Source organism: Tetrao urogallus, assembly GCF_951394365.1.
Source record: "Tetrao urogallus genome assembly, chromosome: 3".
NCBI classification, from domain to species: Eukaryota; Metazoa; Chordata; class Aves; order Galliformes; family Phasianidae; genus Tetrao; species Tetrao urogallus.
In genome coordinates this window covers 8,866,266-9,154,623 of record NC_136815.1, presented here as the reverse complement: position 1 = coordinate 9,154,623, position 288,358 = coordinate 8,866,266, and the positions used below count along the sequence as shown (strand labels likewise).

At 40.5% G+C, this 288,358-nt stretch overlaps 2 protein-coding genes across 4 annotated transcripts; both read right to left on the bottom strand.

Moving 5' to 3' along the window:
- Positions 1-47,464: 47,464 nt before the first annotated feature.
- CYRIB (CYFIP related Rac1 interactor B) lies at positions 47,465-121,336 on the bottom strand (the record flags this gene model as incomplete). Its single annotated transcript, XM_079533163.1, is given in 14 exon segments — positions 47,465-47,528; positions 49,924-49,994; positions 50,774-50,900; positions 52,456-52,535; positions 53,653-53,769; positions 53,864-53,941; positions 54,559-54,695; positions 55,290-55,395; positions 57,050-57,171; positions 76,384-76,420; positions 89,592-89,642; positions 89,646-89,671; positions 121,062-121,176; positions 121,178-121,336. Coding segments are annotated over 14 exon segments (1,290 nt in total).
- A 29,108-nt stretch (positions 121,337-150,444) lies between these two features.
- Positions 150,445-267,403, bottom strand: ASAP1 (ArfGAP with SH3 domain, ankyrin repeat and PH domain 1; the record flags this gene model as incomplete). 3 transcript variants are annotated; one of them, XM_079533674.1, is made up of 29 exons in its annotated part: positions 150,445-150,519; positions 152,611-152,733; positions 156,673-157,172; positions 158,103-158,161; positions 160,642-160,708; positions 163,143-163,304; positions 172,246-172,474; positions 173,698-173,805; positions 175,387-175,454; positions 177,690-177,805; positions 178,927-179,012; positions 180,235-180,421; positions 181,218-181,309; positions 182,622-182,755; positions 184,283-184,446; positions 189,409-189,457; positions 190,511-190,598; positions 192,118-192,187; positions 192,590-192,690; positions 195,911-196,012; positions 196,787-196,862; positions 198,820-198,905; positions 199,622-199,751; positions 202,128-202,177; positions 202,554-202,628; positions 205,278-205,423; positions 213,913-213,985; positions 256,442-256,571; positions 267,345-267,403. In XM_079533674.1, 29 exons carry the CDS (start codon positions 267,401-267,403, stop codon positions 150,445-150,447), a joined length of 3,405 nt encoding a protein of 1,134 aa, XP_079389800.1. The 3 variants fall into 3 exon arrangements, with proteins under 3 accessions (XP_079389800.1, XP_079389801.1, XP_079389802.1); XM_079533675.1 differs by having other exon boundaries at positions 195,926-196,012; XM_079533676.1 differs by lacking the exon at positions 163,143-163,304 and having other exon boundaries at positions 195,926-196,012.
- Positions 267,404-288,358: the final 20,955 nt, after the last annotated feature.

The following is a 288,358-nucleotide window of genomic DNA, read 5'->3' as shown; positions in this document are numbered from 1 at the left end:
GTCTGTCCCACAACACTCATGCCGATGGTCTTGTAGATAAGCCAGCAACAAAGAGCTCCAGGCAGATGCTATCTTTGTTTTAGGGTGCCATTCACAGGCGTGCTGGTTTTTATTCAGTTTTACTGGGATTTTGTCAAAAAGCAAGGGTTAAGTGATGTAGAAATAGTTGACTGTTTATCATCATTCTGCTCAGATATTTGATCTGTAACCAAAGCACAAATGTGGACCCTTCAGCAGATTAACTGTCAATGGCTTCATGCTGGTCCTTTCCACCAGGACTGAAGCAATCTGCACTCCTGCTACCCAAGTGCTTTCCTTTGGAGCCCTTCAGAGTAGTGGTCCCCATCTCCAGATATGCAGAGATGCTAACTGAGGATTCTACAGCATTAGCCATGAGAACTTGAAAAGAATAGCATGATGCTGAGAAGGACAACTCTGTGTGATATTGCATGCAGCAAACTATCCTGAAGTTCTGCTAACACTGGAACTTAAGAAAACAAGAAAGTAGAAAGAACATTGTTTGTTTGTTTGTTGTTTTAACTCCAGGTTTTTCTAGGGGCATCTCATGCCCCAGGTTCAGCCAGTGATCTTTGCCACCTTCAATCCTGAAAACACACTGAGCAGTAGCAAGCATACAATCCCTATGTAAAAAATGCAAGACATTTGATATTTTTGAACTTGATGCTCTTTAAGGTCTTTTCCAACCTGGGTGATTCTATGATTCTATGATTTCATATCTTCTTCTTTTTTTTTTTTTTTTTTTTTTTTTTTTTTTTTTTTTCCCTGACCATCTGCATGTAAAAAAGTCCTCAAAACAGTGAGATTCACTACTGTAAAATGGCAGAGAGTTTGGAAGCAGAGAGAGAGAGCAACCTAAGAGAAAGTGGGAAGCAGACAATAAAAGACATTTATAGTCAAGGGAAGCAAGCTGCAGTGCTAGGGGTTTCCTAGGGGTTGAAGATTTTCCAATAAGCAATGTAACAGAACAGATTTATGATTTCACCATAAAGTTGCATGATACTATTTAATGAATTAAACATTCGCATACGGGTTCAGAGAAAATATTACTGACTGGGAGAGCATGAAAGCATTGGGACATTCTTCACATTTATTACTCATGAAAAGCTAAAGAAAGAAAGTAATCACAATAGCAATGAAACATACTTTTCCACCCACGTAGCATCTGATCAAATATTCACAGATTAAATTTATATAGAGATTGATGGTAGGTTTTTCAAGCTGCAGTTGTAAGTTAGATTCTGCTAAAATCCAAATACACACATATATCTCAGGTATTCATAGGAGTCCCATCACCACACTAATTGAGCACTTCACCTCTTTTAATGCATTTATCCTCATAACATCCTTGGAAGGGAAGACGGGCTACTGTTCCCAAAGATCAGGTGGGAGCTAAGGCACAAAGAGGCTATGGACAGTAAAGTGCTTTTGTTGCCTTCAAGTTTGAACGTTGAAATTCCTAAAAATCAGGCATTTAGCCGCATGAGACTGCTTGAGAGAGCCAGAGACAGACAGCTTCTTAAGCAGCCAATAGCAAAGACTCCCTTAGACAGAGCAGAGAGAATCATCTAAAATAAGATGAAACCCTCTGGGATGTTTACATTTCCCTAGAATTCAGTTCTCCTGTCAAAGCTGCATGATAATAGCATCTGGCAGTGTGAGACGCAGAGCCTGGGCTCCTCTGTTAATTGGGCGAGGCATGTGCTTAAAAACACAAGTGTGGTTTCAAGCCCTATTCACACAGCAGAAGAACCAAACAGGTGAGAAGCAGGAGTTCTGTGCTAGTAACATCAGCATTTTTGATACAAGTCAGATTTGCTCATTCATTGGCCTAGAGTTGCCTGGTCAACATGCTGTGAAAGAGTATTAAGGAGGACCATGACGTTGGAGTTCAACTTGATGATCCTTATGGGTCCCTGCCTACTCAGAATATTTTATGATTCTATGATTCTGTGGCCATGCAAACGTACCCACTGTAAAATAAGGAAAATGGGGTTAACAAGCTCTTTGAGGTCTCAACATATCAGCTAGGACTCTTCACCAAAAGAGATCCAGCAGATTGCAAGTAAAATATGGCTAATGAATATATAGGTGCAGAAACAAACTGATTTTCCATTATTTTTTTTTTCAGACCACCTCAGCATGGTCACTGAGATCGCTAAGCTCCTTATTGACCTTAAATTCTGCCTAGGTAGCCTCTACGTATCTCTGCCTTAAAACACTCACTACAGGTGAATGAGGAATGCTGTGATGAATTCTCAGGCTCCCAGGAGAATAAACAGCCCCATCAGACAGAATGGAAAAAGCACAGAGGTTACGATCACGCCCCATCGCCTCCAGTTCCACACCATCACACCGGTGCCTTCCTCACACCAGCACTCAGCCATGCAGGGAACGGCTCGCTCGAGTGACCTAACTCAGCTCACTCACATACCTAAGTGTTTTCCACTCTGACTCTCGGTCCAAGCAGGTCCCTGATGAAATATATTTATAGAAGTGGCAAGATTGATATTTCTGCTGAACAGGAGCGAATAGCTCTCCTTGTACAGCTTCCAAAGTCTTGTTCTTTGTTTAGTCCAATGTCACTGACTTGAAAGCATCTCATTTGAGCATGAGACAATCTCGCATAATGTGAAATAGTCTTTAGAAGTATAATTCACCAAAGTAATAAGGCTGAAAAGAGAATCTGAGAATCAAGAAGTGTTGCTCAGTTGGGTTCATACAAAGATGAGATTCAATTCAGATTCATTGCACTGGGACATGGCCTTGCACCTACAAATTTTGTTCCAAACAACAGAAACCCATAATCTCACAGAGATAAACAGCCCAGAGTATCCAAAAGTAGTAACTGGCTCAAAGCACCGTGGAAACAGGCCAGAATTACATTTGCTTCAGATGTTGTGGGAAATCATTCAAGCCGTAGTTTGTGTTCTGGTTGGTTTGGAAATCTGGGTAAATTTGACACCATTACTGTGTTGAAAACATTCAGAAGATTTTTTCCTACTCTTCTCCCATCCCCACCTCTAGAAGAAGAGCTCAGAACTGCTCAAGCCTCCAACTTTGATAAGGGATATATGTGTTACCTAAATTCATTTTGACAGCCAAAGATTAAAGTGTCTTTCTGCACCAAACTCCATCCAGTTCCCAGTTACCAAATGGAAGTTATACAGAAAGATCTTGAAAACACACAGGCAGCAGGCTAGAGTATTGTATCCTCACCTCCCAGAACAAGGGCATCCTATTCAATCACTAACCAGTCTGCTATAGGGGGATAAGCACTGATACATTAGGAGAAAGTACAATTTTGATACTGTGAGGTGCTACAAACTCAGTTGTGATTGAATTCATCTATAGTTGATCGTATGTTCATAGTTGGCCAATCTTCATCCCTGCCGAGTTCAACTTCTGCAGGACAGTGCTTCAGAGACAGATTTTTTCCAGCACAATCAGCCCTACAAAAGCTTGGACCAAGGGTTTCATGGTAATTGGCAGGTTAAGCAGTTTGGGGACTGCCAGCTCTGCCTGTTTTCTAGAAACTGCTGCACTGCAGTAGATACGGTCTGTACAGATACAGATACTGTATTGTGATGCAGTTCCCAACTGCAACAAGGATGATTTCTACAGAGCAAGATGCAAATGGATGTGTTCCAAAAGTTATCTCACATGCAATTCAGCTTCCCTGTAAAGGAAAGAAGCAGCCTCTGGGAGAGGAGAGGAATGAAATATTTGGAAAGACAATTATATCTGCCATCTAGGTTTAATCTTCCCATTCTTGAAAGTCAATATCTTCAGGAAAGAATCCATTTGGAGCTTTCAATGATCCTACTGAAAAACAATCCATGTGTTATTTTTTTTTTCAGCAGTATAACTCAGTGCATTATTTGTGTCATCTTATTTGTTATTCTAATTTTATTTTTCTTGAGTAAAGAAGAAAAACCTCCAGCTTTTTTTTTTTTTTTTCCAGTTCATTGTTTCTAGACTGAAGTTGAATATACAGAAATTAGTTCAGCTGGTTTTTGTCATTATTAGAAATAAAATAATGACTTAATGACTTAGTATCACATGGCATTCAGATTACAAAAGCAGTACTGCACAAAAACCAATGCAGTACATATTAAATTGGTTAAAACTTAGCTAGATTTCTAATAGTGACTGTCTGATGTGGTTACTTGAAATAGTTAGGGATTAGACTCAGTGACCCGAGAGGTCTCTTCCAGAGTTGTACTCCTAAAAAGTAATTGTTAATAGGGAATCATCATCAAAGGGGCATATTTTCTGCGGGTCCAACAGAGATCTCCTTTTGTCCAGTGTTATTCAACATCTTAAGCCAGGATGGTACATTTTTCAGAGGACACAAACATTTGAAGAACAGTAAACAATAATGGGAATGTGTCATATATGTTCATAGCTTTGTAAACTGCATTATTTTGAACATCACTCTGCAGTCAAATGCAGTAACACAAAGTCATTTTTTAGACCATATTCAGAAGTAGACACTCCCAAAAGCCTGATTTGCTGTCCTGTAAAACAGAATATGTGATTCTTGGTTATACAAAGAGCATATTGTACCAAAGCAAAATGTTATTATTACCTCTGCATATGCTGCTGGTGAGACTATTAGTGGAATAATATGCATAATCCAAGAAGGCAGTTGAAACACTGGAAAGGGATCAGAAAAAGACTGCAGGAATGACTTGATGTCTGGAAAAACTGCCTTAAAATGAAAGACTTAAGAAACTTGACCTCTTTAACTTGTCTAAGAAGAAAAGAGTCAATGGCATCACAGTCTGTATTAGGAGAATGGAAAATATTTCTGATAATAAAGAATTGCTCAGTTTAACAGACAAAAGGCATGCAATGTCTGAAAATTACTTTCAAACTAGGTAACATATACATTTTTAATGACAAGTTCAGATAATCACTGATAGAACTTATCAAGGCAAGTGGTAGATTTGTAAATCTCAGGAAACTTGAAAGGCCAGGTGCCTTCCATAGTAACACGGCCTGGCTGAAGCATGTATTCATCCTGATAAGGGAATGGCCTTGCTGAGAAAAAAGCAGTAAGAGAGATCCAAGTCCCTTTACTGATTTTAAAACCTGAGAACAAAGTGATCTGACCATTTTTATGGACCATCACATACAGCACATACATCTTGGTCGGAATGTAGAATCTCATAGGAGTCTCCCCATCCACAGGGCATGCTTATTTTGGCTTCAGTGAGCTACATATTGGGCCTTTCTTCTTTCTAAATTTTTCCACTACTTGAGCTCTGTTTTCATATCTTCATTCAATCCAGTGATTCCTCTTGTCTTCCCATAAAGTTGTCATTTCCTTCAGCTGCTCAGACTGATGAAAGAGCCATCCTGAAATAAAAGCTAAATGAGGTGAAAATATATCCCATAAAACCCCCCATTAAGGAGTTTACAGAGAAATTTCCTAGTTTTCTGGCTCAGATAGCCATATTTTATTCCTTTTAGGTAACAGAAAACCCTTAATCCCCTAAGAATGCAGACAGAATCAAAGAGCATGAGGAGGCATTAAGCTGCAAGAAGAGAAGGAAAGGACAAAAAGGAAGAGAGAAAGAGAAAGAAAAAAGGAAGGGAGGAAGAAAGGAATGGAGGAAAGGAGGAAGGGAGGGAGAAAGAAAGTTATGGTTGTCTCTAGCAGAGTTTGAATGAATGGACTATCAATGCGGCTATTATTGGGAGCACAGGCAACAAGAGGAACAGATAAGAATGAAAAGTATGATAAATTGGGAATCTACACAAATTCCATGGTCAGATAGCACAGGGCTAACATAGCGGAACAGACCATTGAGCCCTTAAAGAGCCAAATGCTATTAGAAAAAAAATGTTCTTTAAAGAAAAAGAAGAGAGAGAAGAAATTCATGATATGCTTGTGTTCAGTCACGATTAATTAAGAAATCAAGAGAAATAGTGTATTTGATCATTTTTTATTGCCTAGATAAGAAACTGATCTGTCTTAGAGCAATATATATTCTATCCCCAACCAACTCTTAAGCTACTGCTTCCCCTTGCTTGCTTGTCCTGCGTACCATAAATGTGTGTTTATCCTTCAGTACTATAAATTGATTACTGACCAAACAAGACCAGCAATGATCTGATATAACACCTCAGATTATGAAAAACTAGTGCTTTGTGAATGTGCCTAGTAGCAATAACACATCCTTTCCTAAGGTTGTTCTAAGTAGTTAATGACTTCGTAGGCTATTTAATTTCTACTTCTGATTAGGGTATCTTATGTGTTTCATTTTTTGTTGGTCTACATTTACACATGTGAGGTAAATATAATTCTCTTCTCTACACTTTCCTGATCTTCTCAAGTTATTAAGAAACAGAGGGATTAAAACAGTATCTTTATTAAAAAACAGAGGGATTCAAACATTATCTGTACTTCAATGAATCAGTGCTTCACTATACGACAGATGCAGCTTTTCCTGGACATTTTTACACATTTCTGGGACAAATGTTGCCTGAAATTCTGACACATTTGTTCAAGTTAAGTCCAGCACTGTATGGAAGACAATTGTCATCAGGATTTGGGCTTGTACCATGTAAATTACTTTTCCCAAAAAAGGAGTCCTCTTTCTTTTTTGGAATTTTTCTTTGCGACTGTCAAATTGCTTCTAAGAGACAAACACATGAAATTCATTGAGCACACAACGAAACCCACATCCAATTAGATATTGATTGTCTGGAAGGATAACAGTAATAAAACGCGACCAAGGGGAAAACAGTTCATGGGCTATAATATACTGACCCTCCATTGTGGGCAGAGGAGAATTTTACATAATCAAAACAACAACAAGGAATGGCATTGTCTCCTCCACTCCCTGTGATCACAGCAGTGTTCCTGGAAACAGCCTAGCCTTTTGTGAGAATGACTACTTGAAAATCAAGCCTCCAAATTTTCATACTGCTTTCAGTCATGCGGACTACAGCTTTACCTGAACTGAGTCTAGGTAGCTGTCTGACATGAGCAAAACACTTTCTCACTCCATCTTCCAAGCTCATCACAACTATTCAGAGTGCAGCAAACCAAACTGCCATCTGTTGACTTTTGTTCCATATGAAATCACACCTTTTGCCCACACAATACGGACTGACTTGAGTAGATTACCATGCTAGGATCTACAGATAACTCTGACTTCTAGCATAGCTTTAAGTGGTCTGTTTTCAGTTGTTTATCCCATCTAAACTTTTTCTATGCACTCCATGTAGGCAAAAATGATTTATTTTAAATCAATTCATCCCACCCAACAGAGCTGTCTCAAGGAGATGCCTGACATGCTTCTTTGATGACAATGGGCACTGACTGTGCAGATGACTGACTACATTAGGTGGACTGAATTATATCCTTACTTTCTGACTTCAGTTTTCAGTGGGTGTGACAGTAAGCTTTCTGAAATCCACTTTATTGGCTTTGAACCAAAGCAAACATGAGCTAAGAGCATGAAGGAGGATGCTTATCCTCTGTGAGACCACCAAGATCTCTACCATTCACTGTCTACACTGGTCTACAGTTACTAGAGCCCTAAATGAGACACCTCATTTGAATGACTGATATGAGATGAGTTTAATCTCTCTTTCCTGACACTCTCTGCAGTTATTTCCTTGCAGCACCCAGATCTGTCAGCTGTACAAATTCTGTAATATAAATTCTAATTAAAGTCCCAATCCTTTGCCTGTTTTTGCAGAGATACATTCTCCAGAAAGAAACAGCAATAACACATGTGATCATCAGGACTGTCACTAAAACTCACGTACCTTAAAGTGTATTTTCTTCTTCATTTTCTTCCTCTAATTAATCTAGTCCTTTCGTCCCTCTGACACCTTCTATGTGTACAGATGATGATGTTCCCCTGTCAAACTCCTTCCTCCCACTCCTTTGCCATGCCTATAGGAAATGTATGTTAAAGATTTCAGCACTGTTGTACTGTGGTCTGAATCACACAGCGCTCATAAGGAATGTCCTATGCAAAATACTCCCATTTCTTATAATTCAATCCCAATTTCAGTATTTATTTGCATGGAATCTTTTCTGTGGAAAATTATAAATAATTTTATTTTCCTTTCTCCTATCTTAACACTGCCATTGATAAAAGCTATCAGTAATTCCCTTTTTTCTTCTCATAATGAGTCAGATCTGTACCAAGAGGAAGGCAAGCAGGAGAGGAGCTGAATTTTAAACAATCTGATACTGATAGAACAAGGGGGGATGGCTTTAAACTGAAAAAGGAGAGGTTTGGATTAGATGTTAGGAAGAAATTCTTTACTCAGCGGTACTGACAAAGGCTGTCCAGAGAAGCTGTGGATGCCCCATCCCTGGAGACATTCAAGGATATGTTGGATAAGGCCCTGGGCAACCTGAGTGGGTGGCAATTCTGCCCATGGCAGAGGATTGTAACTGCATGATCTCTAAGATCCCTTCCAACCAGCCATTCCATGATTCTACGATTTATTCTGAAAACAGCAGAGAATTCACCATCACACAGGTCTTGCTTTAGCATCTCAGGAACAGGATCACTCCATTCCAGGGATGTTTTGTGGTGCTGTTTTGTCTCATTTTGGAATGAGAACATGCTCCAATTAAAAGTAACGCGTTCTATCTGAATGCATGTCTGCTTACAAGTCAGTGTAACAAGTCCTGGTCTTTGCCAGTTACTGCTCCAACACAGCTCCAACACCAAGGACTCAGGTGAAAGCTGTCACCTACTGGAGAAGAATTTGGCATGTCCATTCCTTTTAACAGAGATTTTTCAGGATGGGGATACACATTTCACCAACATTCTGATCTCATCCATAATTTTCATGAAAGCTAATAGACCTAAGTCATAAAGCTGAAACACTTTGAGGATATTAGCCTAACGGAGGTGTGTGAAGCTCTTCTCCTGCTTCAGATTCACCATTGGAAAGTACAATGTCTCCCATTTAGTCTCCCAGTGGGAAACTACAGATTCTGCATCATCCTAGTCTACAAACCTGGGACACTGCCAATAATTTCTGCATTCTGCAGTTTATGCAGATGTTCAATGTGTGCTCTTCTTTGCAAATCTGTGCTGAGGATGCACAATGCAGTTTGCATCAAAAAACTTATGCGGACTTCCATCTTCCATTGTAACAACCTATGGCTTTGGTGTGTATGGAAATGCAGACACAGAGCAACCACCTTGACACTGGAATCAGCTGTGTTACTCCAATGCTAACATCACTTTCTAATAACTTTCTACTGTACTATTTCAAGGAGTGCTCTAAATACCAAATAATTACAGAATAAGAATGCTGTGGGGAATATAATTAATCCATACTAGAGTAGCCTCATTCCACAGTTACAGACACAAGACACACAAATGGCTTTCTTGTATGTGCAAGTTACCAGCAACGCTGTCTTTTGCAAGGACAAGACAACTTCAATGTGCTCCACAGGCCAGGCACTTCCTATTTAAAATCAGTGGTAGGCATTGCTCACACTATTTGCAGCACATATGTCTGTTTTTAAATTTCCTTTCACCTACTGAGATATGTAACTGCTTCTTCAGGTTGTTCACTATTTCTATGAGGTAGTGTGACATCTCTGGTTTATAAACACTTTCTAAGATGCTGTGACGTGTAGCTGCTTAATGAGATCAAATAATCTATTTTAATTTATTCACAAAAACCTGGATTTGAGGCTCCAAACAACTGGTTTTCACATGTGATCACAGAAATACAATTACTCACAAATGCACATCAAGGAAATCAGGGATGGCTCAGGCTGAATTCTAGTTTAGCAAATTGAGCTTTCTTCAGGTGCTCTTACCTCTCTACATCCAGAATCACATGCTAGCAGACAAACGAGCATTCCCTGACAGTATTAGCTAACAAATGACATTTTTGAACTGCTACGGGTGAGACCAACACATTCCTTGCCTTCTGAGAATTTGGACATTAACAACAGGGGACAAATGTCCTAAAACTTTGCAGCTAGACCCAGGGAAGTCTCATTTGTTGGTCTTTCCTTCTACAGATATTTATTTTCTGAAACATATGGAAATCTACCTATTAAGATCAGCTGTCACTGAATCAAATTTTATGAAATGCTTGCATTTCTTCCTTGTGTTATTATTTCTTCCAGAGCACAAGGGAAACTTAATCCAAATCCCAGTGCGTGATGAATCTGGGGAACCAACACTTCTTTCTTTAAATGTCTTTTATCCTTTTTGTAACTTTGCATCATGTTTCAAATCTTTCTTAGAGAGTGATCCTTCACTGCTATCACGCCCTTCTCGCTGCCACACATATGCCGTGGACAGTCAAAGTAACGTTGTTCTAAGACACAGAAATTGTCCTTCTCCCACCAAATCCCATCTCCTTCCCACTAGCACTGGATGCAAACCACCATGCAAATAATTAACATGCTTCTCTCCCTTTGGGATGACTGATAAAATGGAATCAGACACATGAATTTTCGGTCTCCACTGATCTTTGAGTGCCCTGTGTTATGACAGGGTGTGAGGTGACATGTCAGATAATGTATCATGTCACACTCCATGACTATTTGATGCCATTTAATGTAATGCATCCTGGCATGCCATGATGGGATGACACAAAATGAGAAAGAAGCTGAACTGGAAATACCAATTACCCACTCTTAACCCTGAGGCAATAGGGGAAAAATATGCCTGTGTCTGGGTGACCCTTGCTCTGCTTATTGCCTGAGCTTCATAATTCAGGGGGTTTGTTTCAGGTATTCCATAGTCTGAGGTCACTGCTATCCATTCAGATGGCCAAAGTGTCTGTAACCTCCACCTTCATCGCAAATCCAGGAGAAGCAGCGGAGAAATCAACTGGAAAAAAATGTAAATCGCTGTTCCCAGAGTGTCAAGTTGAGCTGATATTTTGTGTCTAATGAGCTGAAAAGCCACAGGGTACAAAGAATAAAGAAAAGGCAGGAGAGAGCAGACACAGCACCAGCAGTGAAGTTGAGCCTGAGAGCAAGCTTACAACCAAAGGCTGTACAGGCAGCCAGGGTCAGGGCTTGTGTCGTGTCCAGCAGAGTGAAACAAGTTGGAAATAGGGACAAAGTGCACTATTCTGCTGTAGGTCAGTCCTGTGAGAAAGTTTATCTCACAATATCCGTAATATCTCACTGTCACCTTTCCCTCCATCTGAAGTCATTGCTCCTCATCTGATCCACAGCCAGCCTGCCCAGGGAATTGCTCCTAGACTGATCTGCACAGATGACCCACATCAAAGCACAGCCTCATGTTCAGATCCTTGGGCACAGTGTGAGGGCACAATTTCCCGTGTGGGTACCCTGGCAGACATGGGACCAGTAACATCCCACATCCCAATATGTGTTACCCGTGTGATCAGAAGTGCTCAAAATATTCCTGGCTACTGGCAGGCATAGAGTGATGCAGACTCTTTGTTTCATGACAGCTGAGCTTATTCCTACTGACAAGACAGAAGTCAGCAAGGTTGCAGAAGTTTTCACTCTGAGAATCACCTTCCACCTTCACACCTTCGTGCCTCTCTGCTACACATTCCTAAGAGCTACAGTTTCCACTCACGTGTCAAAAACCCAGATTTCAAATTCATCACAGCAGGAATGAGCTCAGAACAAGAATACTGCTTCTGCTTGATACAAAAATAGTTTACTTCTTCCCTTCGTAATCCTGTGTGAGGTTGTGCTTTCCAAACACTCCTCTGTCACTGTTAGTTACCAGGCTTTTTCCATCCCAATACTTTTTACTCCCCTATAACTAATTCCTGGGAAACAATATCTACAAAGTCCCCCTGTCATACCACTTCATGTGTCTATGTATGGTTAAATGTACCCAGTTACCATTCGCCTATCGTTTTCCCAAAAGCCATTATGATGGGTTTGCTATGGATACTTGATTCTTCAGATTTTTTCAATGGGAAGAAAAGAAAGTCAAACATTTGCATGTCATAAAACACATACTTTGTTGAACACATACTTTGTTGAACACATACTTTGTGTTTCAACACATACTTTGTTGAAAACTCCTAAAAAAAAGATCTGTGTAGGAGAAGTTATACATTACTTTATTCTTGGAAAACAAACAAACAAACAAACAAACACCATCATGATTCAAACCAAAATTATGCCTCTCTGAATAATGACATAATGATTCAAGATCTGTCTTTAGAATGTCCATCTGAGGCTGCCTGGATCCGTTCCCACGCAGCCTTTAGCGCATTGGAAATAAACTGCTTAATGGCATATTTTCATCAGTTACCTCCATGGTTCGAGAAACACTACCCTTACTATTGAGAACTATTTTACTGTGAGAAAGATGGAGAAATGCCTCCAGAGTGCTTTCCATTAGAAGTGACAATGAGCATATCTTGTTATATCATTTAACAGCTGGCAGCTACAAATATGATATGGCAGATCATAACTGCACTGGACTTACAGATGGACAAAAAAATCCACATTGTTCACAGATAAGCAAAACTGGGAGACTCTTTATGGTAAAACTGAGAAAAACACACATTTATCCAAAGATTACTGCATTTTAGAGGGATATGTACTGTAATAATTATCTTCACTTTATTTCAACTTTTTATTTTTTAAATGTAAGTTCCCCTTTTTGCATAAGAGAAAAATGCCAACCAATCTCACGGGGCAACAAAACTGAACAAATTTCAAAATCACCATGGCGTTCCCAGAAGAAAAGTGCTAAAATGATGCAATCAAATTCCAACCAGATGGAATGCTGGGTGAAAAATAAAAAATTAAAATAAAATCAGACATCTGAAGCTGTAACATCTAATCAGTGGGGCAACTGGGGGATTTAAGATAACATCTCTGTTAGGTCCTGAACAAATGGTTGTGAGCAGGAATTCAGATATAAAGCACCCTCAGAGACATAGGCTAAGCCGTGTGAGTGGCACAACTCAAAGCTACAAGATAAATATATATATATTTTAAATATAATGTACCTAAAAGTCTTACACAAAGTCCATTTAGGACAGCAATGAAGGTTAACAGAGAAAGGAGCTGCCTGAGGTGACAAATCTGTGCTAGCCCAGCCCGAGCACCTATCAGTACAGCGTGCTTTCTGATGCAGTGTACATATGAGTTAAAAATGGTTATTTCATAGAATCGTAGAAACATTTCAGTTGGAAGGGACCTGTAAAGGTCATCCAGTCATTGACATGCACACATAAACATTTCTTTATAAATAAATAATTGAAGCAAGCCTCATCTACCTCGTCCTCTCTTCCAAAGCATATTTAAATATATTCACATTTTTCCTTTTGACTCCAGACTTTCCTGTGTTCTGATTCTCCTGTAGTTTAAGCAGAACAACCCTTGTGCTTGATGTATAAATTTTACTCTTCACAGGCTACACAAAATATTGTTAAACCATAAAGGACAGCCACTACAAGAATAAGAATAATCAAAAAGCTTCCACAGGAGCCTATCAACTGCCTTAATTTCTTATTTTATTGCAGTAAAACTGTCCATGATTGAGTCATTCCATCCTCAGCAAATTGGTAACTGCAAATAAACAAAATGCTTTAACAGCTTGGATGGTGATCAAAATCTCAGTCCTCCATCGATTGTATTTGTGTTGTTAGAAGTGTTGGTGCAATATTGATGCATGAAAATTCATTCAAAGCAGAAAAACAGAGAAAAGACATTTGCTGGTCTGTTAATGAGCCTTTTTCTGGCAACTGCTACTTTTGAACATTTTTTCCTCTTGAAAAATCTTTCCTTTTTGTCTATCACTCAGATCTTTATCTGTTGGCATAGACAAGGCTCACTAACACCCAGCTCCAAAAACTACAATAACTGCAGTAACACTGCTCACACACATTACACTGAACTTTGTCCATGAGGTAATTTTGTGCACTTCAGTGGGAAGGAGGTACGAGATGTGGTCTCAATGTCTGTGTAAGAATGGTTCTTCCTAGAGCATGAAGCCTATATTCACATTAGCACAGCCACTGGGGATTCAGCAAAAATAAAAAATGGAATATAAATGCCAGAATAGAAGAGCTATAGTTCTGTCAAGAGCTTTTTCCAATCTCGGCGTCACTAATCCAGTACCTGCTTCTTAGTTTTCAGTTGGTACATTTTAGAGAAGGGCTTGGATTTCTTTTAAACCAATTAATTTTCCTCTTTGTTTAAATCAGGAGTAGAGCAAAAAAATTGTGCCACCTAGACATTATAGCTGAAAGGGTCTAAGTTACTTGGTTTGAAAAATCTAATCCCAAAGTTTATATTTCTTTCTATCCTGGCTCATTAAATAAATAAGGATTAACAGAACCATGTTGTCTGTCAGGCAGTTCTTCACCAATAGCTTGAACATGTCAATCTGCATCAATCAAATGTGGGAAAGGAGTCACAAGCCTCAGAGGTGCTGCATTCCTACAGATTGTCTGGATATAGGAAGCTAAGTGGGGAGTAAGACTTATTAACAACAGCAAGGTCAATAGGCAGTAATTTATTTTAGATGCCAAAAATCCACTTCAACAGTAACTCATACCCTTCAATTGACAAACACATAAGAAACTAGGTTTCCTTAGTTATACTGTTCATGTTTTCCTCCACCTGTCACGCAGTAGACAATACTGAGAAAGATTGAAAGGCAAATTGTCTTTTACGTTAACCCAAAGCTGAGCATCTCCCTTCTCAGTGAAATTTTATAAACAGAGGAAAAGTAAGTTCAAGATTGTGTCTTACAATGATAAGCGGCTTTTAACTCAAGGCATCGTGTGATATTGCAGCTACCATCCACACCCGACTGCAGCACATAGTGAATCCCCTGGAAGAACATGTTATTCAGTATTCAGTCAAATATCAGGTACTGACCCACAAACGATGGCATCACCAGTAATTGTTTTATATAGGCATAATTTCTAAATGAAGCCATGTGCACTATGGTCTCGATAATTCCTGTACGGAGTCCTATCACAGATGAACCACAGACCACAGCTATAAATATTTTTATATAACAAGTTTTAATTGAAATATTTTCCACTGCAAGAACAAACAGCCCTATCTAAATTAAGAAATACTGGACACAAAACATTGTTACTCAGTGAGAGAACTCTCTATGTAACATCATCTGGATAATTATCAGCAGCACCTCTGTTGCTCAGGATTTTAGCAGAAAGATATGTACAGGGGTATTTGTACCACTCCTTGATTATGTTCTGCAACAATATTACCTTGTTAAAACAATACACTACTGGAAATGCAGGACATTCTCACAAAAGCGGTGTATCAACTTGCACCAACGGCAGAGTCACCTGCAGCTTCACAAAGCCCAAAGCACTTTGCATGTAATCCTACATGTAGGTCTCTGATGCAATATTTTCTGCCCAAACCTGATGATCTGCAAAGCATTAGGCCAGCAGAAGCCCATCTGCATCTTTTCAGATGTCAGTCAGGTCTCGCCAAGGCGACAGGCCACAAACTCATATCAGAAGATAACAACAAGATTGATATGTGACAATGCAGACACCTTGAGACATTCAGAGCAGCCTTATTCTTTCTGCAAGGTTTATGAAATACCTACCAGGAAGGATTCTGAATTTTGACTAGGTTCATTCACTAATAAACAATATGTCACAAGAGTGCTTAACAGTTCCTAATCATCAAAACATTTTTTTTTCTTTCTTGTTACCAGACATCTACATGCAACATTGCAAGATGCAGAATATTATTTGACTCTGGAAACTTTAGATCAGTGTTGAGCATTTTCCCAAAATAATATGCACTGGTTGCACGGTGCATTTGATTGATGAAGTCTTTGCTGGATGATACGCTATGAGCTGTGCTATGAGCTGTGGCACAGGACTTTAATGCACAGAGTCTGGTTGGGTTTATTACTTACACCATAGGTTGGCAACCTCAAAGTTGGCTCAGATCTACACATGCAGTTCTGATGAAATGGGAAGCCATCATATTTTCTATGGGCACAGTTTAGTATGATGCTGCTTTATAAACAATCTGTGTTATATTAAAAGAGAGAACATAGCCTGCCAATGCGACTCCTTGGTGTTACACCACTTCACAGTAGCTGGTATTCTTACCGGATACTAATAAAACCCAGGACTTTGTGCACACAGCTGAGAAACAGTGTCTTTATTAGTTATCAGTACTCAGCTGAATTTTGGAGACTGCCCAAATGATTGCTTATGCACAGAGATGTGGAAAAGTAGTGTAATTTGAATGCTTTTATGAAGTTTAAGATAAGAGACTTGACCCTGTAGACCAATAGCACGTGCTCTAAAGGCTCCTGGCCTTCAGTGTACTCAACTGCCACATCTCTACTCTGTGTTTGAGCTCTAAGACTACATAGGTTTGATTTAACCTGCTGGATCTCTATCTGAGATCCCAGTGCAACACAGAGGTCCACCTTTCCACACCTTCCAGCTCACCTATGTAAAATCACAGATATCAGCTTTGATTTTACAGAGATGGTAAAGGAATCTGTAAACACAAAGATATGTCAAGATAAACCAGGACATCCCAAAGAAATCACGTTGTGCAACTGTTAAGAGCTAATGATGATCTACAGTCAAGGGTCTGCAAAAAACGTAACAGCAATTAGAGCCACTGCTCTTTCTGTTCCCCTGAGCATTAGAAAACACATCAGATACGCAGCAAGAGTTATGTAATAGGAAGCAATAATTTCCGGCAATTTCCACATCAGCATATTATATAATGAACACATTGATGTGGAACTGACCAACGACCAAGCCACAGAAGGATGTAACTTCAGCAAGTGGATTTATAACTCTTCAAAAAAAAAAAAAAAAAAAAAAGAGAGGAAGAAAGAAAAAAGGTGTTAGCTCCAACGTCATGCTTTTTCAAATAGAAACATTCCAGGCACTCTGCAAACATTGTGCAACACAGTTCTATGAAGCTCCAAGAAAGGAACTGAATGGGTACAACTGTCCTCATTTCATATTTGTGTAAAGGAAGAGGAGGATTGGAAGTTGTGAGATACTGGAATGAGACTGCAGGAATTTCTACTCTTGCTCCAGTTCAACCAGAAACACCCAACCTGACATTAAGAAGGCTGCTTTACTACAAAATTCAAAGACATTTTAAAAACTTTGATTATCCAGTAAGATCTTCAAATACTCCATAGCTGGAGTTTGTTGGTTTTAAGGAAATTTAGTGCAGAATCTTTTTAGGAATCTTTTTAAAAAATATACCTTTGGCATCTCCTGACTCTGGCACTGGTGCTTTGCCCCAAGAGTATATGGGCATTTCATATTGTACATATGCCAACCTGAGGTCTCACCAAGTTTGTACTTAGATCTTTCTTTGCAAACTTGAGTAGCTAATATTGTCTGCTTATTCAGTCGTCTGTTTAGGTGTTAATCTTTCTGAAGCAAGGACAGTCAATAATCTACATATTTATTCCATGCATAAAATTTATAAAGAAATAACAATTCTATAAATAATTAGAGGAGGTAACATTAAAAAGGCGAGTCTTGTTGTCAGTCTTTAAAGTGTCAACGAATACAGACCGTGAAAGTGGGGCTTCACGATCCTTCTGATTTTTTGGGTTAACTTAAACATGCTTATTTTCTGACTCACACAACTTTCCCCAAGGTCTGATTCAAAGAGAGGGGAACAGCAGAGGAATAGTTAATATTTGTATATGTCCTCCTATCTCTCTAGGATAGTAAGAATTCCTAGGACAGATCATAGGAAGCACAATCACTGAAACCTCAATCTCACATAAAGAACAGTTCACTGCACTTGATTAACATATGCAAGAGTCCTGGCTCTTCTTCTATGAAGAAATGGAAGCTTTGCCACTAGTGCCAGCAGCAACCAGCCAAAGGAAAATGTCCTTGGCTTTGTGCTTTTTTAGCAATGATTTCTACAGCCAAGACACGATGAACCAGAAAAATCAGTGTATAAGTATTTATTTTGAAATGACAGCATCGGGTTTGACAAGTGACAGACTGAATGCAACAAGTCTTTGATTCTGGCAGACCATCCTTTTTCCAGAGTCCTGAAGGTTACACAAACTAAGAGACAATCATTTTTATATTCAGTCTACAAGTCAGAATTCCTGGGAAATTTTTTTGTTTTACCTTAAAGTCTTTGGAACATTAAACTTTACAGACATATTCACATCTGCTTCCACACTTCTAAGACATTTACAGGTGATCCAACCCCTTTTCAGCCTCATTAGATTTACCAAATAATTGCAAGCAAACAATCAGACCCTTTTGAAGGAGAAAAGTATCCAGACTATGCAAGTAAGATGCATTCTTAATTGGTACATCCATGCACCACTGAATATTGCTTGGGCTCATTGCCACTGTGTGATTTAATGCAGCAGTCTGTACTTCCCCCTGTCTGATAGTAACGTGACAAGGGATTTTAAAATGGATGTGTCTGGGAAGCATAATAAAGTAAAAATACTGGGGGGAAAGCAAGGAAGGAATGTATATTTATAGTAGGTTTTGTATAAGCAGAGCCAAATCACACTTCTATTGAAGTATGAAACTGGGAAGAGGGTATTCTGTGATTCTATGAAAAGTACATGGTGAAGGAATAAGAGAACCTGTGGATACTTAACCCCACTGAAAATGAAACCTAAGAGTTTCAAACAGGGAACTTAAAATACAGGAATCCAAAAACAGAGATTGTTTGAATATAAATTTTGTCCCTTGCGACCTTACACAGCTGAGAGGATGTGCACAAAGAAGTGAAATTCAGGGCTCTGTAAACATTCCCAGTTCAAACTGGCAATGTTTCTACACACGTTTCTCTCATGCCATAGAATCATAGAATCAGGTTGGAAAAGACCTTAAAGATCAAGTCCAATCACAACCTAACCATATTACCCTAACAACTCTCTGCTAAATCGTGTCCCTGAGCACAGGAGGTGATAGCAGCAAAGATATCCATAAAGCATCCATCGCATCACTGGAGGGAAAAAGATAGAGCCTGGAGGAAAGGAGACATCTGAGCAGGTGGGAGGCACACAGAAGCAGTGCTCCAGGAGGTATGAAGGAGGGGACAGAAACATGAGCAACTCAGGCTCATTGTATTTAAGCTCTGGAATGCCCTTGCAGTTGAAGACTCAAAATATCTTAAAATTTCCTTCAGCTCTCGTGAGGACAAAGAAAGTTAACAGGAAAACTCTGGGAAACCCACACCCAGTACTTTGAGTTAACAAAGTTAGCCTAAGTTAACAATATTTAGCCTAGAGCAATAAGAAGAAAGAAAGGACTTTCTCTGTTTAACGGGGATAAGAAGATGAAGAATGTGAGAAATATTTAATTCAGCATTAGATCTGGTGTCCTATCTTGGGCAGCAGCCAGAAGCAGGAGATGGAGGAGCTGAGAGGACCAGGCTGGTCCATGGATGTGAAGTAACTTGCTTCCTGCAGGCCACATTGTTCTCTGCTTTCTAACTATGCAAATGCATCACAAATCAAAACCTGTTCCGAGTGCCAGAGCATACACTTGAATAAATTCCATCTTTTTCTCTTATATTACTTCTAAATCTTAGGGGTTTTGGTGGAGACAATCACAACCTACATTTCTTCTTCTTGAAAGTGAAAGGTCTAAATATGACTGCAGTCAAAAGGAGATTTCAGCCCTCGGTGGGATCTGGAGAGCAAACAGCAGAATAAGGCTTTATTTCAGGGGAGACCCAGCAGACACACCGTGACAGTGATCAATGGGTCCCAAAGCAGAAAAAGAAGAAGATCAGGAATACTGATCTCATTTGGCATGCAGACAGCATCTTCGTTTTGCTGCATGTCCTGCTCAGTGGCAGAGCGATGAGTAAAGGTCGCCCTGGTGACCCCAGTCTGGATAATGCCCCCATATGGTGCATTGACACACAGACCTGTACAATGAGCTGTCAGGAGGAAAGACTGGACACTTCTTCACATTCAAATTGCACTGTCAGAAACTTCAGACAGAAATGTATTTTCAGTCTTAAATCACACTGCTCAGCACATACTAAAAAAAAAACTTGGTGTTTGGAAGGCTTTTTGAGGACTTCTCTTAGTAAAAGAGCATTTTCCCTCACAGAAAAAAAACATTAGAGCTGATACAGTAAGATTAATTGGATGAGATTATGCAGAAGTATAGCATCATTTATATAGATTATTCTTAATAATTACTGATTTACTCCAAGAATGAGATTCTTAATAGGGGTCCTGAAATCATCCAGGAGAAGTCAATAACAATACAAATATCAATTTTTCAGTCACATAGGACAGTCAAGGAAACACAGAAGATGCTAAAGTAATTCTTCTTGCTCACTGGGAAAGGCTCCAATTATGAAGATATGTGCATGGTGGCAAGGGCTTATGGATTTCACCGTGAGGCAGTGCTGGCAGGGAGAGGAGCAATGGAGGATTCAGGGTGCTTGGAAAACCTAGCCCGTTTTTCCAGAAAGCTCTCTGGATGTCCCAGAAGAACCATGGGTTCTGTGGAACCCATCTTGCATTCCTGCCTGGCAAGCAGTGGCAGTACCTCTGTCTCCTGTAGGCTGAAGAAGAACTCTGTGCCCAATAGCACCAGCCAGGACATTTCTGTTGGAAGAGGAGAATTCAGGGCATTGCACCATGGAAGGTTTGAGGACAAGAAGCAGTTTCCAGCCTATCTAAAATGTCGTCTGAATTGTAGCCAGCCATCCAGCTGCTGGTACACAAGGGAGAGAAAGGTCCCCTCTGTGTCTTTCTAAACCACTGGCAAAATCTTCCTGGGAACAGGTCCTGAAAGAGCAGGCTGGAGCCACTTGCACTACATGTTCACTCTTCATGATGATTAACTCCTCCGTCACAGAGAGGGACACAAGCATCCATCTCAGCTCGGCCAACTGGAATCAGTGGCCAGCACACCCCATGCCATTTATCACCAGTACGTACATGGGAGAGACTGACAGCAGGTGCCATTTGTGTCAACATCGCTGCGTGAGCCAACTGATGAATTAAAGTCACTTGTCCCCTGGGCTGCCAGGAGGGCGAGGAAGAGAAGGAAGGATAGTTTGTTAGTTCTCCTTTAGCGCTTGCTGTCTCCTTCAAAGGCCCTTTGGGTAGAAGCACTCAAGCCCCACAGTGTCTTGGGGTCATGGAGGCAGGCAGGGTAAGCCCCGTGGGGAACAGATATGGATGTCTGTGGATGTCCATATCCAAGAAGGGACATGTGGGCTCCATAAATTTATCCCACATCCCATAGCCATAAACACATGGTTGTAGTGTCAAAAAGGAAAAATAATCCCAGAAAACACTGTGATGATTAAACAATTGCCTCACATCCTATTAACCAGGAATCTTTATTATTCAAAGACCAGAGCTGATGGATGCAATAACATTTCTTTTTGTTCTCACAAACACAGATGCATCCGTCCGATTTCATAAGCTTCACACTACACTCAGTTCAACCAGTCCCAGAACATTTGGATAGATACTGATGCAAACAAGACCATCACCAGACTCTCACGCATCTCTCCAGCCTGTTCTGGATGGGTTCTAAGTGACAGTCCACTTATCCCCAGGCTTGGTAAATGACTGCAGGAATCACTTCTAAGTGATGTGTCACCTAGGGTTGCATAAAAGAATGAAGTCATATCGGTATGAGGCAGGTCTGACTCACGTAGGATAAGACACACATTGTACCAGAGCATCCATTTGGGACTGTCGTTCATCCCTGATGTAAGGACTCACACTTGTGCAGCATAATGTCCATGTGGGACAGAGTTCATCAGCACCATCAAAAATAGGGTTCCCATAGTTCCTAAGGGCAAACATCATGGAGTTCAATATGGAGCACTGTGTTCCACTCATGGAATCCCTGAATCTGACAAAGGAGACATGGCTCAAACAGCAACAGAGGCTGAAGCACTGGTGAAGAAGACTAAGGGAGACCCCACAACTTGAGTCTAAAGCCAAAAGCCACTTTCAGAGGCACAGGACCACAGCATGGATGAAGTTAGGAAGGTACCTTGGCATCCATCTGGCCCAACCCCTGCTCAAGCAGGGGGCCCAGGACCATGTGCAGGCGTTCTCCAGATCTCCAAGAAGGAGACTCCACAGCCTCTCTGGTCAACCTGTGTCAGTACTCTGCCATCCATGCACTAGAGAAGTGCTTCCTGATGCTTCCAGACAGAAGCTCTTGTGTTTGTGCCCATTGTCTTTTGCCCTGGCACTGGGCACCAGTGAAAAAATCTTGGATCCATCTTAGAGTCATAGAATTATTAAGGCTGAAAAGATCGATAAGATCATCCAGTCAACCATCAACCAATGCCTATGACTCTAGACAATTTCACTCAGTGTAACATCTACACTTTTCTTGAACACTTCCAAGGACTGTGACACTACCACCTCCCTGGGCAGTCTGTTCCAATGTCACACCACTCCTTTGAGAAGAAATCTCCCCTAATATCCAACCTGAAGCTCCTCTGGTGCAGCTTAAGGCCATTCCTTCTTGTCCTACCACTGTTACCTGTGAGAAGTCTTCATTGCATCCTCCTTCCAGGACAATAATTATGTACTGTATATGCTTAATATCTGCATATCCTATTGGGCACTATCACTGAAGGGGCCCTGGGCAGCCTGGTCTAGTAATGAATGTGGAGGTTGGTGGCCCTGCATGTGGCAGGGGGCTTGGAGATTCATGATCCTTGAGGTCCCTTCCAACCCCCTGGCCATCCTGTGATTCTGTGTGAAGATGGGGGAAAAACAAGCATCACAAATACAACAGCACGATAGACATTTTGCTGTGTGTTCTCTGCAGTCCCTGAGCAGCAGACAGGACCTTGTGCACCTGGGAAAAGGCAAAGCCCTCCATGATGCTCTATGCAGTGCCTCACTGTACATGTGCCAACACACTGTGTGCAGGGTTGGGTGCTATAAAATCAGGAAGACACGCGACTATTCGAGATTGCCCAAAGGAGGGTAGAAAAGGTGGTAAAGAGTCTAGAGGCAAAATATATGAAGTCCCTTGGTTTGTTCAACTCTGGCCTCAAGCTGCCAAAGTTCAAGAAATATTTAGACAACACTCTCAGAAATGTGGCTTGAATTTTGTATGCTTCTGTGTGGAGACAGGAGCTGGATCCTTCTGGGTGCCTTCCAGGTGAGGATGTTCTACTGTCCTAGGATTCTATGAACAGCAGCGCAATTCCAGGTCGCACCTGGCTTACCCGGGCAGAGACATCCACAAAATCAGTGCACTCTGTCTTTAGGACGGGCTCTCCTCGGTATCTCCCCATGGCCTCAGCGCAGCCCACCCCAACTCCGCGCCCTCCCATCCCGCAGCCTCTGCTGCCACCTACAGCCCCTCCGTTCGGGGCCGCCGTGCCCCCGCCGCCTGAATAATTCATGGCAGTGATTTAGCTCGGCCAATTCGCCCTTTTTTGTCTGCAGGTTTAATCATTCGGAGATAAATCGCCCGCATCCCCAGCTTCCCGGACGAGGAATCGTTAGGGGCCAGACCTGCAATTCATTATATTTCGGCAGAGCGAAGGTTTAACTGCTGCGGGGTGGGGTGAAGAAGGAAGGAGCTCTCACGAAGGCCGTGAATTACTGCTGCTAAATACCGCTAATCCCGTGCCTTCACAGGAGGAGACATTTCAGTTTTGTGAGGAAAGAGGAGAAACATTCATTGTTTTTTGTTTTTTTTTTTTTTTTTTTTTTTTCCTGGATTCCTGGACTTCCTGGTGTTTTTATCGTTGATAGAATATTTCATAGGGACTGTAGTCATCACCTCATTAAATATAGTTTGGGTTAAACTCTTAGCACGAATTTCAATCAGTGAGATACAAGATACTGCTCCTGCATCGCCCCTTAGCTGCTGCCCTGTCACTGTCAGCAACACAACCTGATTCTCTCTTTAAATGCCATACTTCACTCCGTTACCTGAAAGATCACAACAAAAAGAAGAAAGTGGAAAAAGGCACTTAAAGGGTCTAAAAAAGGAGAGAAGAACCCCAATCTCAAGGCCACGGTCCTCACCATCCTTAGAGCCCTACTGTGCCAACAGAAATGTCAACAGCTTCTGTCTGTTGCTGCCCCAGCAAGGCGATGTGCCATCATGCAGTATTGAATGTAGGCAAAGACCAGTAACTGAAAGGGAAGTGAAGCTAGGGGGAGAAAAAAAGAAATTGCTAAGGAATGACACTCAGCAAAGTGTACAGATCTTGGAATTGGGGCTCTCCCCCAATGAAGAGTAGATGGACAAAGGCAAATGCTTTCCCTTCACAAAACAATACCAGAAGTAACATAAAAAGTGAGGTAACTTTGCTAGAGGATCCCTCACACTTGTCTGGCCCTTACCTGATCACTGCACACTATCCCAACATGAGCACATCTCTGTGAGACTACAGTAACCATCCACTGCTGTCACAGATGTCAGCACTGAGATATCCCTTTGACAGTGGCCTTTGCTTAAAAACTGCATAAGGCAATTCCCTCCATACCTGTGTCTGTATCTCCAGAAAATGCTTTCTGTACTCTCCTTTTAGAGTAGGGCTTGTTGCACAGAACTATCTCCCTTGTACTTCTAACCAAGACTGCAAAAGGCACAGGCAGCCATCGGATCCTGGGAGATATCCATCGTTGGCAGCCAAGCCCCCCTGAGAGCAGCTTGAATCTGATCCCAGCACTTGTGCTGATTTGGCCTGAGCTGGGATCTGGATCCAGACACTTGCTTATGTCTTTCTTTTCTCCGGCGAGAAATCAGAGAGGGGAATTTCTTGCCAGGCGCCCCAAGTCTCTCTTAATGGCAGCTGAAAGGCATTAACTGCTAGCTGATCCGATGAACTCTGTCTTGTCCATTTTGGTGTCTTAGGTGCCAGCAGGAGATTCTCACCTTTGCAGAGGAGCAGTTTCTGGTTTCTCAGCGGTTCTGGGGAGGGAAATGGGTGTCATCTGTGGATTCCAAAGTGTACAAAACAGACACTGCCTACATTCAATAGTAAGAGCAAAAAATGGGTAGTTTTAAACACAGTAGGAAAAAATTGGGAATAATGTGTAATAGCAACACCAGCAGCACCTGTCCAAATAGGTGTGCTTAATCCATTCAACTGAAAAAAAAAAAAAAAAAAAAAAAAAAAACACTAAAAATCAAACAGAGTAATCGCTGAGTGTATGTTTTATGCACGATATTTCTGGGACAGTCAAGTTTTCCCAAGTTGATTCACAATAATGAATTCTTTGGTTCCAGACACTCATCTGCCGTAGGAGGAAAGACTGAGTAACCCAGATCTGTTCAGCCTGGGGAAAAGAAGACTGAGGAGGAATAAATGCTTAAAAATGTTTATAAATATCTAAAAGGAGGTAGGAGGCAAATGGATGAGGCCAGGCTCTTCTTGGTAGTGTGTAGTATTAGGACAAGGAGCAATGGCCTAAAACTTGAGCATGGAAAGTCCCATACAAACATGCGGGAGAACTTCTTTATGGTAAGGGTAATGGAGCACTGGAACAGATTGCCCAGAGAGGTTGTGGAGTCTTCTTCTGTGGAGGTATTCAAGACCCATCTGGACACCTACCTGAGTGACCTGTTGTAGGGAACCTGCTTTAGTGGGGGGGTTGGATTCAATCTTCTGAGGTCCCTTCCAACGCCTGCAATTCTGTGATTCAAGTTCTCATTCAAGCTGCAGGTGATCACAAAGATCATCAGCCAAGTATCAGATTACATGAGTTATCTTCAGCTTCTACTCATTAATGTGAAATAAAGACTTCAGGGTCAGTGAAGAAGACAACAAAAGAACACATTGACCCATCTGGCCATATGCATGTTGGCATTTGTCACTTGACTATGTATAGAAGATGTAAAGAAGAAAAGAAAGCTTTAGGGAAACCAGAGTTATGTTTAGTTTTATATAATGAAAATGCTGTGCCTAAAATACTAGACTTCTCAGATCTTCAATTAGCACAATCATAACTTTTGCTGCAAGAAATAATTTCTCTCTATTGGAGGAAAAAAAAAAAAAGCATGTTTTGAACTAATGGAAGAAATTCTCTCTTATGCTTCTTCTTTGCCAGTTTAACTCTAAAGAGGCAGAATTAAGACTTCAAACCTTGGATTATCAACAATGCTTGGTATTTATGGAGCCTTTCACTACATCTAATTCAGTAATAAAGCTGTGTGTAAAATGCCATGATAAATCCTTTGCTGATGTAAATTTTCATCACTTCATTAATCCCATTTTAAAAGAGGATTGCCTGATTTTCACTGAGGAGAATGACTGGCCATTTGCTTAGCTGGTAGAAAGCTGGTAGGTCAATTGTAGGAAATTTGTCATGCCAAATAGTAAAACTGGAGTAGTGAGAAAGGCAGATAAAGGCATTTTGCACCTGTAGTGACACTAGTCTGGTTTGTAATTTAATTAATTTATAATAGCAGGTACTCTGTGCTCTGGAAACCAGGCAAAAGTAAAAAGTAAAAAAGAAAAAAAATTTATCTTAAGCATCACATCTAAGACTTAAAGAATAAAAGGTCAGCATTTGCAAGTGGGAGAAAAAAATCTATAATCAAGGAGGAAAAATGTTTACCCTAATTTTCCTCATATTTTCAAACTCACATTTGGGCAAATCAAATCACACGACGGTTTGGCTCTGTAGAAACTTTCTCTGCCAAATACAAGAGCAAAGGTTCCCTCACTGGAAAAGACATTTGAAACTGAGCCACATCCACCTCAGCATTGTGGAGTTTTGCACAGGAGTCCCACAGCTGGAGGGCCAAAGATATCTCAGCCAAGTATTTTCACTTTGGCACAGTCTCTGAGATTGTCTCACATCTTGTTGAGGATGTCAGGTCAGAGCTTCAGTATGTGTACCTGCCTAACATCTAACCTAAACCTCCTCTCTTTTGGTTTAATGTCACTCCCTCTTGTTCTACCACTATTAAACCACGTAAAGTCAGAACCTTTCCTGCTTGTAAGCTCTATTCAAGTAACTGGAAGGCCGCAACGAGGTCTCATTGAAGCCTTTTCTTTTCCAAGCCAAACAAGCCAAACTCCCCCAGCTTTCCTTCATAGGAGAGGTGCTTCAGCCCTCTGATCATCTTCGTGGCCCCTCTGTACCCACTCCAAGAGCTCTGTGTCTTTCTTGGGCTGGGGGCAGATGGGGCCTTACAGTCAACAAGGAGCATTATGCTGCTGCTCTCACAACACAGTTCTACCCTGTATGTATGTATTATGTACCCTCAGGAACATAAACTATAATAGAACCAGATATGAGTGTCACTGCTGTGTGGGAAAGAAGCTGCTGAAGGATTAAATATTCACCTTAGCAAACAGGCAGATCAATTACAAAGCCCAAGGCTGTATGTTCCATTGCAATATAGAGCTCTTTCCTTGTGGAGAGGGAGGCAAAGTCAGTGTCATACAGGCACAAAATCTATGATCTCTGCTTTGACCAGCTTGTCAAATATTCATCTCCAAGGCTATGATTATTATTATTGGCTATTTCTGCTATTTGCTTCCCACATCTGCTACAGATGTCAATGGCATTTAGCTCTTGCTGGGACGTTCTTGCTTGCAGCTCCAGAAGATTCTAACGCAGCCTCCCTGGTGACGTGAGGAGCTCCCTACACATCTTCCTTCAGACGCTGAACCCACAGACCGACCCAACCCCCCATCGATCTTTGAACCGAGTCCATCCCTTCGGGGTTTGCACAAACACGTGTGCACGAGAGGGCGGAGGAGCCCGGGGGAGCGAATGTCTCCCTTCACACACGCTCAGCTCAGAAGGGGCTGACAGAGGCCTGCGTCACTGCAGGAAACAAGCAGTGGACCACAACAAACAGTGCGGTCTGCCATCCCCTTGGAGGTCTTGTGACTTCCATCTTCCCCACGAGGCGAGAGTCCCCTCTTTGTGCGTCTGCCCTGTGCTGCCGTGGGGGTCCAAGGCCTGATTCAAAGGCCTGACAAGTGCGCAACACAAGCACGAAATATAAGCAAGAGCTGGCAGCGATCCAGGGATTCGTCTGGCGGCTGTGTCAGCTGTGCCAGTTGGAGTTAGTTACAGAGGAAGAGCTGCAGAGCCACCGCAGTGCTGACGGGGCTGGAAGCATCATCCATGGCGTAAACAGGAACTGCAGTGCCTCAGCAGGGCCCTCTTGGTGGGGAGAAGATACGGTGCAGTTTGCTTGGGCACGCTCTTCGTCCTGGAAGAGAGCATTCAGGGACTGATAATGCAGATGGTGCTGGGGTAAAATAGGAGGCATTTAAAAAAAAAAAATCCATAATTTTTGTCATCTTACTGTGAAGCAGTGAGCCTCTTTCCACCTGGTTCGTCTCTGACTTAGGCCAGCTCTCAGGTCTAGAGCAGCCACAGGTGTGGGCTGATGGACAGACTAGATGGTCTTAGTGGCCTTTCCAAACTTTAATGATTCTATGATTCTTTGCCTGCTCTTTCAGGCAAGGGCATCAGGTTTGGGATAACAAGCCAAAAAAAGTCCTGCAAACTCAAGGTTCAATCGTGAAACTATTTTTGAACCTCAGACCTGCATTAATGCCATCCCTGAGAGCTGCCAGCACCTAGGTATGCAGACAGTTTCTGGGGGTGAACCATCATCAGGTTTCACTGAGGTGGGACAATTCCTTGCCCTATACGCAGAGATTCTGTGAAGTCAGTCTGATTCTTTATGGAAAGGGCAGCTAGAGTCATAGAATCAGACTCATTTGAGTTGGAAAGGACCCTCAAAGGCCAGCTGATCCAACTTCCCTATACTGAACAGGGACACCTACAGCTAGAGCAGGTGCTCTGAGTCCTGTCCTGCCTGACCTTGAGTGTCTCCAAGGATGGGTCATCCCCCAGTTGGTGTAAGCAGGAACACATATTCTCTGTAAACTCCCCTAAGGCACATTCATGTGCCTTGCTGGAAATGTTCCCAGAGTAGACAAAAAGTGCTGAAGTTTCTTTATGCCTACCTCACTGCAGCATCATCAACCTGCAAGCAGCCAACCAGCCCAAATGTGATGGGCGAGATGCAGCTCTCAGACAGCTTTTAGAGGCTTTCTTCAGGCCTAAAAACACGTGCCCTGCAGATTCTAACAGTACTCATATGCATCACCAGCAATCATGGGCCAGTGTGAAAAGGAACACTTTGACCTTCTAGATGCTTTAAACTCTGGGCAGCAGCAGAGAAAACATATTAGTCAATAATATGATCTTCTTGGGAGATCTAAGATGAAAAAGAGTAAAATGCACCATTTAAGTCTGACAGTTGTTACCAAACCTACACATCTCTCCTTACCTCCCTGCCACTGATTTATGAATCAGATGCCTTGTCCTCAGACAAGCACACATATGTTTCACATTGACACAGGTTTTCTTTCCCACTTGTCTCTGCTGTGGATAGTGACCATTTGAACTCATTAATTTACCATACAAAGTGAGTGTGTTCTCCTAGCTGGTGCCCTATGGAGCTCAGGTTAAGGGCAGGAGAGTGGAAAATACTCTTGGTTTGAGGAAGAACAGGAGGAGGGAAGAAAACATGCAGAAAGGCAATACTTTAACCCAGAACAACTTGCCTCTCTTCAGCCACAGCATATGGTGTACACATGACTTGAATGCAGCAAAATATCTCGTTGCTTCACACGAACCAAGTCAAGCGTGTCTGTAGCTCTGACAGTAGCTCTCTTGGTCACCGTGAGCTTGGAGATGCAATTATCTGCAGCTCTTCCTTACCAGAGATATCTGGATGACTCCCAGAATCTCACATACTGTTTTGTTGTATCACAGGCTACAAACTCCGAAAGCAGAGGTGGCTCAAATCAGCCAGATGAGAGCAGATTTCCCTTGGCTTCACCCTTTACTTCTCCTCTCCCTGTCACCCACACACCCTCAGGAAGTCCCACTGATGGGACGCTGGCAGACTATGAAGAACAAATGAGGCTGCTTCACTCTCCCCTCTAACAGCGCACATTTCGGTATGAAAAAGGGGAGAAATTGTGATGGTAGTGGAGCGTAATGCAGCGTCAGAGGTGAAACACAAGCTCCTGGCTGCCAGGACCCCGCTGCTTTCTGCTTCACTTCTCCATGTCCACAGCCCATCTGAGATCTGTCAGCATGGTGTCTGGGTCCACATAAAGGGCTTTTAATCATACAAGAGGCTAAAGGTCACTCAAAGATCATGCATGATATCCTCCCTTCTTCCTGGAGAAGTTGGTGAAAAAGCAGCATATTTGCACTAACTTCAGACTTATTCTCAGAAATCACTGATATTAGAGGTTGGGAATGAGTGTACTTGTGGCCAGCAAAGTAATGGAGGGGAGGAAGCAGCAAGAAATAATTAGTGGGTGGATGCCCCTTTAAGGAAATACATGTATGGTTAAAAGTAATTTCATGGTCAATAAATCATTTTTTCCAGGAACTTCAGAGGAGAAGACATGTTCACAAAGAACCAGGGAAACAGCAAAAAAAATGTATGCATGCACGTCTTTGTTAAAGCCCCTAATGTGAGCAAACGCCCAGTGAACTTTGGGGTTCCATGTCAAACTTCACAAAAAAGTGTCTGCCACCTCCAAGTGGGTTAGAAATGAATGACATGAAGATGTTCCATGCTCTTGATTCCCACTGCCTGAAAACCAGGCCGTAATTATTAGCCATATGCTGTGGACGGAAAAAGATCCTGCCAACTATTACTAGAATGTAGTAACGTTATTTCCAAATGATTTTGAGATACTTCCAGAGAGAGGCAGACCTGACGCATTTCTTGTATTTTGTCTTTGGCAGGAAGGAGTGGGGAAAAGGGGCTGGACTAAAAGGGCGAAATAGCAAAAGTACAAGACAAACTTGCCATGACGAGCTGGACATAGCAGGTCACACTCTACAAAGCATGCAGGGAAATCACTTGTGTCTCTTCCTCACTGGTTCACAATGCTGAAAACCTCAGATGATGTAAATTATCCTTTCTCCTCTGACTCCAGTGGCATTGTGCCAGTTCACAGCAGCTAGGGATGTGACACAACCATTTCTGCACTCTGTGAACATTGACAAATTTATGCAAAAATTCAATAAAAAGCATTTGAAAATTAACTGATTGTGCATAAAAAAACTCCACATAAGAATTTGAGGTCTAACATCCTGCTGGAGTGATGCCGCTGGTGGCACGGGTATTTAAATGAGCCCATAAAATAGGCTTTTAAAATCTTTTTTTTTTTTTCCTGACCTTGTGTTTAAGGCATTAACAGGGGTGGGTGATAAACAGGCAAATAAATTGTTATAGTCAACAAGCAAGGGACCATCAACGCCACACTACTGCCGAGCTGGGTATTATCTCAGGCAATCAAAACTTTAAAGGGAATAAGGCAGCTGCAGCAAAACCACAGGCTGTGAAAGCCGCCCTGTCCTCACACCCATATGGCTGCAGCATGCAGAGAGAGGAAATGCCTGTAGTCGCTGCCACCAGCCCACACGGGCCCAGCTCTCCTGGCACAGCTCTGTGTTAGGAGGAGTGGTATGTGTCCTGCACAGCCCCCGCAGATGGAAGATAGCCTCTTGGAGAGAAGGGTGGCTGCAATCTTCTGGGATAGGGTTGGCTGGAGGAGCTGCCATCCCCATCCTTCCCACTGCCCATGGCCACTCCTTCTGCTAATGCTGAGGTGCTCTTAGCAGAATCATAGAGTCATTGAAGTTGGAAAACACTATCATCTAGACCAACCATCAAACCATCACCATCATGACCAGTAAACCACATCCCTAGACACCACATGTACCTGATTCTTGAACACCTACGGGGACAGTGACTCCACCACCCCAGGCAGCCTGTGCCAATACCTCACCAATCTTTCTGAGAAGAAACTTCCGCTAATATCCAACCTGAACCTCCCCTGACACAACTTGAGGCCATTACCTCTTGTCCCATCGCTGCTACCTGGGAGAAGTTGCTGACCCCACCTCACCAAAACCTCTTGTAGAGAGCAAGAAGGTCTCCCCTGAGCCTCCTCTGCACCAGACTGAACAATGCCTCAGCTTCTCCCTTGCAGCGCTGGTCCCAGAGATGCCCTTCTGAATGAGAAGGTGAGCCCAGCACACCTCCCTGATTGCTGTGGTTAAATCACACTTGAGAATTCAGTGGTGAGGAGCTCATTTAAAGATCCCAGAAAGATGCTGGTCTTCACCATGCTGCAGCACTGCCTTCAGTGCCTGTATTTCTGCAGCCAGACAAATGGGGACTGAGTGGCGCATTCCTGAAGTGGGTCAAAAAATCTGGCTTTATTTTCCTTATAAAGCAGAAATTATAGGGATATAAAAGTGTTTCAGTGAACAGTCAAAATTGGATAGACTTCTGGTACCCTCCTCTAATACTCTATTGATGCAACTCTTTTCACCACCTGCAAGTGAGCACTTTCTCCATATTTCCACAACCTGTGAACTGGAAGCAAAGCTAACCACAGTGCCACAGGAGTTCACACGTTAGCAACAAAGTGGCAAGAACAGAGGGCTCAGTGCAATAACCAAGATAACAGTAGAGGCTCGAGGGAAATAAAAACCGGTAGTCCTTCCTTCCCTCTGTCAGTGTAAAAGGTATTTCTGTTGTAAAGCTTTCCTTTGTACTTCTGCAGTATCCTCATACACCTGTGAAACAGTTCCAGGAAAAAAAATGATTCACAAAATTCAACATCAATTGTATTATCATGTGTTGGGAACACCAGTGGCCCACCCCTAACATCTGGAAGGGGTAAGCCCTGACTTTGTATACTCACTTGAATCAAAAGCATCCATCCACCCATCTACATATGCACAGAACAGTTACTTAGGAAGAAGGGAACCCCTAGCACTTGGTCTTTCTAAACATCCCTAGTGTTGTTTGTTTGTTTCTCCAGGGGCACAGGTTTCCTAGCACGTTACCTCCTTTAGGATAAAGGGAATTGTTGGAGAGCTGCCATGTGAACGAGCATCCATTTGTGGATGAAGAATGCAAAGGGCCAGCACCTCCAGCTGGCCAGGCGGTGGCTCAAAGCACTGCAGGAGGGACGTGATCCAGCCCCAGCCTGCAGCCAAAGATCTGCTGGGCACTCTGTCCCACTTTGCAATTCTGCAGCCATACTACCTCCTCACTGCAGCAATTTCTCATCTCTGGCTTTCTTGTTCTGCATTAATGTCAGTGCCAAAACTCCTTCTCCAAAATCTCTTAGACACAGCCACAATACTTGCCAGATGTCTGGGGGAGCCACTGACTTCATGTGGTGAATACACAGCAGAAATTCTGCCTTTTTAACATAATGTTTAATTTTAAAATGTTGTATTTCCTCACATCAGCTGCATGATTTCTCAGCTGGACAAAACCTATGCAGCTGAGACAAAACTGCTGGGCACATGAGATTTGTGTGCAGAACCCAAATGCAGTGACAGCAAAATGCAGTGTCTGAAGGGCTGGGGAGGCTGCTCCACCCCTGGGTTTTCTGTTTGCATCACCATCTCCACTCCAAGGCCTGTATCCTCAGCCAGCAGATGCTTGTTTAACTCATGTCAAAATTTTGGCAGGCAGTCTGACATTTTCAGAAGATAACTGCAGTTAATAGCACAGATCTACTTAATCACTTCAGTCGGGACAGAATGACCCAGTGTCATCTTCTGATCTGATTTATGAAATGATGGCATCGAATGGTAGAAAGGAACTGGCTGCTACAGTGTCAATGACACGATGTTTCTGCAGTGCTCAAACACATGGGGAGAGGCAGGAGGAGAGCTAATGAGGCTGCAGAGACAGACGGTCACATCTTCCTCAAGAGCCCCAGCCTGCCACATTAACATCACAAGAAATAACACTTAGAAAACTTTTGTTCCCCACAGGGAAAAATTTTACTTTGGAAACTTGCATCACTATTCTAAGGGAAAACCTGAAGGCAAAAATCAATAAGGGTAGAGACGATGTACTAATTGTTTCCAGCCCTTCTTTCCTTTTAATTCTCCTTAGCTACTGTCCGTAGGACATCAACCCCATTGCGCTCAGCTCACCATCATCCCACTGACGGTTAATAAACATGGTTGGATCCTCACTATGGGGCATGCATGGTCAGACCTGCTCCTTCACAGAAGTGACCCTGTGAGCTCTTCCATAGACGTAGAGATCCTCATAGATAGTGAGTTGGAAGGGACCCTTAAATGTCATTTAGTCCAACTCCCTCACAATGAACAGGGACACCTACAGCTAGAGAAGGTGATCAGAGCCCCATCTGGCCTGACCTTGAGTGTCTCCAACAACAGGGCATCCATCACCTCCCCCTGTACTCAGCACTGTTGAGGCCGCACCTCGAGTGCTGTGTCCAGTTTTGGGCCCCTCACTGCAAGGAAGACACTGAGGCCCTGGAGCGGGTTCAAAGAAGTGCACAAAGCTGGTGAGGGGTCTGGAACACAGGGCTTATGAGGAGCAGCTGAAGGAGCTGGGATTGTTCAGTCTGGAGAAGAGGAGGCTCAGGGCAGACCTCACTGCTCTCTGTATCGACCTGAAGGGAGGTTGTAGTGAGCTGGGGATCGGCCTCTTCTCTTGTGTAAGTGGTGACAGGACTAGAGGGAATGGCTTCAAGCTGCACCAGGGGAGATTTAGGCTGGATGTTAGGAAATACTACTCTTCTGAAAGAGTGGTCAGGCACTGGGATGGGCTGCCCAGGGTGGTGGTGGAGTCACCGACCCTGGAGGTGTTTAAGGAATGTTTGGATTTTGTGTTGAGGGACATGGCTTAGTGAGAACTATTGATGATATCTGGATGGTTGGACTGGATGATCTTGAAGGTCTTTTCCAACCCTGGTGATTCTGTGATTCTGTGATCACATCTCTGGATAACCAGTTCCATTGCCCCATCACCCTTACTGTAAAAAGCTTCACTTTATTTCCAATAATGTAGCATGCTTCAAGCAGCACATCCATCCTTGGCTGCTCAATACCATGAGAAGCACAGGACAAGCTCTGCAATAGCCTTTTGTTGGCAACAGTCAAGCAGCAAGACGCAAGAACTAGGAATACATCCCATCTTCCCAGAACACCATTGTGCAGAGATTTCCTCATAATTGGCCTTTATGGTTTTTTTTATTAAACCGTGATTAATTTTTACTGCCTTTTTTTTTTTTTTTTTTCTCTGAAAGAATCAGCGTTTTGCTAAGCACACTGAAGTGTTTGGAGACCACAATCACCAGAAGATTATCTAAGTGCAGTTCTGAATAATGAGAGTCATGCTGTTGCAACCACTGGCTATTACAGAAATATAAGACAGAGGGAAAAATATTTTTCATTCCAGTTCAAATGCTGCCCTAAAATGTGGAATGGCCTTTTTGTGTTCTCGTTTGCTGAATCTTCAAGTTTTATACCATAGAAAACCATGCGACGAAGTCCCTGAACAAGATGCCAGACATTTCCAGGCAGGCTGTACAGACCACAGTGTCATTAATTTAATCTTCCACCACTCGACTCTTCTCCTGACTGAAAAATCAATGCTAATAAGGAGCTTTGGGAAAAGAGAGTGTTGATGTCTGATCTCACATGGACTAATTTTAACCTGCTATCAAATGACTAAGTGGCTCTAAAGAACCTATAAACCCAACAAAGAGATTTTTTAAATATCTCTTTCCCAAACGGTGCTGTCTGCTGATGAAGACATCTAAATGCATGAGGAAAGGTTTATGTGCTCCTGCAGCCTCTCCGTCAGGAACGCGGGAACGAAGACCAGAGCTCAGAGCCTTGTCCCTCAGCCGTGCCAGCCGTGCGCCCGCGTGCATCCGACACACAGCAATTTCAGACAGCCACAGACACTAATAGCATCTGAATCAGCTGTAGCTGGAAGAAAAGAGCGTGCTGCTATTTGCTCATTCGGATAAATTGCCTGCCAGAGCAATAACGGGAGCCTGAAGAACAAGTGTGGTTTTAAGCCATAGTTAAGGTGGGTTAAATAAACTCAGTGTGAACAGTCTCATCCCTGAGCATCTCCCTCAGCACTGATGTGTGGTGTCTGCCTTTCCCCACAGGGTTTCCGGGAGGCATCCCAGGGGTCACAAGGCATCCAGCAAACAATTTCCCAAATCCGGGAGATGCAAGACAAAGCTCTGCTGGGTCACACACCCTTTTCTCACCTTATAGCAAACTGCCCAGCAAAAGTAGCCACCCGGCTCATTACCCTGCCTTAAATCATGCCACACCACCTGTTCCACCTGCAGACACAAAGTCACATCCAGGAGGCAACAGTGAGCTGGATGAAGATATTATCTTTTCTGAAAAACGCTCTTCATTTTCCAGCCAGTCAGTTCTTCCACTTCATTTGTCTCCTCTGCTCCACCCTGCATGCCAACGTGTAACCACTGATCATGTTGATCTGATCGCCAGAAGAGCAGCTCTATTTCTTACCGCTTTCCACAGCCGCTAAAACGATGAGGGCTCAATCTTTAAATCGAAAGTCGTGAGGTACTGCTTGAATGCAAATAAACGCACAGACACTGTGAACAGATTTGTAGAAAGACACGGCCAGTTTTGTTTTCTGAATATGCACTTACTCATATTACAAACACAGGAAAGTGTTGTCATATTTTTTGAGCAAATGCAAGGCCACTCTTACGGTGAATGGATTATTCACTGAATATTTAATAAACTTCAAAGTTGGATTAATTTTCTTCTCTTTCCTCTTCAGCAGCTTTGACCACAAAGAGAAGGGAAAGGATAGATACAGGTATTCATTCAGCCAGAGAAGAGCACAGATCCTGTTTCCCTCCTGGCAAAAGAGGCCGTCCACACCCGGTTTCACAATTCCCTCCTGATAGGGTAATGCATTTATAATATCGCTTGAAAATAATACGAAAATAAAAAGAAGAAAGGAGAGGAGAAGAGAAAAGGGAAGGGAAAGTGGAAGGGAAGGAAAAGAAACATTGTGGAATACTGTATTTTATCCCAACTAAACATCAGTGCCTGAACCTCTGCAGAGAGTGAGAGGAAGACAATACATCAAGCCAGCTTTTAACACTGAGATCCCTCACTGATAGCAAGCAAATAGTTCATTAGCAAGTTCTCACCCATTCCAAACATGGAGCCTACGATGAGGTTATCGTCCCGACAGAACCTGACTTCATTTTCCCTATGTCTCTCTCTCATCCCAGTAATAACAGTTCTGGCAGCGACCAGCCCATACTGCACAGGGTTAGGCCCAAAGACGGAAGGCTCCTCAAAGGCTGCAGTTGTCTTTTTTCTGCTGCTACAGTAATTACATAGTATGGAGAAGAACTACATACAGGAAAATTTGGTTATTCTCTGATTATTTCCCAAAACAGTTACCATTCTTTTTTTTCAGTCATCATACAAATCCTTGCTCTCACCCACCCTTAGCATCTTCATGCAGCAAGAAAAATGGGATGAAGCTGAAATATGACAACACTTCGGCAAGACTCCAACCATGACTGGGCATTTCAATGAGTTATGAACACAACCAGAGTTACAATACTAAATATCTAAATTATTTTTGAAATGAAGTCTCCAGAAACATATAAACTCTTATGATGTGAGGCATTAGCTAACCTCTAATTGCAAAGGGAATGGGAGGAATTGAAACTTTTCTGAGATAAGAGGTGACCTGACTGCTTGCTGTGTGGTTTCTTGGTACATCTCCTAACAGCCCTGTTCTGGTCGTTGTCAAAGGCCTGGGCTAGAAGGCTCACTGCTCTAAGATGTTCCTCGGTTCCTAGAAAAGCAATTGTAACTTACATTCTACTTTCTATAAACATTGATTTTCTCAATGAGAATACAGAAATATATGATTAGATATAGGAGATGTTTTGCTGCAGGCAAATGATTACCATAGCAACTATTTTTTCCCTTTGGAGCTGCAATGAATAATTTGTCCATGACAAACATCTGCTTTTTATTTATCTAATATATACATGTTATATATTTATATAAACAAAACTAGATAGTGTAAAATATTAGTGCATATAAGATAGCTCTTAGTATATGAGACAACTGAAGTGTAAAAACAGCACCCCAGCACAGAACTGAGCTCAAATACCTTTATTTATCTTCCTTGTACAATTTATCTGTAGTCCCTAATATGTAGTGATTTACAGCATGATCTATTCAATCCACCAAACCTCTTATAATAAAATCTGCTTTACTTCTTACTTCTCTGTGTAGTTTTGGAGCCATTTATTGTTTCATTCCAAACTTTTTGGAAACTTACTTTCAGTACCGACTTTGTAATAGTCATGGCAGCTAATACAAACGTCTCAGAATGAATCTGGTCAGGTCTTGGGATGAAGCCCACCAGTGTCTATGATGCCAGGTATACCAAGGCCAGGACAAGACAGATAAAGCAGAAGTCAGCAGAAGGCAGGGAATGAAAGAGAACTCACAAGTTCAGCAGCAGCCAACCAAGAAGCAAAGATCAACTCAATGGATTACCTGTGATCACAGAATCTTTAGGGTCAGAAGGGACCTTTAAAGACCGTGTAGTCCAAATCCCCACCAATGAAAAGGGACACCACAGCTACATCAGGTTGCCCAGAGCCTGATCCAGCATCACCTTGAAAGTCTCCAGGGACAGGGTATCAACCACATCACTGGGCAACCTGTTCCAGTTGCTCAAGCCTTCTATAAAAGGGGTCCAAAAGATGCTTCTCACACCTGGGAATATTGATGGTGATCCTCAAATCAGCGTTTCACCACTAGTCCAGATGTGCTTTCTCTCACTGTAGCAAGCCAAAGGAATTTAATGGTCAACCACAAACTTCAATTCCTCAACATCTAATGATCTTCTGGTGATCATAGTATGATCTTTTAGGAATGGTGAGACATTGGAACAGGCTGCCAGGGAGGTGATGGAGTCACCATTCCTGCAGACGTTCAAGAAAAGAGTGGATGTTACACTGAGAGATATGGTCTGGAGCAGTCACAGGCACAGGCTGACGGTTGGAGTAGGTGATCTTAGTAGTCTTCCCAACTTTAATGATTCTATTAATCATAGTGAGCACACTGGCCCCGGAGAATGGGTAGGGTGAGGAACCAGCACTTAAAGCAGGAGCCAGAATAGACACGCTTGGCCAGCGAGCACTAGCCCTGTGTCACAAACTAAGGTTTTCACACTGATGAGAGGCTGCACTGAGCTGTGCAAGGCCAGGCTGGATGTGGCTCTGGGCAGCCTGGTCTGGTGGTTGGCAACCTGCCCATGGTAGGGGGGTTGAAACTCGATTATCATTGTGGCCCTTTTCAACCCAGGCCATTCTATGATAGTATGAGCAGTGCTCAAGTGGGAGTAAGTCAGCAGTGGATGGGCTTGCCATTGCTGTTCACAGTGAGAAGCTGCCTACGAAAAACTCAAAATGTTCACCTGGAACACTTCCTCTGCAAGACAGTCAGCAGCATGAGACACCTCCTATGGGATGGGAAGCAGCATCTATCACCTATCAGTACTCAGCGCAAGAAAAAGAAGAGGACCACTAAAGAAATATCGCCCCTTTCACCTAGCCTGAATCCAAACTCACTATGTGTAACAAGAGATTCACAGCATCCCTAGAAACTCCTACAGTGCAAGTTTGTTTTCCCCATTTACAGCTCACCCCACACTCCGCAGCATGTGCTATCCTTGTACAAAAATGAGCTTACAAAGAATGCCCCAAATTGATCCACGAGATATGCACATGGACATCACTTGGATTTCAGCTCCTGCAGTCACCCTCCTGCAGCGGAAGCAGTGCAGACTGCCCAAATTCTGATCCTCTTACGCAGCCCCAGAGCTGCTCTGTGCAGCCCAGCACACAGTTTGCTCCGACACCCAGCCCTCTGCACACAAGAGAAGCCAAGTGTCACTGAGAGGGAGATAGCACTAACCGGGCTAGCTGGGCCCAGTAGATTCTCTGTAGTGGATGTAGTCTTAAGCTGGGTCTGTTGTTACTGACATATAAAATGTAAAGGAAAAAAATATTAGTTTGGGGAAAAAATGAGGCCAAAGTCCCAGCACAGAGGTGGGGAGATGCAGCACACTGCTTGCATAAGTCACTGGGGTGCACAACATCAACCCTCCCACATCTGCAACAGAGGTTTTATTGTAAGTTTAGTGCTTATGGCAGGCTGTTTAAAAAATAATGATCATATATATGTTTATACATGTGTGTGCACGTAAGTACATAGGCATTGCTGTTCACTGCGTGAGACCCTCAAAAATTCAAATTATTTCCATGCATTTTCCTGGAGCATTATTCCTCAATGAGACAATCAGCAGTACTCACGGACTGTATCTGTATCTGTATCTGTGTATACACACAGTGTTGCAAGAGGCAGCATCCCCAACACCTCATTGATGAGGCAGCCATCTCTGCTAGGGGTGCAGGCAAACAGACATAAAAGATGTAGGTGCCCTGTGAGGCTGAAGGTCCTACAGCAAAGCGCCTGATCAAACCTCCCCTGAAAGAGCTTCCCATGCCACAAAGACCAAGACAGCAACTCCCATAAGCAAACCCATTGTGTATAAACTAATTAAAATATTTAATCAGTCTCTGATTAACAGCATGTTTCAGAATTAGAGACCTACAGAGGCTGAATTTGGGTCGGGGCTGCTGGTTGTGTACACGCATTCCTTGTTTCGGAGCAGACACGCAATGACACCATAGCACCAATCGTCCCCCACCTGTGAAGGCAGAGGGTGAAGCAAGTTGCGTTAATGTGTCGAAGGGGGGGGGGAAATAAAGAGAGCAATGGATCAGCACAGCACGCCTTTGAAGGGAAAAGTAATATTGCAGTAATTTATAGAAGGGAGAGTTGGTGGGTGAGACAGCTGATCTCAGTGACATTCGGCCAGAAAACAAGGCTCGGTTGGGAAGAGCATCACTGCCACCTTCAGGACGGACGGGCTCTCTTTGCTGAGATGCAGCAGCTTTCCCCGGGCATCTTTTTATTTGTGCAATACCATAGAAAGCATTTCCTGCAGCTCCTGCCAATGTTCCATTTGTTGTTATTATGGGCACTCTGCAGGCTTGGTCCAATGCCTCTCTGCTTCTGAGTTTTGACACAGAGGAACAGAATCAGTTTCCAGTGTAAGCTTCAGGTTACGATGGAAGGGGCTGATCCAGCCCGTGTCAGCACAATATTGCTCCCTAACAGGCAGCCCTCATCTTTTATTCAGTCTTGCTGCAAGATGCTTACAGTAGTGTAAGAGATGTGTCACAAAACTTTTGACACCGGCCACCATTCTTTCCCTTGGTTTTAAGCCATATCTGTTTAGCCTGAGCACAGCCAGCCAGCTGGTGAGCACAGAACGCCCTCCTGGCCTGGGTCTCTAAGAGGCATCTGCCCAAAGTAGCTGTGGGTGCCCCATCCCTGGAGATGCTCAGGACCAGGTGGGATGGGGTCCTGAGCAGCCTGAGCTGGTGGGGGGCAGCCCTGCACTTGGGAGGGGGTCGGGGTGGGCTTTGATGTTCCTTCCATCCCAAACCTTTCTGTGATCCTACGACTTCAATCTCATTACCAGCTATTCTGGAGAAGCCTATTGCTAGATTCAGAATGCATCACCTTAAAAACAACGAGAATGCTAAAGATGATAAAGGCAATTACTTACAAGCTATGAAATAGCACAGTTAAGACTTACACATTACATAAGTTCAAGACTTTCTGCTAATGCACTCCTACCCTGTTAATTACTCCAGTGCTGATCAGGGATCACACAGGTGATTACACAGAATCAGCTTTATGTCACAACATCTCTTCCCACCCAATAACTGGATGCACATCTCATGCCTTTTCATGTGATGGGTACATTTCCAGCCACACAAGATGAGCTGGATGAGCACATGGACTCTTTCCCCAAGCCTAGGCACCATGCTGTCCCTTCAGCCAACATCTGAGCATCACTTCAATACATCCAATGGAAAGATGGGCCACTGAGCAGCACAGATGCATGCTTCCACCCGACCAGCTGTGACTTGGCACTGGACTGGACAGCTCTGACTGTAAAGCATGCCTTCCCCTCTCTGGCTCATTTCATAAAGCACATGGTTACCAGCTAAAAATAACCAAATAGAAGACAAGCTTTAAAGGCCTGATCAGGGATATCCACCCGCAGCAGGAGCTTCTGCAGCTGTGGACATTGGTGCCTTGATGATTCGCTTTGGATGGTAACGGAGGGGAGAGCCTGTAGAGACATCTCTGGAGACCGCTGGCTCAAAAATTTGCCATCACTAACAAGGAATCACAAGACAGAAGCCAAGAATGGGCACAGCTCTCTGATATCCCACTCCAACACTACCAACCACAGCACTTTGTGACTCCCTATGACATTTGTCAAATACCCATGGCCCCTGCAGCCTTGTGTTGCCTTGTGAATAAGGTTCAGGCATTAAGCACAGCATGCCCAGGGCAGGAACACACTGTATTTCTAGTGGACTGGTATAGGGTGAAGACAACTGCAACTTCTGAGTTCTTCCAGCTCCTCTTGCATACACGGAAGTCCCAGAAGATACCCCTAGGTCTGTTCCTCAACAACCACTCCTACTCACAGGAGCACTGCAAGATAACAGCACCAAAGCTTTTCCATATACATTAGACAAATGTTTGTTGTTTGTGGTTTTTTTTAACTGTTAACTAAAGGAAAATGAAGTTCATGTGTCACACAGAAATAGCAGTAAGGCAGTAATGGAAAGGCTGCAGGTGAAAGTGGCCTCATGAGCTCTAGGACCACCCGCACCGGGGACCTCATGGCCACAGTGCTGCAGAGCAAAAGACAGCACTGCTGCTTCTTGCCATCCAGGAGTTCCCCTTCAGTACAAGAGATAATTACATCAAAGTTAGAAGACATTAAAGGAAATAAATTGTGATGAAGAAAAAAGTGTTTTGCTTCCAGGTAGGGCTGCAGCAAATATTTTTTCTTTTTTAACCTTACAGCATTTCCAACAAAGCATACTAAAGCAAGGTGACAAGCAGCACTGCCTGAGTCAGCACTGCAAAACTGCTTTTTTAACAAGACACCTCTGTGCTGAACACCAGGAAACAAAACAATTTATTTTTTATTTTATTCTTTTTTTTTTTTGAGTGGTAGACAACAAGAAAGGAATAGAGAGTGAAGAGCTGTCTCTCAAGAATGGACATGAGGAAGTCTAAGCAATGTAATGTACCTTCTACAGGTATATCATATCAACCAGAAAAGGAAAGTCTAAGAAAGCATACCCTCTCCCCCCCTAAACAGGCAGGATGATTATATGGAGAAGGCTGATGTTCTCATAAACTTTTTTGCCTCAGTCTTCATTGGTGGCTGCTCTTCACTCACCCCTGAAGCAAATGGGTCGGAAAGTGGGAACTGAGGGACCAATGTCCCTCTTACTGTACGCAAACATCAGGTTTGTGATCACCTGAGGAACTTGAGCATCCGTAATTCTATCCCAGAGTCCTGAGGGAACAGGCTGAAGTAGTTGCCAAGCCACTCTTGATGATATCAGAGAAGTCATGGCAGTCAGGTGAATCCCTCAGTGACTGAAAAAAAGCAAGTCACATCCATTATTAAGAAGGGTAGAAAGTACAACCCAGGGAACTACCAATCTCACCTCAACTTGCTGATCTCACTACTGTGCCAGGGAAAGTCATCTAAGAGATCCTCCTGGAAGCTATGCTAAGGTATATGGAAGGAAGGAAGGTGACATAGGATTCCAGGCATGGTTTTGCCACGGGCAAGTCGTGCCCGACCAACCTTATGGCATTCTACAATGGCACAAATACATCAGTAGACAAGCAAAGACCAACTGATATCATTTATCTGGACTTCAGTGAGGCTTTAGACACGGTCCTCCACAATAAGCTTCTCTCCAAATTGGAAAGATAAGGATTTGATAGGTGGACTGTAACATGAACAAGGAACTGGTTGCAAGATCCTATCCAGTGAGTAGTGGTCAGTAGCTCAATGTCCAGATGGAGATCGGTCACAAGTGGCCAGTGGTCTGTACTGGGACTGGACCAATGCTCTTTAATATCTTCATCAGTGAAATGGACAGTGGAATCGAGTGCACCCTCAGCCAGTTTTTGAATGACACCAACATCTAACAAGTCCCTGTGCCTTGCTACCAGGCTACCACACACTTGAGTACTGCCACTGAAATAACTGCAGCCCTCTGAAAACTTTAGTCTGTTGCCTGCCCTATGTTCAGGAAACTGCACCATACGAAGCAGGTGATCATCTGACTTTCCAAGTTTCCTTATACTGCAGCTGCCACCAAAGGAGACCAGAACATTTCATTATTCAGACTCAAATAACACAAAGGAACACGATTTTACCTGGCTAGATTTGTTCACTGAGTACAGCGTTTCTTATGTTTTAGTTTCCATGGATGTGATAAGCCTGACTGGGCTCCTTTGTTTTACAAGAACAACAAAACCAACCTCCAGAACACTATTAGCAGTGAAGCAGGACGAAAAAAAGACATTTCCCAGATCCACAGCACCAAGCAGGATGCCATCACCCAGTTTCAAATACCCCATGTGACAGCAATTCACTACGAAGTCACCTGTAAGCATACCACATTATGTTTGCATTATATGCCAGCATATATGCTGCCATTGCTTTATTTTTTGCTTTGCTAAACCCACATGGAGAGCCACTGCTGTTGATCAGCAAACAGACATTAGACTGGGCAGCACATCAGGAAAATGGGAAAAGGTATGGAAGAAGTTTGGGGACAGTAAAAAAGGCCAAGATAAAGGCCACAAGCAAACAGTCCTGCAACAATAATGCAGGGTAACTCTACTTCGATATTAGAAGCTGTTTCAGATCAGAGTTGTTTCCACACACACTTTTGAAATTTGTACTAATTGCAAAATCAGAGAAGGCACTCAGGCTGTAAATTTACATGTGAGAGAACATAGCAATAGTTCTTCAAGGTTCTCAAAGAAAGAACATAAGGAAAGGGTCCACCCAGAGCAGCTCCCAGGCAGCTGCACCAGCCTGTATCAGAGGAAAACAGCTAAGTAGAGCAAAGCATTTATCGAAGGCAACCTGATGCCAGCCATCCTAGTGCTCTCAGTCTCCAGGCTACGAAAAATTAAAACACGGGAGAAGATGAAAGAGTGCTTTTGCAAGGAACATGCAACTATACTCAAGTATCAAACACCCAGCAGTGCTAGCCCAGAAACGTGAGCAGCTGATACCTCACGCAGCAAAGGCCTAATTTTCTTCTCTTGGAAGGCTCACATGGGGAGAAGCTCGCTGAGTTGCAGGCCAGCCAAACAGAAGGCATGCCAGCTGTAATCTCCTTTCTCAGCTGTGTACACAGAGAAACTGCAGAATGCAAACACTGGAGGAAAAAAAAGGAAAGCTCCAATTATTCTCAGACCACAAGAACAACCATGTCTAAAAGCAGAGATATTGGCAGGACAGCAGAAAAGAAGAGCTGTCCAAAACAGTCAATGTAAGAAATTGTATTGTTTTCATCCATAGTCACCGAGGCAGACAAAGAAAAGGAAATCTATGTTGCTAGTCCTTCAATAACCAGTCTGGATTTTCTGTCAAATACCCAACTTATACTTAAAACTTAACCTTTGGAAAATACATTTTCTCTAAAAAGCTTTAAGAACAGGACACAACAACTGCTGTTCCTGCAATTATTAATTTTTTTTCCATAATGAGGTTGAGAAGAAACATCTTTTTCCCCCCATCAGCAATGAACTCAGCAGGCCAGTTACCCTTTCAGATACACACAATGGATAGTTGCATGCAGAGTTCAACATTCATGCAATTCTGGGAAATATATAATTCAAAAGAAATCAAACCAAGTTCTGTCCTATCTCAGACAGTTCCAACTATGATACTGCCAGAAGGATTAGAGAGTAGTACCAGGTCTAAGCAAGAGAATTTTATTCCTGTATGTAACACAGCACATGGTTTGCTTTCTCTTTAGGCGGGACTTCTAGAAAGAATCCTTTACATTAAAAAAAAAAAAGAAAAAAAAAAAAAAAGGAAAATCTTTCCTGATGGTGCAGATGTGTAACCACAAGGCATTCAGCATGGTCATACTGGTATGTTAAAGTTGGAGCAAGCAGGCCAGGAAATTTAAATCATTTGTCCAGCAAATAAAGCTGAGGGTGTTCTTGTTTGCCTGCAGGTTTTAAGACTCCTTTCCAGAATGCTGACAACTTGTTTTTAGCATAATCACAAAACAGACAAGGTGCATTAAGGCCCACTGATGCAAAACCATGCTATCTTTCAGAAGAATTCTCTCCAGCAGTTTTCATTTCTCATTTCCCCATTCCAGCTTGATTTTCTTCACCAAGCCTTAACACTTATTTTGGAAAAACACTGGACTAGCACCAAGGCAACATCATTTAGTATGTTCAGACAACTCAGAATTCACACACTGTTCCAATATCTACAGATTTGTAAAAGTTTACACTAGCATACACCGAAAGAGAAACTAATCTCCCCACCACAGTTATGGAAATAGCCAGACTGGTAGCCTGATCTGGAACATTATTCTGATGGCTATGCAAGCCAGTATGGGCAGTCAAAATGCAGTTTCTTCAGCAATGACCACCGGGACCTACGTGGATTGGACAGTATTCTTCCCCTCTCAAAACCTGGTGACAAGGAATCAACAGGAAAGAAAGTAAGAGCCCTGAAATGTGCTAGGTTTAAGATCAGTGCACTAGACTCTAGTGGTTACTGGTAATGAAACAGCAAAGTTTTCACTATATAAAATCTATAAATTTATTTTTTGTAAAAATCCAAAGAGCACGAAGACATCTCACTCAAAATACTGGCAAATCAAACCACACTTAGAAAAATGAAAGCTGATTTTATTATCTTATCCACAGCCAATCATTTGACATGAACATGCATACGTAATTTTGCTACGCACACACCACAGTTTAACGTTAGTTATTAAAGGTTAAACATACAACATACATCCTTACAAAAATGAGTCAAAATGCAAACGTAACTTTTAAACAAAACTGTTTTTACTCATTTAAAAAAACCTTTGTGTTGGGTACCATTTTGTACAAACACAGTTAATTTAAACAAATCTGCTTTTAGTTTCCTCATGGTTCAACATGAAAATAAGCTGCAATAGAAAATGAAGTCATCAAGGGATTTTTAAATAGCAGAAGTAGGCAGTCTTGCCATGCAGAAGAAGCAATATTAAATATTAGTTTTTCAAAAAAAGAAAAAACCACAAGTTTAAAAATATTTAGTTCAAGTCACAAATCTTTCCCCAGTACAGAGAAATCCAAATACAACGCATAATTAGCTGCCACTTAGGATGGCTATTCTGAAATGTAGAAACTTTCCAGAATTGTAATTTTTGATTTGGCACAGAAAAGAAGTCTGAGCTTACTTAAGAACAAGAAAGTGATTTAAAAAAAAAAAAAAAAAAAAAAAAAGGAAAACAGGAAGAGAGAAAAAAAATACAAAGCAAGAATGAATGAGATAGTAGTTGCAATCACTAAAAAAAAAAAATCTGTGCATCTCAGTCATTGCAGAATACTGTCTGTCTACAGCAGGTGCGAGTTCCAGGTAATTGTTATTGCAACATGGATTTAATTTGCTTGGAGGTAGTCTCATCATTCAAATGCTTTGTTGTGTACCTAAGCAGAAATAAAAATCAAGTTTAGAAAAACACAAACTATTTTGTTGCGGTACAGACAGGCTGAGGCATAACTGAACAAACTGAGTTTATGCTATAGAAACCCCTACAGTCACTGATCTACACCTATTCCTGTTACCAAGAATAGATTTTCTCTTCTGGAAGTGCTTCTGTTATCAGATCTATACTCCAGCAGCCTTACACCAAGAAGAAATAAAAAAGCCTCAGGTGGATGGTGGCTCATTCTCATATGCCACTTCACAGCAAAGTCATGTGCAGTTGTGAAAGCCAGCTGTGAGCACTGAGATTGAGTTCATGGGCAACACCTCCAACTAAAACAATGCCTCTGAAATCTTTCTTCCCAACTTCCAATAACTAAACTGCTTAAAGATCCCTCAGAGGCAATGGCTTAATTCCCTGTTTACTTAGCTGTGCTAATGACATCTTTAAAAGGTACAGATACAAGTGTTTTCTCCTTTCTTTTCCCTCAAAATTCTCTAGGGTATTTTTTTTTTTTATCACCACAAAAAACTTTGTCAGATCTTATTTGATCTTACTGTGTACACTCCATATTGCAATCCGTGCACAGTTCCTTTCCCTGATCTTATTAGAAAATCTTATTCTGTAATTCAAATATTTAATGGATTAAAATTAGCACTTTGACTGTGATCCGTAACTGCACTAATATTTTACATGTTCACTAGCAGAATATACAATGGCTTAGTTTTGAAAATCAGTATCAATATAGATTTCAGGACATTTTGGGAATATATAATTCCCACAAGAGCTCCAAGCTTTTCTAAAATCTAGAGAAGTTATTACACTTGGTATTTTGCCCATGTGAAAAAGCTGAACACAATTTAAATACTTATAAGAATTTAATTCCAAACAGCTGAGATCTTTCCAAAATCCATACTACCTTCCATCTGCTTTTAAGGGCCATGATTTACCTCTCAGAAAAGAAAACTTCCAACCCAAATCCTCCAAAAATCAAAGAGTCAGATTGACTTAATTTCTCATGACATCATCTTGAACCCCCTTCCACCACGCAGGCACACAGCAGCTCAGCATCACTAGTCAACAATTCCAAATGTGATTTTAAAAAAGGATTTCAATATCTTATTGCAATGAATCGTCACATACATGAAAAACCTGGATTGTTGAAATATCTATGTATGCATGAAATGGGTTAGCGTGGCAAAATGTCAGCATGACAGCACAGCTCAAGTTCACAGAACTGAACACAATGGAGTGAGGACCTGAACAACGTTTTGTGTACTTTGCTGGGCAGAAAATAAATATTGTGTTTTCTCTTTAGAAATTTGTCTTCTTCTACTGATTACCATCACAAAGACTGATTAATATCACAAGAGGTTTCAGAAATGAGTAACCAAACCATGTAGGCATGGAAACACTCAAAACTTTCCAACAGATTTTTTTGTTATCTTTGGCTAATAATCTGGAAAAAAACTTGCCCAATTAAACCACCTATAATACTATATTATTTCCCTTTTTACTACAGCTGGACATGAAGAAAAAGAAAATTAAAGCAGTTTCACTACTGATAAGGAAAAGCCAAATGAGCAACATTAACTAAAGCTTCCACATTTCAAATGCACAAATAGCCATACAGAATTATAGTTAACTTCTACTAATAAATAAGGTACAAAAAGCACATAAGCACAAAAGAGAGGCCTCCGCTTATCTATTATGTTTCATTTTATCTTGCAAATCCTCTGATGCTTGACATTAACATGAAGAACATGAAGAGATGTAACTGTATGACCAATAAGCAGTTTTTAGGCTTCTATAGTGAGTTACTTGCTCTTTTTCATCTCTCTAATTTATGCATTAACACTTGTCTTGTATATTCTACAGCAAACGCACTGATACTCGCGCTGCAAGTACCTCTTCATAAATACTTTGCAACAGCTTCTCGTATGTAAGTAGAAACTGCTCCTCTATCTACCCTGTATGTCTGAAGCTACCTGTGAAACATGAAAATTGCGTTAAATTACTCTCAGACTCTGCTAATAATACATAAAACCATTACCATTATCAAACCACACAGCCAAGGATATGGCAATACTATCTTATTAGTCAACAGTTTTGCCTTCAGGTACAACTGCTGCCCTGTCACACACACCTTTTCACCCACTCTTACCCTGTGTGCAGCTGACGCATGTAAAAAGCTATCTTTATCTCAAATTTACAACATAGCCTTGAAAACACAGCAGCTTCTTCATGTGTCCATGTGTCCAAACACAATGGGAAAGAAGCCTGCAATAAACACATTCGCCTTTTACCTCCAGCACTAAACACTTCACTGCTGAAAGGAAGACCCTGGATAATTTCTGGAAATTTACAAAGATTTCAAATAAAGAAAAAAAGATTACCTGAGAGCATTTAGAAGGCCTTCTACACTGTTAGGAGGCTGGTCTTTAAGAACTTTGATGCATCCTTTCATCTAGGAGTCAAAAAAAGATGATTTTTTTCACACGAATACTTTGTAAGCTTACAGAAGTGTTATATATTATTTGCCACTGTGAGAAAATTACTTAAAAACTGCAAGAGTGCACTTCCTTGATACTGGAAAGGAATTAAGCTTTCAGTATTATGTTTTCTTATAACTGAATAACTCAGATCATTCAAAATCTGTTTATCTTTAGACAACACAAAATTGATGTGAAACTCCAATGTATCAATATTAAGAATAAGTAATTGTAAGCACAATCTTTGCCTACAATTGATTTACGGAGAACAATTCAATTCAGCTAGTGAAATAATGACAATGCGACAACTGGATAATACTCCGTAACAAATAACCACTAAGCAGCATATGTTAACAGCATGCATTTCACAGACTGCTGCCAAACAAACCAAGTTAGAGCTGAAGACTAGCGAAGAATGAAGCATTTCACAGGGGTGAGGAACAAGTCAGACGCCACCGTTGTTTTCAGTAGTTTTGATTTGTACCTTTCAACACAAATGACTGTTCACAAGTATTTCAAGTCACCACCCAAACTCTATCACATTTTTAATGGCTTGACAGTAACCACTATGTATCTAAACCACTATGTTTTAGATTTCTCACTGCTTACGCACTTGTTTTGTTCCCAGTTAACACTACCTTTTCTCTATCAAACCAAAAGGCACATCTGCTACTATTAAAATCCACACAGAAGAAAAAAAAACCTACAAAACAGTTCAAATACTCAAAAGATTACTCGGTAACAAAAAACTTACATCAATTTTAGAAGTTTTGGCAAAAGCGCCCACCGGATGCACGTGGTCATAGAGTATGATGACACCCACCATTACTCTCAGACAGAATGATACTGTTTCCTCATTTGTAAACCTGCTTCTATATTCACTGTAATTGAAAAACAGGGAAAATTATTCAAACAAAATAAAGGTAATCCCTAATAATGCCCAAGATAAGTTTAAAGAGAAAAACTATGCACTCTGCTTTGCTCTGGTGCATCCTCATCTTGAGTACTGACTGCAGTTTTGGGTACAACATAAGAAGGACTAAAACTATTAGTGTCCAAAAAAAGGCTGCAAAGATGGGGAAGGTTTTACAGGGCAAAACACATGAGTAGCTGAAGTCTTATGGTATGTTCAGCCCAGAGGAGACTGAAGGGAGGTTTTGGTGCCCTACAGCTCTCCCACAAGGGGAATGGAGCAACAGGACCCAAGGAAATGGCCTGGATCTGCACTAGGGGTGGGTCTGGCTGGGTGTCAGGAAGAGGTTCTTCACCAGAGGGTGGTCAGGCACGGAAGAGGCTGCCCATGGCAGTGGTCTCATCCCCAAGCATCCAGAGTTGAAGGAGAGTTTGGACAACACCCTCAGACATAAGGTCTGAAATTTTGGGTGGTCCTTGCGGAACCAGAGGCTGGGCTCAATGATCCTTTTGAGTTCCTTCTAGAGCAGGATAAAATCCTGCCATAAATCCTCAGAGAAAGAACAGTTCTGAGAGTTTTCCTTTTTCCTTTCAGCAATCTGATCACAAAAGCAAATCCACTGCTTAGAAAGCAATAGCTGGAAGTTACAGATTCTCAAATCTAAAATAGCACCCTGTTGCTATGTTTCAAGCTTCTCCCTCCCTCAGAAAAACTTAAACAAAACACACCAACTTTCCTTTCAGCATGCCTTATCCTTTCTCCCTCTATACTCTCTAAAATGCAAGCAACTCAAACTTCTGATGTGGGGACAGGACGGAAATGAAAGCCCAATGGTACACTACTTTCTTGAGTGAGATGACCATTACAAAACAGAGTAATGGTATAAACAGAGGGAGATATTAATGTATTTCAAAACATATATACTGAGGTATTTGATCTGATCTTTTAATTTGACAGTGTGCCTCTTGTCTGAAGAGTTTTACTACTGGGAAATGATTTCCATCACAGAAAAAATACAAAGCTCATTTTGACTTTGTTTATACTCCCAAAGCCTCCCAAATTTGGACTAGACTATAGACTGTCCTTATGCCTGAATTCATCTTATCCCCAGGCAAGGACACTGTAACTTTGTTACAGCCTTCAGCCAAGTCAACTTGCAAGGAGACACCATTAAGCACAGTTGCTGATAACCTCTCTTCTAGGAGGCCCTAGGCAATCATGCTCAAATGGTGTATTTTCCTGAATTATATATGAGAAAACCATTTATAAGTACCACCAAGAGGTTGTCTAGCTTTCATAGCTGTTCTATTTTAAAATATTAATCTGTTCAGAAAAGTAGACCATATGATTTGTGTGGCCAGCAAAATAAAACAAGTTAGTTTCATGTCAAGATTAACAACTAAATTGGTAAAAAGATAACACCAAAATTCGTTATTCAAATAGTTTTCCTCATTATGAATCACAAGTCACATCTAAAAACATGGATATGATTAATACACAATATTAGTACTATTAATACTCACGGGGTTTCCAGCATGACCCTACACACACTGGCCATGGTGCTTAAACAATCTGTAGTATTCTCTATTGGTAAATTTTTATTCTGCAAAAGAAGATAAACAGTTTTCAATTTTTGTAAAAGATTATCATATAAAACATAAATCAAGTCAATGATCTGTTGGCATGGCAATATGGAAGATTTAAAAACTTCAGTACAACTATGGCAATATTAAGTTCTTTTGCACAGTTCTGTTTTGCACTTTTGCTTTTGTTGTTCTGGGTTTTAAACATTACATTGAAAGCTGGCAACCTAAAGAATAAAGTCTACAAAATTGAAGCCTACCATATCTTTGCTTGCAGAAATGCACCAGTGAGACTATTGATGCTTAGGAAGTTCTAAACGAAAAAAATCTAATCTGTTCTCTAAGGACAGTCTTCTGTAGCCAAATACGTGCAGCAGATGCATGTCTTTCTCTTCGTTGAAGACTTATTGTTTCAGAAGAATATCTCAATCTCAAACATTTAACACGACAGGTAACTTTTCAAGGCATTTCAAGTGTAAAGAAGAATGAATAAAGAATTTATTGAAATAGAAATAAGACTTTGTATTAGTATTCTAACACACGTACTGTTTTTTAAATTAAAAATGGTGTATTCTATTTGAGACAAAACGTAATTATCAAGTGTCCATAAGAACACAATCACTACAATTAAAGTATCATTGATATTTAGATACAGTGAAACAGGAATGCTTTACAACACTGGAATACTTTTCAGGATCCATTCTCTCATTAACCTTAGTTGACTTTAAACAGCAAAAGACAAGTGCCTTCAGAAGGAGAAAAGGAAGACGCACTGCAATTCCCTCTCTATTTTTAGCACAAAATCAAACTGTTTCCCCTGAAATTTTATGAAGTTTCTGATTCAAGTACTAAAAAAAAGCAGGGCAGCATGGTATTCTAGGTATTACTAGAGGAAATCTTTCACTATCAGTGTCGTATTACTTCCTGCTTATTTTTTGCAATGCATCCACAAGGTGGCTAGCTGACACTGTTCACCTCTACAGCTTCTAAGAAGGGCACATCCTGTTTCTTGAGGTTCCAAAAAAAACAAGTTGGATTTCTGGATACAAGAATAAGCCCGACAGTTCTGTTTTCAAAACAATGTCTGGCCCTGGAAAGCTTACGTACGCTATCCAACCCATAAATGTATACTCTTACCTCTGACACAAATTTTGTTGTAGCATCACTTAAGGTTTTCAACATCGGCGTTGCTTCAGCATAAAATAAAGACATTCTGTTTGCCAACTCGTTATTTACTTCATTTTCTCCTTCTGCCTAGAAAGCAGGAAAGAAGAATTCAGTTTTTCTTTATATGGAAAACTAGGTAGTAGCACAAGGTGACATTTCGTACCATCTAAAGGTTACCTACTGGGACATTATTAATCCTCATACGGCTCAGAGTTCTTCTGTAGTAGCTGAAGTCATTCTGTATAGCAGGATTTGTCATCTATGTAGATATGGAAGGAAAAGAGTTAAGACAAACTTCTCAAGAAAAATATAAAGACAAGATTTCATAAAATTTAGTACCAAGAAAAAGAAAATACTTAAATTCCTGAAATAAAAGACTTGTGACACTGTAAATACAGATACATAGAAGAAATCTATCTTATTAAATATCAGATTTTTCAGAACAAGATCTAACAAGAAAAAGTGGAGGTTTTGTAATAGGAATTTGAAATTAATAGGTTGAAAAAGATGTTTTTGTATATTTGATTCCAAGGATCAGATCAATACATTGGTATTACGTATTACGAGCTAAGTTCTTTTCACATCAGTAAGAAAGTACGTGCCCAGCTATTAACAGTAACACCAGTACCATCCCAAAAGATGTACCAAATTCAGCTGAAGAAACACGACTAAGATGAACTCAAATGTAACAAGTGTCTAAAGATAATATTTCTTCTGTATTCCAGTTTAATCTAACTGTAGTTCATGTGAACAAGCCATCCATAGCAGACATTTGAATATTTCCTAAATGCTCTGTTCTAGAACAGAATGCGATCCAAACTTCACAGAGTTGTTTTCCTTTTCTAACCTACTTATAAAATTACACCAAGTTCTTACCTTGAGCTCATCAAATCGGAGGGTAAAGTGAAGAATTTCTGCGAACTGCTTAGCAAGAGCCTGCTCTCGCTCCAGGTGTTGTGTTGGTGAATATGGAGTGCTTGTCAGGGCTCCCAACAGACCTCTCAATCCTGCCTCTTAAAAGAGGAGAATGTTTCACATTATACAACTGCACCTGCTTCTTGTGCCCGATGCTCTACACACTAGACTTAAAATATCAATCTTCCAAAACACACGGCAATTAATGATAGACTTCGGGAATGGTTTCTATGTGTCAATTTTATCATATTTACTTACAAACCACTATGGCAACTATGCCCAATCAGCACTAATGACAGTGAGGAAATGTTTTTCAAAAAGCTTTATTCCAGCTTTGTCAGCAACGTGCAAGTTATCTTCAAGAAGGTAAAACAAAATTCAAGATTGATACCTATCACCAGAAGTCATGTTTTATTTGTCCGTTTTTAAGATAAACTCACACTCAATATCTTAGTGCCCTCCCAGGTTAACTACAGGGACAGGAGATGTCAAGCATACTCCTATCCTCTCTTCTCTCAGGCATCCACTGAAGTAAGTTTACTTTCACATGAAAAAGGTGGTATACAAAAAAAAGTGCATGGAAGGAACCTTGCAATAAGAGCTTGTAACAAATGGTTGACCTGGATGTGATCTGTATTTCAAGTGTACAAACCTAATGAAGACAAAAAGTATGTTCATACCATTCAACTTACCTAGTCTTTGAGAAAATTCATAGAATTTCTTTAGTTTGCCTACTAGTGGAACAACTGCGCCCCATGCCTTCTCTTGCAGTTTCTCATCATTGGGATGCTGTATTGCCTTATATTAGGAAAAAAAAGAGGAAAAGAGTATGTTTAGATAAAGAATATCTGAGACTTCACTGAAAAGAAATCTACGCAGGGTGACTGTTAAGAGAAGTAATCTAGCTTTCTAAATACTGAGGACTTTCTAGAAAGAGATAACCAAAGACTAACCAAAGACTGTTCCAAAAAGCGCTAAACATTTGTGTTGAAAGTAAGTATCCAGGATAGAAAAGCAAAACAAAAAACACCTTAAGAAAGTATAAATAAATTGTTAAAAATAAAATTACTCAGATTATGAAACTTTACATAAGCAGATGTAGTTAATTGAAATCAACAACTTCACTTGCAAGCAAAGCAGTTCAGTGATCAAATTCTCTAATATTATCTATCACAAATTTCAGAAACGGTGAAGAAAACAAACCACAATACATTCCCTATGAAATTCAGGCTAAATATTACAGTAGGGACATTGTGATACAATCAGAAACATAAAGATATGTCATACGTCAGAACATTAAGGCATATATGTGTAGACCTCATCTTTACAGTAAGTTTTCAAGACAGATAACACTTTGAATTCAATCTCTTCAAGTTTTTAAGACAGAAACAGGACTTTTCTGCAACTGAAATTTATCAAGAAAACAGAAATAAAAAAGTTTGTAACTCCCTAGCTCCCTTCTTCAGTCAAGTCCTTGACTCCAAAATCCACTTCAGTCAGCTCTGGGCTACAGGTTTTAGCACACTTCTTTCTGGCCCTTAGAAAGCTTCCTTCTGCTTTGTCTACCTCCTCTCAGCTGCAAGTCTCTTTCTGCACAGGAACTTCAGGCCTTGGTGCTGTGACACACATTACTGCCAGATCCTAGAGCCTCTGCTTGAACATGCTCCTTCTTTAAAGAAAGAAATAAGCTATCTCCCCTCCCAGGGCTGTGTGTGACACAATTACCATTATGAAACCTAACTTACCACTTCAGAGAGACTGAATAAAAACACATGGTACTCATGAGCTGAATAGCTATGAGTTTCTCCAAATGGAGCGAGCAGAGAATCGTGTCTAGTAAGGTTTCTCAAAGAACGCTACACTGGGAATTCTCCTCACTTTAGGAGCAAAGCAGTCCCAACTCTTCCATCTGAACCAGAAGAGGAGGGAACTGAAAGACTATTTATTCTACTTTTCCTTTAAGTTAAGTAAGAATGGAGTGACATGCTGTTCAGAAACCGTTTCCATCCAAACACCTCCTTCCGTAAATAAAAGCCACTTTGAAGGTATTGAGAAGCCTTTCGCATTAGGATTCTCACACATCAGACTTTTCCAATCAGCACACAAAAAGATGTTGACATTATTTAACATTGCATTGAAGTCATGCTACGAGCTTGTCAAATGACTACTAACTTGGGAAAAGCTAACGTGGAAATATAAAGAAAACCAACTGCAACAATTCCATAAAACCTCTGAGAAGTGTGCTATTACACGTGTGCGTTAATACTGCTGAAACAAGTGACATCCATTTTGCTGTTAAAAGGAACATTCCAAAGGAGAATTTCAAGACAGCAATTTTAATAGGCAACATGCTCTGCCAAGACAGCTCCTGCAAGCAAAGTTAAATTCCAGTGGTACTGTTAGGATCAATGAACAATCACAGGCTGTGCACAATCGTAACGCTCTGGCTCACCTCTCGTATTTCATGGCCAGCTCCTCTATATGACTGCAAGTCTTCCAGTATTCCTTCTGCATCCTTTAACACTACATTCACCTGATTATAAATTTCCTTTTCAGATTCTGTAGGTTGGGCATCTAAACAGTAGAACATATTAAATATATATATATATATTTAACAACATAATGGAATTCAAGAGGCACACCATCACTTAGGGGACAAATTCTTCATACAACTCACTAATTATGGCTATGTATTAGGAACACCAGAAGAGAGCAAATTGCATTTGTTTTAGTAATATTTTACCTTCTTTTAGCACCCCAAGAGATCGCCCTGGAGTCTACTCTGACTGATTTACTATTAGATTCAAAAAAGAAACACTGGCAGGATGCCTTTATGAGTGCTGTGTAATGATAACTGATATTCACCATAGGGTGCACTGCAAACTCAGTGTACAGTAAGGGACTTAGCACACTCACTGCACATACACTAACAATGGAAATGAACACCTGAAGGTTATCTAGGATTACTGCATAAGCTTATTTTTCCTCTCTTCTGCCTCCCCTGTTTGTTATTGGTAGGGAAAAGAGCTGCTGTATCTTTTACTTCTATATAATTAATTCACAACACATTCTTTATTGCACTAATTGCAAAACCACAGTTGAGAAAAAGATCTAGTGTAAACTCTTTCTCTTCCTTTTTTTTTTTTTCCATTTAATTTTAAGGATACATTGTCTTACCAGCAGTATATTTGATTTTATTTCAGAAAGCTCTATACAGGTATGCATCTAAAGAAATGTCATTCAGTAGGAAGCACGTTTTGAGAAAACCAAGAAACTTTAACGTTTAAACATAACCACTTTAGTATAAATATCTCAGACTTGTTTTACCTTACTTTATCTTTTAAAATTCTGATGAAAGCTCTAAAGATAGGTCCTCTTAGACTAATACAAAAAAGGTTAATTACCAAAGCTGTTAGTGCAGCTATTTACAAAAAAAAAAGTACATTCATCCATTTAAGTGGGCAAAATACGATATTAAATAAATATCAGGATATTGTAACTCAAGGGTTTTCAGTAACAAAAGTCAAGGGATTTATTGTTACTACCCTTCTACAGGGACAAACAAAAGCTGTCTTATGGGCAATACAGCCTCATGATTTTATGCAGTTTAAAAAGCCCAGAAAAAATCTTTAATGAAAGTGATTTCTCTATGATCGATATATACAACACTCACTAATGGTGATGGAAGTCAGAGACATTAAGTTAAAAAAAAGAAAAAATCCCAATATGAGTGTTACACAATAGAAAATCATTATAAAGCAGAGTTTGCATTAGAAGAAATTAAGTTTCACATGCATTGCCTGTCTGGATTTTGTTTTAATTTTTGCATCATATTTCATAATTTTATGGTTCATTAGATAGACAGAGTAGGCATTATTAGCAAACATGCCCACACAGATTTTGCAACAGTTTAACTGTGCTATTTTGAGAACCACCAAGAATTATCATGGGTAAAATTAAGCAGGTCACTCCTTTAAAAAAAAAAAAAAAAGCATCTACAAGAGCACCACATTGATTAGGCATCGAGTAAAAGTGGCCAGTGCTTTTCGGATCATCACAAAGGTCACATTTATAATTTTGAAAGCTGCTGAAGACTGCTGTAAGAAATGAAGACAAAAAAAAATGAAGGAATATAGCAGACAGGTAAGCACAAGTTGACTGGCAGCAGTTCATGCACAAACATGAAACGCTATAGTGAAATACAGACTACAATGTGAAGCTCTGTAGCATTCCAGATTGTGTTGTTAAATAATGCAATCAAGACTTGCCACTTGGATTGTCTCACGCTGAGAACCCCTCTTGCCTTTTTAATTTTTCATGACATTTTTTCTTTACCCTCCCTACTAAGAACAGTCATTTTTCAGCACTGGGGGATGAGGGGCTGCACAGCAGAAGGGCTCACAAGAGCTCTTCCTTTTTTCAAAACCAGCAGACAAGCAGAACAGATGTGATACTGTGACCTTCCAAGTTATAATAAATGACAACCACCCTCTGAATACAAATTATGAAGTCTTTGCTGAGTAGCTGGCTATGTATGGCAACCCCTTTATCTCCACAACTCTGCTTCACTTTGGATGTAAGGCAATTACTGTACCTTGTTTCCCTAGAATGTTTCAGGAAACCTAAACCAATGACTTTATTTGTTGGGGGGGTAAATATTTTATTGTTTATAAGTAACAAACTCCTAGATCCACATTTTAAAATCCAGTAGACACTGGATTATTTCTTCTGGCATGTATCTTATTTTGGTACACTTTCAACAGACAAAACTATATCTTGTTTTGTCCCAACTAAGCTCCTCTCCCATCTGTAATTCTTCATTGCCAAGACATGCAATGAAGAGCTACATTTTTAGTTAGAGAACAGTGCAAATATAAAAAGTAAAGCCCATAGGACTGTGAAGTGAATGTAAAATAACTTAAGATGGATTAAGATGGGTTTAAAAAAATACAGTGTGGAAAAGCTTCAAGCTGTGGTGCAGCCTGGCTCAGAACAATTGGCTTATTGGCTTTGTAAGACACTGTACTGTGAAAATTTATAGATAAAAAGGGACAGGCTGCCCTCTCCAGCGCCCCTGGAAACTCCAATAGATGGAGGGAGCATTTGCACACACTTGTATGTACGTGAGGACTCAAGCTGTGGGGACTTTATTTTAGAGTCACTGACTGTAAAACTTGTTTTCCTCACTATGGAGGACACGGACCAGGAATGATAGACGTGCTTCTGGAACTTGTCTTGATAACTGAGAATGAACAGCCAGCAATGCTGGGCATCCAAATGGCAACATGAAGGTGGTAACTTCAGGGATTCCCCCTTTCCTCTTACAGAGAATGTAAATTCATGTCACAACTGCATGACAATGCTTTACTTTTACCTGGCAAAAACTCCCATTACAAGAGCAAATAGAGCAAGCACAGCACAGCTTGCTGAGCGGTTTTGAGGTTTGACATCGTTGCCAAGGGAGCTAACCCCTGGTTATTCAGGGCAGCTTTCCCATCTTTAATCCAATAATAAGTGCAGACTGATGTCCTCTGAGCAAATGAGAAGTAAATTTCACATTTAATTAGAACATTGCACTGAATGCAACATACATTTAGAGTTCATAATGCTCACACAGTAACATGTTAAAGACAAGAGACTGGACTTAAGCAACGTACAAACGCTGCCATGTGAACTAAACGCTGTAAGAGTATGACAATGTGTTGCATGCTAAAAACACACATTTTGTGACTACTTAAAAGCATCCTGGTTGGCCTACAGAATAAAGGAGGGACAGAAAATAAGAGTTGACAATTAATGTTTGCTGTGCGGTATAAAACTGGTATTTTTCTCAGGGAAGAACACATTAATCCCAGAAACCAGATGGGATTCACCAACAGGGTAGAAATTCCAGCCTGCTAGAAATGAACAACCTGGTCTGGAGGGGGGTGACCCTGCAGAGGGTTTGGAACTGGATGATCTTAAAGGACCCTTCCAACCCAAACCATTCTGTGATTCTATGAAATGATTTATGTGTCTCTACCATAAAGACCCAGGAACAAACTGTCTTTGTGGCTTCTCTGAAACCTAGCCAAGATTTTTGGAGGTAATGCAGAATACTTTTCATACTGTTAGCTTGAGATCACCACCTGCAAGCAAAAGTACTCTGCAGCTTAGCTACTATTCACACCAGTAAGTTTGAGAAGCATTGCACTGTGACAGCAGTGACATCAGTATAAGCTTCCCATGTTGTACCTGGCTGTTGAAGTGGCACTGCAAAGATTTGAGTAGAATATTTAAAATAATTATTTGTTTCAAACAGCTGAATTGAATGACCAAAGAAAGCAGGAGCTTAACCTGCATTAATGCAGGGAAAAGCCCACAGCCCATTACATCATTTTTTTGTCTGCGTTCTGATAGCCAGTCACTGACATCACTGCAAACTAGCACCAAGCTAAATATCTGAAAGTCCTGGAAACCAATTTTAAATCTTTCTACATTCAGCACCCATATTCCTATAAAGCTTTCCAGAGATTAGATTCTGTTGCTATGGTATAGTGCTAAGGAACATTTAACTGGTCTGCTCATTCCAAGGACATACCTGGATTCAAAAACAAAACATCTAGGCCTGTGTATTATTGGGCCAGGCAGGTAATACAGCATTGGGAATTTTTTTTTTAATACAGAGCTTACTTGCTCTTCCCCATAAAAACATAATCTTAAGTATCCCAAGATTAAGTGCCAAGTCTTGAAGAAAGATCTTGACTGTGTCAAAGTCAAGATTCTGTCAAGGCAAGCTATCTGAAATAGAGTAGAAAGAAGTATGGGTACATAGTACAGCAGCAGAAACACACATAGGACAGAGTTAAAAATGAATAAAGAACAGTCTAACAACTCAGCCACAGTGTAAGTCACTTAATTTGACTGCATGTATAAACATTTCATGTCAGCAACCTCCTTACTCTCATGCCAAATCATGTTCATGCTCAAAACATGCATTTAAAAAAATGTGATGGATAAAAACTTTTAAAAAATTAGCAGCAATTGTTATCACAAATGATTCCAGAATTATGCCTCATGTATTCAGCTACCTTGAACTAGTGGATAATCCTATTAAACAGTTTGTATTTGCAGACTGAACTGGATTTCCAGTGCTCCAATATTCTCCTGCACCATTTCTCCCTGCTTCACTACCTCACATCTATTTGGAGATACGTGAAACTTGAAATGTTCTTAAACAAGTCTTGTTTTCCAGTTCTTGAACACAGCCCTTGATTATCTCCCTTTCATGGCTAACTTGTATGGCTACTGTCATTCAGTAAACCAAATGTTAGGAAAAGACAGATGATGAAATCAACACTACAGGATGAGGGTTTAGAAACATTCCAACTTCAAATGATATTAAAGCATAACCATATCTCTCCAAGCATTCTCTTTTATTTTGCAAATAATAAAACCAATTGGCACTATTTCACTGAAAAATAATTTAGGAGAAAAAAAAGTTAATGAATCTTGTATTATCCATATCACAATATTTCATGCTAGGGCTTTGATTTTATTTTATTTTTTGTTATAGTATTCCAATGTATTGTGTTACAAGTTAAAACACACTTTGAACATTATTTTTCTTATTTTATGCTAGTTGATGCACAGCTGGGGTAAAGCACGTCCCAAAATAAAGTGATTAAACATGCATAGCAGCAGCCAACACCACTTACCTGCCATTCTTAGGCTACATTGTATCATGCAACAAAAACTAAAAGCAGAAATACCAACAGCATGTGAACCTTCCTGAACTCTTGGCATTGATCAAAGGTTTACCTCTCTTATCTTCAAAAGCAATTTCACCTCTATAACACTTGCTGAGCCTCCAATTGAGGAGGGATGAGGTTTACTGTCAAATTTCAATGCCAAATCAAGTAAGGTTCACAAACACACCTCTACCATTGCGATGTTGGAGAGCTATGAAGAGCTGCTGTGAGCCAACCAGTATGCGCTGCATTCAGCATCTAGAGGCATACTAGAAGTGCACAAAGAAGGAATTAGATTTCATATTTTGTCCTTCTTTAAGACACACATCTTGTAATTTCAGTATGTCTTCAAAGAATTCAAGTTCTTTTAAAAATTATTTTCAAAGTTTTGGTTAAAAAACAAACAGAATTTTAGTTTTAAAAAGGAAACTATATCAGATTCCAGCCACAAAATGCAGTTTGAAAGTATTCCTGGAAACAAAGATTTTACTTTTTAGAAACTTGGGTTATTTTGAAGGAGATTATTACTTTTGTCAGAAGTTCACTGAACTTTTCATAGCTCAGGCATGCAAAGCTGTTAGAAAGATGGCAAAGTGAAAACATACATTTAGTACATGACAAATGCAGTCTACTGCAGGCAAAGAGTAATAGATATATAAAATCATCTTCTCACTTTCAAAATCAAGGAAAAAATTTGGCCCCTGCTCAAGGTCTGTGCATGTCAAAACTTTAAGAAGGTTCCCCATGTTAAGGTACCTGCCAAGACAAGAATGAGAGAAAAGAAAATTTTCCTTTATAAGAAGGAACAGCCCAAATATAGTTGATTGAAGTGGTGGGGAAGAAGACCAAGGAGTTCCATCAGGCATGGACCCGTCCTTCAGGCTCCCTCTTTGCCAGGGGGAGGAGAGCCCACTTCGGGGCCGTCCAGCTGGTGATCCCAGAGATGCAATGCAGCTTTCCTGTCAGAAGTGACGTACATCAACATCTTCACAGCCTCCCCTTTGAGAAAGGGGCACAACTCCAATTGGAGGTTTTGTGACTAATTCTGTCCTGGTACACCTTAGCACCAGTGTCCTGAGCAGGAGTACCATACTGAGGGCTTATACCACATTGGCCAGCACTGACATGGTAGTAACACTACAGGATTTTACCTGATGGGACAACAGAGGAAAAGTGTTTTAATTTTGTCAGCTCCCATAATTTTGAGAGATGATCATTATAGAAAGCTGAATCAAGATGCATCATTTCATTGTGCAGAAAATGCCAACACAGGTAATCCCCAGTTCTCTTGCACAAGGTGCCTAGAAGATTTGAGAAGATCACACAGCTCTACATCGGACTTTTAGATGTAAAAATATACATTAACTGCACCATGAATGAATAAACCAGAAACAGGAATAATTTAATACTTGCTGGTATATAAGATAGGATTACAGACAACAACTGCTCAGTACAGATTACCATGGCATACTGACAGAATTTTTCATCGTATGATTACTTGATTTGCAGGCAGATGGATGGACATCACTGACCACAGAGACCCAAAATGACTAAGCACAAGAAAAGAAAATTTACACAGTAGCATGATGGTGGCTTGGCTCCTACTGAGAAAAAAAAAAAACAACAAACAACAAAAACCACAACAAAAACACAAAAACAAAGGCAAAAAAACAAACCACATGCAACCCTTTTTCAATTTGCAGATTTGCAACTGAGTCCCCTAGCCTTCATTGCAGCAGGTATAAGCAACCCTCTTCATACCATTTCAAATGCACCAGCTGTGAAGGGCTGAGAGACTTACTTTCAAAATCCAAGAAAAAATGTGCTGCATTGTGGTCTATGTCCCTGGTTAGCACCTTAATGAGATTACCCATGCCAGCAAACCTAAAAATAAAAATGGCAAAATAATTTAGTTCCAATAACCATTTCCTATTTTCAGTACACGCCTGGGTTAGCTGGAGCAGGGCTTCCATCCAGGTTTGCACACTGCAGATCCATCACCTTCTAGTGGGAAGTAGTGGATGTGCACTATACAGTGCATTTCTTCTCTTCTTCTCATTGATTATCAAAAATATGAAGAGTAATAGTTTTGGCAAAAATGAAGTTCTCAATTGCCATCTCCTTTTTAGCTTAAGAATTATGCTACCTATGATTGTTTTGCTGCAACCTACAGCCAATAAAGCCATTGGTACTTAGGAGAACAGTGACCTCAAAAAGACTAGAGCTGTTTTAAGCCTGATTTTGACTCTTTCCCCATCACTCAAAACAAAACTTGGGAAGTGTCTCAGTAGTAGTTATCAGTGGCCAACAAACAGTTCTTCCCATCAAATGAGGTAAAGTTACAAGTCCAATACAAGTTGAATACTTTCAAAAAAGAAAAAAAAAAAAAAAGAGAATCAAGTTGCAACAGTTGTTCTTATTTATGTTTGCTGTCACACTGCAGCTAAAAAGAAATGAGAAGTAGAAGGAAAATTACACTGTCCAAAATTAAACTAGGTCAGATAAGACATTTTTAAACATGAATAAGTTTCCAAAGTAAATAAATACGTTCAGTAGGACAATGAAAATAACACTTCATGAAGAGGCAGCCTTTTCAATGACTCTTCAGTGTCTCACAGAAGCTAAAAATACTTAAAATCAGAACCCTGAAATATCAGGAATTCAGCGAGGTACTGCTGCAAGGCAAACTCAAGGTATTACTGATTCAAAATCTTTTAAGAATAAGCCATCGATCAAACATTTGGACTCCAGCATAAGATCTAAAAATCAAGCTTCAAATTAGTCTAATTATGTCAGTTGACCAGTGTCTTCTCTTTGTCTTCTGCTTTGAAAGCGATGGTTACTTGGAGGGAAGCAATATGTAAGAATTGTGAGTTTATGAGGAATTAAAAAAAAAAAGGCGATGTGATACCTGAACAAAATATTTGGCAGACCAAGGCTTTACAACTTGTGCTGCCAGATTTCTTGAGCTCCTTAAGAAAATGCAACTGGTGTAGAAGAAATACCAAACCATCAGAAAGTGATTGATCTTTTAGGATCCAAAAGCTAGAGAATCAACAGTGAATTAACCCCAGTAAATTCCTGAAAATTACTCAGGGCTAAATTAGTAACATTAGTAACATAATCTAACAACTTCTGCAGAATGACCAAGCAACAGGTACAAATCTAGATTTGTAGAAAAGCAGCTTTGATTACAGCGGTTTCTGCTTATAAAAGTTCATCACTGCATATGCTCCTTTTAGTGCATTCAACTTCTCCCTTGAAATGTCAGAAAAGCAAAGTCCTGTTTTCAAATTACTTCACTTCATCCAGAAGTCTGATCAGATCTCTCAGCCTTTATTTAAGGAAGTTTCAGGTTAGGATGTTCAGTTGAGACTCATCTTAAATTACCAAAACAAGTGCTTTTCTACAGCTTTCTATTCCAGAGCTCTGTGCCAACAGTGCATAAACAAGCAGTGCCAGAAAGCAGAGAATCATTTTTTTTTCTCTATCTCACAAGCATATTCTGAAATAAAGGACTGAAAGAATCACTTGGCCCACACCTCAACAAGGACATTCATAAACTAGAAAATGCTAAAATAAAGACATTCTTTAACACTTTCAACAAGGGCACTACAGCAGCAGAAGTACAAGTTGCCTAATGCCAGCTGAGCCTGTAGATTCAGACTCAAGAGACAAATCTCAAACAGTGCCTTAAGCATCACAATTCCAATGTTAACAGAAAAGTAGCAAATAAAAGTAAAGGGTATTAAGAGCCTATGGAGAACTTCAGCTACACCTAAAATTACAAAGTATTGGCACATTTCAGCTTATAAGCTGCAACATCTGCACATTCACAAAAATATTTTCAATACCTCATAGGAGTTCCTCTGTGTAGTTCTGCCTTTATTTTGATATTGACCAGTCTCACAACAGTTTAAAGGGTCATACACAGGGTTTAAACACTGGGTAACATTACTTCTGAATGTCAGATGGAGAAGGTTAGTGAGGTTACAGAAAAGCACATAGCTAGTGCAGAACAGTCCGTTTAATTGATTTCCTACCAGTTCCTAAAATGGAAGTAAGGGGTCAGGATCTCAGCTTTGCCAGACAAGTACTTTCATTCTGACCTTCATCTCCCAGAAAAGTTTGCTTATGTTGAGATATCATTTCTTCTCTAGGAACAAGGTTAACCAATACACCAAACCCTACTGTGAAACAACAGATATAAAACAGAAAGCAAAAGACGTAACTGATCTACCTGATGGCAACAGTTCAGTGAAACATTTCTCTCAGAACAGGAGAGCAATTGAAAGTGAGAGTAAATTAAACTGTGACAGCAACAAGACGACATGCTGGAAGAATACAAAGGGATGTAAAGCTGTACATAAATGTCTTAGTAATAAAGTTCTTAACAGACCTCTCTTGTGCATTAAGCATACTCAAGCAGTCTGAAGTCTATATAGAGGCAAAAGCCAATAGCAGGCACTACTACTGACTGCACTTTCTATCCTGCAGTTTGGCTTTGCTGCAATGCCTAACAGCTGACTTAGAACTGGAGGTGATTTTTGTGGGCATTAACACTTTCTGATCCACAATCATTCCAGCATCACTGGAACAAAATCCACGATTACATTATCAAGAAGGAAATTTGCTCATTGAAACCATAACATCAAAAAGTCCAGTCCAAAGTACAGCTTACATCACTATTCTGAAGCTGTTCTTCTTCAGACCTTCAAGCTGAGTCAAGTTTTGTTACTCTCATTCAGAACACAGTTTGGTTATAAACCAGCAATTTTTTTTCCCCTCAGGGGTCTTTATTAACTTTCTGAAGCACACTGGTCAAATGTTTCCTAACTCATTAAGAAAATCAGCAGTGTAAGATTCAGCAGATCAGACAACTGAAGTTTCCATTACCATAAAATCGAAAAGAAAACTACATTCCTCTTTTGGGTCCAGAAGCTGAGCATCCCTGTGAAGCTGCCCAGGACCCGCCTGGCACGCTGTGCGCGCCAGCACAACGCATGAGCCACGTGGAGCAGGTTGTGGGAAATCAGAGCACTAGCCAAGAACATGGGTTAAACTTGACCTACTTGCACAGAGTAAGACATACGGAATGCCACATTTGATTACAATGATTTGGCCCATTACAGCCTTGTGGGGTTGTATGATTTTGAGCGTAGTGTCATGATCAGACAGGCGGAAAGCAAAGGCATATTTTCAAAACAAGTCTTGCACGCATGCCCTTCATGCTGAAAACATCTCTGACACGTTTCAATATTTTTTTTCCCTAATCTAAGCCCAGGGGAAATTTAATAGAAATCCACAATGCAACTTAATTCAGGCAAGCACTGAAGACATTTCCCCCTCTCACCTGAAAGAAAAAGTGTACATTAACAAAGATCTTGTCTGCAACTGGTGAACAACTGGAAAACTAACTGACTGTTAGATGTAAAATACTAGAAAGATGATCACGTGACATTTTGGATTTTGCTTTGTTTTCTGTTAGACAGACAGCATGCTTCCAAACTAATAATAAGTTAAACATTAGAAAAAAACACATTTGTATCACCAAGGAATGTCTGCTACAAGAAAATACCTGCTCTGCTTTTGAAAAAGCACACACTATTCCCATTATTTCTTCTAATGAAATTTACAAGTAAACACTCAGAGCACCAAAACTGTACGCTGTTAAACCTTGTATCTATGCTCTGGAGTTCAGAAGAAGTTAAGCACAACATCATATGCGAAGAACACAAAGTGCAACCATTTTCTTACACAGATACAGGATTTTCAACTGGATGTATGTGGTACAGAAATCTCATCTAGGAAGATTTTTGGTAAAATTTTAAGTGAAAGGCACAGCGTGAAAAATATAACATCACAATGTGACACTAAGTGCTATAAATGAGGCTATAAACTTAATGCTACCTCAAACTAAAACCTAACTGGATGTCTCTCTGTAGTGTTCCTCCAGAATAATAATCCCATTAGCCCAGCAATTGCTTCAAGGTTTACTGAACATTCCCTGCCTACAGTATCTGGGCAGTAACAGGAAAAAGCCAGCAAATAAGTGGTTGCCCACAATAGTGGAATTAAAGGAAGCCCTCAGCAACAACACATGAGATTGCAAAGCGGATGGCCCATTGGATCAAGTGTTATTTTCTACTCCAATGAAGCAGTTAAGCCTTGCAGTCAGCGAGAATACATCTGCCCTCAACCTTAAAAGCCAGCAAAGGCTGCAGAGCTGGAAACAGACTTGTGTACTACTCCAAAAGTATTGCTCTTTTCAGAAAGTCTGCATATTTTCCTTGGTTCCAAATCTAGTGCAGATTTCTTTCTTTTCTGACTAGTGCCAGGGAAGTACAGATACCTTCTGACACAATCTAATCCCCACTACAGTTAGTGATCAGAGTGCTTAAAGTAATTAGAAAACCAGGCTTTAAACAAAGCCCCAAAATGACATTGTCCAGACAGTAAATAATTAATGAAGTAACACTCATTATCACTCAGTCTGGGAAAAAAAAAAAAAAAAAAAAACACAAAAAAACCAAAAAACAAGAAAGGGAAAACTATCACGTTTAGATTCAGAAGTCTGGTACTATTCATTTGAAATAAGCTAGATTTTGAAGATGGTTTCATATTCAAGATTCCTCATAGCTATATTAATGTTATTAATATCCGATATATCAGTTTGATCCTGACATCTGATTCTCGCTGTTGAATCAAACATACGGAAAGTGCCACTCCAGTCACCAATTCTACATAGAACAAGCTATTTCATTCACCACTAGACAATCTAACTAGAGAGCATTCATTAGCTTTATACAAACTGTTGCCTAAGATAAAAGAGAGCTGCAAAGATCCATGTACTGCTTTTCACTCCTGACCTCTAGTGGAGATCCCTAAACATATCACTCACCAATGAAATAAGCCAATTTTTTTTCCCTCTAAGAAACTGAAAAGGAAAAAACATACACCACTGAATTTCTGGGGTTTGAATAACCATAAAACAATTTGTACTAACAAACAGAATTGTATTTATTTATTTATTTCGTATGGAAAGTAAGTATTCAGGCCATTCAATAAAAGCACAACTAAAAAGGTGTCCAGGGCTGCCTCTGACTTCAGGTTTTTAGGCTAAGCTGACTTTGGTACAATTAACTACTTCAGCTAAAAATGAGGCTACTTTTTGAAGATCACACATCATCAATAAAACCTTTTTTCTGAACAAAAATGAGTTAAAAATCTGTCGTATCAGGAAAACAGAGCCCTGCCAGGGAAAACAGTCTAGTAAAAAAGGCTCACATTCCTTGAAACCAGAATTGTAAAATATGGTCAGGTCAGTGTTTATTCAGTCCATTTTTCCACTTGGAGGAAATTAAGGGAAAGGCACTGAAGACTCTGCAGTTACTTTAGAAAAATCACCCTTAAAGTCTTTTTAATTCAGGAAAATTCTAGCAGCACCGCTGACACTGAATAACTTCGTTATTTTATCATAGCTCACATCAGGTAAACATGTCATAAAATTTCACAGTCAGACCTAATTTGCTTCAAAATATTATTCTTATTTTAAAAGCAAACTGGACTGAAAAGGGGAGTGACCTGGCTCTGGAAAATCTGCCCTGGTTTACTCTTTGGTAACTGAGCAATTCTTCCAAGAGAAAGGCTAGAGGTAAAAATAAATAAATAAATCATCATTATCATTAGATGTGTTTTCCTTTTTCCTCATAGAATCATAGAATGGCCTGGGTTGAAAAGGACCACAATGGTCATCTCGTTTCAACCCCCTGCTATGTGCAGGTCACCAACCAGCAGACCAGGCTGCCCAGAGCCACATCCAGCCTGGCCTTGAATGCCTCCAGGGATGGGGCATCCACAGCCTCCTTGGGCAACCTGTTCCAGTGCCTCACCACCCTCTGTGTGAAAAACTTCCTCCTAATATCTAATATATTTTCAATGTAAATCAGTCTGCTTTCAAACTTAATTCTGAGAAACGCCGCATTTAATTTATTTTATAATTGTTAGAAAGAAAAAAGGCTTTCTTTACAGCTATTTACACTTGCGCGCAATTTACACTCTGCTTTGCAATCTTAGAAGTCTTTTGCAGAGCTGCAACTCCTCCAACAGAGGTCGCTGCCATACAATATGATCTGCCAGATGAAGGGAAGCTCCTAACAAATGTGCCCATACCATCTCTGCTTTCATGTCAAGCAGCCAGCAATTCCCTTCCAGCCCAAATACTGCACTTAACCAGCTGGGACTGCTACAGCCCAATTGGCTGATGTCCAAGTTTGTTTGTTTGTTTAAATCTCAGCTTTCTTATCAAAAAGAATGTGAAAGGTACATAAAGAAGAAAAAACAAAAATCCACATTCAAGGAGAGACCAGTAAAATTTACAAACTTATTTTACAAGGAAGTTTATTGTACATAAGATGGTATTAAAACTGTGCTATACTGCCATATTACTAAGTTTAATATTCCAAGGCTACCATCCTTTAGCTAATGTAGTTCAAGAGCTACCAAACTCCCTCCTTCATCCTCTCTCCCTCCTTACCCCCCCCCCAGAAAAGCAAAGACCCCACACAACTAAAACACATTCCATGCACTAAGTCCTTTTCCTGCCAGATTTTCATCTGAGTGTAAAGAAAAAAAAAAAAGCACTACAGAAACACCAAATCTGTAAACCTTACTTTTTTTTTCCTGGACACTTAAGATATTTTCCATCTCTTAACTTCAAAGTCCAAAAGAATTGATTCACCACATTTTAGTGTTGCACTTGTGAAAACACACTCCGCTGTGATCCTGTTCTTAATTGGGAAATGTGTTTTCTTTCAAAGTAACTAAATTCCCATCTATGTTAATCAGACTGCCATAGACTGCAGTAACCAAGCTGGATGATTTCCCTTGAGGCTCTATCAAAGAGCCTGGCTACTACTGCCATCTAATGTGCTACTGCAAGGAGTGCACTCAGCTGCACTGCTCTTGAAGTTCCAATTAAACATTCTGCTTGAGCTTGACTCTGAACTACTGCACAGAACCCCTTTAGTGCCTTGGCTCACATCTCCTACACTAACAATGTTATGATATTACCTAGGCATCAAGCTGATGGATATAAATATTCTTTTACATATTCTATCTGAAAAAGATTTCTTGGGCATGTCAGTATTGAAATGCAAATCTTGTGTGTATGGAGCCAATGCTGACTGTCAATTTGATAACTCATTTCAGTGACACACTTGCTCTGGGCTCCCGAGAAGGAAGAATCCCTCTGGCCTTCCAAATCACATAACTGGAAAGACATTTCAGGAGAGCTTTCTGATCAGCCTATAGAGCTTTCTTTTTCCAGGACACCAGTCAGACAAAATATGTTTGACCAATATGGAAGGCTATTGAAACACATCAGGACTTTTTCCCTTATTAGAAAGCAAGTGTGAAGATACAGATCATATTTGGTCTAGATTCCTCTAGCTGTACTTTTTCACTGCACTCTCCAATCACCTCTTGGCGTTGTCTGCAGACGTATGTCTGCTATTTTCTGGTGATATTGTACAACTGGCAATCCAGTAAGATCAGTAAAGATATGCAGAATTCTACGTACTGATCTGATTCCTGCACCAGTTCATCAGTGAATTCTTCAAGCTCGTACCACCTTGCACCACAAAAACATTTGCTCTGATCTACCTGTCTGACTGAAAGGGAACTGAAGTCTCAAAATCAGTAGGTACTTCAGAGGAGGCCCTCCTTGGTTTAGCTATGAGAATGCAGAAATAATTTAACCTTTCAGGGAAGGACAACAGATTACAACAAGATCTGTTCTGGTGATATGACTACAAGGAAAGCTATCAAAGTACAATTCATTGAACCAGTCAGTAAACCAACACAAATAAACCATCTGGATTGCCATTTTGTTTGAATTACTCAAAAGACGGCTTTTAAAGCAAATGAAGAGAAACTGGAATGAGAAAGAAGATCTTTGAATAAACAGTTTGAATGAACAAAGAAAAGGAATAAGTGATCAGTTCCCACAACGGAGAGGAGTCAGCGGAGGTCTGCAGGAATGCCATCCAATGTATTGGCAGATAACCTAAGAAGGATCAGAGCAGCAGGAAAATAACCAGCAGGCAAAATAGAAAAGAATCTCACAAGGCTAGTGCCACTTGACAATAAAACCTAACTGTGGAATTGTGAAGTGATGTATCAAGAGAAAAACAATCTTCGTTTCATGCTTAAGATTATCAGCTCCAAGCTGGCTATTACAGTTCTGGAATGAGACCTTGGAGTCATGTTCAGTTTAGATAAGGTTTGCATATAATTGGGCTCATGAGCAGCTAAAAGAAACACCAACTACATGTTCAGAAATAAGGAAAATCATTAATCAGCAACACATACAAGGAAATTCTGGTCCCTAAAGCTCCTTAAGGATACGGAAGAACAGGAAAAAAGTTAATGAAGGAGTACATTGATGATTGAAACTATGATATGACTTCAACACAAGAAACAGCTTGGCTGTCTTTCACTTCTCATCTGAAAAAGAAATATTCAGAATTGAGAAAAATACAGAACTACACAATCACTGGAGATATGGGGAACACAAAGATGTAAAATGCAGGCTTTTAACGTGTGCCAGTTTCACTGAACAGAACTAAAAGAAATTAGGCTAAAGAATAAATAACAAGCTGATGACTCTTCCTATGCAGGTCGATTTGCATGGAAAGGGTACTACAAGCCTGCAGCAATTTTAGGGGAAAACAGGGACATATCTTGAACTGACAAACATTAGAAAACTGAATATAGTTAATAATTACGTCTGACTTGAAAATAATACATTAGAACCATCACAAATACATTTTCTTCTCATTTCTGCTTTCCTAGACATCTGGTTACATTAAGGGTTCAAGTTTTACTAGATTTTCAGCTTCAACTTTTAACCTTATTCAGAAAGAGCCACCTGCTCTCATTCTTTGAGGCTTTCCACAATTTCCAGAACTTTACCACTGTTATCGTATTGGTGTTTTCCCACTGAAAGTCTTGCTTGGGTAGGGCTTCTGCCAGTCCCTTCAAATCTCTTACTCTGCTGATTCCCAGCTGGTTTAAGATGCTGTCAAACATGGCAGCTGTTTTGTCTCAGCACAGCTGGAATAGGTTAAAACAACAGACAGAGAGCTGTTTAGGGCTGCTGATGTGGCCAACAACATCTCCGTCTGTAAGGTATTTCCCTTCAACACCAGAAATATTGATGGTTCAAAGGAAAAAGAAATTTCTTGTCATATGATGTAGCTGTTCTCTGGACAGCCTTCCTCCTGAAGGCAGTACCATTTTCAGCATTGCCCTTGAGCTTTGCTAGCTTTGTGAGATGCTCACCTTCCTGAGCAGCTGAAGCACAATCCCAGCAGAGTAATAAGTGAGTGTGAAAAAAATGAGCAAAAGCAAGAGCACACACCCAGAGGGAAGTAAAAGGGTGATTCCTGAAGAAGGCATACTTGGCAAGATAGTACCCATTGCAAACACACACATACTCTAAAGGTTTGCACTAGTTGAAACTATAACTTTGCTAACATACTTACCCATGACTTTGTCTGTAAATGCTACTGAATGAACCTGCTACTACTGCTAGCACTAAATGTTTTTCCAGAACTGGGAAAGTATTACAGTATGCCTGCCCCAATCCTAGACTCATTCTGTAACTCCAAAGAGGCAAGACAGTAGGCTTGAGGGACTGTTTTTCTGATGTAGCATCACGATGAGCTCTCCTAAGAGCTACAACAAAAAAATTGATAAAAATCTCAACAAAATCAGTGATTTCGGAAACCAATTATTTCAATAAATACATCAGGTATAAAAATCAAGGGCAATTATTTTAGTGACATCTATAATAGCTTATATTCTTCATTTCTAAATGGGTTATTAAAAGTTTTAGACATGGAACTCCATGATGTTTTCCACCACTGTCAACAAAACTGACATGTCAACAAAAATGACAAATCAATTTAATCATCTCCTCAGAATTCAGTGAGCTTTTTACCGATTCATCAGAAGTGTAAGGTAAATAAATACTACTTCACATTTGGGAGCATTACCTTTCCAATGTGACAGATGAAAGATAGCTATGCTTGCACAGCACAATAAACATGAAATATAATACAAACTCCATGAAGTAGCTTAGGTAAGCAGAAACAATAAAACTATGTAAGGGAAAAAACTTCACATGAGCATTTGCCACCACTTCAGACTTACAAACCTTCTCAGGGTCTTGGTTTCTGGTTCAAGGCACATGGTTCAGGAAAGATTTGAAGTTAAATAGTAACATTAATACAGATACAAAATCAGTATTGGTAAAAAAAAAAAAAAAAGAAAAAAAAAAAGTCACATTATTTCTGCATTCAAATTTCCAAGAACTTTAAACACGATCTTCTAAGATAAGTTTTAAATAACAGAATGGCTTGTGTTGGAATGGATCTTGAAGATCATCCAGTTCCAACTTCTCTGCCATAAGCAGGGACACCTTCCACCAGATCAGGCTGTCTGGGTCCCCCAACCAAGGTGGCCTTGATTGCCTCCAGAGATGGGGGATCCACAGCTTCCCTGGGCAGCCTGCATCTTTAACCACAGAGAGATATATACGGCCACGACAACCCCAGGGAACACTTCAGGCTGGGGCAGAGTGGCTGGAACACAGTGCAGAGGAAACAGACCTGAGGGTACTACTGGTCAATGCTAGGCCAAACATGAGCCAGCAGTTCAGCAGTGTGCCCAGGTGACCAAGAAGATTGATGACATCCTGGCTTGTAACAGAAAAAGTGCACCCAGCAGGAGCAGGGAGGTGACTGTCCCTCAGAACTCAGCCCAGGTGAAACCACACCTCAAGTACTATGTTCATTTTTGGGCTTCTCACTATAAGAAGGAGACCCTGGCACCGAGGCCCCAGAATGTATTCACAGAATCACAGAATCACAGAATCACAGAATCACCCGGGTTGGAAGGGACCTCAAGGATCATGTAGTTCCAACCCCCCTGCCTAGCAGGGCCACCAAACATACACATTTAGATCAGGTTGCCCAGGACCCCGTCCAACCTGGCCTTGAACACGTCCAAGGACGGGGCATCCACAACCTCCCTGGGCAGCCCGTTCCAGGGCCTAACCACTCTCCTCGTAAAGAACTTCCCCCTAACATCCAACCTAAATCTTCCCTCCTTCAACTTGGATCCATTTCCCCTAGTCCTGCTATTGTCAGCCCTTATGAAGAGTTTACTCCCCTCCTGGGTGTAGGTTCCCTTCAGGTATTGATAGGCTGCAATGAGGTCGCCCCGCAGCCTTCTCTTCTCCAGGCTGAACAAGCCCAACTCCCTCAGCCTGTCCTCATAGGGGAGGTGCTCTAGCCCCCTGATCATCTTAGTCGCCCTCCTCTGGACCCTTCAGAGGGTTTTCATTCAGAGGTTCAGAGGTTCAGAGGTTCATTCAGAGGGTTTTTATTCAGAGATGGGCAATAAGGCTGTGAGGGCTGTGGAGCACAAGACATATGAGGACTGGCTGAGGGAGCCGGGATTGTTCAGTCTGGAGAAGGCTCAGGGGTGACCTTGTAGCTCTCCACAACTACCTGAAGGGAGGCTGTGGTGAGGTGGGAGTCATCCTCCCACATAACCAGCAATAGGACTAGAGGGAATGGCCACAACCTGTGGCAGGGGAGATTCAGGTTGGATGTCAGAAAATACTTCTCTGAGAGAGTGCTCAGGTGCTGGAATGGGCTGCCCAGAGAGGTGGTGGAACGTTAAAGAAATGTTTAGATGTTGTACTGAGGAACACGGTTCAGTGGGAAATACTGGTGATAGATGGACAGTTGGACTGGATGATCTTATATGTCTTTTCCAACCTTGGTGAGTCTATGATTCTACACTGGCCTACAGATCAAAGTCGTCAAAATAAACATAACAATTCTGCAGAAGTAGCTTTTACAACTTGGAGAAAATAAGTACTTGAAGAGAAAACTGCTGGTATTCAGCATGGTTCATTTTCCTGCCCATATTACACAGTTTTAATTCAGGAGAGTTTTCAAGCAGGTTAAGTTTCAGTTCTTACCTACAGCCAGTGCTGCACTCTGCTCTTGGCCTCCACTCTGTTACAAAAGAAGAACAGATTATAAAAATACATTCTTTTGCACCTAAAGTCTTCAGTGTAATGCTATGCAGCCCTACAAAAGTAAACACACATCTGTTTCAGACATTGCACCCTTCTTCAGAATCTACTTCTTAACTATGGTTCTGGACTCATATGCCACTGACTTTAGAACAATTCTGCATTCTTGTTTTTTAATGCAACTTTCAATCTCAAGGCATATAAATAGGGAACATAATCACTAAGTCAAGAACTTGCTTCTAGGAAAACAGGCTGCTGGTGATAGGTAATTTGAAAGAACACATACTGTAACAAATTTAATTACTAGAAGGTCAAAGCTACAATAGAAAAAACACATTTAGATTCCCCTGAATTCCACTTACCCTAACTGGATAACCTTACCAATATTTTTTTCCCCTCCCCATGACAGTAGACTGCTAAATTCCTATTTTGAGACAAAGCAACTAAAAACAAAACTGGAAAACATTAATTATGTACAGGTCAGGGCCGAACACAGTGTATGTTGTTAACAGATATCAAAACAAAAGACCCAACAACAATACACCTTCAAAAAGCTCCGTTCCTGAAAGAAGAGGAAAATGATATAAAAATCAAATAGATGAATGCTAACATTTAACAACACAGAAGTTTCTACCTGAAACCAGACTTTTGTGTAGTCAGTAACACCAATTAAGATGATTCTGGCCGAAAGTTAATTAAGTTCACTGAGCTATTAACAATCAGTCCAAGTCCAAACTCATTAGAATGACTACACTATATAAATAAATATGAAAATAACAGTAAAAAAACACAACAGCAGCAAAGGCAGGGATTTTTAAAAAAAGCTTTTCCAAAAGCATTAGTTGATTGTTATACGCACACCTGGAAGCTTCCAACTGATAGAATTATAAGAAAAATCACAAACTGATCAGCTCTTTACATCTTTTCAGACAGAATATTGCATTTATCATCATGAGCACTTCATACTGTTAAGAAAGGCATGCTGATGCTCAGATAGTTTGTCCTGAGTGAAAAAATGAGTGAAAGCTGATTATAAACACACGCAGTCTTTCCAGGACTCTTATGCTAAGGAAGGCAGAGGACAGACGTTTAGAGCCATCAGGCAGAAGGGAAACAACTAGGAAAGCTCTAACTCTGTTAGATCAGTACCAAATAATAGACAAAAAGATGCTAGTACAGGAATCTACTAATTGGATTCCCATATTTTTCACAAAATTATGGACTCATTTAAGTTGAAACAGACCTTCAAGATCACCAAGTTCCACAAACAATCTGACCCATGGAGTCCCACTGCTAACTCATGTCCCTTAGTGTCACATTCACATGCCTCTTAAATACCTCCAGGTATGGGGACTCCATCACTTCCCTGGGAAGCCCATTCCAATGCTTGAGCACTTTCTCCATGAAGGAGGGAGTTAAACTGGATTCTGGGAAGAATTTGTGGCCATTTCCTCACGTCCAGATACCCTCTTCACTGCAGCCTTCTTTCAGGTAGCTGTAGAGAACAACGAGCTCTCACCTCAGACTCCTTTTCTCCAAACTAAGCAGCTTCTGCTGCTTCTCCTAATTCTTGTTCTCCAGTCTTTTCACCACACTGTATACGATCGAGCAGCTTCACATTCTCCTTTTAGTGAGAGGCCCAAAACTGAACACAAATTCAAGATATGGTCTCACAAGTGTCACATACAAGGGCACAATCCCCTCCCTAGTCCTGCTGGCCAAGGTATTTCTGCCAGGATTCCATTGGCTTTCTTGTCCACCTGGGCACAGCGCTGGCTCACATTCAGCTGGCTGTGCACCAGCATCCTCAGATCCAAATTTAGTACCAATCAGTATGCCTCCATGCAAAACAGACTGAGCACATCTGATGCTATGAACTTTGCTTACACTGGCATGCTGACAGTAATGAAATCGTATAGTGCAAAAATCAAATATCACATAATACTCTAAGTTTTAATGTTTGTACAAAGCTATATAATAAAGCATGGTCTAAATTAGTAAGGACTAGATTTGTACATCTCTAGTTGACAGTGAGGAATCATCACTGAACATCCATTAAAGTGACAGGATGTCAGATTAGAGGTGTGATGGATTTCTTACATGATTAAATTTGTTCTTCCAGAAGCACCTCAGATCAGACACAAGAGTATCTGAATAAAGAACCAACTGTCAGCTTCAGAGGGCATCAACTCTGTTGTCCCACTTAATGCAGATGACCTGTAATATATGAGCTCCCATCTGACTGTGATTCTCAAGGTTTGGAATAATACTAACAGGCATAAAACAAGGCATCTACTACATAATAAGTAGTGAAAAAATAATATTTTTTCCTAGATTTGCAACTCTGATTCAGCCAAGTACTGAATGTTATGTCGCAGAGAACGCAGAAACACAGAACTGTAGGGATTGGAATGGACCTTTAGATATCACTGAGTCCAACCTCCCCTGCAAAGCAGCCCCCCTACAAAAGGGACAGATAGATGTCCAGACAAGTCTTGAATATCTCCAGAGAAAGAAGAATCTATAAACTCCCTGGGCAGTACTCTTTCAGTACTCCACCACTCTCACTGTGAAGAAGTTCCTTTGCATATTGGTGCAGAACTTCATATGCTCCAGTTTATGGCCATTTTCCCTTGTTCTGTCCCCACAGACTGCTGAATAGAGGTTGGCCATGTCTCTTGGACTCCTACACTCAAGATATTATGAGCATTAATAAGATCACCTCCAGGTCTTCTTTTCTCAAGGCTGAACAGATCCAGCTCACTCAGCCTTTCCTCAATGGAGAGATGCTCCAGGCCTTTCATCATCTTTATGGCCCCCAACTGGACGCTCTCCAGGGGATCCCCCATCTTTTTTGTATCAGGGAGCCCAAAACTGGCCACAGTACTTCAGGTAAGGCCTGACCACTGCAGAGCAGAGGGGAAGGATCACCTCCCTTGACCTGCTGGTCATGTTCCTTTCAATGCACCCCAAGATCCCACTGGCATTCTTGGCCACCAAGGCACACTGCTGGCTCATGGCCAACATGTCATCCACCAGGACTCCCAGGTCCTTCTACACAGAGCTCCTCTCCAGGAAGTCATGCCCCCACCTGTACCGATACTTGTGGTTATTCCTTCCCAGGTGCAAGACTTAACACCTGCTTTTGTTAAACCCCATCTGGTTTATTGCTGCCCAGCTCTCCAGTCCGTCCAGGTCTTGCTGAATGGCAGCACAGCCTTCAGGCGTGTCAGCCATTCCTCCCAGCTTTGTATCATCTGCGTACTTGCTGAGGGTGGACATAACCCCCTCATCAAGGTTGTTGATGAAGTTAAAGACAGGCAGCTGCTAAGAAAAACTGCTTATTATTCCACAGGTTAACAGCTCACGGATTATTTACTTTTTTAAATAAAGAGACAAACAGCATAAAAAGTGATCCATCTCATTTCTGGAGCCTTTATTATGCAGAAGCATAACACCTCTTGGTCTGCAACCTAACTTCAACACAGCAGAAAGAGGCCAAAGCACATGTGCTAACTTCTGATGCCAGCTAGAAACTGAAATAGTTATCAGGACAGTTGGGAAATAGATGGGGAAAAGCACTGACAGATTGAGACAGGTAGTGAATCACCCAGTCAGTAAAGGCCTGGAGCTGACTGAAGTCAAACATTACTCAAATGTAAGATGAACTAAGTAAACTTCGCATCTTGTGGACAGTGCATTTTGAAAAGACTAGTAACAGGCCAGTGGCTGAATAAACTCTAGGTTTGGGGTATCCATCTCAGATTGGAACTGATACTGCTCAGCATGGAAAGATTTCAGAAGAGGTTCACCAGTAACTTCCAGTAAGGAATCAACATCATCTGCTCAGCTCCCATGGAACTTACCGAGCAGTCCCCGCACATAAGCACAGCTTTGGCAGCAAGCATAGCAGATTTTTATGTATAAGAAAGGTGATTTTGCAGCTCTCCAACACTTGCGTATTACTGCCTATTAAGAACTCCAAACATCAAGCACAAAGAAACCAGTTTTCTAGTAAGAACCTGAATTACCTTCTTTGTACTAGATTGGTACACCACAGCTCATAAGGAAGCTTAAACAAAAGAATTACCTCATGAAGCCATAAAGCTTACAGAACTATCAAAGAAAGCTCACACAGAATCCCTGTACTTCATATGAAGCATAAGGCACCCAGGCTTTAGCATTCTTCAGAGAATAACTCACTTTGCTACCTTCACAGAGAAAAATGTTTAAATTACTCACTTGAAGTTCAAGATCACACTGGGATCTCCCCTGCTAAATATTGCCAACTGGGGCCTTGCGCAAGCCAGAGATGGACCATGGTAGGCATATTCTGAGTCACATCACAGTGATGAGAAGACTTAGACCTAGACAATGAGACCTAGCTTAAAAACAGCACTGCTCAGGCATTTTGCACATACTCCTGCTCTACTGCTTCAGATACAAGCTTGAAATTAACTCAAAAAACTGGTTACTCTTAGAACTGGAAGTACACACTGAAAATATGAGAACAAGCCCACTTCAATACAGAACTGCAAGTCAAATACATCCCATGTGTTGTGGGTATTAAAAAAAAGAACAGTAAGAAATTTTTAGCAATAAAACTTGATTTTTTACCTCAGTAAAAACAACAGATGGCTAAGCTACAGAAAATAAATCATAGCTAAGATCACGTTTCACAAAGTTTCAGGGCATCAGCAGTTGAACCAAGATTCAATGCTAGGTGGACACAGACTCCCATACTAACATCTGTGATGCTAAAAAGATCCTGCAAAAACTGCATGGCAAACTGCAGTGGTAGTGTATCACTGCTACAAATTCATCCTGGTTCTTCTGACAAAGCAAACCTAGTAGTAGCCTGCTATGAAAGTACCTTTCTGACCACAGGCTGGAGAAAGGTCAGGATCCTTTTTCCTCTGCTGCCTTCTTATTATCCTTCTAAAGCTAAATTGTATCTTTATAGTTCATGTTACACTAAGCCCTTCACAAATGTATGTCATTTCTCAATACTGTTTGATACTATTACATATTACTTGCTACACTCAAAGCTGTACTAAGCATATTTCAAGGCCAGGCTGGATGGGGCTTTAAGCAACCTGGTCTAGTGGGAGGTGCCCTTGCCTATAGCAGGGAGTTGGAACTAGATGATCTTGAAGGGCCCTTCCAACCCAAACCATTCTATGATATAATTTTATGACAAAGATGGTAGTCTGATATGAAAGCTTTCTTGGACTGTGTTACACACCTGGCAAAAGCATGTGAAACTTTTTGTCCTCTGTTGGCTGAGAAAAATGCATTTACATCAACATACCTGATGGGCTGTGCAGCTGTATTAGCATTCAGCACTTCATCCAAATATGCTGTTAAGCTCAGGCTCATATGTCCATCTAGAAGCTTAGTTAACTACTCAGCATCTCAACTTCCTTAAGACTAAGCCCAAAGACTTGGCTTCAAGTAATGTGGCAGAGAGCTATCAGGTTTGCTTTGAATAAAATATTTCAAGGAAGTAGAAGTGCTGCACTACAGACTCAAAAGGGGGGGAGGGGAAAGGATGTCAATGTTTACTTAGGAAAGAAACCTAAGTTGAAGTCAGAGCACAAAGAATCTTTTACCCAAATGAAAAAGTTAATTTCCAAACAACCCTTAAGACTTCTCTAAGCAAGTGAGGATATTCACTATCAGACAATGAGAAAACCAAGCCAGGGCTTTTAGGAAAAGAAATTGGCCTTTCAGAGAAAAAAAAATTGAGTTGGGTGTGGGGGAGCATGGCGTAGGTCACAGGAGCTGTTATATTCCAGGCTGAGCATCTACATGTTTTACTGCAAAAAGGGAGGTTAAAAAAAAGGCATGCAGTAAGTTTTGAAGCAAGTCCTATGCTCTATATAGTCAATTATACAAACAACTGAAGTGCTCATTCTGGTGGCATATCATGTCCTGCATTTCTTTCAAACTATCCTAAGTTTAAATTCTGAAGAGTTTTAGTACCACATACTACACCCAAGCAGAATTTTGAAGAGATATCTAGCATGTGTGTTTCCCCCCCTCCAAAAAGTATTCAAGGTATTCAGTACCTTTAAAACATTAGGTGATGCTGCTATCTACTGCACATCTAACTTCCCTATAGCTACTTAACATTGCTATTTTTCTGCAATTAATGCTTCCTTTGAAGTTACACCGTTAACATCCATTTGTGAAGTGTTTCTGAATACCGGCCAAGTGATTCAACAACTCTCTATGTGAGCCATACAAAAGATGCAGGTTTTTTTTTTTTTTTTTTTTTTTTTTAAAAAAAAAAAAATATGACAGTTATAGAGTTCTGACTCACCAATGTCAGAACAACAGAACAAAACCCTAGTCTGTCCCAGGAAGTTTGCAGTGATACTCATACACTTGTATATTGAAAACATTAAGACAAATAAAAAAGTCAAGAAAGCCTTTCCTTTCAAAATTATTTATTAGCAGCACATTATCAGATCCAAGCAACCTAAGAATCTGTAGCTCCATTCAGTAACATTTCAGAACAGCCCTTAAAAAAAGAAAAAGTCAGCTAGACTTTTCTTACTCCAAGTATAGAACTACACTACAACTACACATCAGCAGTAGGGAACCTCTTTTTACTGACTGTTTTCCTTTTGATGAATTTAAATCTATAATCCCCAGTACAATTAGAAATTGAGAGCTGAAATGACCCAACAGGTAGAACTGTAGGATGAATCCAGACCAAAGCAGATTAGGCTGGAACTAAAGTACCAGAGGCAGCATGCACAAGCTAGAGGCAATACCATGCAGGAGCCCAACCACGTGGCACAGCCCTGGAAGAGCAGTCTGTGGTGCTAGCAGTGTCCACAGCAGCTCCACCAGAGCAGCTGCTGCACTATGCTTCAGCCTGGAGAATAGAAGGCTGCAGAGTGACCTCATTGCAGCCTTTCAGTATTTTAAAGGGAGCCTTCAAACAGGAGGGGAATCAACTCTTTGAAAGGGTAGATAACTGCAGGAGAAGGGGAAATAGTTTTAAGTTGAAGGAGGAAAGATTTAGGTTGGATATCAGGGGGAAGTTCTTTACAGAGAGAGTGGTGAGGTGCTGGAACAGGCTGCGGATGCCCCATCCCTGGAGGTGTTCAAGGCCAGGTTGGATGGGGCCCTGGGCAGCCTGGTCTAGTATTAAATGGGGAGACTGGGGGCCCTGCCTGTGGTGGGGGGGGAGGGGGGGGTTGGAGACTCATGATCCTTGATGTCCTTTCCAACCCGGGCCATTCTGGGTGATTCCACACTGAGAGTCCCGAGAGCACCTCTGGTCCGCTCAGCTCTGCCTGCAGTTCCAACTTGTCTTCTGTACTGAAAGAGCAACTGAAAGTAGCAACTGTTTCAGCTAAAATTAAAATAAAGGAAGCTTATCAGATCTGCTGAACAGTAATATTCTACTAGCAGAAGATCAGGACCCAACAAAAAGAAAAGCAGGCAATCATATGCCAGTAAACACTGATAAATGAGAATACTCGAAGCAATCATATCAATCACACTTGTCCAGAAAGGAAGAATCTAGTCAGATCATTTTAACCTGTGACCTCAACTGCTTATTGAGCAGCACTGAAGATGAAAGCATGCACAGAAGTTGCATAATGCAGGGTAGCAAACATAAGACAGAATATGGGAATACTGTAGCCTGGGTTTAGCTTCCAGGGACCGTTACGTGTATTAAACAGCTTTATCAAATAGACAGGGAAAAAAACAAGGAGCCATAGGACAGGGTTATAATTGCTGCACTGCAATTTAATGATACTGAGCAGAACATTTCTGCTCAGTAATTTCCAAAACTCCTTCCAAGATGAGATTAAAAAAGGAAAAAAATAAAACTGCAGTTGTGGCAAAGCATTAGGCTGAGCATTAACGCACTCAGAAGGAGCATGTGTGAGCAATCCAGATCCCTATGGTGCTTTTAAAAAAGTAAAAAACATGTAAAAACTAAAAATTTCATTTAACAAGCATTTAGAAGGTCCTCCTGTAACTCAGGAAGCGAAAAAAGCAACATCTGACATCAGCCTAATAGAACAGACCCTATAAAACGTAATGCGAAATCTCAATCACCAGTATCAACAAACAGCTTTTCATTAGAGCAACATTTGGCCTGAGAAAAGTTTACATATTTTGCAGGTCTGTTTAAAAGTGACTTTTTGAGAAGTCAAAACAACCCTTAAATTAATGACTTTGATTTGAAAGTTCATTGAACAAACAGAACCAAACAGTTGGTGTTGTCCTGAGCGATTATTTACAGGTGAAGAAAAAGAGCAGCTTTTCCTACATAACCAAAACAGCACAGCTCGAGGCTCCAGTAGAACACGGGGCCTGCTACAAGATTTCAAATCAGATTCAAAACTCACCTCTTTTTCAACTTACTCGACTAAGTGATGAAGCATGACTGCTACATAGAGTATTCTGGAACAGCTCTACGGTTGATGAGTCAAAACCCTGTCACTGATCATTTGCAGGTTATTACTATCTTCATTCAAGGTTTTAAATAATTCTATGTTTGCTGTGAGAGAAAAGATACCATGTTACGCTGCATCAGCAAGGCAGACTATTAATATTCATTACTGATGGGTACCTGTTAAGACTTTAACAACAGGATTGCACAGAAGATTTAAGCCTTCAATCTATTCTCATGCTATTGGAACCAGCCATATTAAGCCACATGAAACAAGGCCTATGATAAAACCCAGCAAATAAACAGGAGACAGCTCAGTTAGACCAAAAGGCTGTCAGCCATTCCTCTTTCTTGCTTCAGACAGCAGCAGTAACACAAAATAAATGCACACTGGTAAAACATGGTAGAATTCCTGATTGTTTTATTTGAAATATTTTCTAAGTAAGCAATACCAGAAAAGATGTGTTAACTCACCATCATTTTCTTGGTAAAACTTCAACAAACCCACTATCACACAGACAACAAATCAATTTGAGCTCATCTGAACTGCAATTGGTAAGCAAACCTACCACAGTATATTCAGAGCAACACTACCAACAGATTTTATTCTTTTTTTTCCAACTTGTGGCTCAAATGGGAAGTAAAGGTGGTTTGAGTTGTCAGAAAGACGTTCATTTTTCTTTCTGTATTTACAGTGTATGATCTCATTGTGATTGATCAGTCTGTCATCCTGGTGGTTCTCACCCTGTCCTACTGCTGCTATCTGGTAGTTCTGCAGTGAAAGCTTTTCTTGCTTGTAGCACTTGTAGTTCCACTATCTCTAAATTCATTACGTGAGGCTGCCCCAAATGGAAAACTTTCTGAAAGAACACATTAAGAGCTCCAGGTTGTTTTTTTTTTTTTTTTTGTTTTTTTTTTTTTTTTTTTAAAAACACTTATTTCCTTGTTTAGTAGATGAAACATTTGGCACTGACCAAAACAGAACAGAACATTGCTTTCTACCTCCAGCAGTACATAAAGTTTTGCATAAACTTCCTGACAGTCAAAGACATGCAGAAGTCTATAACACTGCAGCCTAATTCAAGAAAAATCCATCTTCTGGATCACATCCCTCACTACTAACCTTTCGTAGGCGCACAGGTATTGGGACAGTTAGAAAAACTTCCCCTGTTCAAGTCTAGTGCTTTCCTGCTCTACCTACTGTAGAGAACCTGCATTTAGCAGGGGGAGATGCTCAATCTCCAAAGTCCCTTGCAACACCTATGTATGATTCTATGATATCAAGGGATTTACATTTAACAGCAGAAATAATTATTGAAGGAATTTTAAAGACTCTACCCCCAAGCAAACAGAACATATGAAATTATGTCAGCCAGATAAATGCTACTCTTGTAAGAGCTATTCAAGCCACAACAAAGCGTTCTCAAAATTAATACTAAGGTGACACGTAGGTATTTGCTTCCACTTTGCAAACAAAATACTCAAGGTGTTTCCAAATTGATTAAAATTAACATAAATGCAGAACCTGTTAATCCACAAACAGTGCAATATCAGTGCTGGGGCAGACACCACAACACACTGAACACTTTACTTGAAACACCTCCCCATTGTCATTCCACCATAATTACAGGGGAACCATTCTAAGTTGCACAGAATGATTTTGATATTTTCAAGCATGTAAACAAATTCAAGCTGCAGGTGAGAGAATGCAGCTATAAATTAAGAATGAATAATTATCAGAGGTTACACTCAGAAGTAGGAGATAGATATCAAGATTTGCATGAGTGATTGGCGCTCAAAAAATAATCCTTTATAAGGTAACATTCTGAAAAAATTACCACCAGAAAAATAAGGCAACCACTAAAATGTTAGATGTCTTTAGAGTCTGTGATAACGGACTTCTGAAACATAGCCAAAAGAACATGTGTATCTAGAACAATATCTGGATAAAATAGGCTCATGTGCATCTCATAGGGACACTCGGTCTGCCCCACACTACGAAATATTCAGTCAGCTGCAGCTTTCTCAGCACCAAGATCCACCAAGATCCAGCACTCTTCCCCAAGCAACGTGGTTTTCATAAATCCCATTCTCTCTTCAGCATATTCCCAGAGATGGGGGCTGAGCTGAGAACTGGGTCAGGTCTAAAATGTACTACAGCTCAGCATGTCTCACCTGCTGTTCTCCCAGACTAAAACTAATGCTGGAAACAGCGAAATCAAGTTTAAACACACTACCTCTGAGCTAATAAATCCTGCCTGGTCTTAAAGGTTCATAAATACTGAAGGCAGATGACTATTCTACCACAACTGCAGACAAAGAGCTCAATTCCAGAACTACTCAGTTTCACCCAACCATTTTAAGTTCTCTTGGTAAGGGATGGGAGTGACGGTGTGGGAAGGGAAGCAGAAGTGAGAAAATGGACAGCTGGCCTCCAGCAATTCCTTCACTGCTAGGCCAATGAGCTTTTCAGTTCTCTGTATATGCCGAGCTGTACACTCAAATTTACGTAGACATGCGTAATTCATTCATATCACAGAATGGCTTAGGTTGGAAAGGACCTTAGATCACTCACAAGCTGTAAGCAAGGATGCCAGCCACCAGACCAGGCTGCCCAGGATCCCACCCAAGCTGGCCTTGAATGCCTCTAGGGATAAGGCATGCACCGTCTGTCCGAAAAACTTGCTCCAATGCCTCACCACTCTTTTGGTAAAAATTTCCCCTCAAAATCTAACAAAAAGTTCCTCTCTTTTAGTTTAAAACTATTTCTGCTCGCCCCAGTGCTATCTGTCCATGTAAGGAGTCAGTCTCCTCGTGATTATAAGCTCCTTTTACAGCATTGGAAAGGCCACAATGAGGTCTCCCCAGAGTCTTCTCTTCTACAGGTTGAACAAAACCAGTTCACTCTACCTTTCTTCCTAGAAGTGCCCAGCACTCTGATTATCTGCATGGCTCTCTTCTGGACCTGTTGCAACAGCTCCACATCCTTCCTGTAATAGGGGTCCCTGGCCTGGACACAGTACTCCAAGTGGGGCCTCATGAGGGCAAAGCAGAGCAAGACAGACACCTCCTCACCTTGCTTATGGCCATCCTTCTTTTGATGCAGCCCAGGATACAGCTGGCTTTCCTGGCTGCAAGAAAGCACTGCTGGCTTAATGATTATAATCTGATAATAATAACAGTGCTGTTCAAAACTGGTGGTAAGAATACAGTGTTTCAGTATCTCAAGCTGTGACTGCTACAACTGCAGGTACCTTCTGTGGTAAACTGAAGGGACAAAGCTTTAAACTGGGAGTATGGGAAGAAGTTTCATACACATTTTAGAGTCTATTTTTTTATTTAAACACAGAGCTAGGCACGAAAGTTCAAAGTATAGCTCACAAATAGCTGTAACGTGCAAACCATCTTTATACAAAAAAAGAATTACATGAAGTCAAATGTTTTCACTGTCGTCTCCACCAGATGGATATGCATTAATAATACCAAACTTTTAAAGGCATGTAAGATTAGTAGAGCAACAGAATGAAATACGTTCAGTCAACTTTGGTTATTAGCACAAAGTACACAATACAACTTCATATTAGCCTCAATTGTTAATAAAATTTAGGTAAATTAACTCATATGGAAAGCTTAATAAAGCATCTGTTAAGTATTTGGGTCATAAAAGCTTACTGTTTCCTTACTGGCTAATATACTGCTTCTTTTCACAATTTGTCCTTGGATCCATCTGCCCATGCTGAGATAAGAAATGTCTCCTGGTTTTCTTAGCCCTATACCTCAAAAAGTAGGCTTCAACTTGGATAAAAGGTATATGGGAAGGGGTAGCTGGATGAAAATTGAATGCAGGTTTAGTTTACATCTCGTGGATATTTTCCACCCATGCTAAAGACTTCATTCAGTGAGTATTTGAGAAGTGAGATGCAGACCTAGTACCACCCAAGGATACATACATGGTATAGCTATATTAAGTCATAGCCAGATGTCCTAAATTCTCCCGTTTCTTTGTGACTGGCTTGTAACAACGTGGCTCAACCCCTCGACTTACAGAATGATAAACTGTTAGCAAGAGGTTATAGTTCTTCACCTACAATTCTTTCACTGCTCTGAACCACAGGTAACCTACATGTAGCTTTAAATGCCTGTGAATTAGGGTACACCTTCAGTTACATTATCATGTATTGTTTCCAGCAAAAGTGATGCCTCACTGAACATCCTTCGAATAATTTAAAGAGCACTAATGACATTTTCTAAAGCACCTGGAAATTTTAATTAGCATGCTTAGCATATTCAGCTTCTACATCAGCTTTCTTTAAAGTCTTCTTTTTTCTCTCCCGCAAAGCTCTGGAGAATAACAGTTGAAGTTTCAGTGTTTGCACCATTACTTCAAGTAAATAGCTCTGGTACAGTAAAAAGGTTCAGACACGCATTAATCTCAATGGAAAAAGCAAAAAAAACAATGTTTAACATTCCACCACAGGCAAAAGACTCCTCTTTTTCCTCTACTACTGAGGGAGCAGGAATTGAGTCACAGTGTATTCTATTTAAATATCTGCATGCTACCCAGCCAATATTGTGCCTTTTGTCTGGTACGCTACTGCTAAGTACAGAAGAACTACTGCATGCACTACTTTCTACTTTCAATACATCAAAGTAATCTGTACTTCTCGTCCTGGAACATTACAGAAAACAGACACAATTGACAAGCAGACATCTTAAAAAAATGGTTTACCAGTTGGTAGTATCTTCTTGCAGTCTTAACAGAGAACACCTCTTCCCCAGGTTACCGATGCAGCAGCTTGTCTTCAGAATCTGAACAAACAGGAGAATACCATTAAAACTAAACAATACACAGCACTTGAATTACATCAGTCAGTGCAGGAGGTAAATCAATGTTAATCCTGTAATGCCAAGGAACAAATGCTGTTCTTTAGGAATCCAAATAAAACAAAGCACTTGTAATTTTATGGAATTGACAGCGCAAGGAAATAAAGAGGCATCCTGACAAACTCTTCTGTGAGTCAGCAAGGCAATTAGCTGTGATCATAAGCATCAGAAATAGAGCATTACATCTCAGCATTACTGAGCCAACTTGCGTTTAGTTGCAGCAGAGAGAAGGAGGTCTCAGTTTATATACACTACCATATACTGCACATAGAGAAAGATGGTTCATGAGTACAGTTTCCAACAGTTAAAGACAAAAATGGTCAATGACAGCATTTACCCTTCGGAACTTAATATAATTTTGAAGTAAGATATGTAAGTAAAGCTTTTGGCTTAGAAATTTAGTCTTGTATAGTACAACAGAAAAGCATTTCCCTGCGGTAATTTTCCACTGAGATCTACTGCAAGCATCTTTTGGTTCATTTGGAATAGGTTTATAGAAACACCTTCCTTTTTATACTGTAGCAACTGGACAATAAACTAGCTAAAGTGAACACCTTACCACTGTTGTATCACATAAGCTTATTCCATTTGGGATCTGGAAGGCTTCTTCCATTTCAGGGTTTTCAGCAACTGTAAATGTTTAAGTGCTTTCACTTCACCTGCCCCCAGAAAACCCACTTTAGCTCCTACCACAGGCACTGCTCCTGTTACCAGAATCCACCTTATCAATATTTCACATTGGGTTTTTTTTTTTTTTTTTTTTTTTTTTAAAAGGAACAACCCTCCTATTTCATACTTTGCAAAACCAACCTCATTCTGCAGTGCATCTGTTTTTAGAAATTAGTTTACAAATTGTTTTTAGAGATCTGGTTTAGAAATACAGAATTCCTGTCGTGTCAATGACTTCTGCAGATCCAGCTGAAGAGGCACAAAATACTCAATGTTCATTCGTACTACTTCAGCTACCAACAGCTCCTTGAGGTTACATAATCATGATTAATGAGCATTTAGCACAAAAATACGCTGCTTTGCAGTGAAATTCCCAATCAAATAAAACACAGACCTACCAACTTTCCCCTGCTTGAGAATGAGTGAGGGAATGGGAAGATCCCTGCAACATGGAGGCTCTGGGATGATTTTAGTTTTACAAAAACTATCATCAAGAGTTCCTCCCCTTTTCCCACAGAAGAATCCTGTATCCCCAACAGCACCATGAGCAGAAGACAAGGATTCCAAAGATCAAGAGACCATTATGCAAAATGTAACTGATAAGTCAAATGATCTTACTCCCATCCTGCAGCAAGTCTGCTGCAACAGTTCAAATGTTAAAAAAAAAAAAAAAAAAAAGGAGTAATGTCAATCAATGATAGCTTTTGCCAATTTGTGTCAATGGCAAAATGAACAGGTGCCTCAGAACTCAATATTTTTGTTCTCCCTGTAAGCGTTGCTGTACAAGGTACTCATTCATCCTCTTGAGGAAAGAAATCTAAAAATATATCCAGGACACCTTCCTCACTATGTCAAAGCACAGGATCTGTTTCAACAATTGTTCTAACTGCCCTATTCCGGGGAGGGAAATAGATAATCTGTAAGGTCTCTTCCAAGCAATTCCTTATACTCACATGCTGCTTTGTATATCACTGAGAAGAGCAGCACAGGTCCCTGCCTTACAACTGCAACTCAAAGCTCTCATGGCTGAATGATCACCTACGTATAATTGCACGTGTATAATTTCCTCCTGCACTCAAATACTAGGATCTTTCTATCTTGCTAGAGCCTAGTAGAAAAAAAGTTTCTTATTCAGTAACAGAGAATAGGTTTTCTCAAGTGCGACTGATTATTTTACTAGACCAAATATTTGTTACACTTCCACTGCATGAACTTACAATTCAGCACATTTCCAGTTTCATCCATTCAAACTTCACTTTTACCTGAAGCAGCAGGTAAACGTGCTGAATTTTGTTTTAACAAAAGCTACATCCAAAGCTGCACAGAGACCCTCCTGTTCCCCAACCCCATGCTTTCCCTGCACAGCCCAGCAGTGTTGCCCTCTTGCTCAGCATCTTCCACACTGTAGTCTCCCCCTGATGAGCCATGCCTGCATGCTGACCCCTTCAGCAAGAAGGGAAAAAAGTGCCAGGAGCTGGAGCTCAAGAGCAAGCCTGGGTGGGAAATGGCAGAAAACCAACAGGTACTGCAGAGCAGACAGCTCATGGAAACATCTGCTTCCATAGGAACTATGTGATCTGCTGGGGCTGGACAAATAATGTCTGGTGTCATGTAAGGAAAGGCACTGCTGAGGGTGTGTGTGCCTCCAGCAGCTGTGCAACAACACACAGCACAACAGGGGCTGACGTGGGGGCATACACAGAGCTACAGATGTCTGGTCCCTACAAAAACATGGGAAAAAATCTCCAGTTTTCAATGTAACAATCCTTCACTTGTGTTGTGTTTCAGTTGATATAACCTGTTAAGAGCTCATAACTGTGATATAAACAACAACACAGGAGAATTAAGCAGTTACCATCCTAGCTTTTCAGTGTTGATTCAAAAATTAATTTTCTTTATTTCACCAAAGTCTACTGAACTAAATTAACACTGTTTCTTTGACAAGCTGATTAGCATTGCTAGCAAACAACAGAAGAATTTGCTCACTCTCAGAAGACATTCCTGCTTACTTTCACATGCTGTGTTGGCACAGCTTTAGAAATGATGAATCCAAAAGGACACAGAGCATAAGCCTAAATTAGGGAGACCTCACCTATCCATTACAGTGATCATCCCTTACTTCATTTTTTTTTGTCACCTAAGGAGAAAGTGGAATTTAATTCTGCAGTACAGCACCTGACTCAATCTTGTTCCCATTCAAAATTCACGCTCAAGAAAAATAACCACCAAGATGCAAAGAGCCTTCCGTGAGTTGGACCATGTTTGTTTATCTCTGGTGTACGTGTTTCAACAGGCACACACACAGCCACAGCTTCCTTAGCCTCCAAAATGTTGCTCTTAGCTGAGCTATAAGGGACAACACTTCTGAGATTAAGGCAGCATTCTCAGGGGAAAACAAGCAACAGCATGCAGAGGCTAACATCTTACTGAAAAAACTCAGAGTTCCCTATGCAAGATAGTTTGCTGAAATACTATGGAAAAACAACTCTTACTGCCAGACAAAGCAGTTTCTAGGCAGAGATTTCATGTTATCCCTACAAGTTTTTCCAGTCTTTGCTACTATTAATGCAGGAGTCACAGATCAAGCACACTCTGCGTCAGAGCAGGCTCCAAGTGCTCACAAGCAGGTAGCAGGGACGGCTCAGGAATAGAGGGAAGGTGAAGTCCAAGTATTTCCTTCAATTCTGCATAAGCTGAGAGCTGCCAACGCAATCACATGTGCTCCAGTTCTCTGCCTTGCTCTGGTTGGATGCTCATGACACTACTGAGCTGACAACCTGCAATAGCTTGAGCTGCCATTTCTGTGATTAGCAGCTTATGCAGCACATTCAAGAACCCATAGAAAAGTAAGTTTCACAGCTTAATGCAGCCAAGTAATTGTAACTAAAAAGCTTTGTCTAAACTATGTTTAGGAATAACAGCAGCTGGCATTAACCTATATACCCAACGCTATTGTACATGTATTGCACATGAATCACATCCACAATCACTGTGCTGCACACATCTGAGTCTGAATTTGCTTAGGCCCAAATGTAGAAAGCACAGGAGACAGCAACGGAGATTTGGGATGATGCATCTTCCCCAACATGGATCTCAACAGGCCTGAAAACCCATCAACAGCATGTCCAGAGAAGGGCAACAAAGCTGGTGATGGGTCTGGGGCACAAGTCTTGTGAAGAACAGCTGGAGGAGCTGGGATTGTTTAGTATGGAGAATAAAAGGCTCAGGGGAGAGCTTATAGCTCTCTAGGACAGGCTGAAAGGAGGGTCTATAAGGTGGGAGTCTGGTGAGCCTCTTCTCCCACTTAACAAGCAATAGGATGAGAGGTAATGGCCTTAAGTTGCACTTGGGGAGATTCAGGCTGAATTTTAGGAAAAATTTCTTCTCTGGAAGTGGTGAGGTGCTGAACCAGCACCAAGGAGCTGGTAGAGTCACTGTCCCTGGATGTGTTCAAGAAGTGTCTGGATGCTTTACTGCAGGACATGGTTTTGTGGGGACATACCGGTGGTAGGTGGGCAATTGGGCTTAATGATATTGGAGGTCTTTTGCAATCCTGATGACTCTAAAAAAAGAAAAAGCAATGCACTGAGTCCTGTAAAAGCAGGAAAATCTTAACATGCTAGAATTCATACAGACAGCTTTAACAGAAAACAAAACATGAGAACTCTATTGGTCACTTAAATAATACAAAGTTGTGCGTTTTTTGTTTGCTTGTTTTTTCTCCTTTCCAATTTACTTCACCAAAACAAAAGTTTACAGTTGGAAGAGGAAATTGTCCTGTAAATTTATGAATTGCCTGCCAGGGATCTATTACAATGTCCCCAGTGGTTTGCTTCTACACAGCTGAAAAGTTCTCACTTCTCTGCTTCCAGGAGAGTAATGAAACTGGGTAAGATCAAAAGAAAAGATACTAAATGTCAGTAGTTAGAGCTTCAACCAGAAATCATGCAGTCAGTAACAATGGTGCTAAGATGCAATACATTGTAGGTGAAGATAAATTTATCTTCACAAATTAATAAAGTTGCAAAAGCAGACAAAAGACACTCATACAACACCTTCCATTGCTCCCACAGCAAACATTTGGCACAGGTTTCAAGCATTATCAATCCAAGACAAGGCTTTAATTGAGGTGTAATTTACCACACTTACACAGAACCCTGATCAGCTTTTCCTGTTAATTACTCTAAAGTCATTGAAAAGATTTTGAATGTAAGCATTTTCTATGATTCTCTCTCCTCTTAGTGTTATTTTTCTGTTTTCAAATACCACACACGACATTTTGAGCTCAGCAGAGCTGCATGGTTTATCCACTTTCCCTTAAAATACAAGTTCCCAAAACAACTTGAAGTTGGAGGATCTTAACAGAATAACAACACATCTCTCCACTAAGGGGAACAGCATATGCTCAAGATCCAAGAGTTTCCTCACACTTCAGAAGATTCAAATCTGTAAGGAACACTTGGATTTTGTGTTGAGGGGTATAGTTTAGTGAGAACTATTGGTTATAGGTGGATGGTTGGACTGGGTGATCTTGTAGGTCTTTTCCAACCTTGGTGTTTCTGTGATTCTGTGAAATCAGATCTTTACCTTTAAGCTCTCATTCACTCACTGTCTTGGAGTTCAGGAACCTGTGCCAAGATTTACAGTAAATGCAACAGTAGAAACAGAACAGATCTCGAGCTCAACATACAATTGAAACTGTAAATATCAATTTCATCTAACCATACAATGAGCATGTTTCTCTATTTCACAAAGAAATGTGGAACTGTAACAACAATTATACTGATAATCATTTGAACATTCTGACATAAGACTATTTAACTAGAAAAAAACAAACAAACATCACCAGTATTTCACTGTTCTCCTTTATAACAGTTACTCCTCACAGAGCAACTCAACTCCTTAGTGTCCTACTCAGAGGAAGACAGGCAGAGTGGAGATGAAGCACTCCCCAACTTCCTTATAAAGCAGGTTTCAATAGTAAGATGAACACAGCAAGGTTCAGTTATACAGACTGAAAGACCACAAAGACACACAGAATCATAGGGGTTGGAAGGGACCGCTGGAGATCCCAATGCTAAAAGCAAGTTCTCTCCAGTAAGTTACACAGGAAAGCATTCAGGCAGGTTTTAGATATCTCCAGAGCAGAAGACTCCACAGGCTCTCTGGGCAGCTTGTTCCAGTGCTCTGTCACCCTCAAAGTTCTTTCTCGTGTTCACATGGAACTTCCTGTGCTTCAGTTTGAGGCTGCTGTCCCTCATCCTGTCACTGGCACCACTGAAAAGAGCCCTACCCCATTCTCTAAGTGTTGGTAAGATCCCCTCTCAGATGACCCACAGTAAGTGTGCCTTATGCCATGTTATGTTTTCTGTATGCCACCACAGAAATAATCTTTTCTACTGCTGTTGGAAGGATGACTCTTGATACAAGGCACAATAGCAGGACATACAGTATGAGAAAACCTTGAAGATTTCTTCATTCTGAAGCAAACCTGTCATGTCTTCATAATTCAGATCTCAATTATTATGTTTGCTCTTCGATTTTATCAGACCTGGCCAGGGGACCCAGTAAAATACTCTGCTGAAACCAGGAATTAGTCCATGGGATGAACACAGGACTGACCTTAATTCTTCTACTCTCTAAAGACGTAAACTAAAAGAAACTCTGTACATGACATGAACCAGCAGACCAGCACAACTGCTACTGACTCTACCTCAATGATTAAATACACAAGCAACCGACGAGAACTCTTCCTAACTAAAGCTTACAGCAAGACCACCGCAGTTGCCCATCCACGCTCCAAAGAAGAGTTTCAGTTTTCCATTAAACAAAGATCTACTGTGAGTTAAGACTTAAAACCAGGACTTACCCGTGCCATAAAAATTCCACCTGGTGAAGGCTGTGCTCAGCCTTTCCTGGATCCACCCCTCCAACCTCTATTTGCAAAGCACCCCAGCTGAGCGAGGCACCCGCCTGGCTCACACACCAACACTGATTTCAGGACTCCACAAACAGGTCGGAGTCAGGCTTCCCACATGCTACAATCAGCAGGCAACTATGCAAAAGGGCCTTCCTCTTTTCCACGAGGTGCAATTTAAAAGTCTTACTACTGAAAGCAGGTAGCAGGGGATAGAGAAGGTACTCTGAAGCCCTATATGTGGATATCTGGTGAGTATCTTTTCCCCCCTCCCCCCCCATTTCCTAATCATCTGGATTTAGACAACTTATTATCTAGCCTACAGAAGACCAGGCATTACTTCAAGCTCTTAGCCATGTTTAGTAGACCTAGCTTTCTCTACCTGATGTTTAGGTAGTCCAAGCTCTCAGCCCAGGTGGTCTGAATGATGTTTTTAGGGTTCAATATTTAAATTTTCTTGTTTTGCTTAGAAGATACCACAGTGCTTCTGTTTGCAACCTTGAGAAGGAAGTCTCACTCCCAGAAAGCTGTTGATAGACTGTCTCAGTTTTTACATCCGCTTCTCACTAGACATTAAAAGCAAGTGGACTCCTATGCTGCACAGGAAATCTGATGAACTTTAAGTCATTCTTACATTCTCACATCCTCCCAAAACTTCTGTCTTTATCTATGAAGTAAAAGACCTTTGTTGAAAACACAGTTGTAGGAGCCATCATCAGAGGCTTTAACTCACCTTTCCTACATTTGATGCACACGTTATATCCTAAGTCAACACAGGCGCTGTACAATTATTCTATGCTGCTTTGAAGTAAGAGTACTTTAGAATAATTCTTATATTCTCCTGCAGAAGAGAAACACCAAGATTCGAATGGTCACATATAGGTTCTACAGGCTGCAATAGGGGATTCATTTAATAGAATTCCCTATATATAAAATATAAATAGAATATAGAATATATATAGTATAGAAATAGAATTAGCAGGTATGAAGAAAAAAATCTCTAATTCACAGACTGGGTCTTGTTTTTTTTTGCTCCTGTAAGGCTAGAAATACTTGTTCCAAGATTAACGGCTTTGAGGGTACAGAGTTTCTCATGGGCAAATGCAGTCAAAAGCCTAAGGTTAAATACACATATGAAAGAAAGGCGCTTCAAATAATAAAATTCACATTGAAGAGTCAAGCCCAGCACATACTTAGGTAGCTACTGATAGCAACTTTGCTTCTTAGAGTGCAAAGAGAGACATACAGCTCTTTTTCATCCACTTGCCATTGCCTTTGTGAGGCAAGCATGCGCAGGAAGACTATAATCAATACCAGCACTGCATCCGCTTACAAACTTTCAGAAAAGTTCCAGGTCTGTGGATTTGAAGAGTAACAGAATAGGAATAAACGGCACTAATAACGCATAACTAGACTTTAACCTGAAGGGCCTAACTTCTGCAGTTTCCAAATTTACATCAGGGACCTCATCTGCAAAGTGCTTTAAAGCCACGTGACAAGTTAGCTGCTCTATAGGTGAAATGTGCCTTCTTGAGAAACCCATAGAACCATTACCCATGCTATCAAGCAGAGGAGAGGCAGTACCACATATGAGCCAGTGTTCATCCCAACAACAGGCAGAGCCTCCCAAGCTCCTCAGAAGCTCATTACCTAGGAGTGTTGCTTGTATTGTGCAACACAAACCCAGAAGCAAGCTTCAGCTTGGCAAGAGGTGCAAACAAAAACGTGCACATGCACTGTACATGCATACCTTCTAGGAAGAAACTGGATCTGTCATGTGGTGCTGTGTACTCATCTGCTCAAGGACTGTGATTCAACGCCTGCAGAGCTGTACAAGGACTATGATTCAGTGCCTACAGGGTGTGTTGGATTTGGTACAGCTGCACTGATTAATTGTACACAACAGACGTGTCTGACTGCTGACAGGGAAGGGCTACACATACAAAGTTAAGAGCACTCAGAGAAGTGCAATATAGCCAGGTCTCTCTGCCTTCAGAATTATTCAGTGTAACTACAGAAATCTTCTGTATCATCTGGATTTTTTTTTTTTTTTTTTTTTTTTTTTTTTTTTTTAAACCTCAGAATAAATGAAGCTAGTTAACTTTCATGATAGGCAAGATTTAGTTCAATGCCTGTCACGCCTAGCATGGGAGAGAACAAACATTACCTACTATGGAATTATCTGCATTGCCATTCATGAACTAATACAATTTATCAGGGACATCTCACGTTGCACAGACACTGCCAAAGAACGGCATGATTTATTATTGGTGATCCTCCAGCAGAACTTCCCATAGCAGGAACCTTCTGACACAGCAGACATTTGCCAGTAGTCTCTAACTATTAGAATATGACACAAACAAGACAGAGGAAGTGAAGAGATAAACATAACTATAAATCTCATTAATAAAGATATGCTTGTCATTGAGCCTAAGCTAGAAAGTTACTTTAGCATTATGGTACTGTCATGAACATCACAGAAAAACTAGAACAAGTAAGAACAACGTAAAAATCACTGGCCAATCAAGCACCTTTTAGCAGCTTTTTTCAGTCTTTCAATAAATATGGCTTTCACAGATTTAGAAACATTATGAATATTTTGATTTTTCTTAGTCTCTTATCATGCAAATACAGAAATGGATGCTGGCCTCCTGGGATGGTATCTCCCATATCAAAGAATCATAGAAAGACCTGGGTTTAAAAAAACCTTAAAGATCATCTCGTTTCAACCCCCCTGCTATGTGCAGGGTTGCCAACCACCAGATCAGGCTGCCCAGAGCTACATCCAGCCTGACCTTGAATGCCTCCAGGGATGGGGCATCCACAACCTCCTTGGGCAACCTGTTCCAGTGCCTCACCATCCTCTGAGTGGAAAAACTTCCTCCTAACATCTAACCTAAACCTCCCTGTCTCAGTTTAAAACCATTCCCCCTTGTCCTATCACTATCCACTCTCATGAACAGCCATTCTCCCTCCTGTTCATACGCTCCCTTCAAAATACTAGAAGGCCACAATGAGGTCTCCCCATAGCCTTCTCTTCTCCAAGCTAAACAAGCCCAGTTCCCTCAACCTTTCCACATAGGAGAGGTGCTCCAGCCCTCTGATCACCTTAGTGGCCCTCCTCTGAAAGGGCTCCAAGAGCTCCATGCCTTTCTGCGCTGGTGGCCCCAGGCCAACTGTAACATAAATAACACAGTTATATACTTAGAAGTACAAATATCAGCAAAAGTAGTATTAAAATTTGACTGAGATCTACCAGGACTAAGAGAAGTTTTCACTTGGCTATACTTCTAGTCAATGTATAATTGCAGAGTAAAATAAAGAGTTTTCCACCGATAATTATTAACCTTGCTCCTATCTTTGAGGTCTCTTATTTAGGAGCTATTGAACTACAGAAACTAAGAGAACAGTAACTAGACAAACATGCATTTTGATAATTTGGTTAAAATTTTGGTTGCTTTCAAGTAATTAACACTGCTGCCCCTATTAGCCATAGTGAGGCTAAACATACAGCACCAAGCATCACAGGACTTAAGTATAGAACTCTGCTACAGCGGCAAGCCTTGGCAAAGGTGAAATTGGTCATTGAGCCTAATTGGACACATCTGGAGGTGGATAAGCACAGAAAAGGCCGTTTGCTGAGGATACACTGCATGAAGTACACACACTGAGATCTCTAAGATCTTTACATTATGAAGAACAAAGTGCTGGAACAGCATTATATCCAGGTCAACCACTACAACACTGCTGGTGATTGCTGTTGGATTATTAAAGGAATGCCTTAAAATATTAAAAAGTAGTTAAAAACTAACATTGAACTTTTATTAGGACAAATTTCTAGTATCAAGAATGAGTGCAAAGTACAGTTTAAATTTTACTAGATGTATCACCAATACTAAAAATATATATAAATGAAATTAACTGCTCCACAGGCAAGCCCTAGATTTGAAGGTAAGTTTGTGTAAATGTTGAGCAAGACTCAACCTATCAACAGGATCCACCACCTGTACACTTTTCTGTGTATCACAAGTCTGAAGAATCAACCACCCCTAGAGAATACAACCAACTTCTTGGTCTTGTGGTCACCAGGGCACAGTCAGGCTCACGAACACCGCGCTTACAACTGAGAGCACAACTCTACAACGACAAGTTATTGAGCAGCTCATAGAAATATGACAGTTCTCTCAAGATCACAAGCAGTCAAGAAACAAGGCAGGAGAATAAGGCGGATCCAGACATGTGGTCTCTCTCGCTAACCCTAGGATCCACGCTGCGATCCTAACAGATGGCAGAGGCCATCAGCTGCTGTGCTTCCTTTGCCAACTCTGAAATGGACAAATGAAGTGCATACTCCATTCCCACAAGTAGCTTCCAAAGCAGCACCTTAAAGCATAGAGTTTTCCCTGGATGGCATTAAATCCCACTAATGCTGGAAAGCAGCGCCACACAGGAAAGCCATTGATAAGAACTAACTCATGCAACTTGTAAGAAACCCGTGTTTGTTTAGGCAGCTTCTCAAAGCCTCATTCACTGCTTCTGCACATCTACAGCACCAGGAAAGCAACTCGTAGTAGCAAGCTCAACTATGAGGAGACAGCTTCACTGCTGCTGTAAATTCCACTATACATATTCAAATCTTTGATTATTGTAAGAAATGTTACAAATATTTTACAGACGTTTCTGCAACTGAACACACTGAGGTAATAACAAACAGCTGCATTAGCACTAACTTACCTCAAGGACCACAGTTCTGAAAAGGCACAGCAGGGTAGGGCTGAGCTAACGAGACTTAAAGAATATCACCAGCTCTTCTACTAGCCAGCAAGAGCTGCTGCCCAAAGGAGTGGCTCAACCTTTTCCCAACCGCAGCTCTTTCCTACTTTGTCATAAGCCCATATGCTGTAAGGCCAAAGGCAAATTACTTATCTCATTTTCTTTTAGTCTTCTTTCTCTGGTAAGAGCAGCTGAATGTCAAAAAGGCCACCATTCAGCAGCCAACTTCTAGAAAAATTATGTCACGTTTACACAGAAGGATGGAAATCTGAGAGAAACATAAAGCAAAAAAAAAAAAAGTGCACTGAAGTCCAGAGAGGGGCACAAAGAGGACAGACACACAGACCTCCCGATAGATATGCCTTCATGTGTAGAGACACTGTGATCTATTCTACCCTTCTGAATGTTTCTGTTGGAAAGGTTTTCAATCTGGAGTCACAGTACTTGACAGTATCCTGGGCTTCCACAAAGGTCACACAAGAGCTGGAAAACTTTCAATTAAAATTGAATTAATGTTTCACAATATCAATTTTAAAGAAATACATCAGTTTAGTTCTGTATTTTGCTCAGTGAGTAAAACACATAAAAGGCAAACCAAGTTTCATATCTTATGCCATTTTATAAATTTCCACTGGAGAAAGAGAATTAACCCTAAACAAATCTATGTTAAGATATGGTTGTTTAGGGATGTTTCTTTTTTACTCTAAATTACTTTACATTTCACTCAGCCACATCAGTAACTTTCACAAGCTGACAGTCAGAAACGTGTCAGAGAACATAACAGTGTGGTGCTTTCATCAGAATTTACAATTGCAACTCATCACAACTGAAGAGCCCCCCCGAGTTTGTTTTTTTAATATTTAGAGATCTTACAGGTTAACAGCAGTTTTAAGAGATTTTTGTTTTGTCACTGCTGTACAACCTGTCAAGAGCAAATGTTATCTACCATCAAGCTGCACACTTACCCTTACCGCGCTTCTGACGTGCAATCACTGTTATCAGAAATGTTGCTGTCGCTGAGGCGTTCAGAAGTGTTGCAACAGTTCAAAGGCACTATTACAAACAACCCCAGCGTGCAGATTTGTAGCTTTCAGTCTCTTCTTTCACTTACACTCCTGAAGAATAAAAGCTTATTTCTGTCCTGCTTACTCCTTAAAACGTCTGAGTATTTAAGGAAAAATGAGCACTTCTGAAGTAATTGATCTTTAAGGCTTTGTTTCTGCTTTCAAAAATCCTAACCAAGTCCATTTTTCTCCATTTACAAAACAGATACTCTAAGATACTAAAATAGACACTTACTATAATTTTGAGAAACCAAAATCTGTCCACACATACAGCTTTGGTTTTTTTCCTCCATTTGAGGAAGCAGAATGCAAGCAGTTCCAGATGCAGCAATTCTGAGCATGAATGTACAAGTAACAGTCACCTACACCCAGTAATTTCCACTCTTGTCACTTGGAAATCAGTGAGCTCTAACTAAGCTGCCAAGAAACCCAAGCTACAAGGCTGGCTGTAGTTTGGAAAGACAAGCAAAAACAAATAGCCAAGAAAACCCAACCCAAACAAACCTGTCCTTGAATTATTTGAAGAGAAGTGATCGGACCAAAACAACACAACTGTGGGAGAGATCTCAGTGTACCAAAGCTTCACACTTTACACCAAGGCTTTGTCTAAAATTTCATGACCAAAAAATAAAATAAAATAAAATAAAATCAGTCAAATGACCCATGAAGTCAACTCAAAGCTTATCTGAGTTGCTACGGAAGAACAAAGAGGTATGTGCAATTACCAGCCTTGCTCTTACTAATCCTCAAACTTGGAACCATTTAAAACAAAGTCACACAGCTAGACTGTACTAAAAGTGAAACACCTACTTCTGTTATGTTGATAAAAGGAAGTTATGACCCGTTATCTGCTCCTTCAGCCTAGATTAATCTGCTTCTGTTTTAGAATACTGGTTAATTCACTCAGTTTTTGTATAACTACACTCACAGAGAATTGCAGAGAAGTATTCTTTACTGGTAGGGAGATCTTGGCAAACAGTTCCTTCCACTAGTTAAGAGATGAAAAAATAAAGGAATGCCACTCGTGATGTTTTTAACATTAAGATGACATATGAGCTTCGAAAGCAATCCTCAATGTGTATGAACACCACTCATTAGCAAAAGGCTTGATGAAATACCTCCTCAGGGGATCTCCTAAAGCAGATGTAAAGAACAGTACTGAAAAACAAGAAAATGTTACGCATGCTCAGAATTCAAAGGCAGGCATCAAGGCCATCAGTCCCACCTTACTTTTGAGTTCACACTGAAAGTGGAATTGCTTGTGACAGGGATCACAGGATTAGACTTATCTAACTTTTACGTAAATCATTTGCCTTCACAGCCCTGAAGGGAAGAGAGCCCTTAGAAGGTATTTGCAAGACATTAAGTGTCTTTCTTAAAGCTGTTCTGTTATCAGAACTGAAACCACCTGTTTCCACTGTACAGAGAAAAAAACCAAACCAATAGTTGGCCAAAATGACCAAGTTCTAAAAAACAAAAACAAAAAAAAACAACAACTAAGAATTGTCAAAAAGCCAGAATGAGGTTGGAATACAGCCAAAGACAGCTGTAGACAAAACCCTTTCAAGAGTCCTATTTATCAGAACTGGATTGTTAAGAATTACTGTTGCTTCTACATAAGGCTGATATTCTCAGAAGCCTTCAGAAACACAGATACTTTCTAAAAGTATCTAAATATAATTTAAGTTGAAAATTAACAAACTAAAAAACTTTTAGAAGAAGTGCTAAAAAACATGTAAGCTTAGAACTGGACAGTGACATTGGCATGAGGTAATACTAACCACTTTATCACTTATCCTCATTATTTCCTAAGGGAGACAGGAAGGCACACATTTTATTGCTGTGTAGAACACAAAAAGGTTCGCCGTAAGAAATAGCAGGAAATTAAAGAAATAACTTGATAAGAATTCGGGGGGGAGGGCAGGGTGTTATACCAGAAACACAGATAAAACTTCAGTTAGAACAGGATTGTAACCAGTTCCAGTAAAGCAGCTGCAGTTACAGGTCGAACAGTACTCTGCCTCTTTACTGGAGCCAAGCTCTCTCGCTGGCCTCTTGAACAATGTGGTATAATGCACAAGTCCTGCCTGTCAACCATTCTTGCAGGATTTAATATCTGTGTGCACTTAGAGCTTTCCTTCATCTTACCATTTAAATAATCTCCGCTTTCTTGTTAGAAACTTTCATCACCCCCTTTTCATTTGAAAGGCTTTATCATTCATACAAATAGCCATGCTTCAGAGCAACCTCACTCACAAGAACACGCAGCCCCAAACTCACAGCACATGACATCCAGTCAACACATTACCATTACATATACTCAAAGAGACTTCTGTTTAAGCATGCATACTTCATTCAACACAGCTCCCCACAGCTCCCAGGAACAACTCAGAACTGTCCTATTCAACTTAACCTTTAAGCGCTGCAACAACACCAAGACTGTAAATTCCCTGAAGTTCCTCAGATAGCACAGTTGCACCACCAGGAACACCAAACTCACACAGTGAGACTGCATCTTCTGAGTTTCCAGACCACAGCTTTATTCTCAGCTACTGATGTTGCTCATTTAATAGCCTTCCACTCTATCTCCCACAGAACTTAGCCCAGTCTTTCTAGTTAACGTAACTTCCAGCTATATCATGGAAAGAAAATACCATCGGTTCTCATGAGATGAATCCAATCAAAAAATGTTTAGTGAATACTGAGATACACAACAGGGGAAAAAAAAAAAAAAAAAAGTTTGTCAGTACACAGAGAATGAATTTGCTGAAATATGTAGAACCACAAAATATTTTGCCCGGCACCATTCGTAGCACTCTTGTCAATTACTCCAATAGGAGCTGGCATGATGGTCTGCTCCACAGTTACAAATGCAGCCATGTCACACCTTTATACACACATACACAAAAAAGCTAATGCTTTTTATATGCTTTATAGCTTAAAAGAGTGTTGCCTACTGAGTTCATTATTAACAGCTTTTTTTTTTTTTTTTTTTTTTAAAGTACTGTTCTTATTACTGTTACAACTTAAGCCGAAGTTGAACTAAGATGCAGCGTAGAGTTTTGCTTTGGGTTTCTTTGTGAATATGAAGCCACTACAAAGACAATCTACTCAATCATCATTAAGTTGAGCAGTTTGCCAGAATTAACCAAGGAGGCCGGTACTCATCTCCAGTTTGCTTTGAGGTGACAGTAAAACATCTTAACAACCACAGCACAGAGGAAAGTCACACTTGGAACAGATTTCTGACCTGGATTAGAAGCATAGCACCACTTTAAAACAGATCTGAATCTGAAAGAATATGCAGTTTAACCTCCCAGCAGGTTTCATTTACCAATGTAAAATGCAAGTCATTAAAACCTTGCATCTTCAGGATGCTCTTTTCCCACCAACTGCCAGCACCACTTATGGCTATGGCTCCCAGTTATGCTACTTACACCAACAGCATGAAAAATCAGAATTAGCACCTGCAGCAGAATTTGAAGTTCTGGCTTACATCTTACTGCCTTTTGATGTCCTTCAGATTGGGACAAAGCATTCAGAGATTTTAGTAGGAGAAAGGTTAAGTTTATTTTGGTTTAGCTGTATAGGCATGTTCAATTAAGTGTTCATTAAACTGCACCCCCCCTTCCCCTTACTGATACTGAAGTCAGTAAAAATCAGCTCACACAGCGTTTGAATAAAAACATGAATTACTTCAAGAAAACCAACCAGAACCAAGCCTGCTAGAAGTAATGTCTCATTTTCAACTAGTGAAATAATTCCAGTTTCATGCAGATAACATCAACAATCGAGCTTCATAGTATTCACATAAGGGGAGGAAAAGCGGAGCGCTAACACTGGAGAGTAACCGCCCAGTAAGCAGTGTGTTATCTTTAAACTAAGCAGAATTGTAAAATTCCAGACAAAACAAGTGTGTTTAGCATGAAAGAGCAGCCCTCTGAAAGCTGCTGGTAATTGGCACCTGCATTCTTGCTGCCCCCAGCCCAGCTCACCCCCTTTACAGCTGTACAGCTCACCCCAGCTTTACATACAATGGAGAGAACTTCTTTCCCTCCGTTCAGCAGGTTAATTTGAGCTACTGCTGCTGAATGCAGCAGCAAAAAGACAAAGAAGCCTAAATTCCATCACAAAGTTTGGATGTATAGAGCAAGAGATGCTAGCTAGTGCACTAAGGAAAGCAATGTGAGGAAAAAAGATGTATATATAAACAGCCCCATATCGGCAGCTTTGCAAAGCCACCTTACACACACAAGATAGTGGAAAAATGAATAACTCTTCAGCACTAACAAGTAGACTCTACTTAGTTCTGATTAAGAACACCCCAACAAGCTGCTCTAAAGGCAAAGGGTTCCATACCCAGTGCACTCTATGAAGGTAGGACAGGTTTCCCTGCTACATCTTTTTTGGTGTTCGAATGAAGCCTCACAACTGGTATCACAATGAGCACTTACTTCAAACACTGATTTTCAGCACTGCCAGGATAACTTAGTAGTGAAGTGTTCTTATTTTTACAGAAGCTATAAATACAGCATCACTTACAGATGATTTCTTCTCATCTGAAAGCTCTTTTTTTTTTTTTTTTTTTTTTAAACCTAAAATATCTTTTGCTTTTTATTCTTGCTAAAAACAGAGGATAAACCCGAGCCCTCAACTTTCTCTTTAAATTAAAGGATTTTTATATTGCAGCACAATACTGACAGTGAACTTGGACCACTCTCCACTACTCACATTGAAAGAATCCAGATGGGGGTTTCTGGCAATGGAACAACAGCCAAAACGATTCACACCAAATGTCCACCTAGCCCAACAGCAGGCATTTAACAACAGATGCTTGGTACTTTTTTGGAGGTAGTTAAAAGACTTTTTGGACCAGAAGCTCATACCTGCATCTTGAATAGCTACCAACATCTTCAGACTCTTCAACCAGCAATGACAGCAAGTGCCAAAGATTTTTTCCCCCACACTATAACTTACTTAGAAGTCTGATTTAATTTATTTTAAGCCTACTGCCTAAACTGGATGTCAACTTCACATTCCATGAAGAGCTATTCATTTCCCAGTAACTTAGGCCACTTATTTTCTATACCTTTATTACATTACCTCTCAAGTGCCTTGAAATCTAAGCCTAAGGTAAGTAGGTTAGTATCCTACCTCTTATGTTTCAACATTTTCAAGTTTTCAACATCAGTCTGGTCTATGAATAGCTTTTATTGAAAGCAGGCACATACACTAATTCACCAACCAAGAAACTAGGTCAGCCGTTTTCTGAACAGCATGCAGTTTCTCTACAAACAAGCAGAAAAAGGTGATAATGGCACAATGGTGTACTTTTAGTGAAGCCCCTCTTCTGCCACCTATTCCCATCTCTGCTTTTCTGAAGGCCTCTTTCTTCATCTGTTCCTTAAAGAACAAACTTGCCAAGCATCAAAACAGATGAAGAATAAGCTCACAGTCCTGTATCAGCCACTCAATCATATCACAATTTTGTTTAAACACCAAAATATTGAGCATTTCCACTTTCCTCAGCTGCACTGAATGCTAAGACGATTGTCTGCATGGCTCAGAGGAGCTCCCAGTCATGTCTTAAAAAGAAATAAAATCCTACTTTCAACAGACAACTTCATATAGCATTGTTAAAGGTAGTTTAGTGACTGATCAATGGTCAGCAAGACTTTGTTGGTACAGCTAGCAGAGCCATGTTTTATTGGCATCTGTATGCTATGCATGAAAATCCACTTCACACCTTGCCCAAGGAGTGGGAAGAGCTAATGCTCCAAAGCCAAAGGGTGTTGGGCTTTTTGATTATTTGGGGTTTTACTGATTATTTTTCTTTATTGTATGTATAGCTGCACTTCAGAACGCCATCCACTCTGTTCAGACTTGCAAATGAAAGTGATTTAGGACTCCATAAAGGAGCAGAACTTGTGCTATTGCTGTCACCCTGTCCACAGCTTACCTGCTTGCTGACATGTCAGCTGTACTGGATTAGCCATCTCCAACTCTCATCTGACAGTAAGCAGGGTTCATGGAACAGTATGGGGTGCGTGTATGTGTGGAGTGGAGGGGGGGGAACAGGCTTTCAGACTCCTACAGATTCAAATGATTTGAATAAAGGGGGGATGCTTTTTATTTTACTTGCATTCAAGATGGCATTAATGGCTACGCCTTCTTTTTACAAAAACAACAACATCCACACAGCTACACTTCCCTTATTTCCCATGTTTTACATTTTTTAGCAACAGTGCTGAGCCCTCTGCAAAGGTCTGCTGTAAGCTCAGAACAGGAGAACAGCTACATCTCATGTTTCCTTCCTTCAGTAAAGTTGAGTCACATCCTTAGGTCTCCTTTTAGAAAGCTAACAAACCATGTCAAAAGAAAAAATATCTTTAATGGAAAAGCTTCACACTCAAGAGAGCACAGCACTGACACAGGCCACAGTTCAATCCCATGGCTCATTTTCCACAGTGACACAGACAGAAGGACTGCACACCTTCTTATCTGTCAGAAGCAAAGCCTGCCAAAGGATTCCACAGATAAATGAAAGGCTTTAACATTTATCAGGAGTGAATTAGTACAAGCCAATTCCTTGTAATTACTTCGTTAAAAACAAACGTCACATATGGGAGAAAGTAGGAAGTTCAACTATTGCAACAGAATGCCCTTCTAAAGAGCGTTTCCAGTATAAAGTTGAGATATATTTGTTTCCTTTGGTCCCTCTAAAGCTTTCACCCAGTTTATTTTAGGCAGCAGAAGAAACACTGTCTTGTTTTCTCCACTGCACCAAGACAAACACACCTGGATTAACATGAGTAGAGTCCCCTTGTTTGGTATCTGAACCAATTTCCCCAGTCAATTCAGAGCAGGGTAACTGGCACATGAACTGAAACAAGCAAAACTATTAAGTGAAAACAACTAAGTTTATGCCTTTGACAGCTACCTCCATTTATGTAATATACTGTTATTGTTCATTTCATCACACCAGAATGGACAGATCTCTTCAAATCATCCAAATTACCTACTTGTATGATCAGAACAATTCAGCCTTTGGGATTCACCTTCTAAAGAGTCAACACATGGGCAACGAGACACACAAATTAATCACTTTCTTATAAATGTGATAGCTAGACAGAGCTGATCCCATTACCAGGCAAACAGACAAGGCGTTTCCATCCTTCCTACTCTGATGAGCCACTTCAGTCTTGGGATGTACTCTGCTTTTCTGCACACAGATTTAGATCAAATTGATACATGTCAATCAACTGTAATTGGTGCATGGCTCATTAAGCATGAGACACTTCTGTGGCTGCAACTTTCAGAAGTGTTTTCCAAATTTATTTCTCTGAAGTTACTGAACAACAACACAGTATATTTAAAACAATGACCACACTATTTCTATTTAGAGACTAAAGCAGTGCCACTTTCCAAGGTACATGGTCAATTATTTGGAGCAGGTGTTGCAGTGAAGGAGGAAGCAGTAGCTCAGTTTCCTGTACTGAGGACACGGCTGCTGTGTTAGAGAGAAACTTCCTAAAAGTTCTCTCTCCATAATTAACCTACAGAACACGGGAATATAAAAAAGCCATTTAAACACTCATCCCAACCACGTTCTCAGAATGTAGCTCTGATGCAACTCAGAACTTTGTCATTATGAAGATCAGGAGATAACAAAAGATCTGCATCTTTCAACAAGTATTATCTACAGCCTGTGATAAACACTACTTACCCTAGTTCATGAAAAAATAGGATACTGACTTTGTTTCTCCTGCCATTAGAAGTTTGAGTTCTTGACCTTGAAAAATTGGTTTCACTGAAAAAGTGAAAATTATCTTCCCCCCCCTCACCCCCCCCCCCGGAAACACTGCTTTGGAATGGATAAGAGCAGTGCCTGTTGCAATTCAGAGACGAATAAATAAAGGCTCAGTTCCGTATCATAAAACCTACTCAGACCCAAAGAGAGTACCTGTCAGAGAACTAGACTCCTGCAGGCACAGTCTGCCCCAATTACAAGTACTGAGAAACCTTGAGAACCACAGTGGAAAGGAAAAAACCACCTCCAGTTCAGCACACAGCTATAACAGAACCAGTCTGACTTTCCGACTGGACCTGTCCCACATGAGGAACTGAAGAGCAGACCCCAGTATGAATGATGCTTCTATTTCCAAATGCGTGTGGTCAGAAGGTGGCAGAAATAAAATCAGAACAGAAAGGTTTAAGCCATTCAACTCAAACTATTTCCTTTTTCAGGCAGTTCTAGCCTCAGTTCTACTGAGATGATCACAAGCATTAACAATGCTCAATGAAGGAAGTGCCTGGAAAACAAGCAGGCTTATCACACTACCAAATTAGCTAGGCAAGCAGCAGCTACTGCAACCACTCTGTTGCTAAGAATATAAAGAAGAGAACAAAGCAGAGAAAAGTCTGGTGGGTCAAAAGGAAAGCACAAAGAATGTTCCCTATGACAGACATTTCCTGAGGTATGAGCAAGAAGAACATTCTAAATAAACGTCCAATAAAAGAGGATTAGAAAGGACAGAGCAATAAGAATGAAACTACCCGACCAGACACGAGACAAGAGCACGAAGCCTACCTTCCAGTTACTTCCATTTTACTGTCCACATGCAGCACAGACTTCAAGTTTCCATTATAAGCCCGTCCTGTAACAGCAGTCTCCACAACTTATGGAGCTCAGCACAGCTGACAGCAGTAATGAAGAGATGATGTTACACACATAACCGGCTGATGAAATAAAGAACACTTCTATTAGGTGCTCTCCTTCAGTGAAGGGCAGCAGATGAAGTGTAGGAAGCAGAGCTCTGAGATCTCCTAAGGAAATGGGGAAAAAAAGGAATGCCTTAACTAAACCAGCTTTAAATCAAACAAAAACCAACACAAGAGGGTCCAAAGTATTTTGGAAGAAATAGGTCATTTATAAAAACTATCTTCAATAAGATGACTATTCAGTCATCTAACAAGGATTGTATTCATTATCTTCATTTTTTTCCTCTGAACTTCCAAAGATGAACTGAAACAGTAGCTCTCATTAACACTGAAAGCTGTCCTCAGAAAAAAAAAAATATACTTAAGAATCACCACAAAACAGAAATCATAAGAAAAAAAATGTAATTAAAAGTACCTTGCATTGCTGCACGAAGTTTCTCCTAACTCACAAACATGCAACAAAAATGAAACGCTGTAATTTGCCGAGAGCAGCATTTTACCAGGACTAAAGCAAATATCTTCAGTTGTTCTTTTGTTTGCTGTTTGCTTTTCCGAAGCTCTGATTTAAAGCCAGGAATCAGACCAACTCTAAGCACAACAACTGTGCTTTTCATTTTAAAGAAACCATTTGGCTTCAGTACTAGGACTGAAGATGATGCTCTTTAAGCAAGTCAAAGCTTTACAGTTGTGGAAATGAAATACAAATTACCTGAAGGTAGGAAGTGATTTTTAGTTGTTATTCTGAATCTATTACATATACAACAACAAGACAAAATTAAGCAGCACTGAATCATTGTGGCAATGGCGTAAAACTGACACATTGTGAAAACTGCACTTTATTGCAGTCAGGGTGTTTTATTTCCTGACAACTGTCAGCAACACACAGCGTGCTCAGATGAGTGCGCACACACACTTGTTCCCTGGCAAAAAGGACCTGCCCCCAGCAGATGGAACAAGAGCATAAGCAAAGCCTACATCACTGGCACAGCAGAATAGAAGCCTGAAAATCACTTCAGTATTTCGTCCAGCAATTAAAATACTAGTTTTCTAAAAATATTCGTGGTTCTACATCAGCTCAAGTTTGTCTGGGCTCCAAGCTGCCTTATTGGAGTACCTGTCCCCCTCTATTCAGCTCTTGTGAGGCCACATCTGGAGTACTGCGTCCAGGCCTGGGGCATGGAGCTCTTGGAACAGGTCCAGAGGAGGGCCACTAAGGTGATCAGAGGGCTGGAGCACCTCTCCTGTGAGGAAAGGTTGAGGGAACTGAGCTTGTTTAGCTTGGAGAAAAGAAGGCTCCCAGGAGACCTCACTGAGGCCTTCCAATATTTGAAGGGAGCATAAAAATAGGAGAGGTTACATGCATTTACGACAGTGGACAGTGACAGGACAAGGGGGAATGGGTTTAATTTGAGACAGGGGAGGCTTATATTAGATATCAGGAGGAAGTTTTTCCACACAGAGGGTGGTGACGCACTGGAACAGGTTGCCCAAGGAGGTTGTGGATGCCCCATCCCATTCAAGGCCAGGCTGGATGTGGCTCTGGGCAGCCTGGTCTGGTGGTTGGTGACCCTGCACATAGCAGGGGGTTGAAACGTGATGATCACTGTGATTCTTTTCAACCCAGGCCATTCTATGATTCTTTGATATAGCTACCTATACTTTACAGTACATGGACATATATGCTAGCACATGGGTGCATATCTGATGTCTATATATTCACATATGTATTTACATACACTCTATATACAGAGAGTAACTATAAGATAGCAAGTGTATTAGTTTATTGCATTCCTATCCTCTTTTGACGGATGGCTGCTGGGGTTTGTTTGTTTGTCTTTTTTTAAATGAAGTTTTATAATGACTGTACTTCCTCTTCTTTTTCAGGGCTGCTACTCCCGGCTCCTGCCTGACTCACCACACGTAGCTGTGCTTCAGCATGTTGCACTTCATGTTCCTTTACCAAGTGTCACTACAGTTCTTACTTGAGCTGAACATACTTAAACTGCATAAATCCACCCACAGAAGTGAAGGTGGGTAGAGCTGACAGATCACAGAACTCAGTACACAGGAAGCCTGGGTAAGGCCAGAAAACAGCACCTAAGGCTCTGATTGTTTAAAATTTTTGTTTCTGTGCCCTTTACAAACGTAAACATTACTATTCAACATGAAAGTCCCTCAATTTGCTTGTCACATGGCCAGTATCACACCAGCAGCCAGCTGTGCTTCTAGAAAAACCCGGAGTACCGCCTGAACTTTCTGATCCAAACTACTCCTGTGATCTTTTCCTCCCTAACAGGGCACAGAAATTTCTACTTTAAAGACTCAAGGTACTTCTTGCCAGTGAATGCAAAGCCCTCAAGAGAAATCTACAGCCACAGCGTTCCTAGCCCTGCTAGCTTCAGAGCCGATCAGCCAAACATTAACTGAACAGAAGCCAACACAGTAGGCCTGGCAAGAAAAGGCAAAAAAACCACAGCTCCATCAGCAGAGGCTGCTGTTCTTTCCTTTACCCAGGAGTAAACTTATTTTCCTCTCTTTAAAGTACTATGCAGTTTTCTAACCAGAATAAGCTGCATTCACAGGACTTATCTTAAACAGAAGCTCCCCAGGCAAAACTGGATGATGAGTTAGTAGGAGGATCCAAAAAAGAATAGCAAAGGCGTTTTACCCTTCCTTCCAGTGACAGAATAAACAGATATGGTTCCCTAAGAGAAACGTGAGAAGCCACAGGGCTCTACAAAACAGAAAGCGCTCACAGCTCCTCCCTTCCAGTGACTACATTCAGCAAGACTGCCTATCTAACTCAACATCCAAGCAGAGCAACGTGGAAGACTCAAACAGGGCCTCCACTGAAAAATAAAAACAAGTTCATCCCTCCTTCCTTCACCAAACAGGAAGAGAAAGGAATTGGTTACCCCAAATTCTGCTAATGAAGCTGCACTACCAGCACGACTTTGCCATACCGCCTGAATACCAACATGAATCTTTTTACAGCACCTGAAAGTTTGACCCTTCAAGTCCGGCCCTAAAGCTGCGTGACTTCAGTACAGCTCAGGAATGCAGGAAACACCACTATCTGCATCAATATCAAAGGTTTGTGAGAGTTCCTAATACCAGAGTATGAGTTCTTGAGAGTCACACAATGCCAGAATTAATCCTTCCTCATTGCTCTGAGCAAGAAAATACTTACATGAGGAAAAAAATAATTCTAGAAATAAAAAGTTTGCCTTTCTAGCAAAATGAAACAACCACGTCCTGCTTGATGCAAGACTTTGCTCACTACTGCATTCTCCAATTCAGTTACGGTGTCCGTAAGTCCAAAGAGACAAAGAAAGTCTCGAAATGGAACTGCAGCAAGAGAACAGCAGCACATCTGATAGGGATATGGCTGATAATACATAAAATATTCTAAAAGGTCTGGGGTTCCAGTCATTTCTAGCCACGCATGCAGAACTATCTGAACTTCTCTTCTTTGTGCCTTTGCTCATGCGTAAAATAGGAAGCAAACCACTTCCTCATCTCACCAGACCGTTCCGGTAACAAATAACTGTACAGAAATGAGTACCAGACCAGTACCATCCAAGAGAAGATTCATTAATTTCTGAAGCAAGATTTTAAGAGAATATGGCAAGGTGCTGAAGGACAGAACAAAACAAGCATCGGTCACTTTGCCCTGGGATAAAGCAGGGGTCCTAACCAAAGCAATAGATACAGCAGTGTATTCAAGGCTGCCTTCTGAGTGCTCTGTTCCCAAGATCACAGAAAAAAAAAAAAGCCAAATATATAACCTTAACTGGGAGATGAGTCCAGTCAGTCTGTCCTTGTAGCTAAGCGCCACATGAATGGAATCAGAACCATCTGCTCACTGCACTGGTTTCTATCACTTCACCACATATCAGGTTGAAGTGGCAAAGATACGTCATCTACGAATGGTAGAAGACTGAGATGTTTTATTTAACTGTTGTCCAATCTCTGCAAGTTTTCTGGCCCTAATTTTTCTTCCAAGATATCCCTGTCCAAGAGACTCAATCCCTCTTGGTTCTCCTGTCAATTCTTCTCATCCCATATTTTCTTGTCCAGCAATTTCCTGTCTTCCCTGATGACCCCAACCTGCTGACAGATTAACATCATCATTCCTACACATTCCCTCAATCAATACCATGCTGACAGCCTTCACACAGCCCACAGGCTCCCAGTCTTCTCTCCACAACTTGAATAAGTTGTCCCCAGCTCAGATCCAGACTCCAGTTCTCATTTTTTTTTCCCTACTTTCAGCTCAAAATGAGCTGCTCCTCCTCCTAGCTTACTGCTACAGCTCCTCACCTCAGACATTATCTCCACCCCAGCTCTTTTCTTCCTCCATACTGCCTGACTGGATAAATGTTTATTAGAAATGAGCTTTCATAGGATTGTAATGGGGTCAAAACAAGGCATATTCTGCACCAGGAAAGAGGAGCAAAGCAGGAGGCACAAACCCTGCAAAAACACCCTGGTGCAGAGCTCAGGCACACCAGAGCTGTGTGAAGAGCTGTCAAAAAATGTCAAGAATACAGTTAGAACATCTGCTCCCAAGTCTCACTTTTGGCAGCTACTGAAGTACTTTGATTGAAATTCTTTTGAACACCTGACACAATATTAACATCAATATATAACAGTATTTGCTCAATGTCTTAATCAATAGCATACTATGCTGCCATTTCCTAGGCATTACTGCCAGTCTCACCTGCAACAACAACCTCCTGGGACACAACTCTACTCCATGCTTATTAAGAAGATTCTCCTGGACAAGTTTGAATGTCGCTAAAAACAGATTTCTGAAAAGAAAGCAACTCTGGATTTGTTTAGATGCTTTTGAAACATGCCTTTGGAACATCTCTAAACTTCAGGCTAGGAGATACCAACTAGCTCATGTCATGCTGTTACTACTGCTGAGAAATGAACTCAACACTGAACTGAGATGCAAAGGTAAGCCCTGCTAAAGCACATGAAGTACTGCTGCAGCACTCACAAGAGTGCGATTTTAGCCAGCTGCCTGCGAGCACAAGAAGCACCCAGTGTAATAAACACAAGCAGGAAATGTAAATACTAAATCAATTAAATACTGTTCCTTATCAGTCCCAACACAGTGTTGTCTTGTCCGTATGATTCTCACTTATACAAAAGGTCAGCAGTTTTACCTCCAAGACAAAGCTTGGTAAAGTCTGGTGGTTACACATTTCACTTCCACATTAAGAAGGAACAGTTTCAAACAACCACGTGCCTCAGCACATTAAAGGTGCAAATGTAACAAAAAAGAAATGAACTGGCTTTTCAAGCTCTTGCCCAGAACACACTTCGTGAGAGCAAAACCTCTCAGGCAGACAGTAAACAGGGAGAGAGGTTTGCTTTGCTTTTAAGAAATATAACTACAAATATATTTTAGCCATTCTTCTAAGTTGATTTTAGTCTATCGGTGCTGTTGAACAGACATCCTAGAATTCAGAAAACTACACTTTTTGCACTAAAAAGATTAATGTTGTACATAAGCAGAAGCAAGCACCTTGCTGTCCAGCACAAAGACAAAGAGATCCATGCATGTGAGGATGTTACCCTCTGGAGTCCTATAAATCCAAATAAAGAGAACCAGTAGTCTCCCAGTGCCACACCTGACTGGAAGCACACTCAATTACATCTGACTTCTGAAGTTACACAACTGCCAGACCCACTTGTCACAGAAACAGGGCTTACCAGTCAGCTAATTTACAACTTGGGTTCCTAGGAACTCATCTATTACCTTGTATAGCACACCAGAAGTTACTCACCCTAACACTCCATTTAATTTAATAATCAAGTGCTGAAGGAGAACCAGAATTGCCTCCTGGCTGAATTTAAGAGGCTTTTGAACTGCTCCAGTTAAACAGAACTCGCTCACAGGGCAGCTTCGTGCTACCAGAGAATGGTTAAGTACGCAGGCGGATGTAAAAAGGGCTTTTAAGGATGTATCTGGGACAGCCTCCTGCCCCACTTCCTCATACATAAACTGATTGCTGGTACAGAACTGCTTTTGCCTAGTGGTCACCAATTCAGGTGGAGCATATGTTGATGAGAATCAGCCTTCCAGACCAACGTATTAACTCCCACAAGATGAGGCTTTAGGGTTTGGTGTGGGTGGCAGACAGAAGGCCTGTTTTGCAAGGCAGGCTATTTTAGTAAGTACAGCCACACCAAACTGAATGCACTCAATCTCACAAGCTAAGCTGTCCCAGACCCAATTACTATTTGCATTGAGATCACCTGGGAATCTCAAGTCTGCAGATCTATAAGCATCTAGAGCATCAAACACCTTGTAAATAAGATCACAAACCATAGTGCACTTCTACTAAAACACAAGAAAAAAAGCCTCCTATAGAAACATTATCGAGGAAATCAGTTTTTATACACTTGGAGTTTGCACTTTTTTTACTTCAGAAATGTTCAGCCTCTGATTTTTCCTACAGGTCCATAATGACTGCGTGTAGATGGAAAAACAGTGACTTTGATCAGTCACATGGTATTCCCCAAATGCAGTATTAGAATTTAGGTTAGAGTAAATCAGGTAGACAAAAATACTTCCCGAAACGCATAAAACAGTTACAGAACTAAAAAAACTGCCTGGCACCTCACCTCACTTTAGAAATCATAACTTCATGACCAGCCTTTACACTTCTGGAATTAACCGAAGGTAAAAAGCCATTAAGCATTTAACTAAGACCATACGATACAGTCAGAAGCAACAGCAAACAAAGCTGACAGCACAAGCAAACAACAAAGGTTGGAAGACTGGAAGGACACTGTCAGCCTTTACCTCTTATCTATGACCGTCTCTGAACTACCTTGAGACTCAAGTCATCAGGAGCAAAAGGCAGAACGCATCACTTTCACCTTTCAATTGCTCTGCCTGCAACTGGTTTCACTGTCTCCACAGTGAAGGTATTCTCTGTGCGTCAGGCTTCCACGTGACAGAGGAGACAAAATGCTCGTTCTAAAAAGAAGAATGCAATTAAAGCCACAGGAGATGGGGAACACAGGAGAAAGCGCTGTAACTAAAAATACTTCCAGCTTTACCTCGTCAATTCTAAAGCTATTCATCGTTTGTTAGTGGTTTCTGCTGGGCTCTGCTGTTTATATAATTGCTGTACCTCTACCTCCAATAGGCAGCGGAATAGCAAATGTAAAACACCACCTATAGAAGACAGCCTGTTACTCTCAGCAAATTTCAGACAGTTTGAAACATTCTGCCAGCTGCAGCAGCCAGCTTGCGGCACTCAAGAGAACATTCCTGAACCACAGAAGAGAAACTGAGGTGGATTTATAGAAGGTCCTGAAATCAACAGCAAACAACTTTACGCACGTGAGAAGCAGACTTGTATTAGAGGCGTTAAATTATCCAATGACATGGAAAACTTTATAAATACTCTTTCATTACAGATTAATATTAAAGGAAGACTTATAAAGATTACGTCAGTGGTCCTTTTGCACAAGTACTCTTGATGCACGCAAATGAATGGGTGTTGAAAAAATGTCAAAAGGTACAGACAACTGGTCATTGCTTACAGCTGGAAAATGCTTTGAAATCAATCTTACCCCACCTGCCTGATTCACCACTTCCAGGTGCCAGGGCTATTCAGTGCCAGTGTTTAACTCCTTGCATCATCCCCTCACTGTCATCCCCCCTGAAGCCATTCTGATAGACCTGGGGGGACCATAGCAAAAAAAGATTCCTCATCTCTGCATCGCAGTGCTAACTGCAAGAACACAGTGCTGACACTCAAGCCCTACGTGGAATTCAGCACTTACATTCACTTGGGCTTCATACCTCACCTGCAGGATGTTTTCTTAACAGCTAATACTCCAGAAGAAAAGCTGCCATTTGACAACACTCAAAATATTCAGCTTTGAAAATGTATTTCCATTATTTCTTTCATGCCTCATATTTATAATATACTTCAGGGTGGTTAGCATGAGCTTTAAGAGTCAGGAGTCGCGCTCCTCAACTTAAGCCTGCCAACATCAATGAATACAACTCTTGCTGCAATTTAAAGAGCATTCAGAAGAGCAGGCAAAGGTGATAACCCTAACTTACTTCAGTACTATTTCTTTAGAAGCAACAAGTACTCAATAACTGCTAAAAAAACAATCTGACCTCCTGCATGTAAGTTTTACCCCTCCTTTATGATTGTTCCCATCCATGCCCCCAGCTGGCAGGCAACAACACAACAGTGCTGCAGGCTGCCTACATATCTGTATTCTTCTAGAAACAGCACAGAGGGGAAAAAGCCTACATTTATCCCATCTAAGCAGATACAGAAACCCAAAAAGGGCCTCCTACATACCGTTTCCAAATGACAGACCTCTACTACTGTATCATTCAATAATACAGTGCTTAGCAACAAAATACTCCCCACCCTTCTGTGTCAAGGTGCCCGTCTCCAGACTTCTATTGAAGCTCTCCACATACCTTTCCCTGAACTATTCGTGGTAAGTATTGCATTCAATTCATTTTAAATTAATACATCTGCTAAGATGTATACTAGCTACCACTGCACAAGGTATAATATTTTTTTCTTATATGCAGATGTTACAAAGATGATGCAAAACTCTAGGAAAGAGTTAGAACAGTACAGTTACATCTGCAAGAAAAGAGCCAGCTAACACTGTATTTCAAGAGACAGCCAGGCCCCTCCAGGAAAGGCTTCATGTGAGGAGGTGGATGATTTCAGAAGAATCTTTCAATAATCACTCACCTCAGGTGGCCTCAGCTAAACTGCAAACAATGAGGAAAATCTAGAGCACCTGATGCCAAATGGGAGTTATGTAACAGAAAGGATCGGATTCATTCCTCACTTTCATACCATGGCAATGCTTCATGACAGAGGTATTCTGGAACTGATTCTGGGATTGTTTCTTTCCACTGTCCCTATTCTCTGACAGCTAATGTATGCAAGAAGAAACCTCACAGCTTGACTTCAATAAAATGCTATCTACGCTTCCACTAAAAGCTTCTGTTTCAATAATGCAGCGCTCTCTGTATGTCAAACAAAATGCATTCCTATTCCACAGTAGAGCAGTGTTTCATTCACGTCATTTGGCTTTTTACCATTACAACACAGAGCTGAAGACGTTTTCTGAAGCCCAGCGACGTGTCTCACGGTAACAGGGTACGGCAGGCTGCAACTGACAGGTTGGTGCAGGTTCCAACTCTGACAGCAATAACCTCAGTTGAGTGGCTCAATTTCTCCTGTCCAATACCTCCACCTGCCACACCCTACTATAGAAAACACTCATTTATTGTATAAACACCAAAAAATCAGCAGAAATAAAGGAAGCAGTCTGTGAAAAGGAAAAAAAACTAAGAAGTTGGAGGAAAGCAAACTTTGCAGAGCTGGTAATAGGGAAGGTGACAGATCACTACCTTAGCCTCAACGTTTTGCCGGCTTAAGGATCAACACGCATGTTGACGTGACACCTGTATTTCTACTTTACATCACGAGAAATTCGGAACGAGGGATTTAAGAGGCGAGATGCTACTACCACACCTGAAGAGCTGCCACACTGACATGCGCATGCCATGGAACAGGAAAAGAGGAAAGCTCCTCACGAACCTCCACGGCCAGCAGCATCCCTATTTCTTTACCTGAGATGCACCTGTGAAGAAGGCTGTCGTATTTTAAGACCCCAAGAAAATGCTATTGCACCAGTCTGCAAACTAACAAGACAGAACCGAGCTGCACACGCCACTATTCCTACATCAAAATTCAGACCTAATTACAATGTGATTCTATCTGCCGTTTCACGAACAGACGACAACCGCCTCCGAACCGCTGGACTCACCTTACCCAAGGCTGGCGGACAGCCCCAGTACCACAGCGGGGACGCCCGGTCCCCACGACAAACCCCTGTGCCCCGCAACGCTCAGCGTACGTCCCCACCGCTCGGCTCCCCGCCGCGCCGGCCGCCCCGGGGCCGCTCCTCGGAGAGGGGGGGGCGGGCAAAGCCGCGAGAAGTTGCGGAGGAGCAACAGATGGGACGCAGCGCCGTCCCCTCCGGGCCGCGGCGGGAACGTGGGGTACGAGGGAGGTCGCGCCGCCGAGGCTGAGAGGCGCGGAGGTCGCGGCGAACCCGGCCCGCCCTCCCCGCACGCCGCCGCACTCACCGAGCCGCCCGGCGATGCGGACGGAGCCGGAGCCGCCGCCTCCCTGGGCCGGACCCCGCGCAGGGCAGGGGCGGATGGCGACAGCGCCGGAGCCGCCCGCACTGAGGGGAGGGGGGGATGAGGGGGAGGGGGCGAGCCGCAAAGCACCACAGGGGACCGGCCGTGCGGGCGGGCGGGCGGTGACCCGGATGTACCGGCTGGGAGGAGCGCGGATTGAGGGGGGGCATCCAGCAGGTGAGTGCGCACGCGCGCCCGGCTGCCAGCACACTGCGCATGCACCTGCTTTGACTCCGAGTGTCTCGGGCAGGGGCGGAGGAAGCGAAACAGAAGCGGGCGGGCGAGGCGGCCGGCTGCGGGTCGCGCTCCTTAAAGGGGCCGCCGGGAGGCAGCTCGTGCTGGGGACAGCCATCTTCCTTGAGGTGCCCGAGCTTCCAATGCAGCTCTCCAGGCTCCGAACTAAACGTGTGGGGAAGCCTACAGGAGCATTCAGGGCATCTCAACCAGGAGCCTTCTGCCAGGCCTCAGCCTCCTGCAAGCTCAAGGAACACATCTATATATATACACTCACATATACACGTATTTAACCTGTCCCTATTGGGTCCTGTCCCATCCTGTGAGGCGCCTGCAAAAGCAGGAGGACGCCTGAGCTCACCCAGAGGTACAGCACAACCCAGAAGGTCAACCGTATCCTGGGTTGTATTAAGAGAAGTGTGACCAGCAGGGCCAGGGAGGTGATTCTGCTCCTCTGCTCTCGTGAGACCCCACTTGGAGTACACAAGAAGGGCATGGAGCTGTTAGTGCGGGTCCAGAGGAAAGCCATGAAGATGATCAGAGGGCTGGAGCACCTCCCCTGTGGGGATGGGCTGAGAGAGATGGGGCTCTTCAGACTGGAGAAGGCTCCAAGGGGACCTTAGAGCAGCCTTTCAGTACCTGAAGGGGCCTACAGGAAAGCTGGGGAGGGACTGAAAGGGCAGGTAGTGACAAGATGTGGGGAAAGTTTTCAAACTGGAAGAAGGTAGATTGAGACTAGATATTAGGAAGAAATTCTTTACAGTGAGGGTGGTGAGACACTGGAACAGGCTGTGTTCACAGTGAGGCTGTGGATGCCCCCTCCCTGGAAGCATTCAAGGCCAGGCTGGATGGGGCTTTGAGCAACCTGGTCTAGAGGGAAGTGTCCTTTCCTGTAGCAGGGGGTTGGAACTAGGTGATCTTAGAAGTGTCTTCCAACCCAAACCATTCTATGATTCTACGAAATCCCAGCTGGGATCGCTTCAGCCCAGAACTTTGTCCTCGTGTGTGAAGGGACAGCCTCTGCTGGTAATGACCTTCCTGGGCTAAGGGTTAAGGCTTAACACCCTGAAACAAAAAGCCACCATCATGCTTTAAGTCAGCTGTGCGGCTTATTTATTTATTTTCTAAGGCCTGACTCAGGAGTTTTAAACATTCACTGTGGGCAAAACTGTGATGGGAAAGAGCATAAACCTCCTTCTTAGCAAAAAACAGGATTGCTGACTAAAGAGATGTGTATATCTTCTCCCAGGTGGGTCATGTTTTAAGACATAAGCGGAAAAAAAAAAAGGGAAAATTTAAATCCTCTGGTGAGCTCTGAGCTGCCAGACCCTCCTGCAGAAGGAGCACTCAATGGCCAATATTGTGCTTTCTATCTCCCATAAATCAAAAGGTATGCAAGTTGTGCTAAGGAATACAAAAATGTACTTTAATGACATTTTGTTCACTGACTTAAGGACTTTTCATTTCCACATACACATCTTCATGAAAAAAATAAATTCTGAAGGTTTCACCTTTTGCACACTCACTTCATCACTCAGGTTGTGGTGTCATTGAACACCGAACACCATTAAGGTTGGGAATGACCTCTAGGATCATCTAGTCCAACCATTCACCTACCACAATATTGCTCACTGAATGATGTCTCTCACTGCCATGTCTCCAAATTTCTTGAACACCTCCAGGGATGGTGACTCCATCAGTCACTCTGCAGAGGATGCACATCCCAAACTACCTTTACTTCTAATTTGCAAAAACAGGGGGATAGCATCAATATCCTGTTTTCGGGCCTGCTTCTATAGGAGAATTACACAAATACACACAGAGAAAGAAAAAAGTTATCTGGAAACTACACAATTATTTTCAAAACAGCCCCATGAAATCTCATCTGACCTTCACTACAAATGGCTGAAGAAGCCAAAGGCTCAGTTTACATTTGGTGAGATTGCTCACCTGATCCATACAAAATAACCACCTCAGTGAACACAAAGCAACTTCTGATTTCAAGGCCTTGCCTCTAAAAATTTGGTGCTGCCACTTACTCTATGCTAGGAACAGTTCTGAGAATGAGCAGGACAGCCAGAAGGAATGCACAGATACAACCAAGACAAAACAGGTGGCTGGCTCTCCTTGAAACCCTACAGAATCAATGTGAAGAGAGCCACACGAGCCACCTGAAAGCCTAATCACATCAGCTACTTTCTCTTCTGAACCCAGATGCCAGTTTGAGAACTGTAAAATAAAAGTGAATGCTAAGCTCCCCTGAACCCAATTTGAGAAAGAGGAAAAATGGAAAGGACTTCAGAGATTAATATGCAACAGTGTATTTCTCCTCTTTACATTTTCATAGCTGTATATATGTTAACTTAAACTGAACTCAGTTTCTCTCATAACTTGGTAGGATAAGAAATACGGCTTTAATAAACTTTTTTTTAAAAAAGTATTACGGATAAAATAGCCTCCTGGGATGCAAAGGATGCAGGCTGTGAGTGCAGTCTAGCTCTAGAATCTGCCTGATGCAATCAAAAGAATTCATTACATTGTAAACTGCGTTCTCAAATAGCGTTCAGACAACACCAGGGCTGGTAAACCATGTTCCTAACTGTCTGCTGCCTCTACCTAAGCAAGGAAAGTGCTGAGAGAAGCCTGGGGGGCTGTTACAGGTTAGTGCAGATTGAGCAATAGGTGAGATGTCCAAAAAGATAGGAAAGATTTTCACAGCAGAAGTTTATGAGCAGATTGGCAGAAGACCAGAAGTCCTAGTTCTGCTTGTGTTTGATTTGTATAGGTTAGGCTGAAGTGCTTGATGCGACCTTTCACTTCTGCTGCAGGAAGAATTTTTTGCAATCAGCAGATAAAAAATCTGCACTGTAGGAGATGGATGCAGCCTCCTCCCTGAGATGCCAGCAGGTCACTACCACATTTTCTCTCGTCTCTGTAGTAGTCAGCAGTCTGTGTGCCAGGCAAGGAGAGATCCAAGTCCCACTGAGCTGCATTCAAAGGAAGCAGAATCATGCTCCAAGTTTATCTTGGATGCATCACCTGTAGGTTTAATGCACCTCTCTTATAGAGAACTTTGTTCTGTTATACAGAGCTAAGGAAACAATGCAGTCAGCCTCAGGGATGAACGATTTTTGATGTTCATAACATTATACACTGCCTGGGGAATGGAGTGTTGGGGAGCGAGGGGGAGAAAAAACATCCTCTTGTACTGCTACTATAAGCAGTTTTATAGCAATATTTACTCTTTAGGGCTCTCCCAAATTTTGAGTTGGACCTCTCGTCTTGAGTTGGACCTCTCACCTTTCAGGAGTACAAGTAAGAGTGCCTAGAACCTAAGTGTTTAACAGCAGCTGCATGTAAGACATCCACGCTGCACATAATTGAAGCATAAAAATTACTGAACAATCTGGAAAATGTTGCATGACTTAAAACCCACTAATTTTCTATTAGTTCTGCCTTCGCTTTTAATTTCTTAATTGCTCCTCCTGAATAGAAAATGACTTTACCAGGTTATTACTGCGATAAATACAAAAAAAAAAACAAAAAAACAGGAGATGATATTTGCCAGTATTGTAAAGTTAGGAGTGTTAATAGAACGAAAGTGCTCTTATGCTCCCAAATGCATGTAGATTGTTTTGTTAGTAGGAGTATTGTTGCCAGGTAAGTAAACTGACCCTTAGGAGAGAAAATAGGTCAGAGCAGGCTCATAGAGAAAAGATTATTTAGCTCTAAATGCAGTACTGGAAATGCACATCTAGTATGTGTGTGTGTGTACCGGCGACAAAAGATGAATTTATTTTAGATATAGACAGCTGCATAGATAAATTAAAATAGAGAAGCAAAGCTGCCCTTGGGTACCATGCACAGTTAGAATAACTGCTACTTTTAGGTTTAATGGTAGCCTAGGGGGAACGTCCAAAGTAAAAAAGGAAGTCATCTTCTCTCATTTGTACTCAGCAAAGACAACAGCCTGCACTGTCCATTGGCAACAGTATTGTCTGTATAGTGGGGGAACAGCACCAACTTTACCTTTCTGTGGATGAAAATGGTAAGCATCTCATATCCATACAGATATATGTACGCATATATTTAATCTCTAAAGAGACAAGATTTCTTGTAGCAACATTTCAAGACTGGAAAAGTGCAGCAGCTTTGCAGAGATTCTTTGTTACACTGCTGTGGTTCATAGCACCTTTCAGATCAGATAAAGCTGACCTTAGATGAGGGATTGCAGAAGCAGTCACATTCACACTACAGTGTCCTTAAGGGCTCTCATCGTAGGTAGCAGAAATTCTCTGATATAAATGTAGCTCTTCAGAAATATAAACAGTTGCAACAAAATATGGATGATCAACATAAATTTCAAAACAGCACAGACAAAACAAAAAGCCAAGGTCAAATCATTCTGTGCTCGCAAGGATGCCTGAAGTGCTTCCAGATACTGTAAGAGCAAACAATTACAATGTTTCACACTTGCATAGAGACAAGCACTTGTAATCTCAAAATGTCCTTTTTTTCCCTCAAAGGTCATTTTGATATTTAAGTGGCAAGTGGGGAAACCAATGCATTTCAGTTCTGTCTTTTCACAACTAACTTGGAGACACTCAGAATCACACAACCATAGGGCCTTTAAAGGCCAGCTAGTCCAACTCCCCTGCACTGAACAGGGACACCTACAGCTAGAGCAGGTTGCTCAGAGCCCCATCCTCCCTGACCTTGAGTGTCTCCAGGGATGGGGCATCCACAGCTTCTCTGGCCAAAAACTGACTGTATCCCAGTGCTGTGCCCCAGTCACTTCACGTGACTAACTATGTGAGTCATCTCCTCTTCTGCCTCTACAATGTCTGAGCTTGTTTTCAAGCTTTCTCATCTGTTGATGCAGTTGCTCCCTGCAAATGATCAGCACGGCCTCTTGGTGCAGTGCCTCAGCCAAGATCTGTAACACACATTCGATTAATGAACGGCTCCTTGAAGTCAACGCAGGAGAGTACAGAGTTGGACTGTGATCAAAGATTACGGGGATTTTACAAAATAAAGCTCTTTTGTTTTTACATTTTATTGCCCTTTCTCAGCTTACCCTTATTAGACAAGGAAGCAAAAAGAGGAATAAAAAGAAAATGGCAGGTGTTAAGCTTGCATTAGAAAGAAGACTGCAGATCAGTAAGCATAAGGGAAGGTAAAAAGAGGAACTGCAGCTTCTATTTTAATTATATTTTATCTCTGCTGAAAATTGAAAGAGAAATTACAGTAATAGACCAGTTACAGAACAGAGCAGAACACAGCATTAGATGCTGAGATTTTCAGGCTTTTCTTTTTTTTTTTTTCTTTTTCTTTTGTGGAATACAGTATTTTTTCACTAGCCAACTTACGGATAGCATTGTGCTCCATACTTGGAGTAACTGCAGTGCAAAAAAACTCTGTTAGCAAACTGGTGAGCTGGACAGCAAGAAGCCTGCCAAGCAGTGGGGACGATCCAGCGTTACCAAAGTCAACATCATGGCCCCTGACTGCAGTTTCCATCTTATGGCACGCAGATGTGAAGAATAACCTAGTGCAATGACTTTGTGATCTGTTCAACAGAAGCCTGCTTCAACTCGGTGCAGTGGCAAAACAACAACCTCTTCAAGGTGCTGGATTATCACTTCTCTCTGAAGGCACCCAAACACCACTGCACTTATTTACTCTGGGTGGCAGCTAAGAATATTTAAGTGCTTCAGCAGGTAAGAAGAGGCTGCAGAATTGAGGTGCAATGGAGAGTTCCAGGTGCTTCACTTCAAACCCTCAGTCAAATTCATAAAACAAAGCTGACCACCAGGAGCACCATGAGAAGCAAACACTGCATCTGAGCTGGAAGCTCTGCACCAGCCTTTTCCCTTTTTGCACAAAACGTTTCGGGTCAATCAGCAGTGTAATGGTGTTCCAGTTAATGGACAGAATCAATGTTTCAGAGAACAGGAAAGGCAATATTTAAGAAAACGAGACTGCTTCATTACTCTCTGGAAGAGAAACCAATTTTTGATTTTAAGCAAAGGTAATTGTGCCACCCCAGAGGAAACCAATATTCATCAATTTAATTGAGAATTCTACCTACCTCAGGAGCATGAGACTGGTATTTTGCTTTGATCACATCACTTGTAGCAATGCATCCATCTTCTTTCTTTTTTTTTTTTTTTTTTTTTTAATTATTTTTTTCCCCCTTTTCCTAAAGTGCTTAGCCTAATTGTCATTAGGAACCTTTAAAACAGCATCTGGTTCATAAATGATTTTTGGTCTGTATCTAGTGATCACCAAGGGACACTGTCAAGAGACCATTTCATGTTGTCTCAGTTGATCCCTGCAGTGACAGTTAGCTTCCTCTCTGGATCACAGGGGATGTTGAAAACTTTCAGCAGGGAAACTGGTAAACTAATTAAAGCACCTCAGTGAAAAGTTCTGGAGAGTCAGTCCCAGAGAGGCCAATTTCTGAATTCAACATACGAATGCAGGCATCTCAACATGAGAGTGTAAAGCATTGGTGGGAGCAAGGACAAGCTTAGGTCCCCCTCAGGCTGCATCCCCTTCTGCGGGTCACCTTAATGCCTGGTGGCCGTGATCTGATGGTGCTCAGCACCTCACAGGGCTGCAGTGCCGTTTCTGAGGCTGTTCTGTCCTCGTAAGGATCTGGCTGCTTATTCCCATCTGAAAAGTAGCATTCAGTTTAGCTGATCAAAGCTTGGGACATCCACTTGAACTACTATAAACTTTATTTATGATCTGAGTGATGTTAAGTACAAGGCTGCTGAATAATAGAAGAAAAAAAGACGACAATTGAGTTATTGGCTCACCAACTATATCTCCCTCTTAAAATACTGTTATGCTACAGTCATCTGCTGCATCTCATTATACCACGATCTTCGCGCAGCTCCACCATTGTGCTCCTAAAAGCAACAGACGTTAAATAACTGCAGTATGTAAAAAATGTTGAAGAAACCCCTCGTGCACATTTTCCTGTAGACCATCCAGTGACTTCAATAAGCAAGGAAGCAGCAATCTTATCAGTGGGAGAATTTCCCAATCCAAAGTCTTGGAGAGTGATCATTTTAAGACACCTGCGTAGCTCAAATGACAGAGTCCGTAGTGCTCTTATAAGCAAAATTCTCTCTAACTGCAAAGACAAACGTGCTAGCAGAGGAAACAGAAAGCCAGGACTTCTTCCCATACTGTAATCTGTGAGGAACAGACTGGAAGCTGATGAAGGCTGCAGTAAAACAAAGCATTTAGGCATGCACTGCAGCACTTCCTTTGTTGACCAACAGAAACCCTGCACACCAGACATCTTCTTCTTCTGTTTTCCTGAGCATGAACATGGCACCTAGGGCTAAATCTAGCACCAAGCACAGCTGTGTAATATTCAGTTAGCAAGAAAAGGGAGTAAAGCTGACAGTGCACATTTCAACTGCTTAAGCATATTCTGAGCTCACTCAATGAACGGAAAGTTAATATTCTTTCACATACAGCAGATGAACTCCTTGCATGGGCTGGGAAATATTCTGCTTACACCGAGCTGGATGCAGTTCCATTAGAGATGTGTGGGTTCCTGAGTCATAGCTGAGGTACAGTTTGGTACTGATCAGAGCAGAACGAGCAGCTTCCCACTGTGACCACACTGCCTCTACAGGAATGCGTCATAAACCCTTTTTTTAATAGGTGGTCATGCATTCATCATGCTAAAGGATTCCTGTCTCAGGCAGCAAATGAGCTAGAAAAGTTAAAGAAGCAAAACAATCTTCTCCTGTGAGGTACCAGCCTGTTCTCAGAAGAGCTTTGACCATTTTTCACAGAATCACAGAATTGCAGGGGTTGGAAGGGACCTCCAGAGATCATCGAGTCCAACCCCCCTGCCAAAGCAGGTTCCCTACAGCAGGTCGCACAGGTAGGCATCCAGGCAGGTCTTGAACATCTCCAGAGAAGGAGACTCCACCACCTCCCTGGGCAGCCTGTTCCAGTGCTCCGTCACCTCACTGTAAAGAAGTTCTTTTTTTTCTGCCACTTGGATTAAGTGTAAATACTCAGTAGGCTGTCAGTGGTACCAAAATTTATACCATTAAATTTCAGTAACTGCATATGTAAAAAACTAAGCCATGCTGTTGACATGACCTTTTATTCCTTAATTGCATCTTATTCTCTTCCAAGCAAAGGCAAATAATAACTGCTTCTCCATGCTTCTATTACGTTCACAGTTTTACTTTAATCCTAACTATTTGTTGAACTTTACTTTTAAAGGATGGGAGGGATGGATGCAGGCAAAAATAATATCTCTATCGTTTGCTGAGAGAAGTCTGGCAGGGACGTGAAACGATCAGGGGAACCACGTGGGAGCAGATGAACGTAAGTCCTAAGTATGCATGCTTCTGAGTGGTTTTAATGGGGTCACTTCTGTCCTAAGGCACAGCACACCACAGTTCGGATGACAGATTCTGGCCCTGAGCTCATCAAAGGTTTTGCAGATGAGTTTAACAAGCTTGGGTTTAGCGCAGAGGGGGCTGTGCTCAAAGAAGACCCGAATGTGGCCAGATGGCCAAGAGGGGGATGTGTCCCCAACAGAAGATTGAGTGGTGACCATGAAAGAAGACTGAAAGATTTCTGGGTGGGAAAAGCATCATGCTCAACTTGGACAAAGGTTTCAGAAGAACAAATGGATGGCTTTAAAAAGGCTGCAAAGGGAGAAAACATTAGAACATAATGACTGTCACTGAGAAGCAATGGCTGCTGGTTATTCTGCAATAAACCTTTAAGTTATTCAATACAGAACATTTTAAGACCTTCCCCACCCACCAGAAGTTCAGCTATTCTTTCCAAGGATTCAGTTTTCCCTTTTCAATACTGTATGTTCTTCTGTTATTGTAGAGAAATAGAGAATATACATATAAATTAGGAAGCTGCACATGGGGTGGGTAATGTTCAGCCACCTAGCAGCTGGGGACTCTCCTCCTTCAGAACCTTTATCACAAACACATCTGTGGACCCTGTTCTCTCTGCACTATAATCCTCCCTGCAACAAAACACCGCAGACAGACACCAGAGAATGTTGTTAGAATTAGTCACTGATCAACGTCTTGGAAAGGCTTTGTTTAATTCTGAGAGGTGCTGAGGGAAAAGCACATGCATACACATGCACCCAGAGCTTTAGGATAAATGGATTAAAATCCGATCACACGAGGTTCTTCCCCAGGGAAAAAGGAAATATACAAATATTTAGAAGTCAGTAAGGTGTGGAGTTGTTGTTGTTTTCTGTTTACTTTATGTAATCTTTAAAAATGCTTAATACACTGCTTGGGACATGCCTGTTTCACTTTAATGCAGATTTAACCATTGTAATTCATTAATTGAATTTTATGTTCCCATTAAATGCTGCAATCAATTCACTCTTGATACTCTAACTCTTTTATCTCTGCTATAGAAAAGCTCTATTAGCTTTACTTGGCTCAAAAACAATACAGTGAACTATCCTCAATTATTAATCATCTGTTTCCCCTTCAATAAAGCTTTTTGGTCCTTTACTACAGTCTGATGATGTATTTATTTGGTGCGCAGGGATCGGAGCAATACAGCGCACTCTCTCTCTGGGAAAGGACCCAAAAATAACTATCTACTTGATATCAACCCAAGGGATTTCCTAAGGGAATGCGAGTATCATTTCAGGGCAGGTCATCAGCGGTGTAGGGAAATTGGACAAATCTGTGTCTGGGGAACAGATGCCTCAGGGTTTGTAAATGTGCGAGGGAACCTTTCCCCTCTCGGTCACCAGTTCAGATCCATCGAGCACAGCTCTGACTGGAAGCTATTAAACATCTAATGAACTTCTGGGGCCTCCTAAAGCAGGGAGTGGCATTCCTATCAAACACTTACTTACATCTTGGAGCCGCTCCTACTCAAACTGCAATCTCAAAAAAAATACACAGAGACAGGAACAGAGACATAGGAATGATTCTATCTGGAGAAAAAAAAAAAAAAAAAAAAAAAAAAAAAAAAGGCAGATTGAAGAATGTTTCAGCTGCAAAACACAGACAGTAGGCTTCATCTGGGCTGGTAGATTTACTACCACCCCACCGTGGCCTTGAACACCTCCTGAGATGGAATCCACAACTTCTCTAGGCAGCTTGTTCCAGTGCCTCAACATCCCCTGAATACAGAATTTCTGTCTAATATTTAACTTAGATCTCCCCTCTTTTAGTTCAAAGCCATTCTCCCTTATCCTGCCATTCACCTGTGTAAAAAGTTGGTCTCCCTCCTGTTAATAAGCTCCCTTGAAATACTGGAAGGTCACAATGAGGTTTCCCCACAGCCTTCTCCAAGTTGAACACCTTGCACTTGGCATCACAGAATTACCAAGGTTGGAAAAGGCCTTACAAGATCATCCAGTCCAACCGTCTACCTCACTGGGTTCCTGAGGGCCCATTTTTCAAGCCTGATCAGGTCACTCTGGATGGCACCCCTTCCTTCTACTGCGTCCACTACACCACCCAGCTTGGTGTCATCCATAAACATGCTGAGATTGAACTAAATCCCACTATGTCATTGATAAAGATGTTGAAAAGCTCTGGTCCCAAGACTGACCCTTGGGGAATGCCACTTGTGGCCAGCCTCCATTTGGACACAGAGACACTGACCACTATTCTCTAGCTGAGACCATCCAGCTAATTCTTTATGCACCTCACAGTCCAGCCTTCATATCCATCTCTCCATTTCTCACCAACTTAGAGATAAGGATGTGGTGTGAGACCATGTCAAAGGCCTTGCACAAGTCCAGATAGACAACATCAGTTACCCTTGGGGGTTGGACTCGATGATCTCTGGAGGTCCCTTCCAACCCCTACAATTCTGTGATTCTGTGATTCTTCCTTTCTCCACTGATGCCATCACACCTTTGTAGAAGACCACCAGATTGGTCAGGCACAACGTGCCCTTGCTGAAGCTATGCTGACTGCCTCAGGTCACCTCCTCATCTCCATTGTGCCTTAACATATCTTCCAGGAGGATCTGCTCCACAACCTTCCAGGCACAGATGTAAGCCTCATCAGCCTGCAGCTCCCTAGACCTTCCTTTCTCCCTTTCTTGAATATGGGAATGATGTTTCCCTTCTTCCAGTTACCACGGAATTTGCCTGGCAGCCATGACTATTTGTCAGAACCTTTTCTCACAAACCCCATCAGAAGGACTCAGAAGACTTGCAAACCCACACCTGCAGCATCTCAGATCTCAGGGAAGATAACAGTATAAAGAAGAATTTGATTTCATGCTCGGAGGGCTGCTCTGGGAGGCCTGGGACTTCAGAACTATCACACACTGATGCAGGTCTCCCTGCACAGAGGAGACAAATGCTGAGCTTTACAACCACAAACCACCGCTATCGATGGGAATTGGCAAGAGCACAGGGAATTCTGGGAAACATAGATGGCCTACAGCAGAAGACAGGGAACTGAGTAAGGCTCTCTGACACCGAAGCTCTTTTATTCAGCTCCTGGTGCTCACCATTCTGGCATTTGTTTTCTGTGATAGCGCATGGGAGGGACATCGCAGTGCAACTCTATGGTGTGTTCTCCTAGGTTATGCTGGCACTAACTCATGTAAACATGCCTTAGTGCAGGCTTAGATCCACTATGCCCCTGGGTTCAAATAGTTTGTAGCCACACTTTCTACCTTAGCTGGCTGATAGCTCATTGCAGTCGCCTCCATGTTTCATATGAGAAGGAGAGGACTGACGTTTGCCAGTTGTCCTCCTCCCTTTTTCAAACACAAGCCAGAGCTGTGCTGAGTTGCACAGATTAGCTGTGGTGAAGCCCTGTGGGCCATCAGCACAGCTGCAAGCAAAAGAACACATGATCAGGCTCACAGCTCTGTGGTCCAGTACAGGAACGGGAAAAGCTCTGTAGCTGCTGCTCAGCTACAAAACCTCAGACATGCCCTGATGCTCCGGTTTCTTTACACCTTTTAGAGTGGAAACTCTTCAGGGCTCACTCTGCACTTCTGTGGCACGTAATTAAACTGTGCTCGGATTCATGCAGTGGCTTCTGAGTAGTGCAGTAATACAAACTGCAAAGAGCGTGCAAGTTTCCATGGCAAAAAAAAAAAAAAAAAGCAAAAAAATATGAGGAAAGACAAGGTTTTCCATGATGCTCACCCTCTTTTGTTACCCGTATGTGCACATCTAGCTATTCCAGTCCATTATAATCAACTATCTTGCACTTGATGGCAGGTGAAATGTCATACCTCGGGGTAAATTTTCACTGCAGTAGGCAGAGAATTTGTCCTTTAAACACCCTTAGTATTAATGGGAAATTGATCCAGCAATTTAAACTCAAGAGATACAAACGTCTCTTGTGGGACTGTTTTCAGAAGCGTTGACATTTTGATTCACAAAATGAGACATTTTTAAAAACAAATGCAAATTCATTTCATTCAGGATTTGAGGTCAGCTGGGTGCTGGAAGAGAAGTGTGCGAGGAATGTCTAGCACATTCATCAAGTGTCTTTTAATGTCTGTATACTCAAAGGTTTAAAGCGACATCAGAGAAAGCAAGAGCAATTTCTGAAGTTCTCTGTATTTACTGGTGCTTCTTCAGATGAGGCTTGAACCTAAATTCACCTATTTTACTTGCAGTAGTGGTTTTTAGGGCAAAAGAAAACTTCGAGATAAAGGATTGAGTTTTAGTGACCTCTAAAAACACCTCTTTTGCATGTTTTTATCTCCAAAGATCCCTGATCCTGCTGAGCAACACCTGGGGGATTTGGCAGTGTTTTGCTAATGTCAGTGCAATCCACTCCAGGACTGGAGCCCAAAAAAAAACAGTGCACAAACCAAAACAAAGTGTACCAAGAGGGGGAAGCCCATCTGGGTCCCAGGCAGGGCTCTGGCCACTCTTCCAGCACAGCCATTATTCAGCACACTGTGCAAAAGACAATCTAAACAGACATTTAGGACAGATCCACAACTGACTCACAGACAGTGAGTTCCTAGTAGCTCAAAATGTAATTAACTTCACCTTCTGACACTTGAGCATTGGTTTGGGCTCCATCCTGCAGAAAAGGGGAGGACAGCCTAGGAGACCTGGTCAACTGGCTGAACCAACTACCAGCACCTTGCTTTGACCGGCGTGTGGACTGAACTGTCACAGCTGCACAACAGGCTAGCTGGGGGCAGAACACAGGACTTGTTTTCCAGCATACAGGGGAGAGAAAAGGCTATGATCTTGCCTATGAGGAACCAGCAGAGGAGAATAAGCACTCCGTAAGTTCCCCTCCGAGGTCCCTTTCCCCAAAGGTGGTTGCATTTCTGGGAGCTGCTGCTCAGAGGAAGTTGCACAAATTTAGGCTGCAACTGAGAACAATACTTTCCTCACAGACATACAAACAGCAGCACCCAGCACAGTCAAGAGGAAGTGGAAAAGCCCCAAACCCTATGCAATATGCAAATGACCTTATTCAGCTCTATGAAAACAACTGCCCAGGAACAACCCCAACCCTGTGCAGTGGTGCGTAACTGATTGCCCACGATCTTTATGGTGGCTTTGTATAACATCTCCAAGGGACAAGCCATGGGCTTCCTGCACTTCAGCACACCGCTGGCGTGGGCAGAGGTACAAAGCTGACAAAATCAGAGCTTTCCCACAAGACATGACGTGCTCACCTGAGCACAGTATTTTCCTCCAGGACCTTGACACCCCTTCTCTTGCTGCCTGAGACTGGCTGCTGTGCTGCTAGGCTCTACAGGAGAAACATTTGCTGGTCCTGCATCAGCTGCACCATCTCCCGAGAGCACTCTGCAGAAGCATGACAACACACTCCTAAAATAAAGCACGTCCTTTCAAAGCAGAAAAGAAACCTGGTCCCAACTCTAAGAGATTTGAATGGCTTCTTCATTCACAGGAAATTTGACCAACGTTCCCATCTGACAGGCTGATGTAGGCCACTGCCAGCAGATCTCTGCAACACTCTGAGCACACTAAAAAGAGAACACTGACACATACAGTAAATACTTTCTAACGCTTGAATGTAAGCAGGATGCCAAACGTTGATGCACAGCAGATCATATTTGGTCATTCAGTCAGTACTTCAGAGGGAGGTCGCCACCTTAGCTTTCAAAGGGAGGAGCACTTGCCCTATTCAGTTCCGTGACAGACAAAATAGGATGTCATAGCATCATCAAATGGCTTAGGTTGGAAGAGACCTTAAAGATCACCTAGCTCCAACCTCCTGCTGTGGGCTGGTCACCATCCACCAGCTCAGGCTGCCCAGGGCCTCATCCAATCCAGCCTTGAATCCCTCCAGGGATGGGGCACCCACAGCTGCTCTGGGCAGTCTGCACCAGTTCCTCACCACCTCTGAATAAAGAATTTCTTCCTAACATCTAATATAAATCTCATCTTTTTACTTTACAACCATTCATAGGATTTGGGTGCTGCTATTTCTTTTCACTCCTCTAACTTTTTCTGATTCGTTCAGACCTGTCACCACGAAAACCCAAACCCATCATCCTATGTCTCTGGCAGGGCACAGGGCTGCAGAGAGACACAGGCCTAGGGCAGCCTGCAACACAGTGAATGGTGGGTGACACTTTGGGACGGTCCCTCAGCACTGCCCAGGCCTGTCACAAGCCTCCATCACTGCCAGAGGTGGGGCAGGCTGTGGGGCGTGCAATGCAGCCCTGCCTGCTCCTGCAGTCTACGTGTCTTAGTGGCAGCAAGGTGACAGAGCAGGAGCAGGCCTTGCGCGTCAGCCTGTCAGTTGCTGAACCGCCTTGAGCTGCTCCGTGAGGTGGCTCTTTGGTTTAACTGTGCTGGAACAACGCCAGCGCCTTGAGTAAACTTTTCAAAGCTGCAGTAAGGCATTGTTTAATTTTGATTTCCAACTGACCTCCACTTCACTTGGAGGGAAGGCAGAACATCCACTCCCAAGAGTTTCACCTCCTGGCCAGAGCTCTCGCTGCCTGCTTGCAGCTCTGTGCAACAGCTTCCCGCTGCCCCCCAGCACAGATCAGTCACTGAGCCCTGTCAGATTAATACAGTTGCAGACTAACTGCAGCTCTCCTGGCTTTGGGTTTCAAGATCTCCCTGCCTCAAGCCTATACACAACCCCCCCAACACTCAAACACGCACACACAGAGCCATACGTCACTTCTACCAGAAGCACCAAATAACTTCACCACCTCCTCACCACTACAGCTCCCTCCCCAGCAATCAAGATCCCTTTTTTCTTATCATCTTTTCCTCCACTGGGAAGCTTCCACTCTTTTCTACCAGTCTATTGCCCCCTAACCCGTGCAAATGAAACTGTTTGGATGGCTCACGCTGCAAGTGAAAATGATGGCAGGAGGTAAAGTGAAAAGAGAACCTGCCAGGAACCAAGCAGACCGAGAGTTATTCTTGTAACGTGAATTATTTCAGCAATGGGTTTATACTGCAGCCCCATTAATAGCAACACAGTTACAGTGGTGGAAAGTGAACCACATCTGGGGAAATGAAAGAAGAGCGAGCGTGTGGGGGACGCTTCTCGCCCAGGAAACGGGAGGTAGAGCCAGGCCCCGTATGGGCTCTGGCAATGAGTGACCCTGTGAGTGCATCCATTCACGGCACTCAGGCAAATAAACTGGAGTGGCAAAACACCAGTCACTGCTAACCTTCGCTTTGGCACAGTGTTAGCAGCTTTTGTGTAGCTCTCCATTAACTACTGCCAGTGCTCTGCAGAGGAGAGACAGCAAGGACACAAGAGGGACAAGCCAAGGGAAGTGCAAGCTGCAAACCTCTGCCTGCCCTCTTCAGCAGTCAGCTGAATATTAATTCTCAGCTTATTTGCATAGCCGCAGATAGGCCTGTTCCTTCTAATTTTAGCCTTTGTCTAATTTAAACCTACAGGCATGCTATTTTCATGGGGTTTTCTTTTCTTTTTGATGGATTGTTAACTGCTATATGCACCCTGCATAGTTGAGAAATTGGTCATGTCCAAGGAGAGGTGGGAAACTTTTGTTAGAAATAAGGAAATGGAAAAAAATTACCCATTAAAACACGCTATCAAGCTGCAATGTGCTGAGCTAAGGAAGGGAGTGAGGCCTCCAGCCTGGCTGCACTCTGCTAGGTGCCTGGGGCTGGTGCATGCACTCCCACATTCTGCACACAAGCCAGCCTACTGCCCTGCCTTCCACAGCTGCATGCACACACACGTGATGTGAACTCACACACTGCTATCCTTCCTCTATTATTTTCATTCCCCCTGTCCTGCTTCCCATCAGTTTAGGGCAAGGTCTGTTTTAGGGCAAGAGGAGCAAAGGCAACCCACATCTCCTCTCCCTGCTGCTCACCTTCCGAAAATTACAGCGTGGTTGAGGCTGGTAGGGAGCTCTGGGTCCATCTGGTCTACCCCTTGCTCAAGCAGGCACATGCAGAGCAGGGTGTTCAGGACCACATCCAGGCAGCTTTTGGTCTTCTCCAAAGAGAAGACCCCACGGCCTCTGGGCAACCTGTGCCAGAGCTCTGTCACCTGCACAGTGAGGAAATGCTTCCCTGTGCTCTGATGGAACCTGCTGTGTTCCAGTTTGCGCCCACTGTCTCTTGTCCTGGCACTACTGACAAGAACCTGTTTCTGACTTCTTTGTCAGGAGTCTCTTGACTCCTTTCAAATATCTATAGACACTGACGAAACCTCACTGAGCCTCCTCTTCTCCAGGCTGAACAGTCCCAGCCTTCTCAGCCTTTCCTCACAGAAGAGATGTTCCAGTCCTTTGACCATCTTGGTGACCCAACATTGGACTCCCTTTAGTACATCCAGGTCTCTTGCCCATACTGGAGGTGCCAGCACCGGACACAGCACTCCTCAGCCTCAGCAGGGCTGAGCAGTGGGGAAAGGATCCCCCCTGACAAGTGCAGGTATCTTCTTCCTGCCTCTGCTCCTCCTCTTACCCATAGATCCATTTCCCCTCTCCTGTAGGAGTGAGTGGATGGCAAAGTGCTGAGCCCACCTGAAGAGGCAGCAGTTCTGCACATAAAGAGTATGTGAAAAAATAAGGGCAAAATGTTTGGGAGAGGAAGCAAGCGGGTGGAGGGAAAAGTCTGGAGTGAACAAAAATAAACAAATAATACACTGAAACATGAGCACTGAGTGCCCAGCATGGGTGAAAGGGCACAGAACTTACAAAATACTATGCAAATACGTGTAGTCTACGCAGACATATGTCTAACGGATGCTAGGAACCAGGAGGCTCTCCGAGCCCCAGTGGAATGATGCCATCTCACTGAGCACAGACACAAATTTTAGCTGTTATCAATGGACTGCCCCTGTACGTTTTAATTTAGTACTTTCAAGTAAAGAACTTTAAAGATAATATTTTTAAAAAAGGGAACTGTTATTTCTAGAACAATCAAACAGGAAGCCCAGCTCTGCTGTCAGTTATTGATAGAGCAGCAGTTCCTCAGTTAAGATTTCTCCCAGTCTGATGGAGCAGCGTTCAGACCTAGGGACACCATTTCCAACATATCAGCCTATTCCTCACGTGTTCCCAACCTGTAAAACCTTCCTTCCTTGTCCTTGTGGAACGAGATTTTCAGTGCTACAGTTTCAGTAACACAGAGAATCACAGAATAGAATCATAGAACCATCAAGGTTGGAAAAGACTGCTAAGGTCATCACATCCAACCATCAACCCATCCCTGTGCCTGCTCAATCACTGCTCAGTGCCACATCTCCATGTTTCTTGAATACCTCCAGGGACAGTGACTCCACCACCTCCCTGGGCAGCCTGTGCCAATGTTTGAACTCTCTTTCAGAGAAAATTTTTTTCTTAATATCCAACCTAAATGCCACTTGAGGCCATTACCTCTCATCCTGTTGCTGCTACCTGTAGCAATACTCACGAGAAATGCAATAAAGGAAAAGCAAAACATTACAGAAAGTGAACTAGTTTTTCTAGCCAACCATAAATAACCAAATTAGTAAATAAATGAAAGCACACCATAGAAGCTCTTTTTTTGTTTTCTTTTTTTTTTCTCCCTTGGAGAATAACAAACTGGACTAAAAGGGACAGCCAAACCTCAGCCCAGAACGATCTCTGAGATCAGCCCATGAAAGGTGAGCAGTCAGTCCCACAAGTCACACTTCTAACCACCCACCAAACCAGCTGCTAGGGTGCCACAGCTGAGCAGAAGGAACAACCACCAGGTAAACAGCAATAATGGCATGCACACAGAATTGTCCAGCTCTGGTTGGAGCTCATTTTCTTCCTCATATCTCAAAGCAGTCAGATCTGCAGGGATTGCCTGCACGAGAGGTTGTTCCACACACAGGAAGGCTGCCTGCACCACTTTCATTTTAAAAGAGTAACAGAAGTGAGCTGAGCATTGTCTGTGTATTAACCCTAAAATTTGGGAGTGGAGGATTTCAGTCATACACGCTCGACCCGGCACTGCTGCCTCCAAGGCTGCTACACGGAGAGCTCCTGGAAAGCAGCGTCTGCTCCGCGGGTTACAGTGATTGCTCCTGACAGGTTCTTCATGGTATCACAACAAATTAGGTCACAGATTAGATTTTCATAGTGCAGATTACATCTACTGCCTCTGATTTTTTCTTAAATAGAGCTGCAGCCGAGAGGTTTGAGCTCAGGATTGGAAACAGGGCCCCCCCGGTTCAGGCTGAGACAAAGACTGTCCTACTGACACTCATAAAACTCCTCTTCCACCACTGCAGTTGGGAGGTTTGACAGTCTTCCTTTCCACCCAGCAGGCCTTTGAGAAAACAAGAGTTTGTTCACTAGATACCCTGGGGAAGATCTTACAGCATTTCTGCAAAGCAGATATGAAAAGCAGCATTTTTGTGTTTTGTTTTGTTTTTTAATGTTTGTTTTTTTTTTTTTTTTTTTATGATGGAAAAACTTCTGTGCCACGTAAAAAAATGCTGGGAATGGAAACCAAAGCTATCTGCTACATTTAACCCACCTCAATCTACAAGGTCATGCATATACTCCCTCTAAGCATCTCCAGAGCAGAAAGAAAGAAAATTAAGGAAATAAATTCACGTGTCCTGTATTGAAAATCCCAAACAAATACATGAATAAATAAACACAGGGTGAAAGAGTTTTCAAAAATACACCGTGTACGGATGATGAAACAGCTCAGGATCCAAAAGAAAACCCATGCTACATCCAGACCCACACAGAGCAGGGCAAAACAAATGGTTCTGAAGAGCTGGGCAACTGCAGGCACTGTGCAGTGTGCTCCCTACCCATCACAAAGCACAGCCTAGATGCAGGTGGGAAATTCCTGCTCCAACAGCTGCAATGCAGAAACCTGGGCTGCTCCAAAGACACCTCTGCACCCACAGCCACTCTCCTGCAGAATCACAGAACCATTTGAGTTGGAAGGGACCCTTAAAGGCCATCTGGTCCAACTCTCCTGCACTGAACAGGGACACCTATAGCTAGAGCAGGTGCTCAGTGCCACATTCAGCCTGACCTTGAACATCTCCAGGGATGGGGCACTGAGGCATCCACCACCTCTCCGGGCAACCTGTTTCAGTGCTTCACTACCCTTATTAAACAGAACTTCTTCCTTATGTTCAACCTAAAAGTCCCATCTCTTAGTGTAAAACACTCCCCCGTGTCCTATCACACCATGCTACAGAGCACATCCCCTTATTTCCTATAGCCTCCTGTCAGACACTGGAAGGAGTGAGGCTGCACAGTGGCTGGAAGCCTGGTTCAGCTCCAGGGTGGGCTGCAGCTCTGCATGCCTGCAGTGATGCAGCTGATAAGCAAGTTCACAGCCACGGTAAGCATTAAAGGAAAACCTAAACCAGGTGATCAGGAAGATAGATCTCAGATGGAGTTAGCCTCAGGGACAGACACTGTAGGAATGACCTTCAGCTTACAAGAGCAGCACCACGGTAGGACTAAACTCCTGAATACCCTTTGCTTGGGTGGACAGGAGACCCTCTGGAGCAGACATGCAGCCTCAGCTAGTTTGTGCCTGCAGAGCAGCCCAGCTGTGTGCTGACCAAGCGCTGTTTGCAGCAGATGGAAAAGAACTCTCCTCCTGCTCTGGATGAACCAAGAGCACACGGTGCTCTCCAGCACAGGTTTGGACAGGCAGCGCTCGGTCCCTTTGCCAGGTGCCAATGATGCTGTCTGAATCCCACAGCTGCCCCTCCAAAGTGATTCTACCCCTCACTTCAGCAGAAGTTCTTCACAGGAAATAAGCTTGTGCTTTCAAAATTCTCATGTTCTTCCCCAGCAAGCACAGGAAGTGTTTCAGCTGAACAGCAGCCTTTATTCTTGTGAGCCCCTGACACCTCTGAGTAAAAGCAACAGCAAAGAGCAGCCATGCCATGCATACCCCAAGTGCTGTTAAGGAGGCCCTCAGCACATCACCTACTCATGCTGCTGCGACATTCAGAGCCCCAGAATGAAGCCTAATTATTTTTTCTCCTCAAGCACCACTGTGTACGTTATTGAAAATCCATGGTACATGCTGCTTGCTGAACAAGCCGCACTATCGATCTCGGTTAAGGAGGCAATGCCCCACACAGCTCCTCTGTGCCCAGCAGCACGGGGCTCTGGGCCCAGCACCCTCCCAGTTCTCTCAGTAACGCGGGTTTGGGCCAAGCACTGAAACAAAGACCTTCCCATGGAACCTCACATCTCTTCAGAACGCTGCTCGGTTCGGGTTTCGGGTGAAAAGGCAGCGTCTTTCCCGCTGTAGCCACCCGCCGAAGGAAGCACCTCGTCGGCCGCACCCCTGCGCTTTTCTGGGGTCGTCTACGTGAAAGAACGATTCGCTCATCAGAGATTTCTGAATAACGGGGGGGTGCTGCAGCTCGGCGCCCCGCAGCCGGTTAGAGTCACGGGTTGGGGGCTGCTTTGTGCCGCTTCCTCTCGATTTCACCACGAACCCTTTTGAAACGCCACCATTTCCTACGAGCGGGGGCGGTTTTCGCACAGCCCCGCTCCCGCCGCGCACCGGACCGGGGGGCGCCGCGTCCCCGCCGCGGATCCCCTCAGCCCGGCTCCGCGCTGGGCGACAGGTGCGACATTTGCATGAACGACGGCGACCGCGAAGCCCGCAGCCCGGCCCCCGCCCCGCAGAAAGGCATAACCGAACCCGACGCATCGGCAGCCAAACGAGGCCACGGCCGCCGCTCGGAGCCCACCCGGCATCCATCGCAGGTGCAGGATGGGCCACCACACCGTGGCCTCCTCCCAGCGCCGCGCAGCGCGGCTCGGTGCCGCTCCGCCGCAGCACACGCTTGGCTTCCTAACGCCTGGGAACGGTGGGGCTGCCGGGCCGGAGTTTGTCCCTTCCGACGCGCGGCCGCCGCGGGCTCAGCCCCGCGCTCTGCCCCTCACGCACACGAGCCCCTCGGCGCGGCCTCGCGGCCGCCCGGCACTCACCGCAACGGAAGGCTCGGCGCCCCACGACGCCCGGGGAACGGCGGACCCGCTCGCACAGCCCCCCGCGGAGCACAGCCCCCCGCCCCGTCCCTCGGCGCCCCCCGAGGGCCGCTCCCCTCAGCCCGCGGCCGGTGCCTACCTGGAGCGGGGCAGCCCAGCTCGCAGCCCGGCCTTCCGCCTCGGCTGCCGGCGTCACTGCCACAGGTTGGCTGCCGGCGGCGGGCTGCGAGCGCCGTGCCGCATCGCTATAAAAGGAAGCGGTGCGGGGGGGAGGAAGAGGAGGTCCCGGCACCTCGCTCCGCCGCCCGGCCCGCTTCCCCGCCGCCCTCGCACCTGCCTCGGCCCGGCGAGGAGGGACTGCGAAGCCCCCCGGCACGATGGGCGACGCGAGCGCCCGGATGGGGCGCGGCCTCAGCGGGCGGCTCGGTCCTCGGGGCCGCGTCGCAGCCGTGGGGCAGCGGGTCTCCCCGGGAGCCGCTCCGTGCCGCAGAGGTCCTGCGGCGGCACCTCGGCCCGGAGCTGCTCCTAGGAAAGGCGCTGAAATGGGGCCGGGAGGAGGCAGGGCCTGAGGGGCCTGAGGTGCCCGGGCTGGGGCGCGGCCCCAAAGCCCTGACCTGAACGCGTCGCCATGAGGCTGCTCGGCTTCCCAGCCAGGACGCTGGGCTCGGTCCCAGCCTTGTCCCGCTGCTCCAGAGAACACCAGGGCAGCCGGCAGCTCTGGAGCAGCACTGAATGTGGAGGCAAGCAAAGCCATCCAGTACCTACCAGCTGTGCTGGCCCATGAAGCACCTCAGTGATGTCTTTGAGCCTGATCCTCCTCACCTATCAAAACTTAACCAAAGCTGAACTCTTCCTTCAAACCCAGACTGCTCCTTTAGTCTCTGGAGCTGCTCAGGCGTTTTGATGCGGATAGAATGGATCAAGATCTGGACAGGCTGGATGGATGGGTTGAGGGTGATTGTATGAGCTTTAACAGGACCAAGTACCAGGTACTTCATTTTAGTGACAACAATCCCATACATAGCTACAGGCTCGGGACGCAGCAGATGGAAAGCTGCACAGAGGGAAAGAACCTGGGGATGTTGACAACTGGCTGAACTCACTGAGCCAGCAGTGTGCCCTGGTAGCCAAGAGGGCCAATGGCATCCTGGCTTGTATCAGAAATAGTGCAGCCAGCATGAGCAGGGAGATGATTGTTCCCCTTTACTGAGCTCTTGTGAGGCCACAGCTTGAGTGCTGTGTGTGATTTGGGCTTCCTCATTACAAAAAAGACTGAGGCCCTAGAGTGCATTCAAATAAGGCATTGAAGATGTAAAGGGTCTGGAGCACAACTCCTATGATGGCTGGCAGAACTGGGGTTCAGAGGAGGCTCAGAGGAGACCTTATTGCTCTCTACAACTCCCTGAAAGGAGGTTGTGGTGAGGTGGGATCAGCCTCTTCTCCCAGGTAACAACAGTATAGAACTAAAGGCAGTGGCCTCAAGTTGTGCCAGAGGAGATTCAGACCGGATGTTAGGAAAGATTTCTTCTCTAAAGAGTAGTGAGGTGCTGGAACAGGCTGCCTAGGGAGGTGGTGGAATCATTACCCCTGGAGGGATGATGACTCAAGAGCCATGTAGACACGGCACTGAGAGACATGGTTTAGTGGGCATGGTGGGGAGGGAGCGGTGGTTGGGCTAGATGATGTTAGTGGCCTTTTCCAAACTTAACGATTCTGTGATTGTAACATTCCTGAGGCACCTTACAGTTTCTCCTTGGCTTTATGCCAACTGTGGATTGCATCTTGCTTGCAGTAGGGAGGACTCAACTAGGAGCCAGCCACCTCTTTCCCCACTGACCACGGGAACAGCTGTTCAGGGTGCACATGAGCTTTCCCTCCAGCAACAGATGCTGTTGTTCTCCTGGGCCACCAATCCAATTCAGAAAGGGACAGGGATTAGAGGGGCTAACGCCTCTTAAGGTAATTTCTTTAAATGGCGTTTTTCTGCCTGGCTTTACTGGCAGCAGTTTGCAAAGGGCTCTCTTGCCTGGCAGCTTCAGCAAGGCTTTGCGCTGTGGGACGTGGCTCTCACATGGAAATGTCCACAATGGCTACAAATCCTGAATATCGTCCACAGCAGATTGAAAGGCAACAACAAGGCTAGAAGCAGAGTTACAGACTTTTTAGGAAGGTCTGTTGTGACAGATGTGTTGAAGTAGAGGGGTTCTTTCACCCCAAAATTTATTCCGCTTTTGAGCCATTTCCTCTGCATGCAGGCAGGGAGAAAGGACAGGAGAGGCTTTTCTACTGGACTTGGTAGCATCTCACTCAGTCAGACCTGGCAGGAACACCAGTGCTGAGCTGGATGAACCTGAGAAAAATCCAGCTTTAAGTAAGGCAAATGTTCCACTCCTACCCTCGAGGCAGCAGTTTACAGAACCCCATATAGTAAAGCAGGTACGGAGTAGACCTGGGCTCTGTGCCTCACATATAATAGTTTTGAAGGCTGTGAAGTCATGTGGAAGGACAGAGACGCCACTTCTATGACTTAGCCCCACTGTGGGCTGTGTACAGCAGCAGCACCTCCTTCCATACAGCCCCCAGCTCACACACCACCTCAGATGCCTTCTGCTCCCTCATGGTGCTGAGCTGCAGCAGCTGCTCTGATGGTCTGACTGGTGTTACTGCTACTGAAAGTCTTGTTGCTTCTCCCAGACAGCAGACCTGCACTTCTCATCGCTCACAGAGCAGTTGAGCTCTAGGTGAGTATAATCACAGAATGGCTTGGGTTGAAAAGGACCACAGTGATCATGTAGTTTCAACCCCCCTGCTATGTGCAGGGTCGCCAACCCACCTAAAGGCAGTGCTCAGAAGAGCACTGCCCACCCCTTTCACTAATCTTCATGTCAGTGATGGAGTCCTGATTTTCCAGAAGGGTCCAGGGTCATGCTTGTACTCCTTCCCTCCAGCCCTTCTACTCTTGTAAGCTACCCTCTGCTGCACACAAAGCAATTCGATTTCTTCTAATCAACTGCAGAAGTCTTAGAAGTCCCCAACTTCGGTTCATGCAAAGCTCAACGCTGGAAGCTCCTTGCTCTCCTGCTGTCCTAGACGCTAAGATTCCCTCATAAGCTCAGCATTTGATAGAGGCAGTTTAAGCATTTCCTCTCTGGTGGCTTTCTACAGAGGTTGCTCGACTTCCTTATAGGAAGACAAAGACTAAGGAACTTCCTGGATCATCAATCTGCCTTTCTAGCACGATGTCCCACGAGTTGCACTACACACCTTTCTCCCCACAATAAGATGTCTCAGCTGAAACATGGTGGGCAGTTTCGGGAAGGAGCTGCAGCTTGCTTACTGCTTGGCCACCTCCAGCTCAGGGGCATGTGCGCACTCAGCACGGACGTGGAGGAAGGGAGGGACAAAAACCATTACTAAGCTGGGTTTGAGAACAGCCTCAGACTTGAAGCTGTAGCACGCTACTCCTCGTTGTTCTAAGTTTACAGACAGCTGTAGTAAGTTCTCCATACAGTATTTCCTGGGAATCAGGCTGAGGAAATTAGTTACCAAAACAACCAGGTTAATGCTACCGTGTGGACTGAGGTAGATATATTGAAGTAATGCCTGCTTGCAGCCATTCTAGGGCAGCCTTGAGTGCTCAAGGGTGAATCATTTACACAATATGACTACAAAAGAAAATCAGATTTCTGAATTTTTGGTGGTAACTGAAACACCTTCAGGCCTCGGGGAAAAGTGCAAGAAGAAAAGGGTCTACACACAAGTAACAAGCAAAGGATCGTTAGCACGAAGTAACAAGGGTTAAAAAGGGAGAGGAGGTTTCTAGCCACACAATGCCTGAACCAAGAGCAGACAGGCAGGAACTGCACAGCTGCGCTAACTGGATTTCAAGTCCCAGGTAAGTCTGCAGCTTATTCCAAACACTCAGCTGTCAGGCAGGACAGCACACCATTGAATAGTTGCTCCTCTGCTCTAGTGAGACTGGCAGATGTGATGGCCATCACTAATTGTTTGTCCCTCACCCCCACCACTACAAAAGACCGAAGCAGACGCCTGCCTCACTGCATACACTGGGGTCTGTTCTGTGATCCGCAGAGGAACAAGGCAAAGCCTGTGCACTGACACACTATCTGTTTTTTTTGTGCTGCTTGAATGCCAGCTGATGAGAACCAGCCCAAACTCACAGGTCCCATGAACGCAGTGCAGGGGGCTGTGAGCTGAAGGACAAGTTGACAAACAGCAGCCAGCTTCTCTAAGAAGAAACTCGAGCGCTCTCTCAGCAGATGGCTGAGCTCTAAATCACTTTCAGTCATTTTCTCTGTAGCCCTGAAAGTATCATTAGCACAACTTGAAATAGTTTGTATTAGATAAAATTTTTGGCTTACAGCTATATAGATGAGAATATCTTGCAGTCCTGTGTGTGTTCTGTAGCGATCTGAAAAGCTTCTGTCTGTGTTTTAGTAGGGCTAACATAAGTGTCTCATAAAAGCATCTCCAACAACTTTAAACTCAAGAGTGAGCCACTCAGTTGTCTGTAAGAAACTGAGGTCTGAAGCTGAACTTCATATATGAAGGGGACATTTGCACCCATCACGTTCTGATTTCCCAGTGCCAGTTATCTGACCGCAGAATGGCAGAATCATTTATATTGCAAAAAACCCTTAAGATCATCAAGTCCTACCATTAGCGTAACACTCCAACTCCATCACTAAACCATGCCACGGAGTCAGAAGGCAGCACAGCCAAGGGCCACGCTGGGCAGCTCCCCCCAAGCTGAAGGGCCACACCAGCACAGCGGGCTTCACGCAGCGCCTGCCAGAGCCACAGCAAAAGCATGCGGAAATCCGTGGACAAAGTGCTTTGGTGCTAAATTCAGCAAGTAAAGTTTTCCAGATAAAGGCAACCGCATCCATATTTAACAACTGTTAAACACATTTAATTGCATTATATAAGGGGTGCTTTATATTCAAGAAAAAACATTTCAAGTGTTGAAGTTCTACCTGCGTGGAATCCAGACTTTCTCCCTGGACGATATTCCAGTTGACAAAAGGGCCTTGTTCAGATATCTGGGATCAACTGAATACATTTATTTAAAAGCAATTTTAAATATTAAAAAAGTAGAAATTAACACATACAGTACTCGAAAAACTGTCACATTAAATACATGTGAATAGACATGTGTACTGATGTTTTACCTTAACATTCAGTGAGAAGTCAAGATTTTAACTAGTGGCACAACCAGATCTGATTTCTGTACATGTTGATGTACTATGCAATAAAAAAATAAATAGCAACTGTTGTTCAACAGTAAATAAGACATCATCTGCAGAGCATACTTCCCCCTCGGGGGGCACCTTCCCCTGCCCACCCCCCAGCCCCTTATCAGCTAGTTTTCCATAAAGATTTAGACTTTCCAAATACTATGTCATATACAAAATTGCAGACAGTGGCTCATTGAGTTCAAATATAATACTGTACTTAAACTCAGTCAATATCATACATTTTCAGATTTCTTATGACCCACAATAAGCCAGAATAAACAGAACTATTGTTCCCGATGGAACGCATTTAAGTTTATAAAATGCATATGTATACTATTTTAAAGAGCATAGAAAAGAATAGACATTTGATTCTACATAATTTTACATGCCTAGATTTTCTTTATATGGTTTGCTTTCATCAGTTTATTTCAAGATCATTTAAAAATACAATTGACCACAAAAGTGAATAGGTTTTGTTCTTTAATGCAACTTAAAACATTGTATTAATGGATAGAATGGAATGCTAAATAAATGCTAATCCTGACTTCCTTTCCATAGAAAACAGAGTAGAGTCTGAAATACTGGAACTGGTAATACTGAAGCTTAGATGCCAGCAGGCTCACTCACTCCTTGTGCAATTTCTTTATTTCTATTTTTTAATAAGCTTTTGCATTGAATGATAAAACCATTAACAGCTGATATATTTGTTTCCATTTCCTCCATTTGGGGTTTGGACTGTTACTTGTTTCCATATTAACCACAAACAGAATTAAATATTCACTGACTACAGTCTAGTAAAACTGAATTAAAACTGAAAGCTCTCAGAAAGCCTGAAATGTGCTTTTATGAAATGAAAACCTTTCCATGCAGCCAAGACAACCTGCTTTGAAATAACAGGGCCAGGTGCTGAAGCCAACGTAACGTTTAACACAAGTAATGCAAAGCTACATATGAACGTTATGGAACTGGGTACAGACAGACTATGGAACAACGCACAATTGCATTACGCTTCAAAGGTAAAAAAAAAAAAATAATTATAATGTTGAAAGTAACACAGGAAATGAACATTTTTGGTAATACGTTTAAGTGTTTTCTGGCAATGCAACTTGTATCAACTTTCAAGAAACCTCAGGTCAAACGCAGCCTTTAATGATTTTTCTACAAATTAGCTTTCTAATAGTAATAATAATGTTTGCTAGCTGGTGCTTTGAATTGAAACTACTACAGCTACTGCTTGGTGAACTCTCCTAACAACAACTCGATAGTTGTAATCTGAGTTATAGCCTAACGGCCTGATCAAATGCACAAAAGGTCATATTAACTTCCACTTTTTAAAGCAATTAAAAATATTTTAAATTTATCCTTATACCACCACGTAAGAAATTTTATTCAGATAACTGACTTCTAGTGAGGTTGAAGACAGAGGAAAAAGAACCACAAATCATTTTCAAAGAGCCAATTTAGCTATGAACAAATACGTTGCAAGCTCACATTAATCTGAAGAACAATTAAGTTAAAATGTTTTTTTCTTCAAATGTAGCTATATGACTACAGTACTACTTTTGTACAAAGGCAGGTTTCAAGTAAGCATCTAAATGCATGCATAATGTCAACAGTCAACGTTTTATATAAGTCCTTGGTTACTAAGGATTCCGTGAAAGAAACCAGCAAATTTCACATATACCTACTAAAGTACAATATGACTAATTCTCATTAAAATAAGTTTTTGAGTGAAATAATTTTGTAACTTTTCATAGTGAGGTAATATCACAGGGGAACTGCAATCACAGTTTGGCATAGGTCCACATAATATAAACATGAAATGCTGTATGCACACCATAAAACATTACTGTTATCTGTAAAGTCAGTGAATATTTGTCTTCGTAATTACACTTAACTGAGCACTATATTAAATAAATAACAAAGTGGGTTTCATAGCTGTAAACTGCATACACTTATAAACTGCAGACTGATTTATAAATTGCCCAAAACCATTCACTCATTCTAACTTTCTGCTAATTGTATATTGAGAATACTGAGTTATTAGGAACAGTCATTTCTGTACAGTTACACGGCTGATGGAGATCACCTATGTTTGGAAAGCTGGCAGTTCACACGTATTTTGAACAGCATAGACAGAGATGTAAGTGCTAGATGCCGAGGATGGCTTCAACAAACCCAATAAGGCGTGCCAGGTTCCAAGGCTACCATAATACTGGCAAAGGCAGAATAACACCGTATATTTACAATACATATAACTCAACCTCATGAGGTGAAACTTAAATGAATTCTTAATTTGTAACAGCAGCTATATATACAATTGTGCACAGGATTACAGGGAGGCAGCAGCGTTCGCTTTTGCTAAAAAGCCCGTCTTGCATGAAGAATGTGCAATGCTCAAGTTTGGGGATTTTTATTTGTTTTCACTAGTCTGACAGAATGTGCACAAAGGACACTGGAAAGACCCCTTTCCTCTCTGGCTGTCCTTCAATGTGTCCGATCTGCAACACAGGAGAAATAAACAGACAAATAAGTGTCCATACACGCACAGAACATTCACAGATAGCATTAACTCTATTCAAAACCAGCAGAATTGCACAGATGCCATGGGAACTCTGCAAGTTTTTTGACAGCTTAAGGCATCCTCAGTTAACATTTGAGTTTGTGTAAGTGAACAAAATAAAATCCTACAAACTTATAAGACAAAGCAACTGCATCCAAAGAGAACAAAGCAGCTACAGTTGAATTCAGAAACCTACAAAAGCAACACACACCACTGCATTTCAAGAATCTCCCCACAACAAAAGCCTGACTTTCTTTCATCCATGGGCTGACTTGCAGCAACAGGTCACACCCCTCTCAAAACCATTCATCTTAGTTAACTGTGTAAATCATAAACATCTCATGTGTCAGCTTATGGCTGTGAAGTTACTTTTGATGAACTGCATGGCTGGACAGGAGAAATCCTAGAAAACATTTCACTCCAAGTGATACAGACCCAACTGTTTTCCTCAATCAATTCCTATGACTTCTAATGATTTATGTGCATACCAGTGCTTACAACAAATAACAGCACTGTTTGATTAAGCATCCTCCACATACAATATCTTAAGCACTTCACATAACAGCCATTTATAAGGAAATATCCAAGCAATCTCTAACAAAAATGGCGCTTTCTATATGAACTTTCCATTTTTAAAAAGCCTTATTATCAACAACTGTCCAACTGACAGCACTGCACTTGGCTATCTACTCTTGTCCTGCTGCGGCACTGCTCACTACTTCCACAATAATGTACCTCCTTCCTCTGCCATGAGCTAACAGAATGGGAAGGGGAAGCGTGCAGGGCTGGCCATTTCCTCTTGTAAAGCCAAATTTTTGAAGCAAATGAGTCAACAGCCCTCATTTCCCTTCACAGAAACACTCCAACTGAAGCACTTCACGGAATTTGTCAGGCACGTGGCTTTTTAAAATACCTGGGTACTTCACAAACAGATTCAGCAACTAATGAAAGTATAATCAAGGATTGGATAACGTTGCTAATACAGCAGCTTTTCACTGCACGCTGCTCTTCTGATACCATCTTTTCAGCCAAAGCTTTTCCGCACTTAAATGTCCCGCTGGTGAATGGAAGGAAACTGGGACCACAGTAGCAAGGGTTGCATTGCACTTACATTAAGAATTGGTAGGCAGCACTGCAATAAGAATTTGTTTTAATCCAATCTGAATTAAATCTGTCTGTTTTTCCACAGTAACAGCTCTTAGGTAGGGAAGCATGAGGCAGGAGGCAGCACGCAGACTGTCAAGGGAGGACTGGAGCCTCCAAGCAGGGCTGAGAAAGCCTGAGGCTTGCACTTCAAGAACCAAACACAATATGCAGTCTAGAGAAGGGATGGTTATGATACAAAACTATGCCACAGGAGGGACAAAAACGTTGATTAACTGCCGCTCGTTTAGGGAAGAAAATCAGCAGCTTACGGCGCTAATTACAAAGTTTTTCAGACTCCCAGCAGCCTCTACAGTTATAACTTAACATTTCTGCAGTGCTGGAGATAATTACACAACTCATTTTGCATGGAAAGCATATAAGCATGCTAAATGGAGGGATGATATGACACCATCTCTCTATTTGATGGAAGGCCAAGGCGCATCACTGCCTGAACATAAATACAAATGTGTTACTGTCACCCAGCAGTGAAGCCAAATCCAGCCAGGATGGGGCTAGCAGACTCCTCAGAAGAGGAAGACCCTAAAAAGGGTGTCTCCTCTAGTATGAATTTCAAGGCTGGATATTAGTTCATACAAACTCTTCCCTCTCCCCTGAATAAACAAGCAAAAAAATTGGAAAAAAAAAAATTGGAAAAAAAAAATTGGAAAAAAAAAATTGGAAAAAAAAAATTGGAAAAAAAAATTGGAAAAAAAAATTGGAAAAAAAAATTGGAAAAAAAAATTGGAAAAAAAAATTGGAAAAAAAAATTGGAAAAAAAAAATTGGAAAAAAAAAATTGGAAAAAAAAAATTGGAAAAAAAAGAGGCTTTCCTTTAAGAGTTGTAAAGAAGTGATGAGGAACTATAAAAGCAAAAGATACATACCCACCACTCTTGGTCCTCTTCCCCAGTTACAATAATTACTTCTCCTTCAACAAAGGTGAGCTCATCATCATTATCTGCCTGGCAGTCATAAATTGTCTTCACTCGCCTAACCTTGTTCTTTCCCTAAAAATACAGCAAAGTTTTAGATGGAAGACATGAAGGAGACAGGAAACATTTCATATGAATTCTGCCTTCAAGTTCTATTTTACAAAAAGGAGAAGACAACCAAATTTCCTTTTTCTCAGTCAAGGTATAAAATAAAAACATCCACTTCAAGGATTAAAAAACAAGAGTGAAAGGAAAAGATCTATACAAGTCCAGTTTTGTTTTTTTTTTTTAAAGGATTCAGAACTCACAAGAAACTTCAGTAGTAATCACATTGCTTAAGTTTCTTATACCTCCTCCATCAAAGCTTAAATAATGTCTTTACATTAGTCCAATCCACCACCACCCACCTTCTTTCTCCCATCATACATGATTAAACAAAGAAAAGCCAAACACGAAACCTCAACAAAAAACAAACAAACAAAAACACCACCACCACATGAACAAACTGAAATCCAATCTCCTTCGAGCATTAAGAGAGGTAAAGGCTGAGGAAAATGCCACATTGAAATCCCAGTGTTCCTTGCAATTTGGGGATCTACCAGGAAAATACAGTGTTCTTTGATTTCAGATGTGCTTATAGAAATGTATCAGGAAATTATTTTCTGAATGACTTTCAGTCCAGAGTGTTAGCCATTTCTTACTAAATAATTCTTAACTTCAGATGGCAGTACACTATTTATTATGATTTGTCATCACAAAATTCTCGCAACTCCGCTATTCTGCATCCAAGTGTTTTCTAGCTCATATTTTGCTGCACACTGCTAATTCACATAAGAAAGCCTGAGCCATGGACTCCTCCCAAACATATGTTTCTCATGGCCGGAAAAATGCTTTAAATTATTTCCAAATAGAGTAAGTAAGCAACGCTAAGTGAAATATGCTGCTACTTTATACTCACTGAAATGCACTGCTGCCCCATATTCCTGTATTTTTATACTGCGTGCTTCTTCAATAACTACAGTTCCTCTTTGAACAGAGGTAGTCAGATAACAAGAACACAAACAAGAGGAGCAGAAGGAGATGAGAAGCAGGAGGGTATGAAGGAAAAGTCAGCAGGTTTAGAGGGATTTGTGCCAGAAGTAACTTGACAGAGGAAATTTCCTAGGGAGTCTTCTCTTCGCTGTTACCTTCCCATTGAAAACACCTCCATGTTCCAGGAGAAAAGCGCCTGCAGCTCAGCAGCAGAGCAGGCACGCAGCAAGGAGCACTCACATTGAAGTCAAGTTATAGAAAATAACAATTATATATGTAAGGGCGATGCAGTTAACGCAACATAAGATGGGAAAAATGTACTATTGAGACAAAATGAACAGAAATACTTTAGGTGAAATTTGTATGAGATCAAAGGACTTTTTTTCGTCCTTTTTTTTTTTTTTCCCCAGCAAGGATTTACTGCAGCAAGTTACTTCAAAGAATGCTTTCTTCTTCTTTTTTTCCTTTCTTTTTTTTTTTTTTAAAACAAATTCAGATAATGTGAACAAAAATCTCAACTATCACAAGGGACTGGAATGCAATATTAATATGGATGCTTGGAACCAGTCCCTGCTTTCAACTCCAGAGAAGCTTTGCAAACTAAGAGAACTTCCAGTCGATGCTCCAGCGATGAAGGGAAACAACTTCTGCCTCACAGAAGTTTTCCTGCAGTCAGGAGTATGAAGAAAGTAATATTCCTCTAACCTAATCTTGGAGGACCGTAGGCAACTCAGCTCGTAAGAGCACAAAAAATGCCTGCAGTTCCTCTTGGCTCCAATTAGTGCCACAGATGAAGGTTTAATATTCTGTCTCTTTCACCTAGGAGAAAGGAGAACTCAAGCCTGGGCTGCTATTAACCTTGGAAAGGTTCACAGAAGGATGAGGCTGAAGGAAGTATAGGTTTACCAGAATAGAAGCTGGGGCACTGGTGTGTAAAAAGTAAAATGAAAGCAAATACAGAACATCTCATTTGGAATTGTAAACAAACTCACAGAAGTAATAACAAAAAATCCCTCAGAATTTTGCATCTAAATATTAGCACCCATTCAACAGCACATTTTTTGTCCAAGACCAAACAATAGTCAGTTGCTGTGGTTTTTAAACAATCCCTCCACATTCCTATTTATGCTCAGTGTTTAAAAAGAAGTATTTTATCTCTTTCATAGTCCCTTCCAACCCCTACTATTCTGTGAAAAAAAAACCCACTCAGGTGTTCAGTGACATTTCACAAGCTCTTGGAATCAATTTCTACAAAAATATCCTTTGAATTCCCTATACAGGACCAGTATGTATATATATGTACACACACACACACACACACACACACACACACACACACACACACACACACACACCCCACCATACCAGTACTAATACTTATACCTAATAATTTTAGGTAACTGACCTACAAATTCTAGTGCAGGAATTTATGCCATTTTTTTTTCCTTTTTTCTTTCTTTCTTTCTTTTTCCAGTGGCTATCAAAATCAAGCCTGCAGTACTGCAGGCAATGCTGGCTGTTGTCACAGTGCTTAATGCATTGTGACACAGCATTTCATCAGCTTGTGCTGAGAGGACACAGCGACAGGCTAAAAGTGCAAACACAACACGTTTAAGATGAACACCTTCACATTACTGCTTGAGAAGATTGCAGCAAACAAGCGTGCACACAATGATATGTAAAAAAATTGCAATAATTATCATGGATACATCATAATTTTGATCACTTTTTCCAAGCTGTGAAATTATTTAATTTGCTGCATATACGAAAGTGGCTCAATGAATTTTTACTCATGATTTTTCTGCACAAAATAGGGGAAGAGTTTAAAGAATATAAAAAAAAAAAAACAAAATCCGCTGTTTGCTCTCTTTCACTCAGTCAGAAGGGAGCAATAGCTGAGAATGCCCAGTGTCATTTGCTTCCTTATATTCAAGTACATAAAAAATTGCAGTTGCAGACACCTTTTGATCTTCATGCTTTCTTTCACCCAATCTCTACAACAATCAGGAAATTCAAGCAACAACTCTCATTCTCTGTTCCAATACGAACATACAGAGGAGTCAATCACAGAAGCCAAGCAGAATAATGGCTCTGCAGAAAGTGTTCTTTCTCAGACAAGCACAAGAAAGGAGAAACTCACCCTTTGCTTTCACTACCAGAACGGAAGTCACATTTCCTTTCACATAAGTGCTTTGCATAGCCAATTTGACAAGCAAAAACATCTCCTTTTTGATGTATTCTTAATGATGAGAAATCCTGAGAGCACTCTGGAGTTTCATAAAATGATTTCAATATACATATGCATGAAGAAACCGCTATTGGATGGAAATTACACTGGCTCACAAGATAAATAGCTAGATGAACTGGGGATTGAACAAGTAGACTTGGAGTCTAGTTATATTCCCAGCTCTGTTACTACACAACACACAGCAACATTAATTTTGCCAATCAAACAATATATCCAAACCTTTGCCAACTACTTAAGTACACCAGCATTAAATATTCAGGACAGGAATGTTCACCCATTTGTCACAGTTGACCTAGAATCTACATTTTTACCTACTGACCAGCAGGTTAGCAGTAATAGGAGCTAGCACCCTTTCCTAACACTAAAATAGAATCAAACAAATATTCTAGTAATCTATAAAGCAACAAAGTCAAGAGAGGAAAACGCCTATTAATTCAGAAGTATGACTGGCATACACAAAGATGGCCAAATATTCTGGTAAATTCAAACACACCAGCATTCCCCCAAGACTATCATTTGGCGTTATGTCCTTGTGTCAGCAGGCTAGAGGTCTTGTAAACACCAAGTATTTGCTGAAGCTACTTGGATGTACAGAAAGAACAAAGTTCCCCGTCCTAGCCCATAACATTACTGTTTTGTTCGCACAGCTCAAGGGCTTCTTTTTTGCACAGACAGTCCTAGAGTAACTTCAAAGCCTTGCATGGAAATGTTGAAGTAGCTGCAATAATACGTACCATATTTATCTTCCTGGGAAGCGGCACAGGGGTTTCTGGCAGGGTGTGTGTTACGTCATTAGACTCTTCAGATGCTTGCTTCTGGACGGTGTCTCTAGATTGTACGTTTGGAGAAAGATCTAAGGAGTGAGATTTCTGATTTGCCTCTGAGGGCTGAGGCTTTGGTGATGCTTCTCCACCTTGTGTTTTAGCCAACAGCTCTCCCAGCTGAGGTTTTGGAGGAAGGTCCTTTATTTGCGGCTTTGGAGGTAAGTCTCCAAGTTGCGGTTTTGGTGGCAAGTCTCCTAGCTGAGGTTTGGGGGGCAGTTCTCCAGGCTTTGGGGGTAAATCTCCTACTTGAGGCTTCTGAGTTAGTTCCAGAGGCAGAGGCTTCGGGGGCAGATCTCCAGGTTGTGGTTTCTGTGGTATATCGATGGACAGCGAGGGCTTAAACATTTCCGTGTGCTGATTGGATTTATCTATTGAAAGATGATGACTGGTTTCTATTTTTCTTAGTGCCACTAAAACAAAAAGAAAGAAGTTTATTCACAACCTCCTTTAAACATTACAGCACTGAGACACATCAATTCAAAGACAAGCTGCCGAGGGTGAAACAGTGTGATTGCTTTTTAGACTGAACAAACATAACGAACTAAGAAAAGATGCATTTTACAGAAAAGCCTAATGAGCCCATCGACGTGACTGAAAATTCTCGCGAATGCCGGTTACTTTTACGTACACACAATTGAACTCAGTATCGGTATCTGTAAAATCTTGAGGAGGAAACGAAGTGAACTCGTATGTGTATGCAGGTCTGCTTACTATTTTGTAGTCTACTGATGATGAAATGCAAAAAGCCTTTGAACTCATAAGGCAGGTTTTATTTAAGAGAGGCTAAAGCCATTTCTAAAAATAAAAGACCACTGAGGAGGGATGATGGTCTCAGCAAGTCACTAATATATTTAAGTAAGCATCTAACTACTTGAAAGGAATCGAGTACTGTCAAAAGTACAAGCCTGTTTCCTGAACATGACGATGGACACAATTTAAAGATATTAAAAAATTGGACACGTGGTTATCAAGAAAAAAAAATTACCAATGAGATTGGTCAGAGATGAAACAGGAGCCCAGAGAGGTTATCCACCAAGACTTCCAAAACACGATTACTAAGATAGCCCTGTTCTGAGGGGCGGATTGGACCAGATGGCCTCATGAGTTCTCTTTCAACTTCTATTACTTTTTTTTTTTTTTTCCCCCTTCACTACATTCTGTAGGTCTCACTCCTTTTTAGTTTAATTAAAAAGTCTCCTGATTTCAAAAATTCTTTCAGTTTTGCTGAAGTGTCACCGTTTGTGGTAATTTAAAAATGAAACCTGCTGAAAACAAAGTATTTATTCTCTCATGCACTTAAGGAGAATTATGAAAACACCCCAAAAAAAGAAATCACTTACCTTTCTGAGGTAGTTTGGGAAGAACTCTAGGGCCAAGTGCAGTCTTTGCAGTCCCAGTGCTAAATCAACAGATGTGGTTGTTAGTGCTTACAGTTGTTACTAAGCGTACCTTTCCTTTCCTTTTTTTTTTCCTCTACACATCCATAATTTAGAGAAATCCGCATTTGTTTCTTTTGCGTAATCAACTTATCATCTAGTCTGTGCATCAAGCCCTCAATGCTCAATGTAAAAAAACTCAATGCTCCTGTAAGAACGGACCATTTTTTCAAACAGAAAGAGATACACGAACCCCACAACAGCTTTCATTCTGCAAAGTGAACTGTGTGCAAAAACATACTCCGAAAATGGATGAAGCTGAAAGACCAGCTCAGTGGGCAGATCCTGAACTTAAAAGAAATTCTGCTCTTTAAAAATTAAGATAACTACCCCGAATCATTCAAAACATCCTCTGGCTTTTATGCCAAGGGTTTGAAGTTTTCCAGGATTGAGCCGTTGCCTCATATGAGTTTTACAACACACAGTCTGCAACTGCATCAGGAGACAGAGTTTCTGCTGCTCCAGGGGAAACACAAACAGCTGTGGCAAGCAACATGCTTCACCCTGTTAAGCTGTGTTACAGTAGGATAAGCTATTCACCATGGTACACAACAACACAAATAAGACAGGAGTATTTTGGAACCATTCTTGCACTATAGAGTAAGAAACACAGAGATGATGTTTATAAGATGACCACATCTTGAAAGACAGCTTGGAATCTTCTAGTAAAAATCCAATTTTAATTTGGTTAATTTGCATATCTCCAAAAAGCGCATTTTAATGCATTAATTAGATACTGAATAGTACTGCCATAATTTGTTGCCAACAGGTGGGTCAATGCCTGTCACAGGTAGCTCTCCTTTGGACACACACTACTTTATCTTAAGCTTAATCTAAGAGGCTTTGAAAATATCAGTTACAAATACGTATAAATGGTTGCAATTCATTTTACTTTCTGTACTCAGTAAGAAAGAGGCTCCACAAGAGTTCTACTTATTCTAAAATTTCATTTTAAAGCTCGAAAGAACTGATCATTAAGAAAATAAGCTATTTGTTGAAAATGTTCGGCACAAGAGTGACATCTGTTTCCTCAAACAAGCAATCTCATAAGATACTTGCTTCCTTAACTCAATTTAATCCTGAACTACCATCTGGCCTGGCACCATTTAACCACGCCACATAAAAGAGAAAACGATGGTAGGTTATTCTGCTTTCATGAATTACAGTTCTGAGGAGATTTGTGCCTTTGGACTCCCAGCTTTCTGAATGTTTTGCTAAGGGAACTCCAGTTCTTCTCACTGGGAGGCTCTTAAAGCACAGGTGATGATTATTAGCTCTGCTTCTTGGGGAGATATTTAGGTTCATACCAACCATCTTAAAAAGTTACAAATAGGGAGAATCAAGGCATGAAAACTCAGTGAGTAAAAAAAAAGTATTATTTCTGAAAAATTACTCAAAAAATAAGGAAAAAAGTGATGAGCTTGTCAGAATATGTTCAAAGGAGAGAGTGTTCTGCTGTATCAGCAGCCCTGATTCCAGTACTATTTTTCTCTGAAGTTAACTTTTCAACATGAGTATTATGAAACACTAAAGCTTAATCTCTGTGCTTTTTTTTAGAAGTTAAAATGCATCATGACATAAAACTGGAAGAACAGCCAAACTGAATCTTTAATATATAATTACCCAGGCTTTTCACTACTACCATCAAGAATCAGATTTGCACATTTTTTCTTCACTTGTAAATGTCAAGTATGGCAGCAGCTCTGTGGCACAGAACATCACCACCTTTTTCTTTCTATACCAAATGATACTGGAATGGATTCAGATGAGGCAAACCAGCTGTGCCACCAGGAACGCACCCACAGCCTCTGCAGACAAAGCGAAGCACACACTGAGGATGTCCAGAAGCTCCGTACACGTGTGATTTGCATCCACCTCCAGTTATGCCCTGATCTCACACATGCACATGGTCAGACAGGTACACCACCATGTTGCTTGAGGCATGTTTATCACCATTACCTTGCACTGAACCTAAGGACTTTGGAACTGCCTGCCTAGTTCTCTGCTACAGAACTAGCTTCTATGGATAGCTATGCCAAAATTGAATCTGAAATGTTTTGTTTCCCTGCAGTTACAGATTTCTCATTAAAGTAGCTAAAATGAAATGCCAGGAGGCATGAAAATTAAACTTCTGTCTTGCTGGACAGAAGTGTGAGATAGCATTCTCTAGCTCAGACCTGACTTCTGTAGGAGCCCAGGCAGATTCTGGTACAAATCATTTTGTCCAACCTGTTCAAAGTAGGAATTGTGCATGGAAAGCTATAAATGAAGCATAGGAGGATCAGTGAAGCCAGAATATTTGTACAGCAGTAATACACGCAGGAAACTAATGAAGAAACTTCGCTAGAGTTTTTCTTCATATGAAGGGCAATTTTTTCTAATTCACAAATTAGTCACATCTAAATAAGTTTTCACCTTCACTTTCACATATACAGACTTTTACCTTGACTGCTGTGACATCCCCTCAAACTTGTTTGCAGCCTTAGTTGAAGGTGGGCCCAAATCATTACCTGGAATGAAAAAACAATTAAAAAAAATGAACATTAGGGTAACTGAACATTATGGTAACTGAAATATCATCAGCAGAAGGTGTGCTAAGTCCACAGCCTTTCAAGTGCACCCTACATGACATGTCTGAAGATTTTAAAGATCATTCTTCACTAACAACTTTGTAACTGAAAAAGCCACAGGGACCATAATAATCCAACCTGACCTTTCATATAACACGTTTCAGAATTCACTGGTAGTTCACATCTGCTGGCAAGGGAAGACTGAATTACATTGCTGAGTTTCTGCTGCAGGGCACTTGTTTTGAATATAGTGTTTCAATTTACTCTGAATGGGAGATACTGCAGGCAAGTGTCTGAAGGTATTTATGGTAGATGCGCCTTGTAACACAACAAGTATGTTTCTAAGTAATTATTTTTGCGAATAAAACAAATTCAAGTTTTTGAGCGCTGCTATTTTATTGAACAGTCATTAAATCAGCAAAGGCTATTCTTCAAGCCTTGTTACCATAAAGTTACCATAAACATTAACTTCTGGTAAACACAAGAGCCTAGGTATATTCAACTTTATAAAAAGGTATCAAAATGCAAACCCAAGTGATTCTGAACTCCTTCGTGGAATCGTGGAGGTTGAAAAAGATCCCTAAGATCATCTCGTCCGACTGCCAACCCAACACCAAAAGAATATTTTCACCTATCAGTTAATTCCTCTTTTAGGGCCTTGATCATTCCCTCTTCCCTAGCTCATCAACAGTCTTAGAATCAAACTCATAAACATTATATCCATCTCAGAGATAAAATTTACTGAAGTGACATTTAATGATTCAAGCATGCAAAATGCTTCCTAAACAAAAGAATAACATATCTTGCTAGATATCATTCTTTGTGCTGAAGTCTAAATGAAACAGCAGAGAAGGCTAATACTGAGCCTTCCTAAAATACTTTTGTATGAAAAAAATGGAAAAGTAGAAAAATAAAATTAAGACTGAAACAGACAATAGACCTTTCCCATGTAGGTCCTGTGCATGAAAGGAAAATCTCATGGTTGCCATGGAAATCCAAAATAATATAAAAGACATTTCTAAAACATATGTAAGTAATAATTTGCTTACATACAAGCTGAAGATCGTTCTGTTTGAAAACTCAGCACAAGGTAGCTCGACACTTGCACCATCCTGTCCTTTAACTGTTATACAGGATTTTCAAAGAACAGCTGCCACAAACTTCTCAGCTTCCACCACACCTTTCGTTCTGCTAGAGTCACATTATATAATATCTATCATAGTATTTTAGGTGCTGATTTGGACTTAACAGTTAGAAAAACAAAAAAAAAAAACTTTGAAGTCCAATGTTTTTACTGCCTCTGCAGCAGTACAGAACTGTTGTAGGAAACATTTCTTCCCATGTATCTGAAAAAGTAGGTAACTGAAATTTCTTGAGAAAAAGGCTACACATTCAACTCCATTCTTTTCAAATCATGCACTTTATCAAATCACACATTCTACACATGTGCACTACGTGACTTAACACATAACTGAACTTGCTGGGGGAAAAAGTGCTTTTAGGCTTGATCTCCTATGTTATGTCTACATTAGAACAAAAAGAAAATAGCCTTAAGATATAACCATTATATGGATGACCCCTATGTGTAAGTATTAGACTCCAGTTTATGGATTTAGGAAAATTCTGCCAACATAACTAGAATTACAGAAAGTTACAAGGGCCCAAGATTCACAGCTGCAGGGAGAAGTTACATGCATAGAGAAGAGATGGATGCAAAAAGGAAGGATTTGGGTAGAACAGAAAATATTTCCTAACAAGCTTCTGTCAGAAAGGTATCCTGTTAAAAAAAATAAAAATAAAATAAAGCACTGTTTCTTTATAACTTCTGCTGATATAAGGATGCAAACCTATCAGTCCTTGCATGCGCACAGATACCATCGCACAACTTGAAAACATAAAGACAACACATCCCACCAGTCAGCTGTGAGTACTTCAGAGGGGAAATTTGGAGCAGAGCCCAAGGAGATGAGCAGTTCTGGGAGAACTGCACACACTCACTGAGGCACATCTGCCCCAAACCAAGATCCATCCAGATCAGTGAACTGCTCAGAACAGCAGCAGGGCTGAGGGAAAAGATGCAGGGAGGATGCAGCAAATGAGGGTGAAGCAGTCTGGGAAGCTAGGGCAGAGAGAGGGAGGTGGCAGAGAAACTGAACAGGAGCCCAGGGAAGTGTGGAATATTTTCAGTTTTCTCAAGTGAGACATAGAAACCTGGAAGCTACAGTGACAGAGACAGACTGTTGATTTCTCTAAGTTGACATCACATCAAGCTGCAGGAAAGCAAGCAGCAGGTAAAAGAAACAAAAGATTTTATATATATATTATATATATCATCATTAAGGTTTGCCCCTGCCCTTTTGTCTTAAAAACTCACCCCAAGGAACTGGGCCCTTATTCTGGGGTCCGTGAGGTAGTGGGCTTGGTGGGTCAGAGAGGGTTCTTTTGTGTCCTGGGGGTGGGGGAGGTGGTCTCTTCTTGGAAAGAGTGGAGCTGCCACTAGAGGGTTGAGTGCTTAGAGGGAGGGTTGAAGGTGGGCCTGCAAGATAACAAACAACCTTCTTACAAATACATGTGCATCAATGGCAAAGCAGCACAAAAAAAAAAAAAAAAAAAAAAGAAATCACAGTCAGACCACAGTGAAGTGCAGTGAAAAAAATCAAAAGACAAGCCATGCCAAAACACTGTTGGAATTAAACAACATGTTCACCACATTTTTAACCTGTTCAGCTGTGGGATTATAAGCAGCTTGACAATAGGATGACACACATACCGTTTAAAAATACAGGATTAATCACTCCAGGATTTTTAATTTTAGGTGTTTAAAAAGAAATCTTAATTTTAAGTAACATTTAGCAGTTGGGTTTTTAATCACTATTTCACATCTGAATGAAATAGCTTTCCAGACGTTCAATTACACGGCTGTTTTTTGGGTTTGTTTTCCTCTATGCTATATCAATTCTGTTAGTAAATTGGAAGGGGTTGTAGAAACACATATCTCCATATTTTCTTTGCTTTGTGTTTTGGAAATAAACTACGGAAAATTTTCCATAGTTACTTTCCATTTCAATTTTCATCTAAATACACCAGAATACACATCTGTACAGCAATGCAAATTGTGTATGCTGCATATATAAAATAAACATTAGACAGGCCCTTTATCTGTCTGAGATTATTTGAAGTGCTTCTAGCAGTTTCTGCAGTCACCTTTATCCTAAACCCTGTATTTCCCCTGAATCAACGTTGGCACAGGCATCGTTCAACACAACACGTACTTTACAGAACATGGGAACAAATGCTGGTTAAAAGGAACAGTTACCACAGGGGAAAATGAGTTTTCCCTATCAACTTCATCATTCACCTTCCCAAATGTCATTGCAGGAAGTTAAGAAAGCAGGCAGTGCTGCACACAAGCATGCAGTGAGGAGACAACTGCTTGAGTCAGCCACCATTACTGCCAAAGTAAATGATTTGTGAGACTTATTTAAATTAATTTTATGTTAGTTTAGATTAGGCTAAAGTTCATTCATCTTTTAATCTCCTCATCTGGCAACATCTTACCGCACTCACGATCTTACATTAAGTTTTGAATGTAAGAGAGCTTTGCCATCACAGGCTGGATAAATGAAGAACACTAACCATACAGTTTTAAAAGCAAAGTTTATTTATACCTGAAATTTCATTTCTAACATCAACTATTTTGTAGCACTACAGAATATACTATTTCTGGAAACACAGCTTATTTGAATGGAATTGAAGACAAGATTTCATTTCGTTAATCAGCATGTACCCTAACCTGCAAACAGAACAAAATCTGCATCTTGAAAAGGTTTAATTCCTTGTTGCTTTCTTCTAGATAGAAAAGTACTTAATTCTGCATGCCTTCCCAAATACATATCATAGAAGCATGAAAATTGGTAAAGAAGAGTCTTTGCTAAAGTTCCTTAGGTGAAATACTGAACATTGAAAAAAAAAAAAAAAAAAAAAAAAAGATTCAGTTACACATAAACATGCACGCATTTGCCAAACATTCTAAGGTGATGACCTCTCCTCTTCACCCAAAAGAAAAGATTAATCAGACTGCCTGTAGGGAGCTAGCCATCAGTCTCATCTCTTCCAGATTCAAGGCTTTTTGTCACTTAGCAGAATCCCTCAATCACAACGCCAGCAAAAATTTAGATCTTGGCTTTCCATTATTTGTGAATCAAATTATTAATCACAGGGGTTGGGAGGGATCTCTAGAGATGACTGCATCTAAATCCCCTACTAAAGCAGGTTCCCTATAGTAGGTTGCATAGGAAGGCGGCCAGGCAGGTCTTGAATATCTCCAATGGAGACTCCACAACTTCTCTAGGCAGCCAGTTACAGTGCTACATTACACTCACTGTAAAGAAGTTCCTCTGCATATTTGTGTGTAAGTTCCCACGTTCCAGTTTTGGCCGTAGCTCTTTGTTCTATCACTACACACCACTGAAGAGTCTGGCCTCATCCCATTGCCTCCCGCACTTCAGATGTTTACGAACATTGATCAGATGCCCTCCCAGCCTTCTTTTCCTCAGGCCAAACAGATCCGGGTAACTCAGCTTTCCTCATAATAGAGACGCTCCAGCCCCTTTACCTCTGTCGCCGTCCGCTGGACTTTTTACAGAAGTACCCAGTCTTTCTTGAACTGATGAACCCAAAATGGACACATTATTCCAGATGTGACCTCAGCAGGGCGGACTAGAGGGGGAGGAGAACCTCCCTCAACTTGGTGGCCACGCTCTTTTTAATACACTCTCAAATACCATTGGCTTTCTTGGCCACCAGGGCACACTACTGGCTCAGGGCCAACCTGCTGTCCAGAAGAACACAGAGCTCCTCTCCAGCAGCACATACCCTAATCTGTACTGATGGCTGTGGTTATTCCGAGGTGCAGGATTCAACATTTGCTTTTGTTCAACCTTAATATGTTCCTCTCTACCCAGCCCGACCAGGCCCTGTTGAATAGCAGCACAGCCTACTGGTATTTGCGGTTGGACTTGATAATCTTTAAGGTCTTTTCCAACCTGAGCAATTCTACGAATCTATGATCCTACTAAAAGAAGTAGAAATACAATCTTAATAATAACATCATTTTAAAAGAATGTAGAAAACATAACTGGTATGTCAGAATGGATCAGACGTACTCGATAGTATATTCCACACTTTGAAATGTCTGCAAGTGGCAACGGCCCATGGATTCTGGTGTGCCACCACCTAGTGCCCTGTGGGTGAACTGCACTACAGCCTCACCAGCACAGCCTTCCCCTCCCCACGAGTTGCAAATAACACCAACTTTGCTTGAAGTGTTGGAAATATAAAATACTATTTACACTTGCTGCTAATCAAACTTCAGAAATAAGTAGAACTTGTGCTTCTTACTGCTAACAGAAGAGAGATTTCTTCTCTACAGAGTTTTTAATCCTACTAAGTTCTATGATCATAATGAAGTATTTCATACTTCATATACCAGTAGTATGTCTCCACACAACGGAGTTTAAAAGCATTATTTCCTCATAGAATTGAAGAGCTCACATGGTGTACTGCAATTACAGGGAAAAGGCAACAAGGTATTAAAAACAATGCAGGTTTTCTGACTCCTGGCACACATTCCTGCATTAATTTCAAAGGCACTTAAATGGAATGAATAAAGAACAGCTTATAAGGCATGTACTAGATTGGATGGCTGAAACACAAAATTTACTTTCAAATAAACAGCAAATAAGGGAAAACTTCAAAGCATCTTTTCGGAGAAAGGTGTAAGTCACATGACTGAACAGAGTAAACGTGGGAAATGTTCTAAAATTTGAATCAGTCCACACAAACAACTGATGAAACAATATAAAGATCTGATGCTGTATTAGTCGCTGGTAAAATTATTCTAAAATACTCTGTATTACGTGAAGTCTCAAAAAACTGCTACTTTCTTTTCTTTCGATATACAAATCTAGGTAGGTATTTCTAGTAATAATCAGAGCAGTTTTCTAGATCAAAAGTCTTGTGCAATTCTAACCAGGCAGCAAGTCAGTCAGCCATTTCTTCGCCACAGTCATCTTAATGTTGTTTTATCACATCATTATGAATTTCACATTTTAGGAAGAACATTCCCCTCCCCCCCTCAAATAAGCATAGAAAAAAACAACCCAAAAACACCTTAACATTGAACTCTGCATCCATTGGGCTCTTTTTTCTTTATTTAGCTGGGCAACAGATGCTTTCTATACAAAATACAAGCTATTTCCACCTTTCATCACTTTTACTCACTGTAAAAATCACAATTTCATGTATGAGCAGACCTAATCATCTCAAACTTACAGTACTATGGTAAATAACTAGAAAATATCTGCAATTAACAGTGCATTTTCTGCATTTTGGCTTTTGTGCAGTTAGTATATTAATTTGTGTACTAGTGAAGAAAACATGCAAAGCTGTTCCCATCCACTTAAATCGTGGTTTTATAGTGTAAAAACCTCACATTTGTATGTATTTTTTACCACTTAATGAGAGATATGGAAGAACCAGTATTCCAGTTAATGGTAGAACAGGTACTGCAAAGGAAAGTAAGTTTATATTAAAAATAATATTTTCATTAACAAAAGTTACTGCTATTTTTCCCACTTATAATGATGACACTTTCTGCAGATACTACCAAAAGCCATCTTCATTTTGTACTTCATTACTGTAGAGAATACATCTTTGGTACTGAAAATAAAACCATAATCAAAGAAGCTGATCAGTCATTCCACATAAGAAAGCTAGGAAAACAAACTGAATCAATATTAGCATATAAAGAACATTCCATAATTACTGCTAAAAAAAACCCTGTTTGAAAAAAAGTGCCAATATTCATATTAAGCAATTATGCAGTTTGGGTTGTAGCACAAATATAACTACATGAAAACTAATGGTTGTCAGCTACCCTCCTCTTCCTATTACAGCACCATAACATACAGAGCTGGACTGAGATTAATAGCATTGTTTACTAAAATATGCACCAAATTTATAAGAATATGTAAAAAAAAAAAACAAGTCTAAGTATACGCAAGAGAGCTGTAGAATCCTAACAGCATACAAAATAAACAGAAGAAAGTGGATGACCTCGAAGGCTGAAGTGAGAACACAAGATTATACACAGTGTTAAAATTCCAGACTAAGAAACCTTCTTGAACTTCCAGTTACATGTATGCCAGAAAGGTGATTTAAACAGCAAAGTACCAAGAAGGGTTAGTACAATGAAAAGAAACTTGAGTGACGCAAAATTAAAATACTCCATTAAAAAAATAAAGGTTTATTTTGTGTAGTTAAGAAAAAAGACCTACATGATTGCTCTCCAGGTAGCACCTAGATACAGGGACCAATGGCAGGAAAAAAAAAAAAAAAATCACTGAATGCTGATGTTACATGAACAAAGCAATTTATTGGACTTTGGAAGATTTCTGATCCTGTGAGCAATGCAGTCTGACCACTTTCAGAAGTCACGAGTAAAGGAAAGTTAGCTATTTTGTGTAGAAATGGAGTTTGATCAAGTAACACAGCAGATTATCTGACACAGAATCATAGAATCACCAAGGTAGGAAAAGACCTACAAGATCACCCAGTCCAACTGTCAAGGCTGGACCAACCTGGTATCTGCAGCTGCAATGGAAGGAACTGCGATGAAGGAGTCCTCTGGTTCTCTGCATTTATACTTAGAGCTGTTAGCAGAAAACTTGCAAGCTTTTAATTAGTAAAGATCTAAACTTAACTTTCAACATGCAATTGACCCTTGACCACCATATTTATCCCCTATGAGAATAACAGGCAGGATCACTGAAGATAATTAACTTTCACTTAAAATTAAGGAATCCTGGTTTAGATTGCCTAATCCTTCCACAAATCTAGCCCTCACTTTGGATTTGCAATTAAGTTTGTGCAAGTCTTTATACTGTTTAGTCATATAACTACTTAAAGACATAAAACAGATGTAAACTGGAGAGTTAAATGAAAAATATGATTTTCAGGCTGTTAAACTCCAAAGACTGGACTAACAAGCTGAACCCGAATAATGTTAGATAAACTGCTGGAAGAGGCACAGCCATGGCAGCTTATGCAGTGATTGTAGTCACTCTGCACTCTATTCTGTTAGAATTAACTAAATCCAGGGGTGACAAGTAACGTGTCCACAAATGAGTTGCTTTAGAGTACAATACACTGTCATAATATTGAACCCACATCCATTATCAGCTCAGGCTCGCTCATCTGCCTTTTCAGAAGATAAGCAGGTGGGTAGGTACACCTTTAACACCATTGCTGGAGGAACCTTCACTTGAGACCTGATACCAAACGCTTACGATGTAACAAATTAATTATTCTGGCTCACTGCTTTAAGAAGATAAATAAACCCAAAAGATAAATCATCTTGGCTCAGGCATTTTTTAAAGTAACGGTTATCAAACTAGGAAATCTAGTCACAGAATCATAGAACGGCAACCTGTCCCTGTGCCTAATTGTTCTCTGAGTAAATAATTTGCTCCTAACATGTAACATAAATCTCTTCTGTTGTAGAAGCAAGCAGTTTTTCCTTGTCCTATCACTATCAAACCACGTAAAGTCAGTCCCCATCTTGTCCATAACTCTTCTAATACAGAAGCGATATCGCAAAATACTCTGCTATGTTTGTACAAAAATTTAAATCATATAGATAGCTACCAAAATGAACTTGCGAAGGTAGAAAATCCCTAACTCAGAGTAAGCCCTGCTCTTACGCAACACCTGAATTGTCAGTGTTAACAACATCAACTTGCCCTAAATCCAAAATATAGAACCATACAGAAAGAAAAGAAAATTTAGTCTATCTCAGATGCCAACAGGAAGGTCAACAGAGTGAAGTCACAAGCAGTACAAGTGAAATCCAAATTAAACTGGTACAACCAAGCTCAGATCGTGAAATCTTACGAAGAAAGTATACTCTGGCCAAACTGCTTTGTCTTTTGGAGGAAAACAAGCATTTTTAACTAAGAGTTAAGGGATTCTGAAGTTGCCAGTACACAGCAAAAACAGACAATGGAACAGTAGTTCTTAAACACAGCACCTGCATTGTGTAAAAGCAGACACCTGATGTCAACAGATTCTGTTCCATCCCTTTTAACCCTTATGTCTTATTGAGAGCTCTTCACCATTATTTCTAACAACGAAGTCGATCACAAGTTGAAGAAATTAAACAAGAACTTACAACCGTTAAAGCATTGAACTACATGGTAGCCTTCATAACAAATAATTTTTTCACAATTAGGTTATTCCTAAATTAAGTTGAGGGAAAAAATGAAGAAATGCATTTTTTTTTTGTCGTTCTCAAGTTAGATTTGCAGACATTGTATTACAGCAACAGGTTTCACTTCACATGTACGTCCTCTAATTTCAAAGCTTATATCCAGATTACAGAGCCATTGTCCGTTACAGCTGCAAAATAAAGCCTTGTAAAAGCAGTTCACTTCCCTTTCAAGCACTACCAAAAGTGTTTTTAGTCACAGAATAAAAAATTATTGAATGAACATATATTTCCAAATCCATCAACTTGTAGCACATATTTTCCTTAGAGGTAATTCTACAAGACCATAACTGTTGTTTCTCTCAGGGAAGAATGGGTGACATTTCGTTTAGCTTCTCAATATGTCACTCATTAAGTATCTGGCAATAGAGTGTATTTTTTTGTATTTTTTTTTAAACAGTATTTTTTCTCTGACATCATTCACACTTCTAAAGCGCTCATCAAGATGAAAAAGGAATGTCTTGATGTAGAGAGGGAACAAACTTTCATACCAACCTGCTTAGCTCTTCCCAGGTCATTCTGGTATTTTTTTCTTTATCCACACAGTGACTGCAAGGAGAGGGAGTCTTCTTGAATCATATCACAGAATCACAGAATGGCTTAGGTTGGAGGGGACCTTAAAGATCATCTAGTTCTAATCCCCCTGCCATGGGCAGGTTTGCCAATCACGAAGTCAGGCAGCCCAGGGTCCCATCCGAACATGGATTTGGATGCCTCCAGAGACAAGGAGCCTCAAAGCCTCTCTGGGAAACCTGTGCCAGTGCCTCGCCACCCTCTGAGTAAAAAAAAATTCCTCCTAACATCTAACCTAAATCCCCTGTCTTTCAGTTTAAAGCCATTCCCTGTTATCCTATCACTAGGAGACCACATAAAAAGTCGATGCCCTCCCTGTCTGTAAGTACTGGAGTACTTCAAGTACTGGAAAGCTGCAATGAGATCTCCCCAAAGCCTTCTCTTCCAAGCTAAACAAGCCCACCTCCCTCAACATTTCTTCACAGGAGGGATGCTTCAGCCCTCTGACCATCTTCATGGCCCTCCTCTGGAGCCACCCCAACAGCTCTGCATCTTTCCTGTACTGGAGGCCTCAGGCCTGGGCACAGTACTCCAGATGGAGCTTCACAAGTGCAGAGCAGTTCAAAACAATCACCTCCCTCTCTCTGCTGTCCACCCCTCTTTTGAAGCAGCCCAGGATACCATTGGTCATCTGGGCTGCAAGCACACATCCTCAAGTCCTTCTCTGAAAGGCTGTTCTCAGTGAGTTCTTCTCCCAGTCTGTATTCAAATCTGGGATTGCCTTGACCCCAGTACAACACCTTGCACTTGGCCTTGTTAAACTTCATTTGATTCTCACATGCCCACTTTTTGAGTATCCAGGTCTCTCTGCCTGGTATCTCTCCCTTCTATTCTGTCATCTGTACCACTCAGCTTGGTGTCATCAGCAAACTTGCTGAAGGTACATACAATCCCACTGTCTATGTCACTGATAAAGATGTTAAAGAGCACTGGTCCCAACCCTGTGGGGGACACCACTCGTGACCAGCCTCCACCTGGACACAGAGTCACTGACAACAACTCTCTGGCTATCATCCTCCAACCAATTCCTTAAACACCTAACAGTTCAGTCTTGAAATCCATCTCCTCAATTTAGAGATAAGGACGTAGTGCAGGACCATGTCAAAGGCCTTGCACATGTCCAAGTAAATGACATCAATTGCCCGGCCTTTCTCTGTGCACCAATGCTATCTTGCATCTCCTTTTCTTCAATGCTTTTTGGCCCTCTGGCAGACACTACACGTCATCCTACAGCATTACATACCAGCAACAATCTTCTAAAAGATTCATGGATTTGCAATGAAAACTGATTTAAAAGATTCTGCTTACATTTTGGAGAAATTTCTGCGTAAAATGAATCAACTTTTGTCGGTTTTATTTTATAATTTGTAATCAGTTCTCATATACTGTTATGAATGAAAACCTGTTACAAAGCACCCACTCTTTGTTTCTTTTCTTCTAATTATGAGAACATGCATTGGACCACATTAAAACATCAGTATAGTAAGAAAACTATGTTACATCTTAAATATAATACACTTGAAAGAAAGGATAATTGAGAAAAATTACCGCTTGCACCTTAGTTTCAAAACAGACTTACCTTTGCCAGCATTTCGAGGAGGAAGAGGAGGAGCATCTGCAGTTGGAGAAGTGGGTGAATCTGTGCTTGTAGAAGCAAAAATCTGATTGGTAAAAGCTCCGTAGGAGAGTCTCTGTTTGTCTCTAGGAGTGCTAAATCCAGGAAGAGTCATTTTGTCTTGGGGGGAAATACTTGAAGAGTGACAAAAACTTTGGGGTCTTGGAGATCTTTCTTTTTTTATAGGACTAGGCTGTGAATAGAAGGACATGTATTATATGGCTGTCTAAACACTAGATATAGTTCATACGGTTGGGAAAGAATAAAATAGAACATATTCTACTAAACACAAGCATACAAAATAACCTCATTCCTCTCCTGCTCAGGACCAAACCTCTCCTCTGTAACTGAAAATTAAAGACTGTATCATCAAGTCAGTATACTCACATAGTTGGATTCATTTTTAAAGTAATAGATATACAATATACAAAAATAGTATAAACCAAAACCTGGAAGTTTTCAGAAACTAAGGGCAATTTTTCAGTTCAAATAGCACTTAAACAAGATGCCTTCAAAGATCAAAATACCTCATTAATAAGTACTAAAAATTAACTAACCACTTCTGACGTATCAGGTTTGTTTACTGAACCTACAACACATTCAGTGATACAGCTCATCTTTTAAATGCATATAATAGCTACAAGTAGAGCTACACAATCTGTCTCATTGTAGTTCTGGATCAGGCAGGCTTTATTACGTCCAATATAGTATTACATATTCTCCTGAGGTTCCTTGCACTGATAATCATTTTGTTCTCTACGGTCCTTGAGGATATGTAAATTATTTGGGATTCCAGATTTTTCAGTCCTAAATGTCACAGATAATAAAGCTGACCACATTTCTTTCTACAGCACTCATGGAAAATACGAGGTGTGTTTTTCCATTTACTACAGAAAGACAGCACAGAAAAATTATCTCACTTGCTAAAGTAGGGCACTGAAGCTAAGTTTTCACATCATCTCAAATGACAATTATTCTATGCCCTCAAGTTTTGCCTTTCCATTACCTCTTTTTCAATCGGGAATAAAATGCACAGCATAGTTCTGGAAAAATACATCAAGTTACTAATTTGATAACTAGGATTTTAATTAAACTACGAAAGAACTGAGTATGTTATCTCTGGATTTCCTTCAGCTAGAAATGCAAAGCCAAGAATTCAGTAAAGAAAAAAATGACCACAAGTAATCTATATTTACCGATTTGTATCATCATGTATGTCTCATTGAAGTAGAACTTCTGAAACTCCATTCTGTAATAACTAGGTTAAAAAAAGTGTATTCAAAAAGCACTTTGTCAGTCTTCAAACAGAACTTGAAACTAGCTCTCTCCCTGCTATTTTTGATACAAGAAAAAGAAATTAATACGCATGTGGAGTTTACATTTTGTTTGAAGGCTACACAAGGACTTCATGCTTACCTTATCATCTAAGTCATCATCACTTTCATCAATTTCTTCCTGCCGAAGATTCCATTCATACTCTACGTGGACATGTGGATTTAGCTTTCCAGCCTTGGCTTGAGAAAGCTGAAACAATAAGAATTCTCATTGGCATACCTGCTCTTCCTTCAGTGCCCCTGAAGTTAGTTTTGTAATAGCAAGAAATTACTAGAAATAATTAGTTTTAAAGTTTTCCAGGCATTACAAGTAAAATTTTAAGACAATCACAAAAGTCTCCTTCTATTTGAGGAAGAGAACTGCTACAAGCCAAAAAGAGAAGATTTTATCAAAACGGGTAGAAGTTGGCACGTTTGACAAGCATTTGAAAATGCTATGGTATGAAGAAAAGATATGTGCACAAAAGCATTCTCATATTCAATGCTTTTATATCCCATCATTATTTATTCCTTCCCATCCTTTGAGATGCAGGCTATTGAGCCAGGCTGACTCAGGAGTGTCTGTAACCAAATGAGATCTCCCCTAAATAAAATTTAGAAGAAAACTATTTACAATCTGTTATGTAAGTATGAATAATTATCTATAAGAAATTAATTTAGTTGAAACTGAGTGCAATTATATACTTAAGACTCCAAGCAACAGAAATCAGTATGTCTGTGAAACTGCAAGCATTTAGATATTTATTTCATCCTCCCCTCATTTCATTGTCCCTTTGGACCAAAAACGCAGACATTTTCCTCTTCAAGAACAGAAAATATGGAAATGTTGTAAATGCTCTCATTCCTTTAGGTAACCATACTGAAGTTAGGCATTCACAGAATTTCAATTACAATAATTAAAGCAATTAACTGGTAGATAAGCTCACTGGTAACATCCTATTTTTTTGTTCTTTACCACAATCAGCTGGTCCACACTAATGGCAAATGTTACCTTATTAAGTATACCCTACAAATAAAATGCATTCCAATCTCATGTTGTACAGCTGACCTGCTTTTCAGCTGCTGGAATACTCAAAAGATTGAACTGGAAACAGTACTTACAGCACACATGGGAGGAGAGAGCAAGAGCACTACCTGCCTGTCAGCCATGGGAAAAAGGGCACTTGCATTCCAAGAACTAAGAAAAATGATTCTGAACTGTGGAGGATAAGCTCTTCTGATTCCATACTAATACATGACAAGAACTTTCAGTTGTTAAATAAAACATATTAAATTCACCACAGAAATAGTAAATACCTTTTTGGGTTTGTTAAAATGAGACAGGAAAGTTCTGAGAAATAGAATAAAGCAGTAAACGTCTACCACTTTTGCAAATTCTTCTGGCTTTGTTTTGCTTATCACATAGATTACTTTAACTTTTCAAATCCACTGATAGTACTTGAATTCACTTGTCTACTAAACACGTTGGTCTACAGCACTTTAGAGGGCTAAGAACAAACATGCCTGTTTCTCCGATCTGGAAATCTTATTCCTGGCTATCAGCTCCAGAAGAATAATTGAAAAAATACTTTAAAACCTTTATTTCCTCAAACTCCAGTGATTTTCTTGACTGTTCATTCATAACTTCTGAGAATTCCAAAGAAGGTTTGTTTTGACCATGTTCAGTAGAGGGACAAAGTCCTACAGAACCTTGTGTCTGAGGTACCATGGAAGGGATACATTACATAGACCTTTAAAGATGTAAGCTTTCCCCTGCTCACCCCATTCTTACCAGTTCCTCACACTGGACAGCTTTCAGTCTTTTTGCTGTGTCTAGAGCCGTCTCGCCAGCTTGATTAACTACAAAAATCAACAATAAAAAGAATAATAATTGAGATGCTTACAGAATTAATTCACTGCGTTTCACTGTTCTTAGCAGAGTAATTTCTAAAATTGATCAAAAACATCTATTTACACTAGAAGCACCTGCATCTTGAAGAACTTCAAGTATTCATGCATTTAACATGTCATCAGGTTCTTTCTGAACAGCAGCACCTGGTAGGACAATTCCCAAATCCCCTAACCCTCCTAATTATTCTAGGAGAGAATATAAAGAAATACATCATTTAATCCTTCACTCAACTCCTCTGCCAGTAAAACCTACAGTAAGCAGAAGCAAGCAGACAGTGTAAGATGCATACCATTGATCCAAGCACATTTTACTTGAAGTGATAAATATATAGGTATTTGAAGTCTGAAATTGAAGACAAGTTCTATTCTAAAGATGACAAGAATCACTGACAACCTTTCCAGCTGTGTTATCCTTACAAAGACCACAATATCTTTTACAGTTCACAATGATTCTTGAGCAGGCAGGCAGAAGGTGCCGAGCCCTCCAGAAGGTCTTTTAGCACGTCTAGTGAGGTCCTTTCTAGACGTCCAGGAGAAATTCTCGTAAAACGAAACGCAAACTATCACAGCCTATAATCTTTTGTGAACAAACCCTTGGTAAAGATTATTCTTATGGTATCTCTGAAAATGCTGTGGAGCTTGAACAGAGTACAAGTTTTGTTTACACCATATTCAGACGGTGAAACATTTTGGTGACTGAGCAATGAAAATAGTCAAACTGAGCTCTCACAGGCAGACATGTTGGTGTGTATTAGAATAGAATATACATAAAATAGAAAGCAGTCATACAAAGGCCACTTTAAATAAATACAAGTTCAACAAGGATTTCTACAAATTTCAAGGAATTACAATCTCTGGAAGAAAGAAAAACGTTCCGTATTAACCTCCCCGTGGACTGATAGGTTTATCATGAAGAGAAATGAGAACATGAGTATTTCTTAACACGTGTAGATTATGAGACTACATACATTCCAAAATTTCAGATGCAACATGATGCTTCAAGGCCTAAGAAGTGCTGCTCCTATTCGGCAGATCAAAGTATGGAGATGGGGAAAGCGATTCTAAAAGTTAAGAACAGACTTCTGACATCTGCCTGGAGAGAGTTCCACAGAACGGCCAATATACACGTTCAATTCAGTGCAGATAGTTTTCTCTTTACTCATTAGGGACATATCTGCTAGAAAAACCACCACATCAAGTTCTCTGGCATGTTAATATTAGAATATCAAAATAATAATTTAAGGGTGTACGTAAAGGTGAAGAAATCTCATTGGCAGAATTCATTGGTTAAGAACTGAACTTTGGAATAGTCTGTAGCCTGGCCAACAGGGAAAAAATGGTGGAAATGATGGCATTGAGGAAAAAAAAGAGAAACAGAAGTGCATACTCTCTAGCTTGCGCTATGAAGGAAACTTCCCTCTTACACCAAAACTGACAGAGAGCAAAACTCTATGGACATGATGACACAGCTCCTCAGCCTAACAAGCGAGATTCAGAATATACTGCCTGCCACACTCTGCGACAGGAAAAAGAATATATGGTAAACAACAGATTATATCAAGTGTGAGTAAACAGTTTACAGAGTTTCCACTTTTAATGAAGACTTCTGCTAAGACATGATGAAAAATGGACTGATGCAGGTACAGAAAGTCTTACATCACACAAATGAAGACTGTAATTAGAGGAGGAGGAAAGGCATCTCAGAGTGAATCTCTTCCCTCATCACCTGCAGTGGTGTATTGGAAGTGCTGAGTAAAACCACAGTGCCAACTAACATTCACAATAAAAATAAAATTAACTGTTCTGTACAGAAAGCCCAAATGCGTCTACAGTGTACTTAACGTAAGAAGTCATTTGAAGCATTTTAACATACAAGCACAGGATGAATTTTATGTTACAAACAACAAATCTAAAATCCAGTACATTCACAACATGCAAGAGGTAACACCGAAGAAAAACTAGGGATTATCAATTAGTTTTTCTACTTTTTTTGTTGTTGTTGTTAAGTTCAATATTTTAATGTTTCCTTTAGGCTTGTTGATGAGGAAACCTTCATCTTTCTAATACACAGTTTTTATTTTTCCTTAAGAAAAGCTCTATTAATAAAGTAGGATATAAACAGAAGTGGTTAAAAAATGAAATGTTAGGAAATTTTTATTTCCTAGTATTAATTAATTCACTTACCTACATCAATAGTTGGCTTCCCCCTCAAAAGCAACTTCAAACACTCAGGCTTATTATATATACTGCAGTAGTGTAGAACTGTATTACCCAATGCTGTTTGCTTATCCAGGTTTCCACTATGTAAAAAAAAAAAAAAAAAAAATAGAATTCAATCAAGAAAAATGTAATACTCTGCACAATTACAGAATCAAATGGCTTACATATAGCTGGGTTGGTTGTTTTTTAAATAATACTTTTATTATGGTCAACATTCCACTTCACGGAGTAGTGACAGAATGAGGTTTAAGTGATATGAAGGTTATGCAGCTTGTCTGCACAGTGCCAGAGATGGTGACACAAACACTTACTCCAGATCTACTGTTACCAGCAGACAAAACTTCCTCCCTAACACTGCCTAAATGCAGCATTCTATATACAGTCAGAGAGAGGAAAGAAAAAAAGTAAGTATTATTTCCACTGATTTTCAAATAATAGGTATGTTGATTTCATATGCTCAGCGGGAAACTATTCCTCAAACCAAACACCCCACCCCTCCTCTCTCATCCCTTGCAAAAGTGATCCCCTCACTCTGAGAAAGCAAGCAAGGGATGCCTCTTTCACTTAAGAGCATGCTAGGAGTGGACTGGAATCTATTTCATTTCATCATTACCTACATTGTGACATAAATAAAAGCTAACAATGTACCACTAGATCATTCATTAAAAAAAAAGTATATATATGTATTATTTTACTCCTGTGAACATTTCTTGACAACAAAGAACAGCTCAGCCAATAAACTAGATGCTAAAAATTTCCAGTTAAAAAGACTACGCTCTCAACAGCTTCAGCACAGTTTCCAATCTACTACATCTCTTCCAAAGTTAATGCATCTTCTATTTATCATTTTCTGATAAAAAGTTCTCCACTCTTGCAGTTTCTTCTTTATCTGAATGATTTGTTTTTCGTTTGCATTGTTTCACATTTTCGTATGTTTTACATCGATGTTCTATACCAATATTTTTTGCTCCACATTAATTAAAAATAACATTAAAGGAGCAACTACATTCCATATCTTATTTCCCCACTTTCTAGTGACTACAAGCACAAAGGTCAACTCAAGGTATTAAATTATGCTTCTCTGAAACATATCTAAGGAGAATGATTACAAGTGATGAAGAAGCAACCCAACACATTGAAATGACGGCTTTGAATATCTTCATTTTTCATTCTAAACTGAACAAAAATATGCAATCCATACCAGTTTTGTACAAGGAAGTCAACCAGATGGAGAGAAGTTTGGTCAGCAGTCCGGACTGCTAAATGAAGCGCTGTTTCACCTGGCTCCTAAACACATGTAAACAAAAGTTAGATTATCTCAAATAGAATCATGCTTTATTTCCTATATATAACTTTTGTCTTGATACGTGTAAATGAGAACAATTCAGATTAAAAGGTGCATTTAGAGAAATTACTCTAAAACCAAATTTTAACAACTCCTATGAATCATTAAGTGCCTTTTAAAAACTTAAATGAGAATATATTAGAATTAAAATTTATTAAGTAGAGGATTTACATGGGAAACTGCTGTTACAAACATCCTAACTGCAGAGCACATTTCAATTGGTATTCAAACATATTACTGACTACGGAAGCTGTGAAACACTAAGGGCTAATTCTTTGGTTCTCCTTACAGCTGACAGAGTTAAGCCCATAGTCAGAGGATCTGTGAAGTGCTTCCATGACCAGCACTCTGTGATATCTCAAGTGCTGAGACTGAACTCCTCCACTCCACACAGACAAGCCTTTGCCAAAATGGCTGTTTTCATATATCTTACTGAAAACTCTCTGAGATCTCTCTAGGTTGGATTTTAAAGTAGAAGGAAAAAATATTGCTGACCAAGTGGCTACACAGCATTGGTTCTTTACAAAACTAGGTTACATTGCTCTGGAGCAATGTTTCCACATGGATACTTTAGGTGAAACAGGACTTATTTTCAGAAAACCTGCTACAGATTTTAAGGAGGAATTGGAAGTATTCAGCACATTATTAATACCAATTCAAAGCCACAATTCTTGTCCTGAATGAAAAACTGCACTTTTGTAAATGTTTCATCACAGCCTGTGAAAGCACCACCTTTACTGCTTCTTCATACAGCATGCAAAGACTTGTGTACAGTAGGTGATGTGCCCCTTTGGCAGCTACTTTAAAAGCAGACATGATACTATCTATGGTATCAGATGACCCTAGGTTAGCAAATTCAGCTATCTCAGGTCCTTTTTCTAAAAGGAGCATGCTGCAAAACAGGTGCTTTCCAACATAAAATAGCTGCAATTAGAACAGTGTATCATAGTACTGCTGCATTTCACTCTTCTTCAGATTAACTGCTGGCAACATATATGGTCTCCCTTTCTCCCCCCTAAAGGATGCCAAATCAGGGAAAGCATTTTTTTAATCATATTAATCTGTTTTTTCTCTTAAATATTAAAGATAACAGCCTGTGGTAATTGACATCATACAGATATACTTTACTTAAAATAGTCAATCCTGTTTACCTGATAGGCTTACCTGTCCAGGCTCTAACAGTGGCTCCATTAGCTCTACTCCCTCTGCATAGACTTGAATTAGTGCAAGTAAATCCCTGGATTTGACAGCCTCAAGTAATTCATTCAGTTTAGCTGCTGCAGATGCACAAGTCTTCCTAGAGAACTTATGATCTACATACTTAGCAGTTATAAATTCTTTACGCGCAGTCCTGTGGGGTATGAAAATAGACCTTGGTTTAAACGTTTTAAGAAAAAATAGGTCAATAATTTTATATCACGTTATCTAACTTGAACTCAGAAGTTAGGAGAAAAATTATCAGATAAAAGCTTATTACTATAATGCATGCTTTTTTTTTCCTCTCAAGCGAGTTCCAAGTAATATACTCCTTCAATTGCACTATGTCTTCCTGTTGCAAACAAAAGTTTGTAAACTCTTTGACTCTGAAAATAAAGATAAAACACAGCCTGAAACGTGGTCTCTTGTGAAAATGTACGTACGTGTTATAAAGATAAGCATGAAAAACAGTAAAAAACAGGATTAAAAAAATAACAGTACCAAAGAAGCTACAGGAACACATAAAACACATAATAGATTAGAATATCTTCTAGCAAAATCACATTTGTTATGCTTCCTGCACAACTCCTGTGCCAGAAAAAGGAAGAGAAAATTTGTCATGATATCAAGACAGTACTGAATTTAATGTCCATTTAGTCCAACAGTTTTACCACCTGATGGCATATTAGAAGAAATGAAAAGCTTGCAAGATTCAGCAGCATGCTCTAAAGAAACCAAATACACAGTTTTCTACACTGAGAAGATGAAGTAGCTAAAATGTGACTGGAGGGCGTAAGACTGAACTTTTAAGAAGCTCCATTTTGGAGTTTGAATAAAAAGTGTTCTGTCATCCTAGTCTACCCCTGGCTCTTTATCTTCAGGCATTTTCCATCACAAGTACATTTCATATTAAACTTAATATTGAAAAACTTAAGATTTTCACAACTTACATATCACTCGATGGACTGGGTTTAGGTGAGGGACTAGGTAAATTCCCTTCCATAATATCATTAAAACTATTGTTTCCTACATTCTTGGCCAGCTGCAAAAAAAAAAAAAAAAAAAAAAGGAAGGATAAAAGGGAGTTTTTCCAACCACCGACCATCAGTAAACTAAAACCTGAACTATTAATATGCATTTTGCTCTCTGTTATCTAACAATAACACATCAGGTTAAAAAAAATGAAGCACAGTAACTACATTGAAATTGAAAGTAATCAAATATTTTCAAATGTGAATTCTATCAGCCCAGAATTTGTTGTAAAACAGGCTTCACAACCACAGCTCATTACTCACATTTCAAGTTTAATTACCTCAGATACAAAAACAGATGTACTAACTAGCAACTGGACACCGTAATAGTGCTTGTACCCTAATCAGATACCTTTATCAGACAGTTACCTCTGGAAAACAGCTCAGACCTATTGGAAAGTCACACTCAGAACTTCCCATGTAAAAAAATAATTATAGTATGTTTGTGAGCAGCTCAGTATTTCAAGAAGTTTTTGAATTATTAATATTTCACAACATTTCTGCAGTAAGTCTTCTCACAGGTCAAGCACAGATTGTGGCATAAACCTGTTGTTTATTAATAGTTATCCTTACAATTTCTTTCACAGAATCAAACAATCACAGAATGGCCCCGGTTGGAAGGGACCTCAAGGATCATGAATCTCCAACCCCCTGCCACGTGCAGGGCCACCAACCTCCACATTTGATAACATGAAAGGATCATAAATGTTAAAGGACTTCCTTCTAAGAAATTAAAAAGATTCATCCAATATTTTCCTGTCATAAATAGCATTAGTCATTCTCAATTGTTAAGTTAGATTCACAAGACATTTTTATCTTGATTTAGAGTCAAGATCAGCAAGTAAAAGGTAAGATTCTAACGTCACTATTCACAGCAGATATTAATATTCATTCTGTAAAGCCTTGGGAAATGAATAGAAATGACTAACAGACAGATGTATCAGCAATACAGAATAGTAGAAAACCTCACAAACATGTGAATAAAATATTCTGCAAAACTTATATCTTGAAAAGTTCAGGTGTTGAATTTAAAGGATTCTATTACAGGTCAACATAGAATCATTAATGGTGGAAAAGATCAGAAAGATCATCTAGTCCAACCATCAACCCATCTCTACCACGTTCACCAAACCATTCTCCTCAGCACCACATCTCCACATTTCTTGAATACTTGCAAAGATGGTGATTCTACCACCTCCCTGGGCAGCCTGTTCCAATGTTTGACCAATCTTCCTGAGAATATTTTTTTTCCTAATATCCAACCTAATACCCAACATGTAATTAAACACAATGTTTAACATATACATAATGTAAGAAACTTACCAAGAGTTCAGACGTTCCTAATTTATCTAATTCCAAAGACTGGATTCGAGAAATATGGACACCCATTTCTCTGTGTATTCCAGAACACTCTATGCAGGTTAAAATGCCCAAGTTAGTTGATAGCCATGTTGGATCTGTGAAATTGATAAACAAAACAGTTAAAGAAGTTAGAGGAAGTTTTCTGTGGTGGTAAGAAATGCAGTGTAATCTGAAGTAATTCCTTATTTCATATTTAACTAATGGAAATGAACCAAGTATATCTCACACTTTTCTCCAAACTGCAGCACAAGCGACGCATTGCTACCAACAGAATTCAGTTTTTCAGATTTAGTAACAGCCACAATGGCACTGAACTTAGAATTCTAAATCCATACTGAATGACCAGACTGAATGCATTCAAGGTTTGTTTCTTCTAGAAGGAAAACAGGCTTTTATTTCTTGTCTTTAAAAATCAACGTACTTCTTATATTCCACTACTGACAACTTCTGAAGTTTTAGTATTTATTTCTTAAATAGTCTTTTTTTCATTAAAAATTGATGATAACATATTCCAATATGAAAACAGTAATACATGGAAAATATGAGGAACTAAGAGGTTAGTTTGAATTTTTTTTTTTTAAAATGCACTGTCATGGAGTAGATCTGCATTTTTACATTACAAATACTATATAAGGAACATGATCAGTCTTTTGAAGAAAATAAGTGAATGCATACATATTTTGTATACGTATTTTCAAATAAATCTCTTCCTCATCTTACATAGTAGCTGACAAAGTCAAGACTTTAAAGCTGCAAGCTGGGATAAAGAAGCTTGAAACTTCACCATTAATTAGGAGATGAATGAAAACTAGTACAAAGTTGCTGCAGCTTCATGTACATAAATTAACCCAAAATAATAGAACAAATCATTTCCAGGACTTGACATAGTGATTTTGCAATATTCTACTTTATACTTTTATCTAGGATTTTCTTATTTGGATCAGTTCTGCATCAGTAAGCATCTCCAAGATACATTGGAGATGTCTACTCAGTTTCCCATGAACATCATCTTCTTGAGGAATCTCTTTAGATCTGAAAGCTGCAACAGCTCTCAACTACCTTATCAATTCAGTAGTTCAATGACAAGTCGATTCTTCTCAAGCTATAACATGTAACTGACCTGCACTTCTGAAGATACAATCTGATAGGATTCTAACTCTGGGTCTCCCTTCTTAGCACAAGACTACTTATTCTATGAGGATTTTTGATACTGAAATCCCAGTAGTCTCATACCAAGACAAAACCTCAGAGTACGATCCGGGCCAGGTCAATTTTTCCACAGTCATTGTCTAAGCATTACTCACTTCTACTTAGTAGCATGCACAGGATCAGTGATGCCAAGCAACTTCCATTCAAGTGCAACAAGCATCTAGAGACAGTGCAACAAGAACAGTTCAAACTCCAGAGGGGCTTGAACTGCTGGAAGTAAGCACAGACAACACACAAAAATATTTTAGTGAATTAAACAGATCTGATGTATGAAAGTCAATATTTGTTCTTTTAAAAGCAGCTTGAAGACTGATCAATATATTGCTTAAAAATTAGTTTGCACTCTACAAACACCTCTAAAGAAATCACTGTGCTCACAACAAGAAGTTGATGACATGAACAAATTGAGATACCTGGTGAGCCACAATCACAACAGACTTCATTTCCGGGTAATCTCTGTATGTCATCAATAATGGCTTTTGTCAGATCCTCTAAACTGTTCTCCCCTGTGCTCTGCTCTCCACGGAATGCCATATTTAATGCTTCTTCTTTGCTGTTAGTCAATACTGATATCCATCTAGCACAAGATAAAGACCTTAATGAAGATCTGCATTTGCAAATACAAGTTTATCTATAAACTGTAGAAAAATGCCAGGAACAAATTATTAGTGGAAATATAGGGAAGAACCATTGTGAGGCAAAGCAAGTAGGAAAAAGGCAAGAGAAAGGCAAAGAATTCAGAAAAAGTAAGAATGGAAAAAAAGAAGGAAAGTCTTAATTCTGCTGTTGCTTTGGCAAACAAATTTCAAGTCAAAGCAATACAGTTCTTGGGCTCCTTAAAAAAGCAGAAGCTGTGGAAGAGAAAATGTGCAATTAAGCTCCTGTTAATATGGCTACCTTAGAAATAAGTGTCTAAGATCATCCTAAAATCTGTTAGTAGAGGAAATTATAACCAGTACTTTCTCACATGTGCACCACTCCTTGCACAGGAGAAAGCAAGTGCGTTTCACAAAGTGTGAGCGTGTCTGATTGCCTTTCAAAATGCCAGTCTGAGTGCTCTAACTGGAGTTAAGCAGTATCTGAATTAACGAAAACAGCCAGGGCAACAAATGGGGCAAGGAGTTCCAGAAGAGAAGATAATAAGAGAGTAGCAATACCAGCAGTTAACAAAATTTCAAGAGCACTTGTCACCCATAAGAAATCAAAATTCCTTAGTGGTATGACAGGCATTAGCCTTCCCCCACCCAGACACTCTTATCAGTTTTTGAGTACACAGTTATGTTTAAATTAACAAAAAATAAAACTCTCTGGTTGCTGCCTTAAGGTTGAAGAGGAGAAGAGCAAATAAAAATCCTCTCGATTATAACGATTTCAGATGTTTTTTAGCACCACTGCAAATAAACATTTTGCACAGAAATATTTTAGCAGTGTACTTCCTGTGTACAGTATTAAAACAGTCAGTTTCCTGAAATGAGCTAAAATGGCTGTGCTCATCTAAACACATTGAGAAAAGTTCAGGCTGATGTTTACAATCTCTTCTTGAAATAATAACAGAAATTTTGAAGGATTTCAGAGGCAAACTTATAAATGTAGTGTTGCAATGCAGATTCAGAACCTGAACTAGTGCATGGGCAGTGTATATTGTATATATAATTTACATATGCTTCATAAAACATTTATGAGTTGAGAACCACTGTACCTAAAAGAAAATACTTTAAGATTGGTGGAAAAAAAACCTCTATCTTTAAAAGAAACTGAAATATTGGGAAATAAAAATACCTTATAGTTTATATGTTGAAAAAAATATATTTACATAAATTCCTCTTTCCAGTTACATGATGCAATGTAAGAACCCACACTAGATGGCACCCTTCTGCCATTTTTCTGACTAAATGTCTTGTTACTCAAATACAGGGGAGGCAACGCCTTGCTTCCAATGATACACTGATGTTGTGTTAAACACATAGTGCAAAATAATTATTAAATTCAGAGAAGCAACATTTATCCTGACTTTCATTGGCATTTCTTTTCAAGGTTACAATGTCATCAATTTGTTAAAGAGGAAGAATTTGAATAAAACTAATTTGCGCAGTAACAAAAGAACCATGAGATGTAATTAAAATAAACATGACATGACTGAGCCAGCTGTTAGTTTGACACAGATTCCCATATTAAAGCTTCCAAACTTGTAAGAGCTACAAATTATTTTGGTATTATTTCAGCTAGAAGGAACCTACTGCTGAAGACTACATCTGCAGTGTTATCTGTGGGTCAGTCAAAGACACCACAGTGTCAGCTCATCTGAGACGACACCATTAGCAGTTGAGTTAACACAAACACAAGCATGGACATATTCAAATGGCCAATGCCAATTATTCAAGAGGCTCCCAGTTGGTGACTTCCTGGCATACTTTCCATCAAAAAATTCAAATCAGTAAGTGTGTCATATTAATTCAGAGTCAGTAAAAGAAAAGCTCCCTCACTGCTGCTCTTCCTTTTATCTGTACCACACACGTTCATTTTTAGCACCCTTCCCCACTGCTTTTTTTCCCTTGAGTACATTTGTTTTCTTTTACAATATACCAACATTAATCTAGTAGTGGAAAAGCTTATGTTAATATTTCATAGTGTCCTTCAAAATAATTTTTCAGTTACTCAAGTCTCATGTAATTGCCTTGTCTTCAATCTAACACAATACAACGTGCTGTCCAGTCTTCTACTGCACTTTTTCTGGATCTCAGCTATTCCTCCACGGTCTTTTAATGCATTCCATTTGTTGGATTCCCAACAAACTTATGTGGCTAAACAAAAATGAGATATCATGGCTAAACCTTGACTCCAAAGAAGGAAGCAGAAGCATTCTTTAACTGCAGGTAGAAGAGACTCATACTCAGATCACACTTATTTCTTCAGTATTTGTAGCCAACGAAAGTCTTCACAGTATAACCCTCTCTTATGAAAATTTCTACTGCAATACCGCAGGTAAACACGTAAACCTTAACATGGTAGCTATCAAACTTCCAGCCACAACCTTTTTTTAAATATGGAACAAGGAACAGAGAACATGAAGACCTTCCTACCCAGTCTTCTCAAGAAAACAACAACAACAACAACAAAATAAAAATGAAAACTAAAAGCCCTCTGACAACCATTGCTCAACACCAGACTGAATTGGGATGGTATTGCATTGTAGTGCAATTCCTAAATCTGGCTTTATTTAGTTCAGTATTTTCCTACACAAACAGATATACACTTGACATCCAATAAAATGAGATAAAGAAAACTAAAAAGTCATATCCACAGTATCTTTGGCCCTATCCACAATTATCACAAAGTAGAAACCATCTACTATTATGTGTTAAAAAAAAACTTTTTTTTTTTTTTTTTTTTAAGAGGTCTGCATGTATGTTTCTTTTAACACACAATTAAATACACACATTTACCTCCACTCTGTAAACACTGAGCTTTATCTACTGGAGAAACTAACAGCTCACAAAGAAGTCTGACATACAGCTGAGCACTAATTAAAGGTCAAAAGACAACTGGTTGGGTAAGAATCAAGAAACACACTGAGCTAAGGGAACTGTTAGAGGGATGTAGTAACAGACCTGCAACAGGATGTAGGCATCAGTGATTTGTGTTTTAAAGGGTCTGCCATTCTTATTTAGGTATTTAGTAGCTCTCTGGAAGCAGTTCCAAATGATCACTGGGAAAAAGTGTACAATGTAATTTAAACTAGAGGATAAAGAAACATTTTGATTTGCTCTTCATTTAGATGTGAGGCTGGAAGGGAACGGAAAATCTACTTCCACATTTATTTATCAGTTGGCACACAAAGGAAAAAAAAAAGAGGTAGCACAGCACCAAAATTAGGACAAAATGCAACAAGGTGGAGGAAAAAGATGAAACAGACTGTGTAGCACAACAGCACCTTTTTGTTCCTAGCCTATACTGCCAAAACACTGGCAAAATACCCTTTGCTTACATTAGTTTGTCAACATGTATCCCACCACTGGGACACAACTAATGTCTCTTTACCTAAACAGGAATTTTAAAACACGTTCTGGAATATTTTTTAATGTTGCCGCAAGCAATTTTTTCAGCTGCCTGATTTTGAAGTGATAATCGAGACTCCAGTACAAAGCAGATGGGAACTATAATTGTAACGGGAAACAAAACCAGCTTGGAATTCCAAAACAGTTCAAAGGCAGCCAGCTAAACTGGGTTTATTGACCTGTCAATAATAAGTATTATTTTATTTTACTAATGCATTCTCCCTCACACGCATCTTACTCAAAAAAAATCTTCCCCTTTTAAACCAACAAATATAATAAAAGCTAACTTATGGCAGAAACACAAAAATCTCTGCCATACTGTTCACCAAGTGCATTAGCAATGAGAAGTAATAATATTTTGTTCTTTACTACAAAGCTTACTGGAACAGTTCAGTTTCTGAAAGAATGCAATAAGCATGTCTGGGCGAGCCAGTATTGCACTCATAACTTATAGCACCCCTGACAACTTAGCATTCAGCTAACATATTGCCATGGAAGCCACTGCAAGGACCTCACCACATGACAAAACTCTCCAGCCTTCTCACTTCATCTGTACCTGCAATGATGAGTTGTCACCATTGCTGTCTCTCAGTGCTACCTAACAACTTGAATATAGTACAAATACTCCATGTCATTTCAAAAATAGATAAGTAACAACTCAGCCTTCCAGTAGAAGACAGACGTGCAACAAAAAGTACAAGTCCTGAAGAACAAGCCATCCTGAAGGTTCTGGCTTGCTTACTGCACTTACTACTTCATTTCTTCGTAGTCCTGTCAGATCACAAATACTGAATAGTGATGTTCTCCACAACACAATTTGATGACTGAAAGCAATATTCAAATGGAAAAAAAAGAATGGCACAAGGTTCTTGGGACAATGTGTTTCAGGGTGCAGAGCAGGAAGGAAGACTATTTTACAGGAAATTGTCTGTTGGGAAATGTGCATTAATGAAGCAAGTTACTGGTTCTGAAGTAGTCATTCAAATATGCTATGTTGCTCATTTCTAAGCCCATAGTAGAAAAGATATATTACCTCTAAATTTCTCTATGTTAAATGGAGGTCTTTAATTGTTATTTTTAACTTAGAGAAAAAGATAGGATCAGGAGGGAAGGCAGTGACTACAAAAGAGTTAGTAACTACAGAAATAAGGAAGATGAGAATTTCAAAATATTTCATTTGTACCCTAATAGCTTCATCTGCTTTGCACTAAGCATCCGCACATGAAAAACGTACTAGAGAGGTACACAATCCAAATGGGTTTCCAACCGATCGTTTTTGTATTTTCAGTGTTACAGGGTTTTCAAGGCACCTTGTAGAAATGTAAATGCAAACACAAATAGCTTACATTTGCACATTCACAACAACAGAAAAAACAGTGGGCACTACTTTTGCATGAAGTGAGAAAGCTAAATTTCATTGCTATAAATGATTTCATAAACACATCTACAGACAAAAGCTTGAAAAAGAAAGTAAGCATTCTTACGCTACGTATTCTTGTTCATCTTCTGCTTGAAAATGGTATGTTCTGTTATCTGTAATAAATAAATACATCTTTTCATTTAGCACGTGAAAATTTAATATCTCACAGCTGTTACTATGCCTATTCAACCCTGAAGTCTAAGAACAATTTCTCTTAGCCTGCGACATTGATACATAAAGCAAAGAAAGATGAAGTTGTGAAGATTGATTCACATTAAATATATGTAGTTCTAGGCTTTGATATACTAAGTGATAAGCACATGAATCAAACTGTTCCACAAACTCTTCTGAAGACAAATACCAAGTGTAAGCTGCAGAAAATGTTTATTCTGTTATTGTGTGTTAATATTTATATACAAGTTTTCCTGCTGTTTGAGTTAAAAAACTTATCTGCTAACTGAAGAATGAAATAGAACTGGGTGTTAAACCTCATGTTTAAAGGTTTCAAAGACTGTTCTTATAAATACATAATATTGGTACTGCTTGCTATTGAATATTTTTCTTGCAAAGACTGATAACATTACATTGATCTACCCTACTTCAAAAATGGTTTAAAATCCAAGACCAAAAGAGGGAGAGGATAAATCACTGACGCTCTAATGCTGAGAAAATATAAATCACTATCACTTTTAGACAAAACAGTGAATATTTTGCAAGGAGGATAAGAGAACAAGAGAAATTGGGTTCTCTTTGCGTCTTCTACCCCCTCGCTTCCCATTTGATTATTAAATAATACTCAATAAACAGAACAGACAACGAATTAGAGTCCAAGCATCTTCTCCATTTCCTGGTGAATACAGCTTATGGACATCACTCTAAGCTCTTAAACATCTCTCCAAACTTAGGGAAACAGGCATTTCATAGCTTGTCACAGATTAACAGTATTAATGTCACACACAAAATAGAGGTTCCATATTCATTTGTCTCTTCATCCTGTCTTCAAAATTAGAGTCACTCTAATGCTTATGAGACACTGCATATATCTGGACATAGATGCAAATGTTCAACTGCAGTCTTATTTTCAAGGAAAATGTCTTGTAACTACATGGCTTCAAAACATTGTTAGAAATCCTATAATGTTAGACAGTACTAAAATTGCCACATACGTGATATTAGATCAAAAGACTTCTTATCTTCAGCATTTGGCTTCACCTGGCAGGTTAATAAATTCAGTTTAGCTGGCTGCCTGTTGGACTGAAAAAAAAAATTATTTTACTTTAAAAAGGTCTTAATTTAGGATTACTTTTTCATTCTGTGGAATGTGCATGTGTGATATTAGTTTAAACTTTGGACATGAAGACATGTAGACCCTCTAAACACTGGAGAGTAGCATGACACAGATTTGGTCTGATTGAATGACCAGATGCAAAACAAAGCTAAAATCTTCATGGTAACTCTGGACTACTTGAAAGGCCTTCAAGGAACAAAGCCTTAGTTTAGAATATGCTACTTTTTTTTTTATTGTTTCATAAACAATGCTCATGTTATTAAGCTTTTTTTTTTTTTTAATATATAAATAATCTTAAAAATTTTAAAGGGAAGTGGGAAGCTGGAGATTTGGTGTTTCAGAACTTTGAGTAAATACACCTACTAAAATAATTTAAATACAGCATAGATTTTAAGGCGTAATAGGCTAAATATGAGTAAAATATTTTGGATATATATAAACTCGTGAAAATCTATAGAGATACTGAATTAAATTTATCATAGCTGGCAGATACAAACTAAACAGGAGACGTGACACTTATCAGGAAATACTCCTGAACAGAGTTTTGGAAGTTGTTCATGTTAGAAGCTGTATAGCAAGTGCTAAGTAGTGCCAAAGCAATAAGACAAAAATATCTTCAAAAGTATTTCCCACAGTCAAGCTTGTTTGGCAGAACCAGCTCATCACCACAGTATTTCTAACACTCAAGGAGTAACAGATTGTCATGATCTGAACCTTTCATAATTACAAACAAGAATATTACTTTCCGTTGGGCACTGCTTTTAAACAGTCACAAACAAGAAAAGGAAAACTATAGCCAACTATGCAATTCAAAGAATTCTAAATTGACAAGACGTAAGTTTGAAAAACATATTTTTTAAAATGGTGATAACTGAACCATAACCAACCTAAGAACTGCTAACTAATCTCAAGTTATTTGAGAAAATGAAGTTATCTTTAGGCACTGATAGTCTTGGTCAGTGGAATTTGATAGAAGATAAAGGAAACAGGGGAAAGAAGTTTTTAATTTTAAATAAAAGCAACCACACTTTCTTAAAAGCAATTGATGTATTTGTCATTTCTTTATCAAAGGAAATCAAATCACTTAAAGAATTAAAAAAATTCAAATGACTGTTTTCAAGTCACATTTATTAGCTGGGTGATTGCTTTTTTTTTTTTAAACAAAATAAATGTGTGTGCATTTAAATGCATCCTATGTTGAAGTGAAATATCTGCAATACAGATGAGCAAGTTGACCAGCCTTCCTGTACACGTAATAGCTAGAATCACTGTTCCCTGGTGATCGTTAACAGACAAAAACACTACCATGAGAGCAACAAGTATAGCAATATTTTCTTAAGTCAAACTCCAACTTTTGGTAAACCACAGAACTTTAACAGCTGGAAGCAGCAGCATCTTGTTTTGCAAGAGCAGATATTAGCACCAACAGATCTACTGTGAAAACATTATTTACTATTTTAATGAAGAGGTATAAAAAGAACTTACCGTTGCATGTGATATGGTTAGAATTCCATTTTTAACAGTGCACTTTCTTCTTTGCCATACTTTCCTTAACCTACAAAAGAATATCAACAACAACAACAATCAGTAGACATAATTTAAAAACACATTTTCATGTCATGAAATTTGTAAGAAGACTGTCCTAGGAAACAGTAACAGACAAAGTTACCAAACATCTTAACAGATGCTGGAAATTTATGACAGGTCTTAATCAGTTTTTAGAGATTTATAAAGACAGGGGCTTTTTTTTTTTTTTTAATTTGACATAGGATTTTGGTTTTTATCTTTTTGTATTATATTTATTAGACTAATTTCATATCCGTTTTCTGATAGCAAGTCTCAAGTATTTGTAACACATGCATTAGGACAGTGTGCCTTAGAAGTCCACGATACAAAGCAGTTAAAAGCAGTGACTAAACACAGTAAGAGCTCCCAGTTATGCACTTTGGGAACATACCCATCACTCTTCTTTAAAAGATAACCTTTCTTCTCACTGCCATATTCCTTATTCCCCTGAAGTTGATGCATACTATATCCTCCTTGCCTGCTCTGTGAATCCTAAAACAAAACAAAAACACCATTAACATTTCCTAAAATGCACAGTATGTTTTCCTCATCATTACGCAATACCTCTACCAAAACCTCACATATTATTAACAAAAAAGAACTCCTAATGCATGTTTTACATCTATATTAGAGTTTGCTTTTACATCAACTGATATAAAGTTAACTGCATGTTCAAGACCATTACTTCATAAGGAGTTTTGAGTATACTACAAATGGCAAAAACCCACCTAAACATAGCACCTTTTTAAAATACAGAAGATTAAAGCTGCATAATCTCATAAACAAATAATAAAATGCTGATAGCAAATTTCAAATAGAAAGCAACACAAAGCATGCAGCTATACACAAATTTACCCAATAAAAACAAAGGGCAATGATCATTTTTATCCAACTAAAGATATACGCAGTGTTTGCATGAGTTTTAGTCAATGATGTCAACTGATTAAGTTTTTTTTTTGATTCAGTGAAACAAGAGAGTGAAATGAATAAACACATTATAAATGCATCTGAAAAAGCCCACAGAAACAGTGACTTCATTGAAACAGTGACTTACTCTCCTAGACTTCAATCACGAAAGGCAAAAACAGAAGAAAAAGAAAAAGCAAATAATTTAAAACATGAATTATTTTATTTAGAAATATACACCTTGAACACAAATTTTATAATCCTCACACCTAAAAAGATAATTATCCTTTCTAAAGGCACTACTACAAATAAGGAAAGAACTCTTTAAATGGCTCATCAAGTACAAAATTGATAAAATGACAAAATTCTGTACAACACTGCATGTATGACATTGGCTTCATAGAAGCAATTAAAACAACTGCAGGATCAAATGTTAATAAATACCATCCAGTCTTCAAAATGTCTAAAGTGAAAGCTATATTGTATCATTCATGAAACCAAAATTAATTCTGAATTTCTATTAAAGATCAAGCCATTAGTTTTAAATATTTGCAAAAGAAATATAATTAAGGATATACTATTTTAAATGAGACTGCAAAACTGTCCCCTCACAAAGCATCTGACAAAAATTCCAAAGAACAAAACCAAACAAACCACCACCAGCACCAACAGAATGGAAATGAAATTACTTTCCTGGCAATGTTTCTCAGTGTTTTAAATCCTACAGTCAATGAATATTGAAGATTGCACTCTCAAATCTTATACTGTGTCCTTACAAACGTGTTCTGTTTTGTTTTTCTGCAATAAACATGAGTTTAGAAAGAAGTGATTTGGTAGAACTGTAGTTGTGGCAGTTGGAAGCAGCATGAAGAACACTGCATACAGTGCAATGCCATCAGTAAGTGTTTGCACCATCACAGTAAGCAGCTGATTTGTTTTAAACCAATTTTGAACCCCCACTGAAATGAGGGTTCTATTGACGTTAGCATAGGTTATGCTTAAAAAAAATGAAGAGTTAAGGAAATAAAGCATCAAGAAGCAGGTATGAAACATGAATGTAAAAATTAGCTAAACTGAAAGTAAAGCTGTCAGCTGCATTTGTAAAAACAGTTGAGCTGTGAGAATACCAACAGAAATCTGCATTAAAGGTTTGCTTTCCTTTAAAACTTAAGTTTTTAACGTATAAGCATTTTTAGCACATCAAATAACTACTTCCCATAATTACATTATCACTTAGATTTTTTTTAACCAAAAAATTGAAACCACAGTCATTTTACAAAATCAGCTATTTCTTGTGCAAAATTACATAAATTTGTTACCAAAATGCTGTAGCAAAATGAGACGTTCTATGTAGCAGAGTCATGGGTAATTTTGCTTATTATTTGTGAAGCTACAACACTGGTGCTTCTGCACAACTCCATGCACAAAGGCTGTTAAGATGCTCCCAAAAAGCAGGTAATTCCATGCATGGCAGTAACAAATTCTCACTGATGCAAGGGACAGGCATACCAGCAAAGTCTCTAAGAGCCTTACAGATGTAACACTACATGAACGCCTTGAATATGAGCAAAAGTAAAAAGAAGTGCTGCATTATGATCTTGAAAGAGCAGGGAACAAGGTAATCACTGAAGGCATGAGTGGTTCTTCCAAATAAAGTACGATATGAGTATCAGCTTTTTCATACGAGATAAAATCAAAAAGATTCTGAATGCTTCAGTAGATTCAACAGCCATGCACCAATCTCTCTTGAAATCCGTGATGGAAAGTCAGTTTGAGATTATGAGTAGGAAGTCTCATTTATCTAATGAGAACTCCAGAGAGATTAACAGTAGCAGAATTTATAATCTGGGTGGGAATCACAAGTTCAAGACTTTCTTCTTCCACAAAGTCACACACAGCCAGAGCTTCAACTTCACAGATTTTGCTTGAGGTAGAAGGGACCTAAAAGTACATCTAGTCCAACTCCCCTGCAACAAACAGGAACATCCACTGCTGTGTCAGGTTGCCCAGGGCCTGATCCAGCCTCACCTTGAAAATCACCAGAGATGGTGCATCAACCACATCTCTGCCAGTGCCTCACCACCCTCACTGTAAAAGGCTTTCCATATATCCAACTTCAACCGCCACTCGAAGTTTGAAACCATTTCCCTTTGTCCTATCACAGCAGTCCCTGATAAAGAGTCAGTTCTTTCTTTCTTGTAGTCCCCTTTAGTTACTGAATCGCCATCCTCAGGTCTCCCTGGAGCCTTCTCTTCTCCAGGCTGAACAGCCCCAGTTCCCTCAACCTGTCCTCACAGGACAGATGTTCCATTCCACGGATCATTTTTGCGGCCCTTCTCTGGACACGCTCCAACAGATCAACATCTCTCCTGCACTGAGGACTCCACATCTGGACACAGTACTCCAGATGAGGCTCCAGCACAGAGCAGAGGGCCACGATCACCTCCCTCACCCTGTTGGCCACACTACTTTTGATGCAGCCCAGGATTTGCTTGGCTTTCTGGGCGCATGGCTGGCTCAAGTCCAGCTTGCGATCCACCAGTACCCATAACCCATTTATATTTTTTCCTGGATGCTTATTCTTGATCACTGACAAGGACAGGACACTGGACTAGGTTAACTATTTATCTGATCGTAACAATTGTTAAAGTAAGCTAAAAAGTATGCCTCAAAGAAACATGCATTTTTGTATTTTCACACTGTCTCTTGAAATGCAGACCAAAATTCTAAATATCAATTTTGCAATTATCATGAATTATGAATTATTTTCTGAATTCAGAATTCACATTATCTCCAAAAATAACACATCTAAATTATTTACCTCCTTCTGGTCAAGCTGCAGAGAAGATTTTATCAAATCACGAAGAGCAGTAAGCTGTTTCTTTTCTTCATCTTGTGTCTGCTTTATCTATAGAAAAAGAATATTATACTCTAGATGCTACTTAAAAGTTGCCATGCATTCTAATATATTATTATAGTGTTCTGAGCAACTTAATACATCAGTTTATTTTCATAAACTAGTTTCTCATAATGTGTTCACCTTCTACACAAGTACTAATTCAAAAGCAAGCTAGAAAGAATACACAATTCTGTATACCTTTTTCTGTTAGACTTTAGTGGTTCATTATGCCAAATGTAACTAAGTCAGTCACTGAAATATTAATTTAATAACTCGGTAAGCTCGACAATTACTTAAGGAATGAAAATACTGTTTAATCTCACTACTACCTAGAACATCAAATAGAAATACTGTAATTCTGATTATAGAACAAAAAAGCACTTGAGTGACAAATGAAATTTGATTCTACATTATTACATGCCTCCCATTAACACCACAGCCAAGTTAATTAACTCAAACTGTGATGCTATCAAGCAGATTGTAAAAAAAAAAAAAAAAAAAGTGGCAGCCAAAATTGGAGCTAGTAAAGTAATAGAACTTAAAGCCTCCTGTATTAAGCTACGATCATTTCAGTGCACCATTAAACCAGTAGTAGATTGACAGATGCTTTTCCTTACAACTGTACCAACAGAGTAGAAGGTGTAAAATAGAGACAAGTTCATTTTAACTGCATACAAAGTTTCAAAGAATACACTTCTAATTTAAAAAGATATTTGTATTCAATATCTAGATGAAGAAAAAAATTCCATTTTTAGACATTAAAATATTTACAAGTCAACTTACATTATATAAGTCAGCAGCCAACTTTTCAATATATTGTTTAAGTTTATCAGCTGTTTTCAAGCCATCTTGGAAGAAACTGCAATGAAAAAAGACCTGTGATTCATCAGGAATACAAATAATTCATAACAAAGTAATCTGGCTTTGCTTCACTCTACCCTCCCCAAAGACAATAAAACGTTTACAGCTCTTGCCATGTTCAGAGCAAAACAAACCTGACTCAGTTCAAACAGTTTTACTATCAGTCTAACTATCATCAGATGGGTAGAGCTCACATTCCTCTAACAGTGATACACTTCAGATTGAGTCCAGAAACATTTTATTTACTTTGCAGACTTTAGCTTCACCATATAAAAATATAATGAGCTAAAGAAGAATTTCATATGTTAGTATATGAAGTGACAACACCCAGAATATACACAAGTCTTGCCAGTTAATACTAGTAAAAGTTTGACCATTAGCCTTGTAAAATGCTATATGTACCACACATTCAAATTAACAGCACTGCTGAAATCACTACTTAGAAGTTCATTACAAGGCACACATGCTACTGGAGATAAACAGAAGTCTGACTTCTATCCTCAAGTACTTACTTTCAATTGCATATATGGAGGAATTTGATACTTGTCTCTGAAAATTTCATGGAGTGGTTTGGGTTGGAATGGACCTTTAAGATCACCAAGTTCCAACTCCCATCTTATAGGCAGGGACACCTCCCTCTAGACCAGGTTGCATTTTTTTGTTTGTTTGTTTGTTTTGAAAACTGTTCGCAATAGTTTTCTAAGTACTGTGCCTTCCAGAAATGGAGCTACTCCATTGTAACTTCGAGAGATAAATTAGAGAGAACATATTTTGGCTTATTTTAAATCACTGCTAGCCTACATGCTTCTCTAGCTGAAGTCTAATTCCTGTATTTAAAATACCTCAGGTGAAATTCCCATGTTTGCCTTGACGATTAATGACAAGTTCATAACTTAATCGTTTCTCCTCAATGGATTTCAAAGAAATTACTGGCTTTCACAATGATTTTTAAATTTACATGAGACTATTTAATTGAATAAACAATAAACTAATTCTCAAGTTATATTCTAGATCTACGCCTCAAGAATCATAGAATATCCCAAGTTGGAAGGGACCCACAAGCGTCATTGATCCCAACTCCTGGCTCCACATAGGACCACCCAAAATTCAGACCCCATGTCCACACTCTCCTTGATTGCTGGCAGCTCTGGGAAGCCTGTTCTATGCCCACTACTCTCTGTTGAAGAACCTTTTCCTGATATCCAATCCAACCCTCCCCTTTTTACCCACTGTGGTACCCAAGTGGGTAACAAAGAAATAGCTTTAACACTCAAGGCTTGCTATCTGATGATTAAATCACAAGCTGACTTCAAATTTAAAGCCTCTCTCTAAGTTATGCAAAAGTATTTACAAAAAAAGCTGTAGCAATGCACTGTATTATTTCCTTTTGAAACAGCAACACTGAAGAGAGAGGTGAGGGTCATAACCCAGGGGGAAGCAAGGTGTGTAGACAGCGTCCACCTCATTTAATCTTTATGTCCTCTTAGATCCTGTAAAATCAAAGGAAAGGCTAAAAACTTTGCCACATGCAGGTGGAACCAGTCAGCCTCCAGAGGTTCTACCTAGGCACTACGCAGTGTGCACAACAGAGAAAGTGAACAATGCTGGAGGGTCTCTGGTCTGCATTAAGGACTCAGGAACTTAACTCTGTATGCAACATGCTGGGTTTTTTCCTCGGCCTCTCTCTTCATTGCTCCCCTCTTCTCTCCTTGCCAGAACTTCTTTTCATACTCATTTCTGAGAGACTGAGCAGTAGATGTCCAGAGGAGCTGGACATGTAACCTTAAAAAGGCCCCTTAGGACCATAGAATCATTTGAGTTGTAACAAGTCACCTGACAGATCACAATTATGAAAAGTACTCCCAATGTCATCAGAACAAACTCAAAGCAATGAGGAAAAAAAACACTTGTGTAAATGAAATACTATAAATAAAGCTTAAAACTACTGCACTTACTTGCACTGTGCATGATAATATTTAATAAGATTCTGCAGAAGGTCCACACCTTTTTTCGTCTTGATTTCATTAACCTTAATAAGATACTGCAGATAGTGAAAAACATGCTGATTATCATACATTACAGCATTCAACTATTTTCAAACAATACAATATCATTTGCTTAATGAAATCAATCATCACCGTGTTTAACTTGTAGTTTGTGTGTCAACACAAGTCCAACACAGTTAAGCACAGTATGAACTAGGCAGCAGTTTCTATGAACACTGCTAAAAAATTAAAAACCACCAAATACAGGAAATGGTTTCATTTTTCACATCTATACAAAGACACCTCCTTTTTAAATGCCACTACAGTATTTGTAGATTTTCAGTAATTACAATTACAATGCAATTTAAAGCAATTGCCATTAAAATGGAATAAGGATAACTATTAACACAAAAAGCAGTTCTACAAAACTAAAGTACCACATCACTTGTCAGTTTATTCAGAATTTAGAAACTTCAAAAAATAAGTAGAAAGAAAGATATTAAATACAATTTCTGAAAAATAAGAAATCTCTCTAAGGTGGATTCTCAGCCCACAAACCTTACTATATTAAAGGAAAAGAATAAAACAAATGGAAGCCCAGTTTTACGGAGTCACTAAAAAAGTTATCCCTGTGTTGCTGTATTATGTTACATGGAAATAATTTCCTGCCTCTCTTCTCCAAACAATAAGGTACATTTTATCACTATTTAAGACTCACAAAGCACTTTGTATGTTCTAATGTCAAAATTAGAGGATTAAACTTCTGCCTTACTTCACACATCTGCAGCTGAAACAGTCGCCTTTCCTTCTCCATTTCTTCTGCAATCTCAGCTCCTGTAATTTCAGTTCGTATCATCCCATGTTGTTTTGCATGTTCTCTTTTTTCCTTTTCAATTTTTGTACTGAAATGAGTTAGAACAGATTTTAGAGAATTTCTTCTATTATGTGATACATATATATATATATATATATAAAATTTTTTTAAGAAAAAAAAGTATTAAAGAAGATGAGTTCCTCTATGATATCAAATTTTCTTTCTATTCCCCCCTCCCCCCCCCTTCTTAAAAATGTGTCTGGTAGTAACAGTTATGAAGTTGCCCTTCTTGCCTTCAGTTCTTTAACTCTTTCCTGTAGTTTGTATGCTGTGAAGAGGGAAAGGGGAATCTGTTTTTTCAACATCATGTTCTCCATAGCTGTCATCTCTATATCACAGAATCACAGAATTGTAGGGGTTGGAAGGGACCTCTAGAGATTATCGAGTCCAACCCCCCTGCCAAAGCACGTTCCCTACACCAGGTAATATACTGCATAATATACCAGGTATATACTGCAGTATAAATCATGCATATCAGAACCTACAGACTTGACTGGAAAACGGCAAAATATCTAAACCAAACAATTCCTACTTTAGGAAATATGAGTCTTAAGAAAAGTAAGAAGGCAGCATATGAAGTTTATCACATGTACTAAATGGTTTGACTTCCATCATTACATTTTAAGAGAAAGTCAATGCTGAAAGTGAGTACAAAACAGTGGCATACAAATAAGGAACTAAGAAGTCATCCTGCAACTTCTTAATTGTAGCGTTATAGCATCACTTCCTTACTTGGATTTCAGAGCAGTTTCTCTACTGTTGCTCTGTATTTCTCAAACCAGAATAGAAAAACCGAAACAATGTGTTTTTCCTATCTAGCAGCCTTTCTAAGATACAAATCCTTATTAAGTTCAACAAGGTCAAGTGCAAGGAGTTGCACTTCAGACAAGGCAATTGCAGATGTGTATAGACTGGGAGAAAACACCTTGACAGCAGCTCTGCAGAGAAGGACACAGGGGTACTGGTGGATGAAAAGCTGGACATGAGCCAGCAGTGTGCATTAAAAAAAAGGGGTGGCCAGCAGGGAGAGTGAGGTGATTGTCCTCTATTCTGCCCTTGTGAGGCCCCATCTGGAGTACTGCATCCAAGCCTGGGGCTCCCAGCATAAGAAAGATGCAGAGCTGTTGGAGCGGGTCCAGAGGAGGGCCATCAACATCATCAGAGGGCTGGAGCCCTTCTCCTGTGAAGAACAGTTGAAGGAGTTGGACTTGTTTAGCTTGAAGAAAGCTCCAGAAATACCTTATTGTGGCCCTCCAGTACTTAAAAGGAATTTATAACATGGGCACAAAGTGATAGGTCAATAGTGAATGGTTTTAAACTGCAAGAGGGGAGAACTACGTTAGAAGCTGAGGGAAAAGTTTTCACTCAGAGAGTGGTGCTAGAACAGGTTGCCCAGAAAAGTGAATGCTTCCAGGGATGAGGCAATCCAAACCCATGTTGGATGGTCAGGTCACCGAGGGCCCAAGCGCCTGACTTAACGGTTGGCAACCCTGCTCATGGCAGGGGACTGGAAGTGGAGGAGCTTTAAGATCCCTTTCAGCACAACCCACTTTACAGTTCTATGAACCCGATGAAGCATTTTGTGTTTCAGACTGGCGCTCTCAGACTGGTGTAAGAGAGAAGAAAAAAAAAAAAAAAAAGAAAAGGATTTGTTTGCTTGCTGAACTTTGACCATTAAGCAATGAAAACTCCGTATTTCTTTCACTGATACACTGAAAAAATTGCAAAAGAAAGGTTTTGTTTTTTTTTTTCCCCTCCCAAATAAGAAAGGCAGGAATTTTGCACGTATAACAAAACACTCTTCATTTTTAAGGCTATCAATAAACTTGGTTGGACATTTGACTTCAAACAAATTTTGGGAAATAAGTGTTCTCTGGAAATTTTAATTGTCATATGTCCCTCCTTCTTGGTCTGAATAAGCTTAAGGTCTGAATAAGCTTAAGGTCTGAAAAGGCATCACAGTGAGAAAATATTTTTTAAATCCAGAGTTATTTTTCCATTTTTCTTTCTTAAATTAATCAATACATCTTATGCATATGTTTATAAGTTTGCATAAATGCTATCTGAAATCCCCACAGTTCATTGTACAAAATTCACTAAGCATTAAACACATTCCTTACACTAAACAAGTACTGAGCACTCAGTATTTCACATAGGATAAAACACTTTATTTTCAAGTAGTAAAGAGAGACCACAATACAAAATAAATTTAAAAAAAAACAAAACAACAACAACAAAACAACACAGCTGCCTTTCACATCTTTAGTTTTACATCCACAGATAAAGTACACAGTTAGGAGCCAGGAGGAACAGGGGAGGTAAAGAGAGATGGAGCGAGAGATGATCTTTAAGGTCTTTTCCAACCTGAGTGATTTTATGATTCTATGAATATGAAAACACTTACAATTTGGTCTCATAATCCTTCCAGGCTTTGTCAAAAGGCTTTTTGAGGTCCTTCAGAAACAAACAAACAAACAAAAATGTCCTTAAAGCATTTTTTAAAACTTTAAAGGTAAGATAACATCGTAAGTAGCAACAAAATAATTTCTTTTTAACTAACATTTTTCAAATAGCTATTAGAACCCCCCCCCTTTTTTTTTTTTTTTTTTTTTTGAAATATTGTCTTCCTGTGCATCTTAAGACAAGAACTTGGAATGAAATTCTACACCAGCATTTGAAATTGCAATCACTTGAATTTTGAGGTTTTTCTTTAGACAATTTATATAAATAGATAATAATGGATGCCAACAGAAGAAAATGTCTCATGGCAAATGGAAAAGCCATAAGAAAGTTGAAAATCATTTCCATTAATACTATTTTCAACACTTACCCCTTTAACACCTTTTAGGTCTCCTTTTAAGAGAGAATCCAGGGTGAAAATAACATTGTGGCTTAAGCCCTGGAGCTGAAAAAGAAAAATTACAATACTGTTAGCATTCAAAATATTCCTTCTGATTTTATCAAAACATTGCCAATATGCCTTATAACTTCACTAATGAAGTTGTAACCATCTCAGATTTTCTAAATTAACAGTAAATACAAGTCTGGAAAGAATTAATATACTTTCACACAAATCAGACAGAAAAGCATTACCATTACCCTCTAGATATTTAGGGCAATATAAATATTTAATTTTAAAAATAGCACATAAGAAAAGTTCTGGAAACACAATCAGGGTAACCTTCAATCTCTTCTAAGCACGTAGTTGAATGCTGCATAATCAGGTTTTTATGAATAAATGTTTCTTATAGGTTCCTGAATGTGAGGCAAGGACCTGCTATGCTACACTCAGGCAACGTGCAAGGCATGTGTTGACTCACGTATGAGCAGCAGTTGCAATGAGTCATCAGCTCTGTGGCTGCTCCTAACTACTAGAGAAATCTGTTCTTCTCACCTGGTGTGGAAACTTGGCATCTATTCTAACTCTTAGTAGTTTAAATTTCATGCTATTCAGCCCCTGCCAAGTTTAGAAATGTTCATTTTTTTCTGTGTCAATGAGGGTAGAAAAAACTGCCACTGTGTTCCTATTTGAACATATGCAGACGTGTCTATAAACACTGAAAAATCAGGATGATAGGAAGGAGATGTCTATTGACATTGCTGTAATGTAGCACCCAAAACAAAAGCTTATTCATTTCCTATTCCACCACTCCGTTTGCTTCTTCCAAAGATACTTTTCAGCTCCTTGCTAATTCTACAGGTTCACCGTGAGTGGAGCAGATGGTTACGCTCTCTGGTGACAGCAACAGGACCAGAGAGGATAGCATGGAGTTGCATCAGGGAAGATCAGATTGGGTGTTAGGAGAAGTTCTGCACCAGAGGGTGGTGGGCATAGAACAGGCTTCCCAGGCAGTTGTTATGGCCCAAGCTGCCAGGACAACTCAGATAAAGGGTTTGAATCTTGAGTGGAGCTGTGTGGAGTCAGTAATTGGACTTGATGATCCTTGTGGGTCCCTTTCAACTCCAAATAGACTATGTTGTTTCAGTGATCTCAGAAGGAAGAAAAACAGGTCACTTTACTTCAGTGGCTCTGATACAGGCTGGTTTTGGATGACAGCCCACTGAAGTGTAAGTGGCACTCTCAGCTGTTTTTTCACTGGACCTTAACTTCAATTCTGATATATTACAGGTGATGAAGACGAGACTCAAAGCAGAAACAAGCACAAGCATTTGTGCTGGGGGCCCTCAGATATCTGAAGCAGAAGCAGTCATCAAGCACTGTGTGGGCTAAGGGAGGGACTCGCTTTCATGTAATTCTGCTTTTACAGCAGTTGAAGGTCTCTCATTCAAGAAATAATGGAAGGATAGAAAATAACACAGGAGTTCATTTGTGAAGGTACAGAATTCTGAAGAAATAAACAAGACCAAATCACCCACAATGAACTATCTGCTTGTTTGTCACAAAGACACCAGCTTATTCGCGCTTGCCTATGGTGGGACAGTTTTATTCACAGTAGCTCTTAGGGTGCTATGTTTCAGATTTATGATAAAACGTGCTGTTGATTACACACCAGTGGCTTAGCATTCATGAGAAGTTCTTATGCCAAGTAAAGGCCAGAGAAGCTGAAGAAGTTTGTAGGACATACCGCCAAGACTGCTGATCCTATCTGACCAAAGAGTTACTCATAGAAATCACAGGATCATTTTGGTTGGAAAGGAACTTTAAAGATGATCTATTTTCAATCACTCTCGGCAAGGACAACTTCCATTAGTTTAAGTTGCTGAAATCCCTGGAACCTGACAGGAATGCCTTCAGTGATGCCAAGAAAGATCCCAGAAGTTTTACAGCTAAAAGAAAGTGTGTAACATTGCTTAATACTTTACACACCAATAAGCTTGGAGAGAAACCAAGCTAAGAAAAATATGAAACTGATCCTTCCCCTTTCTGAACTAATGGCATTTAAACCCATGAAATACGTATTTATAAGAAATGTGTATCAAGAAATTAGTTTCAGTGTTCAAAGATCTGCTTGCTGCTCTCATCTGAAGTAAAAGGCTTGAGACTAACTTCAGATGAGAAAGAAAACTTCCTTTTTATAAAAAATAGAAAAATAGAAAAATAAAAAGAGGAAAAGCTTTAAAACATCTTCATAAGCCTACTAGTTAAGCAACAGATATCCTGCAAGTCACAGGGAAAAGGGACTACTGACATCCCCAAATCATTAAGTTTTCTCCAAAAGGTGAAAGCTCCTCCTTTTGAAGAGAAGACAACTGTAACTAATGGCATTGAATTTTTAACTGGAAAGATTTCAAGTCAGGGAATGACTTGGAATTAAGTTCCATAGAACACCTTCAATCACTTCAGAATTAGACCTCAGTTGCCATCTCAACATTTTCATCTTTGTCCTCTTAACTGACAACTAAAAAGGAAACACAGCAAGTTTGGAATAACACCCTTTTTACAGACAGCCTCTGAGACAGCATTATGTCAGTTTCTGAAAAAAACTTTAAGCATCTTTACAATTATCATTAATCATAAGGAACGTGAAATACAGTGTGCAAGAAGGTTTTGCGATTTATTTTGAAAAAATTGAGAAAAATTGAAACTCCTCACCAAGTTCTTCAGCAGTGTTGATAACTCTTTAGTAAGCGTGGAAAATTTTACAAAAGCTGTGCCAAGATCTGGATTATCCCGACTTAAAAAATTACTTCCAAATTTGTCCAGCACTTGTGCATAGTTTTCTTCATTTTGAACATGATCTGCAAAGAAAAAAATTAAGAGTCAGGAAGTTTCTTTCTTGCAGTCCATTACTTCATGCTACTGCAATATACTGTGAAATATTAACAAAACAGACAGCATTATCTAAAGAAAAGCCACAGCGTAATGCATTTACTAAAAGCTAATTAAAGTAATTTTAATATTTAAAATGATTTAACAAATAGATAAACAAATCAGCCACTTGGATTGCTTGGGAGTAGTTTCATTAAAAAGCTCTGTAAACAGTAATAAAGATCAAACAACATTTTGTGCTGTGTAAGTGACACAGGAGTTCATAGTTGTACATACTTTGATGTAAGCATTACTGCTAGTAATAGGGCTACTTCAACAGAACAAGAAGTCAATGGCATCAGATATAACTAAGCAAAACTGATGTGAATCAGATTGCAAGTTTCCAAGAAGAAATTTGTCTTACAGGAAAACATTCCCTTTTCACCTGTTTGTAAAACAGTTTGAGTTACCCCCACAGGAATGGAATGTCTGTTAGCATACAGCCAAACACTCGTTTTAATACACAGCCAATTGGACAGTGAGAGAGGACAGAACCAAGAAGATGAAATTGAAGCCAATATAAACAGGCAAAATTCTTAACTCAAGGATGAAGGAAACTCTGAAGTACAGATCATTGTGCTGGAAATGCTTTTGCTGCTTCTTTTACCTTCCTTTTTGGTATCCCTGCCTTTTTTTTTTTTTTTTTTTTTTTTCCCCCTTGCATTTCAGTGTCTGTAAAATGAAAATCTACCACTTGAGCTATCTGAAGCTGATTTTATCACATCCATCTCTCTATGGAAAATTTTGGTGTTAGTTAGGTAAACATTTAATTTCAACAAGATTCCCAGTCTACATTTTGTTCTGTAAGCCAGACACAAAAACACAGAGCTATTCCAACAATTGCACATTCCTTCAGTGAAAGAAAATAAATATATTTATAAAAACTATACTTAAACTACATAAAAACACAAAAATGTTTTATATAGAAGTCAGTTGCCAATAGGTATTCTGTTTTTCCCCAGCAGTCCTTCAAAGCTGTATTTTCTTTAAGTTGCTATAATGCCGGAGAGCATTTGTTTTTACTTTTAATTCAAACTGAAAACAAGAAAAACAAAATTAATATCACAAGCTTCAAAATCAGGCTTGTGGATAATGTTGCACAATAAATGGATCTACATTAACATTAACTAAGAACTGGTTAAGAGATAAAGAACACTTCAGAGGTTTTACAGATACCCAAAATAGACCACTAAGGGACCAGCGGAAAAAGAAAAGTGAACCTCCTACTGGAATTAGAAGCAACAAACACAACAATACCACCAAACAATGGAACTGCCAACTCAACAATCCCCATGATGGCAGAGCAACATTCTAACACCAGTCATTAACACCACGGTTTTCAAAAGACCAAATATTTAATCACATATCAATATGGAATTGTAGCTTGAACAGTATGCATTTTATAACTGCATTTTAGAACTGTTTCAAAGCATATGGTTGTAATCAAATAGCTTAGCATTAAAACCAAGGAAGCTGCTATATAATAACAAAACACGCATTTTGTTTTGATGCAAAAGCTGCTGCATAAATGTATACAGAAGACTTGAGCTAAGAAGGAGCTTTGGCTCACATAGTTCTGAGCTAATAAAGCTGAAGAGTACCCTACCGTTCTGAGAGAAGGATAACGGAACAAAGAAAGAAACCTGTTAGATCATGAAGTCCCTGTTTCGGTCGCAGTGCAGCACTTCTAACTCCAGTATATTTCCTAGCAGTTTGATTTTAAGCGCCACATTGTTTCATAGAGCATAAGAGACATCCAAGAATAACTACTGAAAGAGAATAAAGAAGAACAAGCTCAAGGCTATTTTCTTTATCTGTAGAAAGGGAAAAGATATTCCCATTCAGAAAAAGGAAGTAGACCGTTGTCCTGGAACAATCCATAGGAAGTTACCCTGAGCAACCTGATTTAGCTGTCCCTGTTCATTGCAGGGAAGCTGAACTAAATGACTCTTAAAGGTCCCTTCCAACTCTAAGGATTCTATGATTAAGTTCTTTGGAATCCCATATTACAGATCACTAAATCTTGACATGAAACTTGTGACAGATGTATTCCTTTCACTTTGTAATCAGCAAACTCATATAAAAAACATTGAAGTTCTGTGTAATAATGAAATATTTTCAATTTTTCCATAAGTATCAACACAAGCCTTGTAAAAGGAGCAGAAATATTTTCAATTTATGAAGAGGCACTGCAGCTCTGTATGTGACTTTAAAGATACAGATGGAAAATTAAATCTTCATTGAGACCTATTCTAAAATGGAACATAGGAAAATCCAGCATTCTTTCAGCATCAAGTATGTCTTGAGCTCCCCATAGGCACCTCACACAAACACAGAAGTGAGTTCCCACTGTCCTAACAATTTCCTTTGGATAAAGAAAAGTGTAACATGCACAACTTGATGCTCACTTCCATAGATAAAAGTACTGCAGGGAGGACTTCAATAAACCTGGAGAGACACTAATACTGACAGCAGCATACAACTAATGATATTTTCCTTTGAAAACTGGTTCATATCTTCTTATCATCACGAGGAAAGCCCAGCACTGTAGTGAAGATATATCAGCTTCCCCAGATATCTTCCTTCTTCAGCATCTCCCAGAGAAGTACCAGGAAAACAGACATCAGGCTTTGCTCCCATCACAGCAGGACAGGTTCCATGACAATGCCCTCCCCAGTGGAACCTGACAGTTAAAGCCGTAACTTCCCCTCATCTTAAACAGTTTCATTCTGACTTACAAACCTGCAAATACTGAAGAACAGAAAAGGAGCTAAATAGTTTACAGAAGGAAAACACACAAACACAGCAACTCCTTGCTGACATTGATTTACTGACAACTACTTTGGCATATCTGATTAAGTCTGACAAAGAAGAATCACAGTTCACAATCTTGGTTAACCTGACACTGTTCTTAAGTTGTACTTTAGAAGTGATTTGTTCTCTGAGCAGCCAAGGGGAAAAAAAAAAAAAAAAAAAAGAAAAAATGAAGGTCAGAGCCAAGCCGCATTTATGAATGGAAAAATATACACATGAAAAAGACACAAAAGAACAAGAAGCTGAGAAAGCTGGCAAGGTTAAAGAGAACAGCAAAAGACAACATTTGAAGTAAAGCATGCTTTATCTCCATCCCTCAAAAAAGCTGAAGAGAAAGAAATAGAAAATAAAATCCTGGACCATCACATTCTTTTCTTTGCTTCTGGAATGAGATTGTTGGAAACAAAGGTTACAAAAGTCTCTTTTAAAGTCACTGAGAACAATGTGCATCTTAGTGAGTCATAGGCTCCCTAGATGTGACATTATGGGAGAAGACAAGCTAAACCAGATAAGTAAATGACCTTCACACCTGTGTTCATCGCTAACACGTTTACAGAAGTTCTCACGTAAAGAATTTCTGTCAACATTGCTTCAGAACACATAGAGATGCTAAGAGCTGAAGTCATAAGAGCTGAAAAAAAAAACAAAAAAAGAGCAACAAGTAACAGAAAAGTAAACTATAAATTGTCAAATCTCATTTATGGCAGCCTCAGTACAATATGGAAAACAAGACACTGTTTTTAACAGGAGCTCCAGAGAAAGACTGGGTATTCAAGTACACATTGCCAGAGCAGCAATGCTGACATATTCCTCCTCAGGCAAAGTTGTAAGAATTACAGGGCAGAAGAGAATTGGTGGATAACGTGGATAAATACAAAATGCTAAACAAGAAACAGGTTTCATGTCGTGGAGTTCTACTTCAAAAACTATTTTTCTCACACAAAATCAACAGGAGGGGGAAAATTGGAAATTGAACCGTGCTGAATCTGAAAAGGTGCATCCTTCACCAAAACCCCAACAGGAACAAAGCAAACTGTGTAACAGGGATGAGCTTCACATGCAGAACCAACCACTCAAATAGATGAGGTAGGGGGAAAGGAAGCAATGCAGTTACTTTTCTTAAAACGAGTTCACCAATGAAGCACTTCATGATAAGGCTGACATTACTTAACAGCATTTAATGAGCTAGGAAAAAAGCTTCACAGCACTGCTAAGCTTATTCAGAGCAGCAGAAACAAAAGCAGACTCCAAATCAGGGATATCTACAACAAAAATACCCATATAGCAATTTGAGGTATACCCTTTTCTTCATGCCCAGTAGAGAAGGAGTTACAGTTCAGCTCATCCTAACATGAATGCTCAGTAAAGCCGATGAGGCTCATCACACAACTCCCCATTCCGATGTGTTGAACAACAGATGAAGCTGTGCATGAGGCAACACAGCACACAAGTATGTTATAAAGAAAACCAAGTCCTGGTGTTACATCACCTCAATATTCAGTAACCAAGCAAAACAAAGGTGAACATTAGAAATGAGAAGAAAGAAGATGCAACGGAGCAGCATAAAACATCATAGTATGCTCACATCCTGAATACAGTGTGTAGTCCCTTTAGTCTCTCTGCAAAGGGAAAGGCTATGCTGCCATTTTGGAAAAAGACAATAAGGATGACTGAATGCAAGTGACAGTTTCTGTAATAATGAATTAAAAACAGGCTAGGGCTGCTGAGCTCAGACATGAGATACTGTGCCTGAATGTGGAGAGTCCCCAGTCTGACACCAAAATAGCCACATGAGACATGCACAAGACCAATTTTCTTCTCGGAGAACTTGAGACTGATATTGGACTTTACAAGCTAAACATTTACATTAATGTATTTCGTAGAAAATGTAGAAAAAATAGTCTAAAAAGTTTAAGTATTGAACACCACAGAATCACCCGTAGCTTTGGTAATTCTAGACCTTCATATAACTGCAAGTTGAAAAAAATAATAAAAATTATTCCCTCTTTGCACTGTTCTTTCCCTTCGAGTCTCTTCCATTTATAATTGTAGCAGACCAGGTGCACTACTGGTCTCATTCCAATACTTATGGCCGTGCATGGATTTCATGACTTTAAACAACAGAGATATTATATATATATCTATATAATATATTATTATATTATATATATATATTATTATATATTATATATTATATTATTATTATATATATTATTATAATAGATATTTTATATATATCTATATAATATATATATATTTCTCTGTTGTTTAATATATATATTAATCTGGAAGTTATACCAGTGGACAAATAAAACAACTACTGAAAACACATAGCAAAACCAATTGTACAACCTACTGCTGTTAGAATTCAGATCAAAATACTATGGGAAAGTTAGTCAAAACAGATTCTACATTAAATTCAGGCACCAGTCATATAAGACAAGATCCTATCTACAGATTCAATGTATCATGACAGAAATAAAGAGCAAGCTATGTAAGAAAGAGGTGGTATGAAAAATATACACATTTGGGTGTCTAGGTTTCATAAAAAAAAGTACATCAGTACTTTTAGGAAAAAATAGCATGGGACTTTTCTATGGGATTTCCACATTTCTGTGCTTTCATTTCCACTGCAATAGGTCCAAATCTAAATCTGACAGATGCAGGAGGGTGACAGTTAAATTCTCTCAATAAGAGAGGTTCATAATACAGCACAGAGTAAACACACCAGAAGGCTGGGGTGTAAGCTTTTCTGAAGAGCTATGTATGAGATATATTACATGAATAGCACTAAGTGCTACTTCAGAGGAAAAAAAAAAAAAAAAAAAAAAAAAAAAAAAAAACAAAAAACAACACTGTGACCTGCTAAAATTCTCTCCCTGGCTTTCAGTAGAACATGAATCATTTTACTGATTTCAAGAGAGAAAAAAAATGTATTATTCCTGAATAAGCATTCACTACTCTGGCTCGTGTTCTCAAAGGAGATTAGGAAGCAGGGGAGCAATGGAAAGTATTCCTACAAGTAGACATGGTCTCACCTTCTAGCAAACACTGTTTATAAAACAAAATTCCAAATTCATTTTCTCAAAATTCAGAGGCTTTCACTTTTGTTCCTACTAATCCTAGGATATCAATTACTGTTGAATTGCTGCCTGCACACCTCTGCAAAGAACAGTGTGGGCTATTACAAAATCTTTCTGAAGAGGGAGCTAGAGTATTAGGTATGGAGCATTCTTTATCAAAACAATTCATACTATCTATGGCTTTTGATAGCATACTTGTTAAAAAAAGAGAAAAGCAGCTGCTTAATTATCTGTGGTTCCTTTTAAGTACTACAACAGCCAACTAAAGCTACTGACTAACTTCCTATGACTTTTACACAATATGACAAGTTCATAATACAGAATGAGCTACTTACAAACATTCAAAATAAAATTTTATTACAAACTCAAATCAAATGATACATAATGATTCTTTAGATTTCACCTATTTCAAAACATGAAAAAAACTTCTGTTCTATGATCTTTAAGCAGCTTTGAAATTCAGTAAGTAGACACTATCAAATAGAAACAGCTGCTGACATCGGAATACATTTAAAAGCATAAAAGTAAATCTGTGCTTTAAGCAAATACTAGACCAGTCGATGGATAAGAAATTGGTTGAAAGGCTGCAGACAGAGGGTGGTGATTAATGCTTCTATCTCCAGGTAGAAGCTGGTAACGAGTGACACCCCCAGGGGTCTGTCTTGGGACCGGTGCTCTTTAACATCTTTATCAATGACAGCGATGGCAGAATTGAGTGCACCCTCAGCAAGTTCGCTGACGACACCCAGCTGAGTGGTGCGGTGACACGGTGCAAGGAAGAGATGCCATTGAGAGGGACTTCAACAGGCTGCAAAAGTGGGCCTGGGTGAACCTGATGAGGTTCAACACAGCAAAGTGCAGAGGTCTGCACTTGGGCCAGAGGAATCCCAGGCATCCATACAGACTGGAAGGAGTGATCCTTGAGAGCAGCCCTGAGGAGAAGGACCTGGAAGTCCTGATGGATGAAAAGCTTAACACGAGCCAGCAACGTGCCCTTGCAGCCTGGAAAGCAAATGGCGTCCTGGGCTCCATCAGAAGAGGGGTGGCCAGCAGGGACAGGGAGGTGATTGGAGTTACTGTGTCCAGGTTGGAGCCCTCAGTACAAGAAAGACAGGGAGCTGTTGGAGAGGGTCCAGAGGAGAGACACAAAGATGATCAGGGCACTGGAGCACCTCCCCTACGAAGACAGGCTGAGGGAGCTGGGCTTGTTTAGCCTGGAGAAAAGAAGGCTGCAGGGTGACCTCATCGCAGCCTTTCGGTACCTAAAGGGAGCCTATGAACAGGAAGGGAGTCAACTCTTTGAAAGGGTTGATAACAGCATAACATAACAGATAATTGCAGAACAAGGGGAAACGGTTTTAAGTTGGGGGGAAGAGGGGGATTTAGGTTGGATGTCAGGGTGAAGTTCTTTACAGAGAGAGTGGTGAGGTGTGGAACAGGCTGGCCAGAGAGGTTGTGGATGCCCTGTCCCTGTAGGTGTTCAAGGCGAGACTGGATGGGGCCCTGGGCAGCCTGGTCTAGTATTGAATGGGGAGGTTGGTGGCCCTGCATGGGCAGGGGAGCTGGAAATACATGATCCTTGAGGTCCCTTCCAACCCTGGTCATTCTGTGATTCATTGGGGAAAAAAAAATCATTAAGCGAAGTTGTGGGTAAGTGTAGAGCAGCAATGTTAGTGACTGGCAGATAAATTAAGAACCTACAATCCACTGTAAGCTGGAGGTAATGAGGCAGCAAACACTCTACTGAAAACAACACAAACAGTCTTGTTTTTAAACTAAGGTCACTAAGAAGTGGCTTTGCACAAGGAAAATCCTTGCTAAACTGATTATTTCTGCTGGGGAACAGGAATTTTCTAAAACCCTGTATTTACAACTATGTAATTGGTTATCTGAAGCTCTACAACTCTGCTAGCATTCTTTTGGCAACTTTAAAAAACAATCTGTATTTTGGTTTACATTTGTTCATCACTTGTTAGTGAACTCAAAATAATCAGTTCATCCTTCAGCTGCCTACCTTCCCATCAAAGTTGTTACTATAGCCTCAATACAACCGAGTCTGCAAATGAGGAAAATAAACCTCCAGTGTTTTAGCTAATATTGGAGATAGGCAATTTTTATTATATGTATTACTAGGAGAGAGTAAACGTAGATTTTGCTTTTACTAAAAGCTTTAGCAAGCTATCCTCCTGATTTCACCTAGAAGTGCACTCCATAAATTCAGTCTAGGATACCATCTAGGACTCTGCCCTCAATCTGGTCTAGTCCAATGTAGCTGCTTGAAATTTCATGGCAGCAGGAGGATTCTCCTAGAAGCCTTTAGGAAAGACTATGTGGGTGAAAGAATCAAAGAACACAGTAATTTGATGTAAAATCAGCAATGAAAGGAAGTTGTTACACATTTAACCCCAACAGTGGTAAACAGATAAACATCTCTTATGCTGTATACTTCAACAGAACAAACTGCAAGATGCTTTTCAAACAAAGTCAAATGTTACATAATCAAACTGGAAACAATGCCTTACCTTGCCCCGAATTATATATTGCTTTCACAGATTTCTTTACTTTTTGTAGTGCAGTTCTATCTTGATCCAATGCCTAAAAGGACAATAAAAGAAACTTTAAATATCTGCTTCATTGATCAGAACACCATACAATATTGAAGAACACAAAAATACATAGTTTCACAAGTTGGATAAGACTGTCAATACATTCAGCCTGCAGGAAGGTCTCAGGTCATTCAGCCCCTTCAAGTTGAATTAAAGAACTGATCTGAAAATGGTCTGAAGGCAGAACAGAGCAGCACTGACAGAGCTGAGAAAAAAATACCAGTTTTGTAATGGGACAAAGTATTTAAGATGTTGTATAATCAATGATATTAAGATGTTACAATCACAAAATAAACAAGAGAGTTAGGCGAAGTAGATAATGATAACAAAAGAGAATAAATGGAAGGCTTACCCTTAGTTAGGCTCACCACAAAACACCAGAAGGAGGGATCTCTAGAAGAGATCCTTCCCCACCGGTAGCCAGCTCTTAAATAGGTCTTCTGGCAGCACAGGTGAATTGCCTTCACCTGTGCTCCTCTGGCTGACTCATGGCTCGCCTCAGGTGATCAATCAGAGGTTCAGGCCGTGACTCAGTAGTTCCCATACAGATGTAATATATTTTACACAAAACTGAGCAACAGTAATAAACAGAATCTTCCACTATAACCCTATAGGTTGTACTATAACTAAGCTGCTGGTTTATTTCCATGGGTTAGTCACGCTAGTCTTCAACCTGGAGACACATAATAGATTCTCATATATAAGTATGTAAAAGGTATGTAAATATAACCAAAAAAAAAAAAAGGATGAGTTTAGGATTATATTTCTTGGTACTTTCATCTTTGTAAGCGACTGAGCTTCTCCCCACCCCTCTTGCAATCTGATGTAAGAAACTGAGTTCACATTAGAAAGAACCGTTACAATGAAGCAAGAAATAAAAGCCAAGCAAGCAGCAGTGTAGGCTTGTAGAGCAAAGATCTTTACAAGTACCGCTATCCCGTGCAGTGTTCCAGTTAATTTAATTTCACTTACATGTGAGCTTTGGACATTCTGCATTCAGAACACATTTTGCACAGTTGCTGCTACACACTGGGAACATGTAAGAAATAATTTAAATGTTTCTGTGTTGTTTTTTTTTTCTGTTTGTTTGTTTTTCCATTTAGGCCATAGCCAATTCCATGGAAGTAATGCTAGATCAGTCATCTCAATCTTCAGTGAAGTTGCAGTGTTTACCATACACTCAAATCACCAAAGATTGGATAACTTGTGCTTAGAATTTTTGTCAGGACAGCAGCACAGCTAATCTGTTTGCTGGAGCAGACCACAAATCTCACATTGCAGAGATGCTTGGGCAGCCAATATTATTTGCTGGAGGAAACAGCACAAAGTTTAATTCTCCTGTGGGTTTGCTATCTGAAGACAGGCAGACCGATGCACAACTTGATCCTCCACGAGGCTTGAGGGTAAATTTACAACACTGAAAGTTTCTGTGTACATGCATTTACATTATGAACCCACAGAGAGAGAGACTTATTAAAGTCTCTCAGCTCTATTGTAGAGCAGTTCACTTTTAACCAAACCAAGTATTACCATCACAGAATCACAAGGTTGGAAATGACGTGCAAGATCATTTAGTCCAACCATCCTCCCATTACCATTGCTACCACAAGCACTAAACCACATCTCGCAGTTCCTCATCCAGACGCCTCTTGAACACTGCCAGGGACGGCGACTCCACCACCTCCCTGGGCAGCCATTCCAGTGCCTGACCACTCTCTGAGAGAAAAAGTTTTTTCTTACATCTAAAATACAAATACACAATCACAAGAGTCTGAAACAAAAAGAAATGCAGTATTTCTGCTCTTTAACATGCAGTTGAAAACCATCATATCCTTCACCAACAAACAATTCTGCAGTAGCTAAAATCAGAATGTTCAGAAACAGAATTGACATAAATGTTTTCTAAAGCTATTTACCCCATTTTCATTTGCAGCAGAACAGCAGATCCAAAATTTCAGAATAAGAAAGATTTGTTTCTTTTGCTCCACTATACACTGCTGGCTTCTACTTGACTTGCATCTTCACAGAAAGAATTAAACATTTCATATTTAATAAAATATTAGGAACTCTTTGTTCCTTTTCAAGTCAGTGCACAGCACGCAATTCTTCTTAGATTCCATTGCAAAATCTGTCAAAAGCTTTTGCTTCTGCCTGTGTGCTATGCCAGACAGTTGCTACCATATATTTCCACTGAAGTTTTCTCCCACCTTCATCTACCAAAAGAGGTCATATGACTCACTTGTTTATTAGGAGTTTGATCACCAGGTTGAGAAACTGCAATCAACACTTGTGAATGGACAATTCTTAAGGTTGATGAGATTCAGAAGTTAAAACTCGTCATGATTTTTTAATACCAAAGCAGGCTGGGCACTCAGTAGAAAACAAAAAGGCAAGAAAGATATCACTTGCTTCCTAAAGATACAGATCAGGAAAAAACTGAACAAATAGGCAAGAAAAATCTTGCAAACTGGATTTTGATATTCAATTAAATTTAGCACTAGTATGGAGTGGAAAAGAAGGGGAACATTCATTACTTTGAGAGCAGTCATTGAACAAAGCCATGTACAGAGATGACATCCACTGCCTGAAGGAGACAGAGACCTAAATCAGAATGACACTGCAGCTCAAGTTTTTAGTTTTATATTAGCAAATACAACCTTTCAGTGAACTAGTTTGTCACAATCCCAAATTCTGGCTGACTAAAACAAATCCAAAAGCTTTTGCAATTATATATCAGAGCAAAGCAGAAAAACCCTTCCAAAGACAGAATCCAAAACTACATCCAATTCTAGACATGAAAAACCTATTATTTAATATTTTTCATACTTGTTTACACGATTACACATAAATATAAATGCAGTCATTTTGTTTCTAAATACATTACATTCTCCTCAAATGACTTGTGCTAGTAACTTATAGCAGTATTCTGCTGCCAAAGCACTTTGCTGCACTCAATGCTCAATTTTTATTACCTTTCAAATACATTAAACTAGGAAGAAGCAGCCTTGCTTTCCTCAGTTACATGAAATCACACTTTCACAATATCATTTCATTTTATTTTGAAGTCTGTAGAATACTAAATGTTTTTATTTCCTGTAATGGAAAACACAAGAGATGATGTTCCAATAGAAGTGACGTACATTAATACCATTATAAAGCAAGATGTCTGACGAGATCCAAGGATTCTCTGAGAACAAAAGTAGTCAGATGCACTCCTTCCTATGCTGCTACAAACCTGAACTGTTCCTCAACACCACCTCCAATCCTGCAAAGTACTTCTTCCTCTCCTTGTATGACAGAAACCTTCCCTGGGAGAACATTTTCTTATCCTCTGAGTACTTTTCCTCATTTTGAGATGACAAAAACTCCTCTACAAGTACCCGCAGCATCAGTTTCCTATATCCTTGTTGTTTCTCCAAGCCAGGTCAACTAGGAAACAAGTCATCTTCATTCAAAGTAATATAAACACTCTACTTTAAAAAAAATAAATAAAAATACACCTCTTTGAAGGGAAAAGCACTTTTTTTTTTTATTGTACTGTTATGCACAATCCCTGAGACGTGTCCTGCCAAGGTTTAATCTTCCTGCATTCCACACAGGCACTGCTTTTGACTCTCTTCAACCCCCCAGGACCTCATCTCTTCTCAACAAACGGTATTTCATTTTTGGACCAAATTTTATTATAGTGACTACTGAATTTAAAACAGAAGTTACACTACCACGCAGTGTGTTAAGTGCTGGATTTCTACTTTTGACATACCAACAACTGCCAAATGTGCATTTAGATAGGCCACTAATTGCTTATTTATAAGCTCATGCTTTTAAACTCTCCACATATGTACATACACACACGTACAAACATACACATGCTTGTGTGCATATAGATACAGATCTGTATGTAAGGTTAGATACTAAAGAACATCATTAAAAACATTTGATGTACTTATTCCTAACAAATATGAAAACATGGTTTGATCAACACAAAAATCCTTCCTTGACTGAAGTATAAACTGCTACAGACACTCATCACAAGTGTTCCATGTACATATAAACTCAGCTCTGCTAGAAATCAGCATTGCCCAAAAACCACACATCTGCACAGAGTGCTGCAGTCCCATAAACCCACTAATGCCTCACGTGGCTTTTTTTCTGTGCTTCACAAACCTTTACAGTTGGAAGAAAAAAATAAAATTGATTTGGTTTAAGTTTACAGTAATGAAAAGATGAGAGGCTCATGACAGTGACAATCACATGTGTACGTCTGCAAACATTATTCATCATTTCAATTAGATGCTATCCAGAGGAAATGCTTTTTCCAACTGGAACAATCTGCTCATCTGTGCACCACAGGAGGTTTAGAATTGCACTCTGTTTTCAGAAAGTTAACCCCAAAAATGTTTATGCCTAAAGCCCACCTGCAAAAATAATACACTGAACCTAAAACATTTTAAACAACTCCAGTACCTCGCTCAAGACAAACCCATGACAGAAGCCTGAAGGTAACCTGAAAATGCACAATTCCTGTATTTGTGAAAACAAAACACTCCATGTACTGTAAGAAATTACTTTCATGTATAGAATAATCCAAGCAAGATATAAAATCTTTCAAGTTATACATCTAAAAGGGAATAGTGAGCGCTTGATAGTCATGTCATGTGCATGTTCCACTGAGATTGAACTATTTCTCAGAAAATACACAGGATGAAACACTGGCTTCAAGAATCTAAAAAAAAAAAAAAAAAAAAAAAAAAAAAAAAAAAAACAACCACCAAAACACAACAGCAAAGCAATCAGTCTTTCACTCAGCAACCAATACATTACCCTAAGCCTGGCACTAACGTGACTGACATTACTGCTGTTTGTACTAGGACATATGGCTCCTGCCTGCTCCAGTCCCAACTGTGATATCCATGTAACTATGTCAAAATAACAGCCATAGCATTCACCAACAGATCAAGCCCTAGCAATTTCCCCTGAGAAAACTAACCAAATATCAAGGGCTGGTCTCCTGAAACCTACACATCCAGAAAGGGGCAGACCCCAAAACTCATTTACCTTGTGCATGGGAAACGCCCTCTTCCTTCCCACACCCAGCCTGTGCTCTGCCCCCATCAACCACAAGCTTGAAGCCTGTTTCCAATTGCTGCTCTCAGCATGCCTAAATGACAACAATAGGGGAGACATTTAAGCCTCTGTATAAAAGCTGGGTACAGAAGGGCATGTTCAAACTCATTCTGAATTATGTAAAAGTTCAAAGGGTCCAAATGATAAATAAAATAAACATATCACTGAGCACTTATCACTGCAAAAGATACCACCTACAATTTAGTACACTGTTATTTACCAGCTATTCCCAAAATAAGACCAAGATAAGACCAAGATAATCTTCTATAAAAGGAGATAGTGCAGTTTACTTGAAGTTTCCCATCTTCAGAAAAGCATTTAATCACAAACAAGCAAAAAAAAAAAAATATCTTCAGAAAATATTTTTTCAATTAATGAAAAGCTTGGCAGACATCCATCAGCTGCACCTCCCTCTCAGCACAGCTGACAGCACTGCATCAGGCCACACAACGGCCACTCTCCATCCCAGTGAATGTGAAAAAAGTCGCAGCCTTTTAGAGCTGTAAAGGTCACATCATATGAGCAACTCATTTGTCTACTCTCTAAAAAGAACTGCAAAAAAATAGCCACTAAATTACTCAAGTACTTCTCAAATGGCAGCATAGCAGAGACTGCTTATAAAATCTATCTAAAAAGTCCAGTATAGCTAAATTTTAATTCATCTTGACAATTGCCCTTTGGATTCCTCCAGGCAATCACACTCTTACCCAGACGCCTTGGCTGCAGCAGCACAAATGCAGCTGCTCATTGTTGTCTACTTATGATCACTTCTAGCTAACACAAATTTAGCTAATTTTGTGCATAAAGTACATTTAGAGCTAACTGGAAAATAGAGATGTTTCCAGATACAATGAGACAGCTCAGATCCACCTTCCAACTTCTGCTATGTAAGAGATGCTCAAATGACCACTCCTAGTGACAGCACTTGAAAACGTCCAGTCACAAGCACAAAATTTCCCTATAAGCAGTAAAACATCTGATCCTGGGCATACAGTAATCCTGGCAACAAATGTTCTTGCCTTTATAGAGGCAAACTACATGCCTTTGGATGTAGACTAATGACATCAGTCTGAACATCTCTACTGTCACTCACAATATCCAAACTCATTTCATTATACTCATCAGCTTTACTGCCACCCATTACAAACCTAAGACAGCAAGAACAATGAAGAAAAATTGGCAGTTTTCACAGCGCTGCAGTAGTCTTACTCATTTCATACTCCAACACCAGAAGAAAACAGTACCATGATGCACAGGGTAAAGTATGGTTAGAGCTCACCAACCTTTGGGACCCAAATTCATTGTGCAAGATTCTCCCAGGTTGTAAGCACAAGCCCAATACTCTGAATAGTGCCATCTCATTTTAAAAGGCCTAACTAAATGCTACTTAAAACAGTTCCAAATGGAACAAGATTATTTTCTAAAAATATCGGAAAATATGTGAGATGATATCCAATAGTTGAGGTAAGGTCTTTCAGAAGTAAGCAAGCCAAATAGAAGACTGCATGCAAACAGCATAAATGCAAAAACATTATCAAAGAACTGATGTGATAGCTGACAAATATTATAAAAATGACTCTTTGCAACTCAAATTGGAAAAAAAATATACAGCAGTCCCCAGTTGCTCCCCCTCCACCACACTTGACTGCAAATTTCCCAGGAGAGTCCTTCAATTGCCACGCCACAGTTAAATACCACAAAATATTTTCCTCCTGTGTTAGCTCTTCTCTTTCTTCTTCAAGCCACAAAATATTTTACAGCATGCTTTGTATTTGCTACGCCAGTAATTCATGGCTACCACTTAGCAAAGGAGGCAAGGGGAACTAGATCAGGACTCATGAGTTATGGCTATTGCCACCTTCTCAGGCAGGAAAATTCTTCAAATGTCATACAGAGATCCTACGATTTTTTTTTTTTTTTTTTTTTAGCAGCTCAAAAATGACATTCAGGGATGTATAAAGTACACATTCTTTCAGCCATCATCAGTACCACAGTGTTGTTGAAATTATTCAGTACACTTCCAGCTCCAAGCTCTATAAATCTGAATCAGCGTTATTATTTGCTGATATCTATTATGTGCTGGTACCAACCAGCAGCAGAGGTACGAAGGACACATTCACTGTAGACCAAGCTATTTCAAAATGTTACTGCTAATACTGCACACCTCTTTTCCTCTTGTAAATAAAGCTGCATCATCCAGTCTTTTTCCCCTCTTGCTTCAGAACGAAAACAACCCATGTTGTTTGGTTGTCTTCTCCCATCCTTGAAAACATTGATGCATGATTCTATTTCAACACTGAGAAGAAAAGCAGGTTTGTAACAATTGCTGTATATAGAAAAGGTATTTTGATATATTTTGAAATATTTTGACTTGTTCCAAATCACAGATTTCAAGAGATTGAAAAGAAAGAAAACAGTGTTCTCATTACAGCACAGACTTGAGTTCTGGGACACGGCTCAGTTTGATTTTGTTGCTGGAGAGGGTTAAAAGACAAGATTCAATATGATTTCACCTTATACCATGTAAACCTGTGGCCACCACAACTTATTACATCTACACTTGAGCTACACTTAAATTATCAGCTATAATATTCAACCAGCCAATGCTGATTGGTGCCACATACAACATGCAGCAACACTTGCAGGAGCATAACAAGTCTAGAAACAGTTGGGATATAAGGCCACATTCCAGTAACAAACAAAAATAAAATCACAAAACAAACAAGGTACTTGTAGGTTAAGTTTTGCAACATGTAACAGCAGCTGTGTTTCTAATATGATTATTAGACTGGCTTGAGATGACTTACAAAACACTCTCAAAGGGTTTGGAGTTTTCACTTATAGAAGAAGGGAAAAGTACACATAGAAGTCAGATGTGAAGTTCTCAATTTCAATGTCATGTTCATATCATGTCACGTTTACAGGAGTCTTAGACTAGACATAAGGAAAAAGTTTCCTTCACAATACAGGATAGTGAAAAACAGGAACAGGCTGCCCAGAGAGGTGGTAGAGACACTCAAGGTCAGGCTGGACAGGGCTCCAAGCACCCTGATCTAGCTGTAGGTGCCCCTGTTCATTGTCGGGAGTTGGAATACATGATCCTTAAAGGTCCTTTCCAATCCTAAGGATTCTATGGTTTATTGATAACAAACATATTCACTGAATATATTTAGCTTTGTAAGGAAAGTTAGGCAACAGGAGACGTGATAACTACAATAGTCATTTTAATAAAAGTCACTTTAAAAGATGCTCTTCTAGATTGGCTTTTGTTTCCTTCGATTAACATGCAAAAATAGCATAAGTGTACATGACAACTAAGATGTGCATCTAACTTTCACTTAGGCATCGGAAAACCTACAGAGACTTCTAAGAGCAATGCATGGCACAAAATTTGTGGAATACATATGTAAGAATATAAACTTTAATTAATAGAATAATTCTATATACAACAATATTGAGAAAGTAGATCTCATTCTCAGGCAAGATGCAGTGAAATGAGAAAGAATATCCAAGCCAAAATGAAGACCTACCATCCAGTTATATTCTCTGAAATCTTATTTGGAGACACCAGCATATATTATGCTCACTGGAAAACTTGCTAAGTTTAGAAAGGCATTTAGGAAGGAATTCAAGTCTTCTGTTCATACACATTAAGCTATAATCAAGGATGAAAGAAAAGGGTATAATAACAATGCTGAAATCCTACAGCATGAAGTAGTATAAAATCCTTGCAGGGCAGAGTTGCTTAAACTTTATGTATAACCTGAAAAAGTTATTAGGATGACACAGAAGCTACCCTTATTCCTTCCATAGGAAGGTTGTAGAACATGGTTAGAGTTTTTGTTTTTAGAGTAATTGTTTTAAATCCACAATAGAACTTAAAGAAATTTAGCAGTAACGCTTCTAGTATGGTAGGAAACAGCATGGAGTTCTTTGCAACCTATTACTTATTTCATAGCCATTTTTTACAGTATCGTGTTTCAGTAAAAACAGTGCTATCCCATTTTTCTTTTAAGAACAGACACTCTTACCAAATATTTTATATATTTTCTTAAGAATATCAAATGTCAGACATAATAATTGCATTATATTCCATTTAGAAAACGCTATTATTGTCTTATCACAAATTTAACTGAATATTAGTAACGTAAGTAATGCCCCACATAAGCATACTGTTGTGTCAGTACTGAACAATTAATATTTTGTCAGGCAATACTTACTATCCTCCCCCTCTCCGAATAAGTCACAGTTTTATGATGCTTTTCAATCAGTTTAATCACTTTGGGAAGTATTATGAAGCAGCTTGTGATAGGAGGCGTCTGATGAGCCAGGGCTTCTAAAGCATTCAGATTCCGCAAGTTTCAAAGAAGAATTTCTCAAAAAAAAAAAAACAAAAACATATGCAGCACCCAAGTACCAGGTTCAAATTCACAGGATGTAGAAAAGACCACATCACATAGAGCCATCCCCACCTCCCTGAAAATTACATAGATTTTTGCACTAGGTTCCCAGGCAACAAACTTTCTAGATAACTCACAGATAGTAAATCATAGGCATAAGATACTTAGACACAGTAGTATTAACATCCTGGAAACCAAAATTCTTGCTCTACTAAATGGCAACGGAAGTTTATTCCATAACAACCATATCCTAGCTGCAGCTACTTATTTTTCGTTTATTACTTGGAAGAAAAAAATAGAAAATGAAAGAAACTAAGAAATATCCCTATTTTATCACTTCATTCTAATGCTAGGTTTTCAGTCTGTTCATTCCCCTCTAACCTTTCAGAAGAGGTGTTTTTTTTTGTTTGTTTGTTTGTTTTTTACATCACTTCTTCAGAAAGTTGCTTCTTATTTAAGAGCATCTAAAACACAGACCCTGGACTACCTTTCCTGTAACAAGAAGCAAGCAAGGTGAAAGTAGAATTGGATTCAGTAAATCACTAAATGGCATTTCCAGCACAATTGGCTTGAATATAAATTAAAGCTCTAAGGGCAAAACTGTAAATAACATATCTGGGTAAAGAAAGAGTAAGAAAACAGTAGTTAAAAGGAAAATACTATAGACTTTTTTTAGTTACTACATTTTTCAAACAGCAGCCTTACAGCTGAAGAGAATACAAAGTACTTCAAAAAGAGAACAGGTTGGCAGTACTCCTTTCCCTAAAATGGGGAATATGATTCAGAATTGAAAAAGTCATCTGGGAAAGATGATGAAAACCAGGAGTCCTAACACTGCTTTTGTGCGGGCAGAGCTGATCATTGCCAAATAGTTTTTCATTTTCGTCCAATATGTAAATAGAAAACACACATTAAGCTTCAGCATAGGATGAATCAATGGCACAGTTTAAAGCCCACTCAAAATAGACATAATTACATAATAAAATATATGTAGCTTGATACCAAGTTACTCATATATATTGATCAAATGTTTCTACCTTATTTTATGTGCATGATTTGTCCCCCCCAACACAAACCTTTCTGAAGGACAAAACTAAGACTAACACCAAAAATCATTAATTTATCTAAAAGTTACCTTGTTTATCAAAGATGATTTCTTAATTCCAGCTCACTCAAAAATCGTATCAGTTAATCCTAATGAAAGTAGTTAGTGCTTAAATAAATGTAACATCTAACTTCAGCCTTAAAGGTACACAAAAAGCTCAGTCTATTGGCCCATTAAACTTTTAAATGAAATCAAACTTCTAAAACAAGAGCAGATTAATAGAGTGCGACATTTTGAAACTGCATTATGTCAAATAAACTCTCACAAAGATGAAAAAAGCAACTATGAACAGAGCATCAACTTCTATATTTATAGTCTATTCTCAAACATCCTTAGACTTAAATGATGCTGGATATGATACAATAATACCACCAATAAATGCATTACATTTTCATGACCACTTATACTTGGCTAGAAAGGGACTTCTTTCCCCCACCCCCCCCATGCCCTTTAAGTTCAAATACTTGTTTACTAAAAAATGTAAAATGCCCAAAGAATTTAGTTTGGTAGAGCATATAAATATGAGGATAGATTTTTTTTTTTTTTTTTTTTTTTTTACTTTCCTTAGGAAATAAAAATAATTTTACCATTTCATATTTTGAATATATGAAATACATATAATTACAAAGTCAAATTACATATTCAAAATACAATTCATATCTTCGAATAAACACTACGTGTATGTGTAAGGTTAAAAGAGTCTCTCTAGAATGCAGAATAGATGTATAGAGAAAATGGTAATGACAAAATTTAGACAGGAAAGATGAAATGCTTAAAGAAAATGAAAGCTAAAAATCAATAGTATGATGTCAATTATCCCATATTCTAGATGGTGTACTATAACAGAAGAAAAAGGTCAGCAGCATGCCTACAAATTTCTGTGAGAAGTTGCAGAACTCACTTGCTCAGCAGATATCTGAAGGAGATATTTTTCTGTTTCCTTCTGCCAACTCACTGCCATTACCACATACTACCAGCAGGCTAATGTTCAAAAAGTCACTAAGTCAGGAAATCTTAAGAAAATAGCCCTTCTTTTGCATTACTGCCAGCACAAAGCAGAACAGCTACGCACAGCTCTACCCCTTTAAATCTGCATACAAAGAATCACAGAGGTTGGATAAGACCACTGACATGATCCGGTCCTACTGTCAACCCATCCCCACCATACCACTCAGCCATGTTCCTCTCCACATTACTTGAACTGCAGGGACAGTGACTCCACCACCTCCCCAGGCAGCCTGTTCTAATGCCTCACCACTCTTTAGGGGAATAATTTTTTTCCTAATATTCAACCTCAAATATAGAATCATAGAACAGCTTGGGTTAGAAGGGACCTTAGGGATCATCAAGCTCTAACCCCCCTGTCTCAGGTAGGGCCAGCAAATATATGTATACCAGATGAAAATCCCCATGTGACCATAAACTGAGAAGACACTAATATTAAACATTTCACTTAAATTCAGCACTGTTCCAATGATATTGCTTCCCTTGCAATCCATGTACATTGGAACCATGAAAATGCACATTGAAATTGTAACACTTTCTCTTTCTCACAGAGCTGATTTCTAAGGATCTGTTACATGAAGGTATAAGATTCAACTTTCTCCTTTGCTCGCAGGGGTGACTCAGGCTACAGCTTTCCTGTTCTAATCTCACGTTCCTTCACCTGATTTGAAAATGGTTGTATCCCTTAGACACTCAGTTACTTCAACCAGAGTGCTCACTGGAATTGCTGATGATTTTTCTGACAATCTTCAGAAGCACAGAAACCATTACCAAGGTATAGAGTGAAGCTTTAAACCTGCAGCAAGACACAGAGAGTAACTGCACTTGAAAACACCAATCGAGTAGCATCTGAAAAGCACACTATGCAACTTCCCACGTGCTCTGTCATTCACTCAGAACATGAACTGTAGAAGTGAGGAGTTTCCCTCGACAGAGCTCCCCGCTGCCCTGTTAGGGCACCCCATAGAGCACAAGGCAAGGCCAAGGCCCAGAACTACCGGGCCTCAGAGGCCTACTCAAATCCCAAAGGGCAAAGAGCGTTTGTTTCTAAGGTTTCTTTGCACCCCTGCCCTGTTCCCTTGCTGTCTGCTATGGGCTGTGTCAGATAAGATCCTGGGCTTTTATCAGCTCCTGGTCTATCCCAGTACAGCTGCACCTCCACTCAGTAATGGTATTGTTGTTACATATGCTGTAATGAAAAGAATTCATCAGAAGATAACTATATAAAAGCACACCACCAAGCGACAGACAAGCATCAATTAAAAAAAACAAAAACAACAAACAAACCATAAAAGCTGGAGAGAGCAAGAGAAGAACAAAAATAAAAACCAAAACAACAACCAAAAAAGCACTCACACAAACTTTTTTTTTTTTTTTTTTTTGAGATCTGAATGACAGAAACGCAGAGGTTAGAATAAGCCTCTGGGGATCATGCAGTCCAACCCCCTATCAGTGCTATCATTGCAAAATCCCAAGGAACGGTATTTAAGCACAGAGAGAAGGAGGTTTTCTGAGGGGACTAGCAATAGTTCTGCAGAAAGATATTAAGTAAGACATTTTGTTCACTGGATTACTGAAACACTGCATGCATGTCGGTTTTTAAACATACACAGCCATTATGTATTTCACAAGTTACACTGATGTGCTTGAGCAAAATCAAATGAATAAGCTCAAAAGAGAGTAAACAATTTGTTCAAGTTTCCATTTCCTATCTTACAGCATGTCAAATTCAAAAGAAGAATGAAAGCCTATTTTGTTTCACATAGAGAATGAGGAATGTTTGCTTTTACAGTCATACAAAAACAAGAACCATAGCTCGGATTTATTGCCAGTCTTAACAAGGACAGCTGTTTGATAGGGCATTTTTTGCACTAAGACTCACTGTCAATTAACTTTATGTTATTTCACACCATCCCATCTTCGAAAGGAAACTCACTGAACTAATGCATTCAACTGAAACTCTAAGCACATGGAAAATCTTTCGGGCAAGCCATTTTGTTTTGCTAAAATCCATAATCCTTTCCAGAAAAACAAACTGACTATCATTAAGCTGGCTGATGGCTCCTAGCCTTTTTAGAACACCATTTTTATAATATAGATTTTCTTTATACATATATCGCCTTGGGAAGAATCTTGGTGCATCCACCACTGAAGAGAATAATCATGCTGACTTCCTTTATTGAGTCCTTTATTGAAGTGAAATGTCCTTCCCATGGACCACAGCAAAGCATGGCATGTGAAAAGTAACCTCCTTGTCACACAGACTACTTTAACAACAACATAAAAAGTTATTGGTGATTAATAATCTACCAAGAAAATCATGACAATACTCCAATTTACATAATTGCAGGTTTGGACTAGATGAAGGTGAGGGAAAACAGAGATAGTAATAGGAGAAGGTAAATAGTACCAAGATGTTGCCTTTAAGTCAAAGTTCTAGCTCAATCCACAACACCTTTTATGGAACTCCAGCTCAAAACAACAGAAGAGAATAGCAAGACAAGTATCACTGCATACTGTCTCCATCTTCTTTCCATATGTATCTATTTCTCACCTCTGTTAGGGACAGTGACAGATCTAACAAGCAAAGGTATTTAAATTCACATGACCATAAGTCTTTCCTTGCAATTCACACAAGGATATTGCAGGACTTTATTTTTGTCTTAGCTTATTAGAAGTTGCCACTAGTTAGGGAGCACAGAGTAAATCCTATACCTGGCAACTACAGTCCTTCAAGCTTTTCATGAATGTTGCATTGTCTGACTCTAAGCAGTGCACAGAATGCTAAGGGCTGCATTTGAGCAGGACACAAATAGACCAGAGCAGGAGAAAAGGAAGCTGTGTGCAATGATGCAAAAAATCCTATCGCTGATTTGTATTCTGCCTGAATAAGAGGAAGAAAGTAAGAAAACCTCCAGCTCATTCAAATAAGGAATATAAATAGACAGTTCAGTAAAGAACTATTTTTCTAAGCACTTGGAACATATTCAAACTTCAGTTATATATTTAGTTAACATAGAAGGTAACATTTGCTGATCACAAAATTAGAGCGTACCAAAATTCAGATATAGGCTGATTTAATGCCAATGTTACAAAGCTTGTGTTATATACACAAATAGAAATTAAAGTCACAGTACAGTAGGCAACAGCAACTGTATCTCCCATGGTGGATGTGATTGTATGGTACATTTCATAATAGTTATCAAAAGATGAAAGAAATTGAGGGCCATTAACGAGGGAGTCTTCTACTGATTTTGAACTGAAAGTCACAGGCACTGAGAAAAAAAAAAACTGTTGTTAGGAAAATTACACAGTGAATAAAAATAAGCAGCACAGTGGTAAAGTATTTAAATATGCACCATAATAAGAAAATGACGAAGGAGAAAATTTGCAATCCAGAGCCTTTTCAAGTTGTATTTTTCACATGCAGCTCCCTTTTCAGGAGAGTGCACAAATACAAAGCTGCCTTAGAGAGGGAAGCAACTCCGAGGTGAAGCTTTGCTGCACTTTCAAGGAGTGGATGAAAAACAAAAACACAGCGCACACATTTGAGCTGCGCTACATAAAATAAAATATGTATTTATACCACTGACTGAGCACATTAGATCTGATCTGGAAGAAACCTGACATGCATCAAAATCTGCTCTGTAGATTGCATGATCTGTACTAGCACTGCATTATCCAGTTTATTTTTACTCAAAGCAATCCAGTTTTGTCTACTATAAAATTGTTCCATGACATGAGACACGGCATAGCAGGAGGGATAACTAGGAAATTTGCTTCAAAACAACACTCAGGCTCCAAACATGAACACAGTTCACAGTGCTGAAAATTGAGATCGCCAAGATTTCTTGTCAGATGAATGTGATTTTCAGATGATAGACTACCATATGCTTACTCATTCTCTAGTTCATTAAGTTTCTGCTCATTTTGTAAATTCAACGCTCCTTGAAAGTGCAAACTGTGGGCTATATATCGGCTGCCCTGAAAAGGTCTACAATCACCAGGCTACCCTAGGGCAAGGCAAGATCTCCTTTTGGTACTAGATACTATCCAACACCAAACCAAACCAACCCACCACGAAAGCTAAAGGTGACTCTTGCTGCATTTAAGCATAATTTATTATCTCTAACTCTAAACAAGCTTCATTTGAATCAAATTTTCTAACTAGCTTCATTGATATGCTGGCAACAATCCAAGAATCTACCACTTTCTACTTTTCACCTACACCCAAAAGAACGCAGAAGAAAATGAAAGTCATACATACAAACTCCATCCAAATGGCTTATAGGTTGTTGATTGCAGCAGCTTGACAAGGCCGAAGCTGCTGTAGCTCAGCATTCTCAGGTCGAGGCAGTACCAAGGCTAAACACATAATTCCCACATGGTGCAAACAGCAACAACAGCCCCATCCTGCTCTCCCCTACAGCTGAGGGGACAAAAAGTGTATTTCTGCAGTATAACATGCCTCTTGCAGAGACAGGCACATGCAAATGAATCTTACAAGAAATCCTGAGACCTTATGGTGCCTCTGCAGTTGGCTTCTACCTGCTGGTTGCTTCAGCAGCCAGCTAGCAGACCTTTAGGTCCCTGTCTCTCTTATGGATGCTTCAATACCTGTCTTCCAAGCATCTTATCTATCCAAAGCTTAATAATAGCCCTTCTTCGGATTTGTTAACTTAATACTGCAGGCTGATTTGCATAACAGTATACACAGTATGCATGCACTCCAGTCACTGACACCCCAAAGCATACAGGTCCCATGGACAAAAGTCCAACACTGGCACTTACAAAAGAGTACAAATAAGAGGGCCCCCTCACCTAAGGAAATAGTTCGAATTTAAGTTTAATAAGATGACAGATGGACTGTACTGTTGAAACGTAGGGCAGGCATGACCAGAAATGCATGCTAACTAGCAATCCTCTTTACCTTTTTATGCGACCAGACCCTTTATCCCCTTACCCTTCTATTTTCCTATGCTTGTCCCACTCCAAACCACCTCATATCTTCCCTTTCCCTAACTTTGGTCCTTCCCCTAAAAATTCCATTATATCTTTACAATCCTGCGTTGCTTTTCCTCCCCATCCAATGAGACTCATGACATACAGTACAGTCTGTAAGGTGATGAGCTTTTGATTCATCTTGAGGGGGTCTGACATATGGACAATAAGAGCTATCAATTTTTCTGTAACAGACTCAGGAGGAATCAGGTCAGGAGGTTCCATTTCTGCAATTAGTAAGATTTCCCCACTTGCCTTATAGTTCCTCTGACTCCCTTTGTGTTTGTGGAGATGAGTCTTATCACATAACCTACCATTTTCTCCACTAAGGTTAAAGCCAGACAAACTGCACTGTTGTACACTTTGTACCTGAAATACTCAGACGTTAAGGTGCTGTGATATGAAAAAAGTACTTATTTTAAAACCCAGAAATCAATTTAGAACCTTACTAGAATGTACATGACATTCCAGACACCCTTCAAAAAAAAAAAAAAAACCAAACTGAAGGCAAATTAATTTGCAATGGGATAAGGACTTGCTCTGTCCCATTACAGGATAATGAATGTTATTCCATAGATGGTGTAGTATAATAATTTAAAAAATAGCAAAATTAACAGCTTTGGGAAAGGCTGGAGTATTCTCTCATACTAGCAAATTATCCAATCACAAGCGAACCTTCTCTGGGTTCAAGAACCTTGCAACCACTGAACAAAGGCTCTGATCAGACAATTGCAACACATGAAAGAAAATGAATACAGTTTCTGACATAGAAAAGGAGTACAAGCACTACAGACAGAAGTCTTTTCAAGTTTCTTCTGACATCATGAAAGAGAAGTATGTAACATCAGAGCAAGCTATAGGGAGTTCCTAGCAAACATAGCAGGTATCACAGAAGTAAAGGAAGTTCTTTTAAGTCTACACGCAAATGTGGCTAGAATTAAGGATGGGCACAAGTCAGCAAGTACAAGGCAATAAGAAAAAGTAAAAGCTCTAAGAATACTCCTCCCTCTGAAAAAAAAAAAAAAAAAAAAAAAAACCCACACAGCTGAAAATGTTTATACAGGCTACCGCAGCTATTTTATAAGAATCATGAGACACTAATTTCTCATGAGAACAATCTTCAAGATAAAGCACGTTTCTTCATCTGTATCCCACAGACCAATACATATGCAAAGGACTGGATAAAAAAAATCTCCTTAGAAATCCCTGGAAAAGCAGAGATTCCCACTCTTGCTATAGCCAGACCTCAGCACGACCCACAGACTCAAGTTTCTGCATGTCACACACCTCTCCAAGCACTAAGTACCATAGTTTCCTCCCGCCTGCCTCCTTGCGTGTCATTCAAAATTCACCACCTTTGGTGATAAACATTTTAACTTGCTGATCTGCAAGATCCAGTCCACTCACATAATCCTGTGCAGTCTTCTCCACCTGTCCTTTTGAGGCTTTCCACTTTTTTTAAAACCTAAAACCTGTCCAAATAACCGTTCAAATAACCACGGCATGCAGTCTTTCTCCAGTCCTCCTCTTCCTCCCACTTTTAGGATTTCATTATTACTCCCATCTTCTCCCTCTGTTTAAGAATTACCAGCGTGTTACAAAACACAGAATCACAGAATCACAGAATCACCCGGGTTGGAAGGGACCTCAAGGATCATGTAGTTCCAACCCCCCTGCCTAGCAGGGCCACCAAACATACACATTTAGACCAGGTTGCCCAGGACCCCGTCCAACCTGGCCTTGAACACGTCCAAGGACAGGGCATCCACAACTTCCCTGGGCAGCCCGTTCCAGGGCCTAACCACTCTCCTTGTAAAGAACTTCCCCCTAACGTCCAACCTAAATCTTCCCTCCTTCAACTTGGATCCATGCAATTTGTATTTGCATTTGTAACACATTTGGTTACAAAGGTCTGACTGAGAATTGAGTGAAAATCCTTCCAAAAACGATTTTCCCACATTAATTCCCCTGAATACCAGCTAAATGACAATTAACACATGTATCCAAGAGAATTGCAAACTATCCCATGAAGTTACGTTCTCAAAGACTAACAAAACATAATGGTTAGTCTTTGAGTATATAATGAATATAATACAATAGAAGCCTTTACCTACAACTCTAGTTAAAAATTCAATGTTCCCTAGGTATCATTAGAGACCCAGCATAATTAGTAAGTTAAAGGGAAAATGCAAAACTTCAAAATTTCCTATTTTTTTGAAGAAATGGTTTTCAACTTGGCCAACCTGAAACCACACTGCTGCTCACTCTTGCTTCCATGTGCACAGCAGAACCTGCAGCCAGGTGCTCAAAGGCAGGCAGGATCGTGCAACTCAGTGCCAGCACAAATACCCTTCAACTTCAGCCAGTCATGGTGCTTCATACTACAAGAGCAGATCCTATAGAAACTTCCTCTGTGAAAAGCTAGAAAGACTAAAGTAAAACTTCCTGTGCAGTTTGTAGTACTATGCAGCCTTATTTTGTCTAGGATACTGAATGTATGAAGTGTTATTGCTGTGATGAAGCATCAACATACTTCAGCTATGTTCAGATAATGCAGAGAATCCTTACCCTTATAAGAAGCTTATGTGAAGCTGAAAGAATAAATAGACTAAAATATTCAGCTGGAGGCAATTTTCTACTGTAGCAAAGATTTTGCAAGAAACAACCAGTACCCATTTCTGAAACTTGCAGCTAAAAATCAAATGTCTTGCACATCTCTCAGTTTTACAGTTCAACAGCTAATCTGAAAAACAAAAAGATGTTTTTTCCTGATTCTCTGAGGGCAAAACTCAGGGCTGGTTCTATTAACATAATGAATCCTAAATGCATTTCTGTTTGGTAAGAAATGGTTGATATAAAACTGACACTTCAAATTAAAATAGTCTTATTAAAACATTTTGCAATTTGGAACAATCCCAGTGGAAGGGACAGCCATGGCACCATGCCTTTCTACTATGGAAACTCGAGAGACTTGCTTTTGAGTAAGGGATCTGTACAAAAACCTACCACTACTTGGTATACAGAAATAACACTACTTAAAAACCAAATTCTCCCCTTAATGTCTTATAGAACACAGATGTCTTGGCAAGGTTGTTACTATGTAAGGAGAAAAAATACCAACAAGCTATTCAACCAACTTTGTGTTACGCCTGAACAGTCACATGCTCATTTGAGACCTCTATTCTGCTCATGCCTCAAGCCAGTATAAAGCTTTCTGTTGTTTATTTGCATGAGCAGCAGTTTTCAAAATGTTTTGATTCTCTGCATCACAAAAAAAATCAACTCCTGTAGAATTCATTCATCTCAATCAAAATAAGAGCAAGTCCTGAAAACCAATAACTTACTAATATTGTATGCATTTCCATACAGTGCAAGTTAGGTGGTTTTGTGCTTTTTTTTTTTATTTTAAAAAGGAAACCTTAGACACATAACCAACATACAGCGCTTTGCAAAAACAAACCGAACTGTTACTAACAATCCCTGTACACTCCCAGCCTGAAGCAAACGCAAAGTAGCTCAGCCCATATTTTCACAGGTTCCTTTGCATTAACGCCACCACACAGTCAAATGCAACTACCTACCTTAGAGGACTTAACTACATCTGCACCACATATGACAAAGGAGCATTATAACCAGAAATCACACTTTCTAAATCTCCCAGCAGCTCCCAGGCAACTCAACTGTTATTATTTTCAAAAAATACCAAGACAGAACTGAAATGTATATGCCCTAAAGGTATCTTTCACGCTCTCTGAAGATGAAAGATAATTGTCAGCTTGGAGCCAGATCGATCGAAGCTGCTGGTAGAAGGGGATATAAAACCAGAGGGCCACTGATTTGCCTCCCCTGTAAATACTATCATCTGAGGTGTCTTAAACACATCTATTTGGTCTGAACATCAGAGAGGACATTGCTGGTCATGATTTGGGGGGGTTTCTTTTTCAGTAAAAAAATAAAAATTAACACTGGTATCAGCAAACATAAAGGAATAATTGTTTTAAAAGTTTGTACTATAATTCATTCATCAAAAATGACACGAGATCAGGAATATTCTCTATACTGGTTGTGGATGCCCCATCCCTGGAGGCATACAAGGCCAGGCTGGATGAGCTCTGCTTTAGCGGTTGGTGACCCTGCCTGTGGCAGGGGGTTGAAACTAAATGATCGTTGAGGTCCTTTTCAACCCAGGCCATTTTATCATTCAATAAAATGTTTATTAATACATTTTATTCCTCCCGAATTTTGCACCTTATTGTATAAAGTACCTTCAGAGTATGAGAACTTTTGAATGAATTACTCATTTTTAAGACCATGCTCTTATTAAAGTTGCACTAAAAGAACAGGATACACATGATCCTGAGAGAAAATAGACAACGACAGATGAAAGCAAATGATTTTGTTTAGTCAAACCCAAGAGATAGGTCATTCCACAGCTCCCTTCATACTTGATAAGCAGGTATGGGTTACTGCCCACCTTTGTCTTGAGCTCCAGAAAAAAGCTGGCAGTCTATTACTTCCTAAAGCTACAGATTTCATTGAGGCTGGAATTAATTCAGTACCAGTAACAATATGTATTTATTTCAATTAATCACTGGCATTAATTATGGTCAGCACAGAATACAACGTTCAATCAAAAAAGTCTCTGCAATGTAGCACGCTTGTAGCAATTCACCAAAAAGAGGCAGGAAAATTTTACTCCACTCTCAGGCAGACATTTGCTAATTAGCTATACAACAGGCTAGTTTGCAGGGTACCCTGACCCATATGTGTATCTCCAAGAAAGAAAGAAAAATCTGGAAGAAGATTAAAAGGTGAGACACCCTCCCCCTTTTCTACCCAGGATTTCAAGGCTATAATATACCATGCCCACAACTATGTATTGACTGGCTGTCCTGTGTGTTCCTCCAGGTGCAGCAGGAGCTAAGATGAAAGGCAGAATCCAGGAGAGGCACACGCTGATGCACTGTGCTAGCACAGGAAAGAGGGAAAAAGCACTAAGTGAAGGCTGCCACCACATGATTAAATATCACTCTGTATCATTTGTTTCTAAACAATGTGTGTAAAATATCTGTAATATTTTTTTTGTCTTAGTCACGACGAAATGTTATAAAGTTTGCGCTTCACTCTTAATTGAATAAAGCGTTGTTTTCAGGTAAATAAGTAGCAGTAAGTTTCTCATTTCACCATGCAGCAATTACAAAAGAAAAGCACACTCCAGCTTCCTACTGGATCCTTCAGAGTATGCAAAGGGTTAACAGAAACACACAAGTTGCATTTCAGCTGAGAGTGCAGGCAGCAAAATGGTACACAGGATGAGGAACTCTGAAGAACTCTAAAGCTGTGTCCACACAAATTCAGGTTCTTCTGCAGCTGTCCAGATTTCCAAAGATTTTGTGACTCAATGTCACCCATGGTCAGCCTCAGTTTGAGCAATGTGTGCAGGTTTGGACATCACCTTATACAAGGACATAAAACAATAATATTCCCAAAGGAGGGCTGTAACTCCTTCAAGCACTACTTTTATTATACATTTGCAGACCAATTCCTACAAAAAGCCATAATCTTCAAAACTCTCAAACTTGTTACTTTTACAGTAACTTTGGAGAACTGACTTAAATGCCATTTAAATACTCTTCTCAGCAAAACTAGTTTCTGGCAAATACTTGCACGCAATTTCACATTAGTCTTATAAAAAGCATTACAACACCAAACTGTGGCAGCAATCACTAACTGCTATCCATTATAAAAAAAAAATAAAAAAAATGAAAGGCTAACAAGAATCCTTCAAAGACATCTCTCTAACAACACATTTCTGACTGGAGGAACACCACTGTTCTCAGTTACCCCAGTAGTTCCTTGTGACCTGTTAAGGCCACCCTGGCTCATAACATGAAAAGAGCTAGGAATTTCCTTGATCAATCATGGAATGGCTTCGGCTGGAAGGGACCTTAAAGATCATCAGGCTCCAGTCCCCTGCTGTGGGCAAGGTTATTCATCAATCTTAAAGCAGCAAACCTGTCAGTCACACAAAGTGAACTTGATATGAATGTTCCCTCTGCTTTCGGTCCTAAGATGAAACCTGGTAACTTCCTACAGACACAGTCATGTTTCACTCATGTTACTGCAATACTGTGACCTTCTATGAAAGCTCATTTTTCTATTTCAGCTTCCTTTAATCTGTTTAGTAAGCACACTTGGCACCTGGTTGCAGTGACAGCACACCCATAGCACCAGATACAAAAGTTTGAAATCTGAGGATTGCCCCTGGAGAAGGGCAAATACTGAGATGAGTACAGAACAAAAACCAAATAACCATGCAAATTTGTGCAAGCTAAAAATAATGAAGTTTCTATTCGTTGTCAACTTGCTAGGAATAACTCGTCTAAAATTTTCTTCCTAAATTACAATTTAGTTTAAATATGTCATGAAATGTTAAGGTCTGCTAATTTTACAAAAAAAAAAAAAAAAAAAAAAAAAAAAGAAAAGGAAAAAAAAAAAGCTTAAAACTCGGAAGCAAATCCATTATACCTAAAAGCAGATCTTTAAGAATACTTGAAAGTCAAACCCTGAAATATTCAGAACGAGAGTAAATAACATTCATCTAAAGTTTACTAGCTATCATAAGAAAAAAAAAAAAACAAGAGCACAGAGCAAGACATCAAGATTATAATATGGTTACAAAGCCAGCATTTAAAATAAGTGAATAATCCATCCACCAATACGCAGCTTAAGTACTACCACGCTGTCAATACAGTCCCTTGAAAGAAACTGAAATAACACTAATACCATAAAAAAAATCCATTTTTAATTTACATAAGCTAGATTATCAAATTTTCTAATACATTGTAGCCTGTCTGAAAAAGAAAAAGTAAACAAAAAACATTAAAAGTTAAAGAAGAAATTAAAAGACAGTAAGACTGTAGTTCATAAAGGAAATGACAAAAGCAACCAGATAAAGCAAACACTGCCTGGCACAGAAACAGAACTACTCCCTAATGAACATCAAAGGTTCCCCAAAAGGCAATGCTTTCAGTACCTTCAGGCCAAGCACAAATTCCTAGTTAAATCTATGATACATTTTGCTTTCTCTGTACAGTAAAAACAAGATAAGGAAAACCACATACTGAAGATAACATGGAAGCATAAGGAACTCCAGTTCCCTTTTCATCCCTTCTCCCTTTTTTGTTTCCCAGAAAAGCACTACTCCACATTTCCAGCACAATAGCACTTAAGGGGCAGAGTGTGCTTATTGGTATTTTCCTATATGCTTTAAAATTGGCAGTCAAAATATTTGCTTCAGGATACAGATACTCTACTGGAAGAGAACTGCATGCATCCAGTCATCAGGAACAAACACAAGGAGAGGCAGGAAATCTTCAGCAGCAAGGGCAGAGGAGCTGGCCCTTGCAACTGCACTGAGCAGTACTGCCCATTCCCTCTGCAGGCATCACAGCAAGTCAGCAATAGTAGACTGGGGAAGAAAGGCAGTAGACACATGACCACTGCTAGATACAGGAAAATTCTGTCAAACCTGCATAGCAGCTCGCCAATCCTCTGATATCAGAATTTGTGCTGTTACAAAGAAGGAAGAAAGGCACTGGCTAACACGTTAAGTTCGGAGGATATTTGACTTCTTCTAGATCAACAACACAAAAAAAAATGCACAAAGGGAATACGAGAAACCAAAATTACCCTTTTTATGACTCAGTGAGAGTCGGTTAAGTTATTTTTACACGCCAAAAAGTCATCTCCATTTCAAGGTTTAACCAAACCATCCTACCCGATCAGCGCTGCTCAGGAGCAGAGCAGGCACCTTCTTCCTGTCACAAGGCCTAGATTCACGAGATTCACAGCAGCAGTACCACCCACACAACCCATGTCTTCTGTGGTGCACGTGTGAAAGGTCCCATTTCCTGCACTGGTGCAGCTGCTGCAGCCCTAGCAGAGCAAGAGTTAAAGACAGGCAGGTGCTGAGATGAGGAGGGGAAGAAACGAGCACAGTATACTAGGTAAAGACACAAAGAAAACACTGGGAACAACAGAAGTTCTGTTGTTGTGGGCTTTTTTTTTTTTTTTCTTTTTTGAATTCAACTCATTTAAGTAGCTAAGAGAAAAAACCAGCTACAGCATGAACTTCATTTCCCATTTTACCGAACTGACTTCATCATCTTGAAGAACTATTGTTTATTTAAGCACCTGACTCTCAGACCATTTTTTCTGTAGCAGGATATTCTAATAACAGAAGCGCTATCTAATTTTCCACAGGGAAAGCACAGGAAGTTTGCTGGCATTCTGATTATCAGCTCAATGGACAGGGACAACATAAGGAAAGCATGTTCCCTCATCCCGTTCTGAAGATGGATGACAGATGCTTTTCACATAAATAACTAAAGGAAATGTAGACGTTGATCTCTACAGTGTACTTGTAAGATAAAATTCTTAAATAAGCATCCCAGCCCTGCACCATAGTCTTGTGGATTAAGATGATCTTTTTTTTTTTTCCTTGAAGATGTACCAGCATGGCATTAACCCCACTGTTACACTATAATTAGACAAACTTTTTGAAGTACATGAAAGTTAAGCTTAGTGCTAAATGGAATTCCTACTGAAATAGTACAAGTGTTTAGTTTAGTCAGTTTAGATATTTAATACCAAATTGGTGCTCACGTGTAATTTTCAATATGACAGTGTTTCAGGAAGACATGCTGAAGGAGACTGTTTCCCTTTCTCTCTGATTGACAACAATATGGTAAGTGAATGTATCTAAGAAAATGAATGGTTGTCATTTCAAAAATATACACTTTCAGAAAGATGACAATGACAAAAGAGCCAGCAAAGAAGGCTACTAAAAGAAAGTACTATTCAACAAATAAAAATGGTGAGAAAACAAATAGATTATATAAGCATCTGCAAATTAAACAATAAAAATCACAATCAAACCACTAACAGGAAATTTAAAATAACAATCCTCCAAAATACTAGTGTACTTACCAAACATTAATAGGAAAAGTAATGATGATGCACAGCCTTAATTCCACTGTGCATCATCTCCCACTTCAAACGGGGAGTCTTGGACCAATAAATTAAATACCAAACCATGGATTCTGTAAAGGGATTTCTCAAGATTCAAGTCACTTAATATGTCTCATCCACTGGTTGACTGGCAACAAAAAAAAATTTATTTGAATTTCCAAAAACCGTAACAACATTATCAGTGAAGGGTCTTGAAAAAAAATAAATAAATTGACAGGAAATGAGAGGAAACCAGTCCTCTGGAGCAGTAATTGTTTAAGCAAAAAGGAAGTCAACTAGGAATAAATTATTAATTTTGTCATTCAAGGGAAGTCATCAGGAAGTAGTTCTATCATCGGTGCAGCCCAGTTTATTCACAAATATTCCAGAAAAGGCTGTGAGTAGTGAGGTGACAAAGCTTGCTAACAATATAAACAGTTCCAGTTAAAAAAAAGAACTTGCAAAACTATCTGTGAGTGGTAGCAGATAACATCACAAACACTAGTTAGCTGCCCATTAAGACAGTAGATAAATATATATACACACACACACACAGGCAATGCATGGGGGAAATATGTTTCTGTAAATTTGTATATACAATGCAGGTCTTTGAACCTTTACCCACCACTACCAAGTAGACAAAGAGATACTTCAGTATTGATCTCAGAATATTCAATAACGTCAAGAGCAAGGTGCTGCACTAGGGTCAGAGCAAGTCCCAGCACAAATACAGCCTGGCCCTGCAGAGAAAGACTTGCTGAGCTTCTCACCAGCCGACATCTCCATGAGCCAGCAGTGTTCTCCTGCAGTCCAGGAAGCAAATCATATCCTGGACTACATCAAAAGAGGAGTGGTCAGCAGAGAAAGGGAACTGTTCCCCTCCTACTCTGCCCTTGTGAGGCCTCATCTGGAGTACTGCATCCAGACCTGGGACTCCACGCACAAGACAGACATGGAGTGATTGAAGCAGGCCCAGAAGAGGGCCACAAAGATGGTCAGAGGCTCAGAAGAAAGCCTGTTCTTCTAGTTCAGCCTGGAGAAGAGAAAGCTGTGGGAAGACCTTATTGCAGCCTTTCAATACCAAATGGGAGCCTACAGGGAACTTAGAAAGGGATTCTATTAGGGAGTATTGTGGTAAGACAAGGGGTAATTCCTTGAAAGAGGGAAAGTTTATGTTAGACAGTAGGAAAAAAATTCTTCAATCAGAGGGAGGTAAGGCCCTGAATTCTCTACCCAGAGAAGCTGTGGATGCCCCATCCCTGGAAGTGCTCAAGGCCAGGTCGGATGGGACTCTGCACAGTCTGATCTGGCAGGTAGCAACCAGCCCATGGCAGAGGGTTGGAACTGCAGAGTTTGGGTTGGATCTCTTCCAACCCAAACCGTTCTATGACTTAAGGAAAAGTTTTCCTGAACTATTCCTTGAATATTAATGAGTAAAGACATCAAATCAGAATACTACAAGTCGTTAGGGATGGAACAAGAGCAGCACAAAGGGGATCATTACACCAACAAGCAAGTTCACAGCAGACCTGCCTTTTGTTCTTTTCATCTTAAGAAGGCAAATATAAAAAGAGATTAAAGGAAGGCAGCTACAGTGACCTAAACTACAGTGACATTTCCTAAGAGAGGAGGATTTAAACATACATATTCTAAGATTCTTTAGTCTCCAGAAGAGATGTAGAACAAAAGAGGCGGAAAGAATCTGGAAAGAATAGAAGAAACAAAGAGGGAACAATCACACACTTTCTCAAACTACAAGAACTAGAGACTTCAAGTTTTATCATTGAGATTCGGGCTTCATTTAAAAGGCTACATTTCCCCCCACCCAGCTAAACTGTGAAATGTAGATTGCCACAGATGCTAACGAATTCTTTCTGAACTCAAGCAAACAGACAGAGAAATCCAAGATACCTCAGTGCTTAATACCTTAGCACTTTCAGCTAAGGATTTTTCCAAAGAGAATTTTTTTTTTTAGAATAGTATCAAAGTAAATCTATCTGTTCTTTGCACTTCTCCCACTGCATTGCTATTGATCGCTGACTGTCAAGAGGCAGAATGCTGAGACTGGTAAGCTTGGAGTTTGAGTGAACAAGACAGTTGTTTCTAGTAAAAAAAAAAAAAAAAAAAAAAGACAACCTAGAAAACTGTTACAAATATCATGTGCAAACAAAGATTTTATTGCTTCAATCATAACAGTTCAAATACGTTTCTCAGCAGACAAGCAGTATTTTATTCTCTGTCAATTCACCTGCCTAGTTATTTAATGTAGGTGATCGTATGCATGCAAGTCAGTGAGTTTTAAGTTCTTTTTGTTGAAGCAGATTTGAAAAACGGAAAACAGTAAAAACTACTATAATTCGGAGGGACTGAACTGACTGCCAGAAAAAACAAAGCAGCAAAACAGGCTCTGCAAAGTTATGAATTAGATTTTTTTTTTTTTAAACTACCTGCAAATTAAAGTATGTTTTTAAATAAAAAACTGTCAAGCAAGTCTTTTGGAGTTCCTGCTGTTAGCACTACAGCATTTCAAATCATCCTTCAATGTAGATTTGGTATCATTCAACATCAGATTTCTCTTCAAAAAGGAGAAGACAAAAAGTACAAGAGAAGGAAGGAAAGCTGGGTGAAAAACATTCACAACAGTGTAAAACTAAGTCAGCAAAAGAAAGAATATTCCTCCCTGTAAGAATTTGACTTCTACACTTAGTAGCAGATCTATTTATATCTTACATAAATCTCATACCTGAAATGAAACTATTTACTTTTGCCCACAGATTGGTACCATCCAAAAGCTCTAGTCAGATCCTTCCTTCACATTCACTCAAGGGTGCTGCTCCATGTCAGAGAAGAACTTCACAGCATTTTAATATGAAGAAATGCTCAAGTTAAATACTGGTCAAGTCTTTCAAATACAGCTTCCTTTTCTTCAGCTGAAATTAATTTTTTTCTCCCCCTCTGACATTACAGAGAATAGCATGATGCTTCAGCTCAGAAAGTACTTAGCTCTATATAGTCCCTAGCAGTTCCTGGAACATGACCATGTTGTTTTATTATCTAGTTTTTGCATTATATTCCACCATACATATCATGCCATCTTACTTCTTGGAATTCAAGATCATAAAATCCATTATAGAAATATATCATAAACACTTCAGCAGCACATCACTTGGTCTGCCTTTGATCTGTCACTGCCCCACCTGAATTTTCTGTTCAGATCACATTTTCTCCTGTTCCACTTTGCCAACTCTATTATTAAAAAAAAAAAAAAAAAAAAAAAGATACGCTTCAAAGGCTGCAAACCTGATGTGGCCAAACAGTTCATCCAAATCAGGCTAAGGGCCATCCAAAACACACAAAGTATGCATTTAGCCACATTTGTGTTTAGCAACAAAACTGGGCTTCAGAATCAACTGGAAGTTACCTAGAAAGGCTGAAAATGGATGTGAAGGCGAATACATAACATCAAAAGTCAACACAAATAAAACTACTGATTACTTCAAGTCCACCTGTGCCCACAGCATCATCCAATGAACCGGAGCACCACCCCAAACTGATAGACTGTCCTTCAGTTCTAGGAAGGAAGTAAAATCCCTCTGGCAACACTTAGTCTTTACATATCAGCTTGATTCAAACAAAATGCTTACACCACCTAAGAAAAAGCACTGTTTCTCTACATGCTACATTTGCCTTGCTTCACAGGCCAGAAACAGCAGCTCCATTCAGACAGTAGTTCTGTACTGATGCTTGCGTGTTTGTGGGTTTGTTTTTGTTTTTTTTACACTCACACAATAGAGGTAAACAATAAGGTTAAAGAACACAGAAGCCTGATTGCAGACTCCATTCACACGGTACTCATTACCATGTAACACACATACACAGTCACTAAGAGACCATGTATCTTATTTTAACCTGGCACTGGCCCATTTTGTATAGATAGGCTGGGTGGTAAGTGAATGAACAGGTTTGTGGGTTTTGTTTTGTTTTTAAGCATTTTCCATCTACTATGATCATACACATTTGGGCTTGCCGTCTCCTTTCTTCCAGTTAGAAGGTCACACTTCTTATTCAAAACCAGCTCAGAAAACAAATGTTAAGCATTCTCTTACACTTTTGCGTGCCTACTGTATGACTGGAACTGCCTGCACTCCTGTCTTCTTGTTTTTGACAACAGATTAGAGTTAAAAGCTTCCATTAACTTTAAGTGTCCTGTAAACAGGCTTTCCATATGATTTTATGCATTCAATGAATATATTCAGCTGCCTTCAGGCCTCCACCTCAATATTCTGCCCATTCAAGTAGACCACTCAATCTCAAAGGGAGTTCTCAGACATAAGAAAAACCAACCACTGATCACTTGGAAAATACATTGTTTACATGAGTTTTCTAACATCTTAGGCAGGTTCGTTATCCAAACCAAGTTCTCCAGCATTTGATTGATTTAAAAAAAAAAAAAATCAAGAAATATTCGTTTATTCTTCCCCAATAACTTCATATGCAGTTTTTAAGGTCAGAAAGCAAACAACACTAAAAAGTTTCACAACAGTTTAAGATTCCCCCTATCAAAACCTAGGGGTAAACCTCGCTTAGTTTATCTAAACCTGGTTTTAGGGTGATCTAATCAAGATTTTAAAATTTTTCAACGATCATCAAGCTGTAACTTCCTGCATAAATTACTCCAACAGAAGCACTAGGAACTCTCCACTTGGTGGAGTTACTCAACAGGCTGCTAGCTCAGGGCACGCTCACGCTGACTGGGAAGTCCTTCAAGCCCTGAACTAGATGACACTTTTGAACTCCAGAGCTCAGGGATCACTAACAGCTATCACATCTTTTGCACCAAATGCATTCTCTACGGGTACCTCCATGTACTTCTAAAACCTTGAGCAAAGCTCCAGCTCTGCTTCACACTGCTGTACATCCAATAAGTTCAGGTTTTCTCACTCTACCACAGATCACAGGATAGTAGATGGAAGACACTCAAAATGCCCTGTTAAGTCATAAATCACAACCTCCTGCTTTAACTGTTGGCATGTGAACAAAGGTCCAGTCTGGATGTTTAAACTCAGAAAAATTTTTCTATCAGGGAGGAGGCATCCATCCAAATATCACTGTCTTCAGAATAACACATCTACCAGCAGAGAATCATTCCTCCATTTAGTAGTGCATCCTTAAAGCCTGAATCATGAGATCAGTGACTACATACTAATCCCTGAGTCAGTTCACACTTAAACTGAGGCAAGACTGTGCTCTGCACTCTGACCAGATTCTTTGTACTTACTCTTCCTATTTCCCTTTGTATGCTCCTCTGCCTTGAAGAAAAGTGCTTCAGAGAAATATACATAAAAAACATAACTACACTATAAAAAAATAACCACACTATGCAATGCTCACTGCAAAACAAACAGGATAATTTTAATAAATACTTCTGCATGTCGATTTTATTTCATGATTATCTTAGACTATTCCAGCAGTGCACACATCTGCACTCAATGAAGTAGCACAATTACTTGAAAGAATAAATGACAGCAACAATAAAGAGCTGTCCTTTTTTCTACCAGAAGTCAGCAACAGAGAGTGAGAATATATCCAATGAAGTTGGAAGGCAATACACAAAGGAGAATAATATCTGTACCTGGGTTTGGCCTTCCGCAAGAATAAAGAGATAAAACAATGTCGACAAATGTTGCAAAAGTCAAGAAGACAGTAGCTGCTTCCTTATTTAGAATATGCACGATATCCACTGATTCAATTTGAAGGAAGCTGCTTTGCTGGAACTTGTTGCCCAATTAAATGAGATGACAAAAACAGGAAGCTGCACTGAACTACAAATGAGTTCAGCAAACAGTCTGGGCTTTGCAGACTCCAGCAACACAGTTACAGACACTTCAACCAGAACCTACCACACGCACTGAGAAAAAGCATTTTTGAAGAAGCTGTTGTAGACATGGTGGAATAAAGCAAGCAAGGAAACATTCAAAGTCAAATTGGATGCACAAAAAAGGTCAGGCAGCCAATCTGAGGATTTAAGCCAGTAGCACAACAGAGACCTTAATTACCTCTAAAGCATCAGCAAAGAAACAAACTGAATTTTTTCTTAATGTTTTCTTTGCCAGCTTATAGAGTGGCTCCTTCCAAGCACTTTCTGTGACAGCAGTACTAGCTTGGCAACAATATTGCCACCAAAGGATTACAGACATTTCTTAAAATGCAAGTTTTAAGAGAGAACTAGCACCATCTTACCTACAGCTGCACTTGTGGTATACAGGGCTCTGCGGGTGACTATCCCAGAGAGATGCTATTTATCCTGTATGCTGAAGTTACAACAGCTACTGAAATCCAATATACATACTTTATTCCCCGAAGAAGTCTGTTCAGAGAGCACAGGTATCTTAACACTAAAAATGAATAGTTTTTTCACATCAAAGAGCTTTCGTAGGCTTCTTCCATCCCTTCAAAATGGGAATAAAAAAAAAAAAAAAAACAACAATCTTCCCTAAAAGGGCAGTGAAGCTGCTGCAAAAAAGACAATACACACACAAAAAAATCCCAAAACAGAAGTTTTTTTTTTTCTTTTTTGCAAGACTTTATAACAAGAAATATTTGTAAGAGAAATGAAAGCACTGCTTACAAGGTTGAGAAAACACAGTATTCAAGACCAGCGTTACAGTAAAAACAAAATACTTGGTCAAAACATTCAAGGCAACTTCATTCAACTTTCTTTTTAAAGTTGGCAGAACTCTTAAGATCATGTGAGCTATTGTCTTGTTAATTAGGCACCTTCACCTATGATTTAGTTACTGAGTCCCGTCTTTGTGACCAAGAGATAGTATAAACATCCTTCAAAGATGAGAGGTTGGATTAGACAACAGACTTAGGATACTCCACTCGCATAGCACCATCCCTCTTACAGGCTTCTGTATTGCCCTATAATTTTCTATTGACCCCACTTAGTGAGGGAAGAAAAAAATCAAAGCATTATAAGGAAGTTAACATGTTGGTATATCTTATATTTAAACTGCCTCCTTATAGACTTAATTAGAAGTCACTCCATTTCTGCTCATTTCCAAGACCACTTACCAGCAACGCTGTGTGCTACATTAAGAATACAGGAACAGACAACCACAGTTCCAAGCACTGTTCAGCGCAGCACAGGCTTGAACATTCTGTTAAACTTCCTAGTGTGCCTTTCTCAAGTTCCCAGACAACAATCCCAGTGCAGAATGGTTTGTTCAGCAAGTCAAGGGACTTTGAATTCCCAGCCTCATTCAACATTATTAAAATTCAACAGCTTCATAAGCTGGCTCATTGCAGTGATAATTAGCAAATTGGTTTTGAAGGTCATAAGCAGGCACACCGTCAACACTGAACAGAAACATTGGAGTTTGTGTTAACCTCACTGCTTCCACTTCTCTAATAGCTGTCTTACCTTCCCTGACACATGAGACAACACAACAGCTCAACCACTTACAATGTCCACTCAGCATTAAGAACACTGCTTGTCTCTATGCAACCCCATGTACCATTTCATGACTAACCACCACCAATAAGAACTCTAAAAAAAAAAAAAAAAAAAAAAAAAAAAGCCATGCCATCCAAATTAAGCATAGCAAAAGTATCACTTTTCCAGGCGGTATGTAAGAATCTAAATATTGCTTGGCCAAAAATAGCCTTAATTAACTAAAAGGCAAAGTGTCTTATGAGTTAGAGTCTTAGAGTTAAATGAGTCACATGTAATCTATTAAAGAGTTTCAGTCTTCTTTAAGGAGATGGAGTCTTAAGAATCAAATCCAAAACAGGTTAAATGCCAGTGGTTTCTTAACAAGCTCACAACTACCCTGGCAAACAACTGGCTACAATTTATTCTCTCTTACTCTCCACCTATGTGAAACTTCTCTGAAATGCTATGGAAAATACTAAGTTTCCTAACAGGAACACTTCAGGAATTTTCCTATTCTGAGCTCCAAATTGATACTTCGTGAACCCCAAAAATCAAAAAGGCATTTTACCTGAAAAACAAACTATAACACATTAAAAAAGAGCACTAATTTCAGTATGGATGCTGTAGAATCCAAAGTTCACATCATTCTCCTTGTGCAAGCCAAGTTAAAACTGCAGAGACAGTTAAGCTGCAATGATCACTGAAGGATAAAGCAGTTACTTCCTAGAGATGCAGGTTGATTATTCAGGGAAAAAAAGAAAAAAAGAAAAGAAACACATGCCTGAGCCAAAAACTCAGTAACCAAATTACTCCTAAAATATAACATACAAACCCGCAAGTTTCATAAACTTTTTGAAAAACAGCTTTGTAGAAATACGATCCCATAATATCTCATTTCCTCTATTTAAAAAGGAGAATAACTTTTTCACTGAAGGGGGAAGTTATCAAGTTGGCTTCCAGTAGTTTCGTTGGGCTTAGATGTGCTTTTTTTTTTTTTTTTGCCAAGAACAAGCCCAGAACAAACTTTTAGCTGACAAACACAAAAATGCATTAATGAAACTAAATAACTGATTTACTCTGCCTGCGTATCTTTAAAAAGATTCAATGATGCAGCCCCACTGTAAGGACAACAGCTTTTACCATCAAGTTGAGTTTTCAACATCCCCAGCCTCTCCATACAACTGATCAGACACACGATTAAGAAATACAGAAGACAACAATAACTGGGTCATTAGTTCTTACACAAGGAAGAAAACAAAAAGATTCCCTGTGCTTATATAGTAGAAATGTTTCTAGGTTAATAAGCTAAAGACTCCATTACCTTACTGATTCACTAATAATTTCTGCACCAAAAAGACTGCTGTATTTCCCTCAACAGCAAATGCAAAAAGGAGGGTAAAAATAAGTAAGGTCAAGGTAGAGGTGATGATTAAAAACAAACAGCAAAAAAACAAAAAGCATACAACATCTGGCTTAACCATAGGAACAGCACAGCTTCAAGACTGTCCTTTCACCGAGGCTGAAAGAGTAACTGTAGAGGGCCATGTGGTCCCAATACGGTTTTTCCACAGAAGCCTTAAAGGAGAAGTTTCTCACTCAACACAATTAAATCTATTGGCTTTTTCAAAAATGCTGTGATATTGCTTATACAAAACCTCAGCATTAGCCCGCAGGTATTAAAAAACCAATATATACAATGAAGATCAATACCATCTCTTTAGAAATAGAGTATAAACTGCTTGTTTCATTCTCAAGCAGTACCTTCAGCTTCTTTCCTGCAGGAAATAAAATCTCTGTGGTTACCTGAGGAGTTTTCCTTCTTACACACCAGCAACAGAACATCTCCACCGACTTATATACTAGAACTAACTTTAAGTCATATAATGTTAAGAGTCTATGATGAGGGCTTGATGATGATCCTTGATGATGAGGGCTTATGTAGAGCCCAAATTCCCATGATGCGCTATACCTTCTATTGTGATCTATCCAAACAGCAAATGGGGCACCACAAAGCACTTCCACAGTTTCCTAACTGCAGCCTGGAAAGCAAATGGTGTCCTGGGCTCCATCCAAAGAGGGGTGGCCAGCAGGGACAGGGAGGTGATTGTTCCCCTCTACTCTGCCCTTGTGAGGCCCCATCTAGAGTACTGAGTCCAGGTCCGGAGCCCCCAATACAAGAAAGACAGAGAGCTGTTGGACAGAGTCCAGAGGAGAGCCACTAAGATGATTAGAAGGCTAGAGCACCTCCCCTATGAAGACAGGCTGAGAGAGCTGGGCTTGTTCAGCCTGGAGAAAAGAAGGCTGCGGGGTGACCTCATTGCAGCCTTTCAGTAGCTAAAGGGAGCCTACAAACAGGAAGGGAATCAACTCTTTGAAAGGGTTGATAACTGCAGGACAAGAGGAAATAGTTTTAAGTTGGATGTCAGGGGGAAGTTCTTTCCAGAGAGAGTGGTGAGGTGCTGGAACAGGCTGCCCAGAGAGGTTGTGGATGCCCTGTCCCTGGAGTTGTTCAAGGCCAGATTGGATGAGGCCCTGGGCAGCCTGGTCTAGTATTAAATGGGGAGGTTGGTGGCCCTGCATGTGGCAGGGGGGTTGGAGATTTATGCTCCTTGAAGTCCCTTCCAACCCGGGCCATTCTGTGATGAGCAAACATGAAGATTCTTGTTGAGGGTTCAACAAAGAAACAAAAGCCTTCTTTAACACCTATGAGCTACACGAAGATGTAAATACTTACAAAAGCATACCTAAAATGAATACAAGTTATCAGAATGCAAAGCTAAATAACGTGCCATGACCAAGATTTAGAGAGATATCAAGAGTATTTTCCTGTTTTTAACTCACATTAGTCACAAATCCGCAAAAGGAGATTGCTTGCTTGCAACAGTCATTTCAATTACTGCTGAATGAAGGGCAAAACTGATTTCATGCCACATGAAAAAGAACTGTACAGCGTTAAGACAGAGTGATGTCAAACACCTGAATGGGACAAGAGCTGCAAAGGGCTGTGTGTGCCTTGGAATGCTAGAATTAGGGACTGTCCAAAGGAGGGCTACAAAGATGGGGAAAGGTCTGGTGGACAAGACATATGAGGATCAGCTGAGGGCCCTGGGTTTGTGCAGCCCAGAGCAAAGGGGAGGCCTGATGGTGGCTGCAGCTCCTCACAGGGACGGAGGGGCAGTGCTGAGCTCTGCTCTGTGTGACAGCGACAGGGCCCAGGGAACGGCATGGAGCTGTGCAGGGGAGGGGCGGGTGGGGGTCAGCGATAGTTTCTTCTCTAGAGGGACATGGAATAGGCCCCCCAGGGCAGTGATCACAGCCTCACACTGCTGGAGTTCAAAGAGTACTTGGACAGTGCTCTCAGACATGGGGTTTGGGTGGTCCCAAGTGAAGCCGTGTGAAGGGCTGGAGTCAGTGATCCTTGTGGTTCCCTTCCAGCTTGGGATACTCTATGACTGTGTAAACATAAGAGTATTTACAACAATATTTTTTGTGAAACATGCTATTATAAATATATGATACTGCTGTCAATTCTCTTTCTTCACATTTTCAGTAGCCTGATCAGAAGTCAAACCCCATAACCTATTACTGTGGCTTCTGTTCTTATTTTTCCTTCTTTGGTGCAATCTGTCATTCAATGTAAGAACAGCAGTAATTATCCTAATGTTCATTTTTTGAAAAAGAAGCTTCTCTTGTGTTTTTCTCAGGATGGTCTGCTACTAAAAGCATACTTCTTATCAAACTGAAGGTTGCTTGTGATCAGTTACATAAGAATCAGTCCTCAAGTATGAAGCTCTCCACAGTGCAAGACTTCCTAACCACTATATGTAACAAGCTAGGGGTTAGGAAAAGCTGGCTTTGGGTCCAGTGCTGCTGGAGTCTCCCAGATTCCCTCTCCTTTTTTCAGTTTTATAACAATCAGAAGAACAACTAGGATGCTGTACAAAAAAGACAGGGAGCTGTTGGAGAGGGTCCAGAGGAGAGACACAAAGGTGATCAGGGGACTGGAGCACCTCCCCTATGAAGACAGGCTGAGGGAGCTGGGTTCGTTCAGCCTGGAGAAAAGAAAGCTGCGGGGTGACCTCATTGCAGCCTTTCAATACCTAAAGGGAGCCTACAGAGGGGAGAGGAATCAACTCTTTGAAAGGGTTGATACGTGTAGAACAAGGGGAAATGGTTTTAAGTTGAGGGAGGGGAGATTTACGTCAGACATCAGGGGGAAATTCTTTACCCAGAGAGTGGTGAGGTGGTGGAACAGGCTGCCCAGAGAGGTTGTGGATGCCCCATCCCTGGAGGTGTTCAAGGCCAGGTTGGATGGGGCCCTGGGCAGCCTGGTTTAGCATTAAACGTGGAGGTTGGTGGCCCTGCATATGGCGGGGGGGTTGGAGATTCATGATCCTTGAGGTCCCTTCCAACCCTGGCCATTCTGTGATTCTGTGATTTATCTGTTACAATTATACACAGATGATACTTCAATGGAAATGAAGAGACTAATCACAGAAAAAAATATTTCACTCCAAACACACAAAACAGATCGCATGAGTTTTCACAGCACAGGCCAGTGAACTAAATCTCGAGCATATTGCCAACTAAAACAGAAAGTTGGTTTAGAAACAAAGTGCTCCTGTTCTCTTGCATGGTTTTTTCTGCCTCCCTAGATAGAATACCTTTTCACTTGAAAAGAATCTTATGACAGAAACACATGCCATCACTGCAGACGAACTGACTGTATGGTGTTTTAGTGCTAATAGTCCTACACAAGTTCTAAAGTCACAAGCAGGCAAAAACCTGGTTGCCTTACCCTTGTCCTTTAAGTCCCTCCGTGCAGTAGAATAAGCAAATCTCAGTACAGAAACTAAGGGAAAGGTACTCATTAGAAACAATGAAAAATCTTTGCTACCCTGAAAACAAACAAGCAAAAAACAAAAAAAAAAACCAAAAAAACAAAACCAACCCTACACACAAACAAGAACACCTTCCCAACTCTAACCTTAGAGAATCACCCATGACATGATCAACAAGAACACTTGAAAAAAATTTTCTCCCTTCAAGTTGCATCCCAAACAAAAAGAATTGAGCATTTGGCTCCTGCTCAGCTAATGCAGTTATCTCACTGATGCAACACGTGTATCTGTTACAGGACCAGCCTACCACCAACAGACCTTTCAATTCTGGCAGATCAGCACAATGAATAACAAAACGAACAACAGCCACTGCAGGATATATATATATATTTTTAATATATCTGCAGCATATCTTCTACCCTGCTCATCAGTAAACATTTCTTTAAAAAGTATCTGACAATATCTAATTGTCAGAAAGCATTTTTAAGTTTGCAACTCCTCAATAAGGAGTAAAATAACATTAATAACTGAAAATGCTGAAGTAGTACAGGAGCTTAACAGTAAAATGGGCATCAGAAACAACCGTGACTATTTCTTGATCATCAGCTTCCAAGTGACCCAGGTAGTGCCTCTTCTTATCGAGCCTGAATGCCTAAAAGGGAATTTAAGTTTTAACCTATATTTCAGAACAGTGCTACCAAGCAATTGCCTTAGAACTGCCTGGTCACAATAACTCAGTTATTTGTCCCTTCAGAGCAAAGTTGTCCCATCTCCAGCTGAGAGGGCACAACAGACTGGTAATCAAGAGTGCTGTGTGGAGACCCCTCGTGCACAGTGCATACTCTCTGAACAGAAATCATCATTATCTAGGAATTAAAACTGGTTCCCGCAACAGCAGCAATTCCTGGATTAAAATCAACTCTCCCAAAATCTGTTTGAGTAACGGATCAGGGAGATACTGTAACTACAAAAGCGAGTTTCTTAGAAGGCATCCTCAGCTTTCTTCTTAAGATACTGTATCAGTGATATGTCCACACCACTTCAAAGAGAAATTGTCAAAACCCTAAGTCATCAATGATCCATTTCCACATGTATTAATCACCTCTTCACGTGAATGGCATTAGCAAAACTTCTCCCAGTTTTACACAGAAATGGGAAGTTAAAAAATGTCTTCACTGCATGACTGTAACACCACAGAAAACAACATAGAAAGGAGCACAGATTACAAATTCTCCTGAACTAGAACACAATATATGGTTTTGTTCCCTTCCCTTGGAGTCTGAGAAAACTTATTATTTTGGCTTTAGAAAACATGAATTTAAGAATCTGTGTTTACTGATAGCCATTAGATAACTGAAAAAAAGAGTTATGACTAAAATACTTCTGGCAGTTCTCTGGTAACTACTCAGGTGGTAGGCTCCTAAGCCTAGCTACAGGTCTTTTTGCTGTTCTGGTACAAACTGATAACAAAAAGCGTGAGTTCTGTCTTTTCAGAGCGTGAGCTTTTTAACCTGCAAGCTTCCACAGATTTAAATAGCACGAACAAAGCTTTCTAGTCAATGAACTGCTACCTACTAGGACATACTTCTCCTCTCATTTGATAACATTACAGACTTGAATAAAGTTTAGTTTTACTATTTAAAAATAAGTCACGTGAGTCCCTTAACCAGATCTTTCCTGAGCTTCTGATTGTTTGAGCTGTTCCTTAGCATTTTGTTGGGCCTTCCATCAACAACTTACAAAGGTGAAGTCGCCTTAAGCAGTAAAAATACTTACACTAATATTTTACCCAAATCTAATTGCATCTATTGGCATCCCAAGTTTTCTCACAAAATAATCATATCTGAGGAGTCATGACTAAAAGAGGATTTGTATTTATCCACTTAGCTGAATAAACTCTACTTTTATAGGAAGAAAATAAATTGGGGAGAAAAAAAAAACAAAACAGCAAGTGATTCCATAATTTATTATTTCATAAAACTTTTTAATTGTGATTAAGGAACAGTAAATTCACAGTTCTGTAAAGCTTTCATGGAACTAGATACAGACACACACACACACACACACACACACACACACACACCTATTTCTTTTTTGCTGCATTCTTAATGAAAAGGCAACTCTGATTTAGCCACTATCCTAGCTCCAGCAGGAATAGCATCAGACTGAGTAGCAATGAAACAGATCTAACTTTTGATAATTTTCATTTCCCTACTGCTTCCGTTCAGAAAACAGATTTACTCCATAACACAGGAAATACTTAGTTTATCCACGAACCACCTCACAGTCACTGAGGTAGGCACTGCTTGTTTTGAGCTAAGTTCACTGTACAATAACCAGCTAAGATAGTTTGGGCTGCAGAGCCCTAACAGCACAGTTTGATACTGTCTGCAGAGCCACTGAGAGCTCCAACCCACATGCAACATTAGCGTAAAAATTAAAAATTTGCAAGGACAGGATCATCCCGTTTGCATTAATACAAGGGGGTCAGAATTGAAGCTCAGGAGCTGCTTCAAGAGCTCTTCAGTCATCCACAGTGCAGGGATAATAGCAGCTGCAATAAGAACCATGTAACAGGCACTTCAACCATTCAATTTCCATCCACTGATTCGTATGAATCACAGCTTTGGGTAAGCAGATGTACAGAAACCAAGAGAGCTTTAACGTTGGAGCAGGAGAGCTGTGCATAAAAGCATAAGGACGCAAAGACTGAGGGAGCACATCACTTGCCATGTTCCAACTATCTGCATTTCTTCATGCAAATTAATAAAGATCAAATTGAGAGAGCTGCAGACCTTCTGCAGTGTATCTGTATCGTTTCCCATTAAGCAAAGCTTTCCTATATTGACAGATAAAAAAAAAAAAACAATTCCAAAATCAATGTGTCAAACATGCTAAGAGGAGTATGCAAAACAGTTACAAGAAAGAAATTCAAGAAACAGCAACATAAGCACTAGAAGCACATATTATTTCTATTACACAAATTTATTACTGTCAAAATGGATATTAAACTTTGAAAACATGCACAATCTACAAAAATGGTGCAGAAAACTGTACGTTTATCTTCTAGAATTAAACCACCCTAATTTGGTTTTATTTGGAAGGGCATTACTACATTTGTGCACTCTGAGCGTACACCCCAAGTCACAAAAGCTGCATCCTTACCCTGGAAATCACCAGTGATGGGACAACACGTATTGTTATTTAACTCCACGAATGCTGTCATTTCTCCTAATAAACACGCAGTGGCTGCAGCTACTGCACACAGCTAAGACCAGGGGGCAGCAATACTGCCAAACACAAAACAAAACAGGTTGATTCCTTATGAACCTACAAGCAACCATGGCTTACAGGGGAAAAAACAATCAGAAAAAGCAGCTAGCATTACGGAAGTGTTGCAGAAATTATTCAAGGTTACATAATTAAAGTACATAATTTTAAATGTGATCTAATAACCATTCCACTACCTCATCAGTGCTGCAAATATTTTGAACGTGGACATCTTCTCTACTAAGTCAATGCTAAGTCACATTAGTTCTATGAAATCAGATTTGCCTTATTCCAATCCATTAGAAGGCCATGACTTGTATACCAAATGCTTTCCTCACACCAACAGTTCAGCAAAACTAAGAAGAATCTCTGAAATCCATCTCTGACGTAAGCACTGGCTCCTCAAGTACTGCCAGATATTCATGAAACTAAGAGCATAATCCAAGTCCACCACAAATCATTATCTGCAAAACAAAATCTGCCTGTAAATGTCACGATGCACCTTCAACCAAGTGCAGGGTAAAAAATGAGCTATACTTTCTTTTTTAAAAGCCTTTGGGAAGGCATTTTCTTATAACTGCTGATCTCGTCCGTAAGAAATCACACTGAAACCTCAGGTAGGATGCAATGAGTGGTACCCTATAGAATCCAGCTCCGTAACCTGATCCATTCTGACTCGTTTGTTTCTTGATGTGAAACAGGATGAGCATTTAAATGATGGTAACAACAAGCACTAAGAGAAACACAGCGCTGAGGCTTCAAGGTTGAGACAATGAGACAATGTGACTACTTCCAGAGCATTGCTTCGCTCTCCTTCCAACAGCTATTCTGTTTCGATGTTATTTTCCTCAGTGCAAATCTTGCAAATTTTCCTCTGTCCTCACCTCAATTCAGAAGAGAGCTTCCCCAGCAGCTTCCCGCAGCCAGAACTCAGCACTGCCCTGATCTAACGAGTGGGGAAACCTCTGCTACCGCTCCCAGTCACGACACAGTCTCCATCCTCTCTCTCAAAACCCAACATCCACAGTTTTTCCTACCGCGACAACCACCAAAATCACTTAGAAGCGCGATGTTGGTCCCAGCTCCAGGCACCAACCTTCAGAGCAGGAGAGCTTTCTCCAACGTGCTTCAAGTCCCACAATTAACACACCACAAATTACACACATGCTAACGCCTCCAGCTCCGGGCTCCCCGATGCTCTTTCTCAAAGCTAACGTAAAGAAAAGGGAACGAACAGGGCCGACCGTACCTCTTCCAGCAGCGTGACCGTGTTCCTGCAGTTCTGCAGCCGAGTGGTGAAGCTGGAGGTGGTGGGCGAGTTGTAATCCTCCGTAGTCTCGGCGATGAACTCCGAGACGGTGATCTGGTCCGGCATGATCCTGGCCCGAGGGAGAGCCCAGAGCAGAGTAAGCCGAGCGGTTTGAGGGGAAAAAAAAGAAGCAGAGGGCAGACGTTAGCAGGCAGCGCAGCGCAGCCCCGCAGCATCCGAACGCCGGGCCGGGAGGTGGAGGGGGCGCGGCCGCCCCTCGCCCCGCCGCTGGGGAGCGCTCCTTCGGCCCCCGACGGCTGCGGGGACGGAGCCGCCTCCGAGCAGCCCGGCCCGGCCCCGCCGCGAGCTCACGGAGAGAGGGAGGGCGGGGAGGAGCCCCCAGCCGCCGCCGCCGCCGTATCCCCCTCCAGCCGTCCCCGACCCCACCGAGCTCAGCACGCACTTGGGCGGGCTCCGGCTGCGCCCCCCGGCCGCGGGGATAGGACGGAAAGGGGCCGGGGGAGGCCGGGGCTGGCGGGGGCTGAGCCGCCGCCGCTGACAGTCACCGCGGAGTGACACGCGCTGCCCGGCGCCCGCCCGCAGCTGTTACGTGGGCCAACGAGGAAGTGCCGCGCGCATGCGCCGCCGCCGCCTCTCCCTCTCCTCGCTCCCCGGCGGTGCCGCCCCCTCCCCGGCCTCGCGCCCCCTCCCCTGTCCCGGGAGGGGGCGGCAGCGCGGGAACGGGGCTGCGGGGCGCGGCCTGGTGGAAAATTGCGGTGGCCGGTACGGTGAGAATTAGCCGTGAACTCGAATTAGAACTGAAAAAATTGTGTTTTTAAAAAACAAACAACAACAACAACAGAAAACACCGCAGAGCAAGGGGGGCACTTTGGTGGAAGCGCACAAGGTCGGCGAGTGGTGGGTTTCCAACTATAAAAAATATGGAAGAAGTAAACAGTGGTGGTTAAAGAAGTAAATAAGCGAATAGCTGTCGTCACGGTGGGTGACATCCGACGCCCCAGGCTTTGGGTTTTACAGCCTTTTGGCACACGCAAGTCCTCATCCCCCAAGCACCGTGTGACACAAAGCGTGAGGATATCGCGTACCGTACGGCATTACGGATTAGAGCCATCCGTGCAAGCAGCTATTTTCACCCTCCCCATACCCAGGTAACATATCAGAACCCCTGCCTTGGCTCAGCACCAACCAGCGCCTCCCGCACTGCACTGCTGCCCCACTTCAGGGCCGGCACAGAGACCCCGTAGCCCCCATCTGCCCCGGCTCCTCCCTGGGTGCCACTCATTCAATGCGCCGGAAGGGAACCTGAAGATCAACCCGTTCTAACCAACGCCACATCCTTCCAAAGCAGCACTAATTCATAACTCGAACTACCCTTTATTCATCACTGCATCGTACAACTCTGAGAACTGACAGACAGCAATAATGAGGGTTTTTTTGCCTTCGACTTTTATTTATTTTTTAATGCTTGATTGTTGGGGCCCATATGTGCCTTTTTAGATGGGGTTGGGTCTCAGGAGGCTCAAGTTATTGTGGTCAGTTCAGCCTGATTTACTGAGCCTTACTGTGGGTTTTTCTTCTCTTTGTCTTAGGGATTCTCTCCACAAAAGCCCCGAATTTCATGACTCTGACATCTGAACAGCTGAAAATGAGCGATGTAACTTGGATGTGTCCAGCCCAAGGCTCTGTGTGTCAGCACCTACTCCTGTACTTCAGCACCCTGTACATGTCACTGTAACAAAACTCTCAGTACTAGTTTAATATACCAGTAAAATGTTGTGATGCCTGAGGAAGCATTAAAAGGAGAGACCTGCTTTGTGTATACCCATACAAATGGTTTCCTTAGCAGAATTTGCATGCAGCCCTGTCAGCAAAAACATGACCAGCACTCCCAAGATGTGGTGCTGCCTGCACATTGCTGGGTAGGGGTGAATAGGGATAAGGATAGGGATAGGGATAGGGATAGGGATAGGGATAGGGATAGGGATAGGGATAGGGATAGGGATGGGGTTGGGGATTAGGACAGGGATGGGATTGGTGATAAGGACAGGGATTGGGATGGGGATTATTATGTGTGGGAATAGGAATTTAATTAGGAATGGGGATAGGGATGAGGATGGAGATAGGGATGGAGATGGGGATAAGAGTGGGGACAAGGATAGGAATAGAGATAGGGTTAGGAATAGGATGCATCCTGCCTCATAGGAGCCAGATTTCAGGGCTGGCCAGTACTGCATGCTGGGAGACTCGAGGTAGAGTGGGCAGGAGGAGGAGGTTGCTGAGAAAAGAAGTGTGTAGGAGTTGCACTGAAAAAATGGAGCAAGAGGAAAAAAAAAGATTGAGAGAGCAAATGGAGAAGGTAGGAAGAAAATCAATTGATGATCATGTTCTTAAGTGCGGTGGAGGAGGAAGAGAGAGCAAGGAGTTGAAAATGATTTCTTACATGAAGAGTGTGGACAGATTGCAGTGAGGATAGATTCTTTCATACTATTTAGAGAAAATGTGAACTGCAGAGTCAAAGAACATTCTCAACATAGGAGGGAACAAGACGGGCAGAGAAACTGGAGCGGCCAAGAATGGCAAACTGAAGGCATGGCTGGGCAACCACCACTAAGCATACGTTTCCTTATCAGGAAAAAAAAGTCTTCTAAAATGTAATACCAACTATATAAAAAGTGGAATGAATGCAGGAAATAAAGACAACAGAGCTAAGAGATGAAAAAGGAAGATCAGATGCTACCGATCATAACTGCATGTTAGTCTGATTTTTTGATAGTTCTTAAATTGTTCACTTTATTAAAGGGAACATGGTACACAGTTCTGCTGCTTTGAAGCAGCATTTGATCTTTCTCTGTACAAATGCTGATACAGAAAATAACCCTATGGGCATGACCTCTTTAGGCTTACATTATCTCCATTTAAACTCACTGGAAGAGGGATTAGCTAATTAATGTCACAATAATAATAATAATAAAGATGCAACTTGCCTATCAAAATGTGCTTGCTTGCATTTTAACTAGTCAAATTATATAACTGTTTCAGCTGGCATAGCAGATTTCAGATTTAACCACGTTTCCTGTTTTGAGCATTTGAGATTCACTTCTAAACGTGTAAGATGCTCCTCTCTATAAATTGTCACTAACTGAAATCACTGTTTTGCATCACAAATGGTGTAGAATAATCAGCAGGATGTGAAAGTTCTCTTTCACAGCGTCTGCTCTCAGGATGCCTGTGCCTGGGCTGGGGGAGGCTGTGCTACCTTTCCTTGTGCTTCTCTCCCAGTTGGGGAGGGAAAGACATTGCTGTGTCCATCCTTGGATGCGCTGGAATGGGGAAGCAGGGTGCAAGCAGCCCTGGAAACACGGCTGTTGACTGATAATGCATTGCAGTTAAGGAAGTTGTTCTGATTTCCATCCCACCCAGTGATTCAATCCACAAACCCATTTGATTCCCTTGGCCTTCCTTACTGTGTTTGCCAACAGGAGAGTTGATTACAGCGATTGCACCTCAGCAAGTTGGTAGCATTTCTGCAGCATTTGTGATACCGTGCTCAGGGAGAGGCTGGCCAGCATAGCAACAGCATCAGAAATTACTAACACAGGTGTTTTGCAATCAGCTGAGTAGCAACCATGGCATTTTTCGTTTTATAGTACTCCAGTCATCTTATATTTAGATTGAGATCAACAGTTCATTCACATGAGCCAAGCACTCATCATCAGGTGACGATGACTCGTCAACACTGCCAACTTTCAACCACCACCCATCTGGGCCAGGGGTGAGCAGCTCACATAGCTCCTTACGGCTTCAGCCCCACAAACAGCGGTGCGAGACTGAATGGAAGAATTATTTGTCCACTGGAGACCAGGAGACAAACAGGGGAGATTGTGGCCCTGCTTTCCTAATTCAGGCATCCCCGACAGCTGTGATCACACAGAGCAGCCCCAGGCCCTGAGGCCTCAGACGCTGCTGCAGCCACCCAGGCTCACAGGCACCTCAGGTGTGACTGCCTTTTGGTTTTGGGAACCTAGTGTGACCCCGTCCAGGCACAAAAGTGGTGCCAGACATGCTCAGGCAAGCTGCCACCCACACAACATGAGAACTGCTATGGGACAGGGGAGTGAGCTGTGAGGTGGGAAGGAAATGGCTGTGTGCATGGTTGCTACGGATGTCTCTCCCTTGTCAGTATGGACATCACCATGCCAGGACCTCATGATAATTTTTTTTTTTTTCTTTTTTTTCCTCAAAGAGGTCATTGCACTTTGCACTACATTCTTTTCTTTACTTCTGAGTCTCCCGTCTTGGCTGTTACTGTGGAGAAAACCGGTGTAGATCAGAACCTACTGTATGGGAGCTCTATGGGGCACGACACAGCTGTGGAGTTTGATCTCCCAGAAGAATGCATTTGTTCTGTTGGATTGAGCTTCCCTGGGAAAACGTATACATGCCCATTGCTGTTCTTATATTTCTGTAAGTTTATTTTCAGGCGACTTCTGACAAAATTAATGAGAAAAGCTCATTTAGATTTATAGCATTACATATTATAACACGCACAAATGTTTCCTATTCAACTCTTCTCCTTTGAGATGAGTGATGAGTTTAGAAGATAAAAGGAGCTTCAAATTAACAAAAATCTTAGCAGAATGAGTTTGGCTGCTCATTTTGAAATAGCTCCTGTGCTGAAAGCCTGGAAACCTTTTTTGTTAATGGAACTCCCATAGCTTTGTTATATTTAACAGAACCACCCAATTTATATAAGGATGTGGAGTACCACTCCTTCATGCTGCAGCTTGAAACATTCAACCAGGAGGACCTTCATCCTCAGAGGACAGTCCCATCAGCTCACTGAACCTTCTATGGAATGTAAAAGCTACATATTCTAACCTGCAGCATGTTTGAGCTTTTAATATCACATAAATGTATGATGTACTCACAGGAAAAGGCGAAGTCTATTTTAAACAGCAAAACCGACATCACACATTGAGACTGGCGCTAATTTGCTGAAGGGAACTTGCATGGTAAACTGCAAAACTGTTTTACTTGAGAAAGAATGCAGTTGGATTTGACATTTGCAAACAAATTTTTAAAATGATTATGTTATTTGGACAGAAAGTCATGTAAATTTCCAGGCAAGGAAAACCATTCATATCTAAATAATTTCTCTGCATGAAGAAAGCCAATATCCATATCCAGCAAACGTACTGATTGCAACTCCGTGTTTTTAAGCTACAGTATCTAGCAGTAAGGCTCATGAAATAGATGAGCTGCATCAACAATTTCTGTTACCACTGTGACTGTTTTGAATAAAAGAATCAGCTGATTTCAATTTTCATACTGGCATTTCAAAGCATTTTTCTTCATCTGGTATTTGAAATTAGTTAAGAAAACATAAGAAGCTGCCTTAGAAACTATAGTATTCATTTAATACCCTTTTAGCACTAGCAACATTGGCTTAAACAAAAGGTTCTTTTTGCATTCTTTTAATATTAATATGATAGCAATAAGAGAATCCATTGTGTTCTCATTGTAAGTGACATGTTGGTAACATTTGCATTTTTAACACTGTATGTACCAAATGAGAAACCAAAATTTTAGAAGCACAGAACTAAATGATATATTTTGAATGTTCTGTGCAAGGAGCTTAGCTGAGTCATGAGTAAGCCCAAACAGTTATCTCAAAGGCCAGCTGAAAACAACACTGAAAACAGAGTAGAGCATTGAGTTACACAAGATTAAGCCAACTAAATTGCTGATTCAGTTTTGCCTTTGTTGATTTGGTTTTGTCATGCAAGATCAAGAGCCATATGGACAAACACATAATGGCATTCCTGGCTAGCAGTAACAACAGCAAGAGTGGCTCTGAAACCTCTGCATCCTCCAACGAGAAAAACAGCAAAACATCAGCCTACAGCAAGGGGCAGCGGGCCGGTGACAGGAGACATGCTCGCTTTTTGATGCAGATGTGATAAATTTAGTGCTTTTATTTCAGGCAGGGTCTCATTTAAGAGATCTTAATATAAAAAAAAATTAAAAATAGCAGCATATTCTTCTATAAGTACTATATTTTGGAGATCTGAAAGAGGTCAAACTCTTGGGAACATCATAGAAACCTCTGGTAAATCTAACCCTTGCCTGTGGTGCAAGCATTATCCTGTTGCTTGCTGATGGCCCAGTATCACCCACTGATGCTGTGAGCGGTTCTCCTGGTTATCCATGGTCTGAGTGCTTGCAAGATCACTGGGAAGAGCATGACAGAAATATTTGAAGGAAACCAGAGGAGTTAAATGTTGGTTGGCAGGAGAGAAGGGGCTGCAAAGAGCAGGACAAGGCCAAAGTAGCATGAAGGAGTACTCTGTGATTAAACTTACAGAATCACAGAATCACAGAATTACAAGGTTGGAAACGACCTGCAAGATCACCTAGTCCAACCACCCTCCCATTCCTATTAGTACCACAAGCACTAAACCATATCTTGTAGCTCCTCATCCAGGCGTCTCTTGAACACTACCAGGGACGGCGACTCCACCACCTCCCTGGGCAGCCATTCCAGTGCCTGACCACCCTTTGAGAGAAAAAGTTTCTCCTAATATCCAACCTAAACCTCCTCTGGTACAACTTCTGGCCGTTTCCTTGGGTCCTACTATTTGCCTGGGAGAAGAGGCCAGACCCTTTTGCACCACAACCTCCCTTCAGGAAGTTGTAGAGTGCAATGAGGTCTCCCCTGAGCCTCCTCTTCTCCAGACTGAACAGTCCCAGCTCCCTCAGCCGCTCCTCGTAAGACTTGTGCTCCAGACCCCTCACCAGTTTCGTTGCCCTTCTCTGGACACGTTCCAGGGCCTCAATGTCTTTCTTGTAGTGAGGGGCCCAAAACTGAACACAATACTCGAGGTGCAGCCTCACCAGTGCTGAGTACAGTACACCTCTCTGCTCCTGCTGGCCACACTATTTCTAATACAGGCCAGGATGCCGTTGGCCCTCTTGGCCACCTGGGCACACTGTTGGCTCATGTTCAGCCGAGCATCAACCAACACCCCCAGGTCCCTTTCCTCTTCACACTCATCCAACCACTTATCCCCAAGCCTATAACGCTGCATGGGGTTGTTGTGGCCAAAGTGCAGAACCCGACACTTGGCCTTTTTAAACCTCATCCCATTCACCTCAGCCCAGCGATCCAGCTTATCTAGATCCCTCTGCAGGGCCTTCCTGCCCTCAGGCAGATCGACACCGCCTCCCAACTTGGTGTCATCTGCAAACTTACTCAGGGTACACTCAATCCCTTCATCTAAGTCGTCAATGAAGATATTAAACAGGATGAACAGGATGAGCCCCACTACCGACCCCTAGGGGACACCACTTGTAACAGGTCTCCAGCTAGACTTCACTCCATTGACCACCACCCGTTGAGCACGGCCCTCCAGCCAGTTCCTTATCCAACAGAGAGTAAAACTGTCCAAGCCACGGGCAGCCAGTTTGTGCAGAAGGATGCTGTGAGAGACCATGTCAAAGGCTTTGCTGAAGTCTAGGTAGACTGCATCAACTGCCTTTCCCTCATCTACCAGTCTGGTCACCCAGTCGTAGAAGGAGATGAGGTTGGTCAAACATGACCTGCCTTTCATGAACCCATGCTGGCTGGGCCTGATCCCGTGAACGTCGCGCACAAGCCGTGTGATCTCTCCCAGGAGGATTTGTTCCATGACCTTCCCTGCCACTGATGTCAGGCTGACAGGCCTGTAGTTCCCTGGTTCCTCCTTACGGCCCTTCTTGTAGATGGGCGTCACATCAGCAAGCCTCCAATCCTCTGGAACCTCTCCAGTCAACCAGGAGCGCTGGTAGATAGCCGAGAGCGGCTTAGCGATCACCCCCACCAACTCCCTCAGCACCCTAGGATGAAGCCCATCCGGTCCCATGGACTTGTGACTGTCCAGATGGAGGAGGAGCTCTCTAACTGTCTCCACCTCAATCTCCGGGGAGACATTCTGCGTGTCAGCCCAGATATCCAGATCAGGGCACAAAATGCCCTGAAGATAGCTGGTCTGACTATTAAAGGCAGATGTAAAGAAGGCGTTGAGGACCTCAGCCTTCTCCTTGTCATCTGTGGTCACATTCCCCGCCGCATCAATTAAAGGATAGAGATTATCCTTGTTTTTTCTCTTGCCATTGATATATTTGTAAAAGGATTTCTTATTCTGCTTTACTGCAGTGGCCAATCTAAGTTCAAGATGGGAGAAATTATAAAGTAGGAATCAGTAGTAGCTGAATACATTTTTTTTCTAATATAGAAAATGGCAATGACTAAGATCAGTAAGTGATACTGCAAAAATGAACATGTTGCAGAGCAGCTGGCATAGCAGGCTCTCCAAAAACAAAAAGAGAATGAAATAAAGCCTCAACCCATACTGCAAACATTTCAATATTTTCTTTTTCCCTCTGCAAATGACATGGCTTTCTCATTCTCCAGGCATAATTTCTGGTTCTAAGCTACATCCAGCTAAGCTGCTAGATATATGCTGATAGCAGTATGCATCTTGCCTGAAGTGAAACTGATGGTTCAGAGCAAAATGAACCTGGGAAGAAGTTTGAAAACTAAATAAAGGTATTGTAGACCTGGTATCTTGTTCTAAGTTGCCATTCACAGGTGTGACATGGCATTTTATTGCTATGTGCTTTGTTTCTCTATCTGTGGAACGCAGACAATTATTGTTTTTCTGGGTGAAAGCACACTGGGATCCCCAGCTGAGTAGTGCTATAGCAGGACAAAGTGTTTTTACTGTATATTTTATTGTGTGAGTTTTAAAAAACAGCTAAAGGATAAGAAGGCCTTTCAGGCCAAACAATTTCATCAGCATTTTATTGGATAGAAAAAAAAAAGGTTTGGAAAGCAAATAAGAGGACTTTCTGCTAGTTGTTCATGATATGAAGATGAAGATATAAAGGACAGAGATTTGGTTGTTAGTTTTTTGTTTGTTTGTTTGTTTGTTTGTTTTTGCCCATCTATCTCTTATGAATTTGCCAGCACTTGAACACTATCTAGTGGAAGAAGTGAGACCGAGACCCTGCCACATCTTTTCTAAGATAGTCTTATAAATGTGTACATGTATGGATCTACCGAGCTGAGGTTCAAAGGCTGGCTTATAGTGTTGAATAAATATTATTAGTTCTTTAGTTTTCGAAATATTTTACTTTCTTTAAAGCTCAAAGCGTGAAGCAAAAATGCCTCCATTTTAAAATTAGGGTCTGTCTGTCTTGTAAAGCAGACATTTGATTGTCATAGTTGTGGGGTTCTCTTAAATCTCAAGACAGCTGAAAGAGTCTGGAAGCTTTTGGAAATTGGTTTTGCCATATGGACCTAGTCTATCAGGTCTGTGTTCAATTGATGCTAAATGAAATAAAGAGCTTCGGAAGATCAGTCTAGAATTTCATCATAGCGTCTCTTCTCTCTGGATAGTCATTTGTTTCTATTTTTAACCATTTTAGGCCACTGAAAATGAGCTTGCCACTTCCTAAGTTAACTGGTTTTCCATTGAAGTTTTCCAGTAGAAGATGATACATCCTTATAATTTTTTAATACATTGCCAATGCCTGACAATTCAATAGAAAAGCAAGAAAGCTGTCAAAATTCTGTAGTTACACAAGTTTTGTGGGAAGATAAAAATGTGGAGTGGAAAAAGATGCTTATTGCCCTCATGGACAAAAAAGCTTTGCCCTCATTTTGCTCTTTATCAAGAGAATGAGTGTAGGAAGAAGACGCTGTAGATGCCCCACTGATGTTTTGCACCTTCACAGGAGCTTTAGTCAAGACAAATACTCAGGAAATAAGGTTTCATTCATTTCAGTGATTTTACCACTAATTTGTTTGTTGGTGGCTGTGCTTTGTTTTATTCCTTCAAGAGCAGTAGGACATAAAAACCTAAATCTTGTTTCAAAATCAAGTGGAAATACCCAGCTTAATTGCTTCATACTTTTCAAAAGATAATTGTCTGACATCTGGACTCTCGCTTGTTCAGGCATCCTGGGCTTAAAAAGCGAAAACATGCATAACCATGTGAAAAAGCAAACACACCAATGGAAGATTTATTCAATTTTCAGATCAGCAGCAATGATTCACCCCCCTTGGCAGGACTGGAGTGCAGTATGGTCAACCCTTTTCCCAGGGAAGAAGAGAAGATGAAAGACTCGCGCTGCTGGGTAGAGAGCAGTGACCTGTGCCAGGAGATCCATCCAGAGCACCAGGTACAAAGCAAACCATTGCCTGTACTGCCAATGTTGTTGTAGGGAGTTCAAGTCAGGCAATCCAAATGTCATTCTAGTGGCTCGATAAAATACAGCAAAAACTTTGAAACAAGAGCACTCACCATCCAGAGACTGAATAAACAAAAGCATATTTAGACAACTGTGTGCTATTCTGTGTTTTGCATCACAAGAAGAGGAGACTCCCTCGTCTTTCAAGCCCCCGCACAAAACTTGCCACAGTTTTTGGGCTGATCTCATAGATGTGTTGTTTGCAAAGTTAAAACAACATCTGTTACCAGATCTGGATGACTTGAGAGGACCTACAAAGTGTCCTTTTTATACCCTGCCCTCCCCATCCAACTTGGAAATTTATGAAAGCAAAGCAAAGCAAAATACATCATAAGTGTTATCATTTGCTCCAGTACATGCATGGGCACTCAGTGCTCTGTAAGGATTTACTGACTGATTGAATTTTTTGATCCTCGGAAGGATCAATAGGTTAGATGTTTTCTGATAAACGCCTCTGTGGTCATGTCCAAAGTAGCACATATTGCAATTGATAAAAACAATTCATTTAGGGCTTTTCACTTTTTGTTTTTTTTACTGCTTTTTATATTTTAAACCTGTTATTTAGACATTGGTCTTTCTTCTTTCTTACCGATTCCATAATGAATCTCTTGAAGAAAAACTTGAAAGCCTGGAAGCTGAAGATCTCATGTCTCATCTGTCACGACCAGAAAACTACCTAGATGAGGAGAAAAGATGGTGCGAGTAAATAAAATTGTCCAGAGCTGTGAACTGACAAGGTCATTTATTCGCAGTTTGAAAAAAATTTTTGTTAATTAATTCTTTGGGGATGTCGATTTATCATGGAGTATTTGATTACTGTATTTGATATTGTGAGCTTCATTAGAGTAAACAGACCCATTAGGAATCCTCTGAGAATAACACCTTGCTAAAAACTGCTATGTGAGAGCTTCATTTAGATGACTAGGAAAACTCGCTTTGTGTAACTAAATGTGGCAAGTACTCGCTTGGCTGATCTGTGCGCCGAGTGGGAGCGCAGCCTGCCCAGCTCCTCTGACACTTCTCACTAGAAGACCCTGATTTCGGCTATAACTTCACATTAACCACTCAGGCTGAAAATTTCCGTGTCAGGTGCATGCATCAGACTGATTCTTTTTTTTGGAAGATAGAGATATGATTTGAAGGATAAAGAGTTTGGGTGGAAAAAGTGGATTGACAGGCAGGAATCCTGCATGTAGAAGAATAGAAGAGGAGAGATCACAGAATCGTAAGGGCTGGAAGGGACCTGTGGAGATCATCTAGTCCAGTCCAACCCCCCTGCTAAAGCAGCTTCCCTACAATAGGTTGCACAGTAAAGCATCCAGGCGGGTTTTGAATATCTCCAGAAAAGGCTTCCCAGATAAGGAATCCACAACCTCTCTGGGCAGCCTGTTACAGTGCTCTGTCACCCTCACAGTAAAGAATTTTTTCCTCATGTTCGTATGAAACTTCCTATCTTCCAGTCTGTGCCCATTGCTCCTTGTCCTGTCACTGGGCACAAACAAAAAGAGCCTGATCCCATCCACTTGGCTTCTACTCCTTTAATATTTATGCGCATTGATAACACTGATCAAAGTGCTGTGCTGCAGGACCCCAGAGCTCCTCTCTAGTAGGTTAGCCCCCAGTCTGATGCATGTACTTATTCCTACCCAGGTGTAGGACTCTGCACTTGCCTTTCTTGAACATTATTAATTCCTCTCTGTCCAGCTCCCCAGCCTGTGGAATTCTTGCTGAATGGCAGCACAGCCTTCTGGTGTATCAGTCACTCCTTCCAACTTCATACCATCAGTAAACTTGCTGAAGGTGCACTCCACATTGTTGAAAAAGGGTTAAGACCAGATCCAGTGCTGATCCCTGGCGAATACAGGTACTTACAAACCTTCAAGTAGACTTGACTACCAATCAGTCAGCTCCCAGATCACCTCTGTTCATTCATCTCTCCCACACTTTCTAAGCTTACCTGTGAGGATGTTATGGGAGACAGTGTAAAACACTTTGCTGAAATCATGGTAGGCAGCACCCACTTTTCTTCCCTCATCTATCTAGACAGTTATGACACTGTAGAAGGCCACTAGAGTGGTCAAGCATGATCTCCCCTTGATGAATCCATGTTGATAACCTTATTTTCTTCCAGAAGGTGCTTGTACTAGGACATAAACTTTTTCATCAAGCTTTCATCCCACCACTATGTTCCATATTATTTCCAGTTTAAGGCTGATGGGGAAGAAAAGCAATAGAGATGCTGCAGAGTCTCTGGAGGAGGTGGACAGGACTGGGACACTGAGTATCGACCACAACCCATGTCTCCAGTTCACATTCCTATCTGAGAACTCCACTTAGTTCTTCCATCAGTTTTTGTTTTCCTCACTGAGAGAGCTGTCTTGTTACTGCTGTTAACCTATTTCCCTAGAGGCTGCTGTTGTTTGTTTATGGGTTTTGTCCTGTTTGTTTTATGTTTCCAAATTTGTCATGTGGGTCTGGAGGTCTGCCAATCCTTAACATTAAAAATAATGTAGGATAATCCCAGGCTCCAAAACATATGGGATTCAATTAAAAATTGCGACATACGTGTTTTTTTTAATAGAATGGTACTGTCTTTCTTTTCCCTTCTGTTTCTGAGCCATTATGATACTTTCAAATAATGTGGTCAAAATCTGTTTTCCCATTAGGAGGACAAGGCAACTCCCAAACAGATTTGGGATTTTTACATATATGCATAATGGATCCACATATGCCACCAGTTTGGCAGCAAGGGAGAAGAAACAGTCACAGCTTTGTCCCTAACTCTATCAGACTAAGCTGTTGTTTAAAGGAGGAGGTGTGTTCTTTGAAACTAAAGCAAGGATGTAAGGTATCTTCTAACTTATAAACAGATAAAGTATAAGTTATTTACCTTTTACTCAGAATATTATGCTTGAATATTACATTACATGTAATGGAAAAAAAGTATTAGAAGAAGATATGATTATTTCATGAGCTGGGAAAGTCCTCCCCCAGCAAATAACAGAGTCCCCCAATCTTACAACAAAATCACAGCCGCTGGCAACCTTGGATCTGGCTCAATCCACAATGACATGTCTGTTTGTTGTTTAACACTGCAGCACATCTGTTCGTTTTAATATATTATCCATCTCCTTTGCAAAACAATCACCTTCATGACTGCAAGTTCATGCTTTCAAATCTAAACAGTGTTAGGTTAAAAAGGGAAAATAGAATGGCTCGATACTTTTTAAATAAAACACTGATGTAGGAACACAGGTAATTGTGATTTACATTAGATTTACAGTAGATTATGTCTTGAATTTGTGGTAGTTTATTTGTATTTAACCAATTTTTCATAAATCCAAAAAAGTCACAGAATTTCCTTAATTCTGCTCTAAAAAGGAACTGAAGATTATTTAATTATCCATGTGTTATAGGCAGTTTTACAGCATTCAGTAGAATCATAGAATCATTAAATGGCTTAGGTTGGAAGGGACCTTAAAGATCACCTAGTTCCAATCCCCTGCCACGGGCAGGGTTCCACTTACCAGCTCAGGCTGCCCAGAGCTCCACTCAGCCAGTGCCTCACCACCCTCTGATTAAAAAATTTCTTCCTAACATTTAACCTAAATCTTCTCTCTTTTAGTTAAAAGCCATTCCCCCTTGTCCTGTCACTATCAGGCTGGCTCCCCTCCTGCCTCCTGTGAGCTCCCTTCAAGTACTGGAAAGCTGTACTGAGGTCTCCCCAGAGCCTCCAGGTCAAATAAGCCCAACACCTTCAACCTTTTTTTCACAGGAAAGTTTCTCCAGCCCTTTGATCATCTTCATAGTCCTCCTCTGGACCCTCTCCAACAGCTCCTTCCTGAACTGGGGGACCCAGACTTGGATACAGTACTCCAGATGGGATCTCACAAGGGCAGGACCCCCAAGTCCTTCTCTGCAGGGCTGATCTCAGTGAGCTTTTTTCCCTGTCAGTACACATATCTGGAATTACCTCTACACAAGGCACTTGGCCTTGTTAAACCTCATTAGATTCTTGTGTGCCCACTTTTTGAGTGTGTCCAGGTCCCTCGGGGTGGGTGGTGTCCCTCCCTTCTGTAGTGTCAACATTTGTGTTTGGTGGCTCAGTGGCTCAGAAATCAGTCAGATTTCTTTTCTAGTTCTCCTATGCATTTCTGCACATCTCAGTACTAAATCAGCAAATAAAGAGAAAAATGGAAAAATCCAGAAAAATATTTATAAAGAAATCAAGTTGATTGAAGATATCAGGAGTGATTGATGAGAAAGAACAATGAGAAGGTAATGTATGTGGGTTCTCCAAAGAAGAGTTAGCCTAGTGATGAAGGTGCTCAAGCAGATTCAAATCCCTAACTCTGTGACCTTGGACAAGTTACTAGAATTTCATTCAGATGACAAATTCCTCAGGCCTTGCATCTATGAGAGTGTTTAGTCTGATTGTGGGGTGCTTCTGTCTAGGGATACCTACACCTGAAAAAGAAAGACTAGCTGGAGCTTAAGAGAAAGAGACCTAGCAAAGAACAGGATGACATTGAAGGCGCTTGAAATCTGGGTGTCAGCTGAGGTGTGTTAATACATTAGTATGGTCTATTAGTCCTCACATGAGGAAAGCACTTATTTTTGTGCCTGATTATGAATATATACAATCATATTGAATTAATTGGTAAAATCTAAGTGCTTGACTAATCCTAGCTTATGACTAAGTAGTATAAAGAGTTGAATCTCCATGTTTTTAAGATCGTAGAACCAGTAAAAGAGCATGAAAAGGCAATCAATTCTCAGAGTAGAATATAAAAATTACTGAGTATAATAGATAATAGGTAAGAAGAAAATTTTATGGTAGGTATTTTACAGATGAGAAGAAAATATCAGGAGTCTTTTTTTCAGTCTTTAATTACCTGCATTTGATATTGCTTAACCTCTGTGTGATTTCAAGCATAAATCACTTAATGACCAATTTTGCTTTTCTTTTTGCTTTGGAGGATTTATTTTTGCTTTAATAATAGAACGCACAGTTGGAACAACCTGGGGAATATATATATATAAGTATATATTTTGCATGCCTAATGAATATTTTAGGAGAAATATTAACCAGACAGTTTTCATGAACGTTTGAACTGGAGTTAACCTAACTAGAAAAAAACAAGCAAAAGTTAATATTGTTTCTACAGGCACTGATGTGGCAATAATAGTAGTTGTACACCACTATGCTGAAAATCAACTCCCTTTATGTCCAAACAATAGCATGAATCACAGAATTCTGACCTTGATATACAAATGTGATCATGGAGTAATTATAGCTTTTGTGCTTTCTGTATAAACAGACTGCTTCATCTGGAAGCGCTGTAGGGTACTGCTTCATTCTGCAATTCACAGCTAATGACTGAGCAGGCAGCTTTGATATCCCAAGAAGTTTTAAAACTGAGCAAGTAGAAAAAATCTTATTTCTGCAAATGAAATAATTAAGCTGGTAACTTGAACTACAGGAAAGCAATTTATTGCCTTATCTGAACTATGTTGAAAATCTTCTATAAATTTAAAGATTATCTTCAAAATCACATTTTGAAAAGGTTATTGAAGCCATTGGCATAACCAAAATGCAGACTTAAATTACTCAATCAATGTAATAACTGATATGTTCTTGAATAAACTATGAGATTAAAGAAAGTATCTTTCATTTTACTCCAAAATCTACTGAAAGGTTTTTTTGTTTGTGTCTATGTTGTTATCATCCAAACAGGATGTGAGAAACATATGTTCTATGGTTTCACTTTAATCCGTGATTTGGATAACACTGTTAGCATGTGGTCTAATGTCCGTCAGTGGAGGAAATCTGAGGATATTTGTCTGGACATGTCAACTCAGACCTTTTTAATGTAGCCAAAGGAATGAAGACCCCATCTTGACCTCATGCATTAGCTGTATTTTCAGTGTTTTCACAGAACTCAGCTAGATCTAGCATTCTTATGGGTATGAGCTGAATAGCAAAAGAAATAATAACAGAAAAACTGTCATTGAATTGCACTAACCAAGGCTGTGCAAATATCTCTTTAACTAGTCTGTTTTACTCTGGATATCCATGCACAGCTATCCTTACAAGAAGTCTTGAACAGGATTTTTGTAATTGCTGTAATTACCATCTGGGAAGCCAAGGGCAAGATGAGTTACACGGTCACTGCCTGGTCTGACTGCTCAAGGCAGGGAAAGCAGCTCTCAGCAAACACCACAGGAGCTCACAATGATTCAGGACGGATTTCTTCTCACAACATCTACAACTTGTCTTTCGGTCTCATATCACCTTGAGCACTGTTACCTTTCTTTCTTATGAGCAGATCGTTGCAGACCACCTGCACTGGTAGGGATTCAGGGGTGCCCCCATTCAAACTCCACTCACTTTACCAGTGATAATTCTGTGTTCCTTACAAATCACAGACCACAGTGTCTAATAGCTTAGAGCCCTGAAGACCTGACTGATACTCTGAGTCCGTATCTAACGGTTTCTGTGAACTGTCAATTGCTCAGTTATCTGTTATATAATTACACTGACGTCTTTAGACAACCCTTGTTTCTTAATCAAAATGCTGTTTGGTGCTAAAAGCTCTACTAAAGTTCATACTTATTACATCGATAATATTGATTTCTTTCAAGAAAATGTAAACTCTCAAAAATATAAGGACAGCTTTCTTGAAATAAAATAAATTTCCTGATTGCCATGAATTACACTACTTTTCTCTAATTCTTTATGAATAGTGCCTGGAATTAGCCATTCCTGTGTTTTATGGTGAATTGATGTCAAGTTGAAAGGATTGCTAATCCTCAGGTCGTTCTTTCAAGCTTTTAAGTACACTGGCAAAGTAAAAGCACTCTTCCATCCATCCTGGGATATCCATATGTTTGAATATGTACTGAGAATAGTGAAAATCAACTTTTAAAATTCAAGTATCTTCTTGGGCAGTATTCTTTAACAGCTGATTAAAAAAGAATCTAGTTTTAGGAGATGTCACTGCTGTTAGAATGGAATTTCATTACCTGTCCCTGTCCAATGAGACAATCCTCCTATGATCATGAAATGACCACGATATGATATCTGAACTGTGCAAAGGGCTACAAAAATTTGCATCAGACAACATCAATCTGGGTTAGAAATTCATGCTGCAAAAGATAATAATTCCAAAGCTCAAAAGTTTTGTAATATATCACCTCTATATGATGTTACAACACGCTGCTATACATGACCAGAGGGTTTAAATGGACTTGTTTGGTAATTTTCTGCAACCTCATTTAAAGATGAATTTTCTTTAGAACTCAGGTATATGACATAGAGATTTGTATAAGTATTTGGACTGAAGGACTCTCCAGTCCTGCCAGTCTTTTGTTATTTGTCTAAAGGCTTGAGGACAATAGTGTCATGACTGAAATCTCCTTGGATTCACTTACAAGTGACCTTTTTTTGTCACTTCCTACAATATCCATCAGCTGTTCCTTGGACTCAGGGAACAATTTTCATTTTGTGGAAGTAGCAGATAATCGGAATGTCTGCATCCCAGCTTCAGACCTCTGGAGAACTTTCAGCTGATCCTGACAAGGGCATTTTCTTATGTTTGATGACAAAGTTGCCATCCACAGTCCAAGATTTTGAGTTACTTGCAACATGCTTCTGAAGCCTGTGAGAAATTCATGACATGAGGATGTTTCCCACTTGCTATGCAAGATTGGTAGCTGTTTAATGATTAACTTCATACAAAGTTTGCAGCAAAGCAGTCCTGTACAGAGAATATGGGTAATAGATATATAATATAATTTGAATGTTACATCAGAGTCCTCTTGTCACTGTCCCCATTCATTCTCAGTAGCTACTGAGAGTGGGCAGAATCAACGACTTGCTAAATGTATCTATAGGATGGAGTGATACCATATGAATCAGAAACAACTAAACCTGTGGTAGCTGTGTTAAAAATCAACTTCTCCCTGCATGAAAAATCTGCTGCCTCTGAACTCTCCACATCCTCTCTATAGAGGCTTTTCTGCTCTACGGTGGGAGCTCCTAGGCAGAGCAGAGAACACAACTTGCTGCCTGTTGATTATTCAGGCACTTGTCTGATCTGGTATTGTCTGAACACTCCACAGATTTAATGAATGTATTTCCTCCTGAAATGATCACTGCTTATTCTCCTCCAGAGACAAGTCCCACACAGTCTGTGGCTGAGCCAGGAACCAGAGCCCCATGTGTTCACCTCAGTCTCAAGCACATAGCCAGGCTTTGAGCAGGATGACTCCTTCAAGCTGCTGGGTTGTTCTTCCTTCCCCTTTGGCATGTACCAAATAATATTTTTGTACCAAATAATATTGTACCAAAACAATAATATTGTACCAAAAATAAAAATTCCCACTTATGAACCCTGTGATGGTGTCACATCCTTTAGCTGGCACTGCTGCTGGTCATTCTGTCCTTCAGCTGAGTGCTGTCAAGTATAGAATTATTAAAACATTTCTATGGAATATCCAAAAACACGAGGCAGGTGGAAACCTCAACAAGAACACAAAAATGTTCCTAAATATCCTATTATTTTGTTCCTTGTGTGTATCTGTAAATATACTGAGACATGCCCAGATCCATGAGCATGTCCTTTGAAATGTTATGTGCTCTTTGCATTGAAAAATGAGATCATCTCAAACAAAGCGACTGAACAGTCTTTAAATTTTGATCCAGACTCAGTCCATGTAAATGAGGCTCTTTATACCCACTTCAGTAAGCTCTGACTCAACTTTTAGACTTCAGAAGTGGGACATCCCTGACAAAGTGCCTTTGTCTGGGCTGTTCTCCCCAAGTTCCCTTTATAGTTACTGAAAATAGGTTGCAGCTCACCTCATGCTGGAAGAGCAGATGTTTAAAATATAGATACTAAAGGAGATATCTACAAAGGTTGGATGAATCACAGCCTAAACTGCCTCTTTCATTCTACTGACTAAAAGAGAGAGTGAGGAGCTAAGCCTAGAGGTAGACACCTATCCTGAAGGTGCTGCATGCCCCAAGTGCATTGTGGCAGGGTTTTCTTATTTCTGCTTAAGCCATACTCTGACTACATACAGGATTATAGCCCTCATCCTACATTCAAGAAGAGGTGCCAAAACAACAACAAAAATTAAATGATAAGCTTTTAATGGAAGCACCCAGGAAATATTTAGCTGTAGATGTTTGTTGCAGAGGAGTTGGACTAGATGACCTTTAAGGGTCTCTCAACTCAAACGGTTCAATGATTCTATGATAATTTTATCTGTTGGGTATGATACCACAAATGTTGCCATACCTGCCAGTGGCAAACTGATGAGAACTTTTAATAATCTTAGATTTCTTTTGTCTAGAAGAAATTTCACACATAAAATACAATAAAATCATATGCTGTAATATGCATTTAGATATTTTTACTGAGAGAAGAATGATGCAGCTGAAAATTAAACCTCATGTTTTTCATTTTCATTTGTATCAGTTTCCTTTCTCAGCTCAAACGATTATGCTGGTACTGTTTTTTTTAGTGACAGCATGAATTTATGCTGAGACAGAAGCAATCAAGTCACATAGCTTTCAGGAAGATAGGAAAGCATCAAGGATTTGTCTCACTAGGCTCTGATAGTTAAAAATACTGAATAACTCATGCATTACCTCTCTAAGCCTTTCCTATTACTTAATAAACCACTTCACAGAAAAGTAAATTTGACCAATGTATTAATTAGTTTAATTGGCTGATGTATTGCTACTTTGTCAGTGGGTGACAGAGAGATGAATATTTTGTATGCACTCATGGTGCACATTTTTCTCATTGCAGAAACTGGAGATGTACATGGTGGGAAACTTGAGGTTTCTTCTGCTCTTCTGCAGCAGCAGAGCTGAGCTGCCTGCTAAGTGAATACTTGCCAAGTGCCAATGCTAAAAAATAAAAAGAGGGGAAGATAGAGAAAGACAACTATTTCAAGGGACAATTATCTAAATGAGCTGGAGAAACCTGGGCTGACTAAGTCCTTGATCTTGGGAGAATTCGTTTCTGAGAACTTTGATGAATATCAAAATGGCGTTAGATTCTGGATTTTAATAATGCAGCCTTTCTCTTCTCCTGCCTCTAGGCAATTGTTGTTAGGTCCATTTTTTTACAAAAGCCTAAGTAGCAGAGAATAAGGCAGAGCCGCTAAAGCACTGCTGCCAGGTTCCCAAGAACAGATGAGAAGGCAGATGTGCAGTACCTCCAGCACTGCACCTCCTGACTGAGCCTTTTTATCTTCCAGGTTATAGACCTGCTTCACTTTTGGGTCAGCATTCGATATTAATTAACTGCAGAAAAAGTTTTGATATCTTGAACGCAGTCAGTGACTTACACAGCTTTGATTTCCTTCCTCCATTATATTCATGAACTGAGTCTGGATCTTGACAAAAGAACAGACATCTCTAATTAAAAAAAGCCACCAACACGAACTGGAAGATTCAATTCCAGTTCCTGGCTTAGAGTTTTAAGTCTGCCTCTTCAGTGAACTGTGTTAGAAGCATAAATATTTTGTTGCTCAGGATTAGAGTCATGAACAAATCTGGGACTGAAATACCAAGCCAAATGTTAGCTTGGAGCCAAAGGAAGGCTGGACACTTGAAAGCAGATTCTCAGAGAAAGCCCATTGAAAAGCCACCTGAGCTACCAGTGACCATGAGTGGCACAACTGGGTTTTGACTGCAGACTTAGCAATCCAGGGGGCTCTGTCTTTGTGGCAGAGCTGTACTCATGAACCTGCCCTTGGATGGAGGAACCAAAGCAAGCCTCTAACATCTTATAAGTATCTAATGTTGTCTATCATACACTAACAGATAATGAAATTGTGGAGGCTCTGAATTCTGTTTCTGCTATGCTTGATCAAGACCAGGCCGCTAAGAGCACTTCTACTGGTCTAGAAATTGTTAGTAGTTCTGAAGCAATCAAGCTAAATCTTCCTTTGCAAAAAACAAAAACCAAAGAGCATTGTGAATCTCAGATTTTTTCTGGGGAACATCTGAACCAATTTAATTCAGTAACTCACATTCCAGTCATTAATCTCCAGCCAATTTTTTTTTTTTTAATTTTATTGTGATCATGATTTACTGCAAAGCTCTATGTTCATCATTTCTTCAAGAAGTAGTTGCTCAGATCCTCAAGCAACTCTTTCTCTTGATTGGGAAAATACTACAGAGATATAAGTCTATTACTCTTCTGAGAGAACTCTTCCCCATTTAAAAATAGTGTCTGTGAGGGAAATTATGATCTTGTTAATAGCGTCTGCTTCTGAGAAAGACTACATTAACAGCATAAATTAGGCTAAGTTTCTTTATATCTACTAGATCTACTGTTTGCTGCAATACCAGCACAGTAACAAACATTAAAAATTAATGTTGAATATATATCCTGGGAAGGCTTAAAAATGTTGAAATTCCACATACGTATCTTCTGATTGTTGAAAGAACCTGATCTGCCTAGTGCATTCAAGAATGAACCTATTTCCTCCTCAGGAAGAAATCCCAACAAATATCTTATTTGTTTTTGACACACACAGGAAAGGCCAAAACAGAAACACATTTTCTCGTGATAACTGCAGTCAAAATCAGAGGGTGTTGCCAAGGTTCATAGAGATGCTGCCTGGTCACTGTCATCCTCCTTTCTTCTGTCTGTAGGAATCAGACCAAAACCCCTGAAGTTTGCATCTGGAGTGGGAGATGGGTGAGGCTGCACAGTTCTGGTTTTCGTGACCAGCTCTCATCTCCTGCTAAATCTAGTCAACTAAGTTGCAGATAGCCGGAGGTGCTAAGGAGTAAAAACACTCAAGTGTGCCTTCTGGGGCTTTCTGTTGCTTTTCTTTCTAAGTTCACATTCTGGAGGGATCCAAGGGTCTCCAAGGCACAAATTCACTTATCTTCAGTGATCTGGCCCAGCTGATGAATTTAGGAAGGATTTGGATTACAAAAACAAATGTTCTGCAGTTCAAGACTGAGCTATATTGTTCTGCGCTGGGAAACTCAAGAGGAAGTGCCCTTGTCTGCTGAAATCCTAATTACTGAGCTAAAATACTTGACCTCACTTTCAAAAGAACTTTGAAATAATTTATTCAGGACTTTGTATGATCTGAGGCTCTGAATTTTAGGCAACAAGCTTCTGAAAGTTACTGATTTAAGCTTTTATCTACAAAGGAAAGTCTTATGGTGCCACTCGCCTAAACAAAATGTGGCCACTCCAGGCAGACAGCACAGGTGAGCACAGTGATTCAGTCCCATGGAAGTTCTCTCTTTTTCCCTTTTTATTTCTTTCATAGAGGTGGCATTTTTCTTGGGGAGGAGGTAGTCAGGGGTCACAGACTGTATTTTTCCATTTGCCTGTTGTTACAAAATATGTAGGAGCACTCAGGTTCTCTGTTCCTCCATCAGAATTGACTGAAAGGTCTCAAAGTCACAGAAGGGCACATACACATGTGGTGCAGTTGCCCCAACCCTGTGAGCAGAGACTAGACTACAAATGCTACAGATTTCTAATTAACACATGATTTCTCATTAACACATGATTTAAACTCCATTTCAACATTTTCTGTGATTTAAGTTCCTTTTCTTTTTTTCTTTTTTTTTTCTCAGAACATCAGGGACAACAAGAAGATTCTCTTCTCTTCTTCTAAATGAGAATTTGTACATCATCCAGCATCACTCAAGTCTAAGACTTGTCTAAGACTTCCTGTTTTAGCCATGGGTTGGGGTTATGCCCCCTAATGAACAGATCTATCATTGGCATTCGTCTGTAAACTCAGCTCTCTTACTCAAGCTGCAGAGATTGACCAACTTTGCTTGGGAAGCCCCAGTGTGACTCACGGCATGAGCCTATTGCATAACCCAGCCCTGAGAAGGAGTTGCTTAGGACTTAGGGCTTCCTCTGTCTTTTTGGGAAAGGAATCACATTTAAAATGGTGAAAAGCAGCCTTAGAAATGATCCATGAAGCAGGGAGGGATTTGGCTGAAGAACATTCTCACAGCCAGGCTGTTCTTTGCACTTGAAGGTATAAAAAGGATTGAAGCACAAGAGTTTACGATCATATGCATACATGCATCTACTACCTCATAGAGGTAACAGTATAATTACTATTCTAAGCTTCCCAGGAACTCTGGGAAGAAAAAGATAAATCCGAACAACCAGGTGATTTCTCTAGCCCAGACCAGGAGCCAGGTAGGTTGTCATGTGGCTCCTGGACACAGGAGCAAACATGACTTGCAGTCGCCTACTAATCCTTAGTCCTTCCCTTTAAGTCTGATATTCTCAATGGTAAGGAAATTAGATCTGTCTGAGTCCAATTCCAGCTACAGATGATCCTGTGCAACAAGTAGATTCAACACATGAACACGTGGCTCCTTCTCAACCACAACTTCATCAATACAGAAAGCCAGAAGATAAAGTAGAAATGACCCATGAGATCTAGGGCTTTGGCTGACACCATTGATTAAATCTGGATTCAGATTATGACATTAATCCAAAACAAGTGTAAAATCAAAATTCTGCCTTGGTGGCTGATAATTTTAAGACTGTACATTCGATATATAATTATAGTACCTATGAGTCTTAATGAAGATTTTCTTTATTCATGAATATAGATAACTTCTGAACTGTAGGAATTTCTGATCCTAGCAAGTTTTACTAAGTACTCAGCTACTAATTATGAACAGCAATAAAAGGACACCTGCTGAAATAATTATTAAAGGATGTGCAACTATAACCTGCCACTGATCAGATGGATGGAGGCAGTATCCTACACCAGCAGAGATTGCAGTATTCCACATTTTATGGGAAATGTACCATTAGGTAAATGATTATATCAGTAAGTATGCTAATTTGTGTGACTATTAAACAACTTGGATTGGAAAGCAGAAGGAAAGCAGCAATATAGTTACACTCTAAATTAGAGAAAATAAATCTATGCACTCCACGGTGCTAGCATAGATCTTATTTACTCACAAATAAATCTGGAATATGTCCACAAAACTTGCTTTGTAATAGTACTATAAATCAGGCAGGAGATAAAGATTGGACCCTGACTGTTAGTAGTGATTTAACAGCTGTAAATTCAAGACAAAATTTCTTCCATGAATGTGTCTAATTGCATGTTGAACTTAAACAAGTTTTTTCATGGATGCTAAAAATGTCTGTGAGTTTAAGGGAAAAATAACACAAATCCATGTTGCCAGTGTCGATCCAGGATAAGTACAATGTAAGTACAATCTCTGACTCCAGAAGTGCTTCAGACAAGGTTCTGGGAAAATGGGATTGTCATCTGGGGAAATATCACCGCATATAGTCCTGCTTAGCTCTTGCTTTGTAGGCATAAGTTTTTATCCACTACTGGGACAGAGTCCTGAAGCATTGGCTTGGGCAGTTTTATGTTCTGATATGGAACCATAGTATGATGCTAAGTCCTTGGTGTTATACTGAATCTCGATAACATAAGACTTGTCCCAGTGCCTCTGGCTGGCACTTCTGGCCAGAACAAAATTGATTTCTACACATTTGGCCAAGTGCATTAAAAACAGCATGCAGCTGCACCAGCCTTGGCAGGAGACACCTTCCTCTTTCTGACCCAGCAGTGCTGAGGAGCACCTCAGCTGTGTGTCTCTCATTTCTCACGTACTTGCTCCCTTCTGGCTACAAGGATGAATGAGAAGATAGTGGGCTGTGGTTTGATCACTAACAGCTGACTTCTTCTTTCCCCAGAGTGGTGAATATGAATGGCAAAGAGCATGCAGTTGTACGCTCTCCCAGGACCCTGGGGACACAGTTTGGCTTCCAGATGCAATCTCACCCCACCCTCATGCCACAAAGCCACTGCTCCAGTCAGTGTAACAGGCTAGCCCTTTTTTTGCCCTTTCTCCAAAGCAGACTGAATAAACAGTTTGAATTGAAATGCTATTTTCCTTCTTAAGTTAAGGGTGATTCTGGTGATGGTACAAATGTGTTATTTTTACCTGCTGAATTACAAATGAGGCTTGCAGTTAGGTGAAGATTAGTTGCACTACATTATTTGCACAGGTATCACTTAGAAACATGCATGTTTGTATTCAAAGAGAGGTCCTCCTTTATATAGAATTATATGATGGCTTAAGTTGGATGGCATCTCAAAGATCATCTCGTCCCAGCCCGCTGCCTTTGGCAGAGCTGCCACCCACACCGGCTGCCCAGGGCCCCACCTGGCCTTGAAAATCTCCAGAGATGGGACATCCACAGCTTCTCTGGCAGCCTGTGCCTCACCACCCTAACCGTAGACTGGGGGTACAAAGAAAATGAGTGGAAATTAAAAGCCCATGAATTTTAGGGAGCTACAAAACACTCACAGAGTGTCTCACAGAGATCTCTGGTGTGGAAGTGCAGCAATTACAAGTTGTATTGGTTTCTTTAAGCACCAAATCTTTTAAGACTGGCTGTTACTCCCAAGTCTGTGCTGTGGCACCATGCAGACATAGGGCCACTTTCCACTACACACTCAACTGCTCCCATTTGCTCTGTGCATATTCTTCCTCCAGCACTTCCTCTCTGCCCAACACATTCAGGTTTTGTGAGACAGAGCTCCACTGGGGCATTTTCCACCCCAACCTACACCATGCCCCTTATTGCCCCTCAGCAGTGCCACCTTGCTTATCGTTCAGCCCTGCGCTTCTCTTGGAGATCACCCAATGCTCCTAAGAGTGCTCTGCTTCACCTCAAGGCTCACAACTTGTTTGTTATTTTTTTATCCGGCTTTATATGTGAAAGCTGAGGGTTGAAATGCTGTCTCCTTGGTTGACACCTCTTTTCTCTGCCTCATGCATCCTGCTGGGTGCTTTGCCCAGCACACCATTGAAGACATCTGCCCAGTGCTGCCATGTAGTGACAGCAGGGAGGCTTGAAGACGTACGAGTATTGTTTTGTTTTCCTCCTTGTGCTGCGGGGTGTACAGGACTTCCTGCTGCAGCCCCCCACTCTCTCTACTACCACTGCAGTTTTTCAGAGTTAGCCACATGCTTTGAATTGTTCTGTGGTTAACCACTGAGAACAACCCCCCACACAGCTACCTACAGATTGACTTGCTTGAACCAGGGTGGTAGCAAAGGGGACAGAAGAGGAGGTGGGGGGGGCTTCCCCTTTTCATTTTTGATGAGAATAAAATCAAGCTTTTTCTGACTTCTCCAAGCTGCTCACAGCCACTGTGTTGGGGTGCGTGCTGCTTGTTGGCGTTTTCCCATTTGTTCGCATTTCCTGCTGATGAGAAGAGACTCGTTTGACAGCCCTGGTCCCAAACACTGGGGGTTGCATCGTCAATTTGGTGTAAATCATCCTGCCTGGTGAATGGTAACAGAAAATACGACCTCCTCCCAGTGCATGCTGTGTGAACCCAAAGCTGGGGGAAGACTTCTGCACTTTGACATTGCCCTATCCCATATCCCTTAACTCTTATAAAAGTCGAATACTTTTCTGCTGACTCACAGAGGCAGATGGGTTTTGTTAACTCCAGCCTTGAGATAGGGGAGGATGTGGGGAAAACATCGCTGTGTCTCAGGGAAAGCTCAGCCAGGCTTTGTAGTTTAGGGGAACCAAGCAAAGAGTTTTGGTATGGTATGCAGTCCAGGCTGAGCCCTGCTGCTCCCCATCCTCACACTAATTAGTGCCTGGATAAGGAGACAAAGAGTGCTTCCCTCTTCACCTGGTACCCTCTATATTACTGCAACCCAAAGCCCAACTTTAAAGCCAAGGGCAAACTAATACTCCAAGCAAGCCTATAGCTCTAAAATTCTTGGCAATTCTGTTGTCTCTACTTAGGTTTTCTTGATTTATAGAATTATTTAATGAAAGTGCTCTCTGCTTGTATTTCCTCATATTTTTGAGGGCTATGAAGCCACTGAAGGAATTGTCTTACAAACTAAGTCCCATATTGAGACAGCTTTCAAATGTGATTGGCATATCTGTTCCATGTAGTACTTATGAGAGCAGACTCAAATGTAAATACAGATAATTATTTCACCATGTGCCTTCAAGATCCTCCTCAGCGGCCTTTCGGCATATAAAGGAGGCTATAAGAAAGAAGGGGGCAGACTCTTTAGCAGGGTCTGCTGTGGCGGAACAGGGGAAGTGGTTTCAAACTAAAAGAGGAGAGGATTATAAGGAAGAAGTTTTTTTACAAAAAGGGTGGTGAGGCACTGGAGCAAGTTGCCCGTAGAGGCGGATGCCCCACAGTTGGAGACACTCAAGGTCAGGCAGTGTGGGGCTCTGAGCAACCTGATCGACCTGTAGGTGTCTCTGTTCATAGCAAGGGGGTTGGACTAGATGACCTTTAAGGGTCCCTTCCAACTCGAACGATTCTATGATTCTATGATAAAGTTTATTTTTGTTTATAATGGCTGATTAAACACCCTACAAAGTGTCTAGAAGAGGTTTGAAGAAACAATCCAAAAGTGATCTACTTGCTGTACTCGCTCAGATAAAAGACAAAATTGTATTCTTTGCTTTTTCCAGAAAATAACATGAAAAGAAGGAGTTAGAACCTCACAGTGTGCAGAACAATTTCAGGGAAAGAGGCTTAGTTCCTCTGGTCCATTTATCTCTGAGCAAAGAAACATCACTACATGCATGAAGTTAGCTGTGTAGGACTCTATTCCTGTCATAACTGTTTATTTGCACATGCCAACAACAGTATGAAAGGCAGAAGGGCCAGCATTTGTGATGATGAGTGTGTTGGACATTTGGAGGAAAGGTGCATCAGTTGAACTTCCTCAGTGATGCAGAAAAGGGAAGAAGAATGAGAGAAAGAAAGAACAGGACGTATCTAATCTTAGAAAGTTTAGTGGTGTGGTTGGTTATCGAAAAGTAGTTATTAATCTATTTATCTATTGGCAACTGGACAGATAAATATTCATGTCCAGGCAGACCTCATCCTGCTGAAGGTATGGGAGTGAATGGCAGCAGAAACACAGAAAGAGCTGCTGGGGAACACTGGCACAGGAATCCGGGGGCATGGAGAGCTGAGGTGGGAATATTGCATTTAGATGGTTCAAACTAACGTGATAATCATTTATCAGGGAACAATTTAATGCTTCGTACAGATATGTAAAGAGGTTCAGAAGATCCCATAGTCTAAATCTAAGTGAGACTTAAACCTTTGTAAGGGCTATTAGGAAAAAAAAAAAAAAAAAAAAAAAAAAAAAGCTGAGGGGAAGGAGGAAAGAGAATTCACATTTATAAAAAGAAACCTGCACACAATGAGCTGAAGGTTGTGCTTCTGCACTTCCTGGTCTGGGCGTGAGCACAAGAGGAAATACCAAAATACCACCAGAAAAACTGTTCCCACAGCATTTCCAACCTGACTTAAACCAGAAAGCTCTGACTGTCCTGCAAAAAGGAGGGAAAAACCAATTGAGCCAATTCCAAGGCTCATCACTCAGTGAACCACATTTCCACACCCAGAGTTGGGAAGACCTACAGAAGTCTTTACATTTCCCCTTCTGTCCTCATCAGTGCACTGTTTTCTGCACTTAACTGATGTTTAATGATGCTTTGACTGTTACGCCATCTTTGAGACATGCTCTAGCCACTTCAGTTGCAGCCTTGGGCAGGCAGGGCACTAGGTCTAGTCTAACTCAGGTAAAGAGTTCATTGCCCTGCCTCTCATTTTGGAGGCACACAGAGTGTGCCCACCTACGTACACAGCAGGAACCAACATTTCAATGCACAAAAAACCATCAGTTTCAGTGTTGCTCCATGTTAGTAACTAAATTCCTGAAGGCTTGCAGGCAAAAACAAGGCAAGGGTTTGGCCAGACTGCTCTCATACAAACCTTCAGCAAATTCTGAAGAAAATCCTAAAAAAGAGCAGCAAGATCACATTCAAAAGGATTGTGGAGAAATCTGCCACACCAGATAATTATTAAGTTTAAAACTTCAAAATTGGAAGCTTTGGAAAAAAATTAGGAAAATGGTTCCTTTTCTTTGTTGGTATGAAAAAGTAAGGTATTCTCTCCCATTAAATCAAAAAAATTAAGTATTAAAGTCTTTTGAGTATGCATAGATGCAGTATATTATACGCTACAGATCAGGACGTTTTCAGTAGTCTAATGAAAATCAGGACTAAAATAAAGGCTGTTTTCCCTATAGGTGTTTCTGAGTATATAAGCAATTTCTGAATTGAGTTTTTCCCTGAAATTAGAGAACCAAATCCCTGGATCAGGTCCAAAGAGCAGCTCAGGAATATGTAGTGGAAGCATGGCCTCCTGCTAAGGGACACAAGAAAAGCTGCAGCAGTGATGATGCTTTATCTTCCACATCATCCTGCCACAATGCTTCCTTGAGTGCTGGCAACGAAATCTGCTCCAAAGAGGTCTGAAAAGAAGAATCTTCTTCCTTTTCAATGCTGATTCACTGATTTTGAGACCAGACAAACCATTGTGCTCATGGCCATGGTTTAACAGAGAACACCTCAGGCTAGCAGTAATGCTGCCAGGGGCTCTCACATTTGAAAATGAAGTTAAAACCTCAGTTAAGCCCAGTGTTTGAATCACACATGCAACTTTCCAGCTAGGGCAGCACAGCACTCAGCGTTTTCCCTCCTACAGCAAAAGCCCCTTTCTGGCCTCCCGGCACACTGCTGCATGAAATACATTTCCAGCAAACTTAGTTAAGAGACAATAGGATAAATAGTTGGAACGTGAGTTTTCTGTAAAATTTAAAAGTAGATCAAGAATAAAACATGAAATACCAAGAAAGCACACAATACCACTCGTAAAATTCTCTTTAAGATGATTTTTACAGAGGTTGAGACGTTGCAGTTTACTACATGTGGTCCTAATGCTGCAATACTTTTCTTATGGAGCTCTTCCTAAAGTCACTGAGGTTTTCTATGTGAGTAAAAGTTACTTACATGGGTAAGGACTCACAGAATCTGGCCTGATATGTAAAGGCTTACCTAGCTGTTATCTAGGCTGTAGAGCAACATGCATTTTAGGAATGAAAAATGGACTTTGGTGATTTCTTTTGAAAAAGTTTTCCCTTCAGCTTCACCCATCTGCTTTTTGCAGCTCTGCAGCCCCGCTCAGCCTTTGTCCTGCACAGCACCCAGCACCCTCCCAGCCCACGCCTGCGACTCACCGGGATGTGTGCAGGCTGAATTCCCATGCCAGATGTGCTCCTCAGACCTAAGGCCATTATTCCATCTCAGACTAAAAAATATTCTCCCATGCTTTCCTGGAAAAGACCATGTTTCTTCGGGTTTTATTTCCACGAAAAAGAAATAGATGAAATAAAATAAAAGTCCAAAGTAAAAAACGACAAAGAAACAGAGAGGAAATCCAGTGCACGGTGAGCCCAGAGTTCTGCAGGCTAAGGGCGTTGCTCTGCATCCATAAATGTCCTGACCGGTGTGCAGACACAGGCACTACAACTGGAAAGAGAGCAGGAAGGAAAGCCAACCATGTGAGCAAAGTGAAAAAAAAAAAAAATGGAAGTTTTTTTCTAACAAAAAAAAAAAGAGAGAGAGAAAAGGGTCTGCTCGGTGGACAGCACTTGGGCTGATAGCAGGGATTTCAGGAAATCCAAACACTCAGACAGGAAATCTGAACACTGGATAAACACGCCATAATCTCCACAGATACAGCTAACGTGCTGCCTCTCCAGTTAACCCTTCGGCTGCCCGTGGCGGGCTGCAGTCCTGGCTGCAGTGCCTGGAAACACTGAGCTGCCCCAGGAGCTCCCAGCCCTCCCCTCGCTGCCTCCAGCCTCACATCCTGGTGGGGATAGTTTCCTTTCTTTATTCCTACATAGTGATTTTTAGGTAGGGTTTCTTCCTCTGGGGGTGATGTTGCACTCAGGGTGCACACACACGTTTGTGTGCTGTCAACCTGAGACTCCTGAACCGGTTTTACTTCTCCCTCTGCTTTCTCCCTCTCTCTGGCTGTAACAGAAGATTGATGTGCCTGTCTGGGGGACACTGGAGGGTCCCAGTGATGATTTACTGTAGGGCTGGCGCAGAGGAGGGAAGAGCACCCCCAAAATTAGGGAGGTCTTAAAGGAGGAGGGGAGTTTGAAAACTCTCATGTCAAGGAATTTAGGATCAAACTCTGCAGTCCTTAGGAAAATTAAGATGAAAAATTTTCAGTTGCTTGTTTCTGGGTTATGGATTTGGATCTTTGTGTCTTCTGGTTCATTCTGTAACACTGAGAACATCACTTTTTTTTCCTTTTAGTCTTTTTACCTGCTTTATTTATTTACATAATCTACCTTGGTTAAACTACGAATGTAAAACTCTTTATCAGCTACAACAATAAGAGAAAGCAATAGCACTTCCTATCAAAATAGAATAATAGAATCACTAAGATTGGAAAATACCGTTAAGATCATCTAGTCCAACTGTCAGCCCATTCCCACCGTGCCCACTCACCCATGTCCCTCAGTGCCACATCCACAAATCTCTTGAGTGCCTCCCTGTGTAAATCAGTGACCTAAAGATAGACAGATGTAGAAGTGACCCTTCATTCCCACATATGTAATTCATAAAATAAAATTTCCACAAGAGTTGTCCCGTTGAAGTCCATAGGGATTTCAAAACCCAA